Below are 243,092 nucleotides of genomic sequence, written 5' to 3' on the forward strand. Positions count from 1 at the left end.
CTGCCGCATGCACAGTCTACACGATCACGACAACATCGTTTCACGACGTCCAGGTTCAGTGGAGGATGTGCAGGAGAGAGGCATCTTCCCGTCTTCCTCAATCATAAACGCTTTCCTGTATGATCACATGAGATTTATTCTACTCTTGTGCATTGTTCCGTCCCCTTGTCTCCTCCTTCTCCTCCTGCTCCACCTCCTCCTGCAGGAACAAACACTGGGATATTTTTAGTCCTTTCGCTCCTCCGGGACTCGAACTCAAATCTTACCGAAGGTAGACGCCAAACTGACGTCAGAGCTCCAGTAATTTGACGTGTGATCACCCCCCCCCATCGACACACACACACACACACACACACACACACACACACACACACACACACACGCTCAGTCTTGTATTTCTATCCTTGTGGGGACCGTCCATTGACTCCCATTCATGTCTAGCCCCTAACCCTGACCCTTACCCTAACCCTAACCCACACCACAACAAAGCCTAACCCTAAAGAAATGTTTTTGCACTTTTACTTTTTTCAGTAACAACAACATGGTCAAGAAAACACTGTTTCTCCTACTTAGGACCGGAAAAAGGTCCCCACAAGGCACGTCGTTCCACGTTTTGCTATCCTTGTGGGGACATTTGGCCCCAACAAGGATAGAAATACAAGAACACACACACACACACACACACACACACACACACACACACCAGCCCTCCCCTCTCTCGGTTTCTCCTCTCCTCAGCAGAGCAGTAACGCGCAGTTCAGTTTCACGCTCCCTCCATCACAGCCAGCAGCGTCTTCACGATCAACCTGACAACAAATAACATTTCTTCATTCCCACCAGCACACTTTTCACATCTGGGAGTTCCTTTTTTTTTCAGTCTTTTCTTTTTTTATTTTTTGGCTGCTTTTTGTGTTTGTTTTTTTTTTAATCTCAAGAGGGAGTCTGACGCTGTTTTGTAAAAACTGATTTATTTCTCATCTGGTTCAATTTCCTCTGACATGGAAGTGAGATGTCGTCCAGCGGTGATGTGCTGTGTCTTTGCCGTCCTCTGCTCCGTGGTTCCCCGCTCGCTGGCGGCTTCCTTCCGGGACAGACAGTACCTGAACGAGTGGGCAGTGGAGATCCCCGGCGGGCGCTCCGCGGCGGAGTCCATCGCCCGGGAGCTGGGCTACGACCTGGTCCGACAGGTAGGCACCAACGCCCCGCAGCGGAGCACCGGCTCACCGGGGGGGAGAAGGGGAAAAGATGAATCCACTCTTAAAGAGGCTATAATCCATCACTAATTTCATTTTATGGTATGGCATCAAAATAGAATGAACTGTACGCCTCATATTTGTTTAATTCAAAAGAAAACGGCTCTGATAATGAAATGTTCATTAAACCCCACAGCTAAAATAGACATTGTTCTAACAACAGACTGGACCATAAATGCGTCCATTATTCTGCTTTGTCCCGGTGAAGACATTCTACTGCGTGCTTTTCAGCACCCAGTTAAATTATAGGAGGATTTATTCTAACGATGACTCATTGTTTACACACCACTGATAACCTCCTAACTGGGAATCAGGCTTTCATTTCCCTCTTCTGTACACTTCTTTCCACATACTGCTCTGTACATATTAGGCTTATAGCTTGTATCATAAGGCCAGCTCATTAATTCTTATGAAACCTGTGGCTCTAAACATCAGCAGGCAATGATCAACCAATACCGATGTTGTAAGGAATAATAGAATACACCGTGTCTCATTCACTTAGCAGCTTTTACTTATTATTAATTAAAGATATATTTTTATTAATATGAGACACCAAAAACCGAAGAATATCATGTCTTCGCCACCAGCCATTATCTGTTTCTTGTCCAGGTGTATCTCAAAACCTGAGGATATCAATGAAAATTTATTTCTATACTCATATCATGTTTATCAACGTTTTTAGTCATTATTGTTGTGATAATCAATGTCTGTTGTATACAGTTATTTGGAAAACAACATTTTCTAATAATTTGATATAAATTCTAACATTACAAAAACATAAAAATATTCATATTAATATTTATTTTCTAATAAACCTGAAATATGTATCATTTTAACCTGAATTATATAATTGAGGAAGTTATTTCTTTCAATTGGATCTAATATTATTTTTCATCATTACAGTCTTGAATTCAGTCCACTAACAGTGTAACATGTAAGTTGTGAAAATAGAAAAGCCTATCTTAAAATCTACTGTATATATGAGAGACTTTTGCAGGAATTTCCAAAGGGATTTTTTTCAAAATCTACCTACAAACTCAAATCTTTGCCTTTGCTACAAAAAGTTGCGGATTTAACCGTTATTGTAGCAGCATAATGGAGTTTTAGTGATACCGAACCTTTTCTCTAAAATTGTGAAAAGCATCTTTACTAATTGCAATATAAATTATATTATTCAGTATATTCAGGCAGTATTAGCAGGCTCATTAACAACTGCATTACTTTGTATGCTTAGTATTGCTCAACAGTCAAGTCAATTAGTTTCATAACTATAAGACCAGGTTCTGTACAGGGTTGTGAAATAAGTTAATCTCCTCAAAGACGTAATGCAAACACAGCTGTAGGCTCTGTCTACATTTTATGGCCTCATTGGGAGTAATTAATTTAAATGAAATCTATGAATACTGAACATGTGCTGCTAAATTGATCTCTAAGAAGTGATTTATGAAAAACTGTGGCTCAAAGTGTAAAAATGGCTTTTTTTTTGTGAGAACTTTTGTGTGACTGACTGGTGGTGTCATGTCACTGCACTGGCTTCATAACATTCCATCTGGCCCTCATCTTGCCTTTTCTCCACAGATTGGGGCCCTGGAAGACCTTTTCTTGTTCAAACACCGCAATCATCCTAGCAGAATGAAACGCAGCGCCACCCATGTGACCAGGCAGCTGTCTGAGGATGATCGGGTGAGTGGATTCTTTCCCATTATTGTTGTTTTATTCTGTCCAAGAGGGTCTGATTTGTGGTAATAAAAGAAAAAGAAAAATCCTAACGTCTTCATTCACCTGTGCAGGTGCTGTGGGCAGAACAGCAGTACGAGAAGCGACGCAACAAGCGGGCGTCCCTCAGGGAGTGTCGAGACTGCCCAGCAGACAAGCTGTTTGATGACCCCATGTGGAACCAGCAGTGGTACCTGGTAAGGCCTCAGTTTGGCTTGAATGCTGCATGAGAAAGCACAGCCTTGACTATATATATGCACAGCTGTTGTGGGCGTATTGAGAGTTATTCAAACTAAAGAATTAAATGAAAACGTGTGGGTTCATTTCCACCATGCTGCTGATGTGTTGTTCTATTTTAGTCTGGTTTGGCTGTTTCCTATATACTAAAGCCGTGTCAGTACTGGACAGCTCCACACAATCACTGCTCCATCTTTACAGACTCCTCCCACTTCAAGCGGTGCATCAGTCTGTAAAAGCATACAAAATTGCATGGTTTGGGATGAGTGCATAAATAGCACTGTTATTGATGTAATTGCATCCGCATTCTATGTTGACATGAGCATCTTCCATGAGTAAATAATAAACATGAAAACAATGAAACAATAGCATGTTTTCAAGCAGTTCTCGCCAAAAGAGCCATTTGCTTAATTGGTCATACAGTCCTGTGCAGCGATGAGAGGGGTGGAGAGACTATAATCCAGTGGGATGGAGTAGAGCAGAATGCACTGCATTAAGTCCCAATCTATCCTGAATGGGATGGTTTAGCCCATTCAGGCCAAGTAGTAGCAGCTTGTCACAGCTGTGGATCCGCTTCCAGATTCATTACCAACACGTTCACTTTATCCTGACCGGAAGATGACCCCAGCATCTTTATTCATTTAATTCATAAGCTCACCGTGATCTCTGAAAACATGGATGTTCCGCACATGAAATTATAATCCCATAAAATGTGCACAATGTAAATAAAAGCAGGATGCAAGGATTTGCACATGTCAATATGCTGGATTTCATTCTCAACAGAATATAGACAAAATATCACGTGTTGACAGTGAAGTATTTTTCAGTTTCATTAATTATGGAAGTTTGTTTTGAATCTGAGGACAGAAACACAGCTTGAAAAAGGCGGGGAGGACAGTTTTATGTTCACCCTTGTGTAGTGTTATCTCTTCTTATTGCAATAGTGTGTGTAGATTGAGGAAATCAAAAGACCAGTTTCTGGAAGTGAAAAAGTCGTCACATGATGTCCCATTACCAGACCAACACAGAGACCTTTCTACTGTGAAGAGATGCTGTTTGTAATTTTGGCTTTGTTTACTGAAATGGGGATGCAATGACTATTTTATCTCCCAAAAGTGATGAGTTATATTGAATTTTAATGTGCAGCTAAAAAAACATTCATGTATAAATGTGTGCTGTGTGCTTAAATGTTAAAACGTAGTAAATGCCTTCATTTCTTTCTCTGAGGGTGAACACATATCCATCCCCTGCCTTTTGATTTCACTGGTTATATTTTGTAACAGATTTGTGACGATGATCCTATAAATTGGCAAATGTTGTGCTGCGGGAGCACAAACATGTTATATCTATTAGCTTCCTTTCTGTGGGATTTCTCATTGTGCTTGTGTCACGATGTGCAGCTAAAAACGTTCAATAAGCAATTACTACTAACTCGTAACAATCACAATTGATTTTATTTATAGTCGAAATGATGTAATTTGACGTCACATGCATGAATGGTTTAACTGCTCTCAAATTGTTTTCGCTGAATGCTCATCAAAGATATATAGCAAGGCTGCATATGAGAGAGAGAGGGAGGGAAAAAGCTTCATTTTAGGCTCTCTTAGCATCGATTTTGTTGCACCTGCACTAACTGAACATGACTCATGTGCTTTGGAATAAGAAAACAAATTGAGATGAATCATTTTTGCCGATGAGGGATGATGACACTAATGGAATTGGCCTTAAAGTGCCGCTTAGTGTATTTCCACAGCAGCCAGTGTCTGTGTCACTGTGAGGGCTGTGTTATCTGAAGCGTGGTGCTTTCTCCCTCTTTCCATTCTGCAAGGGCAGAATACAGAGATGGAGAAAACAGTGGTGTCAGCTGTCACATTACCCTCCATGTGATAATGCCATGTTTTACCTTCAGTTGTTACAAATTGAGAGAAGACTAAGATATTAAGGAAAAGAGTGTGATAGTTAGGAAAAATGCAATGAGAACTTGCAGTGTGAGCAGCGCAGAGAGGATGGACACGTTTACATGTCGGCGTTGGTGGCAGACTCGATGCAAACTGATATTAGAAGTGTGTTGGAGCCGTGTGGCAGAGGGGGGGAGCTGGATGACTGTCTATCCAGCATGAGTGGGTGAATAACTGAATTTAATCAGGGAGTGACTCATACTTGTAGCTTGAAATTCCTCCTGATTGCATGTGTGTGCATGCGTGTGTGTGTGTGAGAGTGAGTATATGTCTGTGAGAGAGACCATCAGTAGCCTTGCAATTCACCATCCGTGCTAATTGTGTATCGAGGGATTATCTTTCTGCTCCGCAACTGCATCTCCATCTGCAACTGATGCAGAGAAGTCTGCATAATCTGCTGTATGTGTGTTTGTCCTGGACCATTAAAATCAATGCATGGCAAGCTACTGAAAGCCCCTTTAGCTTTTACCAGCCTCAACAAGTGAATCATTCGGCATCACACTGAAACCTCTCAACCTGTGTGTTTGAGCTGGCCTGGAGAAAAAGCAGCCGTTGCAGACATTGTGCAAATTGAGACGTCTGTTGTGCATTTCCGTTGATGTCTGTGTCACTGGTGAAATAGAGGTACAATTGTGGAGAGGATGGCGAAGAGAACAGGGAATACAGGAGGAAGTCAAGGAGGGAGAAAAGGCGATACATCAGAGGGATGAGTCACATCTTCGGGGTGGCGTTCTGCAGTGTCTGTGCATAATGCACAACAAGCCAAAGAGCACGCTTCTTTTTTTAGTCTTAGCTGTCTCCAGCTCTGAATCATGGTCTTCCCAAGGCAAGTCAGGCAGTCTGCGGGCATTGGTCTCACTCACTCACCTCACTCCCTGCTGATTTTCCATTTAGAACAGGCTTGATGCCCCCCCTGCCCTGAGATGGATTCCTAAATAATACGACAGGGGGATTGAACAAGAGGGAGCCAGAAAAACTCAACACTGAGCCATGTGTTGGCTCTTTGAGGCATCTGGAAAGTTAGATTAATCAGCTGAGCTGATGCAGTGGGTGACACAAAAGCCTGAATAACATGACCTTCTGGTGGCACTTCTCTCTGGAAGTGGCCGTGCGGCAGAAGAGGGTTCCTGACAAAAGCCGATAATACAGCCATAAATTTCAGCAAAGGTCAGTACAGGAAGTGGAAGGTCCAGGAGGCAGGGAATCCCATCAAACCAACCATGTGAATTATTTCATCTAAAGCTCTTGAATGAGGTTTTAAAATTCCTCACATCTAATTTGTGTCTTTTCGCCTCCGTCCTCCAGCAAGACACGCGGACGTCATCCTCGCTGCCGAAGCTCGACCTGCACGTGATCCCCGTGTGGCAGAAAGGCATCACGGGGAAAGGAGTGGTCATCACCGTCCTCGATGACGGACTGGAGTGGAACCACACAGACATCTACTCCAACTACGTAAGACATCGTTTCCATGGAGACAGCCTCCGTCGTCTGGATCTGCCGTTGCCATAGCAACACTGTTGGCGACACCTTACAAGGCGATTTATAAAGACAGCATTAAGACTTCTAAATTATAACTGAATATAAATAATAATCCTACATTCATGATGAGCTTGATGATTATTGATTTGCTATATAGATACTAATTATATCTTTTCGGGAAGTGGCTACAGCCCCAATGAGAGACTGACAGTCTGAATGGCTAATGAGATGATTAAAAGCCAATAAGGGCCAGACACAACTGGATGGGAGCTCATCAAGATTTCATTTTGGCTCCGTTTATCTTGTTGAGGGTTACTCTGAAAGCCTTATAAAAAGCCCCATCTGTGGTGTTGCTTCATGGAGCCCTGCTGCACTCAGAAGCCAGCCACTGAAGAAAGGATGAGAAAAGAGCGAGGGATGGAGGGAGGGAAGAGAAGAAGCAGTGTACGACAACAGGGCGGAGGGAAACGACTCCCACTGTAATTAAGTTGGCTCTGATTAATCAAAGAGGATCATTCAGACGAGACTTATCCTTAGCAATCATATGAGCAGCGTCTATTCGCATTTTTTAACGCTAACGTGACTATATTTAGTAACCCCTGCATTTAGGCTTCTTCAAAAGTAACCATTATGAGTCAACAACAAGCTCCAAAGACACAAAGCGACTCGTTGTGACAGCCACTGCTTGCATAGGATTTATATAAATTGCGAAAATGAAGATAACACAAAACAGGAGCAGAGAGTGGTCTCAGTGAAAATGTCTCTGATTTGAATCTGGGTGGGGAATTTATTTCTAATTTCCTGATTTGTTTTGGTGGTAATAGTGCTGATATTGATTATTCTATCGCTTTTAGTTTTTTAATGAAAAGGTTCAGAAATCTTGCAGGGAAAAAGGTATCTCCTAAATCCAAATGTTTCTCCTGCTGCTGCTCCTCATCATTGCCATCCTCTTTTTAAGGGGTTAAAAACATCAAAAAAATCGTAACGTTTTAACATATCCTTCACCATCATCCTTACTCTCATTGGTTCTCAGAGGGTTAATAGCATGAACAAGCTTCTTATTTGATTAGGATTATATTTTTCATTTCGACAGTATTGCTCAATGCGGTGGGAATGATGATAGCAGTGACAAAGAACAGTCATGACACATGAAACTGTGGACAGACCAACCCTGCAGTTTGTCAACTCATGACACAGGCCTCAGGCCACCGCAAGATTTCAAACACTCTCAGTCTCAACACATCACTGTCCACAGCCACTCCTTCCTCAAATAGTCACTGTGTGTGTGTGTGTGTGTGTGTGTGTGTGTGTGTGTGTGTGTGTGTGTGTGTGTGTGTTTGTGTGTTTCTTTGTTTTTCTTTTTTTTTTTGTTGCATCATTCTCGCCTCTTAACACCAGTCATATGAGTCACCATGACAACAGGTCAGGCCCAGACGGATGTGTGTTTGAAGCTTTCGTCACTGATGTGCACAGGCATTTCAGCAAACACTTTAACCGTGTGCTGTTTTGTTTCCTGAAGGACCCGGCAGCCAGCTATGACTTCAACGACAACGACCCGGACCCCTTCCCCCGATACGACTCCACCAATGAAAACAAGTAAGTTAAGTTAGAGCTGACCTCCTGTGGTCAGAGACAGAGAGCAGCAAACGAAACAGAACGTGTGACCTCGGACAGAACGCTGATTCACCGGCTAAAGACTGAATCAGGACAGGAGGCACAGAACACACACTTCCAGTTCCACTTCCTGAAACTGTACAAGAAAGAGGACATGGAAGAGAGAGACTCTGTGCATTAAAACATTTGGAGCAGTTTAAACCCAGAACACGTGCTGCACTAAAAATGATCCAGTGTGAAACTGGCCAGTCCCGTGCACTTCATTAAATATAAAAGTCTTAAAAAATGGCATGAGAGTAGACCCCTGCAGAACAAAAATATATTTCAGTTCATTGGAAAACATCATGCAATATTCTCCTATATATGAGATTTAACATTTATTCTAATACATTGCAGTATATGTTACAATATATTGCAATACATTTCAACTAATGTATTGGTAAATATATTTTTCATCCTTTCATAAGGGGAGACAAAGAAACCTAGAGCTCCTTTCTCAGACAGTTTTTCCGTTTTAATTGTTCTCTTCTAAAACGTTTATTGGAGATACAACTGAAAACCAAGCCAACATGCTTTTTTTCCTCCAAACAATCAACAGCATTAAAAGATGTTACAGCAAGACCCACACCTTGCACAGCAGTGATCTGTAAATTCTCTGATGATTTAACCATCTATCTCGTATTGATCTTCTCATCTGATTCAATTGTTCTGCTCCAAACATTAAGTTAATTCTGATACATTCTGTCATGAAATAAGATAGTGGTGTCTCATAATATCCTTTACCTCTTTTGGGATAAGAAAGCAAGACAAACATCTTCAAAAATGGAGTATTGTAATCCCAACCAAGATAAGGTTTGAAAAAAGAAAATCTGAGTGTGTTTTGTCAGAAGTATTTAATACACAACAAAAGCTAATGTATCAATGAATTCTTTCTGATCCTCTCAGGCATGGCACCCGGTGCGCTGGGGAAATCGCTATGCAAGCAGACAACAATAAATGTGGGGTTGGAGTGGCCTACAACTCCAAAGTGGGAGGTAAAAGCTTTGTTTAGTTTGTGTTTTTTTTTCTTCTTTCATATAGATTTTTGTGCATGCCATGCAGCAAAATGTAGCTTAGTTATGTTTTTAAATGATCGGCTGGTTATTTAATACCATCGCAAGTGAACTGTATTTAAATTGTATTTTTTAAAAAGATCGCAATATGACTTCTGAAGTGCGTTTTAGTGCAGATATTTATTTTTTTTTAATGAGCAGAGTAACTGCTTTTAGAAACTGCATGCTGCATACCCATGGTTTTTTTAAGCATGTATGAAAGAAAGAGTTCCTGATAGAGGTCAGATTATGACAACAGATGGTTGCATAATGTCACTCTCCAAAATTGCTGAGCTTCAATCCACTTGAACTGTGCTTTTCATACTCGAGCTGCAACACCTGAAGAGCTTTTGAAAATGGTACCTGCTCTGATACCTTCCTAAAGACTTCGGCAACTTAACATTTTACAAGCCTGAAAAAATGTTTGGTAGACTTTGCAAACTAAGAATTTTTGTTTTTTTGATCTGATTTTTTTGCATTCATCCTCAGGAATCATCAGGAGCATGAACAGTATGTCAGTGAGTTTGAACCATCGATGAAGGAAACATTTTTTTGTCTCCCACAGGGATTCGTATGCTGGATGGGATTGTGACTGATGCCATTGAAGCGAGCTCCATCGGGTTCAATCCAAACCACGTGGACATCTACAGTGCCAGCTGGGGACCCAATGATGACGGCAAGACAGTGGAGGGTCCTGGTCGTCTGGCCCAGAAGGCCTTTGAATACGGTATCCAGAAGGTAGGCGATCAGACGGACAGCGCTTCCTCAGCCGGTGTGATGTTGGAGTGAATGAGGTTCCCGACTGCAGCTATTAGCTGCAGAGGTGACGTTAATCAGGGAGAACAGAATCAATAAGGACAATGCAGTTAGCTGCTAAGAATAAAGCGTTTAATGACAAAATGCCATCAGTTCAGGTTGTTAGCAATGAGCTGTGCTTGTCTGAATTCCTGCTTCATCAAACAATGACATGGACTAAATTAGGCGTTATAGCTTTGTGTTTATGTTAGATTTTTTTCCATGCTGTATTGGACATCACATATTCAATTTTTTTCCATGTAGGGCCGCGGTGGGAAAGGTTCTATCTTTGTCTGGGCTTCAGGCAATGGCGGGCGCCAGGGCGATAACTGTGACTGCGATGGCTACACAGACAGCATCTACACCATCTCCATCAGCAGTGCCTCCCAGCAGGGCCTGTCTCCCTGGTATGCAGAGAAGTGCTCTTCCACTCTGGCTACAGCGTACAGCAGCGGAGACTACACTGACCAGAGGATTGTAAGTGTTTTCTCCTGTTTACAATCTGTCACGTTGTTCCTAAAGAGACGATTCCATGTGTTTTACGATTGTTTTAAACTACAAAATAACTTTTCCATGCGTCGCTTTCCTGCTTTCAGACGAGTGCCGATCTGCACAATGAGTGCACTCAGACTCACACTGGGACGTCTGCTTCTGCCCCACTGGCTGCTGGGATATTTGCCCTTGCACTTGAACAAAAGTATGTACTTTGATAGCTTGATGACTTGTTGCCAGTACAGTTCAGTATCTTGGATTATTTCGTTTATTCTAATGTCTGTTTCCTGAAAACTCATCCATCCTTGCCTGTGTTTGCCACGTCAGTCCTGATCTCACCTGGAGAGACCTGCAGCATATTGTAGTCTGGACCTCAGAGTTTGATCCTCTGGCCAATAACCCAGGATGGAAGAAAAATGGAGCTAATCTGATGGTCAACAGCCGCTTTGGCTTCGGTCTCCTCAATGCCAAAGCCCTGGTGGACCTTGCAGACCCCGCCACCTGGAAACATGTGCCAAAGAAGAAGCAGTGCATCGTCAGAGACGATTCTTTTCAGCCGAGGTATGCGAAGGTTTTCCATCACCTGACCTGCTCCACTTGGTCATGTTAGTACATGATCTATGTGGTTGAGTAATTTTTAAATACTGACAATATGTTGAGGAGATCTGATGCACAATATGTGCATAATCAACAATCTCTTAAAGTGTTATAACAATGGAGGATCATTATTGGACTGATGAGCCACATTTGATGTTGTAGTCGATGCAACATTTTCACATTCTGACAAAAAGTCTCATTTTAGAGATTGAAAGAAAGCCTTATTTCTTTTTCTGCTGACAATTTGCATCCAACAAAACTACCAAGCCATCTGCGTTTTTACTAAAGACGCATCTGTTGCTGTTTCAACGGAGTCACCAAAACAGCAAGTCTTAAGCCTGGAGTGGGGTTGACAAGGACAACTGTTCTAATTTCAATCATGAACAAAAAGCTCTTTGGTAATTACTCGTTTTTTAACAGTGGGATTAAACGGTCCCTTTTCTGCTGTTTCAACAGATGTCTAGCTTGTGCTTCTTTGAATTAATTCCACCCAAATTATGAGTGAAATATCTAAAGAGGCTTGTCTTTTAAACTTGTATGGATACCTGGCACCCGAAACAACAGCTCTGTGCTTCTTTAAGTGTCTGTTCTGCAATTTGCGTTGGATTAAAAGACTCAGTTGCACTGACACCCAGTTTCCACATTACTGTGTTACATCCCCATTTAATCCTGAGGATTTGGCTCGACATTTCCGTCAATGCCTTAGTGCTATACACCCCCCTTCCAGCTTTATGCAAGCTCGAACGTCAAAATCCTTTCATTCACAAGAGACGGGGATTAGTTATTTTTGCAAATAGATAATAACAATAATAATAATGATGATGATAATAATAATATGCATGCTAGCAATTGTCTTTAAAAAAAAACTATACAGCTATTTGTGATTTGAGCAAGTAGTGAAATGAGAAAATGCTTGGCTGGTGTGAGATGCTTGTGTTGTTAAGCAGAGTTGTTTGTGTCTCATTCGTTGCTATTTTCATGCATCCCACAGGGAGCTAAAAGCAGCGGGGGAGATCACTATAGAGATTCCAACCACGGCCTGCGCGGGACAGGACAACGCCGTCCGCTCGCTGGAGCACGTGCAGGTGGAGGCCAGCATCGAATACACCAGGAGAGGAGACCTGCACATCACACTCACCTCCCCAGCCGGTGAGAGACGCGCACACGCTAATGCACGTGAGCGCATGCATATGTGAGCAGCAGCAGCAGCAGCAGAGCCGTAGAAATGACCCGCCCCCTTTGAATTCTCCTCAGGCACCAGCACAGTGCTGCTCGCTGAGCGAGAGAGGGACACATCCTCCAACGGCTTCAGAAACTGGGACTTCATGTCCGTCCATACATGGGGAGAAAATCCTGCTGGTAAATGGATGCTGAAGATCACAGATACTGTGAGTTACTTTTACATATTTTGCTTGTAATTCTTTTAATTCTACAAGATTCAGAAACAAGAATTCAATCATGGTTCTGAAACAGGGACCCAAGAGCAGGACTCAGACATAATAGCTTTAAGTAGTTTATTATAGGTCATAAGACATGGTCAGTAAACAAGCAGTGGTTTCAAATGAGGGTTAAACAAACAAAGACAAACTAGAAGCCAATGTCTGATGCAGGCGTGAGAGAAGAGTTAGAGGGGAATCACAGCCTTGCACAACGTGAAACATCTGTTTGAAAATGAACAAGAACCTGGAGCCGAGGATCACAGATCGTTGTCAAATTCAGCAACTGAGTACATTTTATTACATTCATCTATGTCTGTGTGGCGCACAAGAATTTATTGAATCTACATATCGGCTGAGGGTTTTTTTTTTTTTTTTGTCTTCCGATCAAAATAACCTTCATGTCCTCCTCAGTCGGGCCGTATGGAGAATGAAGGCAGGATTTTGAACTGGAAGCTGATTCTTCACGGGACTTCAGAGACACCAGAACACATGAAGAAACCACGAGTGTACACCCCTTACAATGCCGTGCAGAACGACCGCCGCGGCGTCGAACACATGGATGACATGATGGAGGTGAGTCCAGTGAAGTGAGGGATGAGAGAGCGATAAAGCTCCTGATATCAAAGTCTCTAATCTATAAGGCTGAAATTTAGTTCCATATCATAATGGCTTCTCATTTTCATGTTTGGTTTTATTGCATAAACAATCCAACAGCATTTTGAACACAGTGAAAACATGGCCAGTGTTCGTTTTCAGCTCAACACTTTGATCTCACAGTGTGTGTCATTAATCAATATGACGTCTGCTCTCTGTCTGGTGATGCAGGAGCCCACGCAGACGCACCCACCTGAGAAAACTGAGACGGCACGAGCCTCCTCTCCTTCCACTTCAGAGAAGGATCCTCAAAAGGCCTCAGATCCCCCCGCCTCCCCCTCTCTGGCCCTGCTCCGTCTCCTGCAGGCGGCCTTCAACAGGCAGACCCCGGCCCTGCAGCAGCCCCCGGCCTCTGCCAGGCTCTCCCCGGCTCTGAGGAGGCAGCAGCAGCCGGCCCTCGCCCTCTCCCCTCCTGCAACGAGACTCCCGCCTCAGAAGTTGTACCAGGCCCTGGATATGATCAACAAGTACCGGGGCGCGCAGGACAGCGTCTACAGTGACTACAGCGACGGCTTCTACCGCACCAAGCCGTACAGGCACAGAGATGACCGGCTGCTGCAGGCCCTGTTCGACATGCTGGACGACTTTAGCGAGTGAAAGCCTGGTCAGGAGGGGGAGGTGGCGTGTGGCGTTGGTTTGGGAGCAGAGGAACAAGGCGAAGAGAAGAGAGAGAGAGAGAGAGCAAAGAGATAAGACCAGGCTTTAGAACAGAAATGAGGAAAGTTTTACGACTCAATTCTACCCCAAATGCTGCATACCTACTCTTATCTTAATTCGTCCATCATCATCATCATCCTCTGCCAATTGATTCTTTCTTTTCTTTTATCAGCCAACACAAATTTGCAACTATGATTGAAAACCCAGGCCTATTTAGAGCAACAAACCATATCTCTGTGAAACACGGTGAAATCTCGGTGTGTGGGACTGTCTCTCTTCTCTTATTGCCTGCTCAAGCATGCCACCATTAGAATCTAAGTTTTGTAATAGTATCTATATATTACCTATATATTTAACAGAGACAATGATTGTAATATTATTTTAAAACACTTGACATCTTAAATCTCCACTTTACAAATCAAAAATCCTATTTCTGTTTTTGGCATTTGTCATATTTTTGTCGGTACTCTTAACATGGTAGCAGAACACTTTATTTCCCCAAAAACAGAACCCTAAGTATGACATGAAGCAAATCAAAGCAGATTTTCAATTGATCATTTATTTAAAATGCTGAATTTGTGGATATAATATTTATTCTCAGGGTGTCATTGAAGCTCAAGGAAGTAGCAAACCTGTCTCCTGGAGTCTTTAAAGTATTACAGATAAAAATATCTGGAGTGTGAACATGATTTGATTTTAGAAAAATACAGACAATGCGATACAATTGGATTAGTTTTCTTTTTAAAAGAGAAAAACATAAAATCCCACAGCCAAAGTTGAAACAACCTCAATTAATCTTGTGCAATTTCTTTAATTTTGTACGACTACAATGCTGCATTAAATGAAATATTTTTCTAAGGTTCCATTATAGCATATGAAATATTATATACAGTATCAAACCGTTTATTTTCTCGTGGCTCAAGTACAGCAAAGTCACTGAAGCTTTTCGTAAATACAAATGAGCACTGCCAAAATCCTGCTGTGGAAAAGCTTCTATGTATTCAGTGATTGTGCAAAAGGAAACAAGGATGTTTCTTCATCATTTTTTGCCAAACAAACAGTTCTATAAATCACAGAGAGATTTGCAAATGCAATGCCTTTGTCTTCTTTTCTTCTTCTTTTTTGGTTAATCGTCCCATCTCCCTCTGGAAGCTCTGCAGAACAGCGGCTCTGCACTGTAACCTTCAAGTACATTCATGTCGGACGCCTTAATATAAGATGTAATAAATGTGTATACTCATCTCTGTGTGGTGTAGATCAATTTACAGATGCTAGTGTAAGTGTTTATGACATGAATTGTTATGAAACCTCAATGCAGAGTCTCTGTTCTGCAGCTTGCAACTGCTTGCCCCACTTCTCTGAAAACAAGCTGACAGGAAGAGGATGCCGTCTGGAAAAATGCTTTACATGCACCCTGTAATTTATCCATTCTTTGGTGAAGCCTGTGCTGTTTTCTTTATCTTTTTCTGTTTTTGGCTGGTGCATCAGTCAAACGTTGTTTACACACGCCAATATTTATGGATGTACAAAAAAAATTCTGAGATTTATCGTAATAAACTGCAAAGTGACCTCTTGAGTCGATCTGAGTCTCTCACATTAGTATTCTTGTAGTTGGATTGAACTAAAACATTCTGTGGTACACAAGTGCGACTACACTGCTCATCCATAATAATATGAATAGTAAATTTATCCTTCGGTCATATTACCTGACAAGATAAATCCGAAACTTGACTGTTTTGAGCACTTTATGAAAGTATTTGCAGCTATAATGGACTCAGAAAGAAGCAATACTTACTTGTTAGATCCTCTGCAATTTGTTCAGTGCTCAGAGAAATGTTCAGTGTTCAGAGAAATACTTTTTTTATTATTATTTATTTATTTATTTATTTATTATTTTTATTTTTTATTTTTTTCCATCATGAACACTGGTGTTTCCAGAGAAAGCAGATGAGTGAACAAGGCCTACGAACACTGGAACCCTGTGTGATTTATTATGAGTGCTCAGCAATCAAGTTGTTTTGCTTTTCATTTGTTTTTATAGTTTAAATCAATCAGTTTCCTCATTTTATTTCAACAGTTTTCATGCATGCATTTCAGACAAGAAGACCTTCACAAGAGTTTAACTAACTTAATAGTTTTAGTCTTGATAAACTACTCTTTTCTTACTTTATTCAGAGTAAATGAACAAATACATTAAAAAAAAAAAAACTACATTTCAAAAAAGCAGTTCAAGACAGTTTCCTGAAGACAATTTGAATCCTTTTTTTTAATCCATATGGTTCATTTCTGAATATACTATTGGTTGATTCGGCTATGTTGGATGTTTATGCTTCTCTCTAAGCTGTCTCTAATGAATGCTACCACCTGGTGAATAAACAGGGTAAAACACCCTGAAACTGAAGCCTCCACTGACTCCAACTTGAGCTACGCACTATTGTCTGTGCAGGAAATGAAAATGGAGATAGTCGAGGAATTGGATAACTTGTCTATTTTGATTAATATAAGTTGATTAAAGTTTATACTAGTGCCATGCATAGGAGGAAATATTGTAAAAGAAACTTTCTTTGGCAGTGCTAGAATAACTTTACCTCCTGATGTTTGTCTGTCCTATTTTCTGCTACGTTACTTCTCCCACAGTCCCCTGTTCCCCACACATCTGGCTGCTTTGGTTTTTCTCCAAAAGTGAGAAAGGCTGAGTGAGAATGTGAGAGAGGGGGAGTGGGAAGCAGGACATGAGAAGGAGAGGGAGTGGAAATAATACAGGAGGAATGAGGGGAAAGAGAAAGAAGAAGCAAAGCAGAAAAAAGGGAAAAAACAGGAAAAAAAAAGTTAATTTCCAGGAAGAAATGAAGTGAGTACCAGAGAGACAGAGTCCTCAGAAAAAAAAGGTTTACGTGTTCGTTCTGCTGGAGCTTTCAGTATGGCACTGTTTCTTTTCTGCAAGTCGCCCACAGGTCAGTACAACGTCCATGGCCTCTGCTCCACCTCGTCTGCTCGTCTCATGGCGGATTCTTTCCCCTCACTCGTCATTGATTTGTGACTGCTGCATTCTTATATGCTAAAGCTGAACGACTTTTACGAGAAGAAGGCGAAGATAAAACCACCCAAAATGAAATGTAAACACAAAGCTTTGCAGAGATTTTTCCAGGGTTGAGCAATCTGATCCTAAAAATGTGTCCAGGAAGGCCGAAAATCTCTTTAATTATTTCAAGGGGCTTTGCTCTAAACTTCTTGGCTGCATTGTACGCCTGTTTTATCTCCTGCAATGCTGTGTCACCACTCAGTCGCTACTCATAAATCTCTCTCATCCGTCAGTTCAGTCTGCCTTCTGGTATGTTTTGCGTTCTGTACTATATTGCATGGATGAGACAAACCATTGTAGATATTGACATTTTCAGTTGTACTGTATATGTATTTGTCACCACTTTCCTTTTGCTTTCTCACAACACCTCATCACGGAAGACTTGTGGCATTCGGTAAAAGAAAACGAGCATTTGAGAAGGAAAAAGACCAGGAACTGCTATGATCAAAGCACATGACACACCCTCTGCCCTCTGCAACCAGGAAGAAGGGAGAGTGCAGAGCTTCTGTTTCCTCAAAACTTGTATATCAGCTCACCTCACCTGAACTTCAAACATCTCAGAGCAAGCAAAGATTCAAGATTCAAAAAACTGTATTCATTCCAAACTGGGGAAATTATGTAAGAAGGCCCAACAGAGGCTGAAAATCCACAGGAAGCTGCAGCAAGCTCGCCTTCCTCAATTCCCGATTATTAATTTTGATTGGCCAGCCGAGGAGCGCCTTCTGACCTACTGCTGAACTGTTTTGTTGTCTAGCTGTACAGCTGAGACCAGAAAAGACCTTTGGCAGGCGGTGACGGAAGCAGAGCTCATCGCAGACAGTCCATTAGGGCTCAGAGATAATTACTCTGACTAACCGCAAAAGAAGGCCAGCTGTATGCCAAAGGGCCACACCCACGGTGGACGTCACCTGGAGGAGACGCTGGCTCTTTAAATCCACTAAACCTTGACTGAATCACAAACACACATGCTAAAAGATTGGTGTTATAACCCCTCGTGCTTCTTGGTTTTATTTGGTGATTGCTTTCTCCTAATTGCTGCAGCTGCAAAAAGATTTCTGAAACAATGCACGCAGTTCCCTCTTCTAGTCTACTGAGCATATTTATTTGAACATTTTTTTGCTCTAAATGTGTATTTCAACTGACAATTTCATTGTTGAATGTCCTGATTTGTATTTTAAAGGAGAGCGGATGTGAGCTCACTAAGGCATGTTTCAGTGTGGTGGACATTGTTATCATCTCTGGATCTTAAATCCTCACTGTTTTCTCAAAGTGATGTTCCTCTTCTGAAAAACACTTTTCCAAGCATGCACTTCTGTTTTTGTCTTTCAAACAGGACAAGTCAGGATGACCAGAATACAACTTGTCCTGTGCTGTTTTTTGCTGTCTCTTATCATCTGTAAGTATACAGAAGAATTTGTTCTGAACATGCATTTGGAAAACTGAAGTCAAAGCTGAATGGCTGGTGTCAGTGACTTCCGCTGAGCTGTGTGCTGAGCAGAATAATTGTGGTTTCAACATCCAGTGAACATCCAGTCCTGTGCACAAAGATCTGTGTTTGCATTTTGTTTTCACTCATGTGACCTGAGTCGTGTCATGATATACCTCTCCATATTCCAGACTTACTAAAAACTAAAACTCTTCAGAGACCATTTGAGATTTTGAGTGTTTCTTCATTGTAAATCTCTCCTTTAAGACATTTTCTTGTTGCGGCTGCAGACTTCCTCCAGGGTCATAAAGCTGCTGTCAATGCGAAGTTGGCTCCTAATCTCTTCCGTGTCCCTGGAAAGGAAAGAGCAGTGACCCATGCGATGGTTGTCAAGTCTGAAGAGGTGCAAACTCCTGTGGAGACAACGTGGGGTGCTCCTTTGGTGTGGGGGGACAAAACCAGCTCAGCTTGGTACAGAGCAAAATTTGCCCAAAAGGAAATCCGCACTGGTCTGTTGGTCCTGGTTGTGGGAACTTACGCTCGCTTCATCCGACGTTTCCTCTCCTCCGCCGAAGTCTACTTTCTTCCCGGTAAAATGGTAACGTATTACATCCTGACCGACAGTCCCAGCTTCCTGGATCCCCCGATCGAGCTGGAGCCTGGGCGTTTGCTGAAAGTGGTTCCCGTTGCAGAGCTGCCTGGGTGGGACAGGTTGTTTTATCGGCGGATGAGCCTGCTTGCTGACACCATCAGAAACCCAGTCGGAGAGGAGGTGGACTACGTCTTCTGTGCCGATGTTGACCAGGAGTTTGTGGCCCCTGTCGAAGACGAAATCTTTGGAGACCTGGTGGCTACGCTGCACCCCGAACTTTACGGAATGCCGAGAAACGCTTTCCCTTATGAAACGGAAGAAGCTTCATCAGCTTGTGTGGAGGAAGATGAAGGGGATTACTACTACACCTCAGAGTTCTACGGTGGGCTGGTTTCTGAGGTGTACAAACTGGCTCGTGCTTGTTCTTTCCTCATTCTTCAGGATCAGGCTAATGGGGTAGCGGCCAGGGGGCTTGAGGAGAGCTACCTGAACCGCTACCTGATCGACCACAGGCCAAGCTGTGTGCTGTCGCCCGAGTACAGCTGGTGGGATTCAGCCCTGGCTGCGAACGTGCCTGTCCAGAGGCTGGTTTCTCTGGGACGGCAATGTGAGGCTTATGATCAGCAGCAGAAGGAGCGGAACAGATGTTGAGTTGTTGCCAAAGAACAAGAGAGTTCTGCTTGTCAAACCCATTCAAGTATGGATGTAGATTTCCCTCCTACCAAATGGACTTAGACCTCTGGTCAAAAACCTGCAGACAGGAATACATTGACATGAGAGAAAAAAATGATAAAGATAAAGCACACATTTGGTTGAATTCAGGTTGATGATTAAATTGTCTCCTCTGTCTGCCAATACATGTATCTTCCAATCACAGTGTCACAAAGTGAACAATCTGGACTGAATAAAAGACCCATTTGTGCAGACAGAGCCTTTGTGTGACTATCTCCTTTGCCACTATCTTCCACCACAGACAAAAAAGGAAATTAACCTGTCTCTTTAAACGAGGCGCTGTTCTCTCCATTAATGTCAGCCTCGGAGTTACTGCTTCAGAGGCTTTGTGTTCAGTGGCGATAAGAGTCAACAGTGTAAGTGCACACTTTCCCCACATTGGCCAATCATTAACTGGAAGAGCTGCTGTTTCTCAAGGGCTTTAAAGACCAGGTGGGTGAAAATAGATCCGACGGGATGTGGACTTTCCAAATAACACGTGTCTATATGTTTGACCTGATAAAACTGCTTTTGGTTGGGTTTTCTCTGATAAATGCCAATTGTTGTCAATGATGACTCAAAGTAAAGACTAAAATCAAAAATCAAACAACCTACAGGTGGCTGTCATGCTGCTCGTGAGTCAGCTTGTGTCCCAGCCACACACACACAAACACACTGCTCCCACGTTCACTCGGCCTTCTCTTCCATGTGTGCTGTGTTTTAACGGGAGGGCTAAACAGCAGCAGATGGTTTTTTTCTCACTGCCAACACAATCTGTCCCTAGGGCCAGATCGCCACGTGGAGTGAAGACGGAGGTGAGCTTTAAATAATCCAGAGATTTTTTTTTTTTGCTTTTTTCTTTTTAGAGCATCCCAACTTCCCACATGTAGATAAATCTTGAGGAGACTCATTCTGGGTGGTTTTATGATCATTCAGATCACACAAAGGACAGAAAAGTCCCTCCTCTTATAACACTTACGAGGAAGTTTACCTAAATCAAATCAAACCACATGCACTGACATTGTTTGCTCCTATTATGGAGGCCAATAAATAAATGAACGCACAGTGGGAATAGTTTTGATTATGGATTCTAACTCTCAAGTGTGCAAACTTCAGACGGACGCCAAAAATAATCTGTTGAGCTAAACTCTGCAGTTCCTGCCACCTTAAGTAGTCTTACTAGTTATTTGAAGTTATCAGACAGCGGCTGTGGCTGTCTGCTACTGAGGAAATTTAGCTCTTATGTCTGCATTTGACTGGACAGAAGACAGCAATATAAAGCTTTGTGTCTTTTTCAAGCTGTAGAACTTAACTAAACGAACATCATACGTGTGAAAAATACATTTCCCACCGAGTTTGAAACATCTTTGTAAAGCTAAACCCGGCATTACTTTTCTTGTAAGCGCCATTGTTGCCAGTATAAAAGCTCTTTTACTTTACTTGGGTTATCTTTATTCTGTTGGTATTATCCATGCTGAGTAAACCTTTTCTTTCCATTCCATAATGCAAAGCAGTTTAAAGAATTATTTGTTTAATCTCAGTCATGTGGTTTACGTCTGTTCCGGTAGTCAGTTGTCAGAAGCAAAACATAAAGGAAATGCAAAAATTTGCTCACAATTTAAAAACATAAATCCATTTTATAATTAACATAACTAGGACACATATTACCATAACATGCTTTAAGCAATTTTCTGCCAAAGGTTTAATGAAGCTCTATTCTATTTATAGCTTAAAGCCTGAATTTCCTTGTTTGTATTGACCCATTTTTGCAGTACTTTTTAATAAGCTTTACTTACAGTAACACAGATGCGTGACAAACAAGATAAATGACTGATTTGTTCCTGCTTTGAGCCAGCCAACCAGACACTAATCTTCAAATTGAAAAAAAGAATGTAGTCACTCACAAAGAAATTCTGTGCAGTCCTTCTTTGAGCCAAGGAGTTTGGAGTCCACACCTCACCTGTCCTACATGTGTCTGTGCCGAACCATCTGGGTAGAATCCAAAACCAGACTTTTGCCACAAGGCAAAAGTGCTTTGGCAAATGGCATCTGTGACAGTATTCCGGCTGCTTATTAAAGTCAATTACAGTTCATTTACAGAATGGTTGGGACTTTTGGACGATGCTGTAACACACTTTGTATTGGGTGAACTTCTAAATCATGCAAATATTTGTATTTATTTTTGTGTGCTAGTTCCCCATCATTGAAGCAAGGTTTGACTAATTGTTAAAAGGAAAGTTTGTGGGACCTGAATGAGTCATTTTCCAATGTGCACCATACTCTAAAATGTCCAGATCAAGTGTCAGTCTTTCTTGAAAGAGTTCAGGTTGGACTAAATGAATATGAGTTTGATCTGAAGGTCCCGGTTCATAATGAGTCTGAATACTTTGCCATTCAGTTTTCTCCCTTCAGACAAATATGACAGAGGTGAATTTACTTATCAAAGAGGTACACTGTAATCTATATCAAAATATATGTTTTGTCATTTTTCCTACGAAGAAGATAAATAGGTTAATAAGCCAATAGTAAGTCACTAGTTACAGTACAATGTTATTCTACCTGACATCATGACATGGATTTAGACTTGCATTTGCTGTGTTTAGTCTTACAGAATGTTTTAAGCTTTCATGAACACATTATACTGATCAATTCCCACTGAAAAACCTAACAAGCATGACAGTCATTCATTCTAGCTCCTCCATTGTCACATGACAGCGTAGACACCCTTTAACTGTAACTGACAAGGACGTGGCCCTGAAAGGAGTTCAGAAGGTGTTTTTGCCACTTGTTAGAGTCACTTTCGTGTGCAGTACTAGAAAAGGTCACATGACAGAGAAGAATAAACATCTGAATAAGAACAGAGATATTTGAATTGAAATACCACACAATTGTGAATTTTTCTTTTTTTTTTGTCAGTAGCATTGTACACAATGAACTAATTGTTTCAATACGTATCCTGCACTTATAACTTATGTTAAAATAGGGAGAATTCATCCAACAACAACAAAGGGTTTAAAAAAAAGCAATATGAGGAATGAGACTGTAACTTCATGTGTCTTGTGTCACTGGGTTGAAGATACTAAAGTATGTTGTGTTTATTGTTTAGCCTGACAACAAAAGAGTGGGTGGGTGGCTTTTAAGTTTTCTTTCACTTCCATTAGGTGATGCCTTCAGGCTCTTTGTACAAAGAAGTTGAACTCGGTGAGCATGCGAGCTTTTCCCGAGGGCTGCATTTAATTGTTTGTGCAGCAGACGACCTGTCAGACACCCTGCTGCATTTCTGGGGAAAAACCTCTGAAATCTGTCCAATTTAAACAGAAAGTCACAAAGAAAGAAAATTCTCTACAGAGATGCCGTCAACAAAGCATTTCAGTATTATCATGCAAAAACAAATAAACATACTGCCTCAAATAAATACTTTTGAATGTCACTTCAAAATCTCCATATCTGACTGAGAGATGTCATTTTAATATTTTGAGAAATCCCAAACACGAGTTAGTGCCTGAATGTCAAAAATTCTGCCGCATGCTTGCCTGCACATGCATATGCGGGTGTGTGAGTATGAATCTGTGTTTTTGTGTGTGTGTGACTTTTCAGGGCAGGGGGATGGGTGGAGCGGAGAGCTATGGTAATCTGCTGGATTCACACAGGCCTTTACTCCACCCTGCCCAGGGCTACGCCACTAATCACCAGGTCAAGGGGGCTGACGCTGGTAGATAGTTCAGCTCACAGGGGGGCAAGCTTGTCTATTGTGCAGTTGTGACGTCACAGTTTGTAATATCAGTTTTTATGAAGTAAAGCCCATAAGAGTGAACTGAATGAGCGTGTATGTGTGAACATTTCCAAAAGTTCTGTCATTCAAGAATCAAGAAGTTTTGCAAAAGAGTTTAACATGTATCCAATACAGGGGCAAAAACACCTAACAATCTTTACTTTATTCTTATTGAGAAAGAAGATTGTTGCTAACAAAAATCCCTGACCAGTGAGTCTCTTTAATGTGTGACCGCCAATGAAAACACCCATCTTTGCAGTGTTTTTTTTCTTGACATGTCTCCAAGACTCTTGAGTTACGGAACATTACCAGCAGATGTGTGTTTGATCCAGTATTATTCCACATTTCGCTCCAACATAAGGCTTGTTCAGGAGTACAGAAATAATTTCAAGTTCTTGACATTTAAAATGTGTGTGCGTATGTGTGTGTGTGTGTGTTACATGTATATATGTTTACACTGCAGGGTAGTCTGCTGCAGCCACCTTGAATACACTGTCAGTGAGCTAGATTTAGTTTTAGCTTGTCAGCAAAACACAGCAGGCAGACACACTTCTGCCCGGAGGTAACTACATATATGTGCTTGAGGAAGAAGCTGTGAGCTTACAGGAAGGAAAAAAAAGGTAAAAACATGTCACAGTAACTTTCTTTTTTCTATATATAAAAATTAATAATAAATAACCATGATCCCATGTAGTTTTGATTGTGAGTTCAGTTTTGCACAAATTGTTTACAACTAGTAGAGCACAATTTAAAAAAAAAAAAAAAAAAGAGGAATAGATGAAGTAGAAGTTGGCCGTAGAAGGTGAATAAATGACAAGCTTGCAAGTTAAGAGCAGTCCAACAGTGTGTAATCCCTCCCCGGACCAGAGCGAGCTGAGGGAGCCAGGCTGCTAAATGCTCCAGCCTCAGAGGGACGATGGTGGAGGGCTGGTAAAGATGGCGGCTCTCTCCGAGGATGGGAGCTACGGATTAAATTGTGGCCAGCAGAGCGCCGACAGAGTCACCGTATTACACGTCAAATTGACCGAAACGGCGCTGAGAGCGATAGAAAGCTACCAGAAGTGTAAGGTGAGTGAAACGAGTGTTAACGGGAGTTAAAAGCAGCCGGGACTGCGCCGGGCTGACACGGCTGGTCTCTGCTGGGACTGCCACGCAAAGCTAACGCTGTCGAGTTAGCTAAGATGTTGACAGAGACTCTTTCCGCTTGATTTTAACACATTTATCGATTTCGCCTGGATATCCTATCAACGTGTGACGGTGTACGGGCGTTTGACTTTATTTCTGTCCAAGTTTCGTGGAGTGACATGTTTAATTTAAGGTTTAAAAGCGGGTTGTTGAAGTTGGTCGATATGCTACACGGTAGCTGTGAACCCTCCGTGCTGTGCTGGCTAAACAAGTCCTCTCTTTTCCTGCCAGACCACCGTTAACTACCACATTAGGAGAGTTGTACGTTCAAATCGACTGAAACCCAACTTTTAGCCCCCAGTGGAATTTAACTCGTCTTTGATTTGTAACTCGACGGAACTGTGTTGAAGTCAGCAGCTGGGTGGAAACGTCCATGTTAATCACGTCTAATGTAACTTTCAGTACTAGTCGGCGGTGTTTAAAAAAACCGATCAAGTTACCATATGGGTACAAGTTTTAACCAGCAGTGGAAACCTCGCATAACAACCTGGCAGGGGGATGAGGCTCACAGACGGGCTCACCCTTTCTCAGCAATTACACCTAATTAGGAAGTGTTACAGTCAACACTTTCAAGTAAAAAAAAAAAAAAAAAATTCAAGTGAGCACATGAGGAAGGGCCTCAAATATCTCCCCTAGTTATTTTCTTTATTTATACTGCATATTGGCATTGATCAGCATTAAAGGGTAAGCCAGAAGTTACAAGTGAATGTAATCTGACCTGAGAAAATCTGTATTTCCAGGAATCATTTGATGTGTTCAGAATACATCATGTTTATGAGCTTTTTGTGCTACTTGGAACAATTGTATTGTATTTCATCCACAGTGTGACAGTGTCGGAGCAGCTTTTGTAACTTTGTTTGCTACTGGGCACTGCGTACCTGCACAGATCAAATATAACTTGTTAATCTTGAACTGTACAAATGAAGTAATCCTGTGGAGGTGAACATAGGTGGACTAATCTGGACGAACCTCTGCAGTCTTGAGTTGCGGAGGCCTCGAGCCAGCCTACCTGACCTTAACGCTGCCAACAACAGCTCCCATTACATAACACCCGGCCTGGGCCTAGGTCTCCTCTCGGGGCTGATGCACCGTGGCTTAGTATGGGGCCGTGGTGTTCAGAGGTCTCTGCGACGGCTTTTTATGGCACACGTACTACACACACCTGCCCTCTTTGTGTTACTTTGGCATGAGATTGTCTGAATAAACCTGGTCTGAAATGTGGTAATAAAGCAAAGAAAAATAAATTTCAAGATTATTTGAGTTTGAGGAATTCTTTTGTGACGGCCTGCGCTACAGCCTTATTGGATGTGGTAATGTTAGTCAGTTCAATGCACTGAACGGCAGCCTGCCACCTCTTGCTGACTGAGCAGCCAAAACTGCCCGCTTTTTGTTTCTCTCTCCCTCTCTCGGTGAAGTGTGTTGGAGTTGAACCAGTTATCAAACTACGAAAGCTGTCTGTCATTCTGTAGCAATGCGAAATGTGGTCTAAGCTTCATCAACAAAAACTTAATTGTCATGCACGAGTTCCCAAGACTGATATGGTGACCAGTGCAGGGAATCTTTCGCTTGTAAAATGCACATTCCTCTCAAACCAGTCGATGCAACATTTCAGAAGTCCAGCCAACTGGTTCTTCTGTGTGCGTGTTAACTCTGCAGAGAAGCTGGGAATCCTGTTCCTTCTTATCCTAGCCTCCTCCATACTGCTTCGGACCAGCCACTGCATATTTGTGGCTGACAGCACCATCTCACGTAGCCACCAATGTAAACGTCTCTAAAACAAAGGCGCTTCAGAAATAGTCAAACTATCTGCTGTGTTTAAGCCTTCTTCCACCACTTGTGCCCAGCTAAAGGTCAACTTTGTTTTGCCTTCCACTTTAAAAGCAGGTAATGCTGATTAAAGTTTACTGTAGGTCCGGATTTGTGCCACTGAGCCGAGCGTTACCTGCCAGCTGATCATCTCTACGGGTGCATTGCCTTCAATCCTTCAATTAGTCAGTGTAAAACTCAATGTTTTATTGTTTTAACTTGATCGTTTGTGGATTTAAATCTGATCATTGTTTTTGCATGTAAAAAACAAACAAACAAAAAACATTCATTTATTAGACTAAGCGGTCCAGCCAGTCAAGTCATAAATTAATGCAAAAATTAATCAGTAGTTCTTGTTAATGAAAATTGCTGCCTAGAAATCTTGCAATAACCCAGCCCTTCAAACTGATTTACAGTGGTATCCATTTGAAATTAGTTGTTCTGACTCCTCAGCTTTCTTATCTGCATTTGCGAAATACAGACTAGTCTTATTTTCCCTCACACAGACACATTAGGCAAATAAGGCATCTTCCCAGCTGTCAGCTGTAGTTTTACCAACATGTTTGAGAGCAACTTTTAACTGAATAAAGCAAGTGTCTGAGCCATCAGTGTTTGTCTGAGTTACTTGTGAGAATGCTTGTGTTATAGGACCTGAAGGCTCTTGCGGTGTCTACGATCAGATGTTTTTCTTCCAGAAACGTTGGTAAAATAGTGCAGTGTGCACTCAAGGCCCAAAACCCAAAATGTTTTTATGATTTAGTAGCTTGATCGTTTTGTCATTGTAAGTTGCCTCCTGTGAGTTCTTTGAGTTAAAATGTGTTGTTTCTTTTTCTTTTTTCTTTTTATTAATAGAATGTATCTTCACTGCGGCCAACGATACAATTCAAAGGACTCCAAGGGGTAAGTGTTTTAAGTTTTAGATACGAATTCAAATTGGTGTTCATTTATATTTGATGAACTCCTTTTGCAGTTGCATTTTCTCTGAGTGCTCCTGTAGTTTCCTCCCAGTACAAAGTCATGTTTATGGTTATACAGTGATTCTGAAATTGCTCTATAGGCGATTGTAAATATGTCTTTTAATATTCACCCTGTGATGGACTGGCGATCTGGACAGGGTGTACCCTGGTTTCACCCACGGTCCACTGGGATTTGCTCCAGCTCGGCATGGTACAGAAAATGGCCTGTCAAAGGTGTACCTTGGTTTTTCCACCATGTCATCTTGGGGAAACTCTTCCGCATAACCCTAGTGTTTGTAAATCGCATGTCGTCCATAACATGGAAGACTGACGTACAGTATTCTCTTAGCTCTGGAGACATTGTGAGAAGTAATGGCGGCTTCATATTGTTTGAAAGCTAGCTTTCAAGCATTATGTGAGTGGTATTTATGATATTCACTTTCATGGATTGAATGTAGAAATCTGTATCCTGTTACACAGATGGTAGGAATGGTATCCAACCAAAACCTTCTTCACAATATCTACTGTTGAAGACATTTAAAAATGCATTTCTTGGTTTGTTTGTGCTCGTAGCTGTATGTGGTGTGTTTCACATAATCTTTTTGTTTGTTTTACAGTACATTAAAATTCCCAAGACTGACTCCAACTCAGACCCTTTTCACAATTTTGATTTCTACCTGTCTAATGTGGGGAAAGACAACCCTCAGGGAAGCTTTGAGTGCATCCATCAGTATGTGTCCAGGTAATGATAATCACTGGTCAGCTGAATCGACGGTTACTGTCTTACCACACTTTGCTGGAAGGTAATCCCTCTCTCCCTCACATTTCTCTCCCATACTCCCCCTTTGTCTTCCAGCTCAGGGGCCTCACACCTGGCATTGTTGGCCACAGTACAGGACAAGGTCACAGTGTGTGCCACTAACGACTCCTACCAGGTGACCCGGGAACGCATGACCCAGGCCGTCGAGGACACGCGCGAACGTGGGACCAAAGTCATCAAACCCGGCGGCCAGTACAGAGGTAAGGTCCTTGCCGCAGCCCCGCTTATCTGCAGCTGCTGCGGTCAGGCAGCAGGTTAGATCCCCACACAGTGCCGGGGCTTTGCGTCCTATCATCACCACTCTTCTCTTTTCAAACTCTGCCCCTTTTTCAGAGGCTGAATAGGTGAAAGCTGACAGACGAGCTCTATTGAAAGCCATTATTGGGACTGACTAAGCCATTTTGCCATCTCAGTTTTTCCAGATTAGGAGTCAAACTGATGCGGCAAAAGGTGGCAGATGAAGCAATTTATCTGTTATTACAACTGGCCAAAATAATACACGTTCGAAGTGTTACAGTTCTTTTTTTTTAATGTGTTGATACATGAAATAGACAGATATTAATGTGTTTCTCCCACATGATCAATACTAACATTTTTAGACCGGTTTATCGTCCATCGAAATGCTCAGAGTTTCACATAACCTGAACAAAAAGAGGATAATCTTACATAATCTAGTTTTATCTCTTTCCTGTCTCTCTGGACTCGTTCATTGTTGTATCCAACTTAGCACAGGTAAGGCAAGGGATTTGCAACAAAATAAACTGCTGTTGTAATGTTTCAGTTACAAAACAAACACAGATCCACAGCACAGACCAACTTATCACAAATGGCAGGCGCAGCCCAGGACAGGAATGGCAAGCTGACACATTGCTGAGGCTTAATGACCATGTTATCCTGCTCTTTTAGTGTCGGGTCAAGATAAAATGGTAAATAGGAAATATCATCAATTGAGAAAAAGCTAGCTTGTAAAGAGAGATTAGCGTCAGTCAGTTGGGGCTTAACTCCTGTCGGTAACTTTCATATTAGAACCAAAATTGGAAGTCCTTCTTTCCATTCCACGATTGATTGGTTCAGTTTTTCCTCAGTGTTGAAGGAAAACCTTTATTGTCAAAGTTTTCCTCATTTGAGTCGTGTACCACATGGCAGTGAAACGGCCATTCTTTCATTTTGATTCTTACTGTGGTCACAGGTTGACTGAATCATAATCCACAGCAGAGCTTATATCCTTTACCTGCTGATATTTGTCACATTATTGCAGTCATTAAAAGTTTTTATGACCAGATCGACTGTATGACTACTGGTCAGCCGTCAGGCAACATAAACTTGGAAATAGCAACTTGAACAACCGTGTTGCAAAACTGCGCTGAACTGAAACATGGTGCGAACGCAGAAGGCTGGGAGTCGGTGAATGCCACTTCATTGGGCCAAGCTGGGCAGTAGAACCAGTTATGTCTGAATGCTGTGGTTACATCAGTGCTTACAGGACAATGTGCTGCCATTTATTTTAGATGCCAGTGTAACAAATGATCAGCAGCAGTCTTTAATTATACAGTATGCTTTCGTCATGAATCACCCAGCTGAGATGTGTATTATGTTTGTCCTTATGAAATGTGAGTGTGATGGAGTTTGGATGTTTCCAACTTAAATCAATACATTTTATATATATATATATATATATATATATATATATATATATATATATATATATATATACTTATAGTTCAGATGTTTGACGACATAGATGTCTACAATGCCAATTGCAGTTCTTTCTATTCTTTTTTTTTTTTTGGCAACATTTTGAAATATCAATGACTGTAAACAATTGAGAACCTGATCAAGCTTGGTTTTTTTTTTTTCTGTGCCTCCGGGTAATATTTGCATACTCCGGCTCAGATGGAAACCATGAAACGAGAGAAGCTGTTGAGAACTGGGGGTGGGTCAGCAGAAAGCAGCTGGTTTGGTGTGCAGAACCATATTTACCGCTGTGAAAGGGGCCTTTTTAGGCGCTTGTTTGCAAGTATAGTCTGCAACTGGTATTTTTAAATGAACACTGTAATGCACGCCATTCAGAAAGCAGAGGCATTTAATGCTATAAATGACTGTAGTGCTGGTGTGCGCAGGATTGTGGTTGTACGAGAAAACCTGCAATATGCCTGCAATAGTTAGTCAACATGGTTTGAGCGCTCACTTTGCTTGTCGCCTGTTTTGCTTTTATTAAATGAGTAGTGGGGAGAGGGGAGTCTTTCCCCTTTCTCTAACCTTAATCTTTTAAAGAGCTTTAGAATTTCATAACAGCCATGAAGAGGTGCCTTGGAAAAGACTGGTGCCCTGGTTAAGCACATGGCTCAGCACCTCAGAGCAGTCGCTCATGTTCAGACAAGCTTATTTAGTAAAGTAACCGTGTTGTTTAGGTTACTGGTGTCCTTTTGTCGGATTCATGATGTTCTGTTGAGACTCGCTTGATATAAATAATGAATATTCTGGCTGTGTGAAATTTAGACTTGGTTTTTGGTGGTTCTTTGATAAAAAATGAACATGGCTTGAACATACTTGGCGTGTTTGTTTTTTTTAGATTTTTGCTTTGATTTCAAAAGTTGTTGCACTTGAGCTCCTTTTTTTTGGTGACAATTTCTTCAATTATTTTTAAAGTCAAAGTTGACATGAGGAGCTTTCTTTTCTGACTTTGAAATTATATAACTGGAATGTGTCGTTGTGTCTGTTTTTCATTGCCATTAAGCCACTGGGACTGCACTGAACTTCCTCACATTTCACAAACTTGTTTACTCTCCTTTTATAAACAAAGTGATTCGATTAAGGTCAAAGGTTAACATCACTGTGCCTTCACTCTTATGAGAGTGAAGTATCTCAAAATTTTTAATTTAATACATTTTATTATATCTTTTCAACTTTCACCTTTCTTCAACATTGTTTTTTTCTCTTCAAGTTTCAGCTGAGCCTGAGTGGAATTAGTGAGTTGAAGATTTTAAGCAGTATGGCGTGTTTTTCTATTTGTATGATTGTAAATAATCATTTGATGAGGTAATTTAAAATAATCAGAATAATCCACATTCAGGACAGTGCACTGACATGTGCAGAGAGCAGATGTAACTTTTTCTCTTCACCTTTGCAGGAAAACAAGTGCAGATTCGAAAACCTGCACTTTCGACTCCGGAGGTGGTCCCAGAGCGCAAACGGTCCACACCTATTAACCCAGCCAACACTATTCGTAAGTGCCTTACCAATAACCCCGTATCCCAGCGGTCATTCCGGGACCGCATCATCCATCTTCTGGCGCTGAGATCCTACAAGAAGCTGGAAGTGCTCGCCCGTTTGCAACGAGACGGAATCAACCAGAAGGATCGAAACTCTCTGGGGACCACCCTGCAACAGGTACACTACGAACCCATTTGTTTCAATGCTGCTGTTGGATTACTTTGAGATGATTACTGATGCAAAATTTTTGTGTCGTACATTCGGTTATTTTTAAATACAATAAGTAAGCTTTAATTATTTCCCATCGTGGTTTCCTGTGAATTGACTCACTCATTCACAAGAACTTGAGTCGTTACTAAATTTCCATTGACAGGTGTTTTACCAGAACAGGAAGTGCAGAGTTTCTGTGTGTTGTATCACTTTCATGTTGTCGTACTTTGACTCTCGACCTCTGCTTGAATGTTTCTGTGCAAAACAGGTGGCGAACCTCAATCCCAAAGACAACACATACTCACTGAAAGACTTTATATACCGTGATGTCCAGCGAGACTGGCCCGGCTACTCTGAGGATGACAAGACCCAGGTTGACCGGATCCTGACTCGGTACAGAAAAGAAGTGTTGACCTTTCATTTCTGTGCTTTTTAGAGTTGTGCTTTATTTAATACCAGCGTAAACAAGAACAGAAATGCAGAGATACTAAAGGCCACAATAGAAAATCCACTCGGCCTGGAAACAAACCGTGGGTATTGTGGCCTTGTGGCACGTGCCTCAGCCAACACATGGTCCTAATCAGGCTTTTTAAATTACACTCAGGGCTTAAGCACGTACTTACTGCAACACATCAAGTTTTATTTATTTATTTATTTTTTAAAGAATCAAGCTTTATTGTCTTCACAGAGCCACTGTATAATATGCGACAACACAGTTTTTATTTTTAAATGTAAAGATAGTGGAAAAGTGTGTTTTACCAGTGACGTTTGACATCAATACTCTTGAAAAGAGTTCCTTAATGACTACGATTTATGAATACTTCTTGTCTAACATCACTATTTTTTTCACTATAGCAAATTAGGTCTTCCTACTGAGACAATCTCAAGCAGTTCTCCCAAAGACGGTGGCCCAACATCCCCGCAGGTACTAAAAAAATGCATGGAAATAGCTACACATCGACGTAAGCAGCGACGTGCTGTTTCTAAGTTGTGGATGTTTGCTTGCAGAAGCGCCAGGCAGACTTTGACTTCATCGATCCCTTGGCTCCTAAGAAAGCCCGCATCTCCCACCTCAGCAATCGAGGGCCAGCCACATCTTCATCCTCCTCCGATCGCCGCGAGGACGAGGGCAGCCCCAACCGAAAGCGCTCGTCCCTGCCCTCCAATGCCACCTCGGGCCCTCCCACCCTCCTTCCCATCTCCTCCCATCCTCCCGCACCCTCTCACCAGCAGCCCAGCCCAGCCTCCCACTCCAACTCCCCCAGTACCCCGGAGGGCTGTGGCACCCAGGATCTCCCCATGGACCAGAGTTCCTCCTGCACAGACCCTTCGCCCAGCCCCTTTTCCTCCAGCAAGACCCTGCAGGACCGCTACCAACAGCCCAATCCCAGGCCAGATGCCTCTCCCAGCCCCCCTCCCCCTCCTCCTCCTCGCACTTCACTCACAGTTACCTCCACTGTCATCACCAGCCAACCCGTGTCTGACGCCACCAACAAAAAGTCTAGAAAGAAATCCAAGAAGCACAAAGAGAAAGATCGAGAGAGGGAGAAAGGGAAACGAAAAGAAAAAGCCACCAATAGTCCTCCCAGCGGAGCAGAGCAGCCGGAGGAGAGCCGTCGAGACAAAAAGAAGCGCAGTCCTGAGGACGTAAAATCAGACCTCTGTCAAGTTCACGATGAACAAGGTATGTTGATGATTGGATTTTCTTCATTGCTGACTAATCTTTCACCTCTTGATTGGTCTTTTTCTATTTTGTGACGTGAAGTAGATACAGCCACTGCCAGAAATATTGATCAAAGTGTTCCGTTTTTCAAAAAAAAGCAGCAGCAAGGCTTCGATTGTGCAGTAACACACGTGCAAAAGTGGTGTACAGCTCTTGAAAGTAAACCTGCTGTGAACCATGTCAAGCCATCAGATAGCAGATATGTCACACAAACAACTGGATATTTGCACAGGAGGCTGCAGGGACACACCTGCTTCAAAAAAAGAAAAAAGTTGTCCCTGGGGGAAAAAAAGAACCAAGTCTCAATTTGTGCAGACAGAAAGCATTAGCACGGAGATAAACTATTTATTGTGCCTGCTTTGCATTGACAGACATGCTGACCTCTTATAATAGGGGAAAGTACAAGGGCACATCAGTTCAACAGCAATCTGTATTTGTTTCACGGTTCTTTTACTGTTGAAACGGACGAAACAGAGCCGTCTTTTAACAAGAATCAAATCAACGCATGCTTTTTCTTCCTTTCGAGCATGAAAAGCAGATGACGGCCGAGTTTACTTCACGCTAGTTAGCGTTGTTTGTCTCTTCTGCTTCGGATCTGTGGTTGATGTGAACAGACTTTACATATATGGCTAATTAGACACGGCCTTTAATGAGCTCATTTTCAACCATTTCCTTAAACCAACGTTACAGGGACTGCTTAAGAATGTATGTCACTTCTCTGAAGTTCTGTGCTGTAAGAAATGTGGGATCTTTCTGTGCTGGGTGGTTCCAGGGTGTGATCATATAGCCTCTTTAGATGACTTGACACCGTGGCTTAGTTGCATTTATGAAAAATGAAAGTGCAAGAATATTTACAGAAGTTAATACCATTATTTTTGATCTTTGTGTATGTTTGAGTGAAAAGGAACGGGAAAGACCAAAGTGTGAAAGGTCTTATATGACTGTGTTCAGCAGTTTGTCACACTTTGACCCCCGCCCAGGGTAAAAACCATCGAGTGCCATGCTTGAATTGACAAATCTGGCCTAATTTCTGCCAACAACAAATGGCTGAAATCAGTGGCTCCAGTGTTAGGTTCTTTAAGGTCCCCTGCCCCCTACTGGTCAAACTCAGCACCTATTGAAGTCTCATGACAGTGTTGCTGTCTTCCGTGATTTTATAGAAAAACAAGAAACAGGATGTTAAATTTCAGATGAAACTATTAAATGTATTGAAACATGGATTTAAAATGCTTTTTTTTTTTTCCCCCTGAGTGAAACTCACATGCGTTGTCATGCTCATCTTCCCAGTATGAAACAAACATTTGAGGAAGGAACCATTTTAACCACAATAGAGTAACACGTGTTTACAAATGATTGGAATACACAGTCTAATCTTTATTGCGCAGATAATTCACCTGGAGATTTAAGCGCATTTTGTAAGAATCCCTGTTCGGAGGTCATTGTGCATGTTTTGTAGCGGTGCCTGATTACTTTGAAGTCTAACTGATCCTGAGTCTGACTGTACCTGATAACTTAGCAGACCTTCATCTTGTATCGGGGGTTCGGGGGGTGTAGATGGAGTTTGCACTGAGCATTTCTGTCTTGGCTTTGCTGTTGCCCATTAACCTTACATCTGAATTATATGAGGAGTTTCTTTTTTTCTGATTTGAATTGTTGTCATCAACATGCTTTGATCCCACTCCTCAGACTCAGCAGTCGAAGAAAAGCCAGTCCAGTCCACTGAATTCTCATCCGATATTGACATCCCTGACTACGTAGAGTAAGTTGCTTTTGTGGGCCTTCACGGTTCATTTTCACACACTGTGGCCTTTATGCTTCACCTTTTCTGAAGCTGAATGAACGCACACGTTGAACTATTGTGAATTAGAGAGGTTTGGGGGATTTGATCCATGTGAAGCTCATCTGTTTTTTTCAAGGACTCTATTCACTGATGCACAAAAATTGAATTTTCACCACCAGCCAAGACTGGCTTTAAACTCAGTATTGAGGATGTTAAGCTCTTTGGAGACTTTCTGTACCTTAGGACGAATTGCATTTGAATTATTTTTTTACATTTATTGATGAGTCATTGAGGTCCACGGTGAGGTCTTCTCTGACTTTGTGTTCTCAGTCTTCTAACGCTGCACTCAGTGACTGTATTTTTATTTTTAACCACATTTGTTGTTATAATTCTCAGCTGCACTGATCACCATCAGATTAAAATAAATCATAACTCCTCCTGTGTATCAGATTAATTTGACTTACTTTTGAGCCACTTTCCTCCACCGGCTCTATTCTCTCATTACCTGAATGTCAGGAAAACCTTTACTTCTCTATGGAATACAGACTATTGGATTTTTTAATCGACATTTAAAAGACAAGATGAAGAAGAGCTAACTGTGCTGTCTCCTAAGAGGTTATAGTAAAATCTTGTTCCAACTACAGTTTTACATGGTTCCCTCCTGCACCTACAGGAAGTACACACCGCTGGTCTCCACTGACCAGCGACAGACCTACAAGGATGATTTCAATGCCGAGTATGATGAGTACCGCCTGCTGCACGCCCACATAGAGAAGATCACCCGCCGCTTCACCCAGCTGGATGCCCAGTGTCGGAAACTGCCACCCGGCACCAAAGAGCACCAGGTCACATTCAGATCCACTGTTACTGACAGTCATGCAGCCTTTTCGTCTTTCTTTGCCATTATTGTAATTCTTGCAGTTGCACATCTGGTAATTTCTGTTAATGAAGAGCAGAAATTTCACCTCTGTTATGAACATGAAACCACAAACATGAACTGAAATTAATATGGTTTCAAAGGATTCATTCAATAACCAACAATTGTTTTCTCGACATTAGATGGTTAAAAAAAAAGTGTTTTTTTTTGGTTCAAGGTACAAAATGAATATGGATGATTCAAAAGTGCCCGTTAAACTTGGTTATAATCGAAAACGAGCCGTAAGAGTTTCAGTTCACAAACAATAAATGTAAATTATGTTGGTTTTGCTGTTTTACATCTAATTTTGGCGCCTCAGTTGGTGTAATGAAACATGCGGTTTGTTTCCATTCAGATCTGCCTCGTTGTTAATGGGCTGCCATCGAACAGTCCGGCCACACAGAAGGGACCGCTGCTTTATAATCAACAATAATTAATTGTGTTGTCAACGTTCCACATCTGTTCCATTATTCACTGAGATATGCAACACAGATTTTAGAATAGTGACAATTTTATGTAAATTTTGCGTCGTCTAACATAGGTGAAACAGTTAAAACACTTTAAATTACATATTGTGACTTTTTTTTTTTTTTTTGTTTGCAGAAGGTGCAAGAAGAAATCTTGAAGGAGTACAAAAAGATGAAAGAGGTGAGTGGTTTCATGTTTCATATGAGGACAATTATCTGTGCTTCCGTGACAAAGTCTTCATCCTAAAACCTGCAGGTTATTTCATAACAAATAAACAGACATTTTGTTCTCATGAGGTCAAAATGTTTACAGCACGAGTTCTAATTGAACTGTGACTTTTATTTTTGGAATTTTTGCCATTAACGTGCGGCAGATTGAACAGGAAGCTGAGCAACACGTACTGAAATGTTGCATTCAGAAACGCTCACGTTTTAGTTCCACCTGTAAAGATGATAGAGAATTTTATGGCCCTTATGAAATTTCAGAAAACAAAATAACAGTCACAGGGAGAAAGGCTTCAATACAAGGCATGTGATGAGAGCTGGAGATCTGTGGAGGATGACACTAAAAGCTAAGAAAAATGTACAATGATGGGACTCTGTGACCGTAGATAAAGTCAAGCATCGATGTGTAAACAAGGTTTCATGGGCAGGGAAGAAGTCACATTGCAACACAGGCGGCAACTTCTTCAGTGTGGCTGTGAAACGTGACATCTGGACGGGTGGCTCTGGAAACAAGCGATGTGGAAAGATGAAACTGCAGCGGGGACGGAAAGACTCTGATCTCGGGTGGCGTCTTAGCCTGTTGCCCGGGAAATTAAGTGAGGATAATGGGACAAACAGATTGCCCTAAAGATCAACATGTTGCAAATCTGCAGTCGGTGAGGAAAGGTAAACAGGGATCAAGGTTTGTACATAGTCAGCAGGAACAGAGATTTTCATCCCAGGAGAGTGACGTGATTCTTATGCAGCAGGTTTCAGAGGTCACAGGTCGTTTCCCACACATCGGCTGGTCAGAGCTTTTAATCTTGTGGGTTAGATCAGATGTTTGAAGACTGTAGTTAATGCTGAAAAGTTGTGCTTTTTCAGTCATTTTCTTCCATCTAAACCTTTTTTTTTGTCTTTCTTTCTTCTTCGGAAAATACAGCACAGTCCAAACTACCACAAGGAGAAGCTGCGCTGTGAATACCTGCACAACAAGCTGGCCCACATCAAGAGGCTCATCGCTGATTTCGACCAGCGCAAAGCCCAAGTCTGGTTCTGAGAGAGCAGCGCCGGACGGCCACACTGATCAGTATTTAGAACGGATTGTCACACAGGGGAGGGGGGGTGTCAAACTTGCTCTTATTTATTAACACCCCTTCTGTTCCTGCCTCCACAACAAACCCTCCCTCCTCGTCCTCCTTTCCTTTTCCCATCATCCTTCTTCATTCCTTCCTTTTTTTTTTTCTTTTCCTGATGTTTGATTCCACAGGCTCTGTCGCTGTCATAGCCTGAAATCTTAAAAAAATCTTACTTAGACTTTAACCCATCTTTTGCTTTCTCAATTTTTTTTTTCTTCTTAATTAGCTCCTGTGGAATTTGATACCACTGGACCAGTGGAAGGGGCAGTCTGCATGTGTGAAGGGGTTTGCAGATTATCTTTAAGTCTTCTAGCCTTTTTTTTTTTTTTTTTTTCTGAAGGACTTTCAAAATACAGTAAAAGCATTTTTGAGCATCAGAGAAAATATTAACTTTTATTTAAGGAAAAACAAAAGAAAGAGGGAGATCTATTTATTTTAAGACTCATAGCGCGAAATGATAGTCAGCAGATGATATATTGTTTAATTTCTCAATGCAAAAAAGAAAAAAAAATACCGTTAGCCTTATGTGTTTTTTTTTTTTTTTTTTTTTAATTTTATTTTGACTTTGTGAAGCCATCTTGCACGCAAGATCTATTGAAGATCCAATCTGGCGAGGCTCTGTGCCGGCCTGAGTTCCTCCCTTTTCTCATTGATCTGTACTGGAAAACTGGGCTGTAAAATAAAAATAAATAAATAAATAAAAAGCTGAAATGGGAGGAAGTGAGGCCGGATAGAGACGCTCCAGTTGGTGTGCATGGGTTCTATATTTAGTTGTAATGACCACAAGGAGTGGTGAGGTTGGGGTAATGAAGGAGTATGATCCTCTGTCAGTAGGGGGCAGTATTCCACACACTGGACAGTGATTAATGTTCACAGTGTGTTATTGGGTGCCTTAAGGTGTTTACATTCGGAAAAAAAAAACTATACAAAGGCTATACAAAGGAACTACAACTGCCTGGAAACAGGTGTGCGTGTATGTATGCATGTGTGTATGTGTGGAGAAAAGAGAGGGTGCCGTCTGGAAGGAGTGTTACAAACTGTATGATTGTTCATCACGTGGAGTGTCAGATGAGTGTGTGATGTGAGAAATATGAAAAACAAACAAAAAAAAAAGCTGCTATAGTGTTTGACCAGCCAGAACTTTCAGGATCAGCCTGGCTGGAGTAACGATACCTGATCCTAATCGAAGAAATGCAGAAGATCGTTATTTTCCCAATCTCCTCCTCTCCACGCTGCGAAAAGGATCGCAGCCGCCTCTTTTTCGTTCATCCTGCGGCAAACAGTGTTTCTGTTTTTTGAGATGAAGCAAGCACTTGTCGTCCACCGGAGGACTTATCTGTATCTCGATGAATTCATTTGATTCTCAGTTTGAGTTTGACTAAGAGAGGGGTGATATATTATTTTGTTTCCGCTCCAACACTGATACAGATTTAGTGTCATGGATGGATGTATGGCTTCTATAGAATTCTGTATTTCAACAAGGGAAATATTGTTTACAAGCTTGTGTTAGAATGTTTGCCAAAAAGTAAATGAAACGCCTTTCTGGTTCTGCTTCCACTGAATAAAATTTCTGATTGGGGTTTTGAGGAGGAGATTGGTCCTGTTGGTTGAACTTTACCTGCAGGATCAGTCTCTTCTCAGGGCTCAAATTAAAAAAAAAAAAAAAAAAAAAGTGTGTTTAAGAAAAAAAAAAGAAGAAAAAAAGGCACAAGCTTTCCCCCAGATGTGGAGATTGAAGCAAATACTGTGCAGTTCTTGTGATTGTGACATTGTGTCAAGCAGTCAGTCTCTGCAGTAGACTGGCTGCGTTTGATCGACGGTCAAAATCCATTCAGCATAATTGAAAACTTTTATTTGTCGTATCTGAACTTACTTTGAACAGGAAATCAGCACTTGTATCTTTAAGGAGTCACGACAGCGGATACATGTCCTCGGAGCTGTGGGCTACAGGGTCAGTGTTTTAGTTTATCCCTCCCCCTCTTTAACATTTATCATTTGAGTTACAAAGGGCCACTCTAACAAAGTTCTTTACGTGTGTGGTTTTGTGTCCTCCTCCTCTCAGCCTTCCAAACATTTCTCTCATTGTCACATTCGAGTTTGGTCAGAACAACATGGATTAGCGTCATGTGACTTAAATCTCTGTGTGGTGGGAGGAAGCAAGGGGGGAGGGCTTTGATCAAGAGTCTTAATGAGAAAGTATGAAATCCCCCGCCAGCCCAAGCTGTGTTTGAATAGGAGAAATCACAAGACAACAGCAAAGTGAAGTTTGAGTGTATTCTGATCCTGCCCAACTGAAAATGTACACGACATTTCAATAAAAATGAGCGTAGCTTTACCTGGGAGATTTGTCTGCCTCTTATCTTTTTACAGCCTGTGTTTAATCCTTTGAGTTTTTGGTATGGTTTTGGGTTTTTTGCAGTTTAAAAAAAGAAATATCCTTTCAACCTGATGATGTGAAATGCAGAGCTGGCATAATGAAAGCAGGCGATCAGTAAGCAACAGTGTAATGGGAACAAGAACCAGTGCCTTCAGTGGCTCTTGTGAATGAATAAGTTTGATCAAGTATTGCCTCTCGATCGTGTCTCCACCATTTCATCCCTGTTCTGTAGCTGTCGAGGATCATAACATTGAGTTGAAACATACATTTCATTGGATTTCTCATTGGAAACATTTTCTATTTCACTATAGGCTACTGGTAAACATCCATTTAACCTTTAAAACATTTCATGTGGAGTTTTTATGTTCTACTTCAATGCAGGATGGCTCACCAACCTTAAACAAGTTCATTCTGCATAAAAAGATCCCCAGTCGGACCCAAACTGTGGGTATTCTTCTAGTGAGATAAGCCCACTATCCACCACATCGCCATGCAACCCACTTGTGATTCAGTTACTGGTAAAATTCAGAAACATTCACAAGAGCCCTGGTTTGATAAATGGTAACTTACCGAGTTTTCCCACAAAGACTTTTCTGGTCTCAGGGGTTTCTCACATGCCTGGAAGCCTTCCCAGCATCACACAGGGAGAGGTTGACCTGACAGCTGCATACATAATACGCCTGCGGGTAACATGCTGTCTGTGCCTCTGGCTTGAAAACCTGGCGTTCGTATAAATGGCTGGCTGCAGCATTAGTGGCTCTAAAAAGCTTCTTTTGTGCTGTGGGCGTCAAGGAGAGTACAACCCGCAAACTCGGTCAACTGCAATAACCCAACAAAATAAAATGTCCCATTTTGTATCTTTTAGAACTCGGACTATTAGAATGGACAACTGAGAATTAAAAGCACTGACATTCAGATCTCCATGTTTTGCTGAGTTTACATTCCCTGCCATCATGATTTAATAGAATGATTCACTGCATTGGTGAAGGTTTCTAATCCTGGTGGTCAGCTCAACACTCTTTCCCAACTTTTATCAGCTTCATAGCCATAGTAAGCACTAAACATCGGTGGTAATCGAAGGTATTGTTAGTCGAACCCAAACAAAGAGCATGAACTGATAATCCTGTATATTGTGCAGCTTGTTACAGTAGAGGAATTTCCACCAAAGCGTCTTTTATCATTTAAATTTGTCACATAACAGATTTTAGTTCTGATGACATAAAATATAGTCCAGTTTCATCTTCAGTGAGCCAAACAATGACAGTGTCATAAAAACCTTTACCTTTAAAGTTTTTCTTTGTTGTGGCGCAGAGTACCGGTATATGTGATGAAATGTCTATGTCTGTACAAAACCAATTACTACAATCTCAACATGAAGCCAATTTTAATTATATCTTTCTGGAGCAAATTATAGTGAAATACACTACCAGTCAAAAGTTTTAGAACATCCCCAGTTTTTCCAGTTATTTATTGCAATTCAAGTCACTCAAGTCCAATCAGTAGCTTGAAATGATACAACGGTAAGTGGTGAACTACCAGAGGGTAAAATAAAAAGTAAGGTTACCCAAAACTGAAAAACAGAGTACATTTCAGAACAATAACACAAAATGGGTTAACAATTGATAGCAGTCCTGCAGCAACGGAGGGTGACCAAGCCTTACAAAGTTGGTGCTGCTAATTCCCACAGGTGTTCTAAGTTTGCTTGATTACTAACAAGCCCCTCTGTCAGCATAAAAGCAGTGTTTGAACACAATGTGGTACCAGACCCTCGTGAGCATCAGTTGAACAGTGTTGTACTGCAGAAAGTAGTGTGTTGCTACAGAAAAGGCAATTAACAGTGGAAGAGAGACAGACCATCATGGCACTGAAAAATGCAGGTCTTTCCTACAGAGAAATTGCAAAGAAAGTCAAGGTGTCAGTGAGAACGGTTTCCTTCACCATCAAAAGGAAGTCAGAAACTGGGGCAAACTTTGACCGGAAGAGGTCTGGCAGACCCAAAGCCACAACTGAATCAGAGGACAAGTTTCTGAGAGTCAACAGTTGGCGTGATAGGCGGCTCGCAGGACAACAGCTTCAAGCACAGTGGTCATAGTAAGCAAGTCTCTGTTTCAACTGTGAAGAGAAGATTTCGAGCTGCGGGCTTGACTGGACGAGTTGCAGCAAGAAAACCATTGCTAAGACGTCAGAATAAGACAAAGAGGCTTGCCTGGGCCAAGAAACACTGCCATTGGACTACTGAAGACTGGAAAAAGGTATTATGGACTGATCAATCAAAATCTGAAATCTTCGGTTCATCACGCAGGATCTTTGTGCGGCGTAAAGTAGGTGAAAGGATGCTTCCACAGTGTGTGGCTTCAACTGTCAAACATGGAGGAGGAAGTGTGATGGTCTGGGGTTGTTTTGCTGGATCCAGGGTTGGTGACTTGTTCAGAGTGAGAGGCACCCTGAACCAAAATGGGTACCACAGCATCCTGCAGCGCCATGCAATACCCTCTGGTATGCATCTAGTTGGTCAGGGGTTCATCTTACAGCAAGATAATGACCCAAAACATAAGTCCAAGCTATGCCAGAACTATCTTGCGAAAAAAGAACAAGCTGGTAAAGTTGAAAACATGGAGTGTCCAGCACAGTCTCCAGACTTAAACCCCATTGAGCTGGTTTGGGATGAAATGGACAGAAGAGTGGAAGCAAAGCAACCCACAAGTGCCACACATTTATGGGAACTTCTGCAACAGACATGGAGAGAACTTTCTGAAGAATATTTGATTTCTATTGTAGAAAGAATGCCACGTGTGTGTCCAGCTGTTATATCTACCAAAGGTGGCTACTTTGATGAGTCAACAGTTTAGAATACATTTTGGTCTATCAATTGATTCCATAATTTCTGTTTTGACTCCAATTGCTTATTTGTACTATGCTTTGATGTCTGAGTGCAATGAGACATTAAATGGCATAATTTTCAGTAAAAACGCTGGAAAAATTTGGCTGTTCTAAAACTTTTGACCAGTAGTGTATCCCCAAAAAGTCCTCCTATGGCTGGTGCAATACACATGTATTTGCACAGTCATCCTGACAACTTGGGTTTGAGGATCCTTTTTGCAATGAGGTTACTATTTTTCATGGCAACATCACCGAAATCTCTGCTCGAGTTAGTGTTGTCCACTACTCTAAAGAAATTTGTTGTAAAAAATAGTTGTTTTCTTTTATTTTTTTTACAACTGACCGGATTGGTTTCTTGGTTGTCGGTTGTGAGGGTGGAAACACAAAGAACTGGTACTACATCAGGCTCTAGCACTCGAACTAGCTTGGCGTAAAAAGTGCGTACTGTGCCTTTAAGACTTGGAGTGGGCGGGACGCTGACGTCACGTCCATTCATATGATTGACCGCTCGTGTTTCTTCTTGTTCGTCGTCAACATCTGTCCGGCCTGACGCAGCAGGGGCTCAACATGGCGCAGCAGTTCGTGAAGGCGAAGATCAAAGGCGACAAAGTGGTGCTGTTCATCAAGCCCACGTGCTCCTTCTGCATCAAGGCTAAAGACGTGTTGTCCAAGTACAAGTTCAAGCCGGGATGTCTGGAGTATGTGGACATCAGCAGCCGCAGCGACATGGGCAGCATGCAGGACTACTTCCTGGAGCTGACCGGAGCCCGCACGGTAAACGCCGCCGATCCGCTCCGCGCGCGCGGCTCGCTCCTTATGCAAATCACGTTATACAGACACAAATGTACACATGCTGCTGTTTCTAAAGCACTGACACCACAGACACTTTATCCAGTTTGTTGGGGGGAAAAACCCCCACAAGTATTTTGGCTTTGTGCCTCATAATTACGTTTTGTAATGAAAACTGTTTTTCATTACATCATTACATCATGGTAAACATGTGGAATAATATTATCCGAAGATATTACTGTGAGACTTTGTACGACTATACAAATTTATCATTATGAAATCCGAATAAAATGCTTAGTCATTATCAGGAAGCAGGTAATTACCAGGTACTAAAATATGTGATAAACCAAATACAAAGTCTGTATTATGAGAAGTTGTAATTATAAAATACTCAATTAATATTAGTTTAAACAAGTTATTTGTGATAATATAGAATTCATTTGTGTGAATTAACTTTAGTGTGGCACAAATGCATGTTTTTGGGGGCAAGATCACTATTGTCAATTTTTAAATGTTTTACCAGGTTGTTGTTGAAAAAAGAAAAAATCTCAACCAACTTAAATGTTACATTAAAAGTTAAATTAAGATATAGAACAAAGTGTTCCTTGTTTTTTTTGTTTTGTTTTTTTTGTCTAGGGTGGATCACAGCTAGTATCAACTCCAGCCACTGGAATCCTTTGAAAGAAAGTGGTGTGACAGATAAAATACATATACTGTATGGTGAAATTAGCGACATCCAAAAAAAAAAAAAAAAAAGAGAGAAAAATGGTAAATTTCAGTAATGAAACATCAAGTCATACTAATGGCATGCAAACTCTCTAGACTTTCTTTGACATGTTTTGTAGTTTCACTTTCCATTCTTTCCTCCATCAACCCCAAGGGTCAGATCAGAATCAGAAATGCTTCACTGATCTCCAAAGGGAAATTTCTTTCCGTCACACATGCTCCTATTCAAAGGTCGAAAGAAAGTAGGAAAGCACAAAATATATCAATCAATGTCAACTCACTGTGTGCAGTTGGCGTTGCAGTGAGTTCACCTGTTAAAGACCACAATACCTGATTTTCCAGCTCAGTCGGGCTACATTTTGTACAGGTTACCAGTCAGTCACTGGACAAACACAGAGGGACACACACCCAAGCACACACATTCACATCTACAGACAGTGCAGAGTCACATATGCTTTTTAGACTGATAACTCAGAATGAGTTTCTTCATTTTAGCCCATGATGCTGGAGATGTGCAGAAACAGGCACACCTACAGCATCTAATACAGCCGTTGCATTTCCAGAGTAACAAATAGAGATTCGATGTGATTTCTATGAATGAAACGGCTAATTTTGAATACAAGGCAATCATTTTGCTGGTCCAATCCACTTTAGGTCATATTGAGTGGTTTGTGGCTCTCGACTACAGTCAGATTGACATTCCTACACTTAAAACAAATCTGTGAATTCTGACTTTGTCTCATAAAGCGACATTGCATCCTATAAATATGGTGGTGTCTTATTGTTGTGATACTTAATGTCATTTTGTCTTTCAAGTGATACAATTGGGCTTCTGAATTGTATGACCTAAAAAAAAAAAAAAACAAATCCGTCATCCATTTCCTGTATGGCTGTACTCAGTTCAGGGTGATCATCTTTTGTTTATAATGCTGCCATTTTGGACAGGCATTGTTTGTAAATGATGATTTGATGTCAAACATATATCTGGTTAAGCAAAGCTCAAATAAAAAGGAACCTCTCACCAACAGGCAGAAGCAGGAACCGTCACGCTGGTATTCTTTGACATGTGCAGATCCAGACATCCTGCGGACAGCCTCTGGCCGACTTTGTGATTTCTAGCACCACCCAGGGGCGTCCTGCCTCTTCACGAGACCCATCCACAATGAAATGTGCTGCTGGAAGTATTCAAATGTGGGTTGACTTATAAATACAGTGAATCATCTGAACTCTGACCAAGAGCAAGAAGCAGCGGCTCCTGAAGAGACGGGGCTGCTCTCCGGTTTGCTTCCTCATCATTAAGTATTCACACTGCAGCAGGAAAATGAGCCTAAACGCACCTCAAAGCTCTGCGCGAGCGGTTTGAAGCCCATGACCACTGTCTGATGCAAGGCTTTTTTCATCAGCCACATGCCCTCAAACGGTGAATATTTCTGGAGGCTCTGGCTGATGTGAAGGCCAAACATTCCTCACATATCACAGGAAGCGCTTTTGTACATAGCCAGACTGTGCTGGCAAGGGATGACTCATCCGGGTTTGGAGGCTTTAGCGAACACAGCCATTGAAGCGAAAGGACAAAGTTTTTTTTTTTAACCCTCTGCCTGAGATTTAAAAAAAAAAAAAAAAAAAAAAACAGTTCTGCACCAGTTGCATCCAACCTCCTTCTCCTCTCTGTGACCTGTAGGTCCCCCGGGTGTTCATCGGCGAGGAGTGTGTTGGAGGTGGCAGCGACGTGGAGGCCCTGCATAAGAGTGGGAAGCTGGAGGGCATGCTGCAGTCCATCGGGGCTCTGCAGTGATTGGCTGAAGAGCTTCAGGTAAAGAACAGAGTGCAGACCCACACATATATATACACACACGCGCACACACACGGTCATATCTGTGCATATATATTCACTAGAGAGTATGTCGAGCATGAATGAGCTTTGAGCGCGTGTTCCCCCTCCTCCTCTTCTCCCGGGAGAAAACGCATGACTCCTCACGTCAGCCTTTTCCTCTGGGGGGAAAGGAAAAAAAACAAAACAAGCCCAGCTGTGATGTGGCTGCGTGTTGCGGTCATCCTCTTTGACCGGCGGTGATAATGATCGCTGAGAAGATGCTCAGCCGTTGTTTCTATCCAAAAATACTGCAATGAAGCCACAGCACATTTAAAAAAAAAAACAAAAAACAACAACCCTGAAAACGAGTGCAACACAGACACGGAATGAGTCGGCGTTCATTCTAAAACATGTCTTTATTTAAAGTCAGACGGCATGGTATCTACAGTCTGTACAGCGCCGGTGCGAGTGTCTCCACTTCCTGGGCGCGGACGCCGCACTGGGACGCACCTCGGTTTACAGTCCAGTTTCACCTGCTTTTCACTGGCTTCGCTCGCTCAGCTGGGATTGGTGGAGATTTCTTATCAGACACAGGCGTTTGGTTACTGTCAGATGTCTCATGCTCGGGAATCTGACGCTTCTACAGTTAAATGCACGCCTCTCTGGATAAAAATATGGTTACATCGTTTGTTGACTGCTACATTGAGATTGCTGGAATCAAAAAACTAGCTGAGAATTCACTCAAGGCTTATTTTTATTTAATTTTTTTTTAAACTTCACTTCGTTATGATCGTACAAATTAGGCTGACTGTTATTTGTAACGGAGAATTTCTTTTGAGTAAATAGCAGTGAAACATTAGACTGTAAAGTAGTGCAACCCTGTTTTCTCAATGTAAATAAAAAAAAACCCAAAATAAATGTTCACATACATCATAGTTTACAAAAATAATTGCAGCACCAATAAATCATAATCTCATTATGATTGAAAATAACCTCTCAAAAAAACCCAAAAAGAATAGGAAATAAATAATTGTGTCCACTCCGACACACACACACACACACACTCTGAAAGCCTTATTGCAAACCCACGACTCTTTCTGCATGACTCCATGTTAACCCACAGAGGGAGCTTTTCTGATTCTTCCTCTGGATTCCATGTGCAGAACGCTTGATCTTGATACGGGCTTGAAGTTTTATTGAGGCTTTCATTGTTAGTCATGATGTCTCTTCTTCGAGCGCGATACGACCTCGTTTGACACCGGCCGCGACCAAAATGTAGTCCACCCTGCGCGGTGACAAAAATCAGCCGGGCGCCAAGATCCTCACAGATGTTGCATTATAAATGTGGAAGAATCTAATAAAAGAATTTTAATGAAATTGGTCCTGCTCATATGCTAAACTGTCTGATATATTACAGATGAGAATGGGTATGCCGGTGGTCTGGACTCTGTTATCAGGTGCCGTTTATCTTTTTTCTTTTCTTTTTTTTTCTGGGCGATATGATCACGTTGCTGAAATGTTTGAGCTACTGAGAGGTTAGATACAGTTTATCCATACACATGCCAAATTTTGATTTGTAGTGATTTTTTTCTTTTTTTTTCAGTCCGGGGCATCATGACATAAACATGTGACAAATGCACCAGAAATGTGTGCGATATATTTTTTCAATGAAGACCACCTCTTAAAATAAAATAAAAAAATCCTTCTGATCATGTTTTAATATTTGCTTCATACTGGCATTATTGATGGAGTAGATCAAAAGATGTAAACAAAATGTGAAATTCAAGCAAAACGCTTTATGTGGGTGGGATTTTTAAATGAAACTCATCAAAAGCCTGTAAAACAAGGAAATGCAACATTATTCATTTGAGTTGTGATGAACTTTGGAGTTACCGCACTTATAAAGTCCTTCGCGCTCTGCGTTCGGTCCGCTCACAGCTCTCATTACTAAACTGAACTGCAGAGTGTGTTCATGTATGTACTCGAGAACTGGTCTCTGTCCAGTTGTTTAATCCACTTGTGGTGGTATTTACACTTCCATAAATTGTCCGTACTTTGACCAGACTCCCTTTCAGTCGGACCAAATGTAAGTCTCTCTTGCACCGGCCGCCTCAATACCAAATCGATCAAGAAGATCACCTGAATTGTCCCTTAGTAATCTGATTACCACCCCTGACTTTAGGTCCTCACATCAGTGCAGTGATCCAGTTTATTTTATCTATCCAGGCTCACTTGCATTTTTTTCTCCCAGCTTTTGCGGGGTCCTCGTCTTTGTCTTTAGCGTTCACCATTATTTGAATTGCTAGATCACCACTGTGTATTCACAGGAGTTGTAACATGTTTATGTCATTTCCAGCCAGATGAAAACATTCTGCTGAACCCCCAAAAAAGTCTGCAAATCAGAATTTCGTGTGGGTATGAGTAACTTTGCTGTGTGTCCACATGTTCACAATCTTTAGAGCCAATGAGACACAGATGAGCCGGCGTGGGTTTAATCAGTCCTGTGTCCGGCGTGCGGAGCGTACACAGACCTTGTCAGGAGTCGAGTGGAGAAGAAAGGCCTTCAGTGCTGTAGTTTATCCTGCTTCTTCCACCTGAAGTCACATTGCAGCCTGCAACAGTCCTCACGCCGTGCTGGTTTGTTCCCCCAACAGATCCGCGTCGTCACGATGGGTCCGTTTTCGCCTTCCGTCTCCGTCCGGCCGTTTAGAGGCCGGATCTTTCACAGAGCCTCTGGTCATTTGCTGAACAGCCGTTTTAAAATCAGACTGAGTTTTTAAGGGTTGTTCATTTTGTATTGCCCATGATGGAATAGTCATTATGGAAAAAAGGACGCGCCAGTCAATCCCTGCAGGAGACGTGTCGCTGACACGGGCCCATTCGTTCAGGAGCTTCTCAGAGGCGGCTTTTCAGCCTGCAGGATAAATAGAAAAAGATATTTTTCCTATGTCTCACATGAGGGTGACCGCCCTCCTTTGTCTTCTTTCTCTCCTTGGACTCCTTCCTCTTCTCTTTCTCCATCTTCTGCAGGGATTTGGCGTCCAGATGTGGTCACATGACTATGCAGCGGGACTTGCGGAGCTTGCGCCGCCGCTGCTGGTACTCGCTCAGCTCCTGCAGGTAGCCTCTGGACGGCCAGCGTAGCCTCTCCACCTGCTCGCGTTCCTCATCTGTAACGCACATAAAGAAGACTTTTAACCTCTCATACGCTGCAGACAACTACCGGAGGTGTTGCCGATTCAAAATCAGCAAGATTTCCTGTACTTGGTTGGACCTCACAGAAACTGCATGGCTTGTTTCTGTAAATGTAGCCATCAAAGCTGAAATGTCTTGCTCCCAAAGAGCAACTGAGGACCAGCGGGGCTCAGTTGTTATTTAGCTTTTGCTTGTGCACTTCACTTCCCGTCCAAAACTCAAACTCCTGAAGCAACGTCGGTGTGCATTTTCCCTTCAGACTGACACAATGTCTACACTACCCTCCTTTTGAGATTTGGGCATGAAAGTAAGTTCTGGAGGATGTTGGAATCATGAAGACAAGTCGAATCTGTTTTTATATGAGGCTGCGAGAGGAGGAACATAAAAATACCACTGTGGTCTTTAAGGGGTCTGCACACCGACATTGCACCAGGTCTTTGTGGCTTAAATGCTTTTTCTGTATTTGACTGATGATGATAATAAAATGTGCTCCTGCTATGAAACGCTGCTGTTAATTTTTGCGCAACGCCTTGCCGTATTTGATGGTGACGATCATCAAAGAACGGGGTATTCTGACGACAGTCCAGCATCCATAAACACTGCCGTACTTCTGCCGTGTGGAATCTCAAGTATTCCACATGTTTAAGAGCCGGTTTAATGAACAGAAGTGTATAAAGTTCACCTCTGTCCCAGCTGCTATAAAATCACACAGAACCAGGATAAACAGGCAGAACCAGGTAGACTTTCCACTACTGAGGAATGATGGGGGGACACATAAATTGTGCTGCACTTCTCATATTCAAACTGTTACTACCTCTACTGTCTGGTCACAGTGGCATTTATATCCAGGAATGAAATAAAAGGCACAACAGCCAGGAAATAAAAGAGTGTGACTGAGGCTGATAAAGTCATATCGTGGGCATCAAGCTTCCTTCTCAGTTTACAGCTAACTGCTGGTGTTTTACAGCTGAGTTGGGAAATGCATTAAAAGTCTGACATTCAGATCTTTCCATCTTTTGTAATCCCTACAATAATGTGAGTTTTAGATTCCTTCCAAAACCAATGGAGTCATGGAGAATGCTTTCTGGTGTTCTACAAAACATGACAGAAGTGACAATGAGACTCCGGTGAATCCTGGAAATATTACGCCCGTCTGCTTTTCTGCCCTTGTGTTTGTACTGGTGTTCTTGCAAACTGTCCATCCATCTTTAATGCTTTATCTAATTCAGAGGAGCTGCAGTCGATCCCAGTTTACACCAGAGAGAGATAACCTTGTTTACAGTACAGGAGAAAGACGCCTAAATTGGATTCCGATGGTCAAATATGAGCTGCTGTGAAGCCAAATTTTTTGCAAAATATACCAGGATGACCTGACAAACAAACCACCACCGGTGTGTCTGACCATGAGAAATGTCTTTGTACTGGTTAAAGAGTCGACGCTGACCTGACAGCTCCAGGAAGTCTGGTTTATGACTGAAGATCAGGTAGTTGTTGGCGATGAAGTGGAGGAGCCAGACGTACAGCTGCTCTGCATTGTGGCACTGAGAATCAACGGGGAAAAAAAGATGCTGTAAATCATGTGAAATAATGAGTATCTCAAGAATTTATGACGACTTTTATTACAGTTCGGTCCATAAACACTTGGAGACGGCACAATTTTCAGCATTTTGTGTTTGTACACCGCCACAGTGAGCGGCCAGGAGTGTAATTGCGACAGTATGTTAAATATGTCATCTGTAAAAATTTTCAAATGTGTGCGGAAATGCTGAAAAACAGTGTTAATGCCCAAATATTTATGGACATGCTCCAAAATAAAGGGAGGCTGCTATTTTAAAGACAAAGCTTTCCAAGAAACAATCACACTAAACTGGAGAAGCCAGATTTCTTCATATTTAAATATCTTTTCCCCTGACACTCACACACTCCAGCATTGCACTGACCTTTGCCCTGCGGAGTAGTCGAACCACGCTGATGCCGGTGGACGCCAGCTCCCTGCTGGGCATGCTCTGAAGGTAGGCGCACACACACACCTCACACAGGTGCTGCAGCCGTTTCACCTGGTACATCTCAGCACACACCAGCACGGCCATGGCCTGCAGCACACTGGCTGGACACGCAAACACACACGCACACAGCTCGGTTTCATATAGCGCACAAACTCCAAACACTGTGCACAGAATAATTAATTCAGATTGCGTTGTAACAGCTGGACACAAACCCCATAGTCCCTCACTTTATCTGCTCTGTAAATGTCTATTTGATTTGTTTATATTGGCAGCCTAATCTGTGAAATGCTTTCTTCTTGTTCAACAATGATAATACATTATGTTCTAACTCAGGTGGGATTTGTCTTTTTAAATAGATTTTTAATGACCGGGGAAGTCTATTGTGAGCTGCAATCATGCAAATTCAAATATCATTCAGACTGAAGGTTTTCCTCAAACAGGTGCCATAAATCATATTTATTTAAAAAAAGAAAATAGAAGCGATAAACTAAATCATTTCAGGGAAAATAAAAGTTTTGCAGCTTACAAGTCAAAGCGGACGTATCACATCATACCTTAAAAAGCCTCCAACAGATTCTACACTCTGATTGATTGCAGTCAAGATTACAGGTTTACTTTAAATATTTCTGTGTGACTGAGAGCAGAATTTACAAATGCATGATGTAACACAAAAGATAAATTAAGATGTTACAATGTGAATTTTACTGCAGGACTGAACAGAATAAAGCAAAATTCATCAAAAGTATTTAACTTAATATTAGAAATGAGTTCTGTTTTTTTTCCCATTATTTGATGAGAGGAGTTATTGTTACTTTCATTATTGATCACGACTGAAGAGTTTAAGTGCCTCTTATAATGCTGCTGCTTTGTGGAGTTTGGCTGTGATAGGTAACAATAATAAATCCTCCTCATATCAGAGGTAAATGTGGATTATTTATGTTCAGTTTGGTCAACACCCAGATGGTACACACTGTAAAGTTTGAGTACCACTATAAATAGAATACGGTTTTAGACAAAATCTATGTCGTACATCTTCATCACTAGTAGCAACACATGGGCGGAAGTTGCAGACTGCTCCCCACACCTCAAAGAAAGCTTACATGTGATCATCAGACACGCTGAAGCTCAACTAGTTGTGATCACAGACGCAGCTCGACAGCCGAGTCGTCTGAAATATTTACCCGCTGCTCTTTTGATGCTGTCAAATGACACGCTTGCGTGCAATAAACGTCGGGAAGTACTGTCGGTCCTATTATGCAATGTCAAAATGTCAAATCATATTAGCCCTAATGCAACCTGATTCCTGTCATTTCCGTCAACCCGCCCCTCCTCTCACCCCCTCCAAAACCCCTCAGCAGCACCCACGCCGACTCTCTGCATGCCCCTCTGCTGCAACAGCGGCAATACACGTTTTGCTTTGTTTAACTGCACAACGCCAAAAAAGATGAGCTGTAACGACGTCTTCCAGCCGACGCACTGGCTACACCAGATCTATTTATTCCTGCTCGTCTGAACGGGACGCCGATCGCACTCCTCCTTTGATCGGAGCGCCCTTCGTGTTGGTTGCTGCTGATGGAGTTACCTTGTTTTGACCTTGAGCGCTTACATAACGGCGGAGCGGCTGCAGCCTCCGAAGCCGTTTCATGCCTTTAATTTCCTGTTTGCCGTGACTCAACCTGAAGCCGTAACTCTTGGGAACGGCTCCGCCTGTTTCATCCTACCTGCGCCTGAGCCGGATCTTAAGCGCTGCCGGTGGAAGTTTCCCCATTATGTTTTCATCACAGAGATCTTGTGGCACGAACATAATGAGATTGTCAACTGCGAGGGAGCCGCTCATTCTGAACTGATCATTCTGAAGCTCTGCATTGTCTGTTCAGCAGCTTTGTTATATAACAAAGGGGGAGAAGAGTCACTGTTGTGAGTAACTCACTCTGCAACTCTACGTTACAGAAATTATAAGTAGTATTAATAATGTATGAACATAACACGTTGTTTTGTTCTCTCTGGATCTGGAAAGCTCAGAAGTTAAAAGGCACATCAGTCAGAATATTTTCGTGGCTGTCACAAAAACAGCGAGCACAAGAAGGAGATGATTTAGATACTGAAGTAGAGACTAAAAAAATGTGCAATTCAAAGCTGCTTTAGACAATTTTTCCTAAAAAAAACAAATATTTCAGCTCATCCAGTTGTGTATCCTTACACTGAAATTGTCATAATTATAGAGTTTCTGCTTGAATATTAATGAGCCATCAATGTTTAAGAGACTAACAAAAGCTGTGAAAACCTGCAGAGTGTTTGTTTAATTCCAAAATTCATCTAAAAACTTGAATATTAACGTGAACCGGTTCTAAAAATACTTCAACATGCAACCTTGAGTTTGTAAAAACACTTCAGACGACTGCCGGTTTCACGCTTGTAATGTACTGTCGCTCACTGCCATCACCAGAGAGAATTATCAGGACTAATTACTTTGATATCGTTGCACGCAATGTGTCAGACAGTGACAGCGAAACAGCGGCGGCGGCAGCGTGTCTGAGGCTGCGATTTGGCTCTATTAAAAGCAGATGAAGTGGTGATGCCACGGGTTGATTTTGTCATCACTAAATCTAATTTAATTTTAAGCCCGGTGCTGTTCTCCCAGCGCCTCCTGAGACCGACACTGGCAGCGTGTCGCAGTCACACAGATGGTTGATGCGACTTGTCATCTGCGCTTTTGTTTTGGGCTGCGAAGCCGTGAGGAAAACACTGATGTACTCCTCTGAAGTGCTTTTTGATTTGCAGACGGGGAGCTTCCGCAATACATTGACGCTACACCAAGGGTTCGCCGTGGTTTTGTAAAACAGCGCAGCCGCGTCAGTCAGACCCCGTCGACACGAAGTCACCCAGCTGTGTACTGACAACCCCCGACTCTTATTTACAGATGTGCATTTAAAGTCACAGGTCTGCCTGCTTCACTGGGGTGGAGCAGCAGGGTGGGGGGGGATTCCTTTTCCCAGCATGCATTGTTTGTCCTTTTGCTTCCAAAACAAATGCAGGTTAAAACTGTTCATTAATTCAATGGAACACAATTTATTTAAGGGATGTAAGTGATAATTAACGCTAAAGAACTGACCAGGACAGCAGGAGTCCGTGTAGAGGTACTCCAGGAAGGACAGGAAGGTGTCCGAGGAGACGCCGTGGATGGGCACCACTCGACTCCGGGCCTCTGCGTACTTCCCGCTGAACATGGCCGCCATGACGTCGCAGCGGGCCACCAGCACCGCCCGGTGGGCCGGCAGCACGCTCCCTGTATGAAAGGCACACACAAACCGACTACTCAACTGCTGGAATTCATGATGGCATTAAAAATACTTGAAGAAGAAGGGAGACACATTAAATCCTGTTTAACTTTCCTCAATGGGACATTTCTAATATCACTAACATGCTTTTTGGCTTCATCACAACTTTGTAGCATTCAAGCCTGATTCACTTTGTCTTGTTGAGCCCAGTATTTAATAAAACTGTTCCTTTTAGATTAACCAGAAAAGTAGTAATGACAGTCGAAATCTTGGCGCAAGTCTTGATTTTTAATTAATGTTTTATTATTAATTTATGTAATCTTCTTTTGGCTTTGATGTTTTATTTATTCATTAAATATTTTGTGCTTCATTGAAGCAGTGCAGAAGATGAATGGATGGATTCGTTTAAACATTTTGTGAAGATAAATCTTATGGTTTCAGTTATTTTTAGTCTGCATTAGTTTCATTTGATGTATTGTGCATTTTGTTTATCTACAATGACAATTTATCTGTCATTACGAGTCCTAAGCTTCTATTCTTGTACTCAGAGCTTTTGTCTGCTATTACATTTGGACATTTTTAAGTACTACTCCAGCATTCCCCAGACACACATCGGGCTGTGACGGTGTTTTCCTGTTTGTGTGTGTGTGTGTGTGTGTGTGTGTGTGTGTGTGTGTGTGTGTGTGTGTGTGTGTGTGTTTTGGGTGTTTGTCCTTTTGTTGCTGTGGGTGTTTGATTCTGTGGCTCATTTTTATGAATCTGTGTAAAGCACTGACACGCTGCACAAAGTTTTTTTTTGTAATTAATTGATTGATGGCAACCATTAAGTGACATTAAACATAAATAACTGTTGACACCAGCAGGTTGCAGATGTAAACATATAAATGTTCCTTTCATGACCTCCAGGAGTTGAACTCACAGCTCGGGAGGTGTGAGGAGACGAGATGAGAAACGTATTGATTTTCAGACGCTTGGGGGATTGTTGCTACGTTGCTCAGTATGATAGAGAATTGCTGGATTCAGGTCAGAGTTGAGCTTCTGTCAAGATGAAACATAACAGTCAGGAGGGGAGCGCTCGGCCTCACCGGGACCGCTCGATCCTGCTTTGCCTTGAAGTGGGTGACTGGTCCTGGGTGGGGACTGAGATAAAAACTCATTCGCGGCTAATAAAGTGTGACCTTCCTCTGGTGTGTGACGCTGCGCGCGGTGTAAATGTGCGCCGATCAAATAGATCAACTTGAACCCACCTTGCACCATGAAGATGACATCAGAGTAAAGAGGAGAATTGAAGAGGTTCACAAGAGTCTGAGGGCAGAGCTGAGCGGCACGTGCACTCGGCGTGTCTCTGGGGCCCTGCACAAGCACACACACACACACACACACACACACACAGCCGACACACACCGGCGGTTAACATTCCTCTGCTGCCTGTCAGGTACTTGTTAGGAGCACAATTGTCATTCAGTGCATCTATCCCACCTCCCTCGCCGAATACAAATGGCTTCCCTGCCAGTCTTGCTTAGTGCCGCCCAAACAAACTTGAACTGCAATCTCAAGAAGGACAAGACAGACCTGGCCAGAACCGAGAGCGGAGTGAGGGGCGGGGGGGGGGGACCAGACGGCCACGCAAACAGTCTATTATCAACCCACTCCTGCTCATTTTAGGGTCTTTAAGGAAAGCGCAAAGCAATCTGTGCGTCTTGTGTGCTGCACAGTGCAGAATAGGAAAGGCTGTCAGTGAGCAGGTTTTTTTTTTTTTTTTTGTGCACTCATGGTTGTCTGAAGCCCACAAATGAGCGCCGTCACAGCTCTCATTACCATCACCTGACCTTTCTCAGTCAACTGAAGCACAAAGAACTCCATATTTTCGGGCCGCCCTGCCGCAGAGAGAGCGTTCGGCAAACACACACACTTCAGCGGGGAAACAGCAGCAAAATTGAGCCTCTTTTGATCTTGTAAATCGATGGAAGGCTTGTGGAAAACTTACGGGGGAGCCAATTTCAGCCGCTCTTCACGGAGTCACACAACCCGGAGGTGTTTGCAGAGGATGGAATCAAATCATGACAGGACATTAGGGTGTCTCATCGCGTTAAAGCGGGCCTGCCATCTCGGCGTGTCAGCTGCCCCCGACACCGCCGCAGGTACGAGACCTACTTCTATCCAGATGGGCTGGTGGACCTGCCGCCGTGCCACGAGCTCGTCAGACACAGCCGCGTCATATCTACTGACCGTTCCATAAATGCTAAGGTCTGCTGCCTGTTATGGGGCGCCGCCTCACGTTCTCCAAACAGGCGCAATGCATTACATACGTGACGCAGCGGTTTTGATGCTCATGGCTGGGATCACCCGTCAACTTGTGCTTTTGCCCCTCGGAGAGGCTCCCTTGTTTATTTTCTGCTAATTCTCACAGTATCTGTGAGGTGATTACAGAGAGTAATTATGTAAATATGCTAATTATAGCCACATTATTACTGCACTGTTTCCAAACAAGGTCTAGATAATTAAGACACTCTTAAGTCTCCAAATACAAAAACATGTGTTTACGACTTCAAATAGCAGTTTGGAGACCGTCAGTGTTTAGCCTCTTTTGTTAAGGAGGGCTTCATAGAGTTATAGTGCACTCAAAAAAATGTATTTCATTTGTAAACATAATTACATTTATCAGAGTGAACGAAGGGGGATACGGAGGATTTTTGAACACCTCACCTTGTCTCTGCCGATGAGAGTTCGTATGCGCTCCATAAGCTGAGCCACGGCCAGCGAATTCTTCAGCTTCTCTTCCAGGGCCTCCTGTAGGTGATCCCACTCCCACGCTCCTAAAAAAAAACAAAAAAAACATCCACAAACACTCTGATGCTATGGATTCACAACAGTTTACAAACTCCCCGAGCAGGCATTGTGCTCTGACCACCCACATACATACGCTGAACACTCTGAGCCTGTTTTGGTCCAATGTGGTTTGTTCAAGATATTTTTTGTGTTTATATAATGTACAGTGGTTGGCGGGTGGGATATTCTCACGTCTTGACAAGTCGTGATACTGTAATACAAACAGAAAAGGTATGATTTGATGTGACATAATGCATTACTATACTTTTCGTTTTTGTTCAGTTTCAGTCTCTCTCAGATATTTCAGCATCAAACACTTGACAGCACAAAACCAGTGGCTAATGCCACTTCAGTGTATTAATCTGTCACTTCTGCCAAAGAAGGAACCGAGGCTAATACGCAACCGATGAGCAACAGGAAAAAGTTCCATCATTAAGCACAATATGGGACGTTTTCCCTTTCAACCCTCGTGGTTTGCAGAGGTGCCAAGTACAGTATTTGTAGTATGCTAGTGTATTAATTTTACTCTTCGACACAACCATCTGTACTGCTACTTTATGCTGTTTGAACCTCCATGAGAGTTACGGTGAGAAGATCAGAGCAGCCGATGGTCACAGTTAAGAACAACGAAGCTGCACAAACCGATGAATGTAAGTGTGATGAAGTTAAAACCGGTCATAATCGAATGGCAAGACTTTTAAGATGGATTTGAAATTTGAAGTCCAGCCAGGTTATTACCAGCGTGGTTTTGAAGTTATACAACCAGTCGAATTCTGATCTGCATCACTGATTGTGATTAAGGGATCAAAAAAAGTTTAAAATACTTTTTATCTTGATTCTTCCAAACATTTCACAATCTGTATTTGCCAGTGTTTTTTTTTTTTTGTTGTTTTTTTTTGTTTTTGTTTTTTTAACACAAGTATCTCCTTCTACGTTGGTAAAGAACGAAAATACTTGTTTCCACTTCTGTTGAACTCACTTGTAAAAAATTACAAAAGTGTCATGCCTGTTTTTCAACAACTTTGACACAATCATGCTTCAACTTTGGTCAACCATTGATGTGGAATCCTTCATACTGAGATTACCTCCAATATTGACACACTGCTGCAGTTTATCACGAAGGTACAACGTTCAAACACACACGACCTAAAAGTTTCAAACTGCATGGTAAGAAGAAGTCCAAAACAATCAAACAACGAGGAAGAGCAGAACCTGACAGACAAACTGACGTGGAAAGTAGAGCACAAACAGACACGAGATGCATTGACAAAAGGAGAACAACAGACACAGGTGCAGGAGTATCCATCTTTAGACAGCAAGATTACAAAACACACACCACGCCTATAAACAGACAACCAATTCATCAAAAGCAGCAATGAGATTTCATGGCAGTTTTAAAGGTATTAAGCCAATTCCTGCTCATTGAGCATTATGCGACAGGCAGCAGATTAAGGATTAAAAGAGACGTGAAATTGTTCGTGAACAGCAATCAAAGCAGACAACACACACTCTGAACCTTTTTCCTGCAGAGGATGGATGTGTTGAGTTAACTGCAATTAGCTGAGTGAGTTCACACGCAGCATTAGCCTTTCATCACTCTCACAACTTGAAACCAAGCTGATATCAATTCATCAGCTGTGAATAATAGAAACCAGTCATCAGCTTCGGTGATTTTTCTCCATGAGAAACATTTACTGTATGGCATAATACGAGTGTGTTATTTTAACCGTCACTAAAACAAATGCTCCGTAACGCAGATTGAGTCTTCTTCACAGGTTCAACACACGCACCTGGAGCTACTGACAGCAAGAGACAAAAGTGTATTTAAATAAATTACATGGCGCAGGACACGCTAAACATAGAGGGACATAAAAACTGGAAAAAGAAAGAGAAAAGAAGCATCTAAACAAGGAAGATGGCATATATGTGAGAGAATGAGCAGACTCTACTGTCACAACCCTATCCAACAACACAGATAACATCACGATGGTCCTGGACTTAACCTGTGAGGCTCTTTAAAGGCGTTATAGATCCAGATCACTCTGTGATGGACTATCAGCATGTGCATGGCGGACCCTGCTCATAGAGCCAGCTGGGGTTGTGTACTCTATAGAACCTTGTGATCCTGATCAGGATGAAGTGGTGTAAAGGTGGAGGGATAAATCAGCATCTGGCAGCTATAAACATCCACACAAAATTTAATGGCACCACATTAAGTTGTAGAGGTATTGCATTACAGATCTGAGAAAGACCTCCGACAGGCAAAACGACATAAATTATTGACAAAAAAGTTGATGGTTCATTGAGTCCTACACATGGCAATGTCACAAAAATGAATTGATGACCATCACTAAATATCGAGAACACTAAACCTGCATACAAACCCACACAAAATACCGCATCAGCTCTGAAACGAGAAAACATCTGGACTAAACATCTGCACTTCGTATACGCGCCTATAAACCCAGCGCAGACTGATTCAGACGGCAGGCTCTTTCTCTCTCTCTGACTGGGACACAAACAGACGCCGGACTGGGCAGGATTTAGCTCAACCATTAGTTTATAATGACGGCATTTGGGCTGATAGGGGGATTACCTCAAAGCGCGGCGCTCGGGTAATAACACTGCACGGGAGCAGACACCTCGAACTCAGGGCGAGAGATTAGCTCAGGAGCTGTTGTGCTGAGATATGATGCAGCCAGACGCCAAAAAACACACCAGCTGATGGAGGAGAAATGCACGAAATGTCACAGGATGTATGGAGGAAGCAAAGGCTGCAAAGCGCTTAACTCTCTTCTGCGTTTCACAATAAAAAGTTGCTGCGTCAAATGTTATGTTATGAGGCTGTGGCTTGTGTAGATTGGATGGTTGCAGCTGAAGCTTGAATTCAAATCATTTCGGGTGTTACACACACAAAACTCTTCAAATGTTCTCAATGCAGTATACATTTCTGTTTTTCTGCTGTTTACGGACCATCCAGACCTCTGAGGTCGTCTGGAGTGAACCTGCTTCCTGCTCCCAGCGTCAAAACCAAACATGCTTTAACAAGCTGTTTTCAGTTTGTTTTCCAAAGAAGCTCCCAGACACTCGTGGGACGACTCCAACGACTGAGTTTTTTCAATTGAAGAGGTTTAAGATCTTTCTGCTTGCAGCTTGCCTTTTAGAAAAGCAATCAATCACCGCACTGTGTTGCATTTACTTTTTATTCTGTTTTATTTTAAAGTCGGCTTGCTTTGCCCGACCTCTTCTGAGGTACACAAACAAGGCAAGTTCAAGTGAACAGGAGAAACCGGTTCGCCCATCCATCTTGCATACCTGTTGTTTTTTTATTTTCTTTTTGATACTGGGGTACAGTACAACAACAACCCCACAAGGCCCAGGGGAAAACATACAGAATTACACAGAAACAAACAGAATCTAAGCGCTCATACTGTGAGACCACTGTGCTAACAACGACAACATCTTGCAGCCATAACCCAGTTCAGTTTTTCTTTAATCTGGCTGCAAGGACAGCAAGTTACAACCGTTTATATTCATCCGGAGTTAGACAAGTTGCCATCCCAACTTCCCCATTGTCCAAAATATGACCCAACATAAGACCACAAACACACTGAGTTTGTATTATACTGACGATGCGCACGCACACACACATACAAACACACACACAAAATAACAACCAAGTGACAAATTCAATAATTCAGCAGCACACTACACAAGGAGACACAGTCTCGCAGTGTTAACGTCAGACGAGGAAAGTCGTGGCCTCTGTGACTGTCCACACACACTCAAGTGACAAAAACCCAGAGCGCGGAAAAAAAAAGGCCCGAGTATGATGCAGTGTGTGTTCACAGGAAAATCATAATGTGGTGAAGTTTGCTCTGCCATGCTGGTTAAAAGGTCTGCAACTTTAAAATGAATGAAATGAATCACCAAAGGAAAGTAATTGTCACTCTTCCTGTCACACAACGTGCAACTTGTTCTGGATTTTCCTATAAGATTATTAGATTTCAGTCCCCGTTCCTCTCACGACTGATTAGCCAATTCAAAGAAAATACAAACATAAATGCACACTGGATTTGAAGCCAGTTGCTTAACATACAGTCAGACGCACCACGTTGAAGGTTAACATTCGTCACTTTTCACACAAGACTTCACATTGCATCCCTGCAGTGCTCACGACAGCATGGCACTCCTATTCCACTGAGATTCATCGTTCTGCTACACTCCGCGCAGCACACACTCACATATATTAGCAATACGCTCTTTGGCACCTCGTTACCGTCACATAATATTAGAGAAACGCAGAAAAAGCAGTCCCTTGCTCCGTGGCCCCTCCAGCTCTCCGCCTCCTGTCTCACCCTCACATCCTGCCACTTTCATTTGTCACCGCAGTCTCAGTTTTCCACTTTGCACTGTTTCATCTCACTCATTGTTCACTCGAAAAGAGAAACGCGCCGAGGAGGACTTCTATATATGCGTGCATGAAGACACACACTTTCATCTCTCGACTGCTGGCTCTCTTATTCTTATTCATGCAGTCACTCACAGAGAATCAGTCTAACCCTGTAATCTTCTTCCCTTCTCCGGCATCTCAATGTGTGTGTGTGTGTGTGTGTGTGTGTGTGTGTGTGTGTGTGTGTGTGTGCCTCCAGTGTTTACATGTGCACTGCCTTTCATATACATGTTAATACAACTCTGTGACTCAGATGTCAGCACAGCTTTTTTGCCATAAGGATTCATGCACGACATGCGACGGAGCGTCCTGCATGCATTGGTGCTGTGATCTAACGTGCAGCAGGCTCAGCACTGCAGATTCTTCCACCGCAGACCGTGAAGATTTTTCATCACCACCTCAAGGAAGATCCCATGCTCGTTTGACAAGGTCTGAAGAACGTTTTGGAGGCGAGCGTCACAATTCATGGCACCTGCGAACGCTCCCGTCAGTGTTTTAAGCTCGCACGCTTGTTAGGTGAAGCTAATGTGCGACACTGTTCATTACGGAGGATTATTCGACACGTGTGGATGTAAATCTGAGGGCATTGAAACAGCTCGGTGGGCGAGACTCAATCTGCAGCTCCTATTAGCCATCTAAAATGAAATCAGTCTCTTCAAAGGCTTTCTTCAATATACCCATCACCCCAAGCTGATTTTCATAATTTTTTCATGGAGTTGAGTTGGGAGGAGACAGAAGGTACGGGTGGCCGCAGGCAGCCCAGTGCAAACGTAGGTTTTCAGGAAAAAAAAAAAAAAAAAAAAATACACTGTGGAATCAAACAATTACAAAATGAATGGTCAGATCTGAGATTAAAATACTACTGATGGTTACTATGAAGTGCTTTCCATTTGACTGATTCCTGTTCCTCAGTGTAATGGATTATTGGACAAGGACCAATAGCAGGCAAACTGCTTCCTGTTGCCAGGGGTCATTAATCATCACACGTAAGTTATAAGAAAAACAGAGCCGGCAATCGTAAAGATGGAGTTTCAATACCGGGAATGTTGGTCCAGCTCACTCGGCTGTATTTAAAACTACGGGCATGACAAGGCGTGTCTTCTGTAAATAAATAAAGCTTGAAGGCTGAAGGATAAAACCGAGCTACTCCTTTTCTAAAACATATCCAAAATGGATATATTTTAAGGAAAACAATGAAACGGAACAAGAAGCAGGAAAGAAGCGGATTTTTATAAACACAGATCTTTTCCCAGAAACTGTGTTGTATGATGGGAACGAGAGGACCGAGCCAAGTACACAACACCCACAGTTTCAGAGATGCCTTTGTCTTTCCTGATTTCCACTTTGTACTTGGCTCTTTCTGTGTATCCGATCCCACAGCCAGAACGTCCGTTTGGGCAACTTTATCCTGGTGAAATCACACAGCTTTAATCGGGAAGGACAGGATGCTCTTCTGCGCTACAGCCATGTTGTTGGTGTTCAGGCTGGTCCAGCTTCTAATTCAGAAATCATTTAGCTGCGTTCACTTCGGATTCACTGAAAGCCTCCAGAACAGAAGTTCCTACTCTCCTTTTAGTTCTTCCTCTTAGAGTTTTGCAGTGTAGGATAAGTGGTTCCTGTTTCAGGAGGATTTAATCTCATAATGTTAATAGCCAAGTTAAAATTACAGGAATATTATCAAAATTGTAAATTTATTAGAAACAAATTGGTCAGGCATTGTGTGAAATTAATTTTAAAAAGCCAATTATTAAAGCTCCAACATGTATAATGCTAAAAAAAATTTAATTTTGGATCTTTTCTTTAAAAATTAAGGTGCTTTCAACTGGATGCACATGCAGGCTCAAGCAATTCAGCTCTAAAACTCACCTAGAAGAAGAAACAAATGGGTGACCACATTGGGCACTGTGTCTTTCAACACCGTCAAATACTGCACTTATTGAAGAAAAACGTCTCAGGTAATCACTGCATCCCAGAGCGTCTATTAAAACTCAGTCATGCAGATATAAAGAAGCTGCACATACAGCGTCATCTTCTCCGAGGTGGGTTCATTTAAGATAGACTGAGGCACAGTATGAGACACATGCCACATTCTCACATTCATTCAACACAGTATTTACAGGCTTTGGAGTGGCACGTACTGTTAAGTCATCTTTTTTTTCAATGACAGATGCTTATTTGGCTTCTTAGTAAAAGAGCCGGAGAAACAAACTGGACTGCAGTCCAGGCACGTCACTGACAGACACCATTTGAGACATCATTAGGAAAAACATGAAAAAGGACTCCAAGCTGTTCAATATCTGAACATCAATGTGAAAATGTTTCACATTTAGAAGCCAAAGTAGTTGATCTCCTCACTCCTGGTGAGTATCCTTGTGTCACAGGTATTCTAAAAGCATTCCGTGATTTAAAATGAGCTTTTGATTTCTGTTTAAATGCAGTGACATTTCTGAGTATCAACTGTTGACATGTAAATTACTACATTCAGTTAAATACAGAAAATATTTGCACATTTGCATAAAGTATTTCAATTCAATTCAATTCAATTCAATTCAATTCAATTCAATTCAATTCTACTCTTTTCTATTCTATGCAAATGACTGTCCTTTCCTTTATATTAGGTTTGGATTTAATAAAAAAGATCTATAAAAACACTTCAGAATCTAAGAACTCTGAACCAGCAGCTTTTTGCATGTAATTAGACTCTGCGGATGGTTAAAGGATAATTATTTTTTGCATAGCTGCAAAATCACCACCATGGCAGTCATCCTTCAGTAACAGCACGCCCATCAGGAGCCAACACTCAAAACAGGAGGGCGAAGACTGTAAACATTGTACCTGCTAAAGATCGGAGACGATACATCACCACTGCAGCCTTCAGTCAGCTCAGAGCAATGCCTCGCACAGCTGACAACATCTTTTAATGTGAGAATTCACAGGTTTTTCTGAACATCAAATGTCCTCTGTGATATGGTGTAAATATTTACTCCACTTCCTGAGATATAATTTGCTCGTTAGAGGCACAAATTCATGCAAGTTCACTCTGTATAAGCAGTGTGGATCGACAAAGGTGACATGAATGCACCCGAGGATTGCGCCCGGCGGTTTTTACCTCTGTAAATAAACATGAGCGTCTCCCACAGGCACATGCACAGGAGGGGGTCCTTCACCACCAGACGGGTGAGGCGTCCTGTCAGGTGTCCTTCTGATCTTGGCATGTCATCAATGATGCCGCCATCCCAGGTGGAGAGCAGTGAATGAGGGGCGCCGTCTCGGTCCCTGCACACGCATCGTGACTGCGGACGCTCCCTGTCCAAACCGGAGATGAGCACAAAGCTTCAGAGTTACACGGGAGAAGGAGCTTGCAGAAATCACAGAGCCGCCGCCGCCGCCGCTGCCGCCGCCGCCGCCGCCGCCACCGCCGCCGCCGCTGCTGCTGCTGGCTACAGGCTCAGGTGGAGAAAAAGCTTATTAAGCTTTATCCTGTGAATAAGTTATTATCCCTCCTACCTGGTCTTGGGCCCCAGGAGCAGCTGTCTGAAATACGGGCTGACGGCACAAAGCACGGCGGCGTGGGCCCACCCCAGCTCTTTTCCAGAATCCCCGGCGTAGAAAGCCACATCGGCGAACTGCACGCCACGCTCCAGCAGCCACTGCATGTCCTGGGAGAAGCTGGACTCCTCCACTCGGATCGGGGGAAGACGAGCTGAATGGGAGCAGCAGCAAAGCGGATTACAAGAACAGAAAGAGGACGATAGAATGAGTTAAGATAATTAACAATTACTCCTGTAATTACGCTTGACCCCAAGTCACACAATATAAAGACAATCCAGCACATTGGTTATGTTCAAAGTCTGTTGGAAGAGGTGTAATACAGACTTTTGACGTGCTCATTATTTCTCTATCTACCTTGTCCATGCATGGCAGTGATTACTCCCTTTAATGGGTAATCAGATTTGACAACACAAAGGGAAATGTGGTGAGCACGGCGTGGTGCAGGAAATGATTTTGACAGCTTTAGAGCAGTTGGATCTTTCATCCAAGAAAGAGGGAGCTAAAAGTGGACAATGTCATGCTGTGCCCTGCCCTGTTGCCTAAGTTAGAAAAAAAAAAAAAAAAAAAAAGGCTTCCAGATATGTTTGTCTTTGCTCTAATGACAGTCCGGGAAAGATGCACGCTAAAAGACTGCCGCTCCGCTTTCCGGTCAACTCAAGAAACACAGGTTGCGTTCTTCTGACACAATAATCTTAGATAATTCCTGGAATATTAAGAGCTGCTTCCTCTTTGTGATTCATGTATTCAAAAAGTCAGATTAATGAGGTGTGTAGATGGCGGTGGGGTCCACAAATCATCGTCCAATTACATTCCTATTCACGCTTCACACGCTCCCGGCACCTCCGTGGCCCTCGTCTCCGTTTTTTTATGGCTGCTCTGATTTGGCCGGGACATCCACGCTGTTCCTGAATCAGTGCAAGTCATATTTAATGCAAGTTGCACTATAACTAGAGTAAAGTAGTGTTGGACAAGCACCAATAAATCCAAAGGCACCCATTGCCATTTTTGGCTGGACTTAAATCTGCCAGTCATCAGACTGAAGCTCACACAGCAGCAAAGAGCTCAGATCAATATTCCACACTACTGTTTATATTGAATATTCTCAGGTATTTTACGTTATGAGCACAGAAGCGTGCGTGCTGCGAAGCATGGGACTGAAGTGCTATGAAATTTGCAGAATACCATTATGGATGACTATTTTTAAATGAAAATCCTGCCGCTAGATCTATTTATAGAGCGGGAGCCCGGTTTCAAGCTTTGTTAATTTTAATGCCATTTCAGTTTCAACACACGGAAAGCTTTTAGTTTGTGGCAACATCAGGCCATTAAGAAAGACAGACAATTTAATCACACTATCTTTTATCCAATTAAGAGAGAGAGACGCCCAGTCTGAAAGAGGAGAACATTAAGACAAAGGAAAGGCGGCCGGAGTGCAGCTGCCAAGCCCTCCGCAGTCTCTGCTTTCGTTAAAACTCTGCTACAAGTAATGAACTTGCAGTGTGCGAGCGGCTCTCCTCCTATAAATGTTTGTGATTCGGTGGGTTTCATCCTCTCTTCATTAGCATGGCCATTCATCTCCTCATAATTAGTCTTTTCACTGAATCTGATTGGCTTAGAGACTGTCAAAGTCTGGATCAAATCTGCAAGTGTCTACATGATACTGCTGGAAACCCTCAATATGAGAGGCATTTTTGACTACTTGTGAGATCTCCTTATTCTTTTATTAACTAGAATACTGTTTTTAAAGGAAATTTTGATTGTCTGTGCCTCTGCAAAGTGATTTTATTCAGCTTATGGCTGAATATTGCAATAAAAATACATTTTTCTGGACTACTTTTGAAGGTTAATCAAGATTTTGCTTATGATTTGCATTGCAAAATGTATATGGCGCCACATCTTAACACAAATCAATAACTGACTGTGAAAAAAATGTTTCTACTGTTTGTGTTTTTGAGCAATCACACGGTAAAAAAATCTATTCCTGGTTTTTTAACATCTGAAATGGGGAGAATTACAGCAATACTGTGATATTGTGAACTAAACATTCAAGAAAATCACGGTGAGCCTTTTTGAAATGCTCGCCATAAAATGAATGCAAATGTACGTCAAACACCTGAAGTCTTCTCCATAATTTTCTCAGTGGTTAAGGATTAATCCTTTCCAATCCCACAACAGCAGTCACAGAGCTACTGCAGCTCGAGCCACTAAACTCAGCTGTTACTGCATGTTTAGCAGAACAGAGTTCACTCTAAAATTGATCCAAATGTCGTGGGATAAAAGGAGTCTGCCTAGCTCTTTGTCTCTCTTCTCGTTTCCAGCTTGGAACAGGAGATATTGATCCCGATGAAACTTTTGCGCTCAGCTCTTTTTACGGCCATGTAGGCTTGAGCAGAAACAATCAACTCAGTTCGCTTAAAATTCGCCATTAGAAGGAGTAATTTATATAAACTTTAATCACCTAATTAGGTGAAAATGAAATTGCTATAAAGAAAAAACAATAATCCATTAAAAATGAGAGGAACAAGAGAAAAGACATAAACGCACAGCGCTCTGCTAAAAGCAGTGTCTTTACATTACATGCTGTAATATGAGTCTGACCTGGTTGTTCTAAGTGAGGAGGACGAAGCTCATTCACTTTATTCCCACGCCTCTTCTCTGGCCTCTCTTTGGCTTTGTGCTTCAGACACTGAATCATGAAGTACTCCAGCTGAATAAAACAGAAATGTACACGTTAGCTCAGACACAGGCAGCAAAAATAGTGCCGTTACATCATGGATTCTTTGCTTTAGAGATAAATTCCTGGAAAGACCAGCCTGCCATTGTTTCCTCTACTAAGCATGGTGTCACTCTAGAAACACTGACTTAATCTACTATCACAAAACTGGTGAGAATGAAATCTTGAAGTGCAGGCTTAAAATGGAAAAAAAAAAAAAAAAAAAAAAAAAGGAAAACAGTAAGCATCAATGACCGTTTAAGCTTAGATCACCTGGTTCCCATATTGCCTCAACACTTACCACGCTGCCAAAGTAGCGGCCCACAAAGACGTGGTTGAGCGAGGGCAGCTCCAGATAGGTGGCCCCCAGGTCCCGGGACAGCTGCAGACCTTCACTGTGAGGCACACAGCTGCTCCAGTCCGACGCACACAACGGGCACGTGCACGGAGGCCCCTCATCTAAACACAGAGGAGAATTCATACACCGTCATGCGCCGAATACACAGCATAACCCAGTAAACGGCGTACGGCGGCGCATGAGAGGTAGTGCGTGGCTTATTGATGTTCCATTATGCTTTTTAGGAAGCATGAACCCGGGAGTAATTAGACAGCTGATGTTAGCAATGCTACAGCTGTGTCTGAGTGGAAGAGCTGCTGCTAAAGGAGCTCAAGTGGAATCTGCGCTTGTCAAAACCTCGGGCCACTATACAGGAACGTATCTGGATGCCTTCGAGCACAAGAAGCTCCACGCTCATTTTCATACACAGCGTGGATCGATACGCATTAAAGACAGCAGTGGGGCAAAAATATCTCACAAACGGCACAATGCACTGCTCAATGAAAGGAGAGCTCGTGGTGTAAATACTCTGCCAGACATGAGGGTGCAGCCGCATTTCTGTCCGCCAACACACAATCTAGACCAAACCTCAGCACTACACAGGAACACATGTGGCTGCTTCGCCGTCGCTGACCGACCTGCAACGGGTCAGCTAGAAACTGTGGATCAACTATATGTGGAACATGCAAAACAGCTGCTTTGCTTTCATTGTGTTTTTCTGGTGGAAGCAGTTCACGTGGCCATACGTTCTCCAGTCTTCACTGGGTTCAAAGTTTAAAACTTGTGTAAATATTACTGAAGAAAAGGCAAAGAAGTAGAAGAACTTAAACTTCTTTCAAGCCAGATTGATATATATTTGTCATTAAGCTGTATACGGTGGTTTTATGACCTTTTCTAAGAATGTTATCAGTCACACCCATCCTTCACATATTCGAAGCACACTGCATGACACTCCTCAAGGAGGCAACATATGCAAACTGTAAATGCCTGGTATGCACTAACATCAGTAATATTAAATTCCATCACACTCATTTGCCTCAGAATTTGTAAAAATGTTGTGCAAAAACCCAAAAAACACAAAGTTGCAGTTCATCGACGTGACGCACATGCCCCACGATACAACATTGTGCAAACTAGCCAAAAATAGAACATATATTTCAGAAAACCCAGCACACAATCCAGATGGCACAGCCACATGTGGTTGTATTATGCAGACTCGCCCTGCCTTCTCATTGCGCCTACTCCTACTCAGGCCAACTGCGTAAACGGCCAGAAAGGGCTTTAAGAACGCAAGCCATTTACCTTTTTTTCAGTTTGTGAAATATTCTTGTTGCCTGTTTCGCTGTGTTAGAAATTTAACGATGATAAATAAAAATGAAAAAGTACTGCTTCGGCACTTTAACGGTTGCCAGTTTTTCATCTTCGCTAAGTCTTTTGGGGGGATTACTGTACAGCAGCATATAAGTGGGATCTCAGAAATGTGTAAAATCTGCAGAGGCACGTGTGCTGAGACCAGCCGCACAGAGGCATGTGTGCACGAGGACCACAGAGACAGAATCAGACAGAAAATTAGAGGGATTATCTTGAAGAAAGAAAGACTACAGAGAATCTGCACAAAGGAGCAGAGAGAGAGAACGACAGAATGAGCAGGACATGCAGCCAAGTGCTGAGGCATTGGATAAATCATACTGCTAATAACCTACAGGCATGACACAGAGACGCAGCCAGGCTGAGGATGTGTGTGTGTGTGTGTGTGTGTGTGGGTCAGAGAGGCAGCGGGAAAAGGAGTGTGTGTGTGTCTGACAGGCAGTGACTTGGCATATCTGTGATATGTTTGTGTGTGTTGGGGTGTGCGTGCGTGCCCTTGGATATATCTGTCTGTGCTCCTTCGCTTATTGCTGGTTTAATGGCTGCGTTAATGCACGTATGGTAGCGCTCTCTGCCACAGCTGTGCCTGAGGTGGTCGAGAGTCGAGCAGCGGGAAGCGCTCGGAGCTCAGCCGTCATTCTCTGCAGTCATGAGGGGATAGAATGAAAATACTCGCAGCAGCCACAAACAAAAAACACAAACAAAAGCCCGGGTCCAGAGCTACCCACTCCTCTCCGCTCCTTTCTCTCTTTCCAGCAACGACTTGGCTTCCGCTGTGATCGTTCTGCAGCAGTGCTCTGACAGGATCCCAAAGTATGTTGAGCAGGAAATCTAAAAATACAACCGGGAGCATTTGATGGGCTTGTTTATAGAATCTGGATTGCACAGGGGGTCAGTGTGCCTGTGAGCACAAGCGCCTCGCTGAGCTCCTGACGCACATGTAGGTATGTTAATGCTGAACGAGTTAAATAATCTCCCGCAAAGCTACGCCCGAGCGCTTTAATCCCGGTGAAGTGACATATCACTCGCTACTGTGCCATGAAATTGAACTCTTGTCTACTGGCAGAGCTTCTGCTGGGCAACAACGAGCTACCTGGAGTTCTGCTTTGGTGTTTTCTGCTGAAAAGCATGTGAGCCGACAGCCTGAAGGCAGCCAAGGGGAGAATTTATCATGAGCATCCTCCTCATTGCTTGAAGAGGACACACCAGGGGACACAAGACTCTGACAGCGATCTCACTTACCCTACAAGAGAAACAGGGCTTCACACAGTCCCAGAACCCCAATTAAGTAGCGAGGCAACAACAATCGGACCAGTAAATACTAAAGTACCCTGCACGGTGGCGGACATATAAAGATATAGCACTGCGTATTTCTCCAACTGTTCACACTAAACATTGGCACCTTGTTAGAGAAGTGCACTACTTGAGAAAAAACTCACTTCTACTTGATTTAAAAGAAAAAAACAAACAGATCTAAAGCATTCTCACCATTCAGCCGTGCACCAACAGCAACAAGGATGACAGGTACACCCCAGTGCCTCAGGAGTGGGCGGAGTCTCGGGGCATAGCCATTCCTGACCTGCTGGAAGGCCAGCTTGTCGGTGACTGAATACTTAATGACCAGGATGTCCGCCTGCTCAAGAACCTTCCGTACGCTGGACCAATCGCTGTCCAACAGGTCCTAGGAAGGTGAGAAGAAGGTGACAATTTTTCACAAAGGGAAGTCAGACAAGGACAGACGCTTGAGGAATGCTATAAACTGAGCAGTCTGCATATCAAACCTGTAGACCGCCACAAATCTCACCTCACATAACCTCAAACCTTTCCCTTTTAGGTATGAATACTTCAGTGTGGCTTGCTTCTGGGACTTTACCCCCAAGGACCCTTCTGAGACTAGCAACTCTAAACCAATCTGATTCAACTCATTAGGCAGGGGGGGGAACACGAAAGAAAGCTTTGAGCAATTTGAATAAAAGAAGGACAAAGTGATGAAGAATTAGACTGACAGACTTTTCCCAGCAAACACCCATGTCAGGCTTCGACAGGGTTCTAATAGGACCCACACTGCATCTATGCAAAATCCAAACAGAGCTTTCATTTCAATTTCATATGCTATTAGGAACAAAAGTTCTTTCATCGCATTCTGTGTCGTGCAGTGCATGCTAAAATAGCATTTCTCCTAAGAATAGAGATGTTTTTAAAAAGCCTGCAATCAGCCCTGTAAGGCAGGCGCCCTTGGAATCTGAAATGTTGTATGTCTTCTGAGAGACGGATTGAAAAGTAAATAGTAAATCAGTGAGATGACGCACACTCTCTGACAATGACAATGCTTGAGCAACATTACACCGCTTTTTCACGGCATGTTTTGCCGTCTGAAAACAGTCACTGCTGCTATAAATCAAGTCTGATTGGCCATCACACAGGCTGAAGTGATCAGGAAAATGGCAATGTTGGGTAAGACTTGCACAGAAACAAACTGATATATAGAAGTCGAAATCATTGCAGGTTTTGCTGTATTGCTCTCACACTTGTCTCTCACCCAGCTGGGACAATCCCGGACCACCACAGTGACGTCCCCGAACACCCGTGAGGTGTACTCCATGAAGGCCGGGTTGTGCAGGCTGCTCTCCAGGTCGCAGGGTCCCACCAGCGCTCCATGACCCAGGTAACTCCACAGCAAGCCCCCCTGCAGCTGCCCCTGGCCCAGGATCTCCTCCCCGGTCCCCACTCCTCCGGGACACTCACTCCCCAGAGCCACGATGTGGATGGACCTGCAAAGAGAAGAGACCCGGGAACTGTGGTAGGAAGTGGAGGGAGGCGTCACAGGCATGGCTTGGTGCTCAGGGTTTGGAGATACCTCTCCTTATTATTCATGTCTATCACGGAGACAGTGCATCACGGTTATGTCACTGAAAATGAGTTGAGAAGGAGCTCGCCAAGGCCTTTTTAATACCTGAGTGGCTATAATGGTGCAATAAATCAAGCACTTTGAGAAATGTCCTCGGTGCTGATTATGTGTTTACCAAAGCAGTGATATATGGACAGTAAAACAAATGAAGCATGCAGCCCCCTGTTTTTCTCTCTCTCTCTATTTCTTTCTTTCATTCATTCTTTCTTCCTTCTCTCTCGCGTCTCCCAATGAGTTGCTGCTTGAGAGGAACTTACATTGTGGTCGCGGCGGTGTTTATTCCGCTGCTGTGCGCCGCTGTGGAGCCCGTCTCTCCACGCTGCGTCTCGCGCACGCCAGTCTGCAGCAAGGCTCGCTTTTCCGCAATGAGCCGCGGCTCCGCTCCGTCGTTAATCCCTCTCATCGGCGGCTGGCCCCCCGGGAGCGCGGCTGCAGGGGACTCTCACAGGCATGCTATTCTTCTCCTCTCCGCTCCCGTTATTCATTCATGAAAAAAAAAAAAAAAGAAAAGAAAAAAAAAAGCGGGCGCTCGATCCCGTCCCGAACTGGCGGAGAGGACGCACCGGGACAGCCCGGACCGGGCGGAGCGGCGGGCGGAGAGACAGGCGGCGGCGGCGGCAGCGGCGGTTGCGGTGGAGGCGGAGGAGCGGAGCCCATGGACCGGGGACCGGACACACCGACAAGTTGTCAGTCGGTCGGAAACATGATGACGGACGGGGAGAGGGCAGAGGCGCAGCCCGGCGTCCGCGGCGCGAGAATGACGACGTCTGCGGGTTAAACAAAGTCCCGGTGGCAAGAAAATAACTGGAGAGAGAGGGAGAGAGAGAGAGAGAGAGAGAGAGAGAGAGAGAGGTTGAACTGTGACTGACTCAGCACCACCGCCGCTGTCGACGCGCCACCGAGCATTACAGCGTCGTTTTGTTCACTCACACGTTTACAGCGTGTTGTCTTTGTTTTTTAAGCTGTCACCTTCACTGTGACCGACACTAAACACCGTTTGTATCCGGAACATGCAACATGTTATTTTTTCCCCCTGAGTTACAACAGAACACATGCAGGTGAGCAATTTGAGGTTGTGTTTTGCTCCAGTGCCGTTTGGCAGATACACTTACTAAAGGATAACTCTATGTATAGGCTAGATTTACAATAACATAATTGCAACTATATAGTATATGTTTTAAAAAAATAATTTTACTTGAACAAGTGCGGTTTACATTTTCCAGAACCTTTTTTCATCCCTATTTAATTTTTAATTTCATTTAAAAAACATTTTCCAGCTAAAGTTATTACCCTTTTTAGAAAATGAGCTAGTTTCTTCTGATTTTTCCCCACTGGATCTGGTAAAATATTCATGTTGACACCTTTCCGTCCTTCATCCAGATTCATTTGGTATAATCATATTATCATCATATTAATCAAGGACTGCTTTACATTCGGCTGTAAGACTTCATTGCAATAATTAGTTTTTATTGTATATTTTATATTGATTTATATTGGAGGAGATTGTGTGGCGCCCCCTGGAGGCTACGGTGACCTCAGCACCTGCCGATAATGCCTAATGGACGAGCCCGCTCTGGCTGAGGAGCCAAAACCTGCCCACCAGATTCATAAATCCAGCCCACAGGGTGACTTTGTAAAGTGTAAACATTGCAAAGAAATTATTTTATGGCTTACTGTAAATTACACACCAGGGTTTTTGGTGTTTTGGGCCCTTTATACATGACAAAAATCAACTGGAAACTGCATTGGGGTGTTTTTGTTTGTTTTCATTTTCCTTTCAGTTTTAGTCCATGGAAATAATGTACTTTTCATCTCAGACCACCATCAGGTGCTCGGCACACCTCGGAAGTGGACGCTAAGAAGGTCAAGAGGGAATCAAGAGTTTGCAGGTTTCTTTCCCACTGCACACAGACCACCACTGTGGCTCCCTGAGCAAGACCCTGTATACCCACATCGACTCCCCAGAGCACATTAACGTCACATTATGTGACTGTCTACCACAGACTAGAAATAGGATGGAGAAATGCAGACAAGGGAATAAAGTTTGATTACTTTGTCTGAACTGGTGACCTGACCTGACCTCACCCATTTGCCTGAGGTCGCACAGCATAAAGCAGTATTACAGCTCCTTCAAACGATGTTTCTTCGTTGGATGGGCATCAGTATCTGTTACAGTTTCCCTGAGTGTATAAATGGAGTTCATCGAAACAATGAAAAAAAAATAATAAATGTACATGTATTGTACAGATAATTTTTCACATTCAAAAAAGAGAACATTAGGAGTTGGCCTAAAAATTTGTGATGAAAGGCTGTTATGCTGCCATGTTAATGTCAGGGCTGGGCCCCTCCCCTGGACTAAAATGAGTTTGACATCCCTGATATACACTGACAGATAACAATAATAAAAAAAAAAAACAGAGCACACAAATGCAACATCACACAACATTTATTGCATTATGTTAATTATATCTACAGCTGGTGTGTCAAACACCCCTGAGCCAAACCAGCCTGCCAGAGGATCCACACTCACCCACACGATGACATTGCAAAGTGTAAATATGACAAACAAGTCATTCATTTCCATTTTTCAACTAAAATAACTGCTGTATTTAATATGTTTATGAACAGGAGCAGACATAACACAATAATGACATGGAAACTAAGAGATCAGTGACGCTGCAGTAAAAGCTGCCATTTTGCTTGTTAAATCTGTATGCATAAATGCATAAATATTGCAAAACTGTCTGCTGATGCCGACATTGCCCTGAAGTGCGAAACTGTGGAAAAGAACCTTTCGAATGTTTATGCACACTTGCATGATGAAGTGCAAGTTTGGGTCACTTGTTATATTCTCTAATTGTTGATTAAATTTGAAACTACAAGCATTTCTTTTAATCAGTGTGTTCGCCTATATGGGTGATGAGAACATTAATTGTGATTCAGTTAGCTGTTGATTTTGGAACAAACTTGTTGGCTGTTTCTTGTTGTTAGGTGGACATTTCCAAATGAGAAATGGAATTTACCCAGTTGGTAATGTTTCGAGTTTCCAGCTGCTGAAATTTCTCTTGAATCGCAAAGAATTACATTTATTACACAAGATCAGTCAAAAATGTAAATGAAATACCAGCAAGGCTGGAAAAGTTCATTGCTTTAAAATAAATAATGAGGCAGACGGAGACCAGAATTGGAAACCCAAGAAAAGAAAATCAAGAGCAGAAGCACTTGAAGGGGTAAAAAGTGGCGACCCACAGCACTGAACACACCTCTTAGATACACCAAGGAGAGATAAGGTAATCAAATACAGGTGGGCACAGTCACGGCCGTGATCTGTAAGCAGCACAAACAAAAGACACAGGACAAAAGGGAAGGTAAAGCATGTGATGAGAAGGTGCAGGAAGTGCACAAAACATGATTTAATCAACGTTTTTCAAAATTATCATGTGACTTCAACAGAAATATAGAACTGAAACTCATTAGAAACGATTATAGTACTGATAAATACATTATTCACATGTATTATTATGGTAATGCTCAATTCTGAGACTATCTTAAAGTTAAATAGCTGTGGACTGAACCACTTTAGGTATGGATATGAGTCATTCATCCCTGTGTCCAAGTATCCATTTAACTTTGAATAATATTATCAGTCATGACAATGGTAATATCGTGATTAGATCTCAGTTATAGAGCACTTGTTCATGGAGCACTCCCTGAAGATCAATGGTAGGAGATCTCTTTCTATTTGTGTAAGACACTGTAATGAATTTTAGGATTCTTCCAGGCTGTGTGGTTCTTTTTTTATTTACTTTTTCTGAAGGCGTTAGAGAGCTTTTAAGTTCTACGCATGATGACACCAAACAACAGCAAAGAGACAAACAGAGCCTATGTCAGAGGTTTATGTAAAACTGGATGCACGTTACTCTCTAAACTTGCTCGGATCATCCTCTCCTAATCAGGAGAGTGATCCCCCTATAGTTGGAGCACACCCCCCATTCCTCCTTCTAAAACAATCTTTTGGAAGTTTAATTTATTGTCTCTGTTTATATTTATATTTGAATTATAAAGTTGTATTGTCATATCAGGTTGTTTCAGAGCAGATATTGGCCTGAATAAATAAAACAGTTACTTTTCAGAGTGAGACAGGTGTTAGCTGAAGACGGCTGAGAGAAGCTGATCCAAAGGGCAGCAGCTCACATACACAATAGTAGGCACCTTGTGTGTACTTTAGATTCTGATGTAGGAGTATTTGTGCAGTGTTAATGATAGCGATAACAATAATGATAGCTATAATGAGCAATCGCTGACACAGCAGGACACAATAAATTGCTTTAGCTTGCTTTGGGGCTGTTGTCGGAGGTGTAAATAAAAGGTAATAATGAGATCCGGTAGTCCCTCTTGGACAAACTCCACGGCCTGCAGAGTTATTTCAAGGGAAGACCGTCTTACAGGTTGAATCAGGGCAGCCTCTGGTGTCATTCACAAGCCCAATGAATAATGCAAACCATAAAACCACGCTATGAGTTGGACTTCATTGCAACATTGTAAATCCACGCTGCTTACATGCTGTTACCGCCTGTTTGGTCGATGCGTCAAGCCTACTAAGTATTTTCCCCTACAGTCTGCCCTTTATTTTGACAAACAGGCCTCCTCTTGACCTACAACAAATGGCCACATGCTGATGATAGACTCTGCCTTGTATAAAGATTCCCAATTTGATTATATAATCATATTTTAATGTTTAATGAGGAGTGCTGAAGAGCGCCCTCATTCCATGTAACCCCGTGCCTTTCATGATTGTATCTGAAGCGTCACATAGGCCGAGGCCTTCAGACAGAGCTGAGAGTTCGCTGTGAGCCATCCACAGAGACCAGCATCATTCATGCACGTAGGAACATTTTACCCTGTAGCCTTTGTGCTCTCAGCCCATGGTATCTGCAGCAGTGAGGCCAGAGCCTCTGTCGTGGGTACAGAAACAGCGGAATACCTCAATATGACAGCCTGTCTTGACTTTTTACATCAAATGGTAAAAATATGATGCAATTAAATTGTTTTGCAACACATGTAACATGCAAGAGAGCTTTAAAAAAGGACAAAATATACACCAGCAGCCCCCAAGTTGTAGAAAAATACTGTCTTGGATAGAAGTGTTTGAATGTGGTCCATTTGAAGCAATCATATCGTATATAATATGAAATGTATCTTTGTCCCCCCCATGGTTATGTTTTCTTGGCTCTCAGACAAAATGTTTGCATCAGCTTCTTTCACTATGCTATGTGAAAACAAAAATGAGTTCATACTACACGGCCATTCAACTGGCCCGGCATTGTGATGAATGTGCAGCATTTTCTCCGTGTCTCTCTGCCCCCAGACAGCTCGTTCAAATGAATGGCACATCATAAAGATCAGCAAAACACTGAGCATGGCCAAGATGGACGTTACAGCAGGAAAACATCTAAAATATGCAGAGCACGGATCCCCTAAATGTGGGTTTTTGAAATAGTGCTAAATGCGCCCTCGGGGAGTTATTATGGGCAGGACTGGACAGCTTCAGTCCCTGTTTCAAGGTGTCTTCCACAACTCAACCAGCCTCGGGCATTTGGTTCTCTGTAAAGTTTTGTCCTCAGTGACTAAAAGAATTCCTTTCCAGCACATGACAACATAAATCCAAATACTGAACTTCATTCCAATTAAAACAAAAACAAAAAAATGACATTACTAAGACCAGTAACTACCGTGTGTTTCAGGTGTTATATGAATAGTTATTTACTTCAGGATCCTCTGGATCACTATTATCTTTTATGTGTCATTGATTTTATTGAAATGCATCTGGATGCTCAGTATAGTGTGATAGAGTAGAATCAAATAATGGACTTCAGATCTCAAAAAGTTTATTTTCTTAAGCAAATGCAGACATATCAATAAACATAAACAAGCCAACATAAAACTAATCTACCCTTAAACTGTGAACTATTCTGTCAACATTTTAAAGCCTCCAAACACTCATCAAAAACCACTTCAACAGATTTCCTGTACCTGACTGCTTGAAATGCAGGCACAGAGTATATCAACATGCAATGAACATCTTCAAACGGTCACCGAGAGGAGATCGGACCAGGAAAAAAAGACAACGTTAGGATTTTGAGGATTTTTTCTTGGCTGCTTCCGCTGCCTTGACTCTCTCCACTTTGCCTCTTTCTCCTTGATAGAAGTCTGACTCGAGCCAGCCGGGGTACCGGGACAGCTTGACGAAGACGTCGCCGTTGATCTCTTTGACCAGGTGGGTCCTCTGCTTCACGCCATAGGAGTACCATTTCTTCACCGGTGGATTTTCATTGGTGTCGGTGGCCGTGTACAAACCCTCCCCGTCGGCCACACAGATCTTGTACTTGTGCCTCGGACAAACCATGCACAGCCGGCCATTAATTTCCTGCATAAGTGTGAGGAGAAAAAAAAAGAAAAATCAGGTAAACAGCCTTGTGCGGGGGTGTGTAGGTCATTTAGGACCTTTTGGCACTACACCGTGATATTAATGTTGTGCATATTTTCTGTCATAATTACAGCATCGCCGCATGGCTCAGACTGTGCAGCCCAAATAGGACATCACAGAAAATCAGGTAAAAACAAAATCTTGCTGTGCTGTGCTTTCATTTAAATGGTATTTTGGTTCCTTCATTTTTTTTTTACAATCACAACTAAATTATTGAGTCAAAGATAAATCTCACCTCAATGTCTCCATTCAGTAGTTCTCCCCCAGCATCTGGCGGGAGGATAGAGGATCAGTTTATTGCAGGATAAGCATTTTAGCAAACTAACCTTTTGCTGACTGAACACAGTTTTGATGGGACAAGTACTAAAGTGTTGCATGCATAACAAACTAAGGCAGCCGATGGGCAAATGTGTCATGGTCAGTGTTAGATTCATAGGAAAATATCTGATTTCTAACAGTGCAGGTATTAGACTTACAGTGCAACTTTTACAAGCATTTTTCAGTGTAAAAACTGTACTCACGATAACAGTGGCTGTCCAAAGCGAAAAACCTTCCTCGTGCGTGGATGATCAGGACATCACGATCCTCTACTGGTCTGACACAGCGTTTCGCTTTAATCAGTTCATCCTTTTTGCCAACAAAGTGCAGCCCTCCTGTTGGCTGTTTCTCTTCATCCATGGCTCTGTGAAGTCCTCCTTCAATGTAGGGCAGCAAGTGTGTCATTAGAATGCAATACTTTTTCAAAAGATTGGGTAGAAATCTTCCAAAATTCTAATAATCTTTACAGCGATGTAACTATAGTGCATAGGATTTTAGGGTGAATCCTTCACTTTACATCAAAACTGCAGCCTTTGTTTCTTAAACTGAGATTATTGTGTTCCACCTCAGTTTACTGCTGCCAGCTTAAATTATGTCAGAAACATTTTCCATTCAAGCACTACTCAATGCAAAGTACAAGATGTTGCATACGTACTCGAAATGAATCGAACACAAACACATTCCTACTTCATGCCTCCAAAATTCAAAACAGCAGCTCATTCATGTGTCCAGTGATTGCAGCCATGGCTTACATGGAGCGGCAGATATATAACCCAAAGCCATTGACATAGATTTGGCTGGCATCATTCAGCCAAGGAATTTGTTGTCCAGAGACCACATTGCTACATCATCCCCACGTGTGACTGCTATGCAGGCACCGAAGGCCAAAAATATCTGAGTACAACTATGATTCATGTATAGCACAGTGGAGTAATGAGCACCTCAGTGCAGGCTGAGTAAGCACAGTAGTAGTAGAGAGTCACATGTCCTGGAGCCTGTGGCTAAAGCACAGGCCGCTGATGGAAAGAAAGCAGCAGAAATAAACATTTATGTCAAGAACAAATCCATTCATCCAGTCAGCCTTTAAAGACTATAGGCTAAATTTGTCCTACTTCTTTACAAGTGGCTTAACCTTATACCGTCTCTGTCATTCTGCCTCTCCTTCTCTCGCTATAGTTTTGATTTGACTTAAAAATAACAAAGCACATTTTTGTCTCTCTCCTTTTTTTTTTTTTTACCTTCAAACCCAGCAGCTGTTTCTCCTCCGTCAAGTTGATCAACTGCACTGCTGACAACCCGGGGCAGAGTGAGAAGAGCAAACCATCTCTATTATCTTCGTACACAAGCCAACCTTAGGTGGCCCTACCTACACGTCCGTTTTTTTTATCTGTCTCTCACAGCCACAACAGATGTACGACTCTCAGGAAATGTCTGCATTGATCATGAAACCGTTGTTTAATTCTTCATCATAAGAGATTTCCTTCAGTTACATACACAATATAAAGTTAATCTATAAACTTTGAATATAGATTAATGTAGCTTGTCATATACTGTATATTACAGCACAACTTTTGAGCTAGAATATAGTCGTGGGAAGAGGCTTTGAGAGAGACCTTGACCTTGTTTAACCCTGCTGTCAGTCTGTTTCCAGCAATTTGTTCTTCCCTCCAGTTTTAATCTTTTCATAAAGGGTGTGTTCCCATCAGTGTATTTGCTTGAACACACTCTGAATTACCATAAACATACAACATTTATGCTGTTGACAATAAAATCTACCAGTAAATAGCAACAAATAGAATTCAACAGTATGAATGAAGCGGTGCAGAGTGGTAAGTGTGGTCAGTGTACTGTGGTACTTGGTTGCACTTCACAGCGACTTTAACCTGCTTTGTCCTCATGTTTGGGGGTTGTGAGGAGAAACAGCAGTCCTCCAGAGGTCTGTGTCCAGGGAGAGGGTGAGGTTGCGGGAAAGCTGACGGTCCTGATGAGGAGGTGCCTTCCATTCGTCACATTCACACATTCAGGGGTGGAAAGGAAAAGGCCCTGAGGATGCTACAGTTTTGGCAATGTTGCTCATCGCATCATGCAAGATTGAGCAACTGAGGTGAAGCATGGTGAAGGAGTCCCCTGATGACAAAGATTCAGTCCAAAAAACACCCCCATTGTTAAACTTTCTCCCAAAATGGGAAACACTTTGGTAATTATTTTTAATCTGTGTCATTGCTGTCAATAAACCTCCGAAATCAAATTCTGCTTTGGTGTTGTATTGTATTTGTAATTTTTGTTACATTCTATAACATTTTGTGACCTTTTTTGTAGTTTGTGTTTGTAATATATCTTGTTTCATGGGTGATAGATGAGAAATAAACTGCTTTAGACTCACAATTCTGAGTCTTTTATTCTGTGCAGGAGGAACAGCTGAGGTCAAGTCTAAATGAGAAGCCCCAAGTGAAAAGCAGGGCTGTTGGCAATGGGGGGGGTCCCACTGCTGATATGAGCAGGCTGTGGTAGACACCTGACCTAACAATAAACTCACCTGCAAATAGAAGCACCCCAGCATCAGTCACATTTCTGAGAGGTGCTACTTTCAACCTCAGCAAGGCAGCAGAATGAAGGCTCTAGAAATTAAATGTGCAAGTCATAATAAGCACAGAAGTCCGGGTGGCATTTCAAGACTTTGGTTGTTAATCCCCATCATGGCTTGCATATAGCATGTTTTCTTTCATTCTTTATTTTTTCAGTCTGTCGGTCTGTCTGCCTGTCTGTTTTAAAGCATTAGTTCAGATTTAATGTGATATAAATCATACTTAGAGAGTTATAAACAGGTGTATGGTCAAGCAAATAAACATTTTCTAAATAAAGATGATATACAAAAATGTATTTAATAGCATTCAGAAGATTTTCATAGTGGTCATCGTGGCAAAAATCTTGTTGCTGTTGAACAAAATATTACAGAAAAAACATTCGAGCGGAACTACTTCATCACCTGAATAAGTAGACGGAGCGGTTTCCCGGTTGCACCGCTGCCGGGCGCTTAGGAGAAGGCACCCTGCGTCTTTTCCACTGCAGAAAGAATAACCTTATAACTCTTTTAAAGGCGTTTCACTGCGAGTGGAAGTAAGTCTGTGACATTTTAACATCAGTGAGTGTCTGTAGCCTGAAGCATGAAGGCTGTTAATCTACCAGCACAGAACAAGAGCTGGAGGAGCGGATCAGAAGCTAACATGCTAAAAATACACTTCTCTCTCTTCACGTGTCTGTGCAAACTGTGAATCTGTCAAATCTGGACTGTGGTTCGCGTTGACCTGTTAATACCCTATTTAAGGTACAAAGTTTTGAAAGATTATAGATTTCTTCGGAATAGTTTGAGTCGGCGGTGCTGGACTTTGTCCTGACTGCTAAACTCCCCTGAGATGACTGGATCTGGACTGGAAAAGCTTTTACTGTGACATATAGAATGTATTGATCCCAGAAGAAGGTGAAGTTGTCAGCTAAATAGTGACAAGCTGTGATAAAGTGCACATATCAATTTAAAGAAACAGCAAGGGGACAATATTTTTATAGATAAAGAAGATCCAATACACTCCTAAACTTCTGATATCACTTTTATAACTGTATCCTGTTGAGAACCACTTAAAAATGAGTTGAGACAGTTTAAGAGGTGTATTCTTTCCTGTAAATCAGACCTGGGCTCTACTTGACTGACCCTCAAGTATCTCATTGGGAAATCCTTGATCAAAGAAAAATTGGTTTCACTACATCTAAAATGGCCTCAATGTTCTTGTTATTAGCCATTTTTACATTATTGCTTGTGTCTAGCACCTTGGCTAGCAGTTTTTACAAAAAAAAAAAAAAAAGCCGTAAGACATTATTTACATGTTCTGCATGTTCTGAGCTCAAATATAGAAAGACAGTTTCTCAGGAAATATTGAGAAAAAGTGACACAGAGCAACAGTAATCGAACAGTTTTTTTTTTTTTTTTTTTTTAATTCCAGAGATAATTCTTTTTACTAAAAACAACCTCATGCCAACTTCAGTTTTTTTCAGTTCCATCTGTGTCAGCCCTCAGCAGCACTGCTGATTTTTAATGTGGCCCTTTCAAAATAGTAGTTTTCCACCCCCAGTGGAAATAAACATAAAAATAAAAAAAAATGCAGAAAAAGTTGACACCAGTCTGTATAAGAGGACAGATGGCCTATCTGAGAACAGATAAAACAAAATATTTTTACGTATAATTTCGTTCATTTTACAGCATGTAATTCTCATTTACATAATAATGACACATCATGGCATACGTCTCAACTTTTTTTTAGTAGATTTGGTTTATAATTGAAGGATTTCCATGTTTAGAAGTAGTATTCCCTCCACATTGGCACATGTAATAAAATACACACTAAACCAATCCTCTTTTAAAACATCACACAAACGCTGTTTGCGTGTACTTCGTTATAGAGTCAAATTAGAAGCATGACATAACGATTTATTATTTTTTGCAGAATTAACATCTTCATTTGTTTGGTGTTAATGTCTTGAAATTTCCTTCCAAAAATAAGAATCTTCTGACAGGCTGATTATAGACCAGGAGAGCTGTTACACTTGTAATGAAGGCTGAGTTGTTTTTTGAGTGTTTCTTTCTATAAAGATTGCAGCTCCACTTTTGAACTAAACACAGAACCTGTTTTTGCAGGATTGTTAGTGAAAGATGGCGCTGCGAGCTTGTGGCTTCATAGTGTTCCGACGTCTAGGCAACGCCATCCCCCCACCAGGAAACATCGAGTTCCTTCTTTTGCAGACGTCTTATGGAGAACACCACTGGACCCCACCCAAAGGTGTGCCAGAAACACTGCAGACAACTCAGTCAGACACTAACGGGCTGAGCTATTCCTTCACAGCTTTAGGGGTTCATCACTGACATCTGCTTCGCTCACCATCAGGCCACGTGGACCCGGGCGAGGACGACCTCACCACGGCTCTGAGGGAAACAAAGGAGGAGGCGGGGCTGGGGACGGAGGACCTGCGGGTGATGAACGGCTTCGTCCAGGAGCTGCGCTACGAGGTGCGGGGCAAACCCAAAGAGGTGCTGTACTGGCTGGCTGAGCTGAAGGACCCGGGGACGGCGGTGACTCTGTCTGACGAGCACCAGGACTACCGCTGGGCCCGGCTGGAGGAGGCCTGCTCTCTGGCAGGGTACAAAGACCTGCAGGACACGCTGAGGGCAGCCCAGCAGCACTTAGAGACTCAGAACAAACCGTGAGAACAGGCCGGGCTTCCACTGTCATGAGAGGATGATTCAAGAAGGGAAGCGACCGAATAGTAGTTGTGGAAGATTTCGGTTTGGAAACACTGAAATGAGCTCACTTGATTGATTGAGACAGATGTTTCAGTTTGCACAGTTTGTTCAGACCTGCACTGATCAGCAGTTTTCTGTGTCCTGGTGCAACAACAACAACAACAAAAAAGGCCTTTTAACAGACATTTTCACAAACTTTTACTGTTTTGTTTGAATTCACACCTTCAAACATTCATCATAAATAACACATGGATGGAAACGTGTTGCAGCTCTTAATCTGCTCTGTGATTGGTGTTATCTGGTTCACTTTCACCACTGTAGCTGCTGGTTTAAGAAGCTTTTCTTTGTGGCCATGGCTGCCATCCTTGTTTGTTCCATTAAACTTGGTCTTTTTATGTCTGTGGTATGATGAACTTTTCTTTTTTAATCTTGAATGGAGGCAAGCACATCTTGTTACAAATAAGTTGTCTTATGTTTGGTAAATATCAATTTAAATAGAAAAGCCTTGCTTCTTCTGCACAAACAGATTTCTATATTAATACAGATTATGGCATAATTTAATTTAGCAATCGAAGCTGACAAACTGATGTGATCTTGTTATTGCATAAAACCAGGCAAGTTTTATGTTGGAATACTCTTTTTCCAGTGTATTTTTAATAAAATGGATCCAATTCAAAGGCGTTTCACATCTCTTGGTATTGCTTGAATTTTGTTGTATTAGAACTCCAGTGCCACACAGGAAGGGACACGCTGTAAAGCAATCAATGATGCAATGATTTGCATATTTCATAATCTCATATTTGAGTCACAAAGGGACAAAAAAAAAAATTCAAAGTTGAAATGAATTTCAATTTTATGTGCAAATATCAGCTAGTTCAAAATTTGAATAACTGATGTCAAAATGTAACTGGTTGAAGCTTAAATTGTAAACTGAAACTGTCGCCACATGGTGGGGACAAAAACATTTATCCATAATGATACTCATCAACGCTGAGCTATTGGAACATAAATACACCTACTGCATGTTTTGCTAATGTACAGGGCTAAATTGTCATACTGATGTTTATTATGCATTTATTTTACGTGTATGTGCTAAGAGTCAGTGCAACACTATGCACCTCGGAAACATCCTGTTTGATCAGAAACAATCAGACATTGTTAAATAACATCTGCTAACAGGCTGTTTTGAAGCGTCTGAGATATTCAGTCTTTTCTGTGCGTCACTGCAGTTCACCTGCTTACTGACAAGGTGACCAAACCGATAGAGAGGGTGAAAAGAAATGCACTGGTATGAGCTGAAAAAAGCAAGTGGCGTGTTTTTAATCCGAAGCAGCCTCTGCTCCCTGCAGGTATGGGCCCTGCTCTGGACCTGAGGCGGCAGGATTCCGCTAATAGCCCCTGCTGACAGATGGCCGAAGAGCCATTAAAGAAACAAATGCGCTCGTTCGGCTATTACAGCAGAATGGAGGCGCTCACGTCAATTAGCTGTCATTTTTCATCAGAGGGACGAGCGGCGGGAACTGCTTTGCACGCTGATCATGGAGGAGGAGGTCAGTGAAAGTTCTTGGAGTGACCTCTATCATTGTTGCTGTCATAAGACATATAAACTATGGCTGAAAAAAACGCAAAGAAAAGAGCTGGGATTACTAATTAATTTCATGCCTGGCTGAGCATACAAGCTGATCACTTTGATAAAATATAACTGAATCTCCTGAACTGAAATAACCCCATGATTAATTATTTACTATGTGATTCCCCATATCATCTTAATGAGATGCATGAAATGTTACAATATCACCTCTACTCTATTGGATCAGTGCACGATACATTTCAATCAGGATGCAATTATGGACAATAATTCAGCATGTTGGACATCTGACCATGAAGTGGTTGTTAACAGTGCAGCAGAACCAGGAGAAAATGTGCTTCTTTTTATTGCATCCACTTATGACTCTTATTAAGTTTGATTTATCTGCAATCTGAAGAATTCACTTTAGAGGTTTCCGTCCCTGCACCGGGACACCGAGGAGAAATAGACGCTAAATTATGGTGCTCTAAGATGTCAAAACAATTTAATAGTTTAAAAATAACAATACGGGCTAATGTTCGGATTGATTCTGCAGTGGAGACCGTTGAGGATTAAACAAAAACCCCAGCCGACTACTGATAAAGGCAGCGAACGATCCGAACGGGCCACCGGTTCATCACAGAGCAAACACAGAGAGACACATTCACAGCTACGGACAAATTATAGCCACCAAGTAGCCTCAAACACACGTTTTTGAAGAGCCCAGTGATAAAACCCGCCCGGAAACTGGTGCGATTCCTTAACCGCCTTGAACATTTACCAGAATGTTCTAATCAGTTCATCGTTCAGATCACGTCTAACGCAACGCTCTTGGTAAATTTGAGGGACATCCCTTGAGCAACCTGAACTAGCAACCTTGACTGTCACCAAGTTCTAATTTTTAGTCACTCGTGAAACGATGCCACTGCCAAAACATATCCAATATCTGAAGCACAAACTACGAGCGAGACGCCGTTGTACTTTTCAGTTAAAGTAATCTAGCGACTGCAGCGTTTGGAGGCAGGGAGGGGTTCTGGTTATTGTATTTGGCTCGGGCTGAGAAGAGAGAGGTCAGCTGAGGTGACAGACGAGCTTATTGAGGCCGCCGGGTGCAACGTGGACTCAGAAAGGAAATGATCAGATTTCAGTGAACCAAAGGTCGAGTTCCCAGTGAGTTAACCTCTGTCCCATTGTTGTAAATGCAAAACATCACAATAGCTGACACTCGGTGTATTTCATCACACTAGTTAGAGGGCAGCAGTATTACGGAAGAGCTCGATTTTATTGCAAGATGTAACTTTGTTGCTTTTAATCCTATCTGTGTAATCTAACCCATAAATATGATACATTATTAAATAAAAGTAAACCACACAGTAACGGCGCAAAGCAAGGTGAACCTTTCAGCAGGCTTTATCGACATACTGTTTTATTTTGAATAATTTTCCAACTTAACCACAATAACTGCCCATCATTTGCATATCACTCTTTTTTTTGTTTTAGTCCAAAAACCAACCCGCCGCGTTCGTTTCCCCACAACATGTGAGCATAGCAACACACACCGAAGCCCTACAGCGAACAAACCCAACGCGTGTGTGTTCTCTCTCTCTTTTTTTTTTTTTTCCGCTGTACGATAGAAACTTTTATAAGTGACATTTGCATCCTCACAAACACAAAATGGCGTGGAAATAAAATGAAAGAACAACAACAAAAAAAAAATCAAACATGAAACCAATGAGGACAGCGTTTCACATGGAAAGGTGTGTGGACACGTCGTGGTATCGTCGTGGACGTGAGAAGGCCTCGGGGGGAGGGGGAGGGGGGGGTGGCCTCACACACATTCAGCCCACGCTGTAAAAACAAATCACACCGTTATGCACCCACATGCTTACACACAAACACACACACTCAGAGTAAATCAAAGTTCTTTTTTTTTTTTGTATGTAACAACGTGGAATAACGTCTCAACATCTGTGATCCTGTATCGTGATTTTTTTTTTCTTCTTTTCTTTTTTTTTTTTTTTTAATAATAGTTTGTGTTTCTCTTAGGTCAGTCGGCTCTGTGAATCTTTTTATTCGACGCCTCGACTACAAAAACAGAGACGTGCACTTCTAATGAAGAGGTCTGCACTGATCCTCAGCTACACTACGCCTAACCTTTTCTCTAATGGAACAATAATGCAGGTTTTAGATCTCTAAATTTGTAATAACATGGCTTTGATGCAACAGTTTGACCTTTTGGGAAACTTTGTTGGGACATTTACAGAGACACAGATGAGAAGATTGACACGGCGTCTGTTAAATATGGTCTCACGGTTCAGGACAAAACCAAGCAAAAACCCATTTCATCTGACAAGGCTGTCATTCTGGGAATTCTCGTGATTTCTTTTTCCTTGAGCGAGACACTGCGTGCAGTGGATCTACTGAGCCGCAGCCAGTGGAATGTGAGCACGTGTGTGTGTGAAGTTCAAACCCGATTCCATTCTTTTCATCAGGTCCATTTCGGTATTACTGGAAAATGAACTGATCTGTTTTTGGTGGCCAGAGATCAACGATATTTTGACGTAACAATCTTATGAATGAAATCTCTCCCAGGTTCTTATCGTGTGTCTGTGGGTTAATTGTCCATTCATCTCTAGATCTGCGCCAAATACCCGTCAATGAATTATTAATAGAGTACATCTACCTCAAATTGCCTCGTTACACTCTCCTGTAAAATGGTGTCAGATGTCAGATGGCTCATCGTGCACTGAACGGGGTTTCTAATTCATGATCAGATAGAGAGAAATGGGTTGCTGCGGTCTCCAAATAGAATATTCTTTCTGTTATTCCAAGTTGTACAGTGAAATCTAGCTACCCTGCCGCTGGTTTTAGACACATATTTAATGACGAAGCACTGCGGGACCAATCTTCTCATCGAAGTCTCCATCACACAGCATGGCTTTACCAACATAATCCATTCGTAGACACACACAAGCACACACACACACGAGTGGCTCCTTTCATTGCCCACTGTGGATCTTATGTCTGAGCACCGTGTGGGAGGGGCAAAACCGGAGACAACATAAAGAAATGTTCTGAATTTCAGGGATCATTCCGCCTTCTGTGCTGCGTTAACAAATCCAACAAAAGGTCCATTTCAGAAGTGGATTTCTCTTCCCCAACCTCAACAGAATCCAGTCTTTGTGAGCCTCCAGAGCACAGAGCCAAGAGAAAATGTTTCCCCAATCCAAAACGGAGTCTCGTGAAGAGTTTCTTTTCTTTTCTCAAACAGCAGTAAATCCACTACATGCATCCATTGCTCCGTAGTTTTGAAAACAAATGGTGGTGTGGGGTTATACTTGGTTTCCTTGGCATAATCTCCATCCACTTGAGCCGCCATTTGCCCCGTTGCTTAGCCGTGTTGAAGAGGGCGACAGACTCGTAAAACAAAGCTCAAAATGTGTACTTTACTAGATGCAGCACAAGTAATAATAGTCACATTATGCCATTTGGTGTGTTCAAAAGCTTAATACTCAGAGAGTGTGTGTCTGTGTTTTTTTTTCTGTGTGTTGTTTTTTTTTTGTATTAAATCAGTCAATTCATCTGCCAATTCAGGCGTTCCATGAAAACACTAGAACAAGGAGCAAAACACACTCAATGACTTCTCAGCTGGACAAAGTCCAAAAGGTCATTTGGGAAAAATAAAATCTGCACTGATTCCACAAAAACAAACACACAGAAAGCCCTGACATCATCGCCAATATGAAGAGTGAATGTAAATACACACACACACACACGCATCCAAACACACACACGGATAACAGGCAATCAGTGTTATAGTCATTCAAATGTATTTCTAAGCTGCATGTGGATTTTTGTCCCTGTGGATGAACAGACTCTCGACGAGGTGCAGCACAGTAACGACGTTCGGGAAGTTGCAGTCAGCCTGTGTTTGAGTAACGGATCAAATCTGAACACTTTCCCATCTAACGCGACAAAATGTAAGTAATGCCTCGAGGAGAGGATACATTTTGAGTTTCTTTGACTCTTGCCTGCTACAAAAAAAAGAAAAAGAAAAGAAAAAAAAACACTATAACAACCCTAATCTGGACTAATAGCAACACTCAGTCATGTGTAAACGGCGGGATCAGAGACGTTCGGAGCACTGTCGGCCCTCCAATAATACCCAATGATACACAAAGTAAGAAAAAGGAGGTGGAGGTGAGGAGCAGTTTGTGTGTTAAGATTCTCGTCGTCTGGGTTTTCTCTCTCAGTCAAAGTCTATTGAGGCCCTGAGGTTTAAGAGGCAGAGAGAGGTGTGGGAGGCCATGTGAAAAAAGAAGGTCTTCGCCTTGTTGTAGCCCATCACCAAAAGATGCTGATTTGAGGGGTCGATGGGGGAGACAGCCGTGACGTGACACTCGTCCGAGAGGAGTGGAGCTCGCGAGGTGAAGCTGATTGCATCAAAGTGGAACAGAGAGACGGGTGCGAGGGGGACAGACATTCCCTCCGCGGGACGCGCCGAGTGACGGAGAGACGGGACCGGCCGACCGGCTCGTCGACCGGGAGGCGAGCCAGACGGCGAAGCGGCCGAGCCGTCCCGGAGAACACGAGAGACCAAAGGAACGGCGACGAGGAGAGACACGGTGGACAGACCCAATCTTTCTTTCAAGCACAAGAACAAACAATCTGAAGTGGAGCCGCCAGACGGGGAGCTGGCCGGCCACACCGGGGTTCAAGAGGCCACCACAAGGACTGTTGGTTTTCATCATTTATAAAAACTAAAACAATTTGTTTACTTGTATCGGCCGGAAGAGACTGTTTTATCTTTGGGTAACGCCTTGTCAGAAGAAGAAAGACTTTATGTCTCTGAGACATTTTGAAAGGCGACATAAATGAAAAATATAGTAAATGAAATGATAACATTTGTTCCATAATTGGAATCTTACAGAAGCCATATTGGGAAAACCTTATGGATGTCTTTTGTTTTGTGGATATTTCCCTCTATCCGGAGTTGTTAACTTGTGTGTTCGAATAACGCAAAGCTCTGCAGATTAATACCAGAATTTAGAGTTTAACATGGTGTGGACTTGGATGAAACATTCATGGGGGGGGGAAAAAAAAGAAGTTAAATGTACACTCAAAACACTTTTAGTGTGCTCGAAAACAGTGCAGGGAATATTTTCAATCTCTCTAAAAATCTCCAGAACATTTGATGCCGGACAGAGTGCAAGCTGTAATTAAGGCAAACGGTGGAAAGACCAAAAAATCTGACTTTCAGTAAAAACGGTACCGACGAACTTCAGCTGAGATGCTACGAAACAACACTATGCTGACAACTGGGAAGTAATCAAACACTTGTGTTAGTTTAATAAATGATGAAAGGTTTTTGGCAGTAGACTTTTGACCCCAATGTATGTGCAAACATACACACACAAGACAGAGACGCAAACACACACACACACACACACACTGAAAAAAGAGGGGGAGGGGGTGGCGGTGGTGGTGGGAGAGCTGGCAGGGAGGAGTTTTCATCTTGATCATCACGAGTCTTCGTTGCCAGAGTCATCCTGGTTGTCGTAATGTCTGGTGGACGTCCCGCCGTCCTCCACGGCGCTGATCGCCCCGGCCTCGCCCACGGACTCCATCTCGCTCTCGTCGTCCTCGTCGTCCTCCTCCTCCATGTCGTCGTCGTAGAGGTCGTCGTAGAGGAGGTCCGAGCTGCTGTCCTGAGAGGGAACCCTGGTCTGGACGCAGTACTCGGCCAGCGTGGTCGGCACCTTGACGCCGTCGCGCTCCGCCTCGGCCGCCGTCGACATCACCTGCTTCCTGCGGGGGGAAGAAGGGAACTCAGTCAGTCATTTTCACTGAGAAGAATCCAACACGGCTCATCCTCCAACACTCTGCATTTACCTGATAATCTCTGCATACTCCTTATCCTTGCCTTTGCTGTCCCTCCATTTGCGGAACATGACAGAGGCGTCCACGTTGGCGGGAGAGAAGGTGTTGGGCTCGTTGAGCAGAGAGATCACACTGAGCAGGATGGTCCTGATCAGGGAAGAGCAAGACGAGAAAACTCCCATTTCAGATCTCATTGTCACATGAAAGAAAAGTTTTGCACGGGTTGCTTTACACTTCAGAAGCCTCATCCCGGCTCAGACGGAGGCGTTCCCTCACCTCTTTCCCCTGGTGGCTCGTTTACACGCCTCACCCAGTCTGCTCAGACTTTCAAATCCACACTCAGCACTTTGCGTCCGCTCTGCATCTTGCTGACAAGCTAAATTTAGAAGAATTTCAGAAAACTACCCTACAGCGGTGTCTTCTGCTTCAGAACCGCCGAATACAACTTGTTTCAGCTACATGTAAAACACATACAGGCATTTTCGTTCGATACAACACCTCAATGGCGAAAGTGCTGAGAGAATTATTACACAATCTATATGTACCATCTGCCTTTTAAAGGGACAAAAAGTCATAGAACACACTAAATCTTAAAACAACAATGTTAAATCCATGGTTGGTGGAGTACAGCGTTGAAGTGCTGGAAATTCTGTCCAAATCTTTATGGATCTATCATTATTATTATTTGAAACCTGTTTTTTTTTTTTTTTTTTTAAATTGTCAGTTCTTGTTCTGTATCTTCTGGCTCACTGTCAATAAACGATGAGCCACTGAAACGTGTGAAAATTAGCTCTGTTTTAATAAAGTTTGCTGTACTGCCTTGCTTTAGTACATGTTCACAAATACAAATAAAAACCTTCACATATAAAACATACAGCTGTATTTGAAGGTAGCAGGAAGGTGAAGAAGTACAGAGAAAAGCAGAGGTTGTGTCTGACGTTACCTGACATTCTGCGTGGGATTCCACCTTTCAGAGGGCAGCTCCCCGCTCTGAGGGTCATCGACAGGAGGGTGCAGGATAGAGATGCACACATCGCCGTTCTAGAGGAAAAACCAAAACACACCATGAAAACTGTCTGTATTTCACCTCTAACGGTGAACTCAGCTGGGATCTGCACCAAACCCGACCTACATAAAGTCAGGTTCACATTCAGCGAATAGAGACGTTTGAAATCCGCAGAAAGAGGAGACGAAGGATAGGATATTTCTCGAGAAAAGACTTTTACCTCGTAGATATTGGGGTGCCACATCTTGGTGAGGAAGCGGAAGGTTGGAGGGGAGTACGGGTAGTCAACTGGGAACTTGATGTGAGCCTGAAAGAACAAAAAAAAGACGATGAATATTCAACATGTTGAATCTATTACAACGCATTCCAGTTCAACCGGAAACATATTTTTACTAACTACAACAAGCCTGAAAAGTTCAAAATGATATTTAAATTGTAAATAAAAACAGGACGCACTGATTTGCAACTCTCAGACAGTCATATTTCAAGCACAATATAACACAGACCTTTTTCATTAAAACGGTCTAATATTGATAGCAGCAACACAGCTAGGAAAGTTGGGACAGGGACATGACAGCACTGAGTACTAGAACATCCAATAATAACATCCAATTCTCTTCAGATGTTGATTTCTTGTAGCTCAACAGTATTGATCTTTAGAGTTCTCATTTTATGATGAGCCAAAGGTTTTTTTATTATTAATGAAAAATCTGGACTGCGGCAGGCCAGCTGACGACTCGGGACTCTTTCACTGTGACTTTGTCATACTAAACTATGCAAGGCCTTCAGCCACAATGAAATGTTACGAGGAACAGTACATGGTATTCTAAGATCTCTGTGTAGTCTTCAGCATTGACAGGCACCAATGTGAAATGGAGGTTTTTGGACTGTACGTAGAAAACAAACTGAATGTCCGCCTTTCCTCCTTAGCTTGCAGAAAAAGGCTGTTTGTGGTTTCCGAAGTCAAACTTTTGACATGCAAATAATCTGACTGAGCCTCAGAGCAGAGAGGATGGCTGTTTTTGATTGAATTGTAGCATGATTGATTGCACAGTGAGTTGTGTTCACAGATAATGAGTGGTAGAACTGTTCCTGTGCTCTTTGAGGGCCTGCTGATCTTAAACATGCAGTACTGGCCTGTGGCTGCGTTTCCTGTCCAGAAAGATTCCTAAATCATGTCTGAATCATTGCATGTCACTACATGATGATGGTAAAGGCTTTTACAGAAATTCCCTCTGGGATTAATAAAGTATTTCTCTTCTATTTTATAACCTCTCTATTTACGGACCTGTTGCTAAAAAAGCAACATAAAAACATTCTAAAGGTTTGTTAAATTATCAGCTGAGTGCTGCAGAGAGATTTGAGTTCTCTTTAGGAGAAAAAAGGAAAAAAGATCTAAAGTCCCAAACCAGAAAACGCTGAGATCCTTATATTGACTGTGCTATTAGGTTGCTGAACACAGGAAACACTAATTTTAAATTAATTTTATGACTACTTCTTCTTCTTTTTTTTTTTTAAACATTATTGCCTAAGCTCATGATGTCCTATTTATTGATTAGTCAGTTTATTATAGTTTCTATGCTTTGGATAACTTCAAAGATACTGTCACATTTAAAAGGTTCTTGATCTTTTCATGCTTGCTTTGCACTTGATTTACCCATAAGGAATAAATAAAGTTGTCTCAAATCATCAGATGCCCCTGGCGGCTGTGGGTTGATGGGATAGGTTGATAAAAGTGAATGAATAAAGCAACCTGTTTATGTTTTCCGATTCGATTAAATTATTTGGTCCTTTAGGTTTTTGAAAACAAAAGAAGATCCTAAAGCACAAACAAGTTACTCCTGGTTTTACTTTAATCCCTATGATTAAATTGAGTTAAGAGATTAAAGTTGCTTTGTCCTTAACATATATGATGAAGATTCACATACTTAAAAGGAAGTGACACTGAGTTATGAAAAAAGTAACAGCACATTTAAATGCCGCTCTCTTTAACTGTTTGAACATCAGCAAACATTAAACCAGAATTTCGGGTCCAATCCACCTTCATCTCGAGCAATGCATCATAACAAACACAAACACTGGAAAAACTGCTGTGTGTGTGGGGGGGGGGAACACAAAAATACAATATCAGCTGACAGAAAATTAGGTAACCGTGGCTCCGTGTTTGTCTGGACAAGAAACTAAGTTTTGGGTGTGTGCAATATCACCCTCGTTTCACACTGAACTGCTTTCCAGCCAGATAGGACTATCATGACAGCACAGCGAGCCACTGCGGCTGAGAAACATGAAACAAACTCATTTCATGATGCACTGAACAATGTTCCTGTTCGACACTCATTTGAGAGCAACAATCTGAATGCAACATTCAGAAAATCCCCAACCTGGATTTGATGTTTGGGTGCAACAGAGCAGAAATGTATTGGAAGCAATGCTAATTACACTAATGAACACACATAATACCTGTGATTTGAAACATTTCTACAAACTATAGCTTCAATTATATAAAATGAGATTCAAACTTCTCTTAATCTGAACATTATCCCTTTAATAAAAGCAGAATTGTGCGAGATGACATCAGTTTGTAGCCATGCAGGTAGCAGTTAAATGTCTGAAAGAGGACAAGGAAACATTGTAGAAAATGGAGCAGATTCACACAAACAGTCCGTTCCTTGTTTTGGCACTTTTTTCTCAGAAATGTTTCAAGTTGTCATTTCAAAGAACACTGTGCAGAGATCCTTGTTGAAAGGTCACTGTTGACTTTTCAAGAAAATTCTCAATCCTTTCCTTTCAATTTTGTTCTGTTTTGCATTCTGCAGAGTAAAATAAGAATAATTATTCTAATTTTTCACATCACAAAATAATAATGGTACATAGGGTTATTTGAGTTTTGCTACTTTTGTATGAGATGAGTGAGCCCTGAGCGCTGGCATTCATCATCAGCTTTTTCCTTTTTCGTCTCTGTCTACATTACATACAGACACAAAGCATCTGACTGATTTGAAAAAAACAAACAAACAATCTAATCATATTAAAATATTTTTGGGGATGGAAAGAAACTTCATGATTACAATTTGCAAGGATAAAAATAACGCATCTAAAAGAGAAAACACCAATATGTTCCCTGTATTATTTTGGAGTTCCTGATCTGCGGCAATGCACAATGAACATGTGCACAAACTCAACTCAGAACTTAGCTCTCACCAGTGCGCACGCTTGACATGGAAAGGCTAACATGAAAGAAAGGAAGATGAATCTGATCTTGCCCTTCTCTCTTACTCTTTCTCTGCGCAGAGGTGCCATTTATATCGGTCTCACGGCTAAAAATAGCCATTTGAAGCACAACCATAGTACAGTGAAAGGGGTGAAGGCTGGGCAAGGAGAAAGTGCTGGACAGGGGGGGAAATGACCAGGAATTCATAAATTATAAAGGTAGCTGCCTAAAAAAAAAATCAGGAAAGGTGAAGCTTATTTATATATTTTTACAACAGAACTTTCCAGAGTATGGATTACACATACGTGTATGAAGAAATGTATCTTCCAATTCTATATCAGAATCGTAACTGTGCCTGACTCAGTAAACTTTTTTAATGGGGTTTTAAAGCATTTAACGGAAGTATTTGTCTCACCTTAAAGTAGCCTCCCTCATACAAGGTATTTGGGGGCCCAAAGATGGCCACTTCCCAGTTGTAGAGGTCAGACTCCTCCACCAGAGTGATGCGGAAGCCCTCCACAGGCTGCTCCTGCAGAGACTTCAGCTCCATCATCAGGGCCTTCTGGGAACTAGGGGTTGCCTGGTGGGCCATGATAATTCCACTTCTGACACCAGCAGCAGGAAAGGGTTTTCAGGGATATAAAGTGGACAGAAATGGTTAGGATTCTCATGAAATCATCTGCATACCGCTTACATAAATTTCTAATTCCAGGATCACCCAACGAAAGACACCAACACATTCTCAGCTTCGTTTGTTTTGATACTAGCCTTTGTAAAAACACGGTAGGAAAAAAGAAGAAAAACAAACAGATAACAGCCCCGCTTTGTAGCAACTGTAGCACCGTTAATAATACAAACATAAGCAGGATATGTTGCTTTACAAGCTAGCTCAGTTTACTGGTTGAGTATACGGGCCCTTTATGAGGGAAAAGCAAAGTTAACAAAAAAGTGTTTACCTCCGTCTCCTTGCACTGTAATGTGTGTTCGTGTCGTTAGAGCTGAAGCCTAGAAGGTAAACTCATTGGTTGTCCAGGCTAACCTGGCTGTGCCTTGACAAAGAGACAGTGGCAGGAGCAGTGGATTTTCTGCTAAAGCCTACGGCTGCTCCTCGTGTTGTGTTTCCCAAATTCTTTGTGTTGACAGTTGACATGGAGCAAGTATCAGAACAAGTCACGGTGTCCTGAGGATCATTCTCGGGCTGGAAACAGTAGTCTGCCGGTCCCTGACATCCCTCCGCGCTGCTGGTTCGGTTCGGAGAAGCGCTCAGCTGATCCCTGCTTGTTTGTGTTTGTTTATCTGCTCTCAGGCAGTCTCAACTTCTCCACACGTCAGCTAAACCCCCACCGAGCAACTTCCTTCAAATGGAGCACATTTTCAGCTCCCTACCGGACCCTCCAGCACGGCCGCGGCGTTACAGACGGACAGAGTCGAGCCCGCGGTCGCGAAACGGACAGTAACTGAGAGGTTTACACTCGCGAATTACAGTGAATTTCATCGATTTTTATTTTCCTCCCATCGATGCTTCCGGCTATCATTGCGCGTGTCTGAAGAACGTAAGGCGCGTATGGGTCTGTGCGTGACGTGCGCGCACTCGATTCTGGGAAGGAAAAAAAAAACACACCACATGCACGCGCGTGTGACACATATTTTTCAGAATCGAGCACGCCCTCGATTCTGAAAAAGGACTTTGGAATTTGCAACAAGACAAACGAATAAATAAACAAATAAATAATAAACTGTTGACATTTTACTTCACTAAGTACATGTCTTTTTACTGAAAATTCCAACCCTGGTAAGTGAGTATGAGTTTGTAAGGATACTAATACTGATACTAATACTAATACTAATACTAATAATGAACACAAATTTATGAGTATTATCTGTTTAATATTCAAAGACATTTGACAGCACCTTACTGTCCCTTCATTACCTGAGAATGCTTATCAATCTGTTTCCTGTTTCCAGTTCTCAATCCTCTTCCAGGTCTGGAGCGAAATGGGCCCAGTGCACCAGAGAACTGCTTCCCCACCTTATGTGAAGTATGCATGTTCTCCCCATGTGTGAGTGGGCCCACTCCAGGTACTCCTGTCCCCTCCCATAGTCCAAAAACGTGCCCTTGTCAGTACTGTCAGTACCCGATCCGCACCCGGATCACGCTCCGTCCCAGACGCTTCTGCGCATGTGTCAATTCCCCACACATGGGCAGAAGCGGGCATATTTTACGACACTCTGCCGTGATTATTAAATATAAAAAATATGTATATATTAATTACCATACCAACTTACTAATTTTCATTAAGTGTTTCACTTGAATTCTTGCTGAAATTCACTTCTCTGTGGACCGATAAAGGCAGTAAAATGACTCTACTCATACTTTTGTCTTCAGGTTTATATTTTTGGAGGATACAATGGGTCGGTCTGCTTGGAATCAGCTGAGTATTACAGCCCACCAAGCAGTGGACAATGATTTCCAACATGGGTAATCACTGCAGAGGAATTGCAGCCATTGCTTATGGAAACTGCACCTACGTAATAAGTTTACCAAACAGAGCTGACACTCAGGTAACACGGAAGTCACTCATCGAAAGTGTGAAACCCTAGATAAGCTGGGTTTTAAATCTGAGTCAGTATGATTCATGGTATTAATTGGTATTAATTGATTTTATTTGAGTTAGCTCCTAATTTGAGAAAGGCTGATGGACTCTGACATACATTTTTACGTATATGTCAGGCACCTTTGCTTCGAAATGATCCCTCTGTTAATTAACATATGAACACATGAGGGCATGTGGCCTAAAATGGCAAAGGCTACTTTATGTTGGTTTTGGGAATTTGTAGTCGTTCCTCAGTAAGTAATTTTATTTTCTCTCCAAAGGTCAGTGGCCATGATGGATTAATTATGAACACTTTCAGCATGTCGATGTCTGCAGTTCATTGACCAAAAGCTGGACCGTCTTGCCCCCCATGAAAAAGACTTGCGGGAACTCCTGCACTGAAGTACTCTGAGAACTGAGAAGATATGAGTCATGTTGTATTTGCTCGTGGTCTTCTTCCAGGGCAAAGCTGTTCCTGGTCTCGGTCTTGTTTAGTTCCACCACAGAAAACAGTGCTTCGGAGTGGGGCAGGATCGGGACCAGCTCTGCAATGACGGCAAACTTCTGGAACAGGCTTAGCCCCATCATCTGAAGACTGAACAAAGAACAGTGGGAATAAGCCCTTAAATGTTACTGTTATCTTTTTTTTTTTTTTTTTTTACCTCTGACTGAATCAGTAAAAAAAAAATCTGTTGTTGTTCTGTCTGTCCTGAGGCTCTTTTGATCTTGATTAAACCTGTTTCCTTTTTTTCTCCTATCAAAAGCATCCTTGAAACCTCTGAGGACTGAAATGGTCATGTTTGTTGATATTAAATCTGCAGGAGTGTACCGGTACCAGTTACTGTCTCTTTATCTCTTAGCATGTTAATATCACAAACAAGTGTGTTGTAATCCCTCTTTTTTAACACCTGAAAACAATATGGTGTGTGTGTGTGTGTGTGTGTGTGTGTGTGTGTGTGTGTGTGTGTGTGTGTGTGTGTGTGTGTGTGTGTGTGTGTGTGTGTGTGTGTTAAGTCAACTTCATGTAAACCTACATAGTGTTCACAAACCACTCAAAATGCCTTAAAATGTTCTCACAACACACACAAAAGGAATTAGAAAATTCCATTTAAACGTTCAGAGCATAAATATTGAAAACACACATAGAGGATGATGTCAGTTCAGCTCTCTTCACGCCTCTGACAGCGTGTGAATCCGATCAAATGCCTGAATCTCACTGCCAATGTGTGACAGTTGGCAGAAAATAATATTTTTTATAAATTAAATTAAATTAAATTAAATTAAATTAAATTAAATTAAATTAAATTAAATTAAATTAAATTAAATTAAATTAAATTATAACCACGGCAGAGTGGGACCACCGTGTCATAAAATATGTCCACTTCTACGCATTAGCAGTGAAGCTGATGCATGCCCAGAAGCTTTTTTTTTTTATTATTAACTGAACAAGTGAATACAAACAAACAAGGCATAATTCAATCTCACATAATTTGCCTTGGATTGGGCGCATGCGCAGAAGCGTCTAGAACGGATCGTGTTCCGGGTGCGGATCGGGTACGCTGTGACGTCATGTAGGTGAGTGACGCCAGACAGGAACCAGAGGAAGGGAGCTTCAAAAATCAAGATGGCGACCTACGCCGAAGCAGGAAAGAGGTTTCAATGCAAATAAAGCTCATCCTGTGAGCAGTTTACACCGGAGTGACGCCGCGATAAGCCGTCGTTTGAATTCTAAGAGGACAAGACGGAGCAGATCGTGGTGAGAGGACTCTGAATTCACATGTTAACTGAGTTTTATGTGAGGGGCGGTGGCAGCAGGTCTCTCCTATCCAGACACATAACGTAGTAACCAGGCCACCGACGAAGCTAAGTGTGTTAGCATGAGCAGTTCGGCACCAGAAACCACCGGGCACATTAGCTTGTAATCATCAGTGATTGTCAGTATTACCATTTGACAGTACATGGCGCCTTGAGGCAACAACGCAGCTACTGTCGACTTCATGAACTCTACGTGGACTCGTAGCGGTTGAACTACGGCCAACCAAACAAAGTAACAGCTTAGCTCGGGATGTGGCCATCATAACTTCAGTGACAATGCTTAAATCGTACATCAGTGTGCTTGTCAGGCCACAATGCACCAGTTGGAACACATATTTGCTAGAAATTGTGAGGAAAACCGAGATGTGTCTATCTTTCGTTTTCGATATAGTCAGATGCTTTTTGTGTCTCTCCTCAATGTGAACTTACTTGAGTAACTTTACGAGTTGATCAACACTGATGTGATCATTGTTAATCTCGTCTTCTTATATTTATACAATAATTTTCTTTTAGCTGTACACTTGTTGTGTCTTAAGTTATTTAACCTGAAGTGGAGAGCCGTTATGTAACTAACCACGGTGTATCTCCTGAGATAAACACTGCACGATTAAAGTTAATGCTTTGTTGATGGAGAGAGGTACGGGCAGACCACGAGTGAGAGCAAACAGCTGGTCATGAGATTACCACGCAGATAAATGAGCTATTCTAACTTTGAAAAAACAACCACATAAACAACAAGGTGAAAGTCAGAAAAGTATGCGCAGTGTGGTGATGTTTTTACTATTTTCTGGAGGGTTTCAAAATGCGTATCAGTAAACCAGCTCATTCGAAGTCCATTGTGCCCCATTAGAGTTTTAAAATACAGATGTTGCCAAATGAGCCATGTGACTGTCACATTTTCTTTTAAACGGGGGTCTATTTCAGCAACACCGATCAAAGCACTGATTTGAAAACACTAATTTCTCTGTGCTGATGTTGTCAGGCATGTGACTTCAAATTCTAGCAAAGTGGATAGAGGCAGAACTGTTGAACTGGAACATCTTTTTGTTTGCGAAGTTTCTTTTTGGCTTTGATTAAAACAGTTGGATCTGATTAAAACTATCGAACCATTTACAACAAGCAGTAAGCAGAAACAATCCCCCACATTAAAATACTAATCCTACTAGTCCGATCAGGTTCATTAGGCCTTTTTTTTTGCATTCATGGTTTGGATTCATATATACCACTGGCCTGTATATATGAATCCAAACCATGAACTAATCCTACTGTTAATATTAGAAGCTGCCCAAATATGACAGATGTTGTTTTAGATGCCCAGGTAGATTCCTGTGCTTTTAAATGTTTTTTTCTTTATCAGTGTTGCTGCTCAACAATTTCTGCTCCATTTCTCATTTCAGAGACTAAATGGCTGCGAGGAAGTCTGGATCGGATGCATACAACAATGGCAAGCATTTATTACTTTAATAATCTACTGTAAAATAATACAGTGTTTGTGTAGTCTTTTGCTGCCTGTAGTTTCAGCATTCCCTTTTTTGATGTATACCTTGAATTTCCTTCTCTGATGAAATGCTTTCAGGGCCCATCAGCTACCTTGATGAAGTTCCTTTCAAGATAAATGAGAAATTTCGCTGTCCAGCAAAAGTGGGGTTGCCTGTTGGCTTCTGTGTGAGAGACTGTGGCTCATTACTTGTGGAAACACAGGTTAGTCATTAATGTTGGTTGAGTTATAACATGATTCACATGATTCCAGCATATATTAACTACGGTATTTATGCAGTGTAGAACTGCTGTGATAATGAATTTCCACATGAGGGATAATTTAAGTCTTATCCATTGTTATCCTATCCGATATTTTTGTTCACATGCATTTGATATCAGGTACTCAAAGGTATATATATATATATATATTTTTAGAGTCAGTTTTTAGTAAGCACAATACAAAGTAGTCATTTGGTTACATGATTATTTTATGTTCAGGCAGTTTACTAGCGTTATTATTTTTTCAACAAATAACAACAAATGCAGTTTCGCTAAAATCAAGTTGTGCCATTTAAATAATTGAAATCCTTTTTTTTCCAAGTGAAGTTGGAGTTGTAGCATTATGTGACTGTTGCTCATTGTTTTTATATATATATATATATATATATATATATATATATATATATATATATATATATATATATATATATATATATATAAAAATCGTATTTACTCTGTGCCTTTTTGTCCTCTTGTTTCATCATCAACAGTATGACTTTTCTCTGGAGAGGCGTAGTGTGCGCTGGGGGGTAGAACTGGCTGAGGCTCGAGCAGCAGAGGCCAGAGCAGAAGAGGCAGCAGCCAAGCAGGAGGCAGAGAGCAGGGAGTGTTTGGCCCAGTCTCAGGACATTGACCGAGGTGGCGGGACAAATCCCAGGTCCTCTGCAGAGGACCAAGATCTTCCACCACCAGCGCTCAATCCCGTTTTGGCCGGGCTGAGCCACAACGCCATCCTCACTCCACTGCCTGCCCCAAGCTTCGGCCCCAGGAAAGCCCAACCCAGCACTCCTCAGCCACACAGTCTCAATCTAGCTGACTTTGAGAGGGAAGAGGATCCCTTTGATAAGCTGGAACTCAAAACTTTGGACGACAAGGAGGAACTAAGGAGCATTCTCCAGAGCCAGACTCAACCTCAGCCGCCTCCGTCTGTGTCCCCGCCAGAGGTCTCTCAGCAAGGATCAGCATCACGCGGAAGCAGCCCATCTCCACCCAGCATCAACACCGGCCCGTCGGCCAAACCAGGCTTTACCCACAAACCCAATGGGTTAGTTGCCTTGCTAGACATGGACAGAGTAGGGCATCCTGGAAGAGCAGCGTTTGACGCTGACGATCGACCCTGCAACATCCGCTCTCTGACTTTTCCCAAGCTCTCTGATTCTGGTGACCCAGAGCCAGTGAGGTACAGTCCAGTTCCTGCCCCTGCTCCCCAACAGAACCTGCCTAACGGTAGTCCACCGGCCCTGCCCAAGACCCAAGTTATTGTTGCTCCTGATCCTCCGAGTTTCACAAAGAGCGGCACACCAAAGCCAGTGAGTATAAGAATACGTCCTGCATGTGAAATTAACTGTGCCTTGTCTGCATTATAGAATTGAAGGTTAACTGGAGACTAGAGAATACATATTTTAGCCTAACTAAGATTTCCTTGTGTTCTGAAACTAGGCCAACCCGGGTTCGGGATCTGCTGGGCTGCCGTGTGGCGGGGCCCTTCTCAGCATGACCCCCAGTGAACGTCAGTGCGTGGAAACACTCGTGGGCATGGGCTACTCTTATGAAGGTGTCCTGCGAGCCATGCAAAGACAAGGACAGAACGTGGAGCAGGTGTGACTCCCTCTCACTCCTCTGTCCAGATATCTCCACAGATTCACTGCTTGGTGTTTGACGATTGCAGTTTTGAATATTTGCTTTCGTATGGTTGTTACGAAATACTGAAAACAAAGATGTCCATTCTAATCAGGCCCAATAAGATACATATTTACACTGACACAAGGGTAACTGATGCTACACATTGACTGTTTGAATATTCCACAGACTATGATCAATAAATAATGATCAATACAGACATGATTTATTACTCTAAATATTCTTGTAGTGCATATAACAAGGACCTCTTTTTTATACCTCAGATTGAAAAATGGTTGATGATGCCTGATCAGCAGAAATAGAGCCATACACTGTGATTACTGTAGGAAAACTAATAGCACCTTATCCATGTTGTAATTACACTGTCAGGTAAAGAGATTTCAAGGCAATAACGCGCTCATTCTCAACGCAACCATTTATTTGTTTGTGTAAGGTACTGGACTACCTCTTTGTCCATGGCCGTCTGTGTGAGCGGGGCTTCGATGCAACTGCAGTGGAGGAATGTCTAGAAATGTACCAGTGCTCAGAAGAAAAGGTTTGTGCACGGCACTATTTCAAAATCAAACTTTATTTTCATTATTGATCCGGAGATGTGACTCTTTTTTTTCTGTTTTAATCTGCCCTAGGCTTTGCAGTTTCTCCAGCTCATGTCAAGATTTGGTGAAATGGGTTTTGAGCGGGACACCATCAAAGAGGTGCTGCTAGTCCACAACAATGATCAGGACAAGGCTCTGGAGGACCTGGTGGCTCGTGCCACAGCCAGCTGAGCCTAAAGAGTCCGCAAACCAAAGCTCTTCACAGGGCACGCCTCCCTCTACCACCCAACAGCCCCGTTTCCTTCTGCCTCTCCTGTCACATCATGCCCTGCCCTCGCCTTGGCTGGAAGGGACAGCTGGGAGACTGTTGTATTTCTCTCTGTGCTAAAATGTATCGTGTCTCAGCACTTCTTAAAAGACTGTGTGCCTAGAGTGGATGGGGATTAAACTGCAAATGACGATTGGTGGTGTTGTTCCAGGATCTGGCCCTGTTTGGTTTTTCAAAAAGTAGGAACAACGATTGAGCCGGGAGGCAGAAAGAGCTGGGCTTTGGTATTTTGATGCCATTCTAATCTGACTGCGGGTGGAACTGCAGGACAGAACAAGCCGGAGAAGCTGGCCACCGGCTCTGAGTGCGTCTCTGAAAGATCAGTGAACTTTGGAAACTCCCAAACACCTAAGCTGCCATCTTCCACTGCTCACTGCAGGAACCGGATAACGGCGGCGAGGAGAGAGGGCCTTGAGGACGCTCTCTTAAGACTGAACCTACTATTATTAAAGGAAAAAAAAAAAATGAAAAAGGCACAGCGACCAGGCACAGAATTGACTCTCATGAAGTGCCCTCTGTGCTGTGGTGCCCTCCACCTCTTTGTTTGACTTTTATGCTTTCTCTCATTGATGTCTGTTTTTCTGTTCCATTTGGGCACTTTTTTTTTTTTTTTCCACAGTTTAAGGAGTTTGTGTCTTTGCTTTCTGTTTCAGGAACTGCGTCATTACATCATTTGTCATAACTCAGAACACGAGCGTCTTAACTTGCGCAGTGTGATCTTCAACCTGCACTGGAATAGCTTTGCTAAAGACATGGGAAGAGACGGAGAACAGTTCTGTAATGGCAGTTTAGGACAACGCCACAAATCTTCGGCACTGTGTTTGTGTTCACAGACACGTTTCATAATTATCAGCTTATTTAAACTAGTACACTGACACTTTGATTAAAGAGAGTTTGATATGGCAATGTAAGATATGTTAACTTACGAACGTGATGCTTCTAACTGTCAAGGACTTTTGTTTGCCGACTGGAAGAGCGTGAGTGGTTTGATAGAAGAAAAAAAAAATCGCAGCCACATCACAGTGCAATAGAAACTTTTTTTTTTTCATTTTGTGTGACTGTTGGTTGGCACTTTGAGCCTGATTTTTTTTTTTTGGGGGGAAATAGTGAATGGTCTATAAGTCTTGCTGGAAATTTGGCTCTTAATAGAAAAGCCTCTCCTTTTTTAAATTAAACGGAATCTCTACAATTGGATAAAATACTGCATCTTTCAATCAATATTTACTTGGATTTGACTTGTCCATTGTTTTTTAAGATAATTTTAGTTTTGCTGGCATCTCTGCAGTCTGTTGTGAAATGACAGGACAAAGGGTCAACAACATTTTCCAATATGTTAATTGGGTGCAATCATTTAAAAGAAGGATAAATGTATTTCCTAATTATTTTATTTCTTTGTATATGTAATGATAAATGACCTGCCGAGTTCCACGTTTAAAAAACATGTTGCTCGGTTGCATCAAGTGCAAAGATGGCAGAAGTTCCCATAATGTTGAGCTGCGTGGTTTTGATGGGGATTGTGAGAAGCATGGAAACAGATTAAGGGCTTAAAGCGAGCAAAATGTGACTCAGAGAATTGGCCTCTGTTCGAACGAAAGGGGGGATATTTCTGATCACCCAATCTGTTTGGAAACAAGTTTTAGTGTGTTCTTGCTGCAGACACAGATGTGATTTTCCTCATTCGTTAGAAAACATTTCAGACCAGCTGTTTCCAGAACAAATTGTACCAGTGAAGTGCACAAGTTTGAGCTTGCAGTGAATCAACTTCCTGAACCGCTCACGTTGCAGTGTTTGCTTCACCAGTCATTAATCTGTCCTTCAGTCAAACTTGGCTTTTTTTCTTTGTCGATTTGCCTTGCACTCCCGCTGCAGGTGAATAACTCGTCTTTGACACAGTTCCAGTAAAATGACTTGAGCCAGCATTTTAACTCCCACGATGTGATCAACAGGTAAATGTTTTCACTTAGTGTTTTTGAAATGGCCTTCCTTTTTGTTTACTGAGATTAAGGAGAAGCGTATACTTACCTATCACCCAGAAACGTAAGTGGTATTATTGTCTCCAGACTTGACTTAAGTGTGGTTTAGTTCACCAGAGATAAAGCAGGTTAATGTCCACCTGCTTCAGCTCTGACAGCCACTCAATGTGAAGCTGATTATTGTGTAGAAAGTTCAGGACCTCCTCCAGTTTCTGTTCGGACCTTTGAGCTGTGCAGGGATGCAGTGCAACCAGGTTCTCATTATTTCGGGGATGCTGTTCGAGGGTTGCTATATCAAGATTCACTTCTACCGCCACTGCATAACGGATCTAATAAACATTGAAATATTTTAATAGTATAAATAAAGGTTGGTGAGCTGAGTGTTCTTTCCCAGGCTCCTAAAGTGTGATTCACAAAATGTTCACTTTTCCTCTTGGATTATTTGCTAAATTCACATCATTAAATGTTCACGTCTTTTCAGTGGTGGGACTGCTTTCTGATTGTTCAAGCTCAACATGATATGGGTTTATAAAGCTGGTGAGGATGTAGAAGTCCTTTATGCCTAATTTCTCTGTTTTGCTGCAGACAAATTTTAGTTCTTTCAGTCCAGTTGATAAGATGGTAACAATAAAGATGGTTCTTCATCCAGATATTGTCAATGTAAACTGAAAACATCCACCAACGAGGTCTGGCCAGCACAACAGCAACTGAGTAGAGGCCTGCTTTTACCGATCAGTGTATATAAACTGAACAACAGCTAATCTGAGTCAAGTTTTTATGCTGTGTTACCCAACTTTACATGATATCATACACCAAGCCTACTTTGCTCTTCTCCGCCCATCTTCCATATCGCTTCACTGAAGTGAAGGTCAATGAATCCCTCAACCTGCTGCTCCTGATAATATTCGATGGCAGATTACACTCTGGACCAGTCACCTGTCCGTCACATGACAGAACAGAAAGACGTACATTCACTCTCAGAAATAAGGACATTTAGAGTTCCTAGTTACCTTCAAACACTCGTTTCTGAACTGTGAGAGGACCCTTGAGTATCTGGAGAAAACTCATATAGGGAAAACATGCGGATGCCAACATGAGGACCCAAAACTATTCAAAATCGAGCCTATATTCTCTGTGTGGTAGGCGTATTCAGCTCTGTGCTTCTCATGGTGTGAGGATAAATCCTGGATGCTTGATTTAGTGTAATAATAAAAATTTAAGTGTTTGTTTGTGTTGAGATCCGTAATCATCTAAAACTTATCATGCTACTTAGATGCTTTTAATTACAAATCTTGTAGGTCTATATATAGTCTGCAATTTTTTTCCACCTTTGATTTTTCTTATTTTAATTCGCTTCTGATACACTTAGAACACCTTCACACCTGAAAATCTGTTTTTAAGAAAATTATTTTACTTTACACATTTTTTCTAGATTATTTCTTCCCCAGAATTAAAAGGGGGAAAAATGCATTCCCCTGACCCTCAGACCTTTCCTTTTCCTGATTCCCTTTGAGAAGCAACGCTTTATCTCCTGATTTCACTGCCTGGCCATAATTCGCAAAAAAAAAAACCAACAAAAAAAACAAAAAAACTTTTGGTAACTTGTTTTAATTGTCTGCATCACATAAACTAAATTCACCTTCCATTAGATTTTCATTTGTGTATATGAATTAATTACTTCCGTGAGCATTTTCAATATATAATTTTAATAAATATATATTTTTTAATCCAGACAAACACGTCACAACATATCCCTGACGCATGCGACGTGAGCGCGCACGCACGACGTCGCAGTGCACGTACGACCTTGTTTTTGTTGATGTTTAATTTGAGTGCGGCTGCGCGCGGCTCAATGCTTCTCGCCGTTGCTGCTGACGCGACTTGGCAGAAAAAAAAAGAGAGAGCGTTAACCTGCTGACTTTTGCTATTGACTGTGGCGAAACTGCACAGTCTGTGTGGCCCAGGCGTCGCGTTGTTCGGCCGGTGAGGCAGGAAGATAACGATAGGATTTTTTTTAACGATAATCTGAGTCTGGGACTAGCCAATCTCATCCGTATGTGATCGCCCTTCCTCGTCGTCGGACGCTGCCAGGGAGGGCCAAGCAACAAAATAGCTTATCGCCATTATATGATCCAGTGTCCAGCGTCGCTTTTACCCTCCATGTGGGTGAGGGAGTTGTGTGTGTCAGATTATGGCGAGAAAAACAGTTAGCAGGAAAAGGAAGGCAGGAGAGCCCAAGGACCAACAACAGGTAGGCGGAAACCGGTGCGGCTCCTTATTAGCTAGGAATGCTAACATGCTAACTAGCATTAGGCTAGCCAGCTCGAGCTGATATGAGATATGGCGAAAGAAGAATACGAGTGACATTTCAGTAGAATAACAATTTCTACACACTTGCGAAAGATACACCAGACAAACCGACTTAATCATCAATATTGTGCTGTTTAATGTGAATGTTAATACAAGCCAAGGTTAGCATGGCGGTATTTCGTTGTCATTACTGCTAACATTAGCTACCCCGTCTTATCATTGGATCTGTTATTATCCACCAGTTACAAGACTTAAATGAGATTGTCGTTACGAGCCGAATATAGTTGACAAACGTATAACAACTTGGATCACTACTGCGCACATCTGTAACCGACAACAGTGCCGTTGATCACCAGTTACACCCGTTTCCCATCTAAAGATTAGCTACTCAGATTAGCTAATATTAGCTGGAACATGACCCAGACAGGTTAGCACTGACCGATCCAGGGAAATGAAGTGGGCACGAACCGACAGACACCGTTACTCATCATTAAGATGTTGCTGATGTGCAGCGAATTTTCTACCACCTCGATGACATGACACACATCTAGGTTGTTGATACAAGCTGCTTTTACAGCATCGTATGTCCACTTTGTCAATAAAGCTGTCAGAAACACGTTGACCTCAACCACATCCATATTCGCAGTAAGGCAAATTAATGTGCATGTATATTTTCTTAAAATCTCCTACTCATATCCTTTGTGACTGCATCTCTTCACAAACCCATCAAGCAAATTAGTCAAAGCCCTGAGAAAAAGCAACAATAAGCAGAACTGCAGATTCATTTTTGATGGATAGATTTTAGAATTACAAAATTTTTGTCATTTCTGGTCCAGTATAAATATCCCATTTTTATTTTGTCATACAGATCGTGTATTGACAGATGTTACCTTTACAGCATAACACCAACATATTCCATATTTTCCAAATTAATGAGTTCCTGATGTAATCATTAATGCAGACCCCCACCCCCACCCTCACCCCACACCTATCAACAAGCTAGAAACTGTGTAAGGTGAAATGATCTGTTTAAATCAATACTTCTTTCATGTGTACTTTATTGGATTACATTTGTTTGGAGAAGGCTCTGATAACCAGTAATGCACTCTGACAGCTGTCCCTGACATGGATTGAGTAAGATGCTCCGAGTGACAGTGTCTCACTCCAAATTCGATACTATTGATTTTGGACTCACAAGATTTAATAAAAAAAATCTTTAATCTTCTAAGTTGAAGTAAACACCATTTCCCATTTGACAGACGTGTGTTCTTCACGCAGTTAATCTATCAGTGCTTGACCTCCCTCTCCCTCTTTCGCCACAGCTGGGCTGGTGTCAGGCGCCACACAAGCGGAGTCGTGTTTCCTGTTCGTCGCGTCATGCCCAGCAGTGGTGGTGCAGTCGGCACTCCGTGGTCTGTGCCCTCCGGGGCCGGGAGTTCAGACCTCAGCAGCAGCATGAGTTGCGGCTGCAGCGAAGCCTGCGGGGCTTCGCGGCCGGCAGACTCCCCGGCATCCTCAAGGAGAAAGAGTTCTCGCTGGGACGACTCAACAAGGTGTTCGCCTCACAGTGGCTCAACCACCGGCAGGTGGTGTGTGGGACCAAGTGCAACACGGTGAGACGCACTAATATCTATTCTTCTTAAAAACTTGATTTGCATTGCTCAGTTTACTGGTTATCAAAGTACAGGGTGAGGTCTGCAACCTTATAGCAGCAGAACTATTGTGAGGGTCTGGGAAATGCCTTTTCCCAGCCGTATTATTCGAATGCAGCATTCTAATAGAAATTAATTGAAATGATAAAAATATTCTTGGAGTTTTGCTTTTTATTGCCTGTTGTTTTCAACAGCCATTAATGTCTAATGTGAGAAAGATTATGTGCATTTTTGAAACATTTCTGGAGGAATCCCACTGTGTCAGGTATTTTAGTTGCAATTTAAAGGATTTTGTTATTTGTAAAGTTACTTTGATGGAGCTACAGTGCATACAGGGAATTGAAGTAAAAAATCTGCAGACATTATGTGTGGAATAAATCTGCTTTGCAGTTTCATCTGTCAGTTATGCTCACTTGATGCTTGTGGGCAAATAAATTCGTTTGCAGAACCAGAACAAGAATCATCATTATCAGACAAAACCAAGAAATCCAAGAATTGGACTGATGCAAAGCAAGAATGATTCCAGTAAAAATTTTGTTAGTGTCTTTATCACAATTTTGTTTGTGGGGATCTGAAGGCTTTGCTTGTGTGTATTTGGAACGTTTTGCTTTGCTTTGTATGTATTCTTGTCTGAGTGTCGGAAATGCAAATATGAGGCCAAGTGAATAAGTTCAGGTCTGCGCTGATTGTATTTTAAAGATGCTGTCAGCCATTATGGATTGCCCTTAAAGTGAATTACACACCATGTAGTGGGTGTCTGTAAACCAAGCTGATGATTATTTTGTCTTAAGTCTTTTATTTCTGTATTTTTCAGTTTTGTAAGTGTTAATGTAGGTTCTGTTGTAATCATGTATATTTTCAGTGGTTTTGTGGATGTACATCGAAGTGGTTACTGGTTCTTCCCTCACCTCCAGCTTTTTGTAGCTGATGTCCTGACGGGACAGATAACGCGCATTCCCATGCTGAAGGACAGGGAGTGCCGCGACGCTGGCACCGGGGCTCTGGGCGCAGTGGTTGCGGGGCGACACTACCACTCCACGGGAGGCTCACGCGCACGGCTCGACCAGCAGGGCTGTGGGATCCACGCGATCGAGCTCAACCCCTCAAGAACTCTGCTCGCCACCGGAGGAGACAACCCCAACAGCCTGGCCATCTACCAGCTGCCCACACTGGATCCTGTTTGCGTTGGAGATGTAAGATGCTCGGTTTTATTGACAGTTAATAATGCCTCAACGCCACAGCGCAACACATGAAATTGAATTTTCAATCTTAGTAGCCAGGCTGTTATTCTTCTGCTAACAGTTGAGTAGAGTGTAGAAAGGCTTGGGGACTTCTCCCACATGAACAAATAATCTTCACACATCATGAACCACTCAGTACAAACTGGACTTTTCTCTTTAGAGGTGAGATTGCTGATAATGAAGCAGTAAAGTCCCATCATGCAGTGCATTTATGCGTGCAGTTTGCGTGTAGTGTGGGGTTCAACACAAGGCAGTGGCGAGCAGGGCTGTTTCAGAGCTTCAGTCACAGGTTGGCGTCTATTCTGAATCTCGTTTTAATTGGATTTTTTCTTCTCCGATTTTGCATCGTTTGGGCATTTGCCGCTGTATTTTGATGATTGTATATGAGAAAGTTGTAATCCTCAGAAAGGCCCAAGCTTAGATTCCAACCTGGACGTTCTTGGCTTTGTGTTAAGTTGTTAAGTTAAGTTGTTGTTGTTATAATCAGCAGTACTTTTGCGTTTAGAAAAGCTGACATTTTGAGCCTGTTAATGAGTGACATGTTTATTAGCTGTTGGGTTATTTGTGCCTTTAGCCTCAAATATGTTCACGCTTCGGTTAGTCAGTCCAAGCATGAATTATCTCCTTAACAACAGGATTAGCTGTTGTTGTTTTATTGTGGTTGTTTTAATCCGTGCAGAATATGCAAAATGAAGTACTGTGATAAGTCATCTCTTATTTTTAAACCAGAATTTCAGGTTCTTCACTTGTTGAAAGTCTTGGATGACAGGTTAACATGCAGCTCAGCTCAGAATTCAAACCCCACAATTACCCTGGATGTGATTCAGAGGTGTGTGTTGTGTTGACTGACTGTGTGCTCTGATTGGAGAACAGCAGTGTTGTCCTCTTCCAGCATACCAGGCTTGTTACTGAGCCTGAGTGGCAAAATAGGTGACAAAAAGATTATTAACATGGCTGTGTATAAATCAAATTATAGAAAACAGACATTTTTTTTATTGATCATTGTCTAGAAAATGCAATTCCTCCTCATCTGGCCCACATTGTAAGGTTAAGCAAAATATTTCAGCTGGAATGCTGATTTTCTAGTTTGATTTCACAGTTTCACGTAAAAGTTTTTCTCTCTCCAATAACAAAATATTGAAATTCCGCCACTGTTGCATTTACCTCATAATTACTTATATAGTAATGTCTTGCCACGTCTTAGCTTGGCTTTCCGGCATTCATATCAGTACACTCGCGGATTTCCAAACTTTACTGAGCAACTATTTGCCTTTCAGGATGGTCACAATGATTGGATATTCTCCATCGCATGGATCAGTGACAACATGGCGGTTTCTGGTGAGTTTTCATGAGCTTTGCTGAGTGAACACGGGAACACTGTGATGATAAGGGTGCCTCTGTAATGTATGGGAAGTGTATGTATATTTTCGGAAGAGGAATTGATGGGCACTGTGCTTGTTGTTTGGTAGGGTCCAGAGATGGCTCCATGGGGCTGTGGGAGGTCACGGAGGAAGTCATGAGCCAGGCTGAGAAAAGCCAGAACGAGGAGACGGTGCCGTCGTACGCTCACATCTCCCACCGCGCCCTCAAGGACATCCCCAAGGAATACACCAACCCATACAACTGCAAAGTCCGGGCTCTGGCCTTCAACAACAACCACAAGGTCAGTCTCCTCTCCCCATTAAGTGTTTTTAAAAATAGTTCAAAGAGCCCATTTTAGGAAAACACATCATGTTGTAAAGTGAGAGTTAGTTTTTTTCTCATGTGGTGATTTTACAATCGACTGTGACCAAATTTTTCATGTGTCTTTAGAAAATACATGAGTCGTTTCATTGTATAGCCATTAAATATGGATTCCTCCTGCCTTTCTTATTTTCTGATTAAAAATCACCATAATGTCTTCACAATATCCAGTGAGGGTGTCAAACATACGGCCTACTGGCCAAAACCAGCCCACATGAGGGTCCAGTGCAGTGTGTGGGATGACATTCTATTAAAAAAATAGCAAATAAGACACTGACTATAATTTTTTAAATAGAATTTTAGTGAGACTATTAGAAACAAACCAAAAATAAAGAATCGACTGCAACACAATGCTTCAGTGAAGAAACATGACCTTTTACGATAGCTGGAGAAAGAAATTTTTGAATTTCAGAGGTTTCATTTTACGTTTTGTAAAAAGGTGTAAAAATGTCAAAATTTTCAGAGCACACCTGTACTTTTTGAGCTAAAACTAAAAGAAGAATTTTGTGTCATCTATAGAAAATAATACTCCATTAGTGTAAACTGTTAAATTAAGGAGTCATTGTTCCATTCTTAAAATGTATCAACACATTTCATTGTGTGCCTGTCATGTTCACGCTCAATGTTATTAGATATTTGAAGGGCTTCACACAGTATCATAAGAAAATGTGTCTTTTTTTTAATACATTGTTGGAAACCTGCACTCTTTATAGATCTGTTTGCTTGTAATCGAGATGATGAAAGAGTGATGGAGCTCTCAGGGCCTCTCATGTGTAACCAGACTGTCTCTTTGCATTCCTCATCTTCAGTCGTTCACCTGTTGCTTTTCACTCTCTGCCTCTTCAGGAACTGGGTGCTGTTTCCTTGGACGGCTATTTCCACCTGTGGAAAGCAGAGCATAACTTGTGCAAGGTAGGACACAGAGATGAATTACCATAGTGTGGGTATTGAAATGCTTTGCACGGTCCCCCTGGTGGTGTATTAGTTGAGCCTTGACCTTGAGCTTTTGCAGGAAGGGCGTGCGTCGTGAAAACTGGTAAAGTCTACAGAGCGACTTGCAATGACTTGCTGCAGAGGCCCCAGTAAAAGGGAGGAGCTGAATAGACATTGACTATCATAATTATATCTAAGTCTATTCAGTCTTTGAGTTTTCCACTGTAAAAGTAGTAGCCCTTCATTCTTGTATTTCTTTCAATGACACTCTATTGTGGAGGTATTCGTAGTAGTTGCCCATACGTCTGTCTTGCTTTTTTTTTTTCTCTCCAATACAAAAAAAAAAACATTTTTTCAAGGTTGCTCACTAAGAAACTCCCTCCTGCAACCTTGTGTTTCCCTTTCATCAGATACTGTCCACCAAGCTGCCTCACTGCAAAGAGAATGTGTGCCTGGCATACGGACAGGACTGGTCAGTGTACGCTGTGGGCTCCCAGGCCCACGTTTCCTTTCTGGATCCACGCCAGCCAACGCACAGCATCAAGTCTGTTAATTCCAGAGAGAGGGGAAGTGGTAGGTGACCTAGAAACTTTCATACAAGTTAATAATACTGACACGAACAGAAGTCTTTTCTGTGGTTTAAAAATGATCAATCAAATTTCTTGACATAGTGTGTGCTCTTGTTTTTTTTTTTTTTTTGAACACTCACTTCCTTTGTGTTTAGAGTACTGTAAGGCTCAGAGATCTGTGTGAGATGATTCTCAAAGGATTAAATTTGGAAGTTGAAATGGCCAGAGGAGAAAAAGACTGAGATTTACTGCTGAGTGTCTGTGTGTTGACGTGTCTGTCTGCCTGTGCAGGGATCCGCTCGGTGAGTTTCTATGAGCACATTGTGACAGTGGGCACCGGCCTTGGTTCTCTTCTCTTCTACGACATCCGGGCTCAGAGGTTCCTGGAAAACCCTTTCAATCCCTCCGGAGTGTATCGGAAGTGTCCTGGAGATGGCATCCTAAAGCTCACTACAGGGAAAGGCTGGCTGGTATAGAGTGTTTCTTTTCTTCATTTGCGTGTTGTAACTGTTATCACTACTGTAGTAACAGTGCCTTCAGAAATGTTGATAAATATAAGGAGTTCTCCTGGCACATTTCCCTACCGTACTCTCTGCCTTGCTTTCAGAATCACGATGAGACGTGGAGGAGTTACTTCTCGGACATTCATTCCTTCCCCAACGCGGTGTACACCCACTGTTACGACGACTCCGGCACCAAACTGTTCGTAGCAGGTGGACCACTGTGCTCGGGCCTGCACGGAAACTACGCAGGACTGTGGAGCTAGTTTTTTTCTCTCTCTCTCTCTCCTTTCATCTCCATCACTCTGTCACCTCATCCCCCTTTTTGCTCACTGAACGTCACTCTGTTTTGCTCACACGTGAACTCAGGAGCATGATCTTTCCATCACGGCTTGCAATATTGCTGTTGTGTATATTTGTGTCCATACATACAGGTTTTTTTTTTCTCTCCCATCAACTCTTTTTTTCCCCCCAGTTGATATATAACATATATAAAAATGTACAAACAATTAACAATTTCTTAAGAGCTGCAAAGTCTGCCACTGAGGATCTCGAAACATTATCTTTTTTTTTTTTTAAGGAAACACCAGAAAATGAAGTCCTACATGTTCTCGCCACCTTAAGACAATTCCATTCAACCTGCAGGGATTAGGCTGTGGTGTTTTGCTGGCTTGTTTTTTAATGTAAGGATAGTGTCTAATGCTGCTTCCTCTGTGATGAATTACGGTGTCTTTGTGGAAAAAAAAAAAAAAAAAACGGAAAAAAAACCTGTGGAGTTTTCTCCCAAAAGTTTGTTTTCATTGTCTCACTTTAAAGGATGGCAATAATGAAGAAAAAAGGGGAAAGAAAAGACCGAAGAGACAATTTTCAGAGACTGATCTTGAGTGTGGGTTTGCGTTTGATGGGGGAAGTGACTGGTTGGGACAGCCGGCAACAATCACAGAACTACTTTCTTCTCTCGCCAGAAGTAAAACGAAGAGGCCAATCAAAGTGGGACTTTGAGGTCACTCGATCCTCACTGAGATGATGTAAAGGAGACACGTTAAGCTTGATAAATGCAGTGTTGTTATTCTGCTCTGATTAATCCAAAAGAAATGCGCTTTTTTTTTTCCTTCCTTTTTTTTTCTCGACTGTGTGATTTGACAGGCGTAACCTGCCGATATTCAAATTTACTTCATTTGTATTTATTTTTCTTGTTTTTGTCACTTCTCCTTTGTGGCTCAGGAGTGTTAATAACTGCTTCTTTTGAAGGATGTATTGGGAAAGGTTGTTTTTTTTTTTGCCAATTTGAGTTTGTTCTTGTTCCTTTTGACCAGAATTCTTTCAGCAGATGTTTCCTTACCCCTCCAAGCACTGCTCCCAAAGGAAAAAAAAAATCCCAAGGTTTCTACACTTGAGTAGCAACTAAAATACATCAAATATGCCCATTAATGGGAGCCATTAGTGACTGGATTAAGAGCCGTCAGGTTACTGGAACTCCTCCACGGGACCTGGGAAGAGGATCTGAAGTAGCTCCATTTGATCTTCTCAGCCAGACGGATTACAAGGAGAACTAATGAGGAATATTTGGACTCTACCCTGGAATTAAATGCTGCAGGCGCATACATTTGCTGTCACAGTTGTAGAACTTCCTGCCCCCCCCCCTCCCCTTTTTTTCTAACAAGGAATAAGAGATTCAGTTCTTTCTTTCTTGTTTGGTAGAGGCAGGGTAGGCATAGGTTACATTGTTTGCCTTCCTGATGTCTTTCTGTGAAAGACTGCCACAGGTGATCAGTTTTCCTTTTCTACATGGGACTTTAATCTAGTTTTCATGATGACAGATTTGAAAAAACAAAATCCCAACTACAACCACGAATTAAACAAAAAAAAAACACTTTTAAAGTGTATTTTATATATAGCAGTGTATGTGTAAAATACATGGGGATAATTGGATACCTTTTTATGTCTGAGAAAGTGTGTGGATTGATCTATTTGGTGATGCCCTGTTTTTTTATACACGCCTCATGAATGTTTTTACAAATGACTGAATCTGATGATATTGTAAGATATTCACGGGGGTGGGATTGGGGTATTAAATATTTCAAAGGAGTCATTAAGACAAATAAAATGTATATTGATGTAACATCTCTCGCTTCCTTGTTGTAGTTATTTGGCGGCTCTCGGGTCTCGCCGGGAACAACCTGAAGCTGCGTGCGCCTTTAATAAGCACCGCAGCGAAGAAAAGTGTTGAAAGGTCACCGTAAATCCCATTTTAGCAGGGTGTAGTTGGCAGTGGCCGTGTGTCGTTAAGAAGTGAGCGTATAAGCTTCAGCTGTGACCTGGAGACGAGAGGGGAGCATCCACCGCGGCAGCGCGCGTCACGTGACCACCCTGTCTGCTGCTGCTGGCCGACCGAAGCGTGTTAGCAGGTAATAAAAACACACGATTTCGAACGTTTTCAAACTTTACTTCGTCTATTTCGACACCTTTAAGCCCCGCCATTGTTCGCCTCGTCGCTCAAACAGTTGGTCGCCGGCTCCTTTGTTTCGCTACCTCGGAGCTGTGAGGGATGTCTTTCGCAATTTTTTTTTCTGTTGTCTTGTTTCCCGGCGAGCAATGTCGGGATGGGATTGTGCTCCGCTGCGAGGCCTCTGCTTCACATTTCACACACCTTTTGTTGTTAGCGGGCTGTCCCGGGGTTTATGTGTCGACGGCACGTCTGATGTAACGGGCACCGCCGTTAAATAGCTGCCCGGACCTTAAAATACCCCGTTAAGTCTCCCAGCGAGACTGTTAGCTATCAACTCGGAGCAGATTTAGATAGCATCGCGGCTAGCCGTGCTCCCCCCGCAACGTTTGTTCAGCATCGACGCTCCAGTGTCAGCTAGCATGTCGGTGGCTAACTCCGGTCGGTGCTAGCGAGGACAAAGGGGACCGTAGTACCTCCGGCACGAAGTCGGTCAGTGTCGAGTCGGAAACGACGCTACGAAACTCTGATTTGTTTTCGGGACGTGTTTATGAGCTTTGAATGTTCCCGAGCAGCCTCGCGTTGAACCGAAGACACGAGTAACGGGCTAACATTGGCTTCAAAATAACGCTCCTTCACTGCTACAGTAATCTGTGACTTATAACCAGTTACTTCACTATTACAAGGCTGAAGTGACCGTATATGTGCTCGTACTGAAATGTTCCAAATAAGTATAATTATAACGTTTGAGACGTGCAGACTTTCTGAATGATTGTTTTGTTGTTGTTTATGTCTGAGCTTGTCCATACTTGACATTGCACTTTAATGTGCATATTTGATTTATTGTCAATACACCGGGACTATTACCGCAGATCATCAGCCGTAAAAGAATGTTTTAGTAACGTTTTTCCTTTTTTATTCTTTTTTTTTTTTTTTTTTAATGAAATAGCAGAAAAGGCATCCTTGTCCTTGTGCATTAGCTTTGTTCGGTCCTGCAGCCAATGGCTGCTTTGTATGTGCCAGCGTCACTCAGACAGTAATCTGGATTGCTATTGTTCTCTGACATAACACAAATGGGTCAGTGGGGATATATCCAGTTATTTTACTGATGGACACTATAGCCTAAAGTGTTAGTTTCAAATTGAAGCATTTAACAGAGTGCGTGCATGTGTTTTCATGCATTTTCAGGTTATAAAGGACCTGCTGTGACAGATGTGTTTTATTATTTGTTCATTTTTGACGGAGAACATCTGCTTCTGTGACTGCAAAGTCGGTACACAAGACTAGTTTGTTAGCAGAAATAAATTCGGTGTAGGACCACTACAGTTTTGCCTATGAAGCATGAGGAGGTTGTCATTGCTCTGATACTCTCTAGCAAGTAAGGGGATCTGGGGTGAGGGTGTGTAGTGTTTGTTCTGCTGCACGCACACATACTGTGGTAAGTACTGTTTGTAAGAGGACACTGGGTTGCATTCCCTCCTTGACCCAGATTTTCTGCAAAGCTGTTGCGTCACTGGGCCAACTTTGTGTCTTACGGTCTTCATAAGGCCAGTATTCATAATTGTGCAATGAGGCTTAGCTGTGGTCTAACCCATATTTCTGGTATTGAACACTTCTCTTCACTCTCAGAAGCGAAAGTTTTGGTTTACAGCGCTCCAGGTTGATGTCAGGTTTTTATCTTTCTCCTTGCAGATTTTTCTATTTTGTACATACAGAGTTTTGTATATACTGTATATGATGAGCTCGCTGGGCAGCGACAAGGCCCGGGGCCCTCGGGAGAAAGCGCTGCCAGCTGTCACTCAAACATCACAACCACAAAAACAGATACAGGTGAGCATCTCCCTCTACATCTGCATGACTGAAGCTCGAGAAACCTGCAGCCCTCTGATCCAGTCACTTTTTGAAATATATGCCGAATTTCATTTTCACTTGCTAACACAAATATACTCGCATTAAGCAGCTCGCTGGATGGAAAAAACACAGCACACATTGAATTCCAACAACTGGAGGCATTTATTCACTGTAAATGCCCTTGTCATTTACTCTATATTCATTCAAACCAACAAAATTACCAATAATTTTTAATTGTTAAGGTTTAAAGATGTCTTATTGTCTCTGTGTCACAGGCTACTGCTGAACAGATCCGACTTGCCCAGGTGATCTATGACAAGAATGACTCTGACTTTGAGGATAAAGTTAACCAGGTAAGAAGCAAGCAAATCAATCAAATCAATATTAAATTGTATTCTATCAGACAGTGAGTCACTATGCAGACAGGGTCAATTCAAGGAATCCAAGGATTTTGGCTGATGCTTTTGGACTACAGAAGGTTCTAAAAGTATGTTGAGTTGTTTTTGGAACTTAGAACTATAAGTTGTCCTTTGTCCAGGAGCAGAAGTTGTAAAAAGAAAAAAAAAATGAGGTTGCAATTCCAAGCAACTTGGACAAGTTCAAGGACTTCTGGTTGAGATTACAATGTGGTTTTTTGGAATACGCAATCCAAACATTGTTTTAGTATCACTTTATAGCAGTTTTTCATGGTATGAGTTTCCAATCAAATATAATTATGAGACAAAGGGGCAGAGCCGATAAGTTTATTCTTCTTTCTGCTCCTTTTCATTCAAGTCACTAAAACGTTTGCTCTGCATTGATTGAACTGATTCGTTTTTATTTTTACAATGAATGAATAAAACTAAAATAAAGCGTTGTAGCTAACTGGATGGAGTGCAATATGTTAATTTCAACTTACAAATAGCAAAAGCAGATTTACATGACAAGCATCAACATCCTAATGTCAGCCTCAAGTTTATATGGTTCAACATAATAGAATTGTGTAGCGTGTTTCCACCGTGTAACGTAACGGCACAAGTGTAATTCAGAGTCTGAAATATTAGCTCTGAAGTCAGAGAATGGGACCATCCAGCAAGCACATGATCGTGGCATTAGCTGACAAACTGCAGCAGCGACCGACAACAAAGTCCAGGCTTTGTTAAGGCTTAATCTGTCTGGGTTGATTCAGCGTGACTTCAGCGCAACAAAAAGAAACATGAAAGCCATCCGATACTGATAAGCTGCACGTACATTGTGTTGCATTATTTTGGAGTCCACTTCTTTGTGATTGTACAGAACCTCTCCGCTCTTTTCTGAGACTTCATAGAATTCTTCTACTTAAAGTCACTTACTCACTGATAATATGAACAGAGATTCACTGCAGAGTATCAGAGTTAGAAGTCCAGGTTTATTAAGCCTTTAGGCATCCGCACAGAATTTCTGCCGCTTCTTTTCAACCAAAAGATACAAAGGTATTTGTGAACATCTTGTTTCATCATGTTGCGCTGTGTCAGAGAGCTCTTTGATTATACGAAGGCAGACCCAGACATGCTGTCACATTATTTCATAGCTGCTTCTCTGCCATTTAAAAAGACCTATCCCTGGTGACCCATGTGCATGTCTTTTTTACCTTGCCAGCTGATGGAAGTGACGGGGAAGAATCAGGATGAGTGCATGGTGGCGCTGCACGACTGCAACGAGGATGTTAGCAGAGCCATCAATTTTCTTCTGGAGAGCACCTCGGACATGGTAAATGACAGCCTGTGTTATTTAAGCCCGCCGGTCGGATGTGGTGGCGGAATGTGTTTTTCTCCTTTGGGAAATCTAAATTTCATAATCTCATTTTGTATCCACTAGATGTACTCCTACCTCGATGCACAATGACAATGGCTAACATTTGGAATTGTTATATCTAAGGGATCTTATCCTGGCATTTTACTGCTCCAATCGAATCAACTTGAGCTGCACATCCTGCCTGTGCAGTGGTATCAGCCTCTTGTTAAGCACTTCGTAGTTTTGCTTATACAGTGTTTGTACTGGCCCAAAGCAAAATACAAGCCATTGCACCGCAACTGGAGGCAGCTGTTTTAATTAGCCTAATTTCTTTACTGTCAAAAATCCACATGACTGGAAAATAGGGAACTTGCAGAGTACGTAGACAGCTGTCAGGATGCATGTCCTTTTAAAGAGCAAAGAATTCTTCCGAAAAGATATTTTAGTACATGTACTTGTTTTTGGATTTGTGAACGTGCGAGATGCGCCAGAGAATAACAATTGGCACTTGGTGATGCTCTGCTAGATGGGTTTCATTGTTGTCCTTTAGCCTATTGACTCCTGGCTTCTCGTAATATCAAGCACTCTTGGCCTGGCACAAACGCATGCAAGTGTGCGTTGTTGTTTTTTTTCACACTTCTGCTCGGAGAGCAAAGTCAAACGAGGTCTGGCAAACAGTTGAGTGTTGTCACCAGTGCGAATGAATGTCCAAGGCATTTCTGAAGCATACCAGCCGGCACAGATGGAGAGGAGAGGCTGTAGGGGAGGGCAACTGGCCAGACAGCGACCCGCGCTGTCGTTTCACAGAAGTCCAAAAATAGGAAACAGTCAGTTTATCTCAGCAAGACTCTTCTCTTATAGTAAACACTGGACTCTACTGTACACATTTAAGATTTACATTTGAAAATAAAAAAAAAATGGAAATTTTTGCTGTTTAAGATTGTCTTTTGTGTGCAGTAAGAGTGGATGTAGCAGAGGAGAAACACTGGATTATTTGGTAAATTCATGTTATGTCCTATTCTCAATGTAGGCCATTTCATCCAGAATGTCGTCCAGCAACAAGCCTGCTTTTTCTATTTGTTTTTCTTATGTAACACATACTGAACCCTTCAGTGCAGAAGTTGGTCAAAAATAGCTGGTATAACAGCTTTCTGTGTAACTGCACGGACGACTGTGTTTATGGTTATATTCAGTGGAGTGTCTTTCAAAATCTCTTGAGCCAAATGTTTCTCCACACTACCTGCATAAAGATTTTCTTTTTACTATTAAAGCCGCTTTGATCAATAGAACATTTTTTCAGTATTGATGGGTTTTTTGTTTGTTTTTTTTTAGTGTGTGTATTCAAGCATGAGTGTTGAGAAACACATCTAAATATTCATTTTACTACAAAAAAGACAGATCTCTGTTTCAAGGGCCATCTGGGCAGATCTGGCAAATTGAACCCCCCCATATGTTGATGTGCAGTCTGCAGCCATCAGTGTCTTTCAAGCAGTTGTTAATCACCGTTTTTGGTTTAGATTCTTCAACTGACCCGACCTCGGGAAAGCTGCAAAGTCATCAGTCCTCTAGTTCAGAAATGTTTTATTTTGCATTCATATTGTTGTTCATTTTGAAATAATCGTGGCACTTCTTTATGTCTAGACCTCTTGGGAAACGGTTGGGAAGAAGAAACCGCTGATAAAGGAAGGCCCGTCGGAAGGAAAAGAGAACAAGGAGAACAGGGAGAAGAAAGGAGAGAGGGAGGCGAGCAAAGGTCGTCCCACCGCGAACCGCAAAGGCAAGGGGGCCAGCCGGAGCCGGCAGGGTGAGGAGTTTAACCTTTGGATGACTTTACAGCCCATTGTCCAGTTCCCAATCTTCATGCTTTTCCTCATGCAGCCCGTCCTGAGGAAAACGGCGTGGAGGTGACACCGGTGGACAAAAGTTCGGATCGGGGCCGGAGGGTAAAAGGTGGCAGAGGTGAGCTGATGGCGATTTACACCTTCTCAGTACGCTGTACCCTTGGGTTTATTTTGCTGACTGCTGTGTGAATGCAACACAGGATCTGGAGTTCGAGGTCGGGGCAGAGCGCCAGCAGGGAGCAGGTTCTCGGCCCAGGGCATGGGGTAAGTGTTAGGCCCACACCCACAATAGTTCACTTTCAAGGGTAGATTAGTGTGTTTTCATTCACGTAAGGGAGATGGTCTCAGTTTAATGTCTTTCAGAAATGGAAATCATAACATGCAACTTCTTAATATGTCAGTCATATTCAACAGAATGCATTCTGAAGCTTTAAAGCAGCAGACTGGAAGGAAATGCTGGAGCATATTGTTCTTTGTTTCCATAGCAACTAAGCAAAGGTGGTTGCGTAAACACCTTATGTGTGCTTTTGTAGTCTTACTTTAAAACTGTTTACAAAATGATCTTTGTCATAATTATCCCGACATCAACCGTTTTAATAAAGATATCCTGAAAATGCCTCATCAGTGTTGGACACGTCACTTTAAAAAGTAATTATAGGTACAAGGTACTTATCCCTTCTAAATGAAGTTACTAACTATAGAAATAGCTAGTTATCAGGTAAAGTAACTATTGTGCTACTTTTTGTTTTAAAGTTTGAATATGTCTTAGAATGGATCCAAACAAGGTCAAGTTGAAGTCACCCTAAACACCGTTTCCAAAATCAGGATATCCGGCGAAAAAAAAAGGAAAACCTGCCGCGCTTGACAAAGACAGCAGGCTGATAAACACTTGCATAACACATAAGAAAACATTAGGATTTGTCTAAAACTGAACACTGAGCTTGATCTCACGTAATGGTTCCTGCACGTTCCAGTAAAAGTAACTCACAGCTGCTCTTTGATCACTTCTCAGGACTTTCAATCCTGCCGACTATACCTCAGAGACTGGAACGGGGACCACACAGGCAGAGGTTTGGGAGACAGTGACCAACAACAGCACAGATGGGACAGGTGAGTTATCGTGCGCACACACACGCTACTTATGTCTTGTTTAATTATTCGATGGGAACTTGAGTTTTGTCACTCACCACTGGCCGCTGTCTAGTTGCCTGGAGGAATACTTTGGAAGACTGGGCCCCTGAGGACTGGAGTGAAGATGTTAGTGTGAGTTGAGCCAACAAAAGAAAGCCTCCGACACGGCTATAAATGTTTTTGTTTTTGGTGCAGCAGATGTGTCTCATTTGTCTTTGTGTGCTGCTGCAGCTCTCAGAGACCAAAGTGTTCACTTCCTCATGTGCACCTGCTGCTGAGAATCACGTCACACCTGGGCAAAGGTAACGAACTCAGGTTTTTTTTCCTCTGTTTTTTCCAAATGTAGTGAAAAACACCACCATTTTTTGCTGTGTTCAAGCAGTTTTTTGTATTAACCACCATATCTGATTGTGTGTTAGTCTGGACCTCGCGTCTCTGCTGCAGAAACCTGTGGTTGGTGGCAGAGAACCGCCTTCCTCCTCTGCCCCTCAGAGTCTGGTCTTCACCAACTCCCACCATCACCAGCAGCCGCCCCTCAGCCGCAATGCCACCAGTAGCACGAGCTACGCGCATGCTGCTCTGGTACCAGCACACTCTGCCCTTCTTCATCTGTTCATGTGTTTCTACATCTATTCCACATGCCAAAAACAAATGGAAGATTGATGACTCTCGTCTCTTCCTTTGTGTCAGTCATCAGTCCTGGGCGCTGGTTTTGGGGATTTGGGCCAAGCCAAAAGGACTCCGCCCAGCGCTGGAGCTCAGATACTGGAACAGCTGAAGGGTCCTGGTTTGGGTCCGCTGCCGTCATCCCAGGCTGCTCCTCCCGTCAGCACCCAAGGAAGCAACGCCCCCATTGGCAGACTGCCCGGCCTGGGAGCACCTGTACCTCCGCCCTCCTCCTCCAGCTGGGATATGAAGGCCTCAGAATCAAACACCACCCCACTGTCCTCGCAATTCAATCGTAAGTTTTCACGTGAAGTGTGGCAGTCACTGCACATTTGTCCACAAAGCTGTGGCTGGTTTTCATTATGTAAGCATGTCTATATTTAGGGTTTATACAAGAAGCCGTTAATCATTTGTGCACCACCTGTGCGTTGGACTGTGCAGGTGAGTTTGGCCTGCAGCCAGAGCCTTCGCTCGTGCTGAGCCAGCTGGTTCAGAGGCACGCCGGCCCCTCCTTGCCACTCGCCCGCCAGCCGAGTCCTCCGTCGCAGCAGCAAGCGCCCCCTGCGTCGGCCTCGCCCGCTCCCCCCCATGCCAGCTCACCAGCACAGACGGGCCCGGCGATGGCCGCCGCTGGTGCAAAACCTCCTGCCCCCAGTGCAGGGCTGGACCCTCCAGGCAGCAATACGCCACAGCAACAACGGGCACAGCTCAAAGGCCAGAAACGAAGGATACCTCCGTCATCCAAGGTGAGGAACATAGCTGAAGCTAATGTGAATTTTTTTTTTTTGTTCTGGTTTTTATTTAGTTTCTTTTCCTGATCTATTGTTGGAATACCCCGAGCTGAAGTCGGCTGTCTTCCTGCAGATCCCCTCCACTGCAGTCGAGATGCCAGGCTCGGCCGACGTCCCCGGGCTAAACCTCCAGTTTGGAGCTTTAGACTTTGGCTCGGAGTCGGCGTTGCCGGAGTTTGGAGTTGTGGACACTTGTGTGAGTGCAGCATCCAGGGAGTCGACGCCAGCACCCGCCCCGGCACCACCTGCCCCAGGAACAGGAGCTCAGAGCCAAACCAGCCTGTACTCCAAACAGCTCAGGTATGTTCCTAACACTATGTCTTTATTAAAGAAAATACATTTTTCACATTTTGAAGTTTCAAATGTTTTATAGATGTCATTTCTTCTAAAAGTGACTTGATAATTAATATCATAAAGGATATTACTTCTCCTCAAGTAGTTTGATCTAATAAAAAAAAAAAACTAAAATCCGTCTGTGCTCCTGTCTTCCTTGCAGTGAGTCATTGGGCAGCCCTCTCTCCGTCGCCCTGCCTTCACCACTCTCCTCATCAGAGCCAGTGTATCACTCGTCCACGGGGGCTTTGTCCAGTCTCACTCCCTCATCCTTAGGGACAGCCAGCTCCACCAATCCCCCCCTCTCTTCGACAACGACCTCAACCACTTCCTCCTCTGTACCCTCCTCCTCTCCCTTCTCCACGGTGGGCGGAGGTTACGACGGGACCATGCCGCCTCATGCACGACTGGGCTTTTCCCAGAACAAAGATTCTACGGGGCCAGTGATGGTAAGTCAGTTAATCCAACTTTATCAGTGCGTCGTGTTTAATGCTTCATGGGAAGATCAACACAGTATTAACAAGACAAAATGAATAAAAACAAAGAAATGAAAAATAAAGTAACGTACAAATGAAAATAATTTGGCACATATGCAAAGAGCATCAAGTAATCACATGAGCTATAATATCTATCAGTTAAACTAGTTTAAATACATGTAAGCTCATCTGTTTTTATTTTCCTGTCACCAGAATGGTCTGAACGGTGTCAGGACCTCTGCAGCTCTAGACAGTGAGTTTCCCATCATCTGACTGCTCATTAAAGTATTCAGTCATTTTGTGCGTTCACTCTGTCACTTACGCGACTTCTCGTCCTTCTCCCAGCCTCCTCAGCCTCCTCCACACCAAAGCCAGAGTCGCCGTCGATGTCCATAAGCTCCAACGGCGCTTCGGCCCCCTCCTCCCACCTCTCGTCCTCCCTGCCCACACACAGCTCCACCACGCTCTCCAGCCTGGCGCAGGACCTGCCCTCAGCGAGTCCACTCAACTCACTCAACAGGTGACGCATACAGAAGATGTCCTGACATGTGAACAGTTTTAGTTAAATTTTTTTTTGTCCTAAACTCTGGAGAGGACAGATGAATCTCTTTTTATCATTCATGCCTTTAAAAAAAAAAAAAAAAAAGTAATTTATTTTGAGCCCCAATTTTTTTCAGGCAACTTAAAAAAGTAGGTTGTTCTTGATTGATACATGAAAGAGATAGACGTCTGGATGATTTAAAATTGGGGTTGTCTCTTTCTGTCCTTGCTGATGGCGGGTTTTGGCTTCACTCTTTTGCAGCCACGTCAGCAGTCATTCTTCAGTTTCAGCGCTGGGCTCCAGCTCTCTCACTGTAAGTACCGGCCCGTTCTGCCACCGGCATGATGGCTTACACCTTCTTATAAAAGCACTTGTACTGTTGTAACAATACATACACAAGCAAGCTGCTCTGTGTAAAGTGTGTGAAGCAAAGTACACACACCCATACACAAACTCGGTTAGACACTCGATCAAGTGGCTGTGCTCAGATAAACCAAGAATGGAAGCGGCATCACTGGGACAGTCTGCTCCAGGAGCCATCCTGTCTGCCCCGGCACAACTCCAGGGACCACCCCGATACGAGAGGCAGAGGAATCCACGCCACTTCTGCCACGCTGTAATATACACCCCTCTCAGAGTGGGTATCAGGCTGCCAGGAGAGTCGGAGCTGGACTGTGCTACCAGAAGAAAGCAGTCAGCAGCATTAAATCACTAAGATGATAAGATGTAAAAAAAGCAATACTGGAAAGCAACTTAACATTGCTTATAAACACATAAGAATTGCACTACAACAGCAGTATACAGAAATAAAGAGCATTATTTAACGTTTTTCCATACTTTACACATTGTGTTTACAGACCGCTTTGGACCTTTACACAATCCGCTGATCCATACTTGGTCCCGTTCAAATTACACGCCGGTATGCGTTCTCACATGCACATTGGTCCACGCATCTCTGTCAAAATGGCGGCTCAGCTCATGTGTTTCTGGTCTTCATTTAGATATTTCAAAACCAGTTAAAAAAACCTTTAAGTAAATCCTGAAACACACCAGGAGCCAGTGCAGGGATGTTTTAGGGATACTGCGTTCTGTAAAAGCTGGGAAACTCTTTTTTTCCAGAGTAAGACCAGGAAGCAGAGTATTACCATAATTCTTACAGCTGGTAATAAAAGCAGCATCTCTGTTATGGCTTCAGAGAGAACTGGACTGACTCTGGCAATGGTGTCTTGATGTGAGGAATAAAACTCAAACACGTCACCCATATTCTTTACTTATTGTAGTGGGTTTCATAGTAACGCCAATATTTTTGATAAATATTTCTCTGAGCTTCAGTACCGACGAATTCAACTTTGACCCGATTCAGCGCTAAAAAAAAAAAAAAATTCTGCCGCTCAGTATTTAACGTCTAAACTTCAGTTACAAGTAGTAACAACGAATCTTAAGTCATCCACAGCTGTGAGAATTGAGACTTAATGCAAGCCACATTTCATTCCATGGATTCTTGAGGGACAAGTGTCCATACTTTGAATTGTTGATCAGTGCGATGGGAACCGACCCCCTTCAGAACAGCACCAGAGGCACCAACCATGTGTCTCAGTCTGTTTGAAAGAATACAGTGATCTACACTAAAAGGTTGAACTTTGACCCAGTGGCACCCAGACTGATAGCTTATGTCCAAGGTACACCTGAAATCATTAACGATCTTTACTGGAGCTGTCTCTGAACTGCGATTTCTAGATTCAGACTGATTTCGATAGAAGCTTTTTAACGATATGTCCTATTAAATTAGGATTCCTGCCATGCCTCAATGCCAAATTATGCATTTATTTTTCATAAATTGTCTTCCAGCCATCCTGAAATTTTTCAGTTTTGGATCTCCTCATTTCTCCGTGTACCAACTCAGCCCAGACCTTTACTATCATTTTTATAGGAGATACTGAATAAACTTTAATTTACTGATGAATTTGTCCGCAATAAAAGCAGAAAATGGAGGTGGAATAACTTGAGGACTAGATTTAGGAATTCACTAATTAGTGACTTTTGTTTCCTCACCGTTCACAGCTCATCTGTTAGTAGATCATAATTCAACCTGCATCATAGTTTTGAGTCAGAAACAAAATACCTTCTTTGATTTTGTAGAAAATACTATCAATTTAAAACAGTTATTTTGGAATGGCTTCTATTTCTTCGAACTAGAAACTGGAAATCTTGCGCATGTAACACAATTTTACATTTTTAAACTTCACGATCACTTTCGACTTAGAGTCAAAGCAGCTGAACAGTTATTCTTAAGCTGTGAATCATCACGTAAAGAAAAACGGAGTAGAAGTTCCTCTTTCCTGGATACTTGAGTAGATTTTTTTTTTGTAGACTTCTATAAAATACTTTTCTTCATCCTGCATGCATCGAACGTCTTGATCACAGCAAAGAAACCAAGTCAAGCTCTTCCAGTGGAGGGTGGTTCCCTCCGTCTGGTTTTCTCAGCACAAATGAATCCATGGAATGTGATAATAACAGGCTAATAGAAAAATGTTATGTGGAAAAAATGTAAAAGGCTTTGTTAAACTACTTTGTCTTGGAGAAAACGGTCTGGATCCATGGTTATAGTTCATCTTTGTGTTCACAATTTGCTGCTTCAGTTTGTCAGGGAGCTCATTTCTGGCGCAGGTTCTTGACATGTTTTGATCCTCTTTGGGTTTCATGTTAAATCGCCTGAGTCTTTACTTGAGGGTTTTAAACCCTGAACACAAGGCTTTTTGTTTTTGTTTTTTTTTACCCTGTTTTTTTGAATACACATTTTAGTTTGGAATTCTCATATGATAGATAAATTGAATTGAATTGAATTTTGTCTAAAGGCTATAGATTAAACTTTCTCTGTAGACAGTCTGCCTTCACAATGAAAATCCGGGACAATTGTCTCTCTGACCAGCTTTAAATCATGAATTTTCTCTCTCTCTCTCTCCAGTACACCAGTGGTGACAGCAGCAACGTGAGCTCTTTGGCTCCCTCGTCTGGCTCCTACACGTCGTCTCAGCCCACGGCCTCACAACTCCACTCAACCCACAATAGCAGCAACAGTAGCAGCGGCATCGGCCACCTGGCCAACATGCCCAGCATGGGCAGCAACATGAGCAGCACAGTGGGCGGCATCGCTGGCTCCGCCGGACTTCACTCCGCCGTCACCGCCGCCACCAGCACAGCGCTGGGACTTGGCTCCAATGGAGCCACTGCCACGTCCAACCTCTCTGCACCAAGGACCACCCCCCTGCTCTCCTCCTCCACCGGTGCGAACTCTCTGACTGTCGGGTCTCCACTAATGGCTCCTGTCAAGATGGTTTTCAGATTGCAGCTTATGTTGGTTATTGAAAATAGTTGCTCACTGTGTTGTTGTGTTTCCAGGTAAAGCTCCTCCCAACCTGTCCCAGGGAGTGCCCCCCTTACTGCCCAATCAATATATCATGGGTCCAGGGGGACTTCTGCCCGCATACCCTGTAAGTCAAACAAGATCTACCAGCACTTTGAAATGATGGATCATAACTTCATTTTGTAAGAAGTTAAATAGTCTGACTCACTTTTAAAGCACATCAGGACGCAAGCAATCTTTGATCTTAGTTTTCAGTGGCTGTAGGTTTGTTGTGTTTTCACATATTGTACAGTTTTGGCAACTAAGCAACTTGTTGCTTGTGTCTCACAGCAGATCTACGGCTATGAAGACCTCCACATGCTCCAGTCCAGACTGCCAATGGTGAGTTGGGTTCAGTGTTTTGCTGTGAGGAGCTGTGTGAGGTGTAGATCTTCTCCTGATCCTCTGCTGTTCATGTAGCCCTCTTTGCAGGATTACTATGGAATCACATTCCCCGGCCCCACAGCGACTCTCTCCGGCAGAGACGGGAGCCTGGCCAACAACCCTTACTCAGGTAAACGCTTCACCCGCAGCGTGAAATCCTACGGTCCGGCGAACCTTATCACACAGTCTCACTTGTGTTTGTCAGGTGAAGTCACAAAGTTCGGCAGGAATGACTCCACCTCCCCGGCTCCCCCGACGAGCCTGGCGGCCCCGCAGCCGCCCCAGGCCCAGAGCCAGGGTCAGAACCAGGCCCAGCCTCAGCCTCCTCAGGCCCAGCCTCAGCCCCAGGGCCAGCCGCAGCACCACAGCAGTCAGCAGGCCTTTCTGCCTCCCGGCTACAGCTACACGGGCCTGCCTTACTACCCCGGAGTGCCCGGCGCCGTACCGAGCGCTGCCGCCTTCCAGTACGGCCCCACGATGTTCGTTCCCCCCGGGGGTCCGGGACCGGCTTCGGCCAAGCAGCATAGCATGAGCCTGGGCCTGGGAAACCCCTCGGCGAGCCCCTTCCAGCAGCAGACGCAGCAGCAGCCCAGCGGTTACGGCCAGCACACCTTCAGCTCAGGTTTGTGATGAATGCTACAAGAACGGAGGGAAATACTTCCAATGCTTCAGTCCTGAAGCTCGTATTTTACTTCCCAGGGTACGAGGAGCTGACAGCAGGGCCAGCTGGGGTGGAATACAGTAAAGGGTACAACTCCTCATCACAGGCACAAGCCAAATCTGCTGCTACTGGGCCTGGGAAGGGTGAGAAAGGCCGCCTCTTCAATCTGAAGTTTGCTTTGTGAATGTGTTTGAAGTTACAAGGAGTAAATGGTGGCCCCCCTCTACCAGGTGTCTCCGTGACGTCCAGTAACTCCGGTGTGCCAGACATCAGTGGAAGTGTTTACAATAAGACCCAGGTGAGGCCCGAACGCCTCAAGCTGCTGAGCACTCTGTTCCTCCGTGCTCGTTCTCACGATGTCCTCCAATCGCAGTCTTTTGATAAGCAGGGTTTCCATGCGGGGACCCCTCCTCCCTTCAGCCTGCCATCAGCGCTGGGAGGTCCAGGGCCTCTGAATCCTGGAGCAGCTCCTGGAGGCTATGCACCTGCTCCATTTCTCCACATCCTGCCTCACCAGCAACCACATTCACAGCTGCTGCACCACCATCTAGCTCAGGATGGACAGGTAACTCACTCAGCCGTGTTTCTCTCGCAGCGGCTGCCTGAAGCGGTGATTTGGCAACATGGTTCCACACATTCATGCTGTGTAACTGAGTCACTTTTAATCATCTCAAGCCAGTCAGACCGTTCTCGTCTTCTGGCATCAGCGAGGCATCTTCACTAGATTTTTCTCCTTTTTTGAGACCATTCTATGAAAGCCCAAGAGATGGTTGTGAAAATCTCAGTAGATCAGAAGTATTCAGGCCGGCCCATCTGGTACATTCTGTCTAATCGTCATGTCCTCGTTCTCATGCCGAGTTTGAACATCATCAGCTCATCTTCACATGCATAAATAAATACAGCGAGTTGCTCCCATGTGATCGGCTGGCTGCTGAGTGTATGTGCAGCTGTTTGAATATTTTTTTCCTTTTTTAATGTTCTTCCCATCTGCTCTGAAACATTTTCGGGTTGCATTTTCATTGTGTAACCGTTACATAAATATTGATCAGTTTTCGTTCTTCGTGATCTGCAAATGCTCATGCTGAATCATGGGGTTTCCCCTCTGTCAGACGGCCTTGTAGAAACCGAATTGACTTGTCGATTGGTCTGTGGTGTCTTCAGGGTGGTCCGAGCCAGCGCGGCCAGTCCAGCAGCCTGCAGCAGAAGAGCCAAGTCAACAAGTCGAGCTACGGCAGCTCACCTTACTGGGCCAACTGAGACGGCCGCGTCGTCCATGTTTGCGTGTGTGTGTGCCTGTACGTGCGCGTGTTGTGCATGGATGGATACCAACACACAGCACCACACCCAGCGGATTTGTCAGACGAGATCACAGAGGGACAAAAACCATTTTTCAACACAAGCTAAAACACACACTACCACCCCCTTCCTCTTTGCTCTGTATATCCCCCCTTTTCAAATTTATGGCTGTTGTATGTAAAATATATTTATGTATGTATTTATACAGTATATATGTATTGGTAGGACATAAAATGTGGTTTTCTGCATTTTGTTTTTATTTTGAAGGACATTTTATTTCAAAAAAAAAAGTGGAAAGATGAGAACGCTAAATCATGGAGATGAAGGTGGTGAATATACTTGAACACAAGCATCTTGTGATGTGGATTTTTTTTGTATGCATACATGAACTGAGAATGGTGTACATAGATGATACACATCATTTTCATGGCAAAGGCCTTTTTTTATTTTAGAAGAAATAAGTTTTTGTAACTTCAGTCTCCCACATCTGTGAATCCTTATATTGAGGGTGACTTGAGTTGATAGCTTGACTTTTCATTTCCCCCCTGTTTTTTTTCCCCATCCATCTGTCTCTCTCATTCCTCAACTCTTACTAGTTGGTTGGTCTAACCAGCCAGGCCTTGGATTTGATGTCATTTTAACATTGGTTTAATCCTTGTTGTCCAAATTAAAAGTTATGAACTGTTTGTATTGATCTGGCATCGGTGTTTCTGTACCACACTGGTTCAACATCATACAGAGTAGAAGCTGTTCAGTTATTTACATCTTCAGTTACGTTCATGCACCAACATGAGTTTATCACGGAAGTGTAATGTTTTCTGAAGGAGACGGAGAGCCAACGGAGGGATGGCAGGACTGGAGTGATGTGGTTGTGTTTTTTTGACTTTGGTAGCCTGGTGGCGCTGTTCAGAAAGAGAAAAGAGCATTCAGCTGTTATTGTAGTTTGAATATTGTTGCAATACGATAACATAGCGGGAGCAGGACAATAGATAAAACCTCTTTATTGCGTTTGAAATTTCAATTTTTTTTTCAGGAAGAAGAAGCAATACATACAGTGTAGAAAAAAAGGTACTTTAGAACAACAGTGTAGCACACATCAAGCTGAAACTGAGGAAAGTGCTGCTGATGTCGAGGCCTTGCGTGCTCAGCTCTGCCCCCTAGAGTGAGGCGAGACACTCATTACCTCTCCTCATTTTTCAGTGTGGGGTAATATCAAGTTTACATTACATAAATATCTTCTTGGAATGCATCAAACACTTCAGTGAGGGATTGTTATTGGCACAGATTTAACCATCTTCGTATTTAAAATTTGTTTTCTGGTGAGATTACATATAGTTCTGAAAATCTTGTTTTGAATACTCCTTTATTGTTCCTTCTGATTTCAGGCCCCCGACTTATTACAATACTTTAAAACTTCAACCTTGTAATTGAAACAAGATCAGAAATAGCTGAAGTGCTACACTAGACACTGAGTTTCCCATGTATTTAAGGGACCAGTCTTTTTCCCTTTTATTATTATTTTTTTTTTTAGGTGCATTTTATTTCAGTAATACTGGTCAAACATTTTTCTGGACTTTGTCAAAGCTAAAAGTGTTCAAGTAACACATTACCAGTGTTGTGCAAATTACTATAAAAAGTAGTTGGTTATAGTTACTTGTTGCTTCTTCAAAAAAATGAGTTATAATATTTTAAAAGTAACTACAAAGCAAAGTAACTACTGCATTACTTAAAAAAACATATTTAAATATGTCAAAGAATTTTGATTCCCTCTTAATGTAACTTTAAGATGCATGCTCAATTATGCAATGCTCGTATTTATTACAAAACTATGTGACTAATGAAATAAATGGATACTTGATAGAATTAATTTCAAACTATTCCACATTAATCAAAATTATTCAAATGTTGCCGTATGATATTATGAAACAAGACACCAATCAAATTTCATTCCTAACTTGAGTGTCAACAGATGTCTTGTCAATTTAAAAGCTGCCTTTGAATGACCAGGGCTCTGTGGCTGGCTCTCTGCTGCGTCACGTGACGTACGTTGCGCCAATATCCTTTTTTTCTGAACACAAACCTGACGCTCCATCGGCTCAGCTGGACTCTGGAGGAGGAAAAACCAAGCTGAAAGTGGGGAATAGTGATGTAACTGCACCCACTCATTGTCAACAGCATTGTAATGCTGGAAAAAGTAATTATTCATTCATTTTCTGCCGCTTTATCCCTTTCGGGGTCGCGGGTGGCTGGAGCCGATCCCAGCTGCTGTGGGCGAAGGCGGGGTACACCCTGGACAGGTCGCCAGTCTGTCGCAGGGCTGACATATATAGACAAACAACCATTCACTCACACATTCATACCTAGGGGCAATTTAGGGTGATCAATTAACCTACCATGCATGTTTTTGGACCGTGGGAGGAAGCCGGAGTACCCGGAGGGAACCCACGCACACACGGGGAGAACATGCAAACTCCACACAGAAAGGCCCTGAGCCCCGGCCGGTATTTGAACCCAGGACCTTCTTGCTGTGAGGCAAGAGCGCTAACCACTGCGCCACCGTGCGTAATTACTCGTTACCAAAAAATGTTATTTTAATGCAGTTACTGCCATCACTGCACATCACATCTGAAATACAAAATGAGCCCTCATCAACAGTGGGTCTTCTATAGTCATGTTATTCGATTGGGGAGTGTGGTAGTCTTCCATGGTGAATGTGGAAAAATACTACTTGAACGTGTCAACTAGTATGTCAGCGACCACATGGTGTTTGAAAAATTCCTTTCTCCCTTTGGTCCAGTAATCTGCCATCTCTGATGCCACGTCCCAAAGTATAGAACTCATTCCCAAAAAGAAACCGTTCACAAGAGTAATTTGTTCAACAATTTATTTACATGAGTACAGGTAGAGTTTAAACATGGAAGGCACAGTTCTAAGCATTTCATTGCCATCTAACCTGCTGAGAGGTTGCAAAAACACCCACACAAAAGGTTTGTGACAGACTAATGGGAGGAAAGTATAAAATGGGGAAAAACAAAGCTGTACAAAAATATAGATTATATCTGTTCATAGTTTGTCTTTACTCTGCAGCTTTCTTCTTTTTTTTCTTTTTCTCAGTCACGGGGGTTTCAGGGCTCTCGTCTGCTGGCTCGGCCTCCACGCTCTCAGTCTTTATTTTCTTTTTCTTCTTGCTCGGCGTTTCCGTTTCTTCTGCTTCGTTCTCGGCGGCTTGTTCCGCCTCGGCCTTTCGTTTCTTTTTCTTCTTGCCTGGAGTCTCCGCGGCCCCGTTTTCTGCAGCGGGTTCCTCTGCCTCCGCCGTCTCCTCCGCTTCCTTCTTCTTTTTCTTCTTGGCGACTGGGGTGTCTGCTTCGCCGTTCTCCATCTGCAGAAAGGCCAAAAGAAAACGCTATTGGACCTCCTTTCTCTCCAGCTGCACCTGTGAAGCGGTGAATGTGTGCGACTCTCTTCAGTGATCAGATCCATTGTTTTGGACCAGCCAATGGTTCGGAGCCGGCGTTCATGTAGCATGTCGTACACTGAGGTGGGACCACGGCGTGTGGGTCAAACCTCAAATCAAAACATGCGGCGGACGCGCAAAGCAAACAGCCCTTACCTCAACGTCGCCGTTGGTGTCACCGTTCGCTTCGAGCTCTTTCATCTTCTGCTCACGCTTCTTGCGTTTCTTCTCTTTCTTCTCCTGTTTGCGCTTGATCTCGGCCGCGACGTCGGTAGCCTAGAACAGAAGGAAACTTTAGTCCACTAAAAACCACTATTACCACTCGAATAATAAATCAATCATGTTTGATTCTGAGTCAGGCTCATTAAATCAGCTTTTACCCTCACAGTCATGTCAGGGAAACAGGATGTCATCACTCGCAGCATCAACATGCTCCCCACATAAAAAAAAAACCCACCCGGCGTTTCAAACCGAGCTCACCTCTTTCACGGCTTCTTTCATCACGTCCACGTTCTTGCGCGGCAGCTCGCCCGTCTCGTAGAAAGACAGCCGCTCCTCCACCTGCTCGCGGAGCTTGTCCCCAAACACACTCGTGGGAACCTCTGAGGGAGAAACCACACGGCAGATCAACACCAGTCCGGCGGGGGCCTCGCAGCGGGTCGGCCCGCCGCGCTGCTCAGGAAATTAATGTTTCAACATCAACCCGAGGGATGAATGCTGTTGACGAAAAATATCAACATCACTGCAACTTGTGAAGCCCACCCAGACAGGGAGCGAGTGACGGCGCTCACCTGAGAAGCAGTCGATTCGCGAGGCGATGGTACACTTGTTGGCCAGGTATCTGGAGATGCGGCCCTTGTTCTTGGCGGCGGCTCGGCCGATGAATGTTGAGTGGAAGATGAGGCCGTATTTGGGCGTGTTGCCGCGCGTTTTAAGAGCCCTGGGAAAACAGTTCCATCCACATTCAGGACATGTGTGACGAAAGGCACTGGGGATTGAAACCTCTGAGGGACACTTTGTTCTGTCCTCCAGACAGAACGGAAAGTGAAGGGGAATGTGAAACTGGTTTGTTTTCTACCTCTGTGCTGTGAGTGGACGCTCAGACTGTGGGGGTGCTTCAGAACGGGAGGGATCACCCCGGGGGAGACCGTCTCTCCCCCGGTCACCCTCCTCTGCTCCGGCCCAGCCCTGCCATCACTGCATCCACCCGTTTCCCCAGCAGGGAGGGGGCGCCCCAGTACCTGAACAGGGCCTTCTCTGCTCCCAGGATCTGGACGGTGGACGCCGGGTACTTGGCCAGATTGGTCAGGCTGCCGGCGTGGGAGATGAGACGCGCGCCAACCTAAAGGCGACAAGGCTGCGTTAGTCTCGCTGCGAAACACAACTCTACGACTTGATCGCTCAGATGTACAGAGGACCCATCAGCACCTGATACAGTATTCATCAGAAATGTTCAGGGGATTGACAGATTATGGTATAACATCATCAAGTCCCATTTTTTTTTTAATGTGATAATTAAAAGCGAAGAGCCGACTCACCACTTCTCCAATCAAAGCTGCCAGGTTCGGGGCAACCTGGGACATTCTGGAACGCAGATACTCCTGCAGCTCCAGCCGATAGCCGGCCAGAGACACCACGCGATTGGAGAACCTCTCGATATTTATCAGGTCGATGGGCGAGATATCCATACCTGTGAGAAAACCCAATCAGAAGGTACTCGGTTAAGAGGCTCTTTGGTTCAGAAAGTCTATAAGCTTTCAGGCGTGGGCTTGTTTCTCCCGACAGGATCCGCAGCGAGGAACGTGTGCCTTCACTACAGGTTTATGAGAGAGCTGCTCTGCCCCCCTGTGTTCGGCACCAAGGACGATTATCGGTCCAGGGTGGGCAAAAAAGGGGCTGAGGTTTGGAAAAAAGGAAAAGCTGCCCGGTTAGGTTGCGGCTTGCTGACCCATAGAGGAACGCGACGCGTCCAGGATGGCCTGCGCCTTGGCGCTGTCCATCACCACCTCCTCCAGGCGCTCCAGACTCTCCTCTGACAGCTCCTTCCTGTTTCCAATGAGCTGAGCCAGGCGGCAGTACATCGAGTTGTCAGACACAATTTTGACCAACTCGGGGAAGTGGTAGCCATACCATTCACTGTAAAAAAAGAAACAAAAGGGTGAGAGGTTATTATACTGCAGGTCACACCATCTGAAGACTTCAGGGCAGCTGTGGCTCAGCTGGTAGAGCTGTTCAACCTCCCATCTCACCCTGGACAAGAGATAGAATTCTAAGAGGCCTCCAATGGTGTGCAGGCGCCTTGCATGACAGCCGTTGCCTTTTGCATGCGTGATTGTATTATAAAAAATGGAAAATGTGACTGACTATGTCAAGCACATTCGTATGGTAAAAATACTTAAAAAAATAAATGCATCATGTTATTAAGCATTGATGCAGATGTCTCACCCAACAGCAGCGCCTCGCCAACAGGAGCTGGCAAAGCAGGAGCGTCAGGAGAGGTTGATGTACCTCCCGTTTTTATACAGCCAGCACTCTAAGGCGTGCTGTCTGCGGTAAGCGTCAGGAGGACAACCAGACGTGAAGGATGATACATCAACCACAAACACTGGCAACCACACGGCACAAATGGCGGCGACGGATGCAAGGAACCTGCACACCAACATGTTGGATGCAAAACTTAAAATGAATAAATGAAACTGATGGTGGGTGGACATACCATGCCACAAATGTGTTCACACAGCATGATGACTACAACGTGCAACAAATGCAATGCTCATCAAATAAACAAAACATAAGGTGCAAGCACAAACACTCAGATGTGACGTGTAAGAGAACCTCACCGAACACGCATGGAGAAGGTGTTGATGTCTTTGTCCAGCTGATCCAGCAGGGCAATGGACTGGATGATCATGTTGTCCGCTCTGTTGACGTTGAACTTGACTTTGGCTCTAGAGTAGCTGTGGCCGAGACCCAGCTGAGCCTTGGATGCAGCCTGGCCCGTCAGGCCTTTCACCAGTGAGTGGAAGTGCAGACGCAAACCTAGGAGGAGGAAGGGGGAAAAAATATTACAGCCTACTTGGGGTTTCCCCGTAAATAAAGCAGGAAAGCGCATGAGCAGTGGCTGTTCAGATTTTCAGTATGAACCTTCACGTGTGTCAGGAAAACATATCACATCATGACAGGCCACTCTACTTATGATAGAAAACTTAAATCAAAAACATCCAGGTAAGCAATTCTAAAATCAAGAACCTGATGGCAGAATAAGCTTTTCCTCACCTCTGGTAACCTCGGCCACTACCCCGCCAGTCTGGATGGAAATGTCAAACTCTTCTTGTAGAGCAGCTCCGACCTTCGAATCAGAAACTCCCAACACTGCTTTCTTCTTCCCAGAGCGAGGCAGGTTGGTTTCCAGAAACAACTTCAAATCAGCATGGACCACACCTGCAGAGGAAATGTCAAGTACACACTAAGGTTAACCACACCGGCCAATGAGGTCTTAGTATTGCGATGATGTGAAAGATGTCAGCATGTAAATCTATTGGATTTATTATGATTAATGACTATAAAGCATCATTAAAGCTGAGGATAATAAAAACTGATTAAAAGGTAAAACAGTAAAAATTGAGCACATCTTACCTTCAGAAATAGCGTTCATGTTCTCCAGAGCAGCCTGGGCCGACTTGAAAGGGAAAAAAGCCGCCAGACTCACCATGCTGTTGAATTTTCCAATGTTCAGAACACTGGCCTCAACCTGAAAGACAATTTAAAAAAAAAAAAGAGTTAATCCTGCTCTTATTAAGTTACAAAAATCAAGCAGCAAGACAGATGACCCACCTGAGGCAGCAGCATGCCGATCTCCTCCACCTCTTTGACTGCGAACAGGGCATAGCCTGCAGCATGCTCGAAGAGCACGTGTAACACCACCTAGAGGACATTAAATACTTCAGAATGGGAAACTGTGGCATACCTGTAATCGATTCAACAGAAATGTGTGTCTGCTGACAGCTGCAGACAGCCTGATACAGATAATATGGTGCTTATGATGCATCATCTGAATCAAGTCTGCTCGCACGTGGTGACCAGCAGAGCCCAACCCTATCATTAGTAAAGTCACAAAATGATCAGAATTAGTATGTGGATTTCTTATCTAAAAGAAAATGTTGTTCTAAACTGCTCTATCACTTTAATCCGGTAATCCCGAGGACATTAAAGCCATTCGCACGTGACCACTCCGTAGTTTGAGCCCACGTGTTAACCAGGGCCCAGACGGAGTGGATCACAAAGCTAACTTCTGCTAACTATCAAAATAACACTGCAAAGGAATCAGCACATCAGCGAAAATAATCTCCAGCTTCTGTATCGATGGCTGCTGTCACAGCTGCTCGGACTCCACGACAAAGGTGAAACATTAAATTTATGAATTCATTTCCGATCGATGTTAGCCGCTAATGCTAACTCGCCTTAGTGGACAGGCCTTCACTTTTAGCAAGAGTTAATCGGAAGGAATTCTACTCTTAGGAGGAAATATTGCTCAAAAGCGCATTCCGTCGTGTGATATAAAAAGTCTGCTCATCGCAAATCAATATCAGAAAGTGCACTTTTCTCACCATGATTAGACGATCTCCGCAGCTGCACACTGCGTGTGCGTTCCGCTGCTGCTCCGGAGGAAAGACGTGACTCGTCGCGATTCAGGAAAGTGGGACGTCGCTGAAATCCCGCGAGATCTGACTGACTTCGCTGAAATCCCGCGAGATCTGACTTCTGCAACAACTTCAACATGGACTCAAAAAAAGGGAAAAATATACATTTATACAAAACCATTCAGTCACCAAGTAATTCACGGTTCTTTATTAAGAATGAATGAAATACATTAAAACAAAGCGATTATGATATGCATTAAAAGGATTAAAAAATAAGTAAAGATGTTTATAAGATAAAGGCAATTAAATAAGTAAAATTTACTGTTTATAGGAAAGCTTGCACAAATAAGGCCTGATTTAATAGCAGCCAGTGTGTCAGCTCTCCTCAGGTGATCAAAAAGCTTGTTCCACAGGTGAGGAGTGTAGCGGGCTTTTTCATATTCTACATGTAAATCTGAGATGTATTTAGGTCAAAGGCCATTTAAAGTTGACACACATAATACACAGTCAATTGTTCTATAAGCAAATTCATAATGATGTATCACAGTTGATCTCGAGATGAGAGATGAGGTTCCACAAAATTCATCAGATTTTATTCATCCCACATTTGGTTATCAAACCAACTCCACATTGTATAAAATATGTAAAAACTCAGAATATTCAAGAATAATAAATGTTACAGTGAAGATGCAGACAGTTATAGTAATAGTATTAACAGTTTGCAATCAAGACAATCAAGAGTTGTTATCCATCCATCCGTCTTCTTTACCGCTTTAAAGTCCTCAGGATTGCGGGGTGCTGGAGCCAAACCCAGCTAACTGTGGGCGAGGGCAGGATACACCCTGGACAGGTCACCAGTTCAACACAGGACAAACACACAGAGGGAGGCAAACACACACACTCACATTCACACCTATAGGGGCAATTTAGAATCACCAATTATCCCCACAGGCATGTTTTTGGACTGTGTGAGGAAATAATTTTGTAATAATAATAAAAAAACGAATAAACAGCTGAGCAGGCTGGAAATTATTCGGAGGGGAAAGTGTACACATTTATTGTACTTGCAGTTTTTAATATCCATAAATGCAATTTAAAGAAGTTTTTCTTCTATTTTCAAAACTCAGTGGGATTCAGACCTGCAGACCTGTGGTATATTTACAAGTAAATCAGCTCACCATAATGTGTGGGATCAAGAAAACAACCAGTCTGACTGATGCCAATGAAAGAACAAACGTGACAAGATGCCGTCTTTCGTTCGTTGGCCTTTTGGTTTTACATCTACCTCTCCTGGTAATAAATGTAGTGGTTCCTTTGATCGCTACACACTAAGTAAAATGCAGTTTTTGAAGTTGTTGCTTGAATAAGGTTGATGATTAGAGTTATTGTCATGATGGCATGGTTAGGTCTAAAAGCCATTTGATCAGATATTACTTCTTCACTCAAATTGTTTTTTTTTAAACGACCTTAAATGTAGACTGTTATCAAAAGTGTCCTTTTTCTTCAATATTCTCACAAACTGGTTATTGAAAATCAAGGCAAAACTTGATTAAAAAGTCCAATAAAAAAGCTAAGCTTTTGTTGATCTTTCGCTATGTTGTTGTGGTTTCTACGGCCATTGTAATTGCCCTATAAAAGAAAAGCATGGCCACTATTAGAAATCCAACTGAACACAACTGTGCCAGCAGATTGTGTTTTACTGTCAAGATCAATATGTACGTAAGTGACCCATGATTATTTACTATTCATAGGTTCTATTGCAAGGTAACAGAAAAATATCAGAAGAGCTTCCGCACATCATTTTGGTGGCGTTGAACGAGGTGCTGAAGAGGATGGAACAAAGCAGAGCTCATGTCCTCGACGTGCAATAAACCAAACAGAACACTGGCAGCGTTTTTACATGCCCACTTCTGCAGCACGCTATTAACCTGCTCTGTATGATCATCTCACCATCCTGCTGGAAAACATCCCAGGGAAAAGCATCAATAAAGTTCTCTCAGTTCTCTGGGTTTCCAAGCAGCGGATGTATGAGGGTCTGTATGCGCACAAAGACAAATTGTTGGAAGGTCATAAATGTCCCAGTGTGTTAGATAATAACTCAGAACTGAAGATTTATGGCTGACCTCTCCGGACACATCGCCTTCTCGCTGAACCCTTGGTCAGTTTCTCGCTTTGTGAGCCAAATGAAACCATGTGACTGACTGAACGGACTTATTTTAGGAGTTGTTTGGAAAATCAAATGGATGTGAATGTAGTTGTTTAACAAATCTGAAAATTGAGACTGTCCAGTGTGTGCTTACTTCAGGATCCCATCCATTTTGACAAATAATTGTCAATACATCATGGCATCAAGTTTATCCACTTTCACAGACACAGTATCAGAAAACCTTTTACGAGCTGTTGGGACAGATCTGCATTTGTCATCTGAGTCTCAGTTTGTCAATGTTGTTAAATACCTGCATGCATGCAGCATGTTGAGCTTACGTATATTACCCCAATAAAAAGGCCAGATTCCTGAGCAATGTCTGTGTTTCCAGGAGCATGAAGGAGAGGGCTTGAAGGAGCCTGTTGAAGGGCGGATGTGAGGGAGGACAGTAAAAAAGCTTAGGGATCAGGAGACGGCTTGATATAAAGACTGACAGGACAAGCTGACGCTCAGACCGGTGGAGCTCTGCTCATCTTAACGCACACTTGCCCAAAGCAACTTACCAAGACTGACAAAACACGTGAGTACCATATGGCTTCTATTGAATCTCTGTGTCTCTCGCTGTCTCTCAGGCTTTCGACTTCCCTGTGTTACTCTCGTGTCCTTCCTTTCTTCATTTGCACACGACTGTGTACGGAGCTGTCCTGCTGTTGTGAGTATGACTGCTTCTCTCCAGCTTCTTATCTGGTATTTCTGTCTTGTTCTGCCCTCAGAACTCCCACACTCCTTCTTTATCTCCTGTTTGTCAACCTATCTCCTCTTGCATAAGCCTGGGATCTGTTCTGTCCTTTCACACTGCTATTCTCAGTTATTGTTTCTGGCTCACACAACACACCACATGTCAAATGTTGACCTATTTTTACTGTCACATATCCCCCACTGAAAAAAAAAAAAGCACACTGTAATTTCAGCGTGAGGAACGTCCTGTGGGCCACTCACCCCTGTTTGTGTGGAAACAGGCTGCATTGTGTGTTGATGTCAACCTACTGCGAACCGATGTGTACACACACGTGTGGCGCAAATGTGTGTGTGTGTGCATGTGTGTCCAGGAGAGAGCAGGATGAGCATGCGTGGAGCAGTGGCCGGCTGTGTGGTGCTGATGTGCCTGGTGGCGCTGCAGCTCGAGAGGACGGAGGGCCACATTACTTTCTTCAGCCCCAAGGAGATGATGCTGATGAAGGTAAGCATCGCATGCAGGACTGAGCCAGGGCGGAGGAAAAAAACAGCACAAATCATAGTGGAAAAAAGCTATTACATAATAATACAGTTAATATCTTCAAATATCTAACTGTTTTGAGTAACCAGAATCAAACCATGTAGAACTGTAACCATAAAAGTGTTTTTTTTTATTCTACTGAAACAAAACATACAAAAATACACTTTTGGATTCAATGTCTTTTGCTGAAAGATCGTGTTACAACGACGTGTGACGACTCTGATTGATTCTGCTTTGACTTTTGCTGCATGTCACAAAATCATCAGACTCAGTGTAAGAACTCTTCAGTCATATGCTAAAAAAAAAAAAAAAAACTGACTGGGCCAAAGTTTTTCAATGAGTAAAATATATAAAATATTCTTTAGGTCCACATTTTAAAGGGTAAATTGACAATCTTTAAAAAGGTTCAGCGGGAAGACAAGACACATGGTGATTCTAAACACATGGTGATTTAATCCCCTGCCAAAAAAAAAAAAAAATCACAAATAACCAAATACATTATATATACATAGGTTTATCAATTGTACACTGTTTAAAATTGGAGCAGTAAATATCAAAACAGATTTCATAATCTGTAATCTCTGTTTCATAGAGTCAGAGTGCAAACAAATCAATAAAACTTTAATTACGTCATTTCATTGAGCAAATGAAGCTTAAAATCTGTCTCTGTTAAAGAATAACCCAAAATATTCACAAACATATCACTTCTGTATGAATCATTTATAGTGAGTTCAATTTCTTTTCCTGACATTAAACACTTTATTTTATTTCTTCAGCATTCAAATTTTTTCTACTAAAGGTGTTTTTACCTATATATTTGTATGTTATATACATGAATCCATGTGTGTTGATCTCATTTTATTTCATCACATCACTTTTTCACTATTCTTGCGCGGTCTCAGTCATGCTTTACTCTTCCTCTTTGATGTTTTCTGCAGGAGCGAGAAGGCCGAAAGGATATGGAACCTCGATCGGAGGGCAGTCACTTAGAAGAGGTCCCTGCGCAGCACCTTCCTGAAGCGGAGCATGCTGGAAGTCCGGTCAGTTCCAGCTCAGTTCGCACAGCATGTTCTTTCCTTTCAATCAGCGCTCCTCTTCCTGTCATTCAGTCATTACGGGACGTCAATGCTTGTAAACTTCTGTGCAGGACAAAACTGTGGAGCTCGCGCTTCGTCTGACGCCCAAACAGCTGGATCAGGTCGCTCCCGTGATCTTCCAAGGAATAGTGGAGGATCGTCAGAAAGGTATCTGACTGTGTGAAGACACGGCGACAGATCCAGCACTCTTTATCCAGTAATGTTAGATAATAATTCAAAGTGATAGTGCTTTGATTGAAGGCGTCTTTGTTAACCACAAGTTTTGGTCGCTGTCTGTCTCCACAGCAAAATAACCAGGTCAAAGGCACCAGGAGAGGAAAGCTGTATAAAGTCTTCAATGCTCAAATGTTCTGTTGTGTTTTTAAAGGAACCTTTCAATAAAGGATAGTGATAGCCTCACCTTTGAGGACGTCTGCTGTCATTTCTCTGAAATTCTGTGAGCTGGTCGATCACACTGTGTCCGCGTCTCTCTTTGGAAAACTCCTTTCTTTCCCTCATTCACACTAAATGTTTAGAAAAATGAAAATAGTTCCATCCAAATCAACAATAACATTTTAGCAGGGATAAAATGAATTTATTTTGTTAATTGAAAAATGTAAAATGCCAGTCAGACAAAAATATTAATATCTGTAGAATATTTAATTCTTTATTAGGGCAGCAAATCAGTAATGCGCTGCTCCTCCAAACACATGCATAATATAAATAAAGCTTCTTATCAGGTCCTGACTTTCCACACTTCTCGTAAAAGTGTATTCTTTCATCACGTTCCTTGAAGAGTTCACACACATTTTTACACATTGTACCTGCCTGAGCTCGGTCAGAAAGTGGAATTTGAACCTGTTTCCTGTTATCAGCCAGAACTGATAGTTGTTTTAAAGCTTTGATGTCAGTCTTTCACAGACCTCAAAATCTTTGACCGCGAGGGCGGCATCTCGAGCTAAAGGGGCGGGGAGGACGAGGGAACAGTCGCTGTCAAAATACTTTCCAGTTACGCCTTCCAGCTCCTCTGACACGGCACAGTAGATGGAGCTGACTGCACCCTCTTCTGGAGACTGTCAGGGAGACAGGAAGACAATCTGTGAGTGTGCACTGAAGAAAGAAAAAAAAAAACCCAAAAACATTTAAACATCTGTGCAGATTGGAATTTGCATGAGCTCTGTCTTTGGTATCTGCTACGGCCGCATGAGTGAACAGATTCACATCAAGGCAGAAGGTTACTATTCCCTCACCAGTACATGTCCATGTCCCTGGAGATGTGTTTCTTTAGTATGTAAAATATTGATGACAGCCAACAAATATAATAAATTAGGCCAAGCATTATCAGACACAAGTATAATAAATGCAAACATATGGAAAAGTTCTCTCAACCACAATCAACGGGGCTTTTTACAAAGAATGAAGGCTCATTAGAACTTATGGCGCTGAATTTCTGGCGTACCACAGCACAGATGAGCTGTGTGAGAACATGTGGTTCTCCTTCAGCTTGATTCCATTGTTAGAGCAATCTGATGTGCGCACATGGGTCAAATTCTGGCAGTGAAAGCAAATCTTGAAACAATCAGGGTTGTTATTGTTCTGTTTTCCTGTTTCTCTGGTTTTAGCTCTCCTGCTTGTTGCATCTACTTTCCTCTGTTTCTCAGCTACTGTGTTCCTCCGCATGAAATTAGCTGTTTTCGACCGTTCATATTCGATGTTTATTCACATCTTTTTTGAGTTGAGCATTTCTGCATATTTTCTCAGTGATCTAAAACAACACATCTTAACAACATATATTGCAGCTGGTGGCCGTAACATGACGACACACTTGTATTCAGGTGTAATTCTGTGAAAGAGTGATAAATGTCTCAATGTAGCCTTTAAACACTGCATTTGGAAAGGCAAAGCTAAAGTATTTATAGAGTGCCATTCAAACACAAGGAGTGAAGCCGGTTTTCCAGGCTTCCAGGAAGAGCAGATGTGAATCATATCTTGGCCGTGTGAACGAAAACCGAATGGCTGGAAGACACATGGACCCCGAAGCCAGTTCCTCCATTTACTGGAAACTTAAAATATCGGGCCATTGTAGCTCACTACCAAGAGTCAAAAACGAATGTGAAAACAACGAGAAGCAAAAGTGGTGACGTGACAAAGACAAAAATAAAATCACAGGAATATGTGCTTACCTTGAAAAAGAAAAACCCAACAAGGTTGAAAATACATCTGACCCAAAGAGGATAGTGTCTGATTACTTCTGTCATGACAAAACCAGGGTGGACAGAGTTTGCAGTGACGCCTAAATGAACAAATAAATGTTAAGTGAGTACAACAATCCATAAGTCCTACCTCTGTGAACTGACATTTTGCTCATCCACTAAAATATAAAAGGAGAAAAGTTTCATTAATCTGACAACAGTAAAACCCGACTAAAAAACCCATTGTTTTTCTAGATGTTTGCATATAAAGCATACAGTCGTCCCATTCCATAGAGGAACTTTAGAAAGCAGCACTGTGATCTGAGTCTATATAGATGTGTCTAAATCAGACTGGCAGACAATACGTTCTGAACAAAGCATTTTCTCACCAATAGTCCTCAATTTAAGGGACTACGTACCTAGAAAAACAACAAAAACACACAAACTGACTATAGAGAGACCTCAGACCTGGAACTGAACCAGGAGGTTGTGAACTTCAAACCTTGGTGCCCCACAATCAAGGTCAGGACGTAAACTCAGTCATTGTCATTATTTAATAATTATCTGCAAAAAGAAATCTTGTTGAACAATCAGAAACTGCTGATTTAATTTGTGAAAAACAGGAAAATTACTGTTGATTAGAATCACAATCAGCGACTGTAATTACACAGAAACAGTTCTTATGTTGTAAAATCCGGCACTGAAGTTAGTCTCTCATGGTCAGAGCTGGTGATAGAAGCTACTTCATATCAGCTTTGCCCCCTTACTTAAATTTCCTGAAAATGACTAGATGATTAAGTGGAATGGAAAAAAAAAGTGTTGAAGCACTTCCTGTTATTACTGGATAATGCAAACTAACACGAAACTACAAAATTTAAACCTTTCTAATTCAAATAGTAATAATATTCCTAATTGAGCCTCACCTGTGCTCTGGATCCTGCGTGCCAGCTCATTGGTGCAGATGAGATTGTGCAGCTTTGTGTGATTGTAGACCCAATCCATGTGGTGGACGAGGTTCTCTCCGCGAAAGTGGGCGAAGTCCACTTTGCCCAGCTTATGGTTTGCTGAGCTGAGAGTGACAATACGAGCCGGAGCTGAACTCTTCATCAGGTCTGCAGGAAAGCAACAACGTGCAGAATGAGCACACACACACACATACAAAAAAAAAAAGAAGACAAAGGAGGGGATAGGGTAGAAGTGACTTCAGTACATTTAATATGTAAAACAATCTGTAGCAATGAGTGACCAAAGAGCCTTTACCCAGCAGCAGGTTGGTGAGGAGAAATGGTCCCAGATGGTTGGTTGCAAAAGAAGCCTCAAAGCCCTCTTTGGTGATCTGCCTCGGTAAGCCTGTGAATATTAGTCAGATTTTTATTAAAATAGACACAAACCAGCAAAAACAAACCCATATCAGATCCTTACTTTAGATGTTTTAGTTCTAGAAAAAAAAACAAACTACCACACAGAAGTTGAGTAATGCGTGCAAAGCCAAAGGAAAAAAAAAAATCGTATTCTATGTACAAAGTTAAAAACTGGTCATTTTGACACAGCTCATTTAAAAAAATGCGAAAATAAACTAAAATCATGCAAACATCACATCATTTTCTTTACATTCAGCTTCAAAGTGGTGGCTTAGAGGTTTAAGGGATCAAGTCTAATAAGTTCACTGGTTTAATTCACACTGCAAATAAGTAACCAAGGCGGGTCCTGGAGTGAGGCCATTGACTCCGCGGCTGCAAAACTTGGATCACATCATCCCAGGGAGAGAGTAGCTATATGATCCCAGTCAGAAGAATTTCCATTATTTTTGCCACCATGTTGTCACCAGTGCATGTCATGATTGATTTACATGTCAATGAAGTCTCTATGAATGCTGGATGCTTCTTCTTGGTCTGTCCCAACATATTCCAACCCCCTCCCCCAAGAGGACATAGTTTTTTTTATGACAGTCTGACTTCAGCAACAAACATTGCACAATATTCCAGTGGTGCCAGTAAATTGACTGACGTCTGTTTTAGTTTTTCCAACACAGCATATTTCATTTGCTCCTAATCACATCTGGTGTGTACTCCACATTTGACCGATCTTATATTATTATAATTTCTGGAATTGTGGTGTTTTCCGAAGGGACAGTGATACTTCCAAGTGGTAGACACAGAACTGAAGTTTCAGTTCGGGTGGCACAGTGTGCGGTAAACAGGCTCATATTCAGTTTGTGCTCAGCCAGGGATGTTTAAGTGGTTTATGTGGAGCTCTGCAGTGTGCCTGCCAAGTCTGGGAGACAGAGATGTTATTACACAATAAACAGCATAGGTTAGTGTGCTAGAGTTAATTTTCCAGTGTTTCACGAGAGAATGGAGAATAATGCCAGAGTCTTTGCCTCCAGAAGTGTTAAAGATGGGAAATTATGAAAGACTTTATGCTTTTTTCATACTTCATAATTGTTAATTCACTGAATTATTAACTCATGTGAAGTTTGACTTGACTTTTTTTCATTGGTTCAGATTTGGTATTGAGAAGCTTCAAGGACAGCTCTGTAAATCAGTCATCACTGGAGCTGTTGACCCCCAGAGATGCTAAACTATAAAACTCACCTGATACGCCGGCATTGTTGACGAGTATATGCAGAGCTTTCTCCTCCTTTAGAATCCTCTCGGCAAATTCTCTGACAGAGCTGAGCAAGCAAAGGTCCACGAGGCGTAGATGGACGTCGTTGTTTCCCGTCTTCTTCCTGATCTCATTCAGCGCTTTGGTCCCCCGGGATTCACTCCTGCAGGCCAGGATAACACGAGCCCCACGACGTGCAAGGTCCATTGCGATCATCTTTCCAATCCCTTCCAGAGTAGAGAACATGGTTTACCTATTATCGTTCTTGTCATGAGAGGAGAATCTGGATCAAACCGCACATCTCCTATTTTCTCCTGCATGTTAGAAGTTTTTCATGGAAGATGAATTTCAAACTGTTCTGTTTGTACTGTGATTTATAGTCACATAAACTTTCAGGTACATGCCATTTAGTTTTCACAAGAGGCCAGAAACCCTTTTGTGTCAGATGTTGAAAATGGAACGATAGCTTTTCTTATTGATTGTCTGATACTTGCTGCCACAACAGGTCTCTGTGTGTATTGAGGGTTTATTCCTGCTGTTCAAAGCTTAGCTAAAACACAAAAGGGCACATTTAAAAAAAGGACTTTGTTTCAACGCCATGCCATGTACACAAGCTTTGTTTGTGATAACCTGGCAAACAACGAACAAACACAAAAGGTTTAAGTAGTGATGCTCACTCGAGAGAGCAGCATCACTGACATGCTGGCATTTTCCTTTAGCGGAAAGCAATTCATGGCTTGGCCTGAGCCAGTGCAGTTACTGCAGTGAATTTCTGCAGATGTTACTTTATCCTACTTTGAGTTGCCATGGGCTGACTCTGCTCTCAGCTGTAAAGCACAGGCTACAGCCTGGACAGGTAACAATTGGAGGATTTTCTTCCGTTCTTTTTGATAAGGTTTTCAACCTTCGATAATGCTCTTGCTGGAAAAGGGCCCAAATAGATAACACCAAAAGGTATGCAAACAGAAAGCGACTAAAACTGTAATAGTCAATGGGAACTGGTCAAACTGCATTAAAAAAAAACAAAAAAACCAACCAAACAAACAAAAAAAACACACACACAGAACCAGCTTTCACTCAGTGTTACAGACATAAACGTGTCATTATTATGTCCACCGTGTGAATTTCAAAGTTACAATTTACGCAGATTATAACCCCAATGTTCATCAAAGGAAACTGATTATTCGCATATGTCATGCATTTTTTTCTACCCTTTAATATTATTTTTGCACTTTTGAAAGCCAAATCTTTGAATATCACAGATTTCGAAGCGGTTTCGTTATTTAAAGAATTGTCTCTTTTCTTTTTTCTGGATTAGCGAATGCAATTATCTCAGTAAGTGTTCACTTTGAGGGAAAAAAATCAACTGAACTGTATTTAAAATTCTAGAAAATCCACTGACAGACATTTCCCTCAAACTGCAACGATAAAGCCAACAAACAAACTTCCGAATGAACTTTTCTTCTCGTGCTGAGGGCAAAGGGAAACTTTATAACTTCATCAAGCAGATAAAGCTCGTGCGCGGCGCGCGCGGTATCTGTCCATGGAGCTGCTCCCGCGGCTCCTTCATGTCAGTGCGCGAGGATGACTTCTTTTTTTAAGTCGCGTCTTCTGTGGAACTAGCTCGCGTGCCAGTTCAGGATGACTCACGGGTGACGCCGAATTATATCCGCACATCTGTCCCTCGGGTGTCTGGGTTTCGAACCTTACCTGTGTTGGCCCCGGTCACGATGGCAGTCTTCCCCCGCAGCTGCACCGGGCAGGCTCGTGGATCCCAGCTGCCCCTCCGCTGCACGCGCACCACGACGGCCAGCAGCACCGTGGAGAGGACCCACACAGGGTGGTAGAAGATGTCCAGAGGCTCCATGTCGCCAGCAGCGCAGAAGGAGTGACTGGACCGGGGAGAAGCGCGCGGGGCTTTAACAGAAGCATGTGCGTTAATATACGCACGGAGAGCGGAGACCTGGAGTAGGTGTGTCTAAAAACAGCGAATGCGTCTGTGAAGACCAGATAAGGCGAGGAGGAGACCATCACAATGTAAACTTTCCTGTTGTAATAATAGAAACTTTATAAACCACCCTCTCTGCTGCACTAAAAACATATTTGTATGTATTATAATTCCTGTTATATCTTAAGATTTATGTTATACATTAAGTTAGATCTTTTCTTTCTTGTATTTTTGTTAAGATTTGCACTATTAATTATTCTTATTCTTTATTTGCACCTTTAACCACTTTTTGCACCCCCTGAGTATCTATGAGCCTCTGTGACTGTAAATTTCTCTGTGGTGAGATAAATCATATCTAAGAGTGGGCAAAAGTTATGAGGACATTTGTTTTAAAACTATTTAAAATCTTTAATACGATCACATAAAGTAGGATCTATTATGTCTCTTATATTTCAGAGTAAACACCTTTAATTCACTGAAGAATAACAAAAAATGTAATTACATAGTTTATCAGTGTGTCTGGGGCCTGCACTAACTTCAGGATTAACCTCGGAGCAGGTTATGATCTGGATAAGAGATCGACAAGTATGAACGCACTGCCTCCAAATGAGTCTCTGAACCAAACGGAAAATATAAACGAAAGGCAGGGCTCTGAGGAAGCTCTGCCTGAAACATCTGTGGCGTAAAAAAAAAAATCGAGTGATCAGAGATCTGTGCTTTTTATTCTCCTATGAATTATACTCACATGGGAACATTACATTTTTTCCTCTCAACACCATGATACTTCATTTTTTCAAACTTTGACCTGTTGGCCTCAGTCAGGGATATTGTCCAAACCATCTTGTAGGGATTTCACATCATTAAACCCATTTCATTGAGGGGAAATCATAGAAAATATTTCACAGCCACATACAATTCTAGTGCAATATTTGTTTGTTTCCATTTCTATCATGATGAAGATCTGCAGAAAGCCCAGAGCCAATCATTACCATCAGCTGTGTTGAAATGAGGGCACAATGAAACCGTGCAGGAATGCGGCCCTCCAGGACCAGGATTCCACACCCATGCTGTAGAACATCAACTCAATGATTCTGGAGATGATTATTTCAGCTCTTCACATGACAAAAATTCACCACCTGGGACACTGGCTTAAACAACAGTGTGTTACAAATGATGGGGGACCAGCTATTTGTGTTTTCACTCTCAAGTAGAAGCAAAATTGACAGCAGATTTGAAAATATTGAGTGTATAACAAACACATTGCATTATGTATGAAATATCTCAACTGGAGGAGGATTAGTTTAGACCAGGAGAGCCTGGAGAAGAACGTCGAAATGCTCGATGTGGAGAGTGCTGCTTTATTCACCCCAAACTTTGTCTAGTTTCAGGATGTAAATGAAGAACTGAAAGATGATGAAATTCGTCTCTGACCGGACAAACATCTCGTCACTGGCTAACAGTGACTGGTCTCTTAACACCTCAGTTGATGAGATATTCCACTTTTTCTGGACCAGCAATCTCCATTCATTGTGTGCCCCATCCACAAACAAGGATGTTTTGGTCCATTGCCTTATGAATCTGTTTCTTAATATTGTATGATCTCACTCATTAACAGGTTTGCCAATTTTCTGCCAGCATTCCTTTCTGGCTGATGGTGCATCAACAGTGTTGCTTTCTGTCCTGGATGATGTGTTTGAATTGCTAATATTTTTGGAGAATAACTGTCCATGTCTATTTCACCATTGAGTTTTTTTTTTTTTCATAATTTTCAAAGACTTATTTTCCTCTTCTGCACCTTTACACTTGCATTAAACATGCGTTTGTCGTATCAGCAGCAGACTTGCGAATGAAAAGTTAGGCTAAACCCATACAAGAAATGTCAGGAAAATAAATTAAACTGTGATGCCTGCAGGAATGTTTGGTGTTGACAACAGCCAAAACCAGTATGATAACATGTTCACTTTGTGATCCTATTGTCCAAAACATGAGTTTCTATACACTTGGTAAACTTTTCTTTATCTGCTACTTTATGACAATCGTTCACTGTCTGTCCTGTTCATGCATTTCTGGGAAATGTTAAAAATGAAATGTTACTGTGAACACTGTTGGAGATGAACCATCTCAACCTCGTTCTCAGTCCTCTTCATGCATTCTTTAAACGGTAAATACCAATTCAATATGTTTATTACTCGAAGTCAAGACAAAAGCAAAGAAGTGCAATACAGAGATCTGGGCCAAACCTTCCTTTCACCAACAATCAACAGAGTTGCATCAGTTCATGAAGTCTGATTGGCTGTCTCTTCCGACCCAGTTGTTTTTAATACAAACACAAGAAGCAATGCAGGTGCATCTTCTGTCTGACTGGCTCCCTTGTGTGACTCCAAAATCAGGAATCCTGTCAGTATTATCTGTCTTCTTCTTATCTCGATGAAACAGCCAAACACCCCATGGTGGTTTCCTGAATTATTCGTAACCCTGGTGCACACCTGCCAGTTTTCTCTTCTTGCTTCCTTCATCTGCATATGCTAGAATGTTCCAGACTAAAGTTCAAGGATAAGGTTCAAGCCACAATACTGACAACACCCAACAGACTCAATTAAGGATTTGTGGCACAAGAGTGAATCAACTTGTTCAATTATGATTGCGTTGCGTTTTAAAGTTATTCCTTGTCCAGTTTTTCTCAGTCCCATCCCGGGATTCCCCACACTCATTTAACGCTGTAATGGAAAATTTCTGAGCCTGTGTTCTTCTGGTCTGCTGAAATGCCATGGGATACCTCTCTGTAACTCATGTTGTGTGAAGGTTTATTGTAAGGTAAGGTACTGGCAGTGGGGGACTCGTATCGGTAGATGCACCCACTTTGTGCACAGATCTCTCAGGGGGCAGGAGGGGGGATGTTTTGCAGGAAATGAGCACAATGCATATCCCAGGTGTTGAAATGGAAGTGCTCTGCTCCCTGTTCTTGGGCACTCAGCCAGTGTTGTTAGCATCGATGTGATGATCTGTCCCTTTATGCAGAACAAAGTGCACAGAACCAACTGAACCAGTTTGTTCCTCGTCTCTCACCGATAAAACAAAGCAAAAAATTCCACTGAATTGTTTTCAATTTCAAAATAGAAGATCACTGAACCTGCACAGTCCTCAGGTTCAAAACCCTGATCATGAACTATGAGTAGACTTTTTCCATCACTTGTGATGAAATGTACTGAAAAAATAAAAATGGTTTGTCAGTGTGACATGAGTCACTGGACCGAGAAGAATTCAAAATAGTGATCAATTGGTCAGTCAGAAGTGACGAAGAATGTTCCATGGTGGAAGGAAATCACCTTTAATATTGAAAAGAAGTTGGTTGATGCGGATTTTACTTACCATTTAATTGGGCTTTTTTTTTGTAACAGTGACAATAAAAAACTATTCTCTTCTATTTTTCTAATAATCACTTCCACATGGATTAAAAGAAAAAAATAACATAAATAAAGGATTTGCATTCTTCAACTCAGAATGAATATTTAAAAATAAAAGCTATTTTAATGGCTCTCTGATGGATCACTCAAATCAAAAACTGGCAAACAAGTTGTACTTGCATTGACATAATGTGCAAATTGTATGTAGTGCGTCATATATCACTGTTTTCTTCTCCACAGTGAGTAATTGTAGCAAAATGTGCATGTTAGGCAAACTAGGAAATGCAAGCAAGACATATTTAGGAGATTGTACAGTATATTTGGCAAGGTTTGTTGGGTGGGGTCTTTTCAGTGTCACTGTAAGAAAAAACAATTAAAAAATAAACTTTACCAAGTTTGAATTGATGTGATGATGACCAAAGATAAATGGATCATTAAAATGATTGCAATTAAAAATGTCAAGAAGCATTTCTCAGGAGTCATTTTTAGGACGTCATATTAGTTGGACACAACTATCTGCTAAAGAAAAAAGACGTGTTTTAAAGTTATGCATTAGAGGAGGATTAAACAAGACACATTTTAACTTGCAGTATTGTTTTATAAATCTCTCTTTGCTGAGGGCCAACATGAGCCTCTGGGTGGCACCAGAGGAACAGTTTCTAAGCTTTATTGCTTGACTGAGTGGTGAAAATCAGACTCGGAAGGATAAAACCTTTTTATTACAGCACTTTTATAGACACTGCAGATGAATGGAGGTGGTGTCTACACTAGTGAAGCAAATATCCAGGAGTCTTTAGATCCTCATATTCTTCCCCTGTGGTCAAGCTCAGCGTGGCAGAAGAGCCTCAGATGGCAGACTGGCTATTATTCCAATTGTAAGATTGGTGAAGTGGTGAAAATGAATATGTAAATCTAGTCACCAGATTTCAGGTTTCTGATAGTTTGTGATAGGCTGAACACACAGGGCTAAGAGGCACACAGTTCACAGTTCACTCACTCACTCAGTTCTTAACTGAATCATGAGGTAAGTCTGACCACCATGAGTCAAAGGAAAGCGGCGGCCACAGAGAGGTCATGAAAATTCCCACAGAAAGAATTCCTAACCTCTACAACGATGAAATCCACAGAGAAATGTTTTCTGTTGTGAAGTTGCAGCTTTTGAACATGAGGATACTTTTTTCCCATGATTGTCTGAGGTATTAGATTATTATCATTATACTTCGAAATAATAGTATGAAGTATAGACAGTACAGTATTTGAGTGGCTTTGTCATTGGTATGGTATTTATTGCAATTTGGCCAATTAGAGGGAAGGGTCATTGTCATGGGCCAGGAAAAACTGAACTTTTTTGAGAAAAAAAATAATCCTTTTTTCTATTTTTATTTACAATAAACTACAGCAATGAAATGGAAGAAGCAGCGGTAGTTGTCTTTCAATGTGTGAATGTGTACACTCCATTTAAATAGAGGAAGACTAAGAAAATAAAACAATTCTCAAGTAAATAACTTAAGTTGTGTGAAGGGAAATGTTTGGGGTCTGGCCTTGGTCATCACATTCTTTATAAATCAGTATGAATTACAGTATTAACAGTTCGAGTTTGAGTGAACGCTTTACTCTATATTATCTATTGATTGTCTAAATATAAGTTATCACCCAGGATCCTAAAGCCCTTTAACATCCCACCACAACACAGCTGAACCCCTCTGAGGGATTGTGTGTGCTATCCACCTTATTAAAATAGCCGAGGAAGCATATTTTCTTGGTATTCTTTATCACTCTACACAACTTTCAAAGACATGAAGAATCAATGCAAAGACATCTAGATGTAATTCACATCTACATGTCAAATAAAGCACTTTAATTTCAAACTTGAAGCAGAGTTTTGTGTAAATTTTAATGTTTCTACTCAAAGAATCCCTTTCACAAATCTGTTTTCTTTCCTTTCTCCTCATTGGTTGAGCAGTTTAGGACAAGCTGCTCTATTGGAGGACGGGTCTGACCATGTGTGCTTCAGTATGGAAAGAGGGAGGGTATAGTGAAAGCTGTGAACTGTGGGCATGTGTGACAGAGGGGCAGAGGGATCAACAGACAGGAACGCACATAGACAGCGTGTCCAAAGGATAGGGAACGCTTTGGGGGAAGAGGAAAAACAGCCAATAAGGGACTTGTTTGTGGACTACTGTGTGGGATGGGAAACACCCCATGAAGTCCTTCTGGGTGACTGACCTCCAGTGAACTTTAAATTTATTAGTTGGAGAAGAAGGCAAAACAGAAGCAGCAGCGTGGAGAGGACATGAAGGACCCGGCACAGTCAGTGGAACAAGGGGGCTCTCAGCGGAGAGGGGGGAGTACAACTCGACCCAGAGTTTGGCTAAAGAATCAATGTGTTCGTTTGGGACTTGCCGAAACCCTTTGCACTTTTGTCATGATGGTAAGAATACTCACACTGAAGCTTTTTGAGTTGCTTTTTTTGAGTTACTTCATGGGGAAAACTTCACTTTTTACTTTGAAAAGTTTTGCTTGCTTATCTCTGTTACAACCATTAATTATTAATGCCAGGCTCTGTGCTCTGATAACACCCACCCACACACACACACACACACACACACACACACACACACACACACACACACACACACACATACACAGATACACAGAATCTAATCACATGACTGGAGTTGGTGGCTGGTGATTGGTGGGTTTTAGGGGGTGAACCAGGAAATCTAGTGTTACTAGAGGAACGGTCAGGCAGTGTACCGCATGGAGAGGGTGACTAAAGTCACTTTATGTCTCAGCTGCTACAATAAGCTGACACTAAGAATCCATGCAAGAAGTACACACAGTGAATACACCCTGAATACGTCACAGTGACAACTACAGTCAGCATACAGGCATAGTGAAATCCATGAAATCCATGGCTTGATTGTGTTGTTTGTAACTTAAAGATCAGAATTACTCTAAACCAGGCTACATGTGACTTTTTTTTTTTTAAAGAGGCACCACACTTTTCCTGCTTCCCGAACAAACAGCAACGTCAGCTAATTTTTGGCTTTCCTCAGACCACAACCACCTTTCACCGAGTTAAAAGTTCAATAAAGTTCAATGTGTCAGTTCTCTGTTTATCCTAGATGTTTTCAGCACATACCACTGTAACTATTTCACTTTTAATCTCAGCTCTCTGAATGATTCACTGAATTTAAAGGGATATAATGTAATCTTAATGAAAAGCCTCTGTTGTTACTTGATGTGATGAAGTTGATTTAAGCATTCAGTCTGTCTCAGGACAGAGTCAGTCCAGAGTCATTTTGTCCACCCTTTCATTTTCTTTTTTTGTGTGTCAGATTTAAAGATGGTGTTGTGTTACTTGCAGTACCTTGTCTCAATAAATTCTGTTCCCTCTGTCAATGCAGGCATTTGGCCTGGGGTCTGTGGCCCAGGTCGTGACTGGACGGGGAGAATTTGGAGAGTACCTCAGCATCAACATTGGTTTTGCACTGGGCGTCGCTATGGGGGTTCATGTTGGGGGGAACGTCTCAGGTGTGAGAGCAGACCGCACCAACGAGAATTCAAGAAAAGTTTTCCAATGGTGCCTTAGCCGAGACGCTCACCACACTTTTCGTTTCACCAGGGGCTCATATGAATGCCGCAGTTTCGATCGCAATGTGTGTGTTTGGCCGATTGTCTTGGAGGATGTTGCCGCTGTACATATTCTCACAGTTCATAGGGTCATTTCTGGCTGCAGGAACCATCTACGGCATCTATTATGGTAAGGATTCACTTCCACATAAATTAAAAACACACAGACGATCATGTGCCTGAGTATCCGTTAATGTTTTCATGTGTAGAGGCTATTCATACGTACTGTGGAGGAAACCTGACTGTTACTGGAGTAAGGGCCACGGCTGGTATCTTTGCCACCTATCCTGCGCCGTACCTCTCCCTGATGGGTGGATTTGTGGACCAGGTAGCTATAAACCCAGATTAAAGACTTACAAATCGCTGACTAAATCATTGGACGCGTTCGGCTCGGACCCTTTTCTTTGTCGTTGTTGTTCTACGCACACAGCTGTCTCCTTTGTGCATCCATGCGTGTGTTGTGCGTGTGCCAGGTGTTTGGCACGGCGATGCTGCTGCTGTGCCTGATGGCTCTATCGGACCAGAGGAACAAGCCGCCTGCTCCGGGCAGCGAGCCAGCCCTGGTGGGTCTGCTGGTGCTGCTCATTGGCATTTCTCTGGGCAGCAATAGCGGCTATCCCATCAACCCCACTCGAGACATTGCACCCAGGGTCTTCACTGCCATCGCAGGCTGGGGAACCGATGTATTCCGGTATGCAGGACAGATGTTTCGTTTTGTGTGTGTGAGTGTGTGTGTGTGTGTGTGTGTGTGTGTGTGTGTGTGTGTGTGTGGGCGGGGGGGGGGGGTGTTGTTGTTGCAAAGACAGTCATGGGGAAATAAAACATGAAACAAAAAAACAAAACACTTATTGCGTGTGTAACAGCTTTGCTTTTTTTGTGTTGCATAGGGCTGGAAATGGGTGGTGGTGGGTGCCTCTAGTTGCTCCATCTATTGGAGGAGTCCTGGGAGCCGGGGTGTACAAGGTCCTGGTGGAGCTGCACCATCCACCAGTGTCTGAGGAGGAGCGGCCGCTGGCAGGGGAGGAGTCCGTGCCTCTTGATAAACTGCAAAACTTGTGTGCGTGACGTATTAGCTACGCGAACAGCTAAGTCCAGCTGTGTGTAGCTGAACCATTCCTCACTGACGAAGGGTTAAAAAGACCAAAACTTCAATAAGGTGGCCCATATAAAATCTTAAACTCAACTTTAATTTATTCATATAATCGAGTCTGCAAAACATTTAAAATATGCACTTGTAGACATTATAAATGAGCATACTGATCTTTGCAGTTATAAATTAAATTCAAACAAAACTAGCAGTTTCATTTGTGAAAGATGAACAAAGCCATACTCGTTGCCCTACATTCTGTGTTTATATTATGGGGGCAACAGCAAGTAATGTAATATTATAAATTACCATAAATACTTTTCATTACAACAATCAACAGGGGACTACTTACATGATCATGGAAACTAAAGTGCACGTACAGAAAACTACCCCTGTACATTGGATTTAAAAAATAGGCATTATTCTGAAAATAAAACAAACAGTAGGGGCTGCCTCCGCACAGCTTGAAAGAGCAGCGTAACTGACAATAATTTCCACAAACGTCTTTTCACCAGTCCAGCACACAGGAGCCCGAACATAAAACAGTGTATATGTGTCCTTCCAAGCTCCGAAGTGCTTCAAGCAAAAGCTCGGTGCAGGATGCTTCACCAGAACATCTCGCATTTTGATCAAGTGCAGCTCATGTAAAAAGATGCTGGAATAAATCTAGCTCAAAGTACTTCACTGATATGAATTACTGAGAGGACAGTGGAACAGTGTGTCTAGACTCGTAACATGTGTTTATTCACATTTAGTAGGTTTACATTAAATGAGTGAGGCACTGCAGTGAGAAACTCAGTGGGATTTGGCTTTGCGGCCTTAGAAAATGTAGTAATTCATGCATCAGTCTTACACATGCCATGTAATGTTTGAACGTGACGCTCGGGGACATCAGTTTAAAGCTTCGACCGATGTGCCAGCAGCATGTTCAGTGGATCATCACATGGTCACTTCATTTTCTGTGTTAGGCTGACATTACTGTTCCGTGGTCACACAGACAAAACCTATAGCAATGCATTTTTTTTTCCACCCATTAAAAGTTTACAGTTATGACGTCGATGTGTTTAAATGCATTTGAAAATGAGAAGCAAATCAATAACTGCATTGACAGGCTCGAAGTCTTCCTGTTGAGGACAGCAATGCTGCACTTAGAAACTACTCGTCAGTATTATCTGTGGTATTATTGCACATATGATTATTTTTATGAATTGTCTGCTTTGAATTGTCTTCATCTGGAGGTGTCACTTTTGACAGCTGTATTAAAAGATTGGTGCTGTTGCCGAAACAACTGCTTGATGAGTCTCAGTCGTATTTTCTAATTACTAAAATTACTAAAAACATGCTTAGGTCTTTAAGTTAGCAGCTTTTTTTTTTGTAAACCAATCAAAAATGAAAATAGATTTTTTTTTTTTTTGTTCCATGCTGTTTGCACCATGTTGACACCGCTAACTGAACCAGCTGTAAACCATGGGTCTGTATTTCTTTACTCATGCAAAGGGACCACATGTTGTGCAGCGCTGCTATCAGCCCCTATGTATCCCAGGAAAAACCTGCACAATGCTCTTCTACATCCATGTTGGTCAAGCAGGCATCAAAGCAGCCTGATGGAAACACTCTCATCGCTTTACCCCAGTCTGTCTTCCGGCGCTGCCTTGGCCCTTGGCCGTTCCCGTCGAGCTGCACTGAGCTGATTGCTTCTTTTTTGGGGCCGGCACTTTAGCTTTGCCTTTGAAGGCCTTGGTGGGATCCAGCTTGTTGATGTAGGGATCCCCAGCAGGATCTGCTGGGCTGGGGTCACAGCTGAAGGTCAGCGGCTGGTAGAGGAATGCCCACTGCTGCAAAGAGGAAGACGGATTGTTAGAAAGGTCTGCTGATCAGAAGAAAGAAGAAATCTGTCTGATGATGTGTGTGGCAAGCAATAAGCATCCACGCAGCAGAAACACGCGGTTGTAGCGCTCTTGCTTAATTTGTGACTGCAAAGAGGTTTAGTAGGCATGAATGTGAGGATGTGTAGTTCGTCGTCATGCTGTGTTTTGGTTTTTGTCAGGCGAATCGACAGTAGACCCATGCAAACTAACTTCTCCTGAGTAAATAAACAACTTTCATCATGGTGAGGGTAAAAAAAAAAAAAAAAAAAAAAAATCATCCTCTATTCCTGAAGTATTTTACACGACTGAGCACTTCTAAAACAAGAATACCGGATGATCAAAGCTACTAATTTAACCAGGAAATACCATATGTCGAAAAATTAAGTGATAAATCTATGTCATATATTTTGTATTTTTCAACCGATTTATAATACAGCTAGTTACACACCAATTACAACTGATATATCCATAAAATTACCTTCATTCTCCCTGAACTAGTAAAAGCAACATGTTATTGGTTGTAAGAAATTGGTTGTGTTTGCAATTAATGAAGACAGTGGAAGACAGCTGCGTGTCTGCTCTCCAAGAAGAACCAAAAGATAGATGATAGATGTATTTTACATTTCACAGTCTTTAATGTTGTTACCTTAGCCTGGGGGCTTGGGCCATATGGTGTGAAGACATACTGCCACTCAGGCAGACCCAGGTGGGTGATCATCAGTCGGTAGTAGGACGTAAATGTTGCCGTCAGGAAATGCCAGCACAATGAGCGATCCAGGAACCAGATTTCACTCTGCTGGGCTACCACACCTGGAAAATACCAAGATTAACATTTAGCATCAACACTGACAAGGGTTAGGTTAAGAATGAAAATATCAGACTATAAACAGAACACCTGGAGTGCAGTTTTTGTAGACTAGACACACTTTCCCATTCCCACCACAAGAATCCAGCTCGAAGATGCGGCTCCGGGCATCGAAATGGGGCGCGGCGCGCGCAGGCTCTGGCCCTGACAGATAACATTTATGAATCTCAAATAAATATTTAGAGTTCATTTAACAACTCATTCATTAGTCTGCTTTCTGCTCAACTGGGCACATGTAAACAAACATAATTGAACTTGACATCCTGTAATTGTAGAGTTAAGCCACATGAGGATCTGACTAGACTGGGTGAGGTTTTTTTTTTTTTTTTTTTCTGCTGTTTACCTTTCTCTGTGCTGCTCTCCTCCCAGTCCAGGTCAGCCAGAGAGGGGGCATTTGGGAGAGAGAAGAGCGAAACTGGTTGTAGCAGAGGGCCCAGCCTGGCCACACTGTTAATCATCATGCATCCCAAGGGAACACACTCGTCTGGAAAACATGTGCGCCAACATAGTTAGAAGAAAGAAAGCATACTTTATTAATCCCCCATGGTGAAATTACTTCTCTGCATTTAACCAGCTTATTGATAGGTAACAGGAGGAGCAAGTGGTGAGGTTCAAACCTGCAAACGTCTGAACAAAAACTCTTTGATGAGTCTTGAAAAGTATAATTTTATCTTAGAACTTGGGGGGTCGGTGGGAGGGGCAGGGTGTGAGTGAACAGCAGCAAGAGAAATCTGGGGATCAGATCGTAAGTGTGAAGGAGACAACTCAGAAATAGTGCATTGGGGTAACAGCAGTTGTAGACTTCATACAGAGACCTACATTTTGACATATAACGTCACCATTCTATTAGTTTTACAGTACTGACCCACCAGGACACCCACCATCCAGTTTAACACTCCATGTTAGTGTGAATCCATCAGTGGTAAGATAGAAATCTCGAAGGTCCTCAGGTAAAATACACGTGTTTTTCTGTGGAGTAAGCAAAACAAATGCATGCCATAACAATGTCATTTCAGATCCACATTTGCTACAAGGAGACATGGTTGCACCTGCTCCCATGTCAGCAGACTCCTCTTCTCTGCAGGATCCCTCTCTGCAAAACGGACGTCCACCACACCGGGCATGCTCTCTGGACCAACAAGAACAAAATACATTAAGATCCTGAATACATCTTTTTATTACTAGCTAGCCAAACCTTCAACATGTGCAAATACCATAATACACACCGAGGATTCGGGTAATGCCGAGCGTTAGTCTCTCAGCAACACCCTTAAACGCAAACATCTCTTTGGTCTCTTCCATTGTCGATATATCAGCTTGCACAGAACGCCAGATTAACGTTCAGCACAGAATATATATATGTATCTGCCCCGCAGAATCTGCCCCGCATCCTTCACCTTGCCTCGTAGACAGCTGACGCACAGGAAGTACTGGCATGACGTAAGAGACAAACAATTCAGCCAATCAAACGCGGTCTTTCTTCACGATTAACCAATCAAGTTTGAGTTCTGAGAAGAAGGCGGGACTATAATTCCCTAGCAACGCTTGGCTCCCTGGGAGTGGTGGCGGTTCATTCAACATGGCGGCAGCGGCTAAAAGAAGTGAAAAGTCCGGGATTAGCTGGATAAATAGCGGTATGTCTACTTTTACTGATCAACAACCGCCTACTAAAGGGGTTTCTTACTGAATTCGTTTCCTGAGAACGTGTAAAAACGTTTTTGAAAGAGTCGGGCAGAGTCTTTTTGTTTGAGGAAGTCAGGCTGCTTGTCAGCTAATTAATTTCCCTAAAGTTTAGTCTTTAATAGTGGAATAGTGCAATTGATTTATAGCAAACGTTATTGCATAATGCTTCAATATACCTACACGGATGTGATTTGCAGTCCAAATCAACCTCTATGTTTACATGGTGACCACGTAGGTTTTATTAAAATAATACTTCAGACATCTAACTTTACCCAACTTCTTTCAGAAGCATGTCACTCATCAAATTTAATAATGCGAACAAATACTTTCTTTAAAACGTTTTTTCTCTTGTTCAGTGTCAGAAGAGGAGCAACCTTTGGTGTTTGTTCCTGGTGAGCATCAGTAGCTTTGTGGACAGTCCCTGTGAATAATGTCATGGATGTTAGTCTCATGGTGTCCTTTCTCCTTTTGCTTGTGTCCTACATGAACCACCCCAGGAGTCGATAGACAGGCGAGCACCTGCAAACCTTTCAATGTGGGATCATGCAGCACCGGCATACACGGTAAAAAGGGCACAAAGACACGAATCAAGCGGATCTCTGACAGCAAGACCCCGGCCATACAAAAGACAAGAGGCAACAACCAGATCCACGTCCAGAGTGATCATTCTGAGTCTTCTTATCGAGAAAAAATGTCTGCTGTGTCTTCAGAGTCCTATGATACATTTGTTCCTTTTTCTCAGGTAGGCCAACATTTCTTTGGGTTGTCTTTTCTTTCTTTCATGAACCATTTAAACATGTACTGAAAAGAATGCATTCCTGTCAAATATCATACATGTTATTAAAATTGACTCTGCCAATGCTTGTCAACTATCATCCATCAGGCAGTGTCAGACAACAAAGCTAAGAGTGACATCTGTTTGAAAGACCTCTGTCCTGAAGATAAGCGACGAATTGCAAACCTGATCGAAGAACTTGCCAGGTAATGGACACAATATGCTACTAGTATAATTTTTATTATTGTTGTCATGTTGTTATTCCTACATGCCATCAGCAATGACTTTGAATCATGTAGTTACACCCCTGTCAATGTCATTCACTCTCCTTTTATTGCTGTTCCCTGTTTTTCAGAGTGACTGAAGAGAAGGAGGAATCAGTGCAGCGTTTGAAAGATGAACAGGGAAGTTCTGAACGCAAGATTCAGCAGTTGGAGGAACAAAACCTGACAATAGCGCGGGAAAGAGAGAGTATCCTTTTTTTAAGATTAACAAAAGACATGAGTGAATTACCTGCAGTGGTGCTGTTGATAGCAGTAGCTATGGTCTTCATGTTTTATGCTGGGAATATCAAATTAAATTGCGATTTAAGGATTTGAGTTTCAGTAGTAAAACATTGTATTTAATACATTATATTATATTGTATTTGTAGTGAGCTTAAAATCACTTGTCTATCAGTTTTTCTATCATGTTGAAACAGAATAATTAAAAATTCATCTATGCTTAGGAAGATAATATTTCAGGCAGAGGTGGACAGGGTACTGAAAACATGTAATGTAGTGCAATTACTGCTGTGTAGCTTCAAATACAAGTGAAAATACTCAAAGTACATGGTGCTTTTTTAAAATCCTACATAAAGAGGTAGTTACTTTATAATCACTCACAATGTTTTAGTTTTCTTATATAAAATATCTACAGTCCAAGTACTTTTCTTATAGAAACTATACGTATACAGAAGTTACACAGTGACTTTTTCTTTTATCAACAAATATACAAAGCATCAATTTGATTCCCTTAAAAGGAATCAAATTTGTGACTACAAAAGTTCTGAAAAAAGGATATGAGTATAAATTTCCATTGTGGCCATACTCACTGATGGACTGAAATAAGTAGGGAATGCACTGGGTGAATTATGCAGGTAAACGTAAAGCTTTAAAGACAAGACACTGCACTGAGATGAAATTGTACGCTCCAAAAGTATGGATTTTTAAAGCTGGTTTCCCTACTATTTAAAGAATACTCTGCTGAAATGTGCACAGTAGTGTAGTGGTACAATGCTCTGCTTTCTGGAATAGATGCTTTTAAGTAAGACTGTACTACAATTTTCTTTTTTTCTTATTTATGTGTACAGTTATAATGTAATTTGTAAAATCTCATCACACATCATGGTTTGCATAGTTATGTAGTATGTAACTTAATTAAGCTTGACTTCATTATTTATCACACAAACAGATTTTCCTTTATCTTTATAATTGCATCTCATGAAAATGATTTAGATAGAAAATCTCAATCCTATGGATTAGATTGTATCTTTATATTTCTAACACAAATATGGTTTCCATAATTATCTCTAATTAAAAAAACAAACTTCTGCTCTCATTGATGTGTTATGAGTGTAGAAATTACTTGGGAGCAATGAACTTTTCCATGTTCTGTTTTATGTGCCATGTGAAAGAATCGTCTGTAGGGGGCAGTGTTGTCTCATGTAATGCCATTCACAGCCTTTGGCAAGACTGTTCAATCTCTTAGAAAAGTCATAGAAATAGAGCAGATGCATTTGAATTATTTGATGCCTGCTGCAGTTGTCTTTTAGCTTATCCGCTGTTTTGTACAGAATCAATTTCATGGTTGGAGCTGTGGCCCGAACCATCTAAATCATCTTATCATCCAAAGATGAATTTTGATATTTACTGACAAAACTGCAGTGGTTGCTTTTACCATCTGCTTTTGTAGCCCGCCTCGACTGTCGAGTGGTGAGTAGAGAATTTCTCTCAGTATCGCCTTCAGAAAATGAGATCAGATGGGTCACCAGCTGATTCATGATCGTCCCTCCCGAGGCTCGCTTTTAGAGTCAAATGCTGAAGCCCACCTTCTGTCTTCATCACAATTCTGCTCAGGTCAGACTACTGGATGGCCAGCAGTCAATTTAGGTTAAAAACATTGCGAAATATGAAGAGTAATTGACCCGGCTGGTAAATTGCACGATTGGCAACGGCGGCGGAGAAAATTAGGAAAGCACAACTCAATTAAAGACACTTTGGCTTGGAGACTTGGCATTTACACCAAACTTCTAAACTCCATTAAAAAGGTATTTGAGAGAAAAAAGTGTTCAGATCCAAGCACCTCAGGGGGGGATAACATAGTCTTTTAAAGTGTGTGCAAGAATCATGAAGGCCCTTCTCAGGCAGAAGGTTCCGGCACTTCTCCGAAAGGTTAAGGAGACACCAAAGGCAAACACACTGAATGAGAGTCTTGTCAAGTTTAATTCCATTACTTCTCAGCTTATCTTATCGAACCAAGATTCAGGGTTGTCAGGGATAAAGAATGTACGGCTGTACCTTATAGCCCCAAGCCACCGAGGATGAGAGGGAAAAGTACCGTTGATATTTGGGGTGTTCGGCTGACATTTGCAACTGACTGGCACAGGTCTGAATTTGTGTTTGAGATAGAAAAGGAGGGCTTTTGTACTTCAAGGCATGTTGGCATTGGCAGAAGTCAAGGTGGCGTTACTAACGTGGTACATTTGCTGTATCCAAAGCAAGGCACAGCAGGTGCTGCAGCTAATGCCATTTATTGACTTGAAACAATTGCAGGGATTCCTGAGGCCATAGAGGGAGAGGGACATAACAGCCCATTACCATGCTTTTGGAAAATGCTAATGGTGCGATACAGGAATGCCAATGCTAAATCCATTTTCACCCCTCCAAGTGTTGGATGTGTGACATTTACAATCTGGTGCTATCCAATGGGTTATTTTATGATAAGCCCACATTAGAAGCAATTGTTTGGATGATTATAAGATCATTGTTCTCTCAGGCAGATTAAGCCTAACATTATGAATATTTTCACAATTCAGTCTTGGTTTTCTTGAAGTTTTACCTTTTTCATTTATGGATGTGGACGAATTTAGCTTTTCAATGTGTAGTAGCCTGTCTGAGTTTGCATGTTCTCCCTGTGCTTGCAAGGGTTTCTTAGGGTTACTGAGTGTCAACTTTACCATCCAGAAATATGTGAGCCAGGTTATTTATTTGCTCTTACTAATGTTTTAAACAAACCCTGCATTTTGCCATTGTCTGCTGGGATCGCTCGGGCTTCTCGTGCATAAAATAGGTACAGAAGATGAATGGATTGATGGATCTAGTGCTTTAAATTATGCTGGGTGTCTAAACCACAAAGGAAGTGCTTGTTTGGCAGCTGAACAGAAACCTTTTGTTATTTGTGCTGCTCCTAAAGCTGAGACTAAAGTTTAATTTGAGTATGTGCACAGCATGCATTCTGCTTAATAGAGGAAAAATTCAATTGAGCTTATTGATTAATGGATGCAACTTTGTGATCAGATGTGATGCGCTGAGGGTTTGCTGTTATAGTTGGAACAGGCTGTTTTTATTTCACCATAAGTCTGAGTTGTCTTGTGTTTTCGGCTTGAATGTGAGTTTAATCATCCTGGGTAGGTGTACAACTGGCATATCTGAAAGACAAGACGCAACTTAATCTGTGTTCTAATATAATCCTAAATTCGCTCAGCTTTGAGGAGTGATTGGTTTAGCATGTTTCTGACGATAACAGTTTTGTTTCATGTTTAACACGTGAAAAGTCAAAGCCGTTTGCTAGATAATCGTTGGCCGGTGTGTGGTCCTATTCATTAGCCTATCATCTGACTCCTCTCACTGTTCTGTAGTATTGATGCAGTAATGTAAGCTGTCTCCTTCTATTAATTCCCTGGCATTTCTTGCTCGCACACACACTCACACGCACACATCCACACACCAGTCTCCTCCCCCATTCCTCTCACAATCCCGCTCAGCTTCAATCTGTTTGGCACACTGTGCTAAAGCAGGTTTTAAAATATTCCCCCCTCCTGTGCAAATTTGTTCCACCTTGAAGTGGATTTCATTATTTCATTTGAGCCTCGGCCTGACAGGGAAGTGAATCATTTTGACAGTCCCCGTCTGAAGCCTCTTCAACCCAAGCCCTTGATTCTGAGTATTTTTGGAGCAGGGGGGAGGAGTAAGTCATTGTTGGCACTCTGCAGCGCCGTGTAAACCAGGGGCTTGCCGAACGCTTGGCCCCCATTGGCTGATGTCCAAGGCTGTGGAGGAAGCGCGTTTAGTTTGGAGACGCACTGAGCGGCGGAATCTTATCAGCGTTGCTCCACCCGGTTCAGATTACCTAGCACTTGCTGTCCAGGGACTGTGTCACCCTGTCAGCACATTAACACCTTACCTTCAATTACGCACTATGATGCTGCAGACTTGTTGGGCTCCATTTGTGCATATAGGATTGTGTGTGGTCCACCGCTATTTGCGATTTATGCTGAAGCTTCATATCCTGTACTGTGTGCTGTGCATATTATGTGTATTTATCTGGCTTTAGCCCTGTATAAATCATAAATCTGTGCTCCGTATCTTGGATTGCGGTGGGGTCTGGCTATATGGGTGTATTCAGCATCTCCCCTTCAAGACCCTTTATTCATGCTGTATAAATAGTCCACCCAGCACAGGCTTACTTGATGTGATGTCCTTGTGATGTCCTTAAGTTTTCCATATAGATTTGCTCCGGTGGACATCAGTGCATCAGTAGGGGAGCCTTAGTTTGATGAAGGGTTCAATCAAAGTGTTTCCTGACATTTTCCTTGTGTTTATGGAAGCTGCTGTCTTGCATTTGTCTGGCGTCTGGTCCTCAATTCAAAGTCATCCCCACTCTCTTCTGCCTTTCTCTTTCATTTCCACAGCCTGATTGAAGTCTTCTAACAACCAAAGTGTTTTCTTATGGAGTGTTCCGCCAACTATTCCTTCAATAAGACTCCACTTTGAACTTTGATTTTCTCTTAAAACGGGGTCTTTTTTTTTTTCAAATGGATGCTGAGAAACTCATCAGCTGTGAGAGCCGGGCCACCGTCATAAAAAGATATGGCCTGGAGGAACACACTTTACGGTCAGCTCGGGTGGGAGTGTGTGTACGACTCGCTTCACCGTGGAGTTTGTGTGTAGGCTGTTCACAGTGCAGGTGGAGAATCTGCACTCTCATCTCGCTGGTTTTTTTTTTTTCCTTTCTTTTTTTCGTGTGCGTCGTAGAAAGTCAGAGTGAGGTTGATTATTGAATTTGTGTGACTGTCTGTGTGTAGTCTCCCCATTCTCATGCTCATTATCTTTGTGCGTGCTGGTGTGTTGTGGTGCTGCCACTGTCATTAGTGGGCCCCTGAGGCGCAGCAGTAGTCCCGCTCCAGATTAGTTTTCTTGCGGCTGCCAGCTCTCTGTCTGGCAGATCGCCTGGCGTGGCACTGTCCAGCTCAGCTCGATACAGCTTGGCCCGACCCAGATGGCGAAAGCGCCGTGCCACAACAACAACTTTGATTTTGCTGGACTCATCTCCCTGTGTTTTCAGCTCTGCTGTTCCCTCCACTTTTCTGGTCCAATGTGTAATTGATTGCAGAAACAAGGTTTTAATTCAGATTGTCAATCTAATTCCAGCCTCTATCTCTTCTGTTTTGTTTTTTTTTTGTTGTTGTTGTTTTTGTTTTCAGCTGAAATTGCACAAGAGAAACCTTTTTTTTTTTTTTTTTTATTAACAACCATTTTGAAAGTTTCACATTTAAAATATGTTTGTTTCATGCGGAAAACATTACAAATCAAACAATTCATATATCCTTTCAATTTTGTATTTGGACAATTGCATCTGCAGACTGTGAGTTCCTCAATAAATGTGTAATTTTTATTTTTTTTTTAATATCTGTATAATGTTAGTCACTTAACTATTGGTGCTCCAGGTCTGCAGCAGCAGTACAAAGAATGCCAGGAGCTGCTCGCGCTCTATCAACAATACCTTTTGTTGCAACAGTCAAAGCTAAACCAGTCCATTCCCCAACCGGCACCCCAGAGCAGGGTAAGTAACCAGACAGTTCAGACAGACACACACACACACGCACAATTTAAATAAGAAAACAAGAGCAAAACAAGTTTAGTTTCAATCCAACAGGAAGTTGCAGCATTTAGGCAACAGATACACTGAGCTGTTTTTATCCTCAGCTTTGTTGAAGAGATTTTAATTGCACTGAGTTTTAATCATGAATAATCTAGAATAATTTACTGTGATTTATAACTTGCAGTGGATTCAGTTGCTACACAGTCGCCAAACCACAGTGAAAACGTTCATCTTGACATTGCTGGGGCCATGTATTCATGCACGTGTGGAAATCTATGAAAACACATATGACAACCAAATCTCACCGATATCCCCCATGTGCCTTAACGACAGTGGGCCATTTCAGGCCGGAGTTAGATCCATCTTTAACAGTGAATAATGTCTCAAGGTTACATTTCAGAAACAGAGACACCTCTCTGACCACTGCGTCTGTATGAATAGATGACTTGGCTAACCTCATTGTCCCTCTGCGGCTCTGAATAATGCGTGTTTGCCTGCTCCCTGACCCTCAGTAAATTAGTCACGGCCTCTTCCCTGGTAAACCAAAGGATGCTCTCCTCCTTATGTTTATCCCATAACGTTCCTGACCTTGGCTTACCTGCCACTTGTGCCCAGCTGAAAATAGTCCTCTTAATCTTGTGGCCACTGTCCAGTTTATAGTCGTGAAGGCTCATTTGCACCTTTTCCTGCTGAGAAATCGAGCTCTGCCTCAACACCACGTCTGTGCAAGCCCCAAAGTCAATTCAGCACATTAGCATCAACAGAATCAGCAGCAACTTCAGCCGTACGTTAGTGTCTTCACCAGATGCATTCTGGTGCGGTTGTTTTTATAACCTGTACTTTGGCTGCACTTGTAGCTCAATGCACAATCAGCGTAGTTATGTACACGAAATGGAATGAAATAGACCAGGAAAGATGCTTTGGATTTCTACGGCACACATAAAGTGCCAGTGAAACGAGTTCTCGCGGAACAGCTCCTGCGAGCAAATAGGGAGCCTTTACTGCACACAGCAACATGAGCAAATTAGGTTGCCGAGTCCTAATTCAGTATTGGTAAATTTCCGTTTGTATTCCAGGTCTGAATTAAAGTTTTATGGAGCAGTCTAATGTTTTTGGCTGAATAAATGCCATCAGCATTTCAGAGTCTTCCCAAATTGGCCAAAATGCGTTCATTGTGCTCTTTGTTCTCCGTCCAGGTGCTCAGCAGCGAGGAAACCCACAGCAGGACGTCTACAAGCAGAGCTAATGGCTCGGTCTTTGATGGCTCGTACCTCGGCTCTGCTGCCACGATGGCACAACAGTCACAACCGTGCAGGAATAGCGACAGACGAAGAGGAGCAGCACACACATTCCAGAGCCCCGCTCATCTTTGCTGTGCTAGTGACTCCGGTCCAAACTGTGGACCGTTCAAACAGCATATGGGGCCGAAAAGGGAGTGCAGGGAGCCACATTTATGCCGCAGATGTGAAAATAGCCAAAGCAGTGTTCACGACACTGGCTATGAAACGCAGCAACAGAGAAGCGACTCTCATCAATGGAACAGCGACCATTATATTAACAGCAAAGAGGAGTTGGAAAGGTACAGTAATCCCAGCATCCCACGTCAGACTTTATTCATAGAAACCTATCAAAACACAGGAATGACTAAGCATCGAATATGTATTGACGCTTAGGCACCACAGAGGAAATATCCAGAGCACAGAGGCCAAGGAAGCTCCCTCTGCGGAGTCTCAACCGAGCCACGAGGACTGGGAGGTGAAGAAGCACCAGATTCTCCTGCAGAAACTGCAGCTGGAGATGGAGAGAGAGCAGATTCAGGCACGGCTGGCTGAGCAGGAAGAGAGGCTCAAGAGACAGGCTCAGCAGCAGCGTCAGCCCCGTCTCGATTACAGCAGGTAAATACAAAAGATTCGGAGAAATGAGCCATGTCTGGTGACATTATGAGGTTACATTTGGGGGCGTAAGTTGATTGTTATTCACATCCCAGATTAACTCCCTATCCAAGAAGAGTCATCTCTCTCGTCAGTGTTTGTCATTGCAGATTTTTGAAACTTTGACATTTTCCTTTTTTTTTGTTTTTTTTTGGTTTTAGTTTTCAACAAGCTACTCGAGCTGAGCTCAGCATGTCAAACACTAGGGATGGAAGTTCAGAGCCTGGAGGACCTTCCCAAGAACATTTGCCTCCCAGGTAAATAGTATCATACTCTTTCAGTCAGAGACAGGCACACATGCATGCGGGCGCACGCGCGCACACACACACACGCACACACTCACCAGTATATTGTTTCTGTGCTCTACAGTGTATCTGAGGATGTCGGCACGTCTCCTCCAGGACAGAGTTTCCATGAGAAACACTCACAAACCGTATCCTCTCTGCAAAATCACAATAGTAAGTCTCCCATAAAACACACCATCAAAAAATAAGATTCCATGTGAAATTGGTTAAAGTATATCGTGGGTAATTTTTCCACTGATGTGGCCTGTGCTGCTCTTTGCCTCGCAGCTTGATATAACTCTTATCTCATTTCTTTAACGGCAGCTTCCTCTAAGCAGGCCAGAAGGGACATGGCCACGTCTCCAGCACAGCCTCCCGCTGGACTCACCTCTGCGTCTGCAGCTGAACAGACCCCAGAGGCCAGGTACCTCACATCCCTACTGCACATCAGCGAAGCATTTAAGGAAAAATATTGACCATTTATTTTAATAGTTCTCAGTTTCTATAAGGCTTTATGAGGCTTTACAAGCTTTGCACACTTGATGCCGGATAAACAGCAGGATGATAGCAAATATATCTGATAATGTGGGAGCATTCATTTGCACACATACAGCCTGCATGGTTGAAGTCAGGCGTTGCTGGTGAGACGCGTCAATTGCTCACTGAGCAACAATGAAAAATTGCAGAGTGAAGCATCTGCATGATGCAGTGAAAAGGCGCAAATCGCTTCTGGTTTATAATTGTGCATTGAGCTTTTCCCAGGATAGTCTTTCTCTGCTACACTTGAGACGAAGGAAGTCTTGTGAAGGACACCGGAGAGATCATCGTGTTTTCCTATCATCATCATCATGAACCTACGTCATTAAAGGCAGTGCATATGCAAATCTTCGAGCTCATTCTGTGTTTTGCAACTGCTGCAATGTTATTAAGTAAATGACAACTTCTCTGAGTGCGGCGAAAATTTTGGAGCAGCAAGAAGCTAAATGAAGCTTTTTACTGGGCTAGCTAGTGCTGTGGCCAGCCTGTCAGGAGACACGCTGCGTTCCATTAGTCGGCCTAGCAGGGATCCTGCAGCAGGTGTAATTGAACAGACTTCTGGATGCACATGCTGCCCTCCCTTCTCTCTCTGCCACAGTAATGAGACAGAGAAAGCAAGAGTGAGGGAGAGATGTTAAAAGTGTGTTGGAGGGTGAGAGCATTGGATAAAGTGAAAAATGTGAGGCGAGGAATGTTAGAGTAGGCCCAGATGGATGGCAGTGGAAATGGTGAGAAAGACGCAAGAATGGAAAGAGGTTTTGAGGACGGGCATGAATCGCTAAGTGGAAGTGACAAACCTTCCCAAAAACAAAATAGCTTTTCTGCATAAAATAGTAATTAACCCAATTACGTTTGCATGGCCACTTGCCAGCCTTCATATATAAGGGTTCAATTCTGCCGTGCTTTGTGTTTCTGCCAACAATGCTGTTTAAAACAATTTTATATTCCTCCAGTTTGTCAATTTATTTTTTGTGATGTCAGATTTTTCCTCGACCCTCTTGGAAACCTATTGATTAACACGAGCTGCAAAAGACGGCTTCCCTCTGTCTGTTTTTTTCAAAACGGCTCAAAGTTTCCTTCTGACGATTAACTCCTAAACAAAGCAGTGCGTGGTCCAAGTTAAACTGTGAGCTCTGGCAGATGCCCATTAATTCCAGCAGGGGACCCTGGGTATCACATCTTATTACCATCCATTTTCACCTCCAAAGCCTATTAAAATTGTTGGACTCCAACACAGTTTTTTTTTTTTATTATTTCACTGCCAGTAATGAGGAAGTCTGCCACTCAGATGCCTTTTGTGGTTTTCCTACATGTTTGTTCACGTGCATCTCTACAGGTAGTTATAATCCTTTGGTAATCCAGTGATATGGATTAGACAGGTTGTTGTTTTTTTTTTGTTGTTTTTTTCTATAAAAATTGACAAGACAATATTGCTTTAAATAAGGCGAAAGGAGCACAGTATCTAGTTTATTTTGAGTCAGTTTGTAAGATAAACTGAAGACCTTGACTTGACTTTTATATTTGTACTTCCGTGTGCAGATTTCGAAGCCATCAATCCCTCGTTTGATTTAGTCCTTTTGTTTCAACATAAAGAAATAAATGATCATGTTGTTAAAATGCATATATTTAGATCAAAATTCGAAGCAAATGTTCATTAAAAAAGTATATAAGTAAACAGTAGTACGCAATATATATAGCATGTGCGTGAGCATGATAAAACTTGTGCTTTTGGTCCCAGCAGCCATTAAGAGTGATATTTTAGAAGCTCCACTGCCTCACCAGTCTGATAAACTGGGAACGCTTCCTCCAGTAAACAAACGTCTACCTCTCTGCGGGATTTGGCGCGCTACCTGAAGCCCTCTTCTTTCACTTGGCAACACCGTGCCCCTCGTGGCCATCTAATCTTACCCAATTCAATCTTGATGTGCAAATTGCGAAACCAGGCCGGGGTTAACATTAAGTGACCTTCTTAATCCTTTCATGAATCCTGTGCTAGTTAGTAATGAGACAGTTCCAGCGCACCCCGCCCATCTCATCTCCATCCTTCCCTGCCGCTGCCCGCCTGCTATTGATTGGTTGGAAAATTGACATGCGGGATATACGCAGTGGCCATTATAGGTTTTTTATCTTACTGTTTGGACTGCAAATGAAAAGGGGCGCCGGGGCGAGACGGCTATCTTTAATGAAAGAGAGGAGCCAAATAAGCAGTGAAAGTTATGAGCGGGAAGAAGGCGGCGGGGAGCGTATGCGGAGGAGTTGTGTGGAAATCGTTTTTTTTTTCTTCTTCTTCCTGGCCACAAAGGAGGCGTGCAGTATTTGTGCACCGGGAGAAAGAAGTCCACCTGTTTTTATTCTACTCAAAGGATTCGCTCCTATATATGTTCAAAGCATTTGAAAGGATGGTAGCGCCTGGCTACTGTTAAAGAGTTAGTTTATTATGGCACCTTCTTATGAAAAAAAAAATAAATTTTTACATGAAGGTAAAATATTGTCAAGAGTCTACTTTCTGTATCTCCCCGAGGAGTTCTGTGTTATTGTTACTGGCACAGAAGATGGAAGTACTTTAACGTTGGCATCCCTGTGTCTCCAGATGCTCTTAATATGACCCACCACGCTGAGCCAGAAGCACCCCCCCCCCCCGCCCCCCCCCCCCCCCCCCCCCCCCTTCCCTAAAATAACAAAAAACTTGTGTAGCTGCTGCGGCCGTCCCATGTTTTCTTTGTTTGTACATAGACGTGAAGTAAATTTGCCTGGAGTGCCTTAAAAGAGAATTATTATTTAACAGCGATTCACACTTTAACTTCAAGCAGACAAAGCCAACAAATGAAGTTCTCCATCGCACTGGAAATCTATTTGCATGTTTCTCTCCAGTCCTCGTCCAATCATCTGTGCCCCCACCCTTCCGCTCGCCCCACCCACCACCATTACCCTTCCGTTCCTGCCCAAACTGTACCCCTACCCCCCCCCCCCCCGCCCCACGCCGGTCTTGTTATAGATTGTGACCGCCGGTAAGTGATGCATTATTCATTACCAACATGTCGTTTGTTGATGGATGGCTGTTTGAGAGCCCTGTCCGTTAAATAAATCAACAAATAAAAATGCTAATTCTCACATTTCGAGTGAAGCGGCCCAGCTGAAGCCCCCCCCCCCCCCGTACACACACACACACACACACACACACACACACACACACACACACACACACACACACAGACACACACCCTCTCTGCCTTCCTCTCTATCCACAAAGCGCCACTCATTTCCAGTCTCTCTCTTACATACAGACCAACACACTCCCTCTTTCTCTCTCTCTCTCTCTCTCTCTCTCCTTTTCTGTTGACATGCAGAAGACCAAATGAGAGAGGCAGATTTACTTAGTTGAGCTTCAGTCTCTTTTTCATGTGTTATCATCCCTCAGTTGACTGAACCCCTCTTCCCTTTCTCCCGCCCCCCCCTTCGCTCCAACGTGTGCATATATTAGTTTATGTTGCTAAAGCAAAAAAAAAAAATCTCGCCTTTCAAAGCGGCCCGGCTCCCGGTATGTGCCGCCTCAAGTTAGTTTGAAAACATGACATATCAAGGTCCACAGATACGTGTGGAGGAGCACAAATGCGCCCTGATTGGAAGTTCCACCCGTGTGTCTGTGTGCAGACCACCCACATGCATATCAACAAGTCCATCCCGAAGATCGCCCTTACCTGGGAGAGCTGAGTGCCGACCCGCGCGATGCAAATCGATGCAGCTTTAAACGAGCAGAGAATTATGTTAGCAACATCAGTGGAGCGTGCCTTAAAGAATTCATGTTTTGTATCTGGAATGGCCGTCGTTCGACTGTGTATACACTGAATAATTTATCAAGCCAGGCAGACTGAGGGATTGAATCTCTATTAGCTTAATCTCCCCCGTTTTGGTTTATTTATTTCACTCCACATTCCCTCATTTTTATTCTAAGGGAGAAAGCACTGGGTTCTCTAGCCCCTCCTCACACCCTTCCTTTTCTTTTTTTTCCTCGCACCTGCGAGGAACTGTGTTTTTCTGCCGGGACGCCCCAGTGGTTTTGACTTGTTAACGCCGCTTGTTAGGGTTCAGTAGGCACTTCACCAAGAAAGATTCTGTTAACACACGGAAGTGAGTTTTACTTTCATATTGTCTGTGTTAACAAGTGAAAGGTGAATGACAAATATTTTTCCAAGTCGACTCCAGCCTCGTGCACGTCTGGCGCCGGTCCCTCGGCTTGCACCTCCTCTGCTTAACTTTGAAGGCACGTAGCGTAACTGGCGGCCTTTGTGTGCATTTCTCCGCTACAATGAAACGGCACAAGGATGCTCATTTACAGCAGTGCGTCTCCACAGCGCTCCGCGGGGCTCTGTATTATAAACACAGCCTGCGCCAGCTCAACCTTTAAAACGAACCGAGGTCATACGTGGAGAACAGAAAAGAACTAAATTGAATCAAAACAACATGAAAAAACATTTTTCTTCCCCCCCCCCCCCCCCCCCCCCCCCCTCCCTCCTCTTCAGGTTGGACTTATCTGTGGCTGAGTTATTGGATATCTTTAGTCCTGTCTCGACGCCCGAGCCATGCAAGCCAGCAGCTCAGAGACACAAAACATCACAGCGTAAGCCGGCCGTCGCCCCCAAATCACTGAACCATGCTTTACTCACTCCTGGAGGGCCTTACCCACGGAGCAGCCAGCAGGACCTGGAAGAGAGCCAAATACTGGAAGATATATTCTTCATCTTCTAACAAACGGGAGGAAGATGAACCGCTGAGGAAAATATTCCAATCACTCAATATTCACAAATATTTTTCGCTAGAGCTTTTATTCATTTGTTTGCGACATACTGAATTTTGAGCAACTGTCATGTTTTCGATGTTTCTCATGTAACGCTGTGATTTATTACAAATAAATTTATCATGAGTCGGTTCTACTGTTTTTCATTCATATGTTCAGGAGAACTTTGGTTTATGTGGTTTATCCAAAAAGAGCTGCACACATTGAACGCCAACTGAATCTCAACAACGGTAGAGTCACAAAAATGTTTTTTTTTTTTTTTTTTTGCATACATTTAACTTCAGTGGAGTGAGTTCAATGATCCATCCAGGAATCAACCTTCATTATGCATATTATTGACAGTTGAGTAATTATGACACGACACAGGAGTCTTTATTCTAGACTGTGCTTTATTATTGGGCTAAGCTGAGACGCATCATTCATTTAAAATTACAAAAGAAGAGTCCAGGGGACCAGAGAATGGTGCAGTCTGGAGAAACAGGGGGCGGGAACCTAAAGCGCACTGCCCAATCAGAAGCTTAGCTCATCAGGAACCTGGCAAAGCTCAATATGCAACATTCATTTCCCCCTCCCTCCATATGTGCTGAAATTGGGAAATAGATTTCCAGAATACTTTGAAAACCACATGAAGGAAAAATGTGATTCTAGCAACACTACTGAGCTTTAGAAAGAAAATCACTGATAATGGCACTGAAAAGAAAATGATAAGAACTCAATTTTGTTTTGATGAAATAGTGCAGTTTTCATTGAATTTTGTCCTCGGTAGAACAGTTCAGTTGAACAAGATCAGAGCTCTGTCAAATGATACAAAGCAGCATGGGAGAATAGGAGGAGGTTTAGCAACCAAAAAAACTGTTGGTTTATGCCCGCAATTAATCAGCAATTAACAATAAATCAGACATTAGCTAATTACACATTAGCAGCAACTTACAGTGACCTCAAGGCATATCCTCTGTCGTGAATACATATCGGATTGAACAGTTGGTCTGGGATGAAGTATTTAACCAGGGATTACACCTTATGTAATCTCGTTGTCAAGGTTCTCAGAGCAGGAGCAAATGGTACTTGAAATTAAAGAAACACCTATAAATTTGGCATCTTTTTTTTCTGGACAATCGCACAACAAAAACGTTTTTTTGTTTTTTTCTTTTTAAGAAGAGAACAGCATGAATTGTTTTAAATACAAATATACATAAGGCTTTAGGGTTGTACTGCATTATTGTGAGTAGTTTGCCAGCCACAGGAAAATGTCTTCTGCGTTGGTAAAATTCAGTTTTCCCGATACTTGTAAAACCGACGATGTAGTGATACAAAGTAGCACTTACAAGCAAACAGATCAAATGGCAATAATAGAGCTCAGATCTTGAATCAAACAGCACAAATAAATAAACCAAACACAAACAAACGAATAAATAAATAAATAAAAACGCATAAATAAATGAAGAAAATCTGTCTTTGACATCACTTGGTCAGTAGGAGCGTTTCGTCTCCGTCATCAAAGAAGTGCTGAAGGCATGGTCCTGCACACAGGAACAATGATCATCTCTGAACCACAGCAGTGGCCCATGCATGTCAATATAAAAACTATTTGGTCACGTACCAACTCATAGAAAAATAATGCCATGAAAGCATGCATATCATCTCAGACATGACTTATAAATAAATATCTAAACAAATAGATAAATGAATAGAACCCATTCAGAATTTTTTTTCGTTTTTTTTTTATAAAATAGGTCAATATGTGTCTAAGCTCTAACTGAGGTCAATGCTCTCCCTGACTGTATTCTGGATAAATGCCTTGGTCAGGTCCTACAGTTTTGTACCGTATCCTAGCAATTTTTTTTTTTCTTTTTTGTACCTGGTTTTAATGAGCATTATCATGTTTTCATTCATATATTTTTTTTTTAAGTATTTAAAGTACTTTATCCAGTCCTTGTAAGATAGAAGTAAAAGTCCTATAAAATATGCAAACCTATGTACAGAGGAAAACAGAGCAAAAAAAGAAACAATTTACAGTATATTCATCGGTTTATGTATATATTTATATATTTATATATATATTTATATTCAAACTTCTGTTTCTTGATGTTTTTGAACCACTACTCTTTTTTTTTCTCCATGTTTTAATCGTGTAAACTTGCAGCTTTAAAGTCGGAGCGAATGAGGATGAGGTGCTTGGCATTCTGGTTTGCGTGGTCATTCTGCTTTCTCTTATTTCACTCGGCATGAAAAAAACACGAGTGACAGACATGAGTGATTGCTCAAACAAACCGTTAGAAAAGCACACACCGTGTCGACACTTTTTTCTTTTTCTTTCTTCGGGTTTTTTTTTTTTTTTTTTTTTTTTTTTTTTCAATTTTCACGGAGCAGCGGGGCAGTCAAAAAGGGCACACAGTGTGGCAATCGGGGGATACCAGACATGTGACATTTAGCTTTAGATGTTATTGTTAGACAGAGTGAGTTCAGGTGGATGTGGTGGAGGTTTTGTACTTATCCGCCATGGATACTGTGAGAGGACAAAAAAAGAAAAAAAAGACTGTGTTGGTCATCTGTTTTGTACTGTATGCCAGTGTCAGGAGACTGTTTTGTGGCACACACAAACCAAGGCATCCTGGGATGTGTAGGTCTTTTAGCCTCTCCGGATTTGGAAGGTAAATGTTAAATTATTCAAACTGCTAAAAAGGTTAGACACAGACGCTGGGGAAATGGCATAATGAGCAGTTTATAGAAAAACTAGTAACTGCACCCAACAGGAAGCATTGTCTTCCAAAGTGTCATATAGCCTTATAAATATTCATATATATAAATATTCATCGAGTAATCTCCACCAGCTCAATACGTGTTGAATGCAGGGTCCAATAAATCCAAGTCTGTTGACCTTTTGCAGGTGTATAGTAGGTGTCCCTACCATTTTTGTAGACTATTATGAGAAACTGTACGCTAAAGCAATGTGAAATCGGCCTCAGTGACAGAGCAGTTTTAATGCGTAAATGGCTTTCCACACTTATTGCTTCATTTTACAGTTTCATTATAGTTTGATCTTTATGTTTAAATTGCATGACGACGTCCGACATAAGGCGATATAACATCTTCTAAAGGATATGCTTCATGTCAAGTGTTTCCAGCAGAGAGCCACACATTAACTGCTGGGTAGGAAGGTATATAAAACCTTTTCCCTTTTTCTGTTCAATGGGAAGCCAGCTCTCTTAACATATTCATCAATATTACATTAGCTCGACGGCCATTAAAATCCTCGAGCCGGGTCCAGCGAGCTCAGTCGCGTCTCTTATGAAGCCCCCGCCGTGCCAGACGCAATCCCCAACTTTGTGTTTTGTTCACTCCGACCAGTAGAGCGTCGTCACCGGTGCCCTGCACACAGCCCGGATAGTCGGTACCTGTGTTAACAGGTTACCTAATGCCCGCTTGAGTTTGAAGTGTAACCGCATGACTCTACATTAGACCTAAATGTGTTTTCTCTCATTCCGAAAGACGATGACGGGCCAGCAGCTGCTGGCCCAGTTTGTTATATTTGACATGCACTGAAGCTCTCTACGCGGCTGAGGAGTGATATGGATCTGGCTGGAGTTTTGACATCATAATAGCGCGTTGGCTGCTTGCCGTAGTGTGTGTTTAGTTCCTCTTCTTCTTCTTCTTTATTTTTTTTTTGTTTCTTCTTTGTTTTCTGAGAGCACAGTGCTTGATGGCAGATTCTGCAGGTGACAAGGCACACCCTGACATGGTGACAGCCCATTCGCTACATGCACTTTACTGAATGCAAAAGAGAGCAAGGGTTGTGAAACGTATTCATTTTGGTTCAAGTTTCAAAGAGAAGTTTGTGTGTTTGTGTGTGTGTGAGTGTGTGTGTGTGAGTGTAAGCACAAAAGATATGTTTGGAATAGAGTCGAAGATAATTGTCCTTTTCCTCTAAAATCATTGAGCCTGATTCTCTTAAAGCCTGCTACTGAGATGTGGCTTTTTGCATTTTCAGATAATATTTACACCATTTGTGTTTTCTCACACGTGTATCTTTTTAGCATTATATTGTGTGTCAGCATATAGGTAATCAGAGATAGGAATGCCTGCAGTTTTGGGAGCTGCCAGATTTGCGATTCTTCCCAAGCAGAGCAATGCTTCAAACTCCAGCTAAAATCTACAAAAAATTACAGCTCGATGTAGTCAGTAGCCGTTCTATATACAGACACACATATATAAAATATGTGCATATAAATACATATATTTGTGATTAATATCTATTTATCCATATATACTGTATATATGAATACATTTGCTTGAATGCTTGTTATACATATATATGTACTGCAAATATAAACAAGTTCATATATTTCAAACGTTTCAGATGTTATTCTATCTATGAGGTTAGGATGTCAAGTTAAAAAAGATAAGGCTGTGATACGGAGCAGCCCCTCCCATGCACTCGCCATCCCTCCCAAGACAAAAATGAGAAGAGAAAAAAATAAACATTTTGAGTAATTGTAAACTAGCGAAGTGAGAGACCCCATTTGGCCATCTGAAATAGTTTTGCCTGTATTCAAAAAGCATATCAGCAATATATATGTATATATACATGTGTTGTATATATTCGAAATGTACACTTCTTTTTAAGTGCAACTCCCCAACCAGCTGACACTGACTGGGAGAGATGCAGTGGTCCGAGTATATTAGAGCTACAAGTCCTCAGCAATAAAAATGTTTGGTCTTTTGGTCCCTAAAACAACTAAGGAATGACAGATAAGACTTCCTGGAGACCGTTGCTATGGCTCTCCTCGGCAACAGTATCCCCTGGAAACGGACAGGCACTCCGAGCTAAAGATGGCCATCCCAAAATCGAAGCCAATTTGTGTCCTGAAAATATCACATTCCCTACTTAAAGTTCTCTCTCTCCGAGAATTTGTCCCTTCTTGTTTCAAGTCTTAGAAATTGGTCTTCAAAAGTCAAATGTCCCGAACTCAAACCATCTTACAGAAAGATCTCCTATGGCAGTCCACTATTCAGTTGTTTTTTTTTTTTTTTTTTTGAAAAAGTTTGTTTAGTTCTTGTTGGACTTTTGACATCCATATTCCCTTTAAAGAGTTCAGTGGGGTTGGTCATTGTAAGTAGGTTTGATATTGTTTCTTTCACTTGGTTTTCCTCATAGTTCAAGTAAAAGTTTCTTGTGGTCCAGAAAAAAGGTAGCTGTCATTCAAGCAGGGTTTTGTGGGTAAAGAAATGTGTATATGTGTGCAGAAGAAAAACAAGTCCTGGGGCTAACCAGGCTGGTACAAATTCTCTCTGAGTTCCAAAGTTTTAGTACATCCAAAACGAGGTGTCCTTGACCGGGTCATCGCTCTCTCCCCCTCCTCTGTTTCAGAAGCAGCCTCAGTGGTCCAGATGTTGAGTTTGCACTCAGTGGTGGGTAGCAAGTAGCCAACATATGATTCAGCTCAACAAAACCTGGAAAAACACAGAAGAAAATGGAATTATGTTGGAGTGTGGAAGAAATGTTGAAGCACTGACTGTACATAATTTGGAGAGGCAGACTCTTCTAGACCAAGGAAATTATGTGGAAATTTCAGTTTTTACCTTCAGTGTGAAGCCTAAACATCCAAGACACAAAAGCACTCCCTTCTTGCATTATTGATGCCATTTGCAACTAAAATCTGCGACTTGGAGTCAAGTTTTGGAATGAATCTAGTAACTACATCTCTCAGGTATCAACTAGAACTACAACTTTACATTTTGCCTCTACTGGATTAAATAACTTAAATAATTAAATAACAATGGAGACAAAATGGCACGAAACATGTCTGGAAAAATCAGCCATAACATGATAACTCTGTTATATTATATTGTCCTCCTTTCTTGCTGCCATAAACACAAAACACTGTAAATTTCAACCACACGGATCAGCCTCCATTCAAGGAGCTGAAGTTTTGGCGAGACTCCCGACTCGGCCGTCTTGCTCAAAGCCCCGTGCCTGCCCATTTTCCCGCTTTTAACACAACGACTAGGATCCATGATGAAGAGATAGCCCGTGTTATTCACTTCACTTGTCAGTTTTTATATTGTTATGGCTGACCAGTGTGTATTTGGAGTTTTGTTTGGCTCGCATGCCTTCCGCTCACATGAAGCCGGCTTTATTTATGAGCCCTGCCGCCAACAGCCAGACTTTTCTTCGCTGTGGTGTTTTCCTGCTCTTTACAGCTCGTGATGTATGATCCAAACTGACACTCTTCAGCAGCAGGTTGTGTTGCTATATAAATTCTATTCTTTTTTTCCTATTAATTATTATTTTAGCAAGTTAACCAAACATCTACTACATGTAGATTGTGGTGATTTATGCTTTGTTAAAGTAATTTATGGTTTTCAGGTTTTATATGTTGATAGCTGAATGTTAAATGGAGCAGATTGCAGGGCTGTGGCCGCCATGTTTCCACTAAAAGTACACACAACATTGCTGTATGAAGGCATCCTGCAGGTACCGTATTTGTCTAATCTGGGAGGCTTTATGCAGTTGAGTCCATTTATTTAGAGATTTCTGATCATGACAAAAAGTTTCCATCACGGCACTATGGTTTGTTTCCTCCTTTACCTGCTTTATTTACATGCAAAGGAGGCAGTGCAGGATACTTAAAGGACACCTGCCTCTCAGTTCTGCTATGGATAAACAAAGATCCTTTTGCTAAGAGAATTTTGAAAACAAATCACTGCTTCTCCTGCAGCGAATTAATCTTCCTCCCTGGCAGTGACGCTGCGGTAATCTTCTATGTGATAAAACAATTAAGTTTTCTTTTCTATTCAAATCAAACGGTTTAATCCTGCTTTTGATATGAGGAAGGGATTTCAATCGAGACACACCTGAAGCCTCTCGTGTCATTGGAAGTTAGGCACTTCTGCTCTTTTTGTCGAAACTTTTTCTTTTTTTTCTTTTCCATTACTGCTCATTTTCATACTAAAAATGGGTACGCAGGGGGGAAAGTGCTTTGTAATCAGGCAAAATATCAGACACAGTAATAACTCTTCACCGAGGAGGACAGGAAACATTCTGCTGAAAATGTTTTGATACATCAAAAAGAACGATGCCGCGTATTTTGTGAAAAATTCGCGGGGAATCGCAGCCTTCTACCTGCAGTGATTCGCCTCGGGACACTGTCTGGTATGGTTCAGTTAGTTTGTGAGTGGGTGATAAGTTGCCCTTGAATGAAGTCATCAGTGGTGAATGAACGCCGCCGCCTAAACTCTCCATCACGCAGATGAAGGGAGGAGACAAAGAGGAACGGCACAATTACCCGCCTGAGGGGTAATAAATGCCTCTCCCTCGGAAGCGGCGCCTTCCCTGTGCAGCATGCTGTAGCATTTACCAATTATCTTTTACCTACAGGGTAACACGCAGGGTCACTTACTGTAAAAATGTTCTACAAATAGAGGAGGCTATGTGTAAGTAAATACTTATGCGGCTTTGTTTGTTGCAGCCAGCCATTAAAACTGACTGATCCATCCAGTTTCAATATCGCAGACACATTAGAGGGCACAGATTTTCATAATGCAGCAATATGTGCGCATCATAACAATTCTCATCCCTAATATACTTGTGAACCTTCAACTTTTAGAGAATACTTAGAGGACTTTTTTTTTTCTCTTCCTTTTAATATCGTCTGCTTTCAAAACTTTTCCCTTCAAGTATGTGCAGGGGTGTTTCACTTCCACATGACTTGTTGGCGACGAGATAAGTGAATCAGCGGGACACCGCAGTCAATCTTGTGCAATAATGAGTAATAGTGACACTCGGACTGTCAGCGGCGGCATACAACTCCATCGCTATTCTTTACAAATGATCAGCTGGTTATCAGGCTCCTGCAAATCTTCTATGACTTCTGGGAAAGGTTACACTGCTCGAGTATTTGTCAATAAAACATCTAGTGCTGGAGTTTCTTTAATTACTGAAGCGTCTCAGCGTGCTTTGTTGAGAATAGTCATTCATGAAGGAATGTGTTACTTCTTGCATGAGTAACTGATAAAAACGTAGTTACAATTAGTGAAGTTTGTTCCTGAAATAACTGCGTCCTCCTGACAGCACGGTGAGAGGTATCCAGCTGTAAGTAACATCAGCATTAGCCCGCATCCAGTAGCTGTAATGTATTCACAGCCCAGAATAACCGTCGGCTTCCCTTTTTAAGAGCTGTCTGCTGCTGTTTGCATCTTGATAGTTTACCCCAGCTGTTTTTTTTTGTTTGTTTGTTTTTTTTTTTTTTTGCAGCTTCATTCGTTAATCTTTGTTTTTGAAGAACAGGTGTTATGCCAAGTTTCGTAAGACTGCTCCAAATCCCATCCTCCTGTTGGGAGCGTGTGCACAAGGGTGGATTTTATAAGTAAATATTTTTGGTTTTTAGTGATTATTAGGCGAGTCCATAGGAATCAGACGCGGTTAAGCCGAGCCCGGCGTCTGACCTGTCTTTCCCTGTGTTTGACGGCTGCCCCGGCCACCATGGTGGCGGTGGCTGGCTGGGGTGGGGGTTAGTAGGGGCGGTTGGCGTCCTTTGGCCTCTTCAGCTGCACCTTGAGTCTTTTCATGCCGATCTGGAAGCCATTCATCGACTGGATGGCAGCTTGGGCACTACCTGGGTTGTCGAAGCTCACAAACCCTGGGGGAAAAGCCGAAAGAGGGAGAGAGAGACGGGGATGTTGTTAGACGAAAAAGGAAAGAAAGTAAACTGCAATGATACAAGAATGGGAAGTGAAGATGGAGCCTGTAGGATGAAGCAGTCTTTCACATTTAAAAATGGTTCTTCAACTGAAAGAAGGTTGAACTTTTATTAATCTGCACACAAAACATTTAACATCTACAAAACTGCTTGTAATGTGCTTTAAAAGGAACAAACAATGCTCATCATACAGAGGTAAACAAGCTGTAAGGTAATACAGATACATGTTTGTACAGCAGTCTAACAAGAACAATAGGATCACAATTATATCAGCATGCAGCCAACATCACAACACAACTCAATAATGGGATTTGGAGCCAAAAAACATCAACGCGGTTGTGCTACATTTGGGTTTCGGTTTTTAACTTCCACTTGAATGTGAAAAAAGCGTCAAATCACAAATTAAAAAACCTGCATCTCAAAATTGCAACATGAATAATACAACATTAATGTTGTGTTGTATTAATGAGCAAAAGCTAATTTGCAAATGGGTTGCACCTGATGGACTCTCCATTAAACATTCTCCACAATCCATTTATAATTTGCTGCATAATTATACGTTCGGCTACATTGTGCTGTCAGCGGCACAAAGTGAGGCAGCAGCTCTCTATCTCTGCACGCCGGAGCTACTGCTGTATTCCTACTTATATTCTTAGCATGCATTACTTTTGCTTGTGCTTACAGTATGCTATAGACAGGAGTAAAGACTGGGAGTCAGCATTTGTATTATGCAGCATGTCATGACGAGCACAATAGCAACGTAACCATGAAGATAAAACGGATGAGCTCCTCAGCAGCATATATAAATATGATGAAATATTGAAAGAAGTTCGAGGCTTCAAAGGGGAACAGTTGTAAAGATTCATAGAAAAAGTCCAGACACTGACGCTCCAATCTTTCTCATGAGTAACAACCTGCTTTTGCACAACTGCAAAGAAATTCTCTCATCATTTGTTTTCATAGGTTTCCAAAGGGAGAGGTGTAGAGAGGTTAGGAGGAGGAGGGGGAGGCGGGGGAGGGGTGGGGAGGTGGTGGGGGTGGACTGCAGTGCAAAAACGTGATTAGTAAGAAAAGAATAATCAGAATAAATAACCAATAATCTCTTGGTTTTGTTCATTTTTACCCACCAAAGCATTTACTTTGGTTTGTCGCCCGATCCACAAACACTTTGGAGGAGATGACATTACCGAAAGGCAGGAACATCTGCATCAGCTCTCCATCCCCAAACTCCTGAGGGAGGTGGTAGATGAACAGGTTGCAACCCTCTGGTCCTGCATGGGAACAAACGGAGAGAAGGACAGGAGGAGGAGGAGGAGGGAGGCAGACACGGGGCAAAGGGCAGAGAGACAAGGCAGAGAGATGGAGAGGGGGAGGTGTGGGGGGGGCGTGACGAGAAAAGGAGACCATGACAGGATGACTTTCGGCCCATGGAATAAAGAATTAACAACTTTATGAGCTGAAAAGCTCAGGAAATCCTGTTTTTTTTTGTCCCTACTCTTCCTGCTTCAAGACTAAAAAAGGGAGACTACATATTTCAATGCATCAGAAAAGGGCCGTATTCAAACATTAAATCAGAGAAAATCAAAGCAGCTGATCAGATCAAGCCTGATCTGCATTTTTCTAAAATTTCATCAGGTGTCAGAGTAACGTGCAAAGCCGCTTAATTCAGCACGAAGTGTTTGAAGTGTTTGGGAGGTTATAAACTTACAGTTTCCATATTCTTAATTTTTCAGGTATCCCACATCAAACAGCTGCTAAACGCTTTTAATGGTAAACTATGGGTTGCCAGGGCTCCTAATGATTTGCATTAGTTTGTTTATGTTCCACAAGAGGGCAGTAAGGGCCCAGATATGTGTCCCAAGCCTGGAGGTCATTAAGTTCATGAGTGGGTTTATGGCTCATTTTGAAATACTCACTAACATCTTTTGTCTTTGATTCATTATTTAGACTCAAGATCTTCTCTTCCTTTGGTAATGATGTGACAAAAATACAAACAATAAGAAAACAAATACGTCCTATCTGGTTAAACAACTTAAAGCTCAGAAAACTAGTGAAGTCACTCTCGAGCAAGTCTTGTAAGCGGGCTGATGTTTTCCACTGTAGATCTTCCCGGGACAAAACGAAGAAACTGTGAATCAATGCGTGCAGCATGTATGAATATTTACTGAGCGTGCTGTGTGCACATTACCTTCTCGTTGCTGCTGAGGAATGATGGGTGGAGGGTGGGGGAAGGCTTGGCTGATCTGGCCGTATGCAGCGGGGTAGGCTGCTGAGACACACACAAACACGCACACACCGCGGATCAGATAACAGTCATGACTGGAGCGCACACTCGGATACATACAAACAATGTGATATATGCGGGGGCACAGCAGGCAATCGATCAGATAACAGACAATAGAGTCTACATGTTGCACAAACGCACACCTGACACGGCCCGGAGAATAAATTGACGCGGTGAGACGGGAACACCTAATGTTACATGAACAAAATTCAAATGTGGACAAAGGAGGCTTATCTTTATCCTTGCCTTTATTTCCATCACACACACACACACACACACACACACACACACACACGCACATCTCCACATGTGTATACAGGCACGCAGATAGATGAGTCCTGCTGTGACAGACAGACAGACCTGCATACTGCTGGACTCCTGTGTAAGCCTGCTGGAGAGGATCAGCTGCAGTGGGACTTTGAGCTGCTTCAGCAGAGACACGGAGAAGGGAGAGGTGGAGAAGGAGGTGGCGGTCGGAGAAGGGAGCACAGATGGATGGAGGTGTGCATGTGTGTAGGGGAGGGAGATGAGGCAGAGAGACCGGGGGAGAATGTAGATGGAAGAGAGGGCACGGAGGAAGGCGAGAGTAATATATAACAAGGGTGAGAGGGAGGAGGGCGATGGAGAGGAGAACAGACAGGAGAAGAAAAGCAGAAAGGTTAGAGAGCCGAACAGCGTGGAGTCAAGTCGCTTCACTTTCAGCGTGTGAGGAACTGAATTCTGAATCTCTCATCTTTCTTTTTCACTCAGTGCTCCTCTCAAAGCATTCCAATACCAGCTCATTTTTTATAGAAAAGGTGAAAAGCAAAAAACTTTGATGGACCACAACAACACAGAACTCCACTATCACAACATTAAAGGAAAAATAGACGTCAAAAGAATTTTTTTCTCTGCCCCCCCCCCCCACCGAACCTGAGAGGATGATTTTTCACATGTACCACAGGACGACACACAGAACACACCTGTTGCCACCACTTCACATGTCGGAGATCTAAATTCTCCCCGAGTTGTAACTACCACAGATGCTGCGCCGCACTTTATCGCTACCCATCTGTACATATAACACATGCAAGGTAAGTACACCACTGAGAATAAGACACACACACACACACACACACACACGTACATACACACACATTAACAACCACGTGCACACACGATAACCCCAATCTGAGTAGAAACCGGAGCACACCAACGGCACGACTGAGAAGCTGTCACAGATAGCTTGGAGAAAAGGGAAAGTTGTGGGCTCAAATAAACCTCAATAAAATTTACTGCTTATGAAATCATATTCAAAAATAATTTGGTTGTATCACTGCTCGTGAGACTGTGATAAAAATTTTTGCCTGGGGAATTTCTGAGTTTGTGAATGTATAAACAAGAGCGTAGGTTTATTAGAATGATATTCCCCGTATTTGCATTTGCAGGTTTACTACAAAGTGCATGTTTTTTTACGAGTGTGTGAGCGCAGATGAAAATACCACCTGAATAACAGAGTAGTCGCCGCTTTCCCCAGCCCTGAGTGCTGTCTGCAGGGACGTCAGGATTTAGAGGGTTTGCCCTTGTGTATAGAAAAAGCGAGCGATTGTAGAAAAATAAATTTCCACTCTGAATTTGCAAAGTTTTTTTTTTTTTTTTTTCCCTCACAAACACAAATCTTTCCTACATGCTCAGAAAGTTGAATTTCACCTTCGCATCCTCTTTCACAGGCTTGTGAAGGGCTTTGAGATGATTTCTTAATGTTTTTCTACCAGGCTAAAAAAAAAAAAAAAAAATCTTCCTGACCCTTTTGAACCCACAGAGAGATCAGGTGAGGGAGGGTGGGTACGGTGGAGGGGGAGGAGCGCTACCTTCAGAGAGAGAGGAGAGGAAGCAGCCACCCTGAACCCCAAAACAACTCCGCGGAGCCACGCCCAAGCTGTTTTTCTCTGAGTCCTCCCTAAAAACCACCTCCTGCAACACTGGGGAGACAAAAGAACACAGATTTTTCTTCCAGCTCGTCACAAACACAACCGGCGAGGTACCAGCCACGGCTCATGACACAAGCGCATACTTAGGCTCCAGCAGCCCATCAGCGCCTTCGCCAAACGCTCATCTCCTCGACATGCTCACTGTCTGTGGGCTGCTTCGTTCGGCTTCGGCCTCCTGAACATGCTCCGTGGCTCTTCACGTGTGTGAGCCTGCAGCATGCACGCTTTCCTGTTATAATTCGTGTGTGTGTGTGTGTGTGTGTGTGTGTGGGGACTGTTGAAATCCCGGCTATGTGCAGGAAGACGATCTGCGAGTCCTTTTCGTGTGCTTTCATTCATGCCTGCGAGATAATTAGACCTACCAGGGTAATGGTGTATCCCGTTGGTGAAGACGGCTTCGGCAGGGGGCTGCCCGTTCGCCTGGGGGGGCGGCATGCCAGTGAAACCATTTACACTAATGGGAGAGGGGATGCTGGTCACTGTGGGGGCGCTGATGCCTGGGGGAGTGCTGCCGCCTGCAGCCGCGGGGCACACGCACAAGAAAAGAAAGAAACAGTAAGCGTTTTACTGTATCCCCCCCCCCCCCCCCCCACCACCACCACCCCTCTTCTCCGGGCATTATGGAGAAGTTTTACTTTGACTGGCCACCTTGTAACTCTTGCAAATGTCAGAGGGGCCGGTCCAGTGGGCCGGTGAAGACACTAAATGTCAAAGCTGATTTCTTGTCCCAGTTTGGTCCTTACTGTGACACAACAGCCATTACATTCGGAGTCTCAGACATATTGTATGAGAATCCTGAGCACCGTGTTTATATCAAATGAGCACCAATTATAGCCCCTCATATATAATCTATTCCCTGCGCTCATTCGGTGGATCCTGACAGTGTAGATACTTGATAGTTAAAACATGACCATTCAAATCCACTTCTCCTTGTTCTTTTCCTCTGCATATTCCCACTGCAGCGATAGAGCAATGCCTGCTTAAAGGAACATGCTACCTTTATCCACTCACTTACGCCGCTGCCAATACTGTTTTCAAAAACATCCCTGATGTTTTAGGAAAGATTTTTCTCCATCTAATTTCCTTCCTCGTTCATATTCTGTAGCAATGCTCTGCTGTTTATATCATATATCATTATGTTATTATATGTAAAGTGCAGTTTTTATTGAGCTTTAATTGACATTGCTTTGGAAATATCATGATATTACAATAGGTTGTTGTCATCACATTCATCAGAAATAAAAAAAAATACATGTATTCTGCACTATTTCTGTTTCTTTTCAGAATACAAATACTAAACTTCAGATTCAGAAAGATCCAAACTCTTAATCTGTAGCTGGAAAATAAATTGAGTCAAGATATTTTGCCATCAGATTAAACAGTTTGATGTATTCTATTGATCGCATTTAAAGTGCAATCCAAAAAGCGCTTGCTGCTGACTATAGTCTGACAGACCCTTGCAGGCAGACACTGTTACTAAATGTGTCAGACCAACAAAGTGTCAGGCACACAGATGGAGCAGAGATGCCGATTGCAAATGATTTAACATAATGTAAAACACATTTTCACTGTGAGTCATCTCACTCAAACACCAACAACAGTGACTCAAAAAAAAAAGTTGAGAAGATGCAGGACTTTTTTGGCATCGTGGTTTGGTAATACACAAGCTGACTTTAGACTAAACAAATTAAATTAAATTTTAAAAAAATCCATGAAAAAAGTGATCTGCATTTGAGTCTATGTGACCTCCATCGTTGATGTCCAATAAATCGTCCGTTTCCAGATTTGTAACCCTGGTTTACCTGACGTTGGTGTCAGCGGCGCTCCTGGGAGGCCATTGATGGTGGCCATGTGCTGCATCTGGGCAGCAGCAAAGGCTGCCATTGGACTGAGGTAGCCTCCCTGGCCTACGGACGCCATCAATGCTGCTTGCTGCTGCACCTGCAGTCGGCGTGGGCGGAGTGGTCGTGCAGGAGAGACAAGAAAAACTTTCACGTTACTGAGTTAAGAAAGAAAAAAAGAAAAGGGAAGGAGTAAAGCTATAAAGGGAACGTGAGGTACAGTGCAGAGACTGGAAACAGCTGATTCAAATCTTATCAGCCCATTAAGTGGTCATTATCTATTGTTATCACTCCCATACTTATTCATCAAACTCTCTAAACTGCACCTACTAGTAGAACCGATCACTCCCAGAATCATGCTACAGATTGGTTAAAGTGCACAAACTGTTGGACCAGCAGGTTACGTTTACCGTGACACCCCCCCCCCCGGTGGAAATCATGATGGAGGCAGGTGAGTTAGTGAGGAGAGGAGGTAGAAAGACCAGCCGAGCAGTGGCTTGGCTGGATGATTTTAAATATTTTGTCAAAGCAAAACACAAATGACAAAACTTATATCAATGACATGCTACATTTTTTTTTTAACCCAAATTGTGATATTTTTCAAAATGTGCCTCAAAACACTTAACACAACTTTTTTAACATAATCTCAAAAAATAAATAAATAAATAAATAAATAAATCTTTAAACAGATATGAATATTTAAAACAGGGCAGGATACTTTACAATAGATACAGACTATTAATCCGACCAAGACCCTAAAACAGACCTGCCACAAACTCCAGACTTTTTAAACTTAATTCAGACTCCTCATATCTCGTTAAAAGTCAACAGAGTATTTGCTCTGACAAAGATGAACAGCATGTTAAAGGATTAATGTATGTAATTAATATTAACCTAATAATGAAGGTACCGTCTGAGTGGTGAATGTGATCCTGATGGAAGCTAGAAAACTCAATTTATTGGCTGATGATGTTCCAAGTAGGTGCATCAAACACTTATTAGTTAGAAAACCAGATACTAAATATGCGGTATATGTCAGAGATATAGATTTTTCTCCACATCGTATTTAGAGAAATAACTATCATGTGAATGTATATTTTTGAAGTCGAGTGTGTTTCACTTCCTCTTCCTCTCCTCCCTTTGGTCCTCCACGTTTAAATCCGAGCTGGGCTCGAGCTCTCCGTTTAATCCCTGCGGCTCATTGAATAAATAACTGTGGATGAAAATGCGGCTTCGCGGGGCGTCTTGCCTGAGCGTAGGCTCCATAGGCTCCAAACTGCAGGGCCATGGGGTTGAAGATGCCCATCTGACCAGCCATCTGCTGCATGCGGCGAATGGTGCGCTCCTTATCCGTGTCGGCGAACTTTACCACCAGACTGGATGAGGCACCCTGTGCACCCACCCATCCACCCACACACACATGCAAGGACACACACGCACACCAGGCAATACATGTTAATATGGCTCAATAAATGAAGCTTGTACATGCAAACATTATTTATTTTTTCAGTCCTCTAGCTGATGTCCATTACCATGGAAAGTCGGGATGGGTCAAACGTAAAAGGACAAATTTCCTCACTGGGATTAATTTCGTGGAACCAGCTCAACTTTAAGAAAGTAATTAAGTGCTGTTTGACTCATCCCTCGGTGTGACTCAGCGCTCTAATACACCTACATGCTCACACACAGTTACATCGTACTCACAGGCATTGTCTGGCTGCCGTGTAGTGCACTGATGGCTGCCTGAGCTTCAGCGTGAGAGGAGTATTTTACAAACGCGCAGCCTGAAAGGAGAGAGAGAATGACAATGAAAAGACACCAAGAACAAAAAGACGGGAGAACTTCTATGTAAAGTCTCTCATTCGGTTGTCATCAGGACTAAGTTTTCGGGGGGGATTACAACAACAAACGCTGTGCTGTCGAGGGCTGCTTTGCTGTTCATCGGCGCTCAATAAGCAGACTAAACATGCCACTCTGACACCATTTAACAACTTTGGGATCCACTGATGGGGCTTAAAATGCCACTGCGTTGTGGTGTCGCTTACTATTGACAAGTGCTGTTGATGAATTTGAATGATCAAGTTGCCAGTAATTATTGAGCTAAAGCCCACTTAGCCGAGTAAGCTGGCTGATGAAGTCTTGTTAATGGAGCTTCACGGAGGAATCAGAATGATCAAGCCCACTGTAATCATCAGGCTTAGTTATCATCGGGCCTCATTGATTAGCTGCTAAGCCCGCTGATGAACTTCATGCAGTGAACTTGTGTAGCACTCGGAAAACATTTTTGAAAGGACATTTTTCCGACATGACATGAAGCCCGTGGTTAATAAGGAGTTTGACTTATTTCCGTTTCTCTTTATCACAGCCATGTAGGTTCACTAGTGAGGTTAATGGGGTTCATCTGTAAGGAGTTGGTGGTTTGTATCTCTCATCCCTCTGGGTAAAGCTCTGCAGTGGCATTTACTGTGGAAACCTACCAAATCCACAGTATTTTTATGTAACGACTCCTCTGATGATTGTGAAATAGCCCCGCTTTGACATCACTCACCGTGGAGTGTTTAAGGAGAACTTTGCAAAGTCACCAACTTTGAAAGGCCAAATCATTTCTGAGCAGCAGCCTGTGAAAAAAAAAGTCTGCTCGCTCAAAGTCATAAACAGCTATAAACTCACCTTTGCTGTTTCCGTCGGGACCTCTGAGGATGGTGCATTCCTCGATGCTGCCGAAGGACTCGAAAAGGCGCCGCACATCATCTTCTGACTGTTGCTTGTTGAGCATGCCCACAAAGAGCTTTCTGTCTTCTAAAAGGAAAAGGAAGAGGTCATGATCAGAGGATCAGAGATGCCTTTTGATATCTGCATAGACATTGTGTTCACTGGAATAGAAGCACGCATCGGGCGAAGATAAGCATTCAGAGCTATCAGAGAGAAGGCTTGCGATGCCAAGGAAAGCATCATTTTTACAAAGAATGGAACTTACAATATTTATTGAAGTATCCTATTTGCTGATTTGACATTCTCTACGTCTGACAGCTTCTGGATTGAAGCTTCCACTGCCCTGTCTGCTCAGGTCTATCTGACCAACACAAATAAACTACAATTAACGCTGTGGATTTTACTACAAAAAAGCTACAGCCTATGGATTTTCAGTGGTACTAATAATGCAGTCACTGTGTGCTTTGTGCAATTTAAAGTTCAGTTGCTCTCGGTATTGATTTTACTTGAGCTACTGCAGTTTCTGCATATTTGTTTCGAAATTTCCTCAAACTTCTTCACTAGCTGTCTCTTACAAATGTCCAGAGGATGACAATCAAGGCAAGGAAGTCTTTCCAGCTCGGTCCTGGGGGAAAACCAACGCCGTCATGCACGACAAACTTTGTCTCGCTGTAACAACAGATTGTATTCAGCGCCACAGTCGTTCGACCTACTGTGTCTCTGGTAAATGTTTGTTTATGACCATGTGCCTAATCCTTCTGTGGCAAAAAACATTGGTTATATTTTCTCCTACGTTCTGAGTGAGCTACCAGGCTGTTCTGGCTTAGAATTGCTCCACACTTCAGATAAAAGGCTAGGATGACAGCCTAATCTTCCTCAAAGTGCAGTGAGCAAATATCGTGGCCATTAAGTTATTTCAGGACTTCATCTGCTGCATCTTGCCTTGTGCCATGTTAACCGGTTTCCTCTGATGATACCATGACAAAAACAGCACTCCTTGTCACATCCCAAGACCCCCATTAAAGCTGTAAGTCAGTAAAGTACTTTTTTTTTTTTTCTTTGACACAAATTCTATGCCAAGACCAGTAAATGAAAAGTTCCTGCTCATTTATTTACAGGAGACAGCTCCAGTCGAGATTTCACCACTTTCATTGTCACTGAAGTTGCTGGGAACTCGGTTAGTGCGTCACATCAGCTCCAAATCGGGCAAAGTGTAGGAGGATGAGCCCCCCTCAGAGATCACAGATAATGTTATTCCCCTTTTCAACTCAAGAACAGAAAGAAAGAAAATCAATAGGATTCTCCTGAATTAGATAGTTCAAATCGTTGCAGATTTATTATTCTCATAATTACCATCTACAGCGTTGGAGATGTTAAATAGCGTTGTCAGACGGAGAAATCAGCTTTAGCTCGGTGGCAGCACCAATAACACACTGAGTTTCAGCATGTTTTCTACCCTTCGCGATGTGTAAGAGTTTATTATAAAAAGATGCTTCGCTGGCCTTGGCATTTCTGGTCCTCAAAGTCTCAAGTAGTTTTGTTATGTGACCGGAGCGCCGTTAGCTTCCTGCCAAAAAAAAAAAAGAAATCAGCAATTCTTTTCAAATAATACATCTGGCAGAGGAGCATTAGTACCAGTCGATGGAGATCCGAGTTTACTCAACCTGAAACGAATAAAACACCTTTTCTGTTACTTTGTACCCCCAAAATCTCCTTCCACATTTTTGAAGCAATTATCGAGTATTATTCACAGCATGCCATAGCACTACAACCACAATAAAGTCAAACATATGAGAGTCGTTTCCCTATTAAAACTTTGAAAGTGTGTGTGCAGCAGACAGTCCTCTCATAAGTTATCAAGGAGTGTGAATAAACTTGTGATATTTTATGTCTGAATGCATACATAATGTATCGAGAAAACACAATGTAACTCCTCCTGCAAATGTTTTTTATTGGACACAAAACAGCAGACAGTAAAAAAAAAAAAAGACTGAAATCCAGATAGGTCTGACTTGTCACACAAATCTGACATTTCTTTTTCCCCAACAGAATCTATCACTTAAAACGACCACCTATAGGTAAGAGACGGAGCTTGTCACGGGTGGCAGGAATGAGACAAGACAGATGAGTCGGGGTGTCAGACCTCGGGTCAGAACATGATTGAAGTCGAAGCTCAGTTCTGCAGTTTTATTCAGCAAAATGCCAAAACATTTGCAAAACTGGACGAGCCTAAAGCAATTAGACCCACGTTTTTCCCCATCTGAACGTCGGAGAAATAAATTGATTTAAAGAAAGAAAAGAATGAACTGAGTGTATTTCTCTTTTTTTAATGCGTCACAGTCAAATTTCTGCACCTACCAACTGCCGCCTTTTCCCACCTTGATTCAGATTTCTCTTAATATTTCTCGATGGATCCTATAAACCTCAAGCAGCCCATAATCAAAAACAAATGTCCATTTCCCAAGAAAAAAAACTTCACGCGTCTAAAAGAATCGGGGGACTCTTGAATCAGGCACAAATCATTGACAGGGAGCTTCTGATAAAATACAGGCAGACTGCAGCTCGGCTTCAGATTATCCATGTGGGCACATCGCGGTGCGGCTGAGTCACTGAAGGAGGGAAACTGTAAAACAGACGGTGAAAGTGTGTTGGCGCCCAGCGGCAGCAGATGTGTTGGTATGCTCGGCAGTCGCCTGCTCTTACATTACATAGAATCGGAGCTTAGTGGAAATGGATGTGTATGTTTGGAAATTAATGAGCCTCGGCGCAATTGTCTCTGAATGTGCTGTGCAAATTAATGCGTGTGTATCTGCGAGTGTGCGTGTGCGCGCATGCGTGTGTGTGTGTGTGTGTGTGTGTGCATGCGTGTGTGCGTGCCCGGGGTCCGCTCCCCACTGCCTGCGCCTGACAGGGTGTCCTTGCCGAGTCAACAAGACTAATCTGCGCTCTGGCCTTGCACCGGGGGTGGGGGGTGTGGGGGGGTGGGGGGGGTACGGGGTGTGGTGGAGAGTGTTTACAAGAGTGTAGCGCACATCAGAGGTGGAGGACACACGCGCGCATATGCACAGACACGCACACACAGATCTTGAAATGTTTGGCTCCGCCATCACATCAGACACACACACATACACACACACACACACACACACACACACACGCATCTTGTCGGGCACGCACCGTCCTCCGAGTACACACCTCAGTGGTGGTCAAATCCTACTGTTCTCCTGGGAAAAACACCAATAAATGCTACATCTGTCTTTGGGGAAAGACACACACACACACACACACAAAACATGCCCACACACACACACACACACACACACACACACACACACACACACACACACACACACACACACACAGAGGCACGTAAGAATATACACACACATATTCATCAAGAGAGCAAATCGATATACACCAGAGTTACAACGACACACATACACACACACACACACACACACACACACACACACACACACACACACACACACACACACACAACACAACAATGGTACTCCTTGATCTCTCTCTCCTGTAATATTTAATATTTAGTAGGCAGGAGTTTTACCAGAATCCATAAAATAGTGTCTAATTTCTTTATTGATTTTTGCCCACACACCTATTTATGGCAGAGCATTATTGGCTGAACAGTCCTTTTATTTACTTACATCATCAGTTAAACAGGGGACAAGCCAAATACTCATTTACTCAAACACCGTACTGAAAACATTGAAATATATCGACTGAAATATTTTCCATTACCCTCGATTTTTTTTTTTTTTTTTTTTTTTGCTTTAGCTCATCTCTGGGCAGATTTTCAGTTCTCAGCACCGTCACAGGAAGTGCTGCGTATTTCATAGTTTTGGCACAGGAGGTACCGAAAGCGATCACAGTTTTAAATTTCCTCTTTGATGGACTCTTTCAGCTTGTGATGCTTTAAACGTTCTCAACACAGGAGGAACAACGAGTTACTCGGATGTGGTTTTTAGTGAGTCGAACTCACATCAAAGCAGAAATAACCATCAAAGTTATTAAACTGTGCTAAAAGAGGATCCAGATTAATGATTTCAGTCCTACAATATGAACCAAACACAGATACAATGATTTATGGTGGATTTATTCTTATATGCAGTTTAGGAACACCTAGAACATTACGTGTTCTTACTAAGGTCTATGCAGATTTTTTTTTTTTTTTTTTTAATTTACAGTACATACTGCTTCTGGTCTTTTTATTTATTTATTTTTTAATCATTTATAGTGATTAAAGATTCTCTGAAGGTGTGTGGCTCTGAGGGAATACCGAGAACTGCACGGTTTGACCGAAAGCACCCAAGAGTAACTTTTTATTTTGACATATTCATTTTTATCGGAAACATATTTTTACAGTTTACAGTGAAAACAAACGATGAGTGTCACAATGCATTAAATCAGTGGTTGCGCATTTTTTGGCTCGTGACTCTTGAAAAAGGAGCCGTGTGTTGTCGGGCATCTGCCCCACGATTCAGGTGTCTGCCGGTTGTTAGCTGTTCCACGAAAGAGTCCGTCATTCATTTCCAATCAAGAGATCCCAAAGAAGTGAAATTATCCATTATTTTACCAAAAAGGGTCCCTCCATTAATCACAGCCTCTCTGTCTCAGTCACACTGAGTTATACACGCCGGGTGCTATTTGCTAGGGGGGGATGGGAGGGTAGACCCCCCCCCCCCCCCCTCCTCCGGCCGACTCGTCCCTCCTTCTGCTGAATTGTTTTTACCGCAGGGAGGGATGAAATTTATCTCCCCTGCATGGTGATTAAAGCTACCACTCCGGCAGACCGCACCAAAAAAAAAAAAAAAAAAAAAGGTGAAATGAGTGTCTTTAAAACCTAAGTAAAACAGAACTGTCACCTCTCGCGCATGAGAACTGAAACACTAAACTTAACTCCACGGAGAGAAAAGCATCAACCTTATGTAGATGAACTGTACGATATATTCCTCTTAGAGGACTTAATTAACACCGTTTTTTTTTACATTTGATACACATTTTGCAGATACCAGTTTTCCTCAGTCAAGTTAAATCTTAGAAATGCAGTGTTTTGCACAGCTTTACTTCGTTGTGTTAAAAATATATGCGACTGAAAGGAAGCTTAGAAAGAGAGGAGAGGAGAGGAGATGAGAGGTAGAAAAATGGGCTGAGGCCATACATCCAGAGACAGATAGAGCCCGAGCACAGACAGGTGTGGACATCCTGCATTGCCCTCACTTTGCTTCCTCACGCTCGGTGCTCGCCTCTGTTCCCTCCAGCTCCATCAATCATACTCACAGAAGCACCAAACTAAATAGAAGAGGATGTTGCACAATCTCTCCTGCTTTTCTTTAACATTTTCTCCCTCTAAAGGCTAACACCTCTCTCTCGGTCCTCATGCTTCTACAGCTTATCAACCTTCAACTTTTTGCATGCTCTAGTTCTTTTTTCCTTTTTTTTTCTTCTTCTTCTTTTTTTTTTTTTTTCTCCTTCTCGCTCTTTCCCGCCTTCTTGTGGCAGGAGAATTTCTCTGGTGCCAATTATATTAACAACTGCAAAGTTTGAAAGTCTTCAGCCCAAAATGGTCAAACTCCATCAATCTTGTCTCGTACAGTGCATTGATTGATGTCAGCGGCGGGTCACTATATGTCTAGACACAGAAAATTCCCTTTAAGCGGTTCTCGGCTGTCAATACAGCGCGATGCACACCACCGGACAACACCGCCGTGCGCGCGTGCACGCAGAACCAGAACTGTCCCCGAATCCGCAGGCACAAACTTTTTATTTATTTTTTTTTTTTACTTTTTTTGCATTAGTCAAATAGAGTTTGCTTTGTCACAGGCGGATCCTTAAAGGTGTTTGACAAAAGCAGTGACCTGTTTTTCCGCCTGGAGCGCGACGGGACACGCCTGCTTTCCTCGCATGTGCGTGCGCACGGGCATCAGTGCATATGATGAAACTCTAAGAAAGGGAGCTGGAGGCTGCGCTGGCCAGGGAGAGCACTGTTTACATAATGCGTTCTGAATACTGGAGGGTCCGGCCAGGCCGCGCTGTCAGCCCGCGTCGAGGTACAGGGCTTCGTCTAATGGGACAGATAATGGTGAGGCTGATGCGCGTAGGCAGCGTGTTTGTAGGGCTGGAACAAAGAAGGGAAGCGGAGGGGAGGTAGGTAGCAAGGAAAGGGGCGGGCGGGGCAGTGGGGGGAGGAGTGGGGGGGGCGGGGGGCAGGGGAAGCAACAAAGAAGGGCATACTGTACCTCCTCGACTCTCGCTGTCTGCTGGCTTCACCTGGATCGGTCTGTTCATCTGTGACAGAAGACGAGAGGACGGAAGAAAAAAGAAGAGACAAAGAGAAGCAGTTAGTGTCATATAATGACACATGCTTTCACCCACCTAATCCTCCTCTACACACACGCACGCACAAAAAAGAAAAAAAAACTTTTTTAGAATCACTCAGCCAAATTGCGGGTAAAGTGTATTGAAAATCTCCAAAGCTGTAGCACTTATAGCCATTGGGGAAATAGCTGGTTGGGAATATGGGTTGGAAATATTATTTGATCTGAGATGAAAGGAGAGAGAAGGGCTGGAAAGCGGGATAAGCAAAGGGATGAAGGGAACGATAGAAAGAAGGACGGAGGGAGGGAGGCTGGTGGAGAGGTAACTCTGGGTCGGCAGCGAGCTGTGACGGTGTATCATCTCTGTGGATGCCGCTGGATGCTTCTCCGTGCCATCCAGACGTGGCTGCTGTCGACTCCCGGTGTTCACGGACACACAAACACAGCGTAATCAACACATACGAGCCGCGCCAACGCAACAGCACGCCCTTCCCGAGCCCCACCGTAAACTGTTTTTACACTCCCAGTTCTCAGAGCCTCACACACACGGTTGTACAGACGTGCACATGCATGCACACACGTGCACTGCACACTCTCCGTCCCCCACTGAGACCTTTCCACAGTGTGTCTGCCGAGGCCCTCCTTTCATTTCACTCCTGCCTGTCAAAATTTCCCTCTCCGCCTCACCACCCTGCTAAACGCTTGCCGCCAATCAATTTTTAATAATGCCAATCGCCACGCCGCCAGGAGGAATAGGAGAAGAGAAGAAGGGTGGGGGGGGGAAGTGGGGGGAGGAGAGGTGAAGCGAAGATGTAGGAAGCGGAGGATGAAAGCAAGAAGAGAAAGGTCAAGGTCCTGTGTGATACAGAATCAGTGTTTGGCAAAATGTCATTAAATCTTTTTCTTTTGAGTTTGCTGATACAGCCGTCATCTTTATGAATCTGCAAGCTTTCAAATCACCCACCAAAGGGAAAAACCTTTTGAGGATGAGGACAAAGAGACGCAATGCAAACACAATCAATGCTCGGACCTCCACCCCCTTCCTGGAGGTTTTTTTTTTTTTTTTTTTCTTTTGCCGTTAATATTAAATCACATCCTCCTCAGCAACAATTATTTAAAATGGAGTTACCCACTCCTTCCTCTCCCTCGTCTCCTCCCTCTGTTTGACAGCCAAGAGAACCCTACTAATGTTTTTAATGCGCTGTGATGCATTATTTATCAGACTGGCTGTTGATATGGAAAAAAAAAAAAAAAAAAGAACGAGGGGAGATTAAATAAAAATGGGGGGGAATGGGGGAAAAAAAGGGAGTTAAAAATGAGTAAAAAGTGAGAGTTTGTGAATTAAAGGAAAACGAGTGATCAACAGAGGAGTGAAACCAAACAGGGCGAGAAGAGGAAAAACTAAGTGGAAACAGTTAACGGGGGAAAAAAAAAAAAAACGGAAGAGGGGGTGTTTAAAGAGAGAGAAAAATGTGGTGATAAAAAAGGAAGCGGGGGAGGAAAGGCGAGAGACGGGAGGAGGAATGAGGAAAAAAAGGACATAGAGGGGAGATGAGGACATAGATCAGAGTATAGGACAAGGTTGGCCCAGTGCTCCCAGGGGGCCGATAAGCCTGCATACATATGAGCACTTTTACCGTGACCCATACAAATGGTCTGGCCTCAATCTGACCTAATTGTGCTCCACCTCTGTTGGTTTTATATGCGAGTGCCAGTCTTAGCGCGCACGGTAGATGATGGCACTGGCCCGCCGAGGATGTATTTAATTTTCCTGGTTTAAATTTCACTCAAGAGCTGAGATTTTACAAACTCTGCTAAAACGATGAGGTTGGTGGCAGAGGTGCAGTGAGGAACATACTGAATGCTTTTTTTTTCCTGGTGGCCTACTGAGTTATCCTTCCATCCATCCATCCATCCATCCATCCATCCAGGAACAGGTCAGCAATCCATCATGGGGCAAAGAGAGTCACGCTCGCTTGATTGCATGCACGCGCACACGCACATTCAGAACTTCCAGTGAAGTGACTTTAGGGTGACCACTTAAGCTTAAAGTTTTGGGACAATGGGAGGATATTCTCCACACAAAAAGAAAACATGCAACCTCCTCTCAGAGCGGCTCCCGATCAGAGGAGAAAGCCACACATGGCTCTTCAGCCCCCCTGGAGCGGCTCCCTGAAGCTTCTGGAAAATTCTAAGCAAATAATCATTTTGCTTGCATTTTTATTTCATGAGCATGCCACAATGATTTTCCAGAAATAATCTAATCTCCATGCTAAAAACAGCACAAACAGTCGGCATTGCGAAAAAAAAAACAGCTAAAGTGGTGAAATAACTAAAAAAAAAAACTGCCAAAAAAGCTTCAAATTGCTAATATCGCCAAAAATGTTGTAACTATTAGGAAATGCACAGTGGTTGTAAATGGATATAATGGTTATAGTCAAGATGTATAAAATGACTAAGTGGTAAAAATTAATGAAGAAGAAGAGCAAGAAGAAATGCGAAAAAATGCTAAATTAGCTACATGAGCAAAGAAACAAAGTAAGGGAAAGTATGCCTAAATTCTAACTATTACATATTATAATAAAAGCGTTTTTTTCTTCATTTCAGATAATCAGCATGTTTTGTGGCTCCAGACAAAGTTTATTTGGTTGCAAATCATGAAAATGGCTCTTTTGGGCATAAAAGTTGCAGACCGCTGATCTAAAAGACACACTGATCTCAAACAGGCTCAGGCTCTTACTTTTATAAACAAAGTTTATGCATCATGGTGAGAAAAAGATCAGAAAAGTCATTCCTCGTGCAGCCTAAAGGTATTTTGATACTGTCCTTTACTGTAACTCAAAGCTCCATCAAAAGAAACATGATAACTTTAATGGGCAGTCTGGTGATTTTGTTAGTAGGTAGTATTTATATAAGGTTCATTCACTGTATGGTTTGTGTGAAAGGACTTGTTCCACAACAACGTGTTTCTCACTGTCGTGCAAAAAGCGTCCTGAACTACTAGAAATCACTATTTCTAATTAACATAATGGGGAGACTAAATGTCCTGACTTGCTCATTTTTGCTGTCCTGTTGGGGCAATCCCAGGTTTTTATCAATTCATGAAAATGAATTTATCGTTTCATTGGTTTTTAATGTATATATTTTCAAACTGACTGGCACTTTGCACAGAATCTTGAGCACTTTCTTTCATGTGACATAATCCTCTGTTATGCTCACAAATTGAGTGAGCAGACGTCGAAGCAGCATTCCCTATAATCTGCCCATGAAATGCCAAAGAGCTGTTTTTCAGAGGAAGGAAGGAAAAAAAAAAAATCAAATTTCAATTTGTCCTGTATGACTTGAATAGAGAGTTGTTATTTTGTTGAAGTCGTTTGCTTTTCAATAGGAGGCAGAAGAAGTATTATTTCTATGAATACTCAGAGAATTATTGTTTTGTCCCATATATTGCTGAAAGGAGATTATTTTAGGTATAATAAAGAAAGTTGAGCAACTACTGAGAAGCCTGTCTGAATTTCTGTCTTTTGTTATAGTGAGATATTGGTTTGCTAAAGCGCTGAATTTTCTATCTGTACAGAGATGACAATGTTGAATATACTAAAATGAATAATCTTTTTGAAAATCAAAATATGAGGAATTATGAGCACAACCCTGCACTTTGCAAAAACTTAATTGCTGTCCCATTAACCAAAAGAAGAAAAAAAAAACCTTAATCTTTTCTGTTTGTGTAAAATAATACATTGTGAGTCATGATGTATTCCCAGATTTTTCGTCGAGATTCATTACACATTGTATTTCACTGTGCTCCTTCATTTAGCCAGAACAGACTGATCAGTGACACCCTCGTTTCCTCATAGCTGGCGGTGCATCGGCGTGCGAAAATTTCTGCTCATAAATTTTTAAATGAAATAATGTTAAGTGGTTAAACCATTATTTTCTTTTGTCACTGAAAGCTGAGTGCAGTTTCATGGGCTTTCTATCAGTGGTTTCCATTATTCCGGGGCCATAAACTGCTTCAAGGTCAGTTTTATCATCCTGCTCATAATAGGGTGAGTTAGCACCAGCCCACTGGACAACTGATCCCAAAACAGTTGTTAAAACCAGACGCTGACTCGCTTGGATAGCTCCCTCAGGATGTCTGCGGTGGTCTTTGCCAAAGCCAGATGGCAGCATTGAGCAGTAGAAGTTTTTTTTTTTTTTTTTTTTTTTTTTTTTTAGCTGAATGCCAGTATTGAAAAAAAAAAAAAAAAAACTACACAAAAGGTGCTGGAATACATATATACATACATGCATACTCAAACACATACAGGAATAAGTGAGAAAGCTTACATGACTAGACATGCATGCTTATACACACAGGAGTTTGGCTCGTGCACAAACATGCAACATCGCAAATAGGCCTACGCATCCAAGCGTGCACGGACGGCTACAGCGGGATACAAATAAGCGCACATGCACAATAGATATGTAAATGTAGCCTTGTGAGTCAACATGTGCAGTGCCTAAATTGGCTCATCGCACAGCATGCACACCTAATACCTTCCTTGCTTGCAGCTTGCTTTTTCTCCCTCAGCCTCGTAAATGTGGCTGCCTATTCATCCACGAGTGTGCCTTTAAAAAAAAAAAACAGTCCCGCAAGTCCGCCCATTGACACACACACACACACACACACACGCGCGCACACACACACGCTAAGCTCCATTGTTGCTGAAAGTCCACCTCAGCAGCCTTGTGTTCGAGTGGCCTTGGCGTGCCACATGATCGACAGCTCAAGAAGAACTGCAGCTACGCGAGTGCACGCACTCATGCACGCACCCTCACACACAATCCTTGCTCCACTCCTCTGTTGATTATGTAACTCAATGACAGCGCTCTGCCTCAGTGCAGCCATAGATTCCCTGTTAACTAGAAACTGAGGGAATACATGGTCTGCATGCAGTCTGTGCTGTACCAAACTGGTGAGTCACTCTTCTGAATCTGTCTGGTATGGCCTGAAATGTCTCACAGAGGCCCACAAGATTAGCTCCAAACAGTGTGGGACTGTACTTTGCCTTATTGGATTGTACCTTGAAATGGGACAAAGCTGAGAGTCCTTGATCTCAGCACTGCTGCTTACTGTATTGATTTCACTGCGTGCAAACCGCAAAAATGAAGTTAGAAAAACCGTGTTACGATGACAACTCTATGGGATTTCTATTCACTGAATTTCTGTATCGGACCTTGTTACGTCGAATGTGCTTCAAATACAGTTTATTACAAGTTGCTCAAGGCAGTGCCCGCATCTACAAGCCAGGCACACACACACACACACACACAAGCCACATGCTTGCACGCACAAACACACACAGACTAATGCATGCGCGCCTGCTGGAATAGACAGCACTCGCAAGGATGCAAAAGTCCATAGTCACTCGCCCTCCCATCATTCTCTGTGAAAAAGAATATTGAAAGTATGCTTTACGAAACTCAGGAGAGGAGGTAGGATTTTCTCATTTTCACCCTCGTCTAGCAGATGTGTTTTTGAGAGAGAGAGTAGAGCAGTGCAGGCCAGGTCATTTCATTATCACAGTGAGAAAGCACTCCATGAAACTCTCCCAGGGAAGCAAGGAAGGCTGCTCATAATATCCCTCCTCTACTATTGTCAAAACTTGCTCTATTTTACATTCTGCAGCTCCAGCCCTTTTTCTCTTTACCTTTCATTTATTGTTATACCGGCTTTTTATTTTTAAATGAATTACTGATTGCTCTAATGTGGTCTCCATCCCGTTGGAGTGTTTAGATGTTTGGGTTTCTTTTTTTTCTTCCCGGGTTGCCCTCCTCCACATCTTCACTAATTGAGTGTCCTGTATGTGAAAAAAACAAACAAACTACAAATATAAATGGAGATTCTGTGCTGTAATGATGCCACTGGGTCTGAGTGTAACCAAACGCCCGTATTCATGTCAAATGAACCACTGGCACTCGACCTGGGCCTGCCTTCCAAAGTATCTCAGCATGCACAACACTCATCTTGGGATGGAAACACGCCAATGGAAACATTAGCTGAACAAATATGGTTATGACCCTCAAATGCTTTTGGGAAACTGGTCTGTTGTTTTGGATGGAGTAAAAAAAAAAAAAAAAAAAAAAAAAAAAAAGCACCCTTATGGGCATGACTAGCTGAAAGACATTGGGAAGGGATGTAATGCATTTTATCAGTGGTCACAAGGAGGACAGCCTATTTTAAAAGCATTGATTTTGCAATAATTCACAGCCAGAATTATTGTAAACCCGCTGGACAAACCCCTCCTTCCATTTTTCTTTGCGCTCTGGCTTTACATGTGAAATTTTCATTTTATTGACTTTTCCAACCTCTGGAGTCACAGAAGTCTTTTACAACATTTGAAAAGGAAAAAGAAAAAAAAAAAAAAAGGCAACTTTGTACAGCGTTGCCTCAGCTTCCCCACAGCTCTCCTGGCTGTTGCAGATCCGGGCATTACAGGCTTTACACGTGAAAACGTTTCCCAAAATATGCACAATTAAAAGTGTTTTGCCCCCCCAAAAACTTTACTGACAACTAAATTATGTGAGTGGAGCAGCTTTTTGTTCATTAGGTTTGGAAAATGTTTCGTCCCGTGCTGTTGACAGTCCCGCCGCCTACGCAGTGATGAGTCACAAAAGCTGGTTTGAAGAGCAGATTAAGCTTGTGAATCTTTTCTGTTTGAAAAGGATGGCATCACGATGCTGATATGCTTCATCAGGATTAGAAGTGAAAGACTTGAGCATTCTTAAGTAACTGCTTACAATCTTGTTGAAAGACAAATGTCAGGTGTGTACAAATCTGGAAATCTTCACCCTGGTATATCTAGAAAGCGTTAAAACCCCTTATTGAAAATCCTTTTTTTTTTTTTTTTTTTTGCCCTGATGAAGGAAAAACCTGAAAATCTACTTACTCTTTATTGGTTCTTTCTCCACACAGGTGCAAGTATTTTTCCCTCTTTGACAGTGACCCTCCATGCTGTTGACTGTTTTTTTTTTTTTTTTTTTTTTTTAATAATTTACTGGACATCCGTCAGAAGCTGATCTCCTGCAAGCTAACAGCAGACATGACATACAATGTGGCTCAGCCTCTGAAGTGTCCAGATCGCAGCTTGATTTGATGTTCTCACAAGTCCTGTTTGACGTGAACCTCCAGGCTGGTCCATAGCTGTGTTCGTAAGAGCTTATAAATTGATGAATTATGAAATCCCACATGGATTCTCCTCAGGTTTAATCTCCTCTAATGTCTGTGTCTCAGTGAGTATTTTTCCCCTCTTGCCTTCACCCTGTAGTTCTTCATCCTGACATATGGCCAAACATCAAACCTCCCTTTTGAAGTGAAACATATTGGAGAGATCAGTGTCGGTGTGTGACGGTTAAGAGGGCTATAAAGCAAAACATCCCAATCGCTTCCCCTTTGTTGCACTCCTTCTGCCTTATCCCCTCACATAGTAACAGTCAAACAGAGATTGGCAATCTGTTTCGCGTCAGATCAAGAGGAAGAAGAACCCAGTATTTCCTGACGACGGGTCGGCTTGGCCCGGGTGTTTGAGCTGGGATTGAGTAGCGAGCCGCAGTCAGGCTGAATGGACAGGAGCAAAATAAATACTAAGAAAAAGCATCCAGATGAATTATGAATTGGCACAGGCTGTGCTTTCTTTTGGCCGTTGAGCCGCAGCGCTGGGGTGGCGTGTAGCACAGCAGCGTGGCTGCAGTGTGCATTATGGCAAATGAGACACTTGCTTTCATTGATCAATATTTCCGTATGCTCAGAATGTTGCGAGGAGATGGAGCATTGCACCAAAACTTGCGGAATAACATGCATGCCGAACACTTTCCAAGACTTTCATCGGCTGCTGCACTTTCACGTGAAAAACTTTCAGCCAATCAGCCTCTAATAATTGTGACGGATTTGTTGGAGCCGCAGCATTTGCATGTTGAATTATCTCCAAAGCCACAACAAACATTCCCCCAAACCAATGCGAAATTAATTTAAAGCTCTTTTCTCTGCTCCAGCCCTGAAATCTCTCCCAAAAGCCGCCACGTGAATGAGAAACGCAGCCACCATCTTTTCTCGGGCCTGTTTCTATATGCTGCTGCTCGCTCTGTGGCGCCGCTGCTGTCCCAGTAGTGTCTACCGAGATCACTACGTCTCCACAAAGGCAGATGAAAGGGAAACACACAGGATCACAAAAGGAGGCAAGCCTCTCTGTCCGAGCCTGTGATCATCTCTGATTCCTTCATCAACATAGCTTTTTACACGCCGTTTCAAGCATCGGCGCGACATGACGCAGGAGGATGATAGACAGGCATGCATGCACGCAAACATGAAAACACCCAAATCAGATAGATCCTTGAGCGCGGGGCGTCTTTGCTGACTTGGGATTACTCGACTCTGTATTATATGCATTTTATTTCCCCTGAGCGTTCAAATTTGGTCTCTGTCTTCTGATTGACAACTGTTTCTTTAGCCGACAATCCATCCGTCCACACCAACACACAGGGAGACGACGCAAAATCCACCAGGAACCCTTTCGCTGCGAAGCAATGGTGCGAACCACATCTCCGCCGTGTTACCTTTCAGTCTAATAATCACCTCTAAAAACACTTTTTTTTTTTTTTTTTTTTTACCCAACTTTTTGAAGACCTGTTGTCAGAAAACGGGTTACAAAACACAGACATTTTAAAAGCCGGCAAGTTATCACACACCCCCACTCCTCCTCCTCTATTCCTTTTCTCTTTTGCCTGCAGTTGGTAGAGAACAGCAATGCTTTTCTCACATCCATTGTTTGATCCATTTCACACCAGCCCACCTCTTCTTTATCTCCTCCTGATTTCTCCTTCTTTCACTGGCAAGCCGCCTGAATGCTGGCAGTAGTGGGACGGCTTTCAGAGCGGTTTTGAATGAGAGGTTAAAATGAAAATGTAGTGCTCTCTGTTTTCCTTTCTATTCTCGCTCCACATCTTATTATTTTCCCTCATCCTTCTTCTTCTTATTCCTCCACTCGTCCCGTACGAATTTGTTTTCAAATACAGCAAATGACGGCCAGTGTGAAAACAATTTCTCCCATAGCACGTCGATGCATAAAACAGTGTTTTTACCCCTCCTTTCCCGCCATCTTTTCAGAGCTCTACCTGGACAGGGATCAATGGCGGGATGAGAGTAGACAGGGTTTATGCTTCGTGCGAACACTTTAATAGGAATCGACAGTTGAGAATTCTGTTGTCACAGCGTAACTGGATAAAAAAAAAAAAAAGCACATCATCCGCACCCCCAAATGATTTTGCCCTGTCAAAACCTGTTATAGCTTCACACTTGCCTGGGACATGCACTTGTAGATACGCCGCACCCTGACACAGTGAAAGGCTTGTGCGAATGAGATGCACGCACGGATTCAGCGACAATCCCAAATGACACATTGATACACGTCAAATATTCCATTTGAAGTGTGAATAAATGTTTAATTTGTAGCTTCATGATGTAAAACATAACGAGTGGCTCTGCGATTCTTTTGCGAGCCTCAGACACGGGTTGGCTGTGACGCTACAGTTTGATCCATCGCAGAGAGAGGCGCTGCTAATAGGGGAGAGGGAAACAAATAGGCCGTAGAGCCCCCACACATTCAAACACGCACACACACACACACGCATACACACACACAGCTCTGTGATAGTTACATAATTAGATGTACAGCACCTTGGCAATCAACAACTCTGATGTTGCCATAGGGACTATGGCTTTCACTATAAAAAGAAAAGATCTATATGTGGAGGCAGCTGAGGGTGGAGGTGCGGAGTGAGGCGCTGCGAGAAAGAAAAGAAGAGAATGAAAAAGTGTGAGAGAAACGGGTGCGAGAGAAGTGAAGGTGTCACTGAGGGACTGTGCGGCTCCCGGTTTGTGTGCGAGCGCGGTTGTGCGCACGGTGCGCCCGCACGCGTCTGATTAGAAGTGTTCAAACCCCATGTGTACGAGAGCTTGCGCGAGTAGATTTAAAAAAAAAAAAACAAAAACAAAAAAAAAAACCCCGACAAGGACAAAATGTGATAGAGTTAGTTAGTACTGTAAGTGAGAGAAAGAGCCAGAAAAAAAAAGAGAAAAGAAGAAAAGCTAACTAGAGAAAGTGTAGAGGACAATTTTCAGCCGCTCTTTCCCTCTAAGCTTACTGCATTGCCTGGGCTTTGCAGCATATACTGAAGATTAGGCCAGATGAGAAAGCCATAAATTCTACTTTTCTCTTTCCAGAGGTGAACATAAATCATGGCTGGTGCCGGCGTGCCATCACCGGGGTTTTGCTTTTCACTTATCTAATGAACAAAAAAAAAATAAAAAAAATAAAAAAAAAAATAAGGGGGGGGGGGGGGGGGGGGGGGGTGAAAAAAATAAAATAAAAAAGGACAACAAACGTATAAGCCGTCACATTCTGAACGGGGGCACACCACGGCTTTCGCCTGCATCCCTGCACAACTTTTGTCTCTCCTCCAGCCGTCATCACTGAGCTCCGGAGACGACGCGTAGGCTTTTCCATAATTGCTGAGCGGTGTATGCATGAGCTGCACATCGCCGGACTGCGCGAGTGAGTGTGTTTTAATGTGTGTGAGAGGGAGAAGAAAAGAGTGAGAGCTGACTTGAAAGGCCCGTGCATATGAAAGATACCTTACAGCATATGCAAATGTAAATATAGACACAAATAGCAGCATGGGCAAACACACCATGGAGGTGCTCGGCGAGGAAATGAAACTGCTGTTGCACGCACACACGCGCACACACACACACACACACACACACACACGCACATAATCACACAGCTGAGTCTGTCTCATGAGGTTAGGGGGCGAGGAGATGGTGTTGTAATGAGCTGCCACTCACGATAGCCTGCTCTTTTGTTTTGGAAAAAGCCAGGGGGGGAGACAGACAAACATGAAAAAGTTATATAAAAGCAGCAGAAAAAAGAGAGCTCCATGGTACATTACAGGAAAAACAAATGAGACGTCCACAGCAATCATTCCCTGAGAGGATACAGGGCGCTGTTTTAATCTTGATGAGCACCGTTAAGAAAACATTTTGGATTCCTTTAACTGTCTCTGCAGTGTTTGGTGGGTTAATGAGTGATATTTGTCAGACGTGTTGAAATCGCTATACTTCAGTGCGTAGAATGAGAGATAATTGCATCAAACTCGAGCTGAGAAGGGGTCAGATACCACATTTAAGGCAATGGTTTGAATGCTCTAACAAGATGTTTTATTGGTTTTTTGACATCATTGCTGCAAACTTGTACTGAGGACACCTCAGGGAGTCCCTGAGAAACAAACAAGATTACATAGAAGGAATGCAGAAAGTACCTTAAAAATGTCCTTACATAGTTTACAGGTATCTATACTTTAATTACTGGTAGGACATTTTGTAGTTTTTTTCCACCAGACAGAGCTTGAACCACATTGTGAATTACGAACCTCCCATGCCTTAAATATCCCCCCCCCCTACCAATTTTTAGTAATGACCATTCTGATATCGTAGGTTTTAAAAAAAATCCTTATTTATGTACATCATGCAGCTTTAACTACTACATTTATTCCTTTACATTAAAACTTACATTTCTGATTCTGCACTTACAGTAACTTCTTTGTAAATTATTTGAAGTTTTAATCTCTGCTTATTTCTTTTCACCATGACTTTTTCTTAAATATTAAAGAGGAAAAAACATCATGCTGGGTAAAAGCATCAGATTCCTCCAGCTCCACCCCCCCGAAGCTCTGCGGTGCTCTCCGAGGAACACTCAGCGATAACCACTTGTAAAATAAACTTCACTCTCACTTTGAGAGAAACAATCTATCCACTGACACATCCACACTGACAATCTTGACACCTCAAACTTCTCAGAAACGGCAAAATGCTGTTAAGGCCATCCTACCATAAAAGTTACAATGTAAGAAGATAAACGTCCTCACATATTTAACTCATCAAATGTGAACTGAATGAACATCCTTCTGCTTGTTCAGTTCCCACTACGTGCGTCTGCGCTCTGTGTGGTACTTGTGGTGTAAACGAATAAACAGACTGCTTTTTTCCACCTAATGTTTGTCTCACCCTACTGTAGCCGCAGTGTGTGGAAGTAGTCTGGTAGAAAACAAGGCAACGGGAACATATGGCGAAAATGAGAGTGATGCAAACATAAAGAAATGCTCGGAGGAAGGGGGGGAGGGCGAAGCGATCACACTGGGCTGTATTGTCCGTCTGAAACCTGCGGGGCCTAATACGCAATACATAACCTCAGTACTCCTCTGCTCGCTTCAGACTCTGCTCTGCCCGGGAATGACAGGACGGTATGAGAGGATTCAGTCAAATAAATGAAAGTCCCTCTCTCATGCACGCACACTCTCCTGCCTGCATATTTCCATCAAATAATCACTAATTCCACGCTCCCCGGCTGATTAAATATAGAAAAGGCAGGAGGAGTGAGAGAGGAGAGAAAGAGATGGGAACAGAGGAACAGAGCAGAGTGAGGGGGAGAGGAGGAGGAGGAGGTGGAGGAGGAGGAGGAGAGAAAGGAGGAAGTGATACAGTCAAATCTGCCTGTTAGGCTCCGCCAAAGAAACAACAGGGAGTTTTTCAGTAAGACAGCTCTGTTGGCTTCAAGCTAAACCCAGGTGGGCGATCTGAATGTTCTCTCACTCCCACATACTTAAGAGTCCAAAATATTCACATGCACGTGATTGAATGCAGCACACAGTGCACATACGCTCATGCTTACGAGTTTACACACACACACACACACACACTCACACACACAGGCAGAGGAAAAGACACAAACTCTTTTGTCTTTGTTGCGATTCAAGGACACAGCGGCCAAAATGTCAACCTGTCTCTCATCTTTGTTTGTTAAACACTTATTCATTCCTGCATTCACACTGCCGGCTTCTACCATTCAATGGTTTGTAATAATGTCGAGAGCGTGGCTGGCTCTTCAATGCCACATGGAATGAGAGGACACACACACACACACACACACGCACACACAGAGCTTCTCCATATTTATGTCTCCTTTCAGTTGTATAATTAAGATTTTTATGTTCATTCACATCAGTTTCATCTGCTGTCAAATGCAGGTAAGTTTAGCTGAGGATAAGAGGAGGAGAGTTGGAAAAAAGTGTAAAAAAAAAAAAAAAAAAAAAAAGAAGTGTAAGACGGGAGTTTTAAAAAGCAGCAACAGAGCAACACTGGGTTCGTTCCAGAGGGGAAGTGAGAGCGAGGGGAAGAGAGTACGATTTCATTATTAATGGAGGAAAAGTTCCTTCAAATTGAACCTGTAAAGTATCTCCAGCTGCCTCTCCTTTCCAACACAGGGAGTCAGGGACAGGAGGAGGAGGGGGAGGGAGAGGGGAGACCAGAATAAAGAACAGGAGAGCAAACGGCAGCTTTATCTCCTTTCTGTTTCTACACGTTATAATTTTTATATTTTTCGGCGCTAATTGCTTTTAATCAGCTGTCACCACATCTTGGTCACTGTGGCGGTACGAGGTGTCATGTGACACGTAGCCTCAACGCTGGTTGCTAATGTTATTATTATAAATGAAAAGTTGAATTAATAGAGTATAAAATCCTGTGTTTTCAGTTAAATGTCCTCGGGGGTTTCATTACTACTGCACGGTCTTGTGGAGGCTAATGTTGGATAGATATTGCGAGTGATATCACTGGATTTGTTTGCTAACTTTATTGCTTTTATTTGCTTGTGCTTGCATCCCAGAGTCAGACTGTGTTTTTTTTTTTCTTTTGTTGGTCTTTCAATAAATGTCTTTTTTATTTTCATTATGAAACCATTCAAATGTTAACCGGGGACACGCTGAAACAGTCTCACTCGAGCAAGAGGTAAGAAAGAGAAAAAAGTCACTCGGTAGCATCACTACAGACCAACTTAGGAAAAAAAATGTGTTTGTACTAGAATTAGATTTTGGAATTTTCTATATATTATATATTTATTCTATTTGCTGAAAAGTTAAACAGAGTAAATCAAATCCTATCACACTCGCACACCATGAGTGTTTTTGTGTTTGTGAGCTGTTCATGTGGGGCGCTCCCCTGGCATTAATTTCAGTCCTGTGCTTTGATGTTCTCTGCAGCAACTGTGCCAAAACACAGCAGTTTTTCATATTTATCTCATCTTGTGGAACAGACCCCCTTTACATCTGGCACCGAATGACTCAAATGAACTTGGAGCGCGGTTCAGATTGAGCTTCACCCCGTCGATACGTGAATTAATGCACCAGGGAAGCAGTTTGGAAAGGTGATCCAAACACCTCACTGTCACATTTATCAAATGGTGATGCAATGGAGGAAATACAAGAAGGTTTCAAACAAAACATACATGAATGAATAAGTTTTAAAATGCTTCAAAAATATTTTAGATATTGACATTTCAACTGTAATGTAAAAACAATTAACCACAAGTTGATTTGATAATGTGTGACATAAAAAATATGATTAAAATAACCATATAATGAGTAATTTTCATTTTGTGTCTGTGTGTGTGTGTGTGTGTGTGTGTGTGTGTGTGTGTGTGTGTGTGTGTGTTGGTTGTCGCTGGTTACTATGGTTTCCTCCCACAGTCCAAAAAAGAGGCATTTGAGGCTGATTGGTGACTTTAAATAGTACAAATATATGAATGTGTGAGTGTGTTCTAGTCTATGTGTGCGTGTCCGTGTCCGTGTGCACGTGTGTGTGTGCATTTTATTACCTTGATGACCTGTCGAGGTTGTTTCCTGCCTTCACCAGTACTAACCTGGGACCATCATTAGACCCCCATAAGTGCACACATGGACACAGCTTTCACACATGTCTGAATAGTTTTTTGCTCCGTGAAGGAGAGAGTTGTCAGACTGGATATGAATCCCCGCATTTTCTCAAGGAGAGAGCGGATCGATTTAGTGCAGATCACTGAGATGCATTTTAATGAAACGCAGAATAATATCTCCGTATAACGGAGCTGCGCATGCTGCGGGGCTGTGAGTGCTGAAATCAAGAGTTACATCCCGGGGATGTTCGGGGACCACTTCCAGTTGTAAGACCTCCACCTTCAACATCCAACCGCTGTGAAAAGTTCCCTGGGGATTCCCCATATGTCAGGTGTAATGTTTTACGTTGTATGAGCTAAAGTTAAAGTGCTTATGCAACTCTGCGGTGAAGCAGCCTTTATTTTCATTACCTGTCAGGACTGGTATTATGTCATTCTTATGACAGCGCTGGCCAATATGTCAGCCTCTTTAGGCTGAGTGCATCCATCTGTGTTACTATATATCTGACTGTAATATCTCCCTGGCTGTTGGCCAACTGATTCTTGGTCTGCCAGAGTTGCTACTGTATCTCACAGTATCTCTCCTGCTCTCCTCTACCCTCGCCGCCCCCACGGACCTAAAAATATTGGACATTGTGATGGGAAAGCAGATGCTCCAGCCAACTTTTTACATCCTTAAAATCCATGAAGAGTGTTGACCATTTGTACACTCCCAAGAATTTCTGCGAGGACCAGCTTCTGGATCTATAACTAAACGCGCCAGTTTGTTCTTTCAGTGGCTGGAAAGATATTTAGTGAGAAACAAATCTATAGATATTCAAGTGAATACTCTGGCGGAGCGGGAGCAGTGGCTGGGAATGCCGAGGCAGAATGACTGATTCCAGGCGATAGTTTCTCTCCTGCAGAGTTAAGAGGGCCCACTGGCCCCTGGGAGCAGCCTGTCACAAGTAGAGAAACTCCTGCTGGGGCCACTCTGTTGAGGTTTTCAGCCGGTTCCCAGGGGGTCCCCACCACCACTTACCCGTTGAAATAAAAATCAATGGCTTAATGATCCAAAACAGGAAATAGAATGAGGAAAAAAAAAAAAAAAGAAAGTCCCTAAAACAACAAAATGTCTTTTGGCAAGGGACATTCTGTCCTGGGCCTTCATTTGTTTGTTTGTGTTGAAAGAAATTTGCTGGGATGGTAAGTGAGTGTGTATGTGTGTGTGTGTGCACGTGCACGGGCAGCTTTGAGAGAGTGAGCTTACCCCAGCTTAGTGGCGCAAAACATATTGATTTATTGATTGCCTGTTTCACCCCCTCGCCATCTCTCTCTCTCTCTCTCTCTCTCTCTCTCTCTCTCGCTCGCTCCCCTGCTCTCTCTCACTGCCTGTTATAGAGGCTCAGGGGACTTCAGACTGCAGCGGGGACTGGAAAGGGGACGTGACGGTGGGGAGGATAGAAAAGGAGAGAGTCAGGGGTGGAGAGAAAGAAAGACACTGAAAGTGAGGGAGTGGTATCCCATCTGAGAGTTGATCCAGCAGCCTTTTAACCAAGGCCCCTACATCATTCAGATTTATGAACTGAGGTCACGACCAAATCAAAACCTTGACCTATCTGTGAGGATGCCGATTTATAAGCACCTTGTAGAGGGGAGTGGTGGGGACTTGGCAGGAGCTCGTATTCTCCTTGGCCCTGGCTTCCCAACGGAGGGAAGCTGGGTAGGGGCTGGAGGAGAAGCCGGCTGTAATTTGTGATTAGCAGACAGGTTGTGCTTTATCATAGACTCCCAACGGCTGGTGCAGCACCCAGTTCAAAGGAATGTCGCTGTTGAATGCCATGCGCAGCAACAGCCTGCCGCCCCTCTAAAGCCGAGGCGGCTGGAGGAGGAGGAGATCTAACCCCGAGCACTTCTGTGCATTTCTGTTTACATCTGCGAAATCACCATTGGCTGGAGCTGTTAGCCGAGTAGCCTCAAACACATGTAAACAAACTGCTGGACATTCGCCACAGAGTATCACTGACACAAAATGACACTTAATGGCTTCTTATCTGCAAATGCTTGAGATGGGAAAATGGCATCAAGTGCGCCACAGCAGAGAAGAGAAAATGCATCCACATTGATTTGTACTGCACCCCCTGTAGTTGCTTCTGACTCACGGGGGATGCCTATGACAAGTATCCCACCATGTTAGTGCAATGTCCCTTCCTAAACCAAGTCTCTCCATAAATTATGGACAGGATGAAATACGAGTCCTCATTCAACAGCCCTTCATTTCCCCCTCCCAGGGAGATCCAGCACAAAGCGCCATTTGTTGTTATTTTTTGTCCCTTACAGTACAAAACAATGTTGGAACAGAGCGGAAAGGGACACAAAGAAAAAAACCGAAGTGAATTCTGAATCCTCTCAAGCACACTTTGAGAATCGGTGACTAACAAAAAAGAAAAGAAACTGCAAAGTCACAGATGGAGACAGGAAGGCTGAAACAGTCGGCCTTTTCATTTCCTCCTCACTAGTTGCCTCCTGGTTGTCATGACGACATTTCATCCCAGGGCTGGTGCTGGTGCTGGTCTGCCTTCCCCTCCCCTGGAGGATGCTGGGAAATCAGGTAGGGGAGGACCGCAGGGGCCGAGGCCATTCTATTCTTAAATACACAGCATCAGGCAAATGCAATTACGAACATGAGGAGGGACAGAGTCTAATCTAATAGCGGTGGTCCGTGTGGTGAAAGCCTGCCACTTGGCCGGGATCGCGCGGTCGGGCGCCGAGCGCGGGGGGCTCCCTGTGGCACCGGCTGACACCCCGCCATGTCAGGAGGTGCTGCGAGAGACTGTATGTATGCCTGTTAGGGAGCACAGAATGAAACCAGTCGTTTTATCTTTTCGTTCAAACCCCCTGACTTCAAGAGTGTGTTAGTCGTCTACTGAACTTTACAAGACAGTCTGCACAGGAAGTAACATTTCAACACAAGCAAATGTATTTTGTATCAGCCAATGCACCTGAAAAAGCAATATGAATCTGCATTGTGTTTGCTGGAACACCTGAAATATAAAACAGGCTGAGAGAGGATCCAGACTGCTCTGCTGTGCTGCATTAGGTGACTGAGTTTCTCTCTCTGTGAGGTGAAATGACAATATCTACGCTCCAGGCCTTTCTGTGTGGCGTTTGCATGTTCTCCTCCAGTGCACGCTGGATTCTTTTCTGGATCCTCTGGCTTCCTTCTACAATAAAATGTTAAATTGTACCTTATGTGTGGAAATGTCTTCACCCTGTGAGGAGCTCATGGCCCGTACGCTGCCTTTTGCTCGATGTCCCCAGTAACATTAATTGATTGGATGGAAGTCATCACATCTCTTTGATTTACTGCACTTCGCAGCATCTTTTCCGCAGTATTGTTGTAGCCTGAGATGATGAGTTGAACAAAATGTGTCTGCTCGGAGGGGTTAAAGAGTCCGTTTGAGTGTTGGACGTCAGCTCGTCAACCCCGGCCAACTCACTCAGATTACAAATGAGAGGATCTAATGGCGTCGACTTCCGCCAAATTCCTCTAATTAAAATTACAATGGCCAAAAAAAATGCAACATTGGCTGGTCTTTGCTCACTTTACCCTTAATAAAGGAAACCTGGAGTAGAAAGGTTAATGGCACAGAGTTCTGTGATACAAGTACTGGTGTAATTCTATTAATTGTAGCACATAATAAAGGCTTGGAATTTACATTTACATTCCTGTGTGTGGGATTTGAGCACAAAAAAAAGAAAATGAGCAATTCGGTGAATTCTAAAATAACTTTTGAAAAAAGTATAGTTGAGCAAACTGAAAGTAATTAAACGAAATTTATATTTGGTGTAACCTTTATTCCCAGGTTCTAGAACATTTGCTAGGACTTCTCTGTGAATTGACAAGGTTCAGAGAGCTTCGTCTCTTTATCTAAGACTTATTAACACTGAAATAAATCTTTGATGCTTGGAAACTAATGATAAACATCCAATTTATGAGTTATTGCTGTGTCAACACAGGACCTAAACTCATCAGAAACTGTTTCAGTATGACAGTTCTTTTAAAAAAAATTCATATTATTCAGCAGGATTGTAAAAGGCTTCTAAATGAAAGCACTTTAAACATTTCTGGATGTTGTTTTTTAACACACACAACAAAGAGGAAAATACTAATTACTCTGAACTATTGAAGTTCACAGGAGACCGAATGAAAAACTCCTCATGAACTCCAGTCCTCCTTTTCCTCTCTCACACTATTTGCACACATTAGCGTTGCACTGTAATCTGCTTGTCCTACAAAAGGTCTGTTTCTGCCTGGTTTTTATAGAGCCAACGTTGAACTCGAATCAGAAGGGTAAATATCAGTCAGAAATTCGCCACTGTTGACTGATAAACAGACACACACGGGGGCAGTTTTTTGTTTTTTTTCCCCCCATTACCTTGTTTCAGATGTGCTCGGTGCCTGGAGACATGCATGGTATTTATCAAACAAACTCAGTGGCCTGGAAGAGCAGTTTGCTTGTCATCTGCAGCCCACCTCGCATGTAATCAGCAAATTGTACCTTTCCCCTAAATGCATATGCATCTGGGGCAGGATTACAGAACTAATGAAAAAAAGATATGATAAGTGAGGCTGATTATGTATTCTGCGAGATTTGCTGGTGTTTGATGCAGTTTGTGAACTCCACCAGGTTTTGTGTGTTCACCGCTTATTATTGCACGAGCCAAGTTAAATGCACAGTTGCATCTGGTTAGTCAGACGCACGGGCTCTGCAGCTCAACAGTTGCGGGGAAGCATTTTGCCCCTTAGCCTACTAATACCCGAGGCAATTTGCATGTTTCCTTTAATGCTTCTTTGCAAAAATGTGTGTGCTTTTACCTTCAGAAGTGGATGTAACCGTTTGACTTTTTCCTATGCACATATATGCTGTTTGGAATGCAGGAAAAAAGCTATTGTAGATTCACACATGTTCTCCTTAGGCATGCACACATATATAGCATGTTCTCAGTGCACGCAGCAAACCACAGTACATGTATTAGATAAATTATTCCTTCGAAGACTCACTAACCAAAAACCAATCACATGGTGGAACAGTACAATCTACACTTATATAAACAATTCTGCTTTAAATATTTGTTAGAAACGGACAACGTTGAAGTACAAACAGAGCAAAACAATGAAACTAATATAACAGACACTAAAATGAGATTTTGACACAAGGCTTCTCCTTATAAATCTACAGAATTACCTAATAAAGCAAGGCCCACTTTAGTCAATATTGTACCTTGGTACTGAAAATGCCTATAATGATTTTCAGTTCATCAAATTATGCACAACTAACTGACAGGTACTTGGGGCTTCGGGGTCCTGCGGGAGAGGACTACTTTGCCTGGTTAATAATCCAGCCATAATGATGCAGAATGATGCAGTCTCCCAGGTCTGGAGAGGTGTGTTCACCTCTGATGGAAGATTTTTTTTTGGTGTGTGTGTGTGTGTGTGTGTGTGTGTGTGTGTGTTGTCTGAACATGCCCATACCGTTTCTTGTGATGAGGAAATTTCTCTGAAGCAATATGGACTGGTGCAGTATTCAGATCAATGTACTTCGAGTACTGGTACTGAACAGATCAATACCATCTCTGACCGATCCCTCATGAGAATATGGAGTGAACTGGTGTTGCAAATGTACTGTTTTGATGGCATGTTTAAGTAGGCTGCAGTTACCTCGGTGTCTGATCTCACTGGAAAGCTCAATAGATTATGTTGGCGCTCTGCTTTTCTGCTAGACATATATGTATACGCTGGAGTCACTTCAAAATAAATGCTGGAACTGACTGAAAATTGTTAATGTCCTTACATATGTATGAGATCTCTTTGCAAGCAAACCTCTGTTCCTCAAAGCACGCCTTCACATCAGAGAGGTCAACAAAAGTGTAACGTCTGGGAGAGAACCGGAAGAATAAAATAAACTCTGCCTTGCCTCTGCAGATGATTGAGAACTGACAAGAGCTGAATCTTATTTTACTCGCTATTATGGTGAGGCTCATTTGAACAAGGGCACTTTAATAATAACTACAAAAACCGCATAGGGTAGAGCAAAGGGAGAGAATGGCAAACAGTGGTAAAGTACTCAGGGGAGAGAGCAAGAAGAAGAGCGTGTGAGGGAGGTGTGTAGAGGGCTGAGGCTGACTCGGAATGATACATGCATGGCAATAAATGAGGAATAAAGGGAGAAAGGGAAACAGAGAGAAGAGGAAAACCTATGTTCTTTCCCCCAGATAAAAGAGAGGCGCGTTACAAGACTGAGCTGGGTTATCCTCGGCTTCCTTTGAACTGATTTTGACATGTAATATTTTAAATTTGACACTCGTTTTCCTCTCATGGTTCCTCAATGACAAATGAAAATGAATCAAAAGAGCATGTAATCTCTGAAGACCCGACGAGAAGGAAATTCTCAAGGTCTCCAGTCAGAAGATGTGTTTAAACAACAACACTGGAAGGATTGAGGAATTCCCCTGCCTTTGCAGATTTTAGGGAAAGTGAGGGCAAAAAAGTAATCCTGTAATCCGAGCCAATCTGCACACGGGAGGCCAAGCAGCCAAAGAGCTCCCACCATGTGAGCCAGATGAACCTGCTCTCTTGGAACCTTGCCTGGACAAATAGGAGAGTAAAGCTTGTAAGGTCTGTGCATCAGCACACCTGACAGCAGCCAGGACCGCTCTCTAACACATGTAGGCTTTGGCAAGCCGCGCGGACATTCAGCATCACGTCATGCGGAAGTTTCTCTGCTTCCCTGTGCATTTCTTCAGCACTGTGCTGCACGCTCACAATACTGAGCGGGACAGAAATATAATGCTGCCAAATCTTCAGCGCTTCCGTTTTGAATGAAATCAAATTATTTGTTTTAAACTCATAAAAAAATCTTGGCAAATTCAATTTATTGTCCTTATGACTGTCGTATTAGTTGTGTCAATGTTTGGAATTATAGTGATGATGAGAAGATGATCAGAAACTAGTGCAAGAAAAACCTAGAAAAACGCAAAAACAACACATTTTCACTTGAAACGTCAAATAAATGGAGCTTAAAACACTGGCTCTGATTACATGGTTGTTTAGATCTTTTACACATGTAATGTGGACTTTTAAAGATTCATGGAGCCAAAACTTCAAAGAAATATTCGACACACTAAACAAACTTCAACAGATATGAAGTTCTGTAAAGAAAGAATGATGCTGGTGTGTGGGGATGATAGCTGTTCCTAATCGAATTAGGCTAAATCAACAGGAAAGTCCCAACATTTTTGCGTCCTCTGACTTCACCGATACTCCGGTGGTCCGTTTATTCACACGCAGTCTGAGGCGTTGCAACCTACCGTCTCACCTGTCCTCCCCTGCTCCTCTGCTCCACTCCTCTCGTCCTCCGTCTCTTCCCTGTTGGCTCCTCCTCTCCCCCCTGCCTCTTCCCTCTGCTAATGAGCAGGGTAATTATGGCTGGCCCAGGCCAAAGGGAGAGGGAGAGGGGAGAGGAGGAGGTGAAGGCAAAACAGGAGGAGAAGAGGAGGAGGAGGCCCTGCCTCGTCTAGCCCGGTGCTCCAGATAGCATTAGCACTCTCTCCCTCTCTGACACATAGCCCTACGCTTAATTAAACATGCCTCAGAGGGACGGAGGGAGAGCGAGAGAGGGAGAGAGAGAGAGAGAGAGGGGGGGGGGCAAGTTCATGTTAGAAAAGAGTTAGAGAACGAAGAGAGAAAAGTGAGGGTGATGCAGATGCAGCGGGAGAGGCAGATAAGAAGCTGGTGATGGAGTGTGAGAGAGGGGGGGAGGAGGAGGGGCGTGTGATTAGAGAGAGCGAGAGAGAGAGAGAGAGAGAGAGAGAGAGAGAGAGAGAGAGAGAGAGAGAGAGAGAGAGAGAGAGAGAGAGAGAGAGAGCGAGAGAGAGAGAGAGAGATGTAGATGGAGGCGAGCGCCACAGGGGGATTGGGGGTGAGGTAAAAGATCTGAGGAGAAGATGAGGACATCTTGAGCAGATAAAAAAAAAAAACAAAAAAAAAAAAACACGTGAGGCCCTGATGGAGACAAACAGGATTTAAAGACTCACGAAGAGCGAGGGGGAAATGGGACCGCAGTAATGTAGGAAAATAATACGAAAAATTGTTCCCACGATGCAACGGAGTGCCAGCTCCCGAGAAGCGAGCCGAAGTGAAAATGGCGGCGAGAAATAATACATCTGCATTCTCACTTCACAATGGCGAGTGAGAGAAAAAGCCTGAATACAATCTAACACTTTTTTTTTTTTTTTTTTTTTTGTTGAGACCGGAGAGCTCACTTCTCCTAAGTTTTGTTCCAAAACACTGTGTCATTTAAATCCTGGAGTACACACCAGACTCATTCAACAATGAACACTGTTCTCATCTCAGATCTGATGTCTTTGTCATTTGTTTGTTCCTTTCCCAACTGTTACGATTCACAGATGAGAAGTGTACCGGTTTTTATATTTAACACCCACGCTGAAGGCTTGGTTCGCCCGGGGGTCACCAGCGCGGTCCCCTCAGGCGCCTGGGAGCCCGCCAGGACACACTCATTAGTCAGCAGTGTATCTTAAAAATAGTTCAAACAAGATGTTGTGAAGCTTTCCGTCTTCATGAAGTTTCTTAAAAGGAGCCCAGCGTCTTCCTCAGTACTCGCTCTCACTTCAAAAAGGTTGATGAAACTTATGCGAAGCTGATGGACGGAAGCAGGAAGCTTAGTGCCGACGCAGCAGAAAGGAAAAAAAAATCATGGGACATGGGAGGATTCCCCCCTCCTAAAATTCCCAAATATTCTAAAAATTAAATGTGAAACTATGGAATGTTTTATGAAAACACGCATACTTACAACTGAATTCTCCCTTTCATGACCATATTATTGATTATTGCAACTCATCTCTTGATGGACCTCCACAAGTTCAAAAGTTCAAAATTCTGGCAGCAGCTTGACAATCTCTGCACTGATTGTCACATTTGGATTTCTTTTCAAGGTATTTGTTGTAACATATAAACCTCCAGCCTGAACACACCTCTCACAAGTTTCGTCATGAAGGAATAAGGAACTCTTAGTTTTGTGATCTCATCAAGTCTTTAAATACCCTCCATGACTTCTGTAGTCTCTGTAAGAAGAATAAAATAAAAACTTGTCTGTTTTAATCTGTGTCTTCAGCCCTTGTTAGAGATGTTATATTGATTTTTTTTCTGGATCAAGTGTTGTGATTTATATTTTGCATTTATTGAAATTTTTTTTAAACATTATTTCTCTCTATGCACTAAACCCCACTTTTTGACTTTGTCTGGAAAGTTTTTAAACCATTAAATAACAGATAAATAAACACAATATGAAATAATTATTTACACGAATCAAGAGGGTTTCCAGAAAGATGATTACGCTCTAAGAACGATCTTTCAAACAGCTGTAAACTTATATTGTTTTCTTGTACAGTATTGTGTAGCTTTTTAAAGTCGGTTAGGGTTCGAGTTTAAGCCAGAGTCCCAGTGATGGTGGTCAGACGACCACCAAGTACAAAAAAAAAAAAAAAAAAAATCTTTTTTCCAGCAGGTACGTCTCATGGTAACTTTGTAATAGCCTGAGGCGCAACATAAAGCAGCAGGGCGAAAGATTTATCTTGTTGCGTCCATTTCTTCCGCAGAGCATCTTTAGGTATTCTACCACAGCAGTAAACAGCAAGACCACAGCCGTATTTTAGAAAAAAAAAAAAAGGGAAAAGTTGAGGCTGAAACAGACCTTTAATGTTGAAAGTGAGCGACAGCGTGCTGCGGACCCCTGCCAATTAGTGGGGTTTACTGTTGTGAATATTAAACCAGACTAATAACAGCACAATTAAGAATGTGTAATCACATTAAGGGGACATGGAGACTGGTTTCAACCTGGTAATGATGACATGCAATTAGAGCGCAACTGTTATCTCCAGGATCACATCAATAATTCATCACCACGCGCATTTTGTGTTGCACAAAGATGACATCTGATGATTAATAACTAGATACACGCGTGTCTATCTGCTGACAGTTGATGCCACATAATTGGACAGAACTCCTCCACAGGAAGAATTGGAAGGGAGATAAATAAATAAATAAAACATATAGGTCAAACAGTTTCCCAGATTAATTAGAAGAGTGTCAGTTGCTGCGAATTTGTTAATATTTATTAAGACATATGTGCTTCGTTGATGATTTTGACCTATAAACTTGAAGATAAGCAGTGTCGGGAAAGAGATTTCTTTAGGGTTTTAAAGGAGCGTGTCCACATGAGTTGAACAAGAAAAAGGTTGCTTTGAATTAAACCCAAAAGCTGTGAAATGAATGTAATGTCTACAAAAGAAAGAATGCGGGATAACTGTGGAGGGTAGGAGGAAATTGTCACATTCAACTACATCACTGCATAAAGTCGCATACACTGTCAGCCTCCATTTAAAGAGATTTATTCACCATCTTATTCCTCTGAGGGCCGTGTTATGTAAGTTTGCCTTCAAAAACGCATCAGTGTTGATGAGTCAAGTTGCGTCTTTTGAGGGGAAGACGAATTCAAAGCGGCGAACGGCAAAATCATAAAGAACTACAATGTTTCTTCCCACATTTAAAGAGAAACAGTTCGGCTCGCACAGAGGGAAATGAAAACGACTTTCCAAAAGTTTAATTAAAGAACAGGGGCATTGTCGTCGAGAGCCAACTGCCAGTCTCAACATCTGGGCTCCTGTGAGCGGTGGCAGCTTTTCTCTGTGGTCCGCCTCATTGGTGGGGGGAAAAAAAAGGCAGAGGAAATGAGCGCAACTTGCACTTTCGCAGCGTGGCACACAAAAACATAAAGACAGGAAGGAGCGAAGGCAGTGGGGATGAAGCGAGCGAGCACTCTGAGCCAGATGAGCAGGGTCTGTGTTATTCACTGCCAGTGACTTTGGAGTGCACTGTACTTTTAAACTTTAATGAATACAGCCCTCAAGTCATGATGTAATGAGATCAAGAGGAGAAAAATAACAGAAATCCCAGAGAGGGATGGAGGGAGTCGGCGTGGGGGGAGGACAAGAAAGAAAAGAAATGCTGTGTCATTATTGTTGACTCAGCACTCATTGGGTAAACACACCAGAATCATACTGTACTCACAGTGTCCAGTGTATACACACATCCAGCTATAACTCACTGTTAAATTACTATCGATTCACCAGCGCCACTGCCTGCACACGGCTCCCAACAAAAGGAATTGTATATCACAGTTCTGTTAGGTACCCCAAAAACAATTATGGAAACAAGAATAAAATGTGAAAAGCGCAGAGCTGTATAATGCTCACATGTCCATTGAATTGTTGTGACTTATTATGGGGAGTAATATGAGGGGATTTAATTAAGAAAACATTTGCCCGGCTTTCATCATCATCATCATCTCTGTTTTCCCTTTTTGCTTACACGGCATATTTAAGCAGAGACAGCCATGAAGGAAATATATGTATGGATACGCCCTGTTTTCCCGTCTTTACTCACCACAGTTCAATTGGAGGGTCTGTACTGGGAGAAGCAGTAAAAGCTTTTAGATGTGTTTTGCAGGAAAGAAAAAAAAAAAGATTGCAGTCATTCTAACACAAGAAAACAGTAGTTGGTGAATGATGCAGATTTTCTCGGCTATGCTGTCGTTTATTATCTGCTTTCTTACACCGACTTCTTTTATTGTTCTGGACGAACGCCTGGATTGAGAAGCAGTGATTTAGATGGATTGCTAAGTGCTCATATAGAGCGCGTCCACCAGCAACTTTACACAGCAGTTGAGGCTTTTAGTTATTCTACTGCAAATATTAGTTTTTATACATATGTGGCATTTTTTTTTCCTGTGGCACTTTTATAACCTCATCATGCTTTTACAGTATATTAGATATTACTGTCTCTCTAAAGCTGCTCTCAGAGCCCATTACCTAAAAATCTGCCTTTGCTTTTCCCTCACTGGTGTCAATAGTTCATTTCATGCTGGCTTGTTTGGGATTAAGGGAGCTGCTGTCAGTCCAGTCCCAGCACTGGTAACACAGTTTCAAAGGGGACACTGGCAAATGCAGTTCAAGAGCACAAAAGCGGTCTTCTCTTGACCAGAGGTGTCCCATAAATCAATGAATAGACAAGCAGAAATCTAAAGAGATTAGAATTTAAAAACATGCTGAGGTTAAGAAGCAGATGTTTTAATTATTTGTGCGTAGAGAAAGCTATTCGCAGAAGCCATTAAAGGAGAAAATATACACTAGGTAGCTTACCACTAAGTGCTCCTGCAAGAGCCATGTCAAACTTTTAAGTCCTTTACTACCTAGGAAGATGTAATGAATTATTGGCTGGGCTGGATCCGTGCCAAAGACAACCTTGCTGTGGAACATGATTCTTAATTAGGTCTAGATGTGCTTAAGGGCTAACAAATGTGCACAAGCACCACATCTCCAACATCCAGCTGAGATTACACAGTGACTACAGCCTTATCTTTCTTTCCTTTGGATACTTTCCGGACCAAAACCTCTGACTAACAACATTAAAATGCACAGCCCTTTGGCATTTAAAGCAGTTAATGCATTCATCAGTTTAGCCATCTTTCATGCAATGCTAATATTCTGTTTTGCAGCCGGTGGGGAATTCATTTGTCTGTTTAATTTCACAGGTGCCCTTAACGCGCTGATCAACAACAGGCGCTGGTTGTGAACAGGCAGCACCATCTGTGTGCAGGGAGTGCCAAGGGCCCTGAAGTATTCGCTCTTTGCCACCAAGCACTAAGACTCCATTAAGGAGGCCGGGTCCATGCATCTTTGGCCATCATTTATTTGGCAAAGGCAATTAAAAAGCCCCCCCACGCAAAGACAGCATGCGTGGAAGAAGCCACGTCTCCTCTCTTAATCACTGGTAGTAATTAGTTCCTGCAAGCGGTATCATTAGGTATCACCGCTGGCGCAGTTGTCACGGCCAGCGCACGTCTGGGATGACAAAAAGAGACGGAAGAAGGGGCGGAAAAAAAAAAAAAGAAAAAAGAATCACGGCTGTAACAGAAAGTCTGGCCGAGTTAGACTCCTGTCCAAAAACGTTACAAGGTTGTCCCACGAGAAGCATAATCCATCAAAGTGATTTTTCTTCTCTTGCTATCTCCCACCCCCTCCTGTTCCGCCCCCTGTCTTCTTTGCAACGTAATCATTTTCCTCTCACGGGGTGTGACATTCATAAAGGATGCCGGTGCAGGTGCCATGTCTTGCCAGAGTTTGGGATGAGTTTTAGGAGTGTATTTACAGTGTGGAATTGCCAGAGGTAAGTTACAATGCTTCTTGGCAGACTTCTCCTGAACTGTCCTTCTTGCCTATATCTCTGGCCCTCCTTCTCTTTCATCTTTCTATCCTTTTACCCTGTCTGCCATTGATCAAGTATATGAAAGTATTCTGAAAATATTCTTACCCATAGAAACCCTTGGATGGCCTTTGGAAGTTCACTTTGCTTCCAGAAATGAGCGTTATATAACTTCACTTCACCAAATGACTGAATAATAGATGTTAAGTATTAAAACTAAGAACAGCCAGTTCAAACTTCACTAATCTAACCATTCATCCATCGTCTATCCTGCTTTATCCTGTTCACACAGAACTTTTGAGACATCCATAGGAATCAGGACGCAGTAATCAGGAAGTGGGCCTCAATCAGTGTTTGCTTTAACTTCAACATCCTGCTCTTTCTCTTGACTTTCTCTTTGCATATATACATTATGCACATTTTAAACAGTCTGATTCAGTCTCAAATCTGTGACAATCACCTTTTCTTGCACACTCTTAAGGTGGATGTAGAGCCGTCGTGCTTCTACCGATGGTTGATAGAAGTTTCTACTTGCTCAAAATCTATAAAGTCCATCTTCATCACAACCCCTTACCGCCACTCATTTTAGGCCAGGTGTACATGACAGCGCTACAAGTGAAAATCTTTTTTGTGTTTTCGTTTCTGAAAAGTTTCGTATTTACAAGGCAACACTTTAAAAAAAGATGTTTGCTTGTCAATCCACTAGTGGGTGCTGCTTGTTTTTGGAACAAATCCACACACACGTGCGTGCAGAGAACTACTGGAAGTTGGATTGTTATTGGGTGACTCTACTCAGTCCCAGGAGAGTATGGGGCCGGGAGTCGTGCAATCCAGGAGGAGGCCATTGTTATTGTCCAACTACCCATGTAAGTGCAGAAAAACAGTTTCCAACAGCCGTGGTGCGCGTGCATATTAGCACCATTTCAAATGTCCACGTGGGGATGGTTTTCAGTTGCGTTTTTTTTTGCTGTTTCCATGGAGTTACAGCATTTTTTAAAAGTTCTACTTCATGCTGTCTTCTTCCATCGCTGTCAAGAAGAAATAAGCAAAGTCTGCAAAGCCATATCAGCATTCAATAATGTAATAATAATGGATTTAATAAGTTGGCTTGAACCAGTGAGTGAAATCAAACATTGACAATCTCAATGAACAGCAGCTTCTGTTGCAAAAATGTCAAACATCTGTGTAAATAGAACATTTTAGTCAGTAAACCAGGGCTCTGTATTATTCATTTATACGGGATATGAATGTTTACATCCTTTGTGTAGCATGAAAATGCCACGTCTCATGTATGATCAAAGCCACGTTAAGCCTCGTAACCTGGATACTCGGTTCCAAGTAAACACACTGAGTGACACTTATAAAGCTAAATGAAATCTCCAATCTGTCTTTGAGACAGTCTCTAATAAGTAGTAGTTATTCAGCAGGCAAACAATGTCCTCTGGGAAATGGAGCTGGAGTCTGTGCTACATTTTTTTATGGCAAGAATGCAGCTGTTCAAGCCCTCAAACACCTCTGGTGTTCAGCAAAATATTCTTTATTCAGAGTTTCGAGGGAGCCTAGGTGGAAACGCTGTTTACCTTCAGTCCTCACAAACATGCTAACAAGCTGTCTGAACATACAAACCCCATAATCACATAAACCTTGTGGCTCGGTCTGGCCGCAGCGCCCCTCCCCATCCCCCCCCACCACCCCCCACCCATCTGCAGCAGATTCCCGTTTCATTAATGACGCTGCAGATTTTCAGTCTGTTGACGTGCGAGTGCGCGGCGTGTCACGGCACTTTGTCAAATATGTAGACAGCGTTAAAACACACAGGCGCGCTGAAAAAGAGGTACGGGAAGGGGGTGGAAAACAAACATCATCTGACAAGTTTGTGGCACATTTGGTTCAGACAGTGTGATTCCCTCTGGATCTGAGAGTGGTGGCGAGGAGAGGAAGGGTGGGAGAGGAGGGCAGCGAGAGAGAGAGAGAGAGCGAGAGAGAGACAGAGACAAAGTGAACTCTGAGCAATTGCTCTTCCATGTGGAAAGGTGACAAAAGAAAAGTGTGAAAGAGCTCACCAGGAGGAGGGGGTTATTAAAGAGAAGGATGGATGGAAAAGAAAATGAATGCAGGAGAGGGTGCCGAGCAGTCAGAGTGATGTAAAGATTTCTGCCGCTTTGGAGCCAAACAGTTGCTGCTGTGTAAATAAAATGAGGACACTTTATTAAAAAGGGATTAACACAACGCTCACATACTATATGTGTGTTTTCTTCTTTCCATCCACTACGACAGTAAGTGAAAACAAATGACAAAGTCCACAACAGCTTGAAGCTGAAGGGTGAACAGTCTGAGGAGTTCTTTAATTGCACACGTAGTTTTATTAGTTATGTGTAAAGTTCTTTTTTTTTTTTTTTTTTACTCTGCTGCAGTGTTGTAACAACACAGCGGCTAATTCCTGTCATTCTGTTGGTTTTTGGTGCTTCGCACAACTATAGTAAAGTGATAGTCAACAGGCACCAGCTTCGCACAACAAAAGTACGACAGATGGACAACACGTAACTCAAAATCCCCGTCAAAGAAAGAGCAAGGACTCCTGATTTGTTTTGATTCTAAACAAACTCACATGGGATCAGATTCTACTCTTTCACAAGGAGTCAAGGCCCAAATATGCTTCCTTTCCACATGTACATTGGTATGTGCATTCCAAACACAGCAGCCCCGTCCCTCCTGCAGCTCTGCTAGATTTGAGCTTTAAATAAGAGTTACGGGACATTACACCAGCAAAACCAGAGCAACTTGACTCAACTTTAATTTCACAAATGGTATTTGTGCAAAATTCCAACGTAAGCTGTGTCGGAGAGAAAAGGCAGCTCATCACGAAGCAATGCACAGCCACTTTCAACTCAAGCATTAGTATATTAACCTTCATGGGAAATTAAACTACAATATTACACTTGCAGAGTTATCTTTGCCTCATCTCCTGAAAACTACGTTGCCATTTAATTAACCTGCATCGTCAGTGAAACACTGAAGGCAACAGATGCTGAGGTAGATTATATCTGTGGAGAAGTAGGCACTCTGTTTATTTTGCAAAGTTGTTTGAAGGAGCAAATTTTAGATTTTGCATCAACATAATGAATAGTATATAACATATAAATTATAAATGTCAGCAAAGCGAAAAGACCCAACAGTCTCTTGTCATGCTGATCAAGTAATTTTGGCCTTTAAACCAACACAAGAGTTATGTGTCAACATGCGTCTTAGAGAAGACATCTTGTTGATATGTAACCTCTTGTTTTTAATATAATAATACAGGTAATACATTTATTTCAAAGGTTGCATACAGTATGTAATGGTTGAGTGCTGCTTCCCATCGAGAGCCTGTCAGAAAACCTGCATCAGTCATGGAACTTGTAAGAAAAACAGCAAGTCATTTTTACATTGTACATTCTTGACTACTGTAAAAATATGGAGGAACCCTGTGGGCTTTGTGGAAAAAAGTCAAATGAGCTTGTAAAACAAAGTGATTCTCAGGTTTAGGAGGTTATAAAAACACAATTGTGAACATAAATATTTAATTTCTGTGAGTGGCAGGCATGTATCTTTTTGCGATTTTTGTAATGATTTGAATATTTGTCATAAAAAGGTGTGTTTGGCATTGACTTACAAATTTACAAAACACATAAAACTTGACGCAACATCTAGTTTTAACATATCATCTCACCTTTTTTCCATGTGTATTTCAAATCACGCCTTTTATCAGACCCAAATCTTTGAAACGACGCCACAATAACATGCTCAGGCGGCTGTAAGCTCTGGCAGGAGAGTTGTGCACGGTCTGGATGGTTTTGGAAAGCTGTGGGAACACTTTCTTATGTAGGTAGCCTCACTAAAGATGGAAAAAGATTAATCAAAATGGGTCAAAGGGCGCTTATTTTTTACAAAAACTCAGTCTTTCTCTGTCTTTTCCTTTCTGTTTCTCTCACTCCTCTCTCGGTCCCTCACTCTCTCTCTCTCTCTCTCTCACACACACACACACACACAAACACACACACACACTGGGCTAACCGCACATAAAACAAGTTGTGTCTCTGCCGGTCAGAGTTGATGCTCCCAGCAGTGGCATATCAGGCTGTAATGAAAGCTCAATGCCCATAGTCTGGCACTGTGGACAAACACTCTTTCTGTTTTCCCCCCTCACCCATTCACACAAGTTGAATAACAAACACACACAGAGAAACACTTAAGTGGGTGAGTCAGCCCGACGCTCCTCCCGCGTCTCCGCGCGCATAAACACTCGCCCAACGGAGGCGAGGCGAGCAGCAGAGCCCCTGCCAGGTTATATGGAGGGACAGAGTGTTCTGAGTTACTGCACAGTGCAGCCACTCTCCACGGCAGCGCCATACAGAGTCCATAAAGCATGATGGATGGCCTATCATCATTTACCTCTTTGGTGACTTCTCAATGCTGTCACACCCCGCCAAGCACATGCAAGAGAGGTGAGACGCACCAAAACAGACAGCCAAGCAGAGGCAGAGCAAAAACGGCGAGGGTTTATGAAATAAAAAGAAAAAAAAAAAAAAAAATGAAGAAGAGGAAAAAGAAAAGGCAGTGCGGACAAAATGATGCTAAAACGAGCATTAGAGAGAATGATGGGGGGAGGGGAGGGGGCGAAAAGAGATGGAGGGACAGAGAGATGGATGAGGGGACATCTTTGATGTTTGCTAGAATTAATGCACACTTAGTTGCATACGCAAACAGTCACAGGTGCACACACACACATATGCAAACACACACACAAACACACACACACACACACACACACATGCACGCACAAACTCACACGTTCACAAAAGAAGTGAACCATCCCCTGTCCCTTCTCTCCTTTTGATGACAGCACCCCGCACACGTAGGGGCTGTATTTAGAGCATGCAAAATCTACTGTCTCCTCCACTCCTCTCTCCTCTCCTCCTCCTCCTCCTCCTCCTCCTCCTCCTCCTCCTCCTCCTCCTCCTCGTGCCACAGCAGAGGGAGCAGGAGGAGGAAAAGAGAGGGAGAGAGACAGATAAAGACAGAGAAAAAGAATGAACACCAGATGCAGTGAAATGACACAGTGATAGTTTACATGTCAAAGCGGGTGAGACATCAACAATGGGAGCAAGGGGAAAAAGAGAGAGAGAAAGAGAGAGAGAGAGAGAGAGAGAGAGAGAGAGAGAAAGAGAGAGAGAAAGGCTGGAACAGTAAATAACTTCCATGAGAATGACTGCAGCCGGAGAGCCAGAGGGGGCACAGGGCTCACAGCCTGCACTACAGTGGAAAGTAAAGCACTCTGTGCATTGTGATGAGGCCGAATTGGAGCTTGTGCTATTTTAACCTCGTGAACCTGAGGCTGCCTTTCTCTTGTTTGTGTTTCAGCCACGTATCCCATGTAGTGCTCTTTAAAAGGGCCACTCCAGTAAACCCGCACGGACACCGAAGAAGAAACAAATGTCGGAAATCAGAACGGGGACACGCATGTCGTCTGTCTGTCTGAAATGCTCACACAAGCTATAGCTCAAGCAGCCGGTGCAAATCTAATGCTATGCTCACAAAATATACCCGACAAACTTAGATTAATTACAGCGCTGCGCTTAAGCCATCCGTTTGCTGCACTGCTCAGCCAAAAGCTGCTGTCAGCTGCTGTTCGTGGCGCTCTGCAAAAGAAGCAAAAGCCAAAGGTTCTGCACCTCGTTAGACTGAAAACATTCCAATAAAGTTGAAAAGCAGAAAATATATGTATGCCAGTGGAAAGGTGGTAGAATTTCTGATTTTCCCAAACATTACAGTGGAGCCAAGCACAAAAAAGCATGGGAACTCAGAATAAAGGCAACTGGCTGTTTGCTGGCTGTTTGTCTGTGAAGAAATTAGAAAGCGTTGTCTCCTATCTTCTTCTTCTCTTATTTGATTTGTGTAAATCTAAATCTGACGACCTCAGAGGAGGCAGAGCCACGCCCCCTCCCCCACCTTCCACATGTGCTTGATTTCAAGGATTTATGTTTATATTTTGAGGCATCATATCACTATTTTCTTGCACAAAACACTAAAAGGAATTTTCCACCGGACACTGTTTCTTCTGAGATGAAAATCATGAGTGTGTGTGTGTGTGTGTAGGTGTGTGTGTGTGTGTGTGTGTGTGTGTGTGTGTGTGTGTGTGTTGGTAGGGTGGGGGGACAGCCTCTCTGGACAGTGCCTATTGATCGCCACCCGGCACACATCACCACAACTTTCACAAATTGCTATTGAGAAGTGACCTGTAATGCAATTACTGGCCAATCCGGGGCCTTGGCTGCCATCAATTATTAAAAGCTGCCTGAGTCGCAGCCCCGCGATCCAGCCTCAGCTGGTACGTCGTGTCATTATCACATCTGCCGGCCACCGGCTCGCCAGCTGCTCCGGCGGGGTCGGGAATAAGATTTCCAAGTGCCACTTCTCACTCTGTCGAACACATCAGATGATATGAGCCAAACGAAGGAATTGAAATTGCTGCATTATATATTCCAGCGGCTACAGCGGGGGTGAGGTGCTGAAGGTCACCTAGTAAAATGGGTTTTGTTTTCTCTCTGCACATTACAACCGAGCATGAGAATGGTATTTACAGAAGAGTAAAGCCCCTTTGTGAAAACCGTGGGGTTAGTTTCTGCTTCATAAGAACTTTTATAACTAGAAAAACAACATTAATATTGCAGAGTGACTCACCGCTGGGCCCTACTTTTAAAAGCGTTCACTATTGTAGTCATGGACGGTAACAAATCAATGACTACTTTTCCTACCTGTAACTGAATTCATCTCTGTGTTTTCTAATCATTCTCCATACATTCCCACTTTGCTATATTGTTAGCTCCCCGGTAAACACTTATACATTCTTATAATAGCTTCTGCCATCAAGGTTATGATGAAAGAAGACGAAGACAACAGCAATGCAAGCATTGAATGATAATTGCCTTTTGCTTTGAAGCGACGCTGTAATTTTTTTCCTTTTAGCTGTTCCCATTTTAAAAACCCTTGTTCAAACTGGGCTTGTCATTTTCTTTCTGAAATAATTTATTTGTTATCTTGCCCGATATCAAAGAATCCCCTTAAAATACTGCTTCTTAAAAGGCAACATTGCTCTCAGAAAGAAGGTTTAAACATTCATTTTTAATCACTTTGATAACTTCATACATTTTTTTTTTTTTATAAAACCATCTCAGAAGAAAAGTAACAGCTAAAGTTTATAGCTCAAATAAAGCATCTTATAGAAACTTCTTGGTAAAATTACAAGGCCTTTAGATGACTATTCTCGGTAACCTTAATTTTCACAACAGTGCTGAAACTACTTGGAAACTGGAAAGCATTAACGGGAGGAGCGGAGATAGAGAAACTCACTGTATAGACGGCTTTATTCTGCACAGTAAAAGCAGCAAGAGATCTGTAAAACCTTGGGAAAAAAAATGAGATCACTGACTTAAGGAACAGTTCTCTGCTGTTTTCAAAGTATCTCGTCTGTCTCACACTGGGGGGAACGTCGGGACTACAGACTAGTCAAGCTGCACTAATGCTCCACAGAAAGGAAAGGTATACAGTCTGAACCTTAATATCCTCCTACGATCAATAAAACTCTACTTTAATAGATAAATTATATTGTAGGTGTGACTGATTTATTGCATTTTATTGTTTCCAGTTATCATTCCTCTGTTCTTCAACATTTAATGCGCATGGTAAATTACCTGAACAGGCTACAATAAAAAAAATATAGAAAAAAAAAAAATAAATCAGACAACCCTGCATTTACTGTTGAGGAAAGACACTGTACGTGTGTGAGGTCTTGAGAGCAGGAAAAGACAAATAGGAAAAAGCAGTGTGACATACACATAGTAGGAGAAAAAAAAAAAATCCCTGAACTGGCAGGAAATTTCAAAGCAGCTGGAGTCAGATGAACTCGGTACAGCAGCAGCAGCAGGAGGGAAAACTGTGACAATGGCAGAATGACTATCACAACCAGCTTATGGAGATACTTAAATCTGTGAACTATACACACGACCGGGGCTGAAGCCAGGCGCACACTGGTTAGACTGCTATTAAAGCCTCTTTCACTTTTCTTTTTTCTTTTTTTCTTTCCTGAGGAGCAGCTCCAGCTGCAGCAGACCATGCTGCCGTCCTCTCCCTACTGACATCCACATCCACTACTAAGGCAGTCCAGAGCTTTAAGGGTTTATGAAACAACTCAAATCAAGCAGGAACAGCATGGCTGATCTCCACGGAGAGAAGTTTTCTTAAAACTATTCCTTGCATTAAATGCAATGAACTGGAAATCACTTTATCTGTTTGATTTTGTTTATTTATTTGCCACTTTCTGGTTGTCGAGTGCGAGGAACAGGCCTAAACTGCCAGTTCTGACATTAACACTTGTAAATGCTCAGTGGAGCAGACTGTTGAGCATGAAGAGTCATTGGTGTGCTGCGAGGCTGTGCTTTTTCCAATCAATACCAGCTCAAGGAAAGGACAAGTTGATTTCAGCCTATGTGACAATAGCTTTAGCCAGCGAGATGCCGAAGAAGAAGAAGAAGAAGGAAAAAAAAGAAAAAAAAGAAAAGGAAGCCAATGGCACCTCTGAAGTGTCTGAAGTGGGGACATGCTTTTAGTACAAATATGAAAACATTTGGATCACCCAATAATGGCACTTTCCAGAGGTGTTTTGAATCGCACAGACAGTTCAATCTATTCCTTTAGAGAGCATCTCGCACTTACTGGAACGGCTGAGGGCTGAGCTGTCTTTTTGCCTCTTCCGCCATTTCACCTGTGACCATTTGTCGCCTTTTTTTTTTTTTTTTTTCACTTAAAAGGTTGGGGAATCAGTGTGATTTGAAAAGATAATAATGATTAATATAATACCGGACCTGGTTGAACACATGCCATAGTGATGAGTGGTAATGGGGCATTTTGCTCGGATTTGATTTTGGAATAGTGACTCTGGGGAGTCCTGGCCAATACCCAATTCTCTCTCTCTCTCTCGCGCTCTTTTTTATAATGAGATTAACATCAAAAACTGGGTGAGCACTATGACACTGCATGCACTGCAGTACGACTTGGTAGTAAAAAGGTGTGTAATTTCACATATGGATCATCAATCTATTGACCCAGCGGGTAGCATGCACCACTTCTGAAATTAGTTGGCTTATTGGACTATAGTGAACTACTGCCTCGAGACAGATGAATTTTTCTCATTTGTACAATCTGCTCAAACTCCACTTGGCAATGGGAGGTTGTAACATCAGGCCTAGAGCCCAATGATAATGGGAGCATTCAGAGTTTATATGACAAAAGATGGTGTGTCGCCTTGTAATGATCTCTGTTACAATTACAGCACCATTCATGCTTCACTCCTTCAAGGGGTTTAACCAAATCAGTCCTATCTGGCCAAAAGTACACCGACGTCCGCACAATATGACCATATGAGATTGTTGAAAATCCAATTAGTGCTATTATGCCATAAAATGAACTTTTTCCCCCAAAACTTTTATATTCCTTCAATGTTTCCAATTTTAGTACTCCTTTTATCTAATTAGTTATCAGCTTGTCTTATGTGTTTCGGTTTATTTCCAAGTTCATCCCATAATTTCTGTCTTACTTTTTTTAGTATTAATTCTTTTCAAACTTATTACTATTATTGTTCACACGTATCTGCATTTAATCATTGCAGATTTTCAGATTCTCTTGTTTCGAAGTTACTGTACTGAACACAGACCCAGCAGATTTTTCACATTTCATGTAAAGTAAAATCCTCGTAGAGCATCAGGTTTAATCTTGACGGTGAATGGAGGGGAACTGGGTTCAAATTCAGGTTGCAGCTGGAAAAACAAAAAGCAGAAGCCTCCTTTTAAAGGCTTATTGTCTTTGCATTCACACTCTTGTGAACTATTGTCCAGCATATGAATCCAGACAGCTGAAACAAAAAGCTTTGCTGGATCATGTGAGAGCTAAAACAAATATGATTCTATGTGACTAGGAGGAGTATATTTTCCACCATCAGCTCTTTTCTGCTGGTCAGTGTTGTAAAACTTTGTTTTTCGTGGGCTTCAATAGACTTTAACTACTGTCATATAGTTGAAGTTAAAGTGTGAGATTTATTGATTATAAAAGTACATGAAGTGAATGTTGACTTTTAGTTTTGGCCAGTTACACGAGTCGACTTTAGTTGATTCTGATTTTGGGAAGATGTGAGTGTTAGACTTTTCCAGATGCCGTTCGTTCACCCGAGAAGCCCTTTGGCTGGATCGGATTATACGGACCTGACAGCTGAAGCCCATATGGACCGGGCACCGAGTAGTTCAGGACACAAATCAATCAGGTAATCAATCAAACCAAAACCATGGGCATTAATCTGCTGCTCTGTTGGCCTCCGCTCTTCTAAGCTGGCTTTCCACATGAGTTCGGAAATAGGCTGCGGGAATCTGCTCCTATTGAGCTATAAAAAAACATTAGTGAAGAAGGAATCTGATGGTGGACGATAAGACTGTCACCGTTTCACTTCATTGCAAAGGTATTTGATGGGGTTGAAGTCAATGATCTGTGCACACCACTCATGCTCTCATCCCACAAACGAAGAAAAACTCTTTTTTTGGGGAATGGCTGTAACATCAACT

General features: G+C 42.5%; 17 protein-coding genes, 1 long non-coding RNA gene and 2 other non-coding genes across 26 annotated transcripts in view; 11 read left to right on the top strand and 9 right to left on the bottom strand.

Moving 5' to 3' along the window:
* The first annotated feature begins 907 nt into the window (after positions 1 to 907).
* On the top strand, positions 908 to 14,085 carry pcsk1 (proprotein convertase subtilisin/kexin type 1). Its single transcript, XM_030091878.1, has 14 exons — positions 908 to 1,187; positions 2,832 to 2,936; positions 3,044 to 3,166; positions 6,470 to 6,616; positions 8,163 to 8,239; positions 9,203 to 9,291; positions 9,914 to 10,086; positions 10,408 to 10,620; positions 10,740 to 10,840; positions 10,963 to 11,196; positions 12,224 to 12,381; positions 12,487 to 12,620; positions 13,083 to 13,244; positions 13,497 to 14,085. Exons 1-14 carry the CDS (start codon positions 999 to 1,001, stop codon positions 13,920 to 13,922), a joined length of 2,331 nt encoding a protein of 776 aa, XP_029947738.1. The 5' UTR covers positions 908 to 998; the 3' UTR covers positions 13,923 to 14,085.
* A 2,647-nt stretch (positions 14,086 to 16,732) lies between these two features.
* On the top strand, positions 16,733 to 20,307 carry LOC115388879 (globoside alpha-1,3-N-acetylgalactosaminyltransferase 1-like). Its single transcript, XM_030092187.1, has 3 exons — positions 16,733 to 16,936; positions 18,398 to 18,460; positions 18,781 to 20,307. The coding sequence occupies exons 1-3, from the start codon at positions 16,903 to 16,905 to the stop codon at positions 19,731 to 19,733; spliced, it is 1,050 nt and encodes a 349-aa protein (XP_029948047.1). The 5' UTR covers positions 16,733 to 16,902; the 3' UTR covers positions 19,734 to 20,307.
* A 4,152-nt stretch (positions 20,308 to 24,459) lies between these two features.
* ell2 (elongation factor for RNA polymerase II 2) lies at positions 24,460 to 38,497 on the top strand. The gene is made up of 12 exons (XM_030091625.1): positions 24,460 to 24,633; positions 27,409 to 27,456; positions 28,130 to 28,254; positions 28,369 to 28,532; positions 31,463 to 31,722; positions 32,024 to 32,148; positions 32,611 to 32,680; positions 32,764 to 33,439; positions 35,165 to 35,237; positions 35,932 to 36,103; positions 36,778 to 36,822; positions 37,789 to 38,497. The coding sequence occupies exons 1-12, from the start codon at positions 24,460 to 24,462 to the stop codon at positions 37,903 to 37,905; spliced, it is 2,049 nt and encodes a 682-aa protein (XP_029947485.1). The 3' UTR covers positions 37,906 to 38,497.
* A 5,260-nt stretch (positions 38,498 to 43,757) lies between these two features.
* glrx (glutaredoxin (thioltransferase)) lies at positions 43,758 to 50,267 on the top strand. Its single transcript, XM_030091881.1, has 3 exons — positions 43,758 to 44,015; positions 46,438 to 46,569; positions 49,600 to 50,267. The coding sequence occupies exons 1-2, from the start codon at positions 43,809 to 43,811 to the stop codon at positions 46,549 to 46,551; spliced, it is 321 nt and encodes a 106-aa protein (XP_029947741.1). The 5' UTR covers positions 43,758 to 43,808; the 3' UTR covers positions 46,552 to 46,569; positions 49,600 to 50,267.
* Positions 47,357 to 73,825, bottom strand: rhobtb3 (Rho related BTB domain containing 3). Its single transcript, XM_030091882.1, has 13 exons — positions 73,466 to 73,825; positions 72,840 to 73,071; positions 71,789 to 71,981; positions 68,897 to 69,054; positions 68,481 to 68,589; positions 65,838 to 66,033; positions 65,440 to 65,636; positions 57,755 to 57,864; positions 56,296 to 56,401; positions 54,883 to 55,056; positions 51,705 to 51,871; positions 51,209 to 51,305; positions 47,357 to 49,739 (listed from the first exon to the last, which is right to left on the bottom strand). The coding sequence occupies exons 1-13, from the start codon at positions 73,609 to 73,611 to the stop codon at positions 49,621 to 49,623; spliced, it is 2,004 nt and encodes a 667-aa protein (XP_029947742.1). The 5' UTR covers positions 73,612 to 73,825; the 3' UTR covers positions 47,357 to 49,620.
* A 5,513-nt stretch (positions 73,826 to 79,338) lies between these two features.
* On the bottom strand, positions 79,339 to 80,389 carry rfesd (Rieske (Fe-S) domain containing). The gene is made up of 3 exons (XM_030092273.1): positions 80,217 to 80,389; positions 79,931 to 79,965; positions 79,339 to 79,635 (listed from the first exon to the last, which is right to left on the bottom strand). Exons 1-3 carry the CDS (start codon positions 80,371 to 80,373, stop codon positions 79,339 to 79,341), a joined length of 489 nt encoding a protein of 162 aa, XP_029948133.1. The 5' UTR covers positions 80,374 to 80,389.
* A 2,636-nt stretch (positions 80,390 to 83,025) lies between these two features.
* Positions 83,026 to 85,975, top strand: nudt2 (nudix (nucleoside diphosphate linked moiety X)-type motif 2). Its single transcript, XM_030092053.1, has 3 exons — positions 83,026 to 83,130; positions 84,701 to 84,842; positions 84,948 to 85,975. The coding sequence occupies exons 2-3, from the start codon at positions 84,716 to 84,718 to the stop codon at positions 85,265 to 85,267; spliced, it is 447 nt and encodes a 148-aa protein (XP_029947913.1). The 5' UTR covers positions 83,026 to 83,130; positions 84,701 to 84,715; the 3' UTR covers positions 85,268 to 85,975.
* A 2,882-nt stretch (positions 85,976 to 88,857) lies between these two features.
* On the bottom strand, positions 88,858 to 98,510 carry ube2r2 (ubiquitin-conjugating enzyme E2R 2). The gene is made up of 6 exons (XM_030091936.1): positions 97,924 to 98,510; positions 97,383 to 97,572; positions 93,977 to 94,063; positions 93,694 to 93,791; positions 92,763 to 92,897; positions 88,858 to 92,678 (listed from the first exon to the last, which is right to left on the bottom strand). The coding sequence occupies exons 2-6, from the start codon at positions 97,557 to 97,559 to the stop codon at positions 92,393 to 92,395; spliced, it is 783 nt and encodes a 260-aa protein (XP_029947796.1). The 5' UTR covers positions 97,560 to 97,572; positions 97,924 to 98,510; the 3' UTR covers positions 88,858 to 92,392.
* Positions 98,511 to 101,160: 2,650 nt separating this feature from the next.
* On the top strand, positions 101,161 to 108,095 carry ubap1 (ubiquitin associated protein 1). Its single transcript, XM_030090735.1, has 7 exons — positions 101,161 to 101,317; positions 102,774 to 102,820; positions 102,953 to 103,077; positions 103,626 to 104,444; positions 104,575 to 104,733; positions 105,209 to 105,310; positions 105,402 to 108,095. Exons 2-7 carry the CDS (start codon positions 102,781 to 102,783, stop codon positions 105,540 to 105,542), a joined length of 1,386 nt encoding a protein of 461 aa, XP_029946595.1. The 5' UTR covers positions 101,161 to 101,317; positions 102,774 to 102,780; the 3' UTR covers positions 105,543 to 108,095.
* A 1,350-nt stretch (positions 108,096 to 109,445) lies between these two features.
* Positions 109,446 to 123,908, top strand: dcaf12 (DDB1 and CUL4 associated factor 12). Of its 2 annotated transcripts, XR_003931434.1 has the most exons (10): positions 109,446 to 109,863; positions 111,245 to 111,535; positions 112,489 to 112,767; positions 114,093 to 114,153; positions 114,285 to 114,478; positions 115,405 to 115,470; positions 115,902 to 116,064; positions 116,352 to 116,530; positions 116,668 to 116,994; positions 123,897 to 123,908. XR_003931434.1 is itself a non-coding variant. In XM_030090734.1 (9 exons), exons 1-9 carry the CDS (start codon positions 109,804 to 109,806, stop codon positions 116,824 to 116,826), a joined length of 1,452 nt encoding a protein of 483 aa, XP_029946594.1. In that variant the 5' UTR covers positions 109,446 to 109,803; the 3' UTR covers positions 116,827 to 118,682. The 2 variants fall into 2 exon arrangements, 1 of the variants encoding a protein (XP_029946594.1); XM_030090734.1 differs by lacking the exon at positions 123,897 to 123,908 and having other exon boundaries at positions 116,668 to 118,682.
* ubap2a (ubiquitin associated protein 2a) lies at positions 118,879 to 134,820 on the top strand. The gene is made up of 27 exons (XM_030090733.1): positions 118,879 to 118,968; positions 120,699 to 120,836; positions 121,133 to 121,210; positions 122,475 to 122,585; positions 124,251 to 124,413; positions 124,488 to 124,568; positions 124,651 to 124,714; positions 125,463 to 125,560; positions 125,655 to 125,713; positions 125,813 to 125,883; positions 126,001 to 126,163; positions 126,272 to 126,542; positions 126,689 to 126,993; positions 127,112 to 127,338; positions 127,535 to 127,820; positions 128,061 to 128,100; positions 128,193 to 128,367; positions 128,650 to 128,701; positions 131,354 to 131,672; positions 131,788 to 131,879; positions 132,083 to 132,133; positions 132,212 to 132,305; positions 132,381 to 132,797; positions 132,875 to 132,979; positions 133,067 to 133,134; positions 133,210 to 133,401; positions 133,998 to 134,820. The coding sequence occupies exons 2-27, from the start codon at positions 120,741 to 120,743 to the stop codon at positions 134,091 to 134,093; spliced, it is 3,774 nt and encodes a 1,257-aa protein (XP_029946593.1). The 5' UTR covers positions 118,879 to 118,968; positions 120,699 to 120,740; the 3' UTR covers positions 134,094 to 134,820.
* Positions 134,821 to 136,987: 2,167 nt separating this feature from the next.
* On the bottom strand, positions 136,988 to 142,271 carry nop56 (NOP56 ribonucleoprotein homolog). Its single transcript, XM_030091791.1, has 12 exons — positions 142,194 to 142,271; positions 141,421 to 141,510; positions 141,223 to 141,337; positions 140,863 to 141,027; positions 140,427 to 140,625; positions 139,535 to 139,722; positions 139,125 to 139,276; positions 138,828 to 138,928; positions 138,378 to 138,526; positions 138,067 to 138,188; positions 137,743 to 137,862; positions 136,988 to 137,511 (listed from the first exon to the last, which is right to left on the bottom strand). Exons 1-12 carry the CDS (start codon positions 142,194 to 142,196, stop codon positions 137,209 to 137,211), a joined length of 1,707 nt encoding a protein of 568 aa, XP_029947651.1. The 5' UTR covers positions 142,197 to 142,271; the 3' UTR covers positions 136,988 to 137,208.
* LOC115389358 (small nucleolar RNA SNORD57) lies at positions 137,939 to 138,007 on the bottom strand. Its single transcript, XR_003931586.1, has one exon. It is a non-coding gene; the product is annotated as a small nucleolar RNA SNORD57 (small nucleolar RNA).
* Positions 139,354 to 139,474, bottom strand: LOC115389363 (small nucleolar RNA SNORA26). Its single transcript, XR_003931591.1, has one exon. It is a non-coding gene; the product is annotated as a small nucleolar RNA SNORA26 (small nucleolar RNA).
* On the top strand, positions 141,852 to 145,607 carry LOC115388598 (uncharacterized). The gene is made up of 3 exons (XR_003931487.1): positions 141,852 to 141,986; positions 145,005 to 145,084; positions 145,482 to 145,607. It is a non-coding gene; the product is annotated as an uncharacterized LOC115388598 (long non-coding RNA).
* A 471-nt stretch (positions 145,608 to 146,078) lies between these two features.
* LOC115388597 (retinol dehydrogenase 12) lies at positions 146,079 to 153,464 on the bottom strand. Its single transcript, XM_030091792.1, has 6 exons — positions 153,234 to 153,464; positions 151,511 to 151,750; positions 150,177 to 150,266; positions 149,840 to 150,028; positions 148,908 to 149,017; positions 146,079 to 147,797 (listed from the first exon to the last, which is right to left on the bottom strand). Exons 1-6 carry the CDS (start codon positions 153,388 to 153,390, stop codon positions 147,618 to 147,620), a joined length of 966 nt encoding a protein of 321 aa, XP_029947652.1. The 5' UTR covers positions 153,391 to 153,464; the 3' UTR covers positions 146,079 to 147,617.
* A 5,502-nt stretch (positions 153,465 to 158,966) lies between these two features.
* aqp7 (aquaporin 7) lies at positions 158,967 to 162,427 on the top strand. The gene is made up of 6 exons (XM_030091309.1): positions 158,967 to 159,306; positions 160,286 to 160,412; positions 160,504 to 160,641; positions 160,721 to 160,839; positions 160,985 to 161,202; positions 161,399 to 162,427. Exons 1-6 carry the CDS (start codon positions 159,169 to 159,171, stop codon positions 161,574 to 161,576), a joined length of 918 nt encoding a protein of 305 aa, XP_029947169.1. The 5' UTR covers positions 158,967 to 159,168; the 3' UTR covers positions 161,577 to 162,427.
* Positions 162,428 to 162,470: 43 nt separating this feature from the next.
* Positions 162,471 to 165,709, bottom strand: tpgs2 (tubulin polyglutamylase complex subunit 2). The gene is made up of 7 exons (XM_030091310.1): positions 165,558 to 165,709; positions 165,381 to 165,460; positions 165,213 to 165,300; positions 164,675 to 164,815; positions 164,362 to 164,475; positions 164,113 to 164,276; positions 162,471 to 163,433 (listed from the first exon to the last, which is right to left on the bottom strand). The coding sequence occupies exons 1-7, from the start codon at positions 165,631 to 165,633 to the stop codon at positions 163,215 to 163,217; spliced, it is 882 nt and encodes a 293-aa protein (XP_029947170.1). The 5' UTR covers positions 165,634 to 165,709; the 3' UTR covers positions 162,471 to 163,214.
* Positions 165,710 to 165,889: 180 nt separating this feature from the next.
* kiaa1328 (KIAA1328 ortholog) lies at positions 165,890 to 180,610 on the top strand. Its single transcript, XM_030091301.1, has 12 exons — positions 165,890 to 165,965; positions 166,371 to 166,406; positions 166,512 to 166,756; positions 166,898 to 166,995; positions 167,145 to 167,260; positions 172,776 to 172,891; positions 174,127 to 174,509; positions 174,604 to 174,825; positions 175,023 to 175,118; positions 175,231 to 175,319; positions 175,470 to 175,569; positions 180,203 to 180,610. Exons 1-12 carry the CDS (start codon positions 165,911 to 165,913, stop codon positions 180,426 to 180,428), a joined length of 1,782 nt encoding a protein of 593 aa, XP_029947161.1. The 5' UTR covers positions 165,890 to 165,910; the 3' UTR covers positions 180,429 to 180,610.
* A 5,213-nt stretch (positions 180,611 to 185,823) lies between these two features.
* celf4 (CUGBP, Elav-like family member 4) overlaps positions 185,824 to 243,092 on the bottom strand; it is an 87,043-nt gene continuing 29,774 nt past the window's right edge. The window contains exons 3-14 of one of the 6 annotated variants that reach the window (XM_030091305.1): positions 204,244 to 204,292; positions 197,942 to 198,067; positions 196,976 to 197,055; positions 196,521 to 196,661; positions 195,233 to 195,371; positions 193,793 to 193,945; positions 193,311 to 193,421; positions 191,821 to 191,886; positions 191,365 to 191,445; positions 190,304 to 190,447; positions 188,923 to 189,116; positions 185,824 to 185,928 (exon numbers count right to left, since the gene is read on the bottom strand). In XM_030091305.1, coding sequence (XP_029947165.1) covers positions 188,989 to 189,116; positions 190,304 to 190,447; positions 191,365 to 191,445; positions 191,821 to 191,886; positions 193,311 to 193,421; positions 193,793 to 193,945; positions 195,233 to 195,371; positions 196,521 to 196,661; positions 196,976 to 197,055; positions 197,942 to 198,067; positions 204,244 to 204,292 — 1,218 coding nt within the window. In that variant the 3' untranslated portion in view covers positions 185,824 to 185,928; positions 188,923 to 188,988. Of the gene's footprint in view, positions 185,929 to 188,922; positions 189,117 to 190,303; positions 190,448 to 191,364; positions 191,446 to 191,820; positions 191,887 to 193,310; positions 193,422 to 193,792; positions 193,946 to 195,232; positions 195,372 to 196,520; positions 196,662 to 196,975; positions 197,056 to 197,941; positions 198,071 to 204,243; positions 204,293 to 243,092 lie in introns of all 6 variants that reach the window. The other 5 variants (XM_030091306.1, XM_030091303.1, XM_030091304.1 and 2 more) reach the window with 5 other exon arrangements.

Source organism: Salarias fasciatus, chromosome 5 (genome assembly GCF_902148845.1).
Source record: "Salarias fasciatus chromosome 5, fSalaFa1.1, whole genome shotgun sequence".
NCBI classification, from domain to species: domain Eukaryota; kingdom Metazoa; phylum Chordata; class Actinopteri; order Blenniiformes; family Blenniidae; genus Salarias; species Salarias fasciatus.

Bases quoted from the DNA above. Each gene is read 5' to 3' on its own strand.
- ubap2a (XM_030090733.1), top strand. From the start codon at position 120,741: ATGATGAGCTCGCTGGGCAGCGACAAGGCCCGGGGCCCTCGGGAGAAA. The intron at 125,884-126,000 runs GTAACGAACTCA...ATTGTGTGTTAG, and splicing joins CACGTCACACCTGGGCAAAG to TCTGGACCTCGCGTCTCTGC. The intron at 126,543-126,688 runs GTAAGTTTTCAC...TGGACTGTGCAG, and splicing joins ACTGTCCTCGCAATTCAATC to GTGAGTTTGGCCTGCAGCCA.
- tpgs2 (XM_030091310.1), bottom strand. From the start codon at position 165,633: ATGGAAGAGACCAAAGAGATGTTTGCGTTTAAGGGTGTTGCTGAGAGA. The intron at 164,816-165,212 runs GTGGGTGTCCTG...CATGTTTTCCAG, and splicing joins ATGGAGTGTTAAACTGGATG to ACGAGTGTGTTCCCTTGGGA. The intron at 163,434-164,112 runs GTAACAACATTA...TCCTCTTTGCAG, and splicing joins GCCCAAGCCCCCAGGCTAAG to CAGTGGGCATTCCTCTACCA.
- glrx (XM_030091881.1), top strand. From the start codon at position 43,809: ATGGCGCAGCAGTTCGTGAAGGCGAAGATCAAAGGCGACAAAGTGGTG. The intron at 44,016-46,437 runs GTAAACGCCGCC...TGTGACCTGTAG, and splicing joins AGCTGACCGGAGCCCGCACG to GTCCCCCGGGTGTTCATCGG.
- nudt2 (XM_030092053.1), top strand. From the start codon at position 84,716: ATGGCGCTGCGAGCTTGTGGCTTCATAGTGTTCCGACGTCTAGGCAAC. The intron at 84,843-84,947 runs GTGTGCCAGAAA...GCTCACCATCAG, and splicing joins CCACTGGACCCCACCCAAAG to GCCACGTGGACCCGGGCGAG.
- ube2r2 (XM_030091936.1), bottom strand. From the start codon at position 97,559: ATGGCCCACCAGGCAACCCCTAGTTCCCAGAAGGCCCTGATGATGGAG. The intron at 94,064-97,382 runs GTGAGACAAATA...TTGTTCTTTCAG, and splicing joins ATGAGGGAGGCTACTTTAAG to GCTCACATCAAGTTCCCAGT. The intron at 92,898-93,693 runs GTAACGTCAGAC...TTCCCTGATCAG, and splicing joins AATCCCACGCAGAATGTCAG to GACCATCCTGCTCAGTGTGA.
- aqp7 (XM_030091309.1), top strand. From the start codon at position 159,169: ATGAAGGACCCGGCACAGTCAGTGGAACAAGGGGGCTCTCAGCGGAGA. The intron at 160,413-160,503 runs GTGTGAGAGCAG...TCGTTTCACCAG, and splicing joins TGTTGGGGGGAACGTCTCAG to GGGCTCATATGAATGCCGCA. The intron at 161,203-161,398 runs GTATGCAGGACA...TGTGTTGCATAG, and splicing joins TGGGGAACCGATGTATTCCG to GGCTGGAAATGGGTGGTGGT.
- LOC115388597 (XM_030091792.1), bottom strand. From the start codon at position 153,390: ATGGAGCCTCTGGACATCTTCTACCACCCTGTGTGGGTCCTCTCCACG. The intron at 149,018-149,839 runs GTGAGGCTCAAT...TTGTTCATTTAG, and splicing joins ACGCAGGATCCAGAGCACAG to GCGTCACTGCAAACTCTGTC. The intron at 147,798-148,907 runs GTAAGCACATAT...TCTCCCTGACAG, and splicing joins TTGGGTTTTTCTTTTTCAAG to TCTCCAGAAGAGGGTGCAGT.
- ubap1 (XM_030090735.1), top strand. From the start codon at position 102,781: ATGGCTGCGAGGAAGTCTGGATCGGATGCATACAACAATG. The intron at 103,078-103,625 runs GTTAGTCATTAA...CATCATCAACAG, and splicing joins CATTACTTGTGGAAACACAG to TATGACTTTTCTCTGGAGAG. The intron at 105,311-105,401 runs GTTTGTGCACGG...AATCTGCCCTAG, and splicing joins ACCAGTGCTCAGAAGAAAAG to GCTTTGCAGTTTCTCCAGCT.
- pcsk1 (XM_030091878.1), top strand. From the start codon at position 999: ATGGAAGTGAGATGTCGTCCAGCGGTGATGTGCTGTGTCTTTGCCGTC. The intron at 2,937-3,043 runs GTGAGTGGATTC...TCACCTGTGCAG, and splicing joins AGCTGTCTGAGGATGATCGG to GTGCTGTGGGCAGAACAGCA. The intron at 13,245-13,496 runs GTGAGTCCAGTG...CTGGTGATGCAG, and splicing joins ACATGGATGACATGATGGAG to GAGCCCACGCAGACGCACCC.
- LOC115388879 (XM_030092187.1), top strand. From the start codon at position 16,903: ATGGCACTGTTTCTTTTCTGCAAGTCGCCCACAG. The intron at 16,937-18,397 runs GTCAGTACAACG...TCTTTCAAACAG, and splicing joins TTTCTGCAAGTCGCCCACAG to GACAAGTCAGGATGACCAGA. The intron at 18,461-18,780 runs GTAAGTATACAG...TTGCGGCTGCAG, and splicing joins TTTGCTGTCTCTTATCATCT to ACTTCCTCCAGGGTCATAAA.
- kiaa1328 (XM_030091301.1), top strand. From the start codon at position 165,911: ATGGCGGCAGCGGCTAAAAGAAGTGAAAAGTCCGGGATTAGCTGGATA. The intron at 166,996-167,144 runs GTAATGGACACA...CCTGTTTTTCAG, and splicing joins CTGATCGAAGAACTTGCCAG to AGTGACTGAAGAGAAGGAGG. The intron at 172,892-174,126 runs GTAAGTAACCAG...TTCTCCGTCCAG, and splicing joins AACCGGCACCCCAGAGCAGG to GTGCTCAGCAGCGAGGAAAC.
- ell2 (XM_030091625.1), top strand. From the start codon at position 24,460: ATGCTCCAGCCTCAGAGGGACGATGGTGGAGGGCTGGTAAAGATGGCG. The intron at 27,457-28,129 runs GTAAGTGTTTTA...TTTGTTTTACAG, and splicing joins AATTCAAAGGACTCCAAGGG to TACATTAAAATTCCCAAGAC. The intron at 32,149-32,610 runs GTACAGAAAAGA...TTTTCACTATAG, and splicing joins GTTGACCGGATCCTGACTCG to CAAATTAGGTCTTCCTACTG.
- nop56 (XM_030091791.1), bottom strand. The intron at 140,626-140,862 runs GTGAGGAAAAGC...TCCTCCTCCTAG, and splicing joins AGTGGCCGAGGTTACCAGAG to GTTTGCGTCTGCACTTCCAC. The intron at 138,929-139,124 runs GTGAGTCGGCTC...TGTCGCCTTTAG, and splicing joins CAGCTTTGATTGGAGAAGTG to GTTGGCGCGCGTCTCATCTC.
- rhobtb3 (XM_030091882.1), bottom strand. From the start codon at position 73,611: ATGAGAGGGATTAACGACGGAGCGGAGCCGCGGCTCATTGCGGAAAAG. The intron at 56,402-57,754 runs GTGAGGTGTTCA...GTGCTTGTGCAG, and splicing joins CTCTCATCGGCAGAGACAAG to GGCCCCAGAGACACGCCGAG. The intron at 49,740-51,208 runs GTCAGCGTCGAC...TGTGCGTTACAG, and splicing joins AGACTTCCTGGAGCTGTCAG to ATGAGGAACGCGAGCAGGTG.
- rfesd (XM_030092273.1), bottom strand. From the start codon at position 80,373: ATGGATGAAGAGAAACAGCCAACAGGAGGGCTGCACTTTGTTGGCAAA. The intron at 79,966-80,216 runs GTGAGTACAGTT...TCCTCCCGCCAG, and splicing joins TTTGGACAGCCACTGTTATC to ATGCTGGGGGAGAACTACTG. The intron at 79,636-79,930 runs GTGAGATTTATC...ACACTTATGCAG, and splicing joins TACTGAATGGAGACATTGAG to GAAATTAATGGCCGGCTGTG.
- dcaf12 (XM_030090734.1), top strand. From the start codon at position 109,804: ATGGCGAGAAAAACAGTTAGCAGGAAAAGGAAGGCAGGAGAGCCCAAG. The intron at 111,536-112,488 runs GTGAGACGCACT...CCTCACCTCCAG, and splicing joins GTGGGACCAAGTGCAACACG to CTTTTTGTAGCTGATGTCCT. The intron at 116,531-116,667 runs GTATAGAGTGTT...CCTTGCTTTCAG, and splicing joins CTACAGGGAAAGGCTGGCTG to AATCACGATGAGACGTGGAG.